This window comes from Mytilus galloprovincialis, chromosome 3, assembly GCF_965363235.1.
Source record: "Mytilus galloprovincialis chromosome 3, xbMytGall1.hap1.1, whole genome shotgun sequence".
NCBI classification, from domain to species: Eukaryota; Metazoa; Mollusca; class Bivalvia; order Mytilida; family Mytilidae; genus Mytilus; species Mytilus galloprovincialis.
The window spans coordinates 43,974,730-44,204,634 of NC_134840.1; the positions used below are offsets into that span (position 1 = coordinate 43,974,730).

The 229,905-nt window shown below is 32.0% G+C and overlaps 6 protein-coding genes and 4 long non-coding RNA genes across 23 annotated transcripts; 4 read left to right on the plus strand and 6 right to left on the minus strand.

Moving 5' to 3' along the window:
• Positions 1–21,134: 21,134 nt before the first annotated feature.
• Positions 21,135–47,705, plus strand: LOC143068028 (calmodulin-like). Of its 2 annotated transcripts, none has more exons than XM_076241771.1 (5): positions 21,135–21,306; positions 35,841–35,868; positions 38,977–39,120; positions 39,653–39,895; positions 42,202–42,655. In XM_076241771.1, exons 1-5 carry the CDS (start codon positions 21,304–21,306, stop codon positions 42,204–42,206), a joined length of 423 nt encoding a protein of 140 aa, XP_076097886.1. In that variant the 5' UTR covers positions 21,135–21,303; the 3' UTR covers positions 42,207–42,655. The 2 variants fall into 2 exon arrangements, with proteins under 2 accessions (XP_076097886.1, XP_076097884.1); XM_076241769.1 differs by lacking the exon at positions 42,202–42,655 and adding an exon at positions 46,657–47,705 and having other exon boundaries at positions 21,138–21,306.
• An 18,452-nt stretch (positions 47,706–66,157) lies between these two features.
• On the minus strand, positions 66,158–92,777 carry LOC143068029 (hydroxyproline dehydrogenase-like). Its single transcript, XM_076241772.1, has 9 exons — positions 92,411–92,777; positions 90,439–90,635; positions 89,879–90,008; positions 88,855–88,944; positions 87,886–87,963; positions 73,830–73,976; positions 73,070–73,347; positions 71,936–72,024; positions 66,158–69,458 (listed from the first exon to the last, which is right to left on the minus strand). The coding sequence occupies exons 1-9, from the start codon at positions 92,717–92,719 to the stop codon at positions 69,280–69,282; spliced, it is 1,497 nt and encodes a 498-aa protein (XP_076097887.1). The 5' UTR covers positions 92,720–92,777; the 3' UTR covers positions 66,158–69,279.
• Positions 92,778–98,549: 5,772 nt separating this feature from the next.
• LOC143068044 (hemagglutinin/amebocyte aggregation factor-like) lies at positions 98,550–120,742 on the minus strand. 2 transcript variants are annotated; one of them, XM_076241784.1, is made up of 5 exons: positions 120,627–120,742; positions 100,703–100,934; positions 99,665–99,796; positions 98,865–98,985; positions 98,550–98,639 (listed from the first exon to the last, which is right to left on the minus strand). In XM_076241784.1, exons 2-5 carry the CDS (start codon positions 100,911–100,913, stop codon positions 98,600–98,602), a joined length of 504 nt encoding a protein of 167 aa, XP_076097899.1. In that variant the 5' UTR covers positions 100,914–100,934; positions 120,627–120,742; the 3' UTR covers positions 98,550–98,599. The 2 variants fall into 2 exon arrangements, with proteins under 2 accessions (XP_076097899.1, XP_076097898.1); XM_076241783.1 differs by lacking the exon at positions 120,627–120,742 and adding an exon at positions 101,996–102,076.
• Positions 101,763–125,253, plus strand: LOC143068045 (uncharacterized). 6 transcript variants are annotated; one of them, XR_012976099.1, is made up of 3 exons: positions 101,763–101,782; positions 122,912–123,147; positions 124,626–125,253. It is a non-coding gene; the product is annotated as an uncharacterized LOC143068045 (long non-coding RNA). The 6 variants fall into 6 exon arrangements; XR_012976098.1 differs by lacking the exon at positions 101,763–101,782 and adding an exon at positions 121,518–121,538; XR_012976096.1 differs by lacking the exon at positions 101,763–101,782 and adding an exon at positions 121,685–121,833.
• Positions 102,781–106,935, minus strand: LOC143068031 (uncharacterized). Its single transcript, XR_012976087.1, has 3 exons — positions 106,739–106,935; positions 104,569–104,767; positions 102,781–103,170 (listed from the first exon to the last, which is right to left on the minus strand). It is a non-coding gene; the product is annotated as an uncharacterized LOC143068031 (long non-coding RNA).
• On the plus strand, positions 113,016–118,708 carry LOC143068030 (uncharacterized). The gene is made up of 3 exons (XR_012976086.1): positions 113,016–113,592; positions 117,312–117,399; positions 118,283–118,708. It is a non-coding gene; the product is annotated as an uncharacterized LOC143068030 (long non-coding RNA).
• Positions 125,254–132,395: 7,142 nt separating the features above from the next.
• Positions 132,396–140,267, plus strand: LOC143068046 (uncharacterized). Its single transcript, XM_076241786.1, has 3 exons — positions 132,396–132,523; positions 133,760–134,110; positions 139,856–140,267. The coding sequence occupies exons 1-3, from the start codon at positions 132,463–132,465 to the stop codon at positions 140,131–140,133; spliced, it is 690 nt and encodes a 229-aa protein (XP_076097901.1). The 5' UTR covers positions 132,396–132,462; the 3' UTR covers positions 140,134–140,267.
• On the minus strand, positions 132,554–194,375 carry LOC143068047 (calmodulin-alpha-like). 3 transcript variants are annotated; one of them, XM_076241787.1, is made up of 5 exons: positions 194,098–194,375; positions 184,037–184,067; positions 181,441–181,584; positions 180,243–180,485; positions 132,554–132,609 (listed from the first exon to the last, which is right to left on the minus strand). In XM_076241787.1, exons 1-5 carry the CDS (start codon positions 194,098–194,100, stop codon positions 132,569–132,571), a joined length of 462 nt encoding a protein of 153 aa, XP_076097902.1. In that variant the 5' UTR covers positions 194,101–194,375; the 3' UTR covers positions 132,554–132,568. The 3 variants fall into 3 exon arrangements, with proteins under 3 accessions (XP_076097902.1, XP_076097903.1, XP_076097904.1); XM_076241788.1 differs by lacking the exon at positions 132,554–132,609 and adding an exon at positions 147,279–147,313 and having other exon boundaries at positions 194,098–194,374; XM_076241789.1 differs by lacking the exon at positions 132,554–132,609 and adding an exon at positions 147,367–147,608 and having other exon boundaries at positions 194,098–194,374.
• Positions 159,641–170,443, minus strand: LOC143068032 (uncharacterized). 5 transcript variants are annotated; one of them, XR_012976091.1, is made up of 3 exons: positions 169,896–170,443; positions 163,100–163,189; positions 159,641–160,456 (listed from the first exon to the last, which is right to left on the minus strand). It is a non-coding gene; the product is annotated as an uncharacterized LOC143068032 (long non-coding RNA). The 5 variants fall into 5 exon arrangements; XR_012976093.1 differs by lacking the exon at positions 169,896–170,443 and adding an exon at positions 169,606–169,630; XR_012976089.1 differs by lacking the exon at positions 169,896–170,443 and adding an exon at positions 164,722–164,925.
• A 4,770-nt stretch (positions 194,376–199,145) lies between the features above and the next one.
• LOC143068048 (calmodulin) lies at positions 199,146–207,688 on the minus strand. The gene is made up of 5 exons (XM_076241790.1): positions 207,452–207,688; positions 203,538–203,568; positions 202,601–202,744; positions 199,923–200,165; positions 199,146–199,257 (listed from the first exon to the last, which is right to left on the minus strand). Exons 1-5 carry the CDS (start codon positions 207,452–207,454, stop codon positions 199,229–199,231), a joined length of 450 nt encoding a protein of 149 aa, XP_076097905.1. The 5' UTR covers positions 207,455–207,688; the 3' UTR covers positions 199,146–199,228.
• Between the last annotated feature and the right edge of the window lie 22,217 nt (positions 207,689–229,905).

Below are 229,905 nucleotides of genomic sequence, written 5' to 3' on the forward strand. Positions count from 1 at the left end.
CTAGAAAGTAGAACTTCATTATTTTTAAGTAACTTGCAGTACGTTTTTAATTATAAATTTTCGCTTTAACTTTTTGCACTATCTGACACATGTACAACCACTGGAATTTGAGACGCGACATACTTTAGTTGCCTGTACGTCTTATTATTTTCACCGAAATAGATGAATTGTATTATTTTTTTATTTTTTTCCACACAAGTACAGCTATACTACTTTTCTTTAGGTGTAATTTGTAGTTCTGTGGTAACATGACACCAGTATGAGCTTGTTTGAAACCATTAAGTAGTTAAGGGGTCCATACTTATTCATTTAGCCCTCATATTTGGCTGAAATAGAGATAACAATAGGGGTTTCTTTACATTAGCAAGACATTTATTTTGACAAAGAATGTAATTATAATTGTATATCAGCAAGATTTAATAGTATTTATTTTCCGTGCAAAAAATATTAATTGTTTTGATTTTCTGGAAACAAAAAGGACAAAAAAGGTAAATTGATTATGTAAGGGGACATAATTTAACTTAATGCATATATGAGAATTACACAAACAGTCAACTTAGAGATATATTCTAGTACATGTACTGTTAAAAAGATGTTAGAATGATAGTTAACTGCCATCTTAAGAATCTTGTTTTGTTGCCTTCATAATCTGGAAATGCCTTAAGTAATTTAAGGCATGCTGTAAAATGTGGAATGGACTTTAATATCATTTTTCATGATTTGGTGCTTAAACTGTTTGTTTCAGTCGGATTAACTATACATAGAGTTGGTAATCCAATAATTCCACCTGAATCACCATGTTTGACTTCTGTGTTGATTTGAAACATCAGATATTTGGGTTTTGTTTACTCCTTTAGTCAAGTAAAAATGGTAAGATGAAAAAAAGTGAAAATCCGCCAGCTGGGGTAGGGGTGTAATCTTTCACTTTTTTTTGGTAAGAAATAAGTGTAGACTAGTATTCTTTATTGTAATAAGTTTCATGATAAGAAGTCTATGCATGATAGGTGTCATGACTGATTTCAAGTTTTTAATGTCTTGGTTAAGGTGGCACGGTAGTATTTGCATTCCAGAATTTAGCTTGCTCTTTTGTGTACCCTACCTAAGTCAATGTATCTGAACAGTGTGATTGGACAAAAAATACAGTATCAACTGAACATACTTTCCCAAACTGAGGGATGAATCAGGTGTAGAAAAATATGAAATAATTTTATATACAGATGAAAATGATTTTTTTTTAGTTTTTTTTAAATTTTGTATACACTGCACGATAAAAGACCTAACAGCACTAGTGGCCTAAGGTTTTTAAAAATAGCAAAAAAGTAAACGGTCATGATACACATTCAAATTCATTTCTGAACATTAAAATGAAAGTACTTCAGATAACTGTGAATGTAGAATTTTTCGCAGTGTTAGAAATGTGTGTAAATTCTAAAAAGGCTATCAATATCCCCTATGGGCCAGGAAATACTACCGTGCCACCTTAATGTTACAACAATGGCACTAAGGTTCTTCCCTGTATTGTTAATTATCAATAAAACCAGGGGATTTCATTGGCAAACTTTTTATAATTCTACATAGTATTACGTGTTAGTTACAATTTACAGAGTAATAGCTGTCTACAACATGTATACATTACTTTACTTTACAATGAAAAAGAAAACGGAACTCTGACCGTCTTTTGTTTAGCTTTTAGTTTCGGATTTAGCGAAAGTGAAAGAGCATGGTTTCTGATCAGATCAAGAGGTCATTATAATTGAATTATGATTGTTTTTTAGATAGTATCTTATCATTCAAATACACTAAACATTGAATAATATACTATATCTGATATTCAAACAAAAAATTCAAGAGCAATTTTGTTAAGAAATTTTTCTTCTTTTTATTTCAATGAAATTTTTGTGATTCTCAAAAATCTAGGTCAATCAATTCAAACAAGACAGACAGAGAATCAAATTTCTAAAATTTTCTTTTAAATTTTATCAAAAAGAAATATTCCGGATGATATAAAATTTGTGTATCAATTTCGTATTTTAGGACTGACATCATATTAACATATTTGGTTCTCTTTTCTGATAAATAAAAGCATTTATAAATCACAAAGCAAACAAATGTTATAATATGATTAAGTACATACTATTCAACATCTTCAATTTTGTACCCTATCACAAGATTTTTCAGACAAAAAACATGTTGACCAATATTAAGATACATAAATATTTAGTGTAGTAATGTCCAATAAATTTTTATGCCCGCGTCACACTGTCCCGATTTTTATATACGATGGAATGCGAAAATTGTAAGTTCGTACGAAGTTGGTCCCGATCTCGTTAAAATACCACAAAGTGACCGAAGCAATTACGATGAATAACGAAGTCTATACAAGGGTGCCGAAAGTATATACGATAGCAAAAGATGGACATACGAAGGTTAACCGAAGACGGTATTTAAGCTTCATATCTCAGCCGAAGCCTACAAGATGGATCACGAAGGCTACACGGTGGATTACGATGATGGCGCGATGGCCATACGATGTCTAAAAGACGTCGTGTACAGCTTACGATGCATTAAAACTATATGCCAAAGGCATCACGCGTTTTAAATTGTTTGATCAATATTGAATATATATTATATTGTACATTTAATTTTTGGTTTAATCATAAGACGGAAGAACGTGGGTATTTCCAGTTACTGAATAATTTGGTTGATTTCTAAAAAAATAGTTTATGTATCAAATATGCGTATTCAATTTACCATTTTCTGCATGTGGCATATACAAATATAGTGTCCATATTTGTCCCCAATATGTTACATACGAGGGGATGCCACGCTCGGCATTGCCTTGTTTGAACTGTAAAATGTGTGCACTAGTCTGAATAATCACCCATAATTATGCCCATGTTTACTAATCTATCTTAAAGGTAAGATATTGGGTTCGTTGATCCCTTTTATTCAAAAAGAGCTCTTTCCAGGAGAATATCATAATGATATAGACTAAAGGAAGGATGTGGGGAAAACAACAAATGCGGTAAAATATGACATATAGAAAACAAAATGTTTATGGAGTAAACATTCGTGTGACAACATCTCAGACGATACATAAAAAATCAGAATAATGAAGAAAAAGTTGGTTTCCATATATACGTGTACCTGCAGTGTTGGTATACGAGGCGGGTTTATGATTTTCATTATGTTATTTGATATGAAAAATTGACAAAAAATAATATTTTATTTGTAAAAGTAAATCCTGAGCCTGTAATACCTGCTCTTTTTGTTCCATTTGAATTAATAGAAACAACGCTGTCGCCTTTCTTGTTCTCATAGAATCATATGATATGAACTCCATGTTTTGTGAACGTCTTTCTTAACTGTCGTATTAGACTGACCAGTGCATATCTATGGCACGCCGTTTTTATATTTATTCAAATTTGAAGATATCTTATTTATTTAACAAGATATCTTATTAGGTATTAAGATATCTTTAATTTTTATAAGATATCTTATTTAATTTGAAAGTAAATAAGATATCTCTATTAGTTTATAAGATATCTCTATAAGTTAATAAGATATCTCTTTTAATTAATAAGATATCTTATAAAGTATATAAGATATCTTACTTCATTATAAAGATATCTTTTAAATACATACTTTATAAGATATCTTATTAATTAATAGAGATATCTTTTAAACTAATACAGATATCTTATTAACTTATGGAGATATCTTATTAAGTAAATAAGATATCTCTATTATTAACTATATAAAAGATATCGTTAATAAGATATCTTATAAATTAATAGAGATATCTTATATTTTGAATAAGATATCCTATATATTTAATAAGATATCTTTATAAACATTTTAATAAGATATCTTATTTGATATATAAGATATCTTATTTAATAGATCAGATATCTCAATTAATATACAAGATATCTCATTTTGTTATTAAGATATCTCAATTAGTTTATAAGATATCTTATTTAACTAAATAAGATATCTCGAAATTGAATAAATATAATAACGGAGTAGCATACATATCGCGCATGGCACTTTAAATGTATTTAAACGCGAAAATTAACTTACATTTAGCTGGATTTATTGACGTCGTAGTTCCATCTCGTCACCTTCGTACTTTTATTCGATGGCATCACGACGGGATTACGAGGTCTTCACGAAGTCGTGTTGCCATCGTAAGACCTTCGGATAGCTTCGTGATTCATTCGTGTAGACATCGTAAAGTCAAAACTGCCCGATGGAAACGATGGAAACACGAATGCAATACGATGTTCAAAGATGCATTCCCGGTGACATTACGATGGTGAGGATGGTGATACGAACTCAATACGAACCCTCAACATCGGACGCACCTTCGGGGATTTTTTAACATGTTAAAAAATTTAGAACCCTTCCCGAAGTTGTCCCCGAAGGCTAGAAAAAGTGGCCGATGGTTCTACGATGGTTAAAGATGGCACTACGAATAGCCCGATCTGGATACGATCAGTCCCGATTTTGAAAATTTCCATAATCGTGTTGCCATCGGCGTAAAAATCGGGACAGTGTGACGCGGGCATTACCCATATGCATTCAAAGAAAAAATGATTATAGCTATCAGATTTGAAACATAGCACACAGTTTTCACTATTTACTACCTTCCAGCGATACAGATTATGGTTGATAGCTAAAATATTATGCAGTAGTTTCCATCTGAACATTATTAATCTATTAATTTAAAAAAAAGAAAGGTAAAGATAGATTTTTCTTAATGACATAAATAACATTTTCGCCTGATAAGTTTTTTTCATGAGCAAAAACCTACTGGAAGCTCTTTATTAGACCTTATTATAAAAATATAAATTCTTTAAACTTAATTTTGTCTAGATTGTAATACAATCCATTACAAAACGTTACGTTTAGCAGATTTATAGAAAATAAAAACGCTTCTGACGCTGTAACTGTCAACAGAGATACACGTGGATACAAGTCATTTATACTCAAACTCAAACGCGCAATGCTCGTTTAGTTAATTCAACTACAGTAACTTTTAAATCTGTCGACCATTCTTGCTTTTTCGAAATTTCGTAACACGAATATTTTGTTCATTACGTAGGATAATCTGGACATGATTTAAACAAACGTACGAATGACATCAATATCTGAATGATTAATCTAACAACCATTCAGAAAAAAGAATATATTGTACTAAAGGAGTAGGCCGATTTTGGCCTCAAATTTCAGGTTCATCTGATGAAAGATTTTGGACACTTTTTAAACACTTTTAACAGTGTCTACTTCAGTCGATTCAATTAGTTTATGTGAAAGATTTAGTAATTAAAGACGCGCAAATTCAAGTTTGAATATGAAAAATCTATCAAATATGCCATAATATGTCACTTTTCTGATGGTTTTGTCAAAAATGAAAGTGGCCACATCCGTGTTCACTCTCAACCTTTATGTATGTTATGTATTATCATCAAGTTCAACTCACATTTAAATATTTAGAACAAGCACAAATGCGGCCACTTCCATTTAAGACAAAAACCGTCTAAAATTTAACTCAAATGCTAAAATTGTGAAGAGTTCAGTAATTTAGCTTGACTTAATGATGCTAGTACCCAATATATGTGCATTGTATTGTCAAAAACAGCCCATATTTATGTGCCAGAAATATTCTACTTTCCATACGTAGCCAAAATTTTACATTTAATAATTTTGTAAAACTGCTTTATTTTGGGGCCAAAAAGGTCTCTTACTGGACGTACTCCTTTCATCGTCTGTCGGAAGCTATTTTAAAGGTAAAAACAATCCAACAAAAAAAAAAACCTCACCAACTGATTTTGAATTTCTTGTTGGTTGTTAAACTTTCTTTAACTAAATGAAAACTCATGGGCTCGTAATCAGAAACATGTGACTGGTAGACCAGAGATGGTATTAAAGCTAACCGCTGACATTCTATGTTAAATATCAGGTTAAATTATGCTTTGGTGAATCGGTCTATTGCAATGCAGGGACAATACAATTGATACATGACTAAATGTTCTCCTTCTGAATATAGAAGTAGGACTACCCACGAGATTTAAAAGAAGATTGTACAGGCATCTATCCCAGTCATAAAATCATTTATATGCATTTAGAACCGAGAATAATTAGACTTAACCTTACATATAACGCATTTTAGCAAGTAGTGAATCTTGACACAAATCAATGAATGTGTTTGTAGATAGATGTTTTTGTGTTCTGTTAAATTGTTCCTTTTAAAATTGTTATACGATGATGACTGATGTGCCCATATTTTGACTATTTTATTCATTGTGTCTGTTTAGTTAACGCATCAATGTAAATATAACGGAATTTGATGACACAAGTGAGAGGGTTAATTTTAGCGCTATAAAACCAGGTTTAATCCACCATTTTCTACATTTGAAAATGCCTGTACCAAGTCAGGAATATGACCGTTCTTGTCCATTCGTTTTTGATTCGTTTTGTTATTTGATTTTGCCATGTGATTATGGACTTTCCGAATTGATTATCCTCTAAGTTCAGTATTTTTGTGATTTTACTTTTTGAACAATAGCGAATTTACACCAATCTTTCTATGTCTGCACATAGTCATCAAGATACATTTGTATATAGATGAAGATCAATGAGTATAGCGTGAATAAACTCATCATAGATACCGGGATTAAATATGTATTCCCGCCAGACGCGCGTTTCGTCTGCTAAAGACTCATCACTGACGCTCGAATCCAATAAAGTAAAAAAGGCCAAATAAAGAACGAAATTGTAGCGTTGAGGATCAAAACTCCTAAAAGATTTGCCAAATACAGCTAAGGTAATCAATAATAATTATTCCCGAGGTAAAAAAGCCTTAGTATTTCAAAAATCCTAAATTTTGTAAACAGTTTATTTATAGATATGACCATATCAATGATAATTCCTGTCAGCACAGAAGTGCTGACTACTGGGCTAGTGATACCCTCGGGGAATTAAATTTCCACCAACAGTGGCATCGACCCAGTGGTTGTAAATATACTCATGATAGATGCCAGGATTAAATTTTGTTTTTACGTATGTGAATTCTAAGGTTGAGGATCACCCTACAAGTAGTAAGACGAAGAACATGTACAATAAAAAGGAATTTGATTCCTAATAGCCTCTAGATATATTTTAAGCTCATTTTTGAAAAGTCATATCCATGCACTATCTAGACACCGCATAGGAAGACCCTTAGACTACTAAAAAATAATTAAATGTACGAGCTTGTGTATGGTCTTTAACTAATCTTATGAAAATGTGCATATTGAATAAAGTATGTAGCAACACACAGTATTGTACGGAAGCGTATTAGCACCACCTATTTTTTTTTTATAGTATTTCTTTCAGTAACGCAAACACAAAAAGATTTAAAGAAAAGTGTGTGGCCCTAATACGCTTCTGTACTTCCGTAGCAGTGCTTTCTATTTTGATTTAAAAACCTTTTTTTTTTGTTCATGAATCGCTTTTTTCATCTTTAAAGCGTTTAAGCATAAACAAGGAAGGACACCCACTATAATAATACCTTTCGTACATGTATTTGTAAATCAATTTAGTTTGAATTCATATCTACCTCAGAATGTGAAATTGGTTTTTCTTTTTAATTTGATGAAATATAATTCTGATTTATTGCAGGTATAAACACGATTATCATTTATTACACTGTATTATTTATCCAACACTTGATATATTGAGGTAATAAAATAGTTATAATCCCCTATTTACCCTCTTTGTAAATCTGCAAACATAACACGAAAGTAATTTAATTGAAAACTTATCTTTATTTGTTTGAAAAGCACATACAATGTACATGTAAATAGGTTGTCGCAATGCGACAAATCACTAGGAACGGTACGATTTATTTAAACATAAAATATTTTATGAGTCCATGTACCCCATGTATTGGTATTTAACTAAGGGATGACATAATTTGTTACACACATATACTTGTTACGTGAATTTTAGTGTGAAGAATTCGTTGATTAAAAGTAAAACTTTCATTTGATCTGAGACTAGTACTATTACACATGTAATAGAAGTCTTCGATGTTATTTATGCTTAAACCGTTACATAAAATAGTTTTTTTTTCTCCCAAATTCCTAAAATTGAATCTATTTTCATTTGAATAACATGATATTTTATGAGCCAATGTGACTGCAACTTGGCGACTGAAAACAAATGCAAACGCCATTTTCTTTTCCAAAACGACTCATATTGACAAATAGTTTACATATATACAAGAGTTTCATTTATTTATATATTACACACATGTTGTCACAATTGTAAAAAATTGCATGTTGACTTTGAAAATGAACGTATTCATCAATTCTTTACCCATGTGTAATAACTAAATCTCAACCAGCGGTACTTTTACTCAGAGGATTCAGATTGGAAAAAAAACGAAGCAAAATTCGACATAATTGGAAACAAAATATGTAAAATAAACAAACGGAACAAATGAAAACAACAACTGCACCATATTGTAGACATGCTGGGTTCTGGAAATTTTAAGAGAATAGGTATTCTAACCAATTGTAATGCGTAAAAAAAGTAAGGGATTCCATTATTAAAGAACAACATTCAACTTTTATCAATTCAGGATATATTATGTTTACATTCTACAACTATATTAGCAGAGATTGAGAGTATCAATTTGCGTCAACATTTGCTCAATCTTTGATTGATGTGGGAAACGTGATCTTAAACTACCAGTTCCAGCTCCGTTCCAAATGCTTACCATCATTAATTGATTTGGTGTACAGGGAAGGAATAAAGAATAAAGGAAACCATCAATGTTCAAAATTGGATGCACGATGCTAAGTCGTACTTATTGTTGTTAAATTTTTGTCCCTTCCGTTCAAGAGAACCACTGTTCTGCTTGATTGGTTGTTAGGTACAAAAATGTACATATCCATTAAACATTATAAAACATTGAAATGAAAAAAAGTATTAAGTGTATCTACAAATTAAAGAGAACGAAAAAGTAAGATGCAATGATTTAACTTTACATCATCGTAATATCCAACGAGAATGTGGCCAGTACTAGTTTAAAGCGAGATAAGTCATCATATATTCATCTCAAACTTTTTTATTGTAACATTCCCGAGCGAATTCATGTACTAGAAAGAAAGAAAATCATTCAAACACATATAGCACATGAAGAAAAAAACGTATAAATAGTTATACTTATATGAGTCAAGAGAAAGAATATTATAACGATATTTGACATTATAAGTAACAAAAATGGAATCAGCATGAATAAAATTATGGCAGTGGCCTCTTCAGATTATGATAGGCTGTTTATATAGTTCATTTTTAGCTCACCTGGCCCGAAGGGCCTTCGGGCCAGGTGAGCTTTTCCCATCACTTGGCGTCTGGCGTCCGTCGTCCGGCGTCCGTCGTCCGTCGTCCGTCGTCGTCGTCGTCCGTCGTCGTTAACTTTTACAAAAATCTTCTCCTCTGAAACTACTGGGCCAAATTAAACCAAACTTGGCCACAATCATCATTGGGGTATCTAGTTTAAAAATGTGTGGCGTGATCCGTCCAACCAACCAAGATGGCCGCCATGGCTAAAAATAGAACATAGGGGTAAAATGCAGTTTTTGGCTTATAACTCAAAAACCAAAGCATTTAGACCAAATCTGACATGGGGTAAGATTGTTTATCAGGTCAATATTTTTCTGCCCTCAAATTTTCAGAAGAATCCGACAACCCGTTGTTGGGTTGCTGCCCCTGAATTGGTAATTTTAGGGATTTTTTGCTGTTTTTGGTTATTACCTTGAATATTTTTATAGATAGAGATAAACTGTAAACAGCAATAATGTTCAACAAAGTTAGATTTACAAATAAGTCAACATGACCAAAATGGTCAGTTGACCCCTTTAGGAGTTATTGACCTTTATAGTCAATTTTTAACCGTTTTTCGTAAATCTTAGAAATCTTTTACAAAAATCTTCTCCTCTGAAACTACTGGGCCAAATTAATCCAAACTTGGCCACAATCATCTTTGGGCTATCTAGTTTAAAAAATGTGTGGCGTGACCCGGCCAACTAACCAAGATTGCTGCCATGGCTAAAAATAGAACATAGGGGTAAAATGCAGTTTTTGACTTATAACTCAAAAACCAAAGTATTTAGAGCAAATCTGACATGGGTTAAAAGTGTTTATCAGGTCAAGATCTATCTGTCCTGAAATTTTCAGATGAATCAGACAACCTGTTGTTGGGTTGCTGCCCCTGAATTGGTATTCTTAAGGAAATTTTGCTGTTTTTGGTTATTATCTTGAATATTGTTATAGATAGAGATAAACTGTAAACACCAATAATGTTCAGCAAAGTAAGATTTACAAATATGTCAACACGAACGAAATGGTCAGTTGACCCCTTTAGGAGTTATTGCCCTTTATAGTCAAATTTTAACCATTTTTTCGTAAATCTTAGTAATCTTTTACAAAAATCTTCTCCTCTGAAACTACTGGGCCAAATTAAACCAAACTTGGCCACAATCATCATTGGGGTATCTTGTTTAAAAAATGTGTGGCGTGATCCGGCCAACCAACCAAGATGGCCGCCATGGCTAAAAATAGAACATAGGGGTAAAATGCAGTTTTTGGCTTATAACTCAAAAACCAAAGCATTTAGACCAAATCTGACATGGGGTAAGATTGTTTATCAGGTCAAGATTTTTCTGCCCTCAAATGTTCAGATGAATCCGACAACCCGTTGTTGGGTTGCTGCCCCTGAATTGGTAATTTTAGGGATTTTTTGCTGTTTTTGGTTATTACCTTGAATATTTTTATAGATAGAGATAAACTGTAAACAGCAATAATGTTCAGCAAAGTTAGATTTACAAATAAGTCAACATGACCAAAATGGTCAGTTGACCCCTTTAGGAGTTATTGACCTTTATAGTCAATTTTTAACCGTTTTTCGTAAATCTTAGAAATCTTTTACAAAAATCTTCTCCTCTGAAACTACTGGGCCAAATTAATCCAAACTTGGCCACAATCATCTTTGGGCTATCTAGTTTAAAAAATGTGTGGCGTGACCCGGCCAACTAACCAAGATGGCTGCCATGGCTAAAAATAGAACATAGGGGGTAAAATGCAGTTTTTGACTTATAACTCAAAAACCAAAGTATTTAGAGCAAATCTGACATGGGTTAAAAGTGTTTATCAGGTCAAGATCTATCTGTCCTGAAATTTTCAGATGAATCAGACAACCTGTTGTTGGGTTGCTGCCCCTGAATTGGTATTCTTAAGGAAATTTTGCTGTTTTTGGTTATTATCTTGAATATTGTTATAGATAGAGATAAACTGTAAACACCAATAATGTTCAGCAAAGTAAGATTTACAAATATGTCAACACGAACGAAATGGTCAGTTGACCCCTTTAGGAGTTGTTGCCCTTTATAGTCAAATTTTAACCATTTTTTCGTAAATCTTAGTAATCTTTTACAAAAATCTTCTCCTCTGAAACTACTGGGCCAAATTAAACCAAACTTGGCCACAATCATCATTGGGGTATTTAGTTTAAAAATTGTGTGGCGTGACCCTGCCAACCAACCAAGATGGCCGCCATGGCTTAAAATAGAACATAGGGGTAAAATGCAGTTTTTGGCTTATAACTCAAAAACCAAAGCATTTAGAGCAAATCTGACAGGGGTAAAATTGTTTATCAGGTCAAGATCTTTCTGCCCTCAAATTTTCAGATGAATCTGACAATCCGTTGTTGGGTTGCTGCCCCTGAATTGGTAATTTTAGGGATTTTTTGCTGTTTTTGGTTATTATCTTGAATATTATTATAGATAGAGATAAACTGTAAACCGCAATAATGTTCAGCAAAGTTAGATTTACAAATAAGTCAACATGACTAAAAGAGTCAGTTGACCCCTTTAGGAGTTATTGACCTTTATAGTCAATTTTTAACCTTTTTTTGTAAATCTTAGAAATCTTTTACAAAAATCTTCTCCTCTGAAACTACTGGGCCAAATTAATCCAAACTTGGCCACAATCATCTTTGGGGTATCTAGTTTAAAAAATGTGTCCGGTGATCCGGCCATCCAACCAAAATGGCTGCCACGGCTAAAAATAGAACATAGGGGTAAAATGCAGTTTTTGGCTTATAACTCAAAAACCGAACCATTTAGAGAAAATCTGACAGTGTTAAATTATCTATCAGGTCAAGATCTATTTGCCCTGATATTTTCACATGGATCGGACAACCTGTTGTTAGGTTACTGCCCTGAGTTGGTTATTTTAAGGAAATTTTGCCGTTTTTTGTTATTATCTTGAATATTATTATAGATAGAGATAAACTGTAAACAGCAATAATGTTCAGCAAAACAAGATCTACAAATAAGTTTCATGACCTAAATAGTCAATTGACCCCTTAAGGAGTTAATGCCTTTTATAGTTAATTTTTAGCATTTTTCATAAATTTTTGTAAATTTTTAGAAAATATTTTCCACTGTAATTACTGGGCCAAGTTCATTATAGATAGAGATAATTGTAGCAAAAAAAAAATGTTCAGTAAAGTAAGATCTACAAACACATCACCATCACCAAAACACAATTATGTCATGAATTTATCTGTGTCCATTGTTTAATTTGCACATAGACCAAGGTGAGCGACACAGGCTCTTGAGAGCCTCTAGTTTCTTCATCTTGCCAAAATGTTATGTTAACAGAGAAAACACATGTTGTCACAGTTGTAGAAATTATATGAAACGATGTTGACTATGAACATGATATCCATCTATCCATTATCAAAGTGTAATAACTAAACCTCGACCTGCGGTACTTTCACTCAGAGGACTCGGATTGGAAAAAAACAAAGCCAAAATCGACATAACTTGAAAAAATTATGTGAAATGAACAAACGGCACACATGAAAACAACAACTGTACCATGTCATATGCATACTGTGTTCAGGCAGTTTTAAAGGAAAAGGTATTCTGACCAATTGTAATGCGTTAAGAAGTTAGGGATTCCATTATTAAAGAACAAAATTCAACTTTCATCAATTCAGGATGTATATGTATACATTCTACAACTATATAAGCAGAGATTGAGAGTATCAATTTGCGTTAACATTTAATCAATCTTTGATTGATGTGGGAAACGTGATCCTAAACAACCAGTTCCAGTTTCTTTGCAACGGCTTATCGTCACTAATTGATTTGGTGTACAGGGAAGGAATGAAGAACAACGCAAACTATCAACGTCCAAAATTGCTAAGCCTTACTGATTGTTGTTAAAGTTTTGTCCATTCCGTCTAAGAGAACGACTACTCTGTTTGATTGGTTGTAGGGTACACAAATGTACATATAATTTAAACATTATAATACATTGAAATGAAGAAAAGGTTAAGTGTATCTACCAATTAAAGAGAACAAAAAAGTAAAGTATATGATTTAACTAAACATCATCGTAATATTAAATCCAACGACATTATGGCTAGTACTAGTTAAAAGCGAGATAACTCATCATATATTCTTCTCAAACATTTTTATTGTAGGGGTAAATTCAGTAAATAAATATACGTAATCAGGGACCGCCCACTTGGGGGAGAGCTTTCTGTCTAAAACTGAAGTCATGTGCTCTTCTGATTGGTAGATAATGTTTGTAATAAATATTTTTTGGTAGATGGATCAAAACTAGAGTTGAAAAAAAATGAAAAATAAATGCTGAATGTCCTAATTTTTTTCCCTACAGGGTTGAAAAGTAATGGGGTCAGTATAGGAATTCAGTGCGAATCTACATTGTTTGTAAACAAGGCCATGTGAATGCCCAAAAATGCCGCATGACCCTATGTTTTTATTGTTGCAAAAGATAGGGCTACATTTGTACTTTCATGAATGATATATGAAAGTTTTTAATTTCTTAAGGTAAATCAGGTATAAATTTATTTCCACACATAGATTAGCATTAAAGTCAATGGGAGATTTTTTTACTGAATTTACCCCTATAGGAAAATATGCACTTTTTCACTGTACTTGTCCAAGGCCACACAATAATCACAAAACTCATTTCCTGTAAATGTTAATGTAATGGAAGGATTTTGGAACCATTTGAAGTTGTTTTTTACACAAATTTCTATCTTTAACTGCGGCTATCCAGTATGCACTCAGTGTACTGTGAGAGAAGGATGGAGTATATGGTAAAAATTAGTTTTTGTGTCCAGATTGAAAGAAACAATAGAAATTACACTTGAAAGTTATGATATCAATGAAAGGCATAAATATTCTCCCCATTTACATCACATTTTGCACATATTTCTCCTCATAATGTATAAAATCATATGAAAAAAATGGATTACCTCCCTTTGACATAGTTTTTTTTAAGCTATGTTCCCCATGTTAAGTTGTAGAACAAGTGGTAAATAAGCAATTTTCCAGTATTTTAACACTCGAACAATCTGACCGCATGAAGGTATTCATTTATTTTTACATAACGCATTGCGTTTCTTTATTTAAAAAATATACTAGACAACTTTTCATGATTACATGTCCATCATCTATGAAACAAGTGTTGAAATGTTTGTAATTGGATTTTTTATGTTAAATAATTGCTTTTAAATATTCTAAATTGTTACTTCAATCTCCCAAATGTAAAGTTTGGTCATACCTAATCTTATTTTTTCATATTTGGCACTTTTTTCTACTTCAGTTCTGGCTGTCTAGTTTTGGTGAAGAACCCATCCTGATGTTGGGATAACAGGAATTTCTGCAGAGTGATTGTCAATGACATTTTTTGAAATTTACAAGTAATTAAAACACAGATTTAGTATAATGAAACATAATTGTTGTTTTATTTGGTATGAAACTGCTTACAAAAGCCTTTGAAAAGTCTTTTTGTGGTCTTTTCATGGTATTTAATCAAAAACTTCCATATAAGGAAAAAACTAACTAAGAGTACACCACGACTTTAGTTTCTAGATCTACTTGCAATACTGGTCAAAGCAAACACAGAAAACAATTCATATTTATTAAACATAGTATTTTACACCATTCTTTTAAAAACAGTCAATGCGCAACTTTATATACCAAATATACATTGGCCGCTGTATGGGCTGTAGTATAAATTTTGCTCTATCTTTACAAATTCAGCATTTATGAAGGTTGTATTGAAACTGGAACTTGAAAATTGGATACATTACATGTTTATTACAAAAAAAGTGGGAAAGGAAGTAAAAAAGTCCCTTATAGGGGTAAATTCAGTAAATAAATATACGTCACCAGGGACCGCCCACTTGGGGGAGAGCTTTCTGTCTAAAACTGAAGTCATGTGCTCTTCTGATTGGTAGATAATGTTTGTAATAAATATTTTTTGGTAGATGGATCAAAACTAGAGTTGAAAAAAAAAATGAAAAATAAATGCTGAATGTCCTAATTTTTTTCCCTACAGGGTTGAAAAGTAATGGGGGTCAGTATAGGAATTCAGTGCGAATCTACATTGTTTGTAAACAAGGCCACGTGAATGCCCAAAAATGCCGCATGACCCTATGTTTTTATTGTTGCAAAAGATAGGGCTACATTTGTACTTTCATGAATGATATATGAAAGTTTTTAATTTCTAAAGGTAAATCAGGTATAAATTTATTTCCACACATAGATTAGCATTAAAGTCAATGGGAGATTTTTTACTGAATTTACCCCTACATGTAACATTCTCGAGCGAATTCATGTACCAGAAAGTAAGAAAATCAGTCAAATACATATAAAGCATAATTAAAAAAACAGTATAAATAATTATACTTATATGAGTCAGGAGAAAGAATATTATCAAAATATTTGACATTATAAGTAACAAAAATGAAATCAACATGAATAAAATTATAGCAGTGGCTTCTTCAGATTATGATAACTATAGGCTGTTTATATGTTTTATTCTTTCTTCATCTTATCATAATATTGATAAATTATTACCACGTCTACAATTAAACAAAGAGAGAAAAAAAACTTTCACTGTGTACATTTTGCCTAAAAACGTTTCCGTTTGTTCAAGGATCAGAACTCTTAATATTGTAATATAACTTGGAAAAGGGAGAAACATTTTCCAGGTTTCTGAACATACTGTGAATATATGATTAAAAGTGGAGTATGATAATATGGCGTCAATCAAAATCAATATTTCATAGAAAAACAGACAACACCACCATAGCCAAACAGTAAATTGACAAAAAGATATACAATACAGAAAAAGAAATAAATTATTGAACAAAAAACTATAGTAACAACACAAGCCACAAAATTCGGGATCGGAATCAACTACGCCGGAAGGGTAAAAAATTATTGTTTACTGGTGAAATTGTCGAGATGATTGATCATGACAATTACATTTTCAATTTTATAGGTTGCATTCGATTTCGTTACAACCGGCGTTGAAGGGATCGAGCATCAATTTTATACTTTTTGTAGTAAACAGTTTTCATATGCTTTGAATAATCTGTCAACTTAACAGAAACGACCACTAACTATTATAGTTCTATCCACGTTCTCGTTAAGACACCAACACTTTCAGTTTGCTGTATGATGGATGATCTTTATGGGTTTTTGTTGAAATCATTATATCAAATTCCTTCTTATTAAACCTTTTATCTGTGTATCTACCATTTTTGAATTCGATACATCTTAAAGTTGAAAATTCAGAAACCTCGAAGAGATTTTTATAAGATGATGTAATCCCCACAATATACTTTTGATATAAATTGAGAATAACAAAGAACCAAACATCTATCCTTGTGTAAAACCAGCATTAATATCATTCCTGGAAGACTCTTATATATTCATAAGAATCAATTATGCACGGTCGTCTAAATAGTTTTCAGCAAAATAAAACGATTCTCTGTGATATCCATAAATGATTAAAAGAAGGAAATAAAAAGAATAAACATGAAATCAAAGTGGACTGAAAAATGGAGAATACATATCAAAATGGAAAAATGTGAAGTCTACCTATTTTCCAAGAAAGAACCTTTGTATGGCACAGAAGACCATTAACGTAAAACCTTTCAAATAAAATACAGCCATACACCAACAGTAATGTGTAATTCTGGATAAACAAATTAAGTTTGACATACACACAGAACAAGTACAGCAAATATTGCCATACATTTGAAAAAGGAAATATACGGCCCGAGGAAATTTTCAAGACTATCAGAACACTGAAATAGGGAGAATTTTGTCAGGATTACGAGCATGCTACAACTTTCTAAATAAGTACCACCATAGCTTTAGGCTTATTTCTAACCCCATATTACGACTGTGACGAAAAAAAAAAAGAAACACTTCCCATTCAACTATGTTAGATACCAATATGAACGAACAGAAATGACACGTTAGTAGGAGACATGTAACATCCAGGCAGACATTGCAATACTGCTAACACCAACAGGAAAAAGAGACACACGAAAGAACAGCATCTATTATTTTAGAATATTTACAGAGTACGGGGCGACTTTTGGAAATAGTTAAATATAAATCCAGATTGTGCGACTAAAAGAATACCCAACTCGTGATATACTTCTTATAGAAAAAAGTATCAGATGAAACAATTAGCACACGTGACAACTTGCGTGAATTGATGTTTTGACCTGAGGCTAATAACATGGGAATTCTGTTTGACATGTACAAGAAACGAGGCTGAAATCTCGAAAAGTATTATAAAAAGATATGCTTTGACACATCCTTTAAAAGTTTTACTTATTACACTTAACAATTGAATTGACCGATAATACTAAAAAAAAATTTCTTTTATACATACATTTTCAAGTAAGGGATTACACATGGATAACAAACTACAATGATTTTGTATTTTATGCCATGAATACTATGTTACTATCCATATGAAGGTTTTGTAAATAAACTGATCATAGATACCAGGATTAAATTTTGTACATCAGGCGCGATTTATCGTCCACAAAAGACTCATCAGTGACGCTTGAATAAAAAGGTATGTAAAAAGGCCAACTAAACTACGAAGTTGAAAAGCAATAAGGTCCCAAATTCCGAAAGGATTAGCCAAATACGGTCAATGTATTCTATTCCTGGTGAAGGTAATTTAGAAAATTATAGGTTTGTAAACAGTTAGTTTATAAATGTGACCATACCAATGATAATTCAGGTCAACAAAGAAGTGGTGACAACTTGGGTGGTGATACCTCCAAGGAGGAAACCTCTACCAGCAATGACATCGACCCAGTATTGTAAATAAACTCATCATTGATACTAAGATTAAAATTTGGACGCCATACGCACGTTTCATCTACAAAAAAAATCATCCGTGACATTTGAATAAAAAATGTATAAAAGGCCATAGTATTGAGTTCCATAGATTCGTTTAAATATCTGAAACAATTTTCAATTGTTGGGCTGATACCGTTAGTACTAGAGGCTTTATCAACATTGACTAATTAATTAACTTTTGTCATTCACCTCATGTTTCTAAGAGATCAAAATGTCATTTTAGATGGAGGGAGTTATTAACTATATGCAGGAGTGAACACATGCTCCTTCTCATCAAAATATTGACTCTGAGGCAAAAAATGTTTTAGGTTTCTCAATTATTTAAAAATAAATACGTTATTTATGAGATTCAACTAATTGAGATGCTGCTATCTACCAAAATCATTTTCCCAATTTAAAAGGGACTGTCCGTCACAGTTAAGATAATCTGATTATTGCTTTGAGATTTAAGTCCATACTCAAACTTGCTGACCAGTGCTCTCAGTTGAGTTCACCCACGAAATATGTTTAGGTTTGTTGTTTAATATTTTCAACTGTTTTAATTATTTGACAATTTGCTTGAGTTGGAAGACCTTTGTAAGTCAGCCTTTGTTTATTTTAAAACATTTTTTAACCAGGGATTTGCAAGCTTGACATATTGCACATATATTTGTTCATGCATGTCTACTCTATAAATGTGTCGTTTTAGTGTAGTTGGGTGGAGGTCTGGTCTCCATTTATTAATACAACTGTTATCAACTATAAACATATCAATAACACTAAAATATGTGTTCTGCTTGCTTCATGTATGTTTTGTTTAATGGAGTTTCTTTGATATCCGCTTTTTTATATTCTAATCGTTTATTTCATATGTCTGCAATGTTCATTCACGGTTTTCATGCACTATTTATAGAGTGTTATTTTGGTGTGATCGTTGAAAAGAAAAGGAAGGGGAAATCTCTATCTTATCAAGTGATTCCATGTATACACATGAATATATATATTTATAAAATGTAGCGCAAATACAGTCTCGGAGTTCTTTCGATCGAATAAAACCATTTTAAGTAGCAATTCAATACATCTTGAGTTATAAATTTCGGATAGCTGTCAGTTTGTCTCGTAATTTAACTTAGGTTTTCTGATAATACCCCTAAAGACAAACATATATCAGCTTTCGTATTGATTTATCATTGGAAAAGTAACACGAAAAGCTGTCCAGAGAAATCACACTTCAAAATACCATAATTACTTTTTTTCCCTTCTTAATGGGCAGGTAGTTGTCAAGTAAGTACAGTTGTGTCACTGTAGTATGAAAAGTGTTAAGTAAATGTATTACCAGATAATGTTCCACATATATACATTATGTATATGTGGGTGTGTTTATGGTTCTGGTGCTTATTTGTTGTGTTTGAATAAAAGTAAAAATACAAATGAATATAGGATAATTAAAGGCTTTCCTTTTTTCAAAATTACATTTGCTGATGATTAAGGTTTGAATGAACTCAAACAAAGAGAAACTTCAATATATATCTGCATCATCTATTAAAGTAAAATTATAAAATATTAGTGCAGCGTCAGTTGTAAAGACTAATAATAAAAAAGTGATATCTGTATAAAGTCTATATACGTGTAAATGCAATTCGATAAACTACCGTTCTCAAATTAGTATTTCGTTTTTACTGGCTATCATGAATCTGTTAATAGTGAGGTGCCACATAATCATGTTTATTAGAATTACATTATCTTTCTAATCTGCACCTTTGGACAGTAAGAATTCAAAGTCGTAGTGTCCTAGAACTACAATAAGGAGTAACAAATAATAATGGGTGAGATCATCTGAATATGCAAACAAGAATTAATAATTGATATCTATGTTGAATAGAGAACCAGCCATATAAGTCACTTTGCATTAAATAAAATGGAATTTAGCAAAGTGTAAAAAAGTTAATAATGGTTTTTTTTCACACATAGATTGGGGGGAAAAGCTTATCTTTTATTCAGGGTTAATTTGTTTTTGTTTTTTCACATCCTCGGGTCGATGCCCCTGTTGAGAGAGTTTCGTTCCCTTATGTATCACCAGCCCACTACACATAACCGCTATAACATGCAGTATCATTTAGACGGTCAATTACTGTAAAACTGAATACTAATAAAATGTTGCAGTTTTTTAAACCCTGAATGATAACTATCCTAATTCAAGGGGATGTATGGTCGTATTTGGAACAACCTTTTGAATGTATATCTTTCTGTAATTATATATATTTATCTGTCTTTCATCTGATTTGATTTGAACTCAACTGATATTATTTTGTAACGGAAACGCACGTCTGAAGAACTCAAACGGCAGCCTTTGTCCAGTTTTTAAATTAAAAGTGATAACATAAATTTCTCATAATTATTGTTATTTTTCGATAAAAAGGGGATATGGGATGAATACTGTTGACATATTATATAAACTTTTACCGATGTATTAGAAAAAAATCCTTAGAAAAAAATCCTTCAATTTTATGAAAGTGAATAATATGCATATATAGATATAAATTATCCTTCAATTTTATAAAAGTAAATAATATGCATATATAGATATAAATTATCAGTTATTTCTATTCCTGCATTTCATTTACTACAATACAAAAATAACTTTATGATACAATGTTTAGTAGTCTGTTAAGAGCAGAACTATTATTCCGACTAAATATCTAACTGTAACGAAAGCATTCTCTATGAATTAAACTATATTGTGTCTGTTTTTGGTATTAATTAATTATTAAATATTTACACAGTTCATCTAACACTTATATCGTCTTTTACATGCATTGATTGGCAATCTTCTGAGATGTATCATTATAAGTTAAGTCAGATATTGATGGAATTAGCTACAACAAAAACCATATAGCTTGAACGTTTGTAGAGAAGTTTGACGTCGTTAACACTAAATGCTAAATTAAGCAATCAGAAACTTTTCATCACATCACGTGATATTCCAGAAAATATTTAAGTCCAAAGAAGTGTAGAAATTGAAAAGACAAAAGAGATAATATTTACTACTATGGTAAGTTCATTTTTTATATGTAAGCAATATTTCATTCATAGACACAAAAACAGGTTTTGAAAGATGAACCTCCTGAAAAAAGAAATTATTCATATCGATTTATGACTTCAAATATGCAAGTTGTTTTGCAAAGGTTAACAATCAGAATTAAATTTTATTTGAAATGACTTGAAAAGGCCTAGTATACGAAACCATTTACCATGCATGCTCTCCTAACAACTATACGTCAAAACATTTATAAATATATAATGAATGAGTTTTTAAAAATATGTCATTAATATTGAATTTACTTTTGTTTGGTTGTCTATTAGTAAAGAAAGTGATTTTTACTTCTGCTTAAAAATTAATGAACACTTAAATGGTAACGTAAATTTCTACGACAACCCATTAATGACCAAACATGTATTTTTTGAATTATTGAATACCATTTTTGCTATTCATAACAAACATTTTCATTTCTATCCATAAGTAATCAAAAGAGAAAAAAAGAATTATATTTAAAAACAAACTCCTTAAACCTATACAAAAAAGAAAAGGAATAAATATGGTATTCACTTGTTTGTGTTTGCTCGTTGTACTTTCTTTTATTATAATCTCACTCATCATAGATACAGGCTTAACATTTTGTTCGCCTATCAGAACACGTATTTGCATGCATTTCTAAAATATATGAGACCAATACAACTTCTTATTTTGATTATTGTATAAGTTGACACTGTTTGTACGAGAGTATAAACAGTCAACACTTTTGACCTATATTTTTCCAAATTGTGACTTAGATTGAGAGTTGTCTTATTGACACTAATACCATATCTTCTTATATCTATAAAACGTTGATACTTGTTTGATATCGAATTTTACTCTTGTGGCTATAATTAATCAACCACTGACTCTATGAAATATACTGAGGAGATCATATGTGCATGCAGTGGAAAGTTGATTGAACGTCTCAAGTATTCTACATAATAACGTATAAAAATGATAATTTGAATTCACCTCAATTACAAAGTGAAACAACGCCACAAAACAAAATATATTACTTAAATAGACACTTTCGAGTTTTTCCTTCACCGGAAAAAACTCGTCTATTATATAGAGGGGTCGTAATTGTGCAGGATAAACTACAAATAATGTTTGTTCTGTAAGTACTTAATCACAATTTACTTTTTGGAATTTTGGATCCTCTATGCTCTTCAACTTTGTAATTGTTTGGCTTTATCACTATTTTGATATGAACGTCACTTATGAGTCTTATGTAGACGAAACGCGCGTCTGGAGTAGTAAATTATAATCCTGGTTCTTTTGCAATTGGTAACTATTTACTAATGAGATGGTCAATTATAAGAATTCATTTGCCGAATAATTCGTGCAAGGTAGCATCATAGTTTTCCAATCACTAGCTCAACATGGAAACGGAAGTAACGATGCAGCTAAACGCACGAATGCAGTTCATTAAAACCTTTTTTTAATGGAAACATTAAAACCTTTTTTTAATGGAAATGCATCGAAACCGAAAGTTGTCTATTGATTGGTTAATATTTTGTGCACACTCTCAATATAAAAATAAGAATAGACCAAATGACATAAAAATTTCCAACTATAGGTTGCATTTCTGTAAATATTGACAATGCATTTTCCCATAGGAACTCCCTTTACGGCTAAAACTGTACCACTTTTACTATGAAATTTTTGAAACAAAATTATCTCCTAGAATGGAAAGTTCATATGCACTACTATTTTTTTCAAAGGTCAAAATATAGGGCTGTGCGGCATATTTTCAACGTTTATATGCCCGAACTTCTAAGAGTTTAAACTAACACTAAATTTCTTAACTACCAATATCCGAATGTAGGGTTGCCACATATTTCAATATAAACAATGTTCACATGTATATTTACTGGTAACATTTACAAGTTATGTCTCTTTGAGATGCAACCTACAGATCAGAACTGGGAACTAGTATGTAAACAAAATAAATTATCTATGAATATTCTAAATCTCCCCAAAAGAGACGTGGTTCGAGAAACAGCTGTATTTACAAAGTGCAACCTATAGATCACCGTACGGTTTTCAACAATGAACAAAGCTCATACCGTATAATCAGCGATTACAGGTCCCTAAACGACAAATATAATAAATGTAAATGTAATAACAGTTTTGTAACAGTACAGCATAAGAACAAACTTTAAAAATCAGTTGAAAAAGACTTAAATCATCAGATGGATAAAATAGAAATACATAAAAAAAAAACCATCTAAGACTAAAATATCAATCAGTACACATCCAACATTTAACGGATTTAGTGTAAAGACGTCATAAACGATCAGATACTTCTCAGGCATATTAGAGGCGAAAAAGGTTGAACACTACATCAGAGTAGTAGGATCTTCAAAGTCGACCATTAGAAAACGACTTTATTTCTTGAATATCAATTGAACTACAGCTTGGTTTCGTTGATAATTATAGAGGACAACCTGGTGTTATCAATAAATCATGAAGAACAGCATAACAATGTTTTAGTTATCAAAGGTACCAGGATTATAATTTTATACGCCAGACGAGCGTTTCGTCAACATAAGACTCATCAGTGACGCTCAGATTGAATCGACGTCTATAAAGTTTGTAGCAAAGACTTTTGTCGAACGAAAGCTCAAAGGCGAAGATTGCTTTGTAAGGTGCTAAAAACACTATTATTTTGTTACTGGTCAGCTAACCAATATTACTCATTACAAAAAAATAGGCAGAAATTTCTCTACTTTTAGTAAACAGATCCAAGAGACGGCATTAGGAAAGACTCATTTAATTATGTAAGCTTCACATTTGTTGTGGTATCAAAAAAGTAAGTCAAAACAAAAATATGATGTGCTTACAAGTTATTTTACTATTGCCCTAATAAGCAGCAATTATGACAATCAACGGGGATGCTATTTTTGCATTGACGCCTATTAAAACAGTTGTAAACAAATAATATGCAATACAAAATCTTTTGTTTTCTATTTCTGCATCCGTTGAAACAGAAATTCTTAATTTTTTTAAAGAAAAAATCCTTTTTCATATTGGTCATTTGATTGTTATACAAAAAGTTATCAAAGGTACCAGGATTATAATTTAGTACGCCAGGACAAAAATCAATGTTTACTCTAAAAAGAAGTGTTTTGCCGCAGTTTACTCCATATAAAGAACGATACATAGCTGGGTCTTCAAAATGTTCGACTAAACATCTTTCTAAAGTATTGACTACTATTCTTTCTACAGTTAAAGATGGGCTTCAAAAATATTGTGAGGAGATATATTCTACCAGTGGTGTTAACCAGATGTGGATTCTCAAAAATTCGAAAGATCTACTACTTAACCTTCGATCACAATCTTTGCAATTTTGCAGCAACATAAAAACTTTTGATTTTTCTACGCTATATACTACTATTCCCCATGCTCAGTTGAAAGATCGACTTCACCAACTCATAAAACAGAGCTTTTTCTATAAAAATGGGAATCGTAGATACAAATTTCTTGTTTTGGGATACAATACTTCATATTTTGTGAAGAATCACACTGAATCTTCCAGAAAATATACTGAAGATGATATTATTAAAATGCTGGACTTTTTGATCGACAATATATTTGTTGAGTTTGGAGGATTTATATTTCAACAGACAGTCGGTATTCCAATGGGTACTAATTGTGCACCCCTGCTGGCTGATTTGTTTTTGTATTCGTATGAAGCAGAATTTATTCAGAACCTTCTAAAAGACAAAAAGAAAAAGCACCTTGCGAAATTCTTTAATTTTACTTTTCGATATATTGATGATGTTTTATCGTTGAACAACCCATACTTCAGCCAATACTTACATCTCATATATCCCAGTGAACTTGAAATTAAGGATACTACTGATACTAGAAGGACTGCTTCATACCTTGATCTTTTCCTCAATATTGACGTAGATGGACGACTTCACACAAAAATCTATGATAAACGGGACGATTTCAACTTCCCAATTATCAATTTCCCATTTCTCAGCAGTAACATACCCTCTGCCCCTTCGTATGGTGTTTACATATCACAATTGATACGTTATTCACGTGCTTGTTCACACTATACGGACTTCATATACAGGAGTGTGCTCCTTACGCAGAAACTGCTCCAACAAAGTTATGAGGAGGACAGATTAAAATTGACACTCCGTAAATTTTATGGACACCATCACGAATTGGTTGATCCATATAATGTCTCTTTAACCAAACTAGCTAAGGACATTTTTACCACATGGTAGATTGTGGTTTGTCATTATGTCGTCTAATCTTTTAATTACCAAACGTGACTTATTCCCGATTGTGACCGTTTTGCTGAATGTGAATTCGCATTACTATAAGACGTGTTTCTGTACTTGTTTATCCCAAATTCATGTATTTAGTTTACATGTTTAATGTTATATTTGTAATTCTCATCAGATTTTGTCAAATGTGTTGACGTCTTCTTATTATATATTTAGGTATGACGTATAGAAAAATTAACCACCTCCTCTTTATTAATTATATTAAATTTTGTACGATTATTTACGTTTGAAGTTGGATTCATAACAAACTGGACATATATATATTACAGTTAATTGCTATTTATAAGTATTGCAATATGCATTTTGTTTAAATGAATTATCAGTATTTAGTTCTAAATCAATTCTAATTCTATCTCATTTTTGAATGATAGTTTTTCATATGTGACGTCATGCTGTTTCTAAATTTCATAAATTCAAATGTGGCATAACGTTTCTGCCTTTTCGCCATCGTATGTGACGTCACAATTTTTTTAATTACGTTGACGCTTGGACTGATTCGGATGTGTGTCTATTTTGTGATAAACTTGGGTTTAGTTTTCTGTAATTAGTTAATATTTCAGTTTCATTATGTATATCTCTTTCATATTCATTTGTTAACATTTACTGTTTGCAATAGCATTAAGTATTCTATATAATAAGGATGTTCTTATCCCGTGCATAAAAACAATGCCGTATTTGTCAAAACCTTTTCAACTTTTAATCTTCAGTGCTGTACAACTTTGTACCTTTTTCACGTTCGATCTTTTATATCTAGGCGTTATGTATTCAGGTTTAGTTTTCTGTAATTAGTTAATACTTTAGTTTCTTTGTGTATATCTCTTTCATATTCATTTGATAAAATTTACTGTTTGCAATAGCATGAATTGTTCTATATAATAAGAATGTTCTTATCCCGGGCATAAAAACAATGCCGTATTTTGCGAAACCTTTTCTACTTTTGATCTTCAGTGCTGTACAACTTTGTACTTTTTTCACTTTCGATCTTTTATATCTGGGCGTCACTGGTGAGTCTTGTGTGGGCAAGGCGCGTTTTTGGCGTATTGAATTTTAAACCTGATGCTTTTTGTTATCTATTAATCATGTTTTTCTGTGTCTAATATGTTCTCCTATTTATTTGTATTGTAGTCCTGTAATATTATGTTGTCATTTCAATGTTATATTTAACTTTGCCATTAAAGTGCGAGGTTTGGCATGCCTTAAAACCAGGTTCAACCCACCACTTTTATTCCCCTTTAAAAGTGTCCTGTACCAAGTCAGGAAGATGGTCATTGTTATATATTGTTCGTTTCTCTTTGTGTTGCATTTTAACGTTGAGTCGTTTGTGTTTTCTCTTATTTTTGAGATATTGAGATAAGACGTGGCACGGTACTTGTCTATCCCAAATTCATGTATTTGGTTTTCATGTTACATTTGTTATTCTCGTGGTGTTTTGTCTGATGATTGGTCTGTTTCTGTGTGTGTTGCGTTTCGATGTTGTGTCGTTGTTCTCCTCTTATATTTAATGCGTTTCGCTCGGTTTTGGTTTGTTACCCCGATTTTGTTTTTTGTCCATGGATTTATGAGTTTTGAACAGCGGTATACTACTGTTGCCTTTATTTACAATTACTCATAGGTAAGGTATTTTCTCATAATACAGCGCAATTTATTTAAGGAATCAAGAAAGCATATAATGTACATGATTTAAACCTGCTTTTGTGCGCACACCAAGAAAACCTATAACGATCATTCGAGATTCGATATTGATACTGAAGATTCAAGTGTTGAAGGTTGAATACGACTTTTGAAATTGAATAATTCAGAGATTAAAATCAGTATCTCATGCAGTCCGATATTCAACATTGAGAGCCATCGTAAAAATGCCCTATCAGTAGTCATTTCTGTTAGGGAAAAATTAATGTAACATTTGCAAAACATTTTAATAATTGGTAAAAGATTGATATAGTTTTATCTAATTAATTAGATAGAATGAAATTCAAAACAATGTGGCTGTGGTCATTGATTGACACATTAAATTCATCCATTGATTGGGACAATTTACGTGAACGTTTGTCTGTAACGACCACTGTTCACGACGTACCTACGATAGACATTTAAACTGTGGGGTCACCAAAGGTTTCTTAACGCCTTTAATTGTAAAATAATTCGAAAAATTAATCAGGAATAACCTTTATGTTTTGATTTATATAATTGATATAAATCAAAACATCATGTTATTTCGAATTACTTTATTAAGGTGTTGAGAACCTTTGGTGACCCCATAGTTTAAGTGTCTTTAAAAAGTACACAGTGAGCAGTGGTTGTTACATACAAACGTTCACCTAAATTGTCCCAGTCAATGAATGAATTTAATGTGTCAATCAATGGCCACAGCCACACTGTTTTGAATTTCATTCTACAATGAATCAATCCCTTTTCAACAAATGTTTATACGTTTTAAAATTTATTGATGTAATTACTGTCAAGCTAAGGGAAGAGTCGGTCACCTGCAAATACATATACCCTCACCACATTTTGTAATTTGTACCTTTGACCTTTCTTTTATCAGCTTTCATGTCATTGTAATTGCTTTCTTATTAGACTCTTTGAGTTTTGAAATTTAAATCTCAAACTTTAAATTTAGGTATTAAAGTTCCAAATTTCCTATATTTAGTTTGATGAATATAGAAAAATCCTGTAATACTTTTGGAAAATATAAGACATCCATCCATTAAAAGAATAAAAAAAGGTATCAGTTTTGCAAATATTATAATTCCATGTTTTGACATCAAACTAATTTTCATTAAAACCTGAAAAAAAAAGGTTTCAACTGAGTTTTTTGTTAATTCAAAAGCATCGTTACATCATTTTCCCTTATATAAGCGCCATACTTTTTTTGTTTTGCATATGAACAAAAAAGAGTAAAGATAATTCTCCATTAAATCTTCTTCACAAGTTATAGCTCAATCGACAAAAGTTCCATTGATTTCAATAGCAAGGGTCTTATAACTGAATTAAGTGTGTATATATTGTTAATTATTAATTGTTCTGGATTGATTTTTAGACTAACTGTTTTGTTTATAAATCTATTTTCATCTTGCTGTAATATAGAACCTATCAGCCGTAAGTGTATTCCAAATTCTATGTATAATAACGACAATCCTAATTTGTTGCATACAGTATTTGAAAATTACAACCTGTATGTTTAACGATGTTTCCAAATTGATATCTCTAAGGGATTTCTACAGGTGTCAAAAGGATAATACCAAATAGAAATCATCAATTATGTAGTACATTTAGTATTGTAACATAGTATAATCAAATTGATGATGTAAATAGTGCCTATAAATCAAATAAAAGACATTCGGTTTTTTCTTTAACAACTATATGCATTCATGTAGCGAACATGTTTAGGACAGGAAAACAGTGGATAGGTTTTGAAAATCTAATAGAGATTTGATGAAAACTTTAACCATCATCTGTAAGAATTCGGAAGTTATGTAGGTTTAGATATCGTGCTTTAATAACAGTACAATAACCATTAGAATTGGTGTCAGGGGACTGACTAATGACCTGCGCTTGTTACGAGCACAATTTCCGTGAAAAGTAATTTAGTAAACCGTATATTCATACTATAAGAGAAAAAAAAACAATGACCATGGCATACACAACGACATCATTTGAAATATCAATTTACAACGAAAGATTGTAAATAACAATGTTAACCCACCGCCCTTCCAAAGAATATGCCGTGCAAGATGTCCCGGATTATTCGTGCTTAATCTATCAACTATTATTATGTGGCCCTATATTTCTCATTTGTTTTAAGATAAACTACACTTTTCATTTGATATACCTCTACCAAATATATTGCATCCAGGATTTCAAGATGTTACTGTAAACCTTTATATGAACGATATAAAATCTAAATCTTCTGATTGGTCTTGTTAATTTAGAGCCAGAGATGAGTTTTCTAAAAAACATTTTTTCTTTCGGAAAATGCCTCTACGAAAGGAAGAATATGGCAGTGTTTTTTTTTCATTTGAGTCCGTTGGTTGTTTACTTTTGGATTTTTTTTACTTTTCCTTTTTGAATCTACATTTAAGTTCTGTATGTCTTATTATCCTGATTTTGTGTTTTGAATACAGATTTTTGCACATCAACGAAATCAAATATCCACAAAAATGAAAGTGTTCCTCAGTCCGCAAAATTAAAGATATCCACAGTATTTGTTATCAGATCCAGTTAACAGTCCTTTAATGATTGTATTGATAAATTTTTGGACATATCATGTTCTGCAATTGTAGTAATCAGCAGTAAAAAATATATTTTTTAACGTTTGAACAGCGGTATACTACTGTTGCCTTTATTGAACTATAATCTAATAGAAACATGGACCATGTGTAGTTAACAGAAAATTTGTAATGTCGTATCTGTCCTTCTTTATTGGCAGAAATAACGTCCTTTTCAAAGTTAAGACAGAATAAATGCAGAAACACCAGGAAACATGTTCTTTCATAAGGTCTATCTATTTTGGCTTACACCATCTTATAAATGCAATAAAAAATCGCTAGTTTAAAGATTATATAGTTTGACGAACAAAATGTAATTATTGGGGAACAAAATTATTGTTTTAGAAAATTGTGTTTCGATCTTTTTATTAAATCAATGAACATACATCGGATTTGTGGCTAATAGGGTATTGGGTTTATACCTAAATGTAATTCAGCATGGCAGATCATTTCGGTATACTCGAAAGAAAAATCAATTTAAGCACGCGAACGTTTGCTTTGTTTATTAGACAAAAATCTTCATGTTATTTTTCCGATGTGCATTTTGTCACATGTTTTACAATTGCTACTACAGCCAAGACGGCATGAGTTCAAATGTTCACACAACATGCACTCATTCGACACTATAGTGTACACAACGACTTCTTCCATTATGACGGTGTGTATTACACTTGAAAAAGATTGGGAGTGTGAGGTTCTTTCCAGGAACATTAAAACGCAAGGAATCCGGTAATAAGAGCTGACACGTCATTAGTTAAGATAGAAAAATATAAGTAACAGTTAGAGTACTGAATTCATATACTCTTTTCCTCGTTTAATAGTATCAATACACTCAATAATATCTTCAATTTACACAAGAATTCCACATTTTGAACTTTGAATAATCTAATGGTGTGTAATTAAAGAGGCATTGGCAGTCAAATTCATGTTCATCGATTAAACTCACATTCTGATTTTTGATGTATAACATACCTATAGAAGAATTATAAAAAAACTAGAATAACAATTGACTACGCATGGGCTCGATAATATGTTTTATCGTTTCGAGTGTATTTTATTCTATACGCCATCTCTATCTAAGGGGTTATATTGAAGGTTACATGAATACAGATTCAATGAGGTCGAATTATTCGGTTGTAAGTGAATAATTCATTATTATGACACATTTGAAACAACCTGGCTTCAAAGAGCGAGTAATTATTTCACTATTTTACTTTCTAAAATGATTGAAAAAATTTTTTCTTCTTCTTATAATTCATATAGCTAATGCCCCTTTCAACAAAATTACCTTACTCTTAGTAATACAAGAAAAAATTTGCTCTTATAAACCAAATTCATTTACCTAGGCTAAGCAATGCATAACATACACATATCCAATTTCTTAATTGTCTAAATGTTGTGTCGGGGAAAATGTGACAATTTTAACCATTTCATCACAGTAACTTGGTACTTGATATGTTAGTAAAAGTATGTTTGTTGTGTAAATAATATACCAAAAAATATTATCATAAGTTATGACCTTTGAACATGTAGTGAGAATATACATATATACATGTAATTTAGGAAATGTTATGTATACGTGTGTAAATTTTGTCAATATTCAACAAATATAATAGGCTTATTAGAAAGTCAACATTATCAGCCCAACCTCATAACAAGTTTTCGAAATTGTTTGCGTATTGGTTTAAAACGACCCATAAAAATATCATTCAATTTTGAAAGGGTTTCTCTATTAATAAACCTATTTTTTTCTACAAACATGTATATTTTAAAACTCTAGACTTGTGAAAGTGAAAACGACAAAATCGAATTGTATTTGTCATTTGTGGTCCAAAAAGTTCATTTAAATTTCAATCAATTCAAGTAGCAGCTCTCTAGTTATCATTTGAAAAACCAGCATTGAGACGGACGAACAAAGTGGCAGACGGAGACGGGGATTCTCAATACTCAATACTCATGAAATTTGTCAAAAAGAGGTGTTAAAAGATCTGTTTCTCACACAAGCTGACAACAATAGTAATTATGCTTTATATGATTGACAAAATCTGTAAATTTATTTGACTTGTTATTAAACGAAAATTCGACAGGACTATATGAATCAATTGGATCCGACGATAAATTCATGATCATAAATGTGGCGTTTATACTGTGGTGAAAATGAACCCCGTATGAGATAAGACATCGCTGAGACATGAAAAGTGATAAAGTACTACAGATACAGTTAAGTCTGCCTCATATCTTGACTTACATCTAAAAATTGACAATGAGGGTCGGTTGAATACCAAACTATATGACAAAAGAAAAAAATTCAACTTCCTAATTGTGAACGTTCCATTTCTATGTAGCAACTTTACAGCAGCGCCTTTATACGGAATATATATCTCCCAATTGATACAATATTCCCGGGCTTGTATTTTCTATTATGAATTCCTTGATAGTTAATAGAGGATTGCTGCTCACGAATGTTATCAAACCAAGAGTTCCAAGTGGTGAAGTTGAAAACATCCCTCCGTAAATTTTACGGACGACATCACGAGTTGGTTGACCATTATTAAATAACCGTTTCACAGATGAAATCGGATATGTTCCTTATGTCGTAACTACAATACCCTTCCCCTTTTCCCTTACCGAATTAGACTTTTTACCGGATTTATAATAAAATAAGCAACACGGCGGGTGCCACATTTGGAGCAGGATCTGCTTACCCTTCCGGAGCACCTGAGATCACCCCAGTTTTTTGTGGGATTCGTGTTGCTTACTTTTTAATTTTCTATGTTTTGTCTTCTGTATTATCATTTTTCTGTTTCTCCTTTTAGTTTTAGACGCTACGTTGTCAGTTTATTTTCAATCTATGAGTTTGACTGTCCCTCTGGTATCCTTCGTCCCTCTCTTGGATTAGTATCCACAATTATTTTGAATGTTCTATCACTGTTTGAACGCAGTCGTGTAAGTCCTTAACTGATCCCTACGGATCGGGAAATGTCCGGAGATGTTGGCCAGCATCCCGACAGTTAGATGCGAACCGCTTTTGCCGAAAACTTGTCGGAACCGTCCCATTAATAAAAACAAAATTCTGCAAGTATACCCACGTCAGAGTCCCGATAATTACAGAACACGATACGACTGAGTCCAGATAAAGACTTTTGCAATGCTGTACAGCAGATTATGATCGGATTGCTTTCCGACAGTACCTGGTAATCCAGAATATGGGGAAATTGTTTGAGGTTGTAGCGATGCTATGAAGAATAAATTGAATAACTGATAAATAATTGAATTTTGAAGAACAATCTAAACACTCTGAAATACTCATTTGTAACTTCAGAATTTTAGTTTTAGTCTAACACATGACCCAGTCAATGACTGATTTAATTTTTACACTGCGTTTAATTAATTTATTATCTTTTAATTACCTTGACGTCCCCAAAAGTGAGAACAATGCATTCTGAAAAGCAGGTAATCAGATTGCGTTTATTATTCTAATTCGACATTTCACGTAAAAATAATTGGCATGCACCTAATTTATTGGACAGCTTAATTTGATGTTACATTAACTGATAATTGTTCTGCTGCAATTGATATGAATATCCTGAAAAAAATATAAAGGTAGAATGTCCCAAGATGTTAAAAAATCAAACAATAATACATTCTGTTTTTCCAAGATAGTTTTGACAGTACAACACACGATTCAAATGAATACTAATCAACATTTAAAAAAATGCGTTTGTTTGCAGCAGATAATAAAGGCAACACTATTATACCGCTGTTAGAAAATCCTAAAATCGATAGAGAAAAAACAAATCCGGGTTACAAACTAAAACTAAGAGAAATGAATGAAATATAAAATTAACTGATGAACAACGTTTGAAGTGGTTTACCAACAATCATGATATGATTTATGTGAGCACAACACGTGACCCTAGAATAAACTTCTGTAAGCACGCATAAAAAAGTATTAAAACATTATTAAGCATGTCCGAGTATTATAAAGCGATAGGAACTTCACAATACTGCCACAACCATGTAAATCAGCACTAACTAAGGAATTTGTAAAATTAGTTTTGCAGCAATAATTGTTACCAAATTAATGCTTTAAACCTGTAGTCATTTTTTTAATGTGGCAACAGTAATTTACTTATGAATCCATTAAGAAGATGCTTATCAAGGATCATAACAAAAATGAAAAAAAAAAAACAAAAAACAGAAATTCATATCATTTAAAAAGAAAGATGATCTGTAGTTCGTTCGTTTTTTTTTTAAATAAGCCAACAGTTAGTCAGTCAAATGAGAAAATAACCATGACTAGTTTCATTAACTAAACGACTGTAAAAGGAAAAGTAATATCCGCTGGTAATTTCAAAAAGTTACTGTCTAATAGTAAAGCAAGTTTGTTCATTCTATAGAAAGGATCTGCAGCACTGAGAACATTAAAACATTTTATTGACAGTCAACATGTGCTTTTGTCACTAACTAATGTTTTTTAATTATGTCCTCGTTATAACAATACCTTCTGAAACTAAAACCATGGTTTAATTCATTTGAAATAAGGAATTACACAATAACAACGCAGCTGGGCTATGTTCTATTGCGATGTTTTAAAAGCTTTCTTAATTGTGGTTCTTCCTTAAGTAGGTTGTGTTTCCTTTTAATGTATGGTTTATTTTTTACAAACAAAGGTTACTTACGAGAACGAAAGTTCCTTAGAAATTAACTAATGGAAATAGATAAATTACTACAGAATACTGTTTACGACTTTTGTTTGGTTCTGGACATATGTTTGTTACAGAACAATCAATAATACAGCTTATGTCAAGAAATTAACACCTATGAATATACTTAAATCCAATAAAGGAGCAAATATAACTATGAGGGAAGCAGAAATTCTATCTTAAATATCTCCCATAATGGTTATGAAGTTGCTAAGAAAAAGATATGTATCATGTTTTTGGTGTTTATTTTTTTTTATTGATTTCCTGTTTACAAGTATGAATTTTTCGAAATACTAAGAGTTTTCTTATCCAATGCATAGATTACATCAGCCATATTTTGGCACAACTTTTTGGAATTTTTGGTCATTAATGCTCTTCAACTTTGTATTTGTTTGGCTATATAACTATTTTGATCTGAGCGTCATTGGTGCGTCTTATGCAGACGAAACGTGCACCTGGCGTATTGAATTATAAGCCTGGTATGATACCTATTTGCCGGGGGTAGAATAGCTCTAGTCTTTCAATATTTCAATACACAGGAAATTATGATATAGAGGCGAAAGATACAAAAGGGACATTCAAATTAATAAGTCAAAAATAAACTGACAACGCCAATTAATTGGATATCACACTCTTAAACTCAGTGGCGTTAGAATCAAAACAGTTTTAAAGCTACTTAAAATACGGGTTTTAAGATCAAATACGACTATCTATTACTAGAGATAAAAATCATTAGTTTTCGAATAATTCAGCATTTCATACAGCATTCATTAAATACAGGGGGGATTTGAATCCAAATTTCCCCATACCTTATAATGTTGAATTAAAAAAAAAATAATTTGATTAATAGCGTCGAACTTAATTAAAATATTCGAACTCATACCACATCTTCTTATATCTATATATTATGTATAAAATGATATTGAAAAGATACAAAGTTCTTCAGTTGAAAATCTTTAGATACTAGAATCGCATGGTTGGTGATACATTCACAGAAAGTAACGCTACCACGAAGAAGACCGTGGTTTCGGGTATTACAGAATTTACACGATTTCCTCCGGTTTTATTCTTTTTTTAATTTGCCTTCCTGAATGATGATATTTAAACATTGGTGAACAGCTGTTGTCTTAATTTACTAGCAAGTTTCACTCAATATAAATTTTCATATAAACAAACGATCCTTTTTAACTGTTTACATGTAATAACAATTATATTTTTTGTTTCAGGAACGTCTATCAAAAGAAAAAATTGCAGGTACGTGTGTCGACATTTATTTCCTATATATTTGAGATAGCTTACTCTTCCCATCTACCTAATAACAATATACTGTTGTGTGTGTCTTTAAGCATGTTAAAGCTGTTGATAAATTTTGCAGAAAATTGATAATGAATATAAATCGTTTTCAGTTTAAAAAATCAGAGCATGAGTCATGCGACAAAAAAGACCAATGAGACGTCAAATTTTATCACTTTATTTCTTTTGTGCGTTCGAGTGTCAGTGTCTGGATTAACTTCCTCAAGAAAACCGAACATAGGGCTAAATTCATCTAAGGTTAACTATGCATGATGATATATCTGAGTTGATAATATCCCTGGGAAATGACTATCATCCTAGCGTTAGTACATAAATATAACTATTGGTCAATTCAGTTCTTTCGAATCACTGTCTGGTGTCATCGTAACCAGGAACGTTGAAACATAAAGATTTGAACGCAAAGCATGTATAAGACATACACAAATGATGAATTATACGACTTAAACAGGACATTTGTAAACAAATAGCAACGTTCGTTAAATATTGCATGGGGAACTTAGAATATAAGTTGTCTAATTATTTTTTCATGTATCAACGGAACATTTAAAGAAAGCTAAGTACAATGTATAAATCATGTTCGTATCGAAATTATTACTATTGAGTTGATGATATCTTCGGAGATTAGCATGCAAAATAGGAAACAAATCAAACGAAAAAGCATTCATGGGTCAACTCTTAAAAATAATGAAAAAAAAAATGACAGAAATAAACCAAACACCATGACACTGAATTAACAGGTGCTGCACTTAGGACAGGCACATACAGAATGTGGCGGGGTTCCTATTACTTTGCTAGCTCTTGATCAGTGCTAAATAAATACAACGTTAGAACAAACTGTAAAAATTAGTTGGAAATTACTTGACTCACTTGGTTATTTACAAAGCACAAAAGAAAAACAACTAATATTAAGAAATGAAGACATGAAATACCAATATATGAGTTCTCGTTATTACTCTAAGCTAATAGAAAATGTAAGCCACAATGTAGTAAATATTTCTTCATTTAAAATTACACATTTCAGGAACAAAACCTGTTTGCCCTTCCGGAGCATTTTAGATCACCCCTAGCTTTCTAAAAGCGTTTTTGTTGCTCAGTCTTGAGTCTGTGTTTTGTGAACAAACTATTTTTATGTCTTTATTTCGTTTTTCCCATGTCTTTTTTGTCGTTGTCAGTTTGTCTTCAATTTTGAACATTGTTTTGAAATTTTCTTTTGTCTTTTGTAGACAACAAGCGCGTCTAGCGTACAAAATGTCAATCATGGTATCTATGATGAGTTTACTTCCACACCCCTGTCATATGCCATACACGAGACAAAATGAATATTTTGGACTACCTCTATTTTTATTTTTCTCATTCGATATGTTTTCTTTTTTATAGAAACTAAATGAATTGCCCTACTAAACAAACATTAGTCTATTAACAATAAATATTGGAGAAGAAACCAATATGTCTATCTCTTCTCAAGAGTAGTTTAGTAAATGATCACCTCATTCAGTTATGTCTGAAGTGAGATATCAGTAATATCAGTATGTTGACATGACTATTCAATTTGAGTTAATTGTATTATGTCAGAAAATGATCATCTATAACAAAGTCAAACGTTATAAAAGACTGATATTTTTATAGTTGCAATTGTATTATAAAGTAAATGCCACCTGTTATTCATCAAAAATGTATACAATTTGTCACCTTAAATAGAAATACTGGGGAAAGCTTCACAACAAGATTACATCAATGTAATAGAACTATGAGAATCAGAACGACATTTTCTAAAAATACCAAGTCCGTTATTGCAGAATTATTGCGCTCCTATAGGAAGAATAGGTCGGATACAGCTATGTCGTGAGATAAACTGATATATGATGAGGGGTCTTAATTAACTGGGACGTAATAACCTGTACATTATAACCATTAAATAATCCGTACTTAAAATGGATTACCGATGAAGATAATGGATTTTTCTACATAATGTTAGCCGACTCATGTTTCGTACTTTATTGTTCTCCAATTATTTCAAAGATATATTTTAAATAATATATAAGGTTATACAATATAACTGTCATGCTGCATGGTCAGAACGTACAAATGCATTAATGCATTTTAAAGGAGGAAATTAGTTTAAAAAATGAGGTTGTCATAACAAGAATATATCTGACAAAGCAATTATGAAATAGATGTGGTAAAAGGGTCATTTGGTACAAATTTTGAGGGTTCAAAGATGAGTTGTATGAAGATGATGCATGAATATTTAAAAAAAAAATATAGATTTGATTTTTTTTTTTTTTTTTTTTACATCTATGCAACAAAAAAATAACATTTTCTTGATTTAAACTGATTTACATGACTTAGGTCATGAAAGTATTACAAACTTATGTCTGATATTTTGTTTTAACAAAAAGTAAAAACCCTAAAATACTTAACTCCGAGGAAAATTCAAAACGGAAAGTCCATAAACAAATGGAAAGCTCAAACACATAAAACGAATAGACAACAGCTGTCATATTCCTGACTTGGTACAAACATCTTCTTATGTAGAAAAGGGTGGATTTAACCTGGTTTATACCTAACTAAACCTTTCACCACTTGTATGACAGTCGTATAAAATTCCAATATATTGACAACGATGTGTGAAAAAAATCTTGTTTAGATTTGACAATGTCAAAGAGTATGTTATATATTTAGATACAAGTTTTATGTTCAAGAGTTGCTAATCCTATTCGAAACATGACGCTGCTGCTATTGTTCTTTCTTTCTGCTGTTCCAGTGTATATCAGTAGACATCTTCACTACCAAACTTTTCAGTGAGTTTGGTAAAGTGATCGTATGGAAACAACGGAATGTTTGTCTGTGCCTATTGAAGTTATGATATTGCGTCTTCCCAAATAAATAACCAATTTCTACTTCTATGGTAGAAGTTATTTGTCATTCGAGCACTGTATGAGTATTCTTTCACTTTCAATACTATATTAATTATTGGTTTAGAAAAACAAAACATATATTGCAAGGTCTGAATGTGTAGTGTTTATTAAATTTTGCTTTCCTTAATAGAATTGAAAGAGGCATTTGCACTATTTGACAAAGACGGAGATGGACGAATTACAGCCAATGAATTAGAGAGTGTAATGAAATCAATGGGAGAAACCCCTACTCCTAAAGAACTTAGGCAAATTATCCATGACGTTGATACTGATGGTAATAATAATTTTTATACATGAATGCATACTTTCTAATTATGCACGTCATAGCATATAATTCTTTACTTGTATAATGATCTATAGTGAACAGATTAAAATTGTAATTATTCAATTTCTGCAAATTTGAATATCAACTTTACACTAAACGTTATATCTAAGATTGCGAAACACAGAACACTTTTGTCACTTTCTGTTTTATTTTCCCGACCTCAGGTCTACAGTTAACTTTAACCATAAATTTCAGAGAAACGTTATTTTACATGAAGAACTGAAATATTTCAGAGAAAAACATTTTTTTTTTTTATTTTAAACATATTTTTTTCATTAAGATATGAAAAGTATTGAGCAACAGGCAAAGCCTATAAAATCTCTCCATAATACATGTACAAGGTATATTTCAATAATAACAACTGTATTTAAATTAATATGATATAATGGAACATGCATGCTACTTATGAGCACACACAGATAGAAAGAAAGGACACAGAATCATTTTTGTAATCTTTTTTGTAAATATCTCTTTTATACAGGAAGCGGAGCAATCGAGTTTAATGAATTTTTAAACATGATGGCAAGAAAATATTCTGAAATAAGAGAAATGAAGGAAATCACGGATGCTTTTAAAATGTTTGATCGGAATGGCGACGGCGTGATAAGTGCTGCCGAGTTACGTCAGGTGATGACAAATATGGGACAGAAATTAAGCGACAAAGATGTTGATAGTATGATCAAAGAAGCAGACATGGATGGAGACGGTCAAATTAATTATGCTGGTTTGTATAGTTATCACTCAAATATTCCTAATAATAGTCCAAAAGGTAAAGCATGTAGATTAGTAGTTGTTTTTTTTTTCCTACCTGCTTTTACAAAAAGGTGTGTTATTTTGATCAACAATTTGAAAGCACAATTATAATAGATAAAAGAACTTATCAGAATGATGAGATTTACGATTGCGTCAGGATGGATGACTTCATAGGTCTATTCTGTATTGGAGGTATAGTCACTTTTACGATTTTTATCAATTTTAAGCATTTAACATTAGTAAATTCATAATTACTGTGATAAGCAAAAAATACCAAAAGAGCAAGATCTACATACAAGTTTCTGTCCTCCCATGACGATTTACCATTTTTATGTTTCGGGTAAACAACAACAATAGAAGATACAGAGAATGTGTAGACGGCAAAATAGGTTTGCATAAAAAGATCTAAAATTAGCCAAACAAAGATGAATTATAAGTCAATATTACAGGAGAGTTCTTGCATATTGATATTTACCCAATATTTAGTTAGGGTCAAAATATAATAGCACTTCGAGAGACACTGAAAAACAACCCTAAATTATCAATAATTCAAGATCAAGGAAAAAGAGATCTCAGTCTTAAATTTTATTCTAGTATTCAATGTTTGAAATAAATATAGATTCAAGTGAGCCCCTTATTTTTTTTTTATCATTATTATATTATTGTAATCATTATTTTACATACTTCATGTAGTGCTTTTCTATTTCAATTTCTATAAATTCTGATCATCCTAGTTTAAAAATGAAATCAAAAGCATTAAAGCGATATGATCTACTACAGCATTAAAATGATAACATCAATTGATCTTTACATAAATGTTTAATAAGTTTTGTTTAAAAATTGCATAACACGAAAATATAAAGCATATAGGCACAATTTAATTTTAAAAAAAGCATGATGTGCATCAGGTCTGAAGCAAATGGTAATAAAACTTTTTAAGATGTCGTTAATTCAAAGACAAATAGTGTGTGGAAGTGTTATCTCACTTACAGGAATCACATTTTAATAAGTGTGATTTCACAGCAACCTTTTAATATTATAAAGCAATCAAGCAATGACAATTGCTAATCAATGGGTTGTTGTACGCAAAAAATACGATAACAAAAATGCCGAACTCTTAAGAAAAATCAAAACGGAAAGTCCCTTATCAAATGGCAAAATCAATAGCTCAAACACATCAAACAAATGGAAAACAACTGTCACAATCCAAACTTGATACAGACATTTACATATGTACATAACAATGAATTAAACATGGTTGTATAACTTAAGCTAAACCTTCCACTTGTAAAAACTTGATAACATGATAAAATATTATTACAAATAAGTTGCTGTGAAACCATATTCGGTCCTCCTTATTATACAAGAAACTATGACTTGAATTGAAATATGCTGTTAACATTATCTGTATTCAATCTTTCTGTATCAAATGTACATTGGAATTTTCTCGAAATGAAGTAATTTTTCTAAAATAACAGCTGCATGATATCAATATACATAGAAATAAGAAAATGCTTTATGAGTGCAAATGAGACATCTCTCCATCCATGTCTCAATGTGTAAAAGGTAAACAATTACAGGTCAAATAGGGAAATAGTAGTATACCGAAGTTCCTTGTCATAATCCGATTTAACTGAAACAATATCGAGCCAAAAAAAAAAAAACACTGAGGAAAACACATAAACTATGAGAAAAAAAGGAAAAGCAGAAAAACTAAATTGCTTCAAAAACGACACCAACATACATAGAAATGAACTACAATTATTTGATAACTGATTTGGTACAGGATATATGTATATGTTTTTAAATAGTGGGTTGAACGTGGTTTTATAGCGAGCCAAACCTCCTACATATATAGAAATATGAAAACAATATTTCTTAAAAAGCAACATTATGTGGTAGAAATACAGTACAAATAAAAGCAAGATAGTTATGTGCCTGTCCCAAACCAGGAGCCTGTAATTCGGTGATTGTCGTTTGTTTATGTGTTACATATTTGTTTTTTGATCATTTTTTTTTATATAAATAAGGCCGTTAGTTTTCTCGTTTGAATTGTTTCAAATTTTCATTTCGGGGCCTTTTATAGCTGACTATGCGGTATGGACTTTGCTCATTGTTAAAGGCCGTATAGTGACCTATAGTTGTTAATTTCTGTGTCATTTTGGTCTCTTTTGGACGGTTGTCTCATTGGCAATCATACCACATCTTCTTTTTTATAAAAACAGAAAAATACATAAATAAATAATATAATAGTATATTTCAACATTTTACCCACAGAATAACAACGAACACCTCAAAGTACAGCCTTCAACACTAAGACTTGACTCACATCGAACAGCAAGCTATAAACACATAATGAGTTTTTTAAGCTACATAAAATTGAGAATGGAAATGGGGAATGTGTCAAAGAGAAAACAAACCGACCATAGAGAAGACAACAACCGAGGTACACCAATGAGTATTCAATGCAGTGAGAAACTCCCGCACCCGGAGGAGTCCTTCAGCTGGCCACTAAACAAATATGTTACTAGTTCAGTGGCAATGGACGTCATACTAAACTATGAATTATACATAAGAAATTAAAATAAAAAATCATACAAGACTAACAAAGGCCATAGGCTCCTGACTTTGGATTTCTTTCAGCTAACTATTAATAACTGCGAGCACGAGCTTTATCTGAAACGGTAATACTGAGTTTCATCTTACTTGTACACACTTTAAATTGTTGGGTTTTTTTTGTCCGAAATACCGATATCATAGCACTATTGTACATGTAGTAGTTTCAGTCACTTATGCAGGATTTCCTAAGATAACTACATGGGACTGAAATAGGAAATATTGATACAGAAATGTTATTTAATTGCATAGATGTTATTTAAATGAAAACAATTACTTTAATATGTAACTTACTGTTGAATAAGTAATATGTAAATTACTGTTGAATAAGTAATATGTAAATTACTGTTAATTAAGTAAGTAAAAACCTATAATTGATCAAAATTCACCACCGAATTTTGGTAGCAAAACTAACCATCTTTGTCAATTAAAAATGAAAACAACACGTCATAAAGTTCTTGGTCTAAGACGCTTTTCTGGACTTACCTTCATCTAAAACACTCAAAGCCGAATATTTGAAAACCAATGACGTATGAGAACCTAATCAGTTAAGAGCTTTATGACCAAAACTGACCTATTAAAATCACCAAACCCATATTAAGTCTAAAGAAAGAAGGAGTGTAACCTGAGTTTCTTAATAATTCCAAAATTTATTAACGGACATATTTAGATGATGCTACCCGCAAAGACTGATTTTCCAGCAACAGAGGTATCGAACCAGTGCTTGAAAAACAGAAAACAGTCGCATGATAATATTTAAATAGGTTTGCACATACAAAACTAGTATAGTTTATCGGGTTCTCTACGCATTGATATCGTACAATATAAGACGAAAGCCACTTTGTAAAGTTGTGTTGGTAATTTAGCGAGTGGCTGAAATTTTACAGTATCTGTTGACCACGCTCTTACTTGGAAAAAAATAAAATCACAAAAATACTGATTCAGAGGAAAATTCAAAACGAAAAGTCCCTAGTAAAATGGGAAGATCAATGATAAAACACTTCAAACGAATGAACAACATCAACAAAGTCAACTTGATAACGTCGACCCCCACATTGTGATTTTCTTGTTCTGCGCACGTCTGAAGTATGTAATGCGATAATAACGGATCGACTGAGCAGGGTACAGACAGAGGAACGACCGATACATCTCGATATCTTGACTTTGTACATGTGTATACGTTAAAATGTTTATCGAGTTTAAATTGTATTTATATGTAATTTTATTATTAAAAACTTCTATATTTCTACGAAAAGCGCAATTATGATGAAGTGATAATATTGACAACAGAAAATATGTCATGTTCATGCAATAAATATTTTGGTGTTAAAATGTCAAGGTAATAAATAATATGTAGTAATTATGGAATAGTATAAACACTTCCAATATTTGGAATCAATATATTTATTTCTATGCAATAATAAATGGAACCGTACATTGTGATTAATATGTCATTTGAAAATTTTCTTTCTTTCAAAATTTATCAATTAATCAATTAATCATAGCATCGTCTATGTTTTGGGTAAAAAGTTATCAAAGGTACCAGGATTATAATTTAGTACGCCAGACGCGCGGTTCGTCTGCATAAGACTCATCAGTGACGCTCATATCAAAATAGTTATAAAGCCAAACAAGTACAAAGTTGAAGAGCATTGAGGATCCAAAATTCAAAAAAAGTTGTGCCAAATACGGCTAAGGTTATATATTCCTGGAATAAGAAAATTAAATCCTTAGTTTTTCGAAAACTTCAAAGTTTTGTAAACAGAAAATTTATAAAAATGACTACATAATTGATATTCATGTCAACTCCGAAGTGCTGACTACTGGGCTGGCGATACCCTCGGGGACGAAACGTTCACCAGCAGTGGTATCGACCCAGTGGTGTAAAAAGTTATCAAAAGTACCAGAATTATAATTTAGTACGCCAGATGCGCGTTTCTTCTGATAAGAATCATCAGTGACGCTCATATCAAAATAGTTATAAAGCCAAACAAGTACAAAGTTGAAGAGCATTGAGGATCCAAAATTCCAAAAAGTTGTGCCAAAATACTTAAAATACTCTCAAGTTGACTTTTTCCGTGTGATAATATGTCTGAATGAGACGCACTATAGAATGTATGGGACGTATAGTTTACTAGTCTTGGAAAATCAATTGTTTAATTAATCTTTGGTGATATATAAAGGTTCATAGGTTAAAATATTTGTATTGATGTTTGACGGGTGATCCATCACTCATAATCAAATGATACAGTGCGTTGATTTTTCATAAGATGAAGTGTTCGAATTAATCAAGCAAACTTCTGTGTCATGTATTGTAATCTAAATGACCAACCAAGAATCATTCTGTATGTAGAAAGGTCTATAGATTGTGATGGATTGATTTTCTGACAATTAGGTCAAAATGATTGCATAGAAGCTGCAATTTATGGAACACTGTTTTTCTACTTTAAAAGTGTTTTTTTTTTCACTGAGATATATTAGAACATAAAATAATGACGCCGCTTACATGTCAGTTTACATGGCAGCTAAACATATTCAAATGTTATTTCTTTAACTTTTATCTAGACTTAATCGTTATGCATTCTTGAATGTCTTCATATATATTTTCAAATAATGGTTGTTGCTTTATTCTATGGTGCTTTCTTTTCATTGCAATGTTTTAGCTCATTTTTTCTAGCTTCTGTATAGTAAGGCATGTGTACAATTTATATGACAAATTTATCTACACGTTTTAAAACATAAAAATTAAATTGAGATAGAATGAAATTCAAAACAGTGTGGCTGTGGCCATTGATTGGCACATTAAATTCATCCATCGACTGGAAGAATTTAGGTGAACGTTTGTATGTAACGACCACTGCTCACTATGTACTTTTTAAAGACACTTAAACTATGGGGTCACCAAAGGTTCTCAACATCTTAATAAAGTAATTAGAAAAATTAATCAGAAATAACACGATGTTTTGATTTATATCAATTATATAAATCAAAATATATAGGTTATTCCTGATTAATTTTTCGAATTATTTTATAATTAAAGGCGTTAAAAAACCTTTGGTGACCCCACAGGTACGTCGTGAACAGTGGTCGTTACAGACAAACGTTCACGTAAATTGTCCCAGTCAATGAATGTATTTAATGTGTCAATCAATGGCCACAGCCACACTGTTTTGAATTTCATTCTATATGGATTGATTGGAAATTTCAGAAATTAAATTAAAAGCTACAGTGATATCTTTGAATCCTTTAGTATGTAAAATTGTCTTATTCTCTTACATTTTGTATCCCGTTATACCCATTTTACAATAGACATGTGACTGACTATATGACTAATTTTCATTATTTTTTCACAACTTCCTGGATATTCAATATCTGATGTCATTGATAACTGTGAAAGCGAATGTGTTGGGCGTAAACATGATATTTACATAGCAAAAGTTGAAATATAAAGATGCATTATAAGGAAATTTCTTTATTCTACTCGTGTTAACAACAGCTATACATTATTTATCCAAGAAGAAAAACATCAAGGGTACAATCAAAACCCATTAGTTATACCTAACGAAAATATCAAACTTATAGGGGCTGAATATAAAGCAATTGTTATATACGAATGACAGATGTTTTACACTATTGATATACTCCGCTTAACAGAAGAAAATAAACTCAAGTAAATATGACTTACATACAAAACGTGTGCCATTATTCTTAGCAAATGCATTATATAGATGTCAGATAAGAAAATAAATTAATTACATGTAAGAGTTACAAATATAGCGTCTCCAAACATATCTTTGAAGTAGCTAAATTTAACAAACGCATTTCATTGCAAATCGTACATGCACATATGATCAAACAATACACTCACCAAATTAATCCACCATTTTCTACACAAGAAAATGTCTGTACCAAGTCAAGTATAACATGTATAAGACAGATGTTATACATTCGTTTGATGTATTTGAGCTTTTGAAATAGTCATTTGATTAGGGACTTTTCGTTTTGAATTATCCTCGGAGTTCAGCATTTTTGTGATTTTACTTTTTTCAATATTTGAAATATATCAATGAATTGTAATGTATGTTAATAATAGTAATGTCGATATGATTTTTTCAGAGTTTATAAGAATGATGAAACCTGCTAGATAAGAGGATAACTACTACAATTGTCCTGAAATGTTGGATGACTTTATTCTGATCCATGCAACGAATGACCATATGCGAAGGACTTATCATTTATCTTGTAAATAATGTCATACTAAATGTTGTAATCTACGTATTTGTACAAAATGTGTCAACATGTAAGTTGGGTTAAATAGAAAGTAATAAACAAAGAGAAAGAACTTATGTTAATGACTTGTATTAACATGTCAATTCCATATAACTAACTCACCGGCAAAATCTGTCCATAGTTATAACATATGCGTGAATACCAGAAACTTTGTTATCCAATAAAGATTTCCAAATTAAAACGCCAGTTTACGAACATGCAATTTAATAATCAAGCCAAATCAGTATTCTTCGGTAAAGTTACGAAATCACCTACAATGTAAGGAAGATACTTTGAAGAATTCTCCTTCAAACACCGCAATTATTTGTAAATAAAGTCATTAACATACAATATTTATTTGAAGATGTGAACGGGTGTTGTTTCATATTACTTTATGATGACTGCCATGTTATATAAACACCTGGCGGTAAATTCAAAAATCTCCGTAGACAAATGTTTATGTAATCGACAGATTGTTTACCGTGCAGAGTTTTATGACAAATACATTTTTTCCATCATATTCAGATATTGAATTTTTTTCGTCAGTCGTGGATTAAGAAGGGTTCGTTAGATGGTTGCCCGACATTTTAATGAGAAAGCAAACTATATATACTATGGTAAATACAATTTGGAAAACCCGAATAAATCTCAACTTTTACCGGTATAAAACAGTTCCATCCCCTTGAATTTTAAGTATGTAACCGCCACTGCTTAGTTTTTCTTATAGCATACCACATGAGATTGGCAGGACCACAGCCTGAATTATGGATTTGAATTGTATATGGACAAATTTACATAGTACTTTTAATTGACGACAATAATATTATGGAAACGAAGACACGAACAATTGTAATTAGTGGTAATAAAATGGTCTGTTATCAATATTTCGACAATAATTGTTATGAGTAATTCATTATTCATCAGGCCAGGGGGACTTTATTGCATCAGGTGTTAATGCTGATGATATTATTATCAACAAATACATAATACACATCCGTTCAGTTAATTTAAACAGTTGTTGGCAAAAAGATAACGTAAACCCTTTTCTGTGGTTTTATAGTGACTACAGGTGTAATACCACCATTGATTTTCCCCTATTAGTCTTTGTTAAATTTGCACTTTTCAAAAAAATGTGTAGAATTTATCTTTGTTTCGAATAAGGAAATACTTGGCATGAGTAAAGTTTTATCCTGTCCAGTACAATAGAAAAAAAATCACAAAACATTTCATTGCATATAAGAAAATAACCACACTAGAAGTTAACCAATCAAATTTCTCCCCTTATTTTATCTTTGTACAAGGTTTAGTCACCATGTATCCATGTACTACTGTACCCATATTTTTGACATTTTTACCTTTTATGTATATATAAAAAGAAGATGTGGTATGATTGTCAATGTGACAACTCTCAGCAAGAGACCAAAAGACACAGGAATTAACAACTATATATCACCGTACGTTCTTTAACAAGCCCATACAGCAAAGTCAGCTATAAAAGGCCCCGAAATGACAATGTAAAACAATTCAAACGAAAAAAACTAACGGCCTAATTTATGTACAAAAACATAAACGAAAAACAAATATGTAACACACAAACAAACGACAACCACTGAATAACAGGATCCTGACTTGGGACAAGAACATACATACAGAATGTGGCGCGGTTAAACACATTAGTAGATTCCAACCCTCCCCCTAACCTGGGACAGTTGTGTAACAATACAATATGAACGAACTATAAACATCAGTTGAAAAAGGTTCAACTCGTCAGATGGATAAAAAAAAAACAAATACTACAAATACAGGTTGACGTGGCCGGGTACTTGTGCATCACAACATCAAAACGACACTAAGTACAGATCTTACAGTACTCCCAGCTACTGATAGCTAGTTCAAAGCCCTAACAACTAATAAAAAATCATGCATCTAAGACTATGTTTGTTTTACTTGCACATTGTTGTCAATATAAATGAATTCTATGCGACTGTCATACAATTTGGAGGTTAAGCTAGCTATAAAACCAGATTTTATCCAAAATTTTCTACATATTAAGGAAATGCATGTACCAAGTAAGAAATATGACAGTTGTTTTCCATTCGTTTGATGTGTTTGAGCTTTGATTTCGTCACCTTATGAAGGACTTTCCGATTTGATTTTTCCTTGGAGTTCGGTAATTTTGTTATTTTACAATTAAAGCCGTGTAATTAGTCTTTGAAACGTGTTTTTAATCAGATGAATTGGCTGTGAATGAGCTTTCAGTTAATATACTTGTACCTTTTTTTGTACTTTGTGTCCCATGTCTTTTTTTGTTTTGTTGTTGTGCCTCGTATCGATTTGATGAGTAAGACCCTTTTCAAATAATTTAACAGATTGTTCTTATAGTGTGTTGTTACAGCACCGTCAAAGGGTTAATTGATGGTTGAGCACTTACAGACATGTTATATACATCCAAATGCTTTATGAGTCTGCTCTGAGTTCTGTCTCAGTAATTCAGTGGAAGTAATTAACTGCCGTCTTCAATTTTTGTTGTTTGGTTAACCACAAATTAAGCCGTTGTTTGTTTTTTTTTTCATTTTGTCACGCCAGTGTCTTTTATTCTTCAATATCAAAAAACTGTTTTGCAAAAAGTAAAATCACAAAAATACTGACCTCCACGGAAAATTCAAAACGGAAAGTCCCTAATCAAATGGCAAAATCAAAAACTCAAACTCATCAAACAAATGGATAACAACTGACATATTCCTAAAAGTGCTTACATTCACGCTCTCAGATCTCTTGTGCAAAAATTGTCCCATAGGCAGGCATAATTCAGCTCTTTACAATTAGTATTTTAAAGGATGTTAGAGGGTAAACAGATATAATGAAGGTATCATGAGATGTAAACAAAGGAGGACACTAATGTTTATAATGTTACACTTGTATGAACGGCTATTTTATTTAACATTGAATAGTACAGGGAAAGTAATTTTTCTAATACAAGCTTGTCACTATAAAATTAGAGATAGGTATGATTGTTTAACAAAGAGACAGTTACCAAAAAGAATGCTCCAATAAGAACCTCTTCACAGGCATTGAAAGCGATATTAAATATTTCATTTTTTATATATAATATATCTATATAGTTTTTATTCAAATTATAACCATTCTAGAGCTTTATAAGCACACATATAAAAAGGGAAAAGATGAGGTAAGACTGCCAAAGAAAAAACTCATCATCAAAGACCTAATAATGTTGAATTAGGTAGCCATATGTTGTCCGCTTCAACAATGAGCAAAAATATACCATATAGCAAGTTGAAATAAGTTTTGTCATGATAAATGTTAAACAATGCAAAACGAAAAATCTAACGTTATAATGTATGCTCAAAAGATGGACTAAATCAAATGATATTTATTATGATACACAACAACGACAGCCACTGAATTACAAGGTCAGAAATAGGTGCATACATGTATATAATGTTGCTAGGATAAACATAATTATTTGAAGTCGCTAACCCTCCCCTAACCTCCTTGGAAATAGAACAACACAGAAACAAATAAACTATTCAAAACAACAATGTAAAAACACTTATAGCAACACCGAAACGACTACCTCTGATTTACAAGCTCCTGACACAGGACATGCACATACAGAAGTGTGACAGGGTTAAACATTGTCGGGGGCGCCCACCTTCCCTTCTTTCATTACCCTGAGATTTGGTGTAACACAAAATACAAAACAATGTATAATTAGTCTTGGATGTAATATTATATTGTTGTAAACATTTCCATTTTTACAATTTAAGAGTATAAGAGGGCCACCGAATTTTAGGTTTTGCTATCTTAGCTATAAATGGTTTATGAAAAATATCATTTCACTTCTACATACGACGAATTGGTTACTATTGCAAAAACAAATCTTTTTATCAGTTTATGCCAGAATATTTTCATATTGTTTAAGAGGAAATATTTACAGAAATGAAATATAATGTTTAAATTAAAATTCTGTGGACATATCTCGAAAAAACACACAATTAAAAGTGAAAAATGCATATTTTTGACATTCTCTACATTTATAGACTTACTTTTTATTGATTGTTTCTATGATTTTTTTTTTATTCTAAATAAAAATATAGTCCTTAAGTACTACAGTCATACTAACTTTCATATAAACTCGAAATATTGCATAATTACGTTTACCTGCCTGAATATCAGACATTTATGAAAGAACGGTTGGCGTCGGTTGACTGTCATACGAGTTAAAGGTAAAAAAAACCTAAAAAGCTCCATAGGCAAATGACTGTTCCAGGTCAAGAATATGACAGTTGTTGTTCATGCCTTTGATGTAATTGAGCTTTTTTATTTGCCATTTGATTATGAAATTTCAATTTTGAATTTTCCTATGAGTTCTTTTTTTTTTCTTCTTTTTCTATTAGAATAACATATCTTTTCTCCTACGAAACGACATGATTTATAAAAGGAAAGTGCAATTGTACTTTGTTACGTAACAGTCAATAAGAAACAACACAAACAAATCTGATTTATAATCTATCATTTCCATTTTTAATTGAAATATCATCTGCCACCAGTATGATCTCCGATTCCATTTTTAATCGATCATTTCATTCCTATTAAATAATTTATTATGTAATAATAGCACATCAAAATGACAAAGCTAATTAAATTTAAAATATGAGAAATTTTAACAAAAGTAAACTCAAGTCAAGAAATCTGTATTTGAGGTCTAGCTCGTAAACTGATAACCTTTTTGGTGTTTCTATTGTAATAAAAGTATTTAGTTTTATCTATAGACGCTGAAGTATAATATATATTAATTGTAATTACCAAAACCTTTTTTTTCATTGTTACTGGATGGTACATGTATAATCATTTAAATAAAGCGTTCGTTTGTCCAGTTCTAGTCGAAGATTCTTAGATGTTTTTTCTATGTTGAAAATTCTAATTCAGCTAATCTGAATAAAGAGTGAAGTCTGTTCTAAAAAAATGATGTACTTCTATCTTTTATTTAAATTTCTATTGCTAATTTCATCAGAAACACCGACCCAAACTGTGTCTGGAAACACGAAAATCCAATACTTAGTACAAAAAATCAGTCAACTGCTAATAAATTTAAAACTGATATGGATTAACTCTTAATGAGTTAACTACACAAAACTGACAAGTTAATAAGTATGATATAAACGCTAAGGGAACTGAGTTTAACGTTTGAAAAATAGTATCGAAATAGTCCTGCATAAACCTTGCAACGTTACTGCATCTCCGTAGCTAAGTTACAGAAATATTTTGTCGCCACTACTGCAAGCAACGACTAACAGTTACATCAATACTATTGGTCGACAGAATAAATTATTTTATACAAACTGCTCAATTTTATTTATATAATACTTGTTTGGTTATATATAAAACAGTATAAATAAAGGCAATAGTAGTATTTTAGTAGAATATAACAGTTGTTGTCCATTCGTTTGATGTGTATTGTCATTTTATTTTGCCATTTGCCTAGGGACTTTCCGATTGAATTTCCTTGGAGTTCAGTATTGTTGTGATTTTACTTTTTATACCGCTGTTCAATAGCCATAAAACGATTTAACTGAAACAAATCCTGGTCACAAACCAAAACTAAGCGAAACACATCAACCATAAGAAGAAAAAAACCGGAACAACAAAAATACTGAACTGTTACAAAAGCAAAAGCCAACGTTCATAGACACGGACTATGGGATAACAACTGCCATATTCCTGACTTGGCAGAGGACATTTTAAGAAGAAAAAACCTAATGTCACTTCTGGAGAATTTCTGCGTCCCCTTTCGGAGAAGCCGAGATCACCCTCTTTTTGTAGGATTTGCTTAGTCTTAAAATTTCTATGTTGTGCTTAATACTGCTGTTTGTCTTCTGGTCATTTTTTTGCCATTTCATTGTCAGTTTTTTTTTATATAACTCTCTTTTATAATTAAACTTTTTTGCAAAAACTTGTATCCGTTTTCGACAGGGATGAACGTTATGACATAACAAAGCACCTAATAGATAAGTTGAAATATAAATAGTTAGTTTTCTCGTTTGAATTGTTTAACATTGTTGAAGGACGACCGGTGACCTACAAATGTATAATTGTTAATTTCTGTGTCATGTTGGTCTCTTGTGGAGAGTTGTCTCATTGGCAATCATACCACATCTTTTTTTTGTATATCATTTGCTGTAATTGAATTTTTAAACTTACCGTACTTCTGGCAATTCATAAGATAATGTAAACTAAACAAAAATAAAGAAATAAAGAAAGGACATATGTAAAGTGTCAAGATAAGTACACTTTCCTGAACATTCTGACCAAAAGGCCAGTTTATACATGTATATCCAAACTTTAAAACCAAATCGTTCTTTCAGGGAATGAATTTATTAAAACGTGTTTAGTATTTAATGGTATCGAAATCCCAGAATTAATGAGTTATCAGTAAATAGTGATTACCGTAATATTTGATCTTTCGTTGTGGTCAGTTTTAATAATAGGCAAATCCGGAACTGCCGGAGAGAACTACTGTTCAAAATTCGATTTTTTTATTATCTAGCAAGAACACTGTTATCTCCATTATGATAAATTAAGATTCCAAAAATATTTGCCTATGATAGACAAGATGGCAAATATCATTAGTCGAAATACAAATGCAATTAAACTTGTCTAAAAATGTATTACTTGCATGCTATCTGTATTGTTTTTCAGAATTTGAGAAGTGTAAATTCAGCGTTTTCTCATGAGACATTTAGTGCGAGGACTAACAAGTTATTTGATTCTGTTAGCTAACATTTTTGAAAATATCATTGCATGAAGAGGGAATACAACACACTGAGGTGCAATAGCTTTCCATCAAACTTATGTAACACTCCTCGTGATTGACTCATTAATCCAGATTTTTGATTTAATAAACATTCAGTAGATGAATTTGAAATTTCAAGCAGGATTTTATTGGTGCAGCCGTAATGTGTCAGCGTAATTACATTTTTTCACGGGTGTGTTATTGTTAAATCATCGAGTCCCAACATTTGACATTGATATCCAAAAAGAAAAAATACAAAATTGAAGCACAAACAATTATTTTTCAATTAAAAACTCTGTTATTATTAGTTCGAAACGTTATGCGTGATTGTTCTATGAAAGATAAATTTGTAGGTATGGCAAATATCGCAACTTAACACTATTATTTTAACAGCAATAATAATTCATTTTGGTGTTTTTGAAAGAAATTTGAACAAGTCACCAAAGGAATAAACTTGTTGATCAAGAGTACAAGTTACCTCGTGTTAGGTATGAACTATTCTTTGTTTACTTCAGCTTTCTTAGTTTCAGTTCAACAATACTACAATTTAGGATAAATTGACAATGCAATTCTGTAAAATCATTTCTCTAATTCTTTGTCAATTTATCCCTTTCTGCACCCATTGTATATATAAAAAAAAAATTAATCAACGTGTGGTTCGTTTGATCTCAGTACTTCATTGGTTAAAACCCGATTATGACGTCGAGTTTTCTTGCTTTCCTCTGAATTTCCTATTGTGACGGCATGAAAAAAGGCGACCATGCCTGATGACGTCACATAGAAAAAACACATCTTTTTGCAGATCATTCGTTAAGAAGGAATGAGTTTGCCTGCATACGGTTAGAAAATTATTAGAGAAACAGATTCCACCACCAAATCTAGTGTAATACGATATTTATCCACTCTCGACAGTTTTAAATTTGTCTCGAGTGGATAAATATCGTATTACACTCGATGCAGTGGTGGAATCTATATACAAAATTAGTGTTCAACTATTTATTGGGACGAGTAAGATCTTGCTAAGACTTTAAGTTACTTAGACTATTTGTTGCTGTCTATAGCTATAAAATTGTTGATGATTCGTATCGTGGGGTTGCCGGTGCATTGACATACCCCCTAAATCTTTTTTGATCAATTTAATCATAAGTTTAAATTGCAAGAAGGCGAATTTGACTCGACGACGTTTTGAAAAAATGCCTTCTTCTTGGTGTATCGTTTTTGAATACATACATATATATTAAGCATTCCGTTTTCTTTAATTTGATGGTAAGAGAAATATTAACTCTAAACAACAAAGCATGTTCCTTACTTCTTGTATTTTCAAGTATTATTCTTTTGAAGAAATAGACATTAGTATTGATCATCAGCAAGAATTATGAACCTATTGTTCCACCCAGTACCCTCACTTTACATCTTATAAAAGTCACATTAGCATAGATATAAGCAATGGTTTCCTGAAATTTTACAATACAAGTCTATTTTTAAAATGCCTTTTCTAAATAAAACAAGAAAATGATTGGTTAATGTTGTCAAAACTTTTTGCAACAACTATTGATATGAAATAATGTGTGGTACGTCAATAAATTAAAAAGAAATGGAAATATAAATTTCAATTGAGATTTAAACGAATAAAATTGAGTTCATGAGCAGAGAGTGTTTTAAATTTTATATGAAACTCTCGTCGATGCAAACGCTAATCGTGGTAAGCTGGATAACCGGAGTTATTTCTCTTTTTCCAATTTATTGAAATATAAAAATAAAACAAGGATTTGCAATACGTGTCTTTTAAGGAATTTTTCCTTTCTTTTTCTGTGCTTCTTTTGATAATCGTGTACGTCAGTGCATTTGGAACCGTTAAATATTGTAACTAAACACATTTATGTAAGTTGTTTATTTCTTTTATTCTAATGAGGTATTATGTACAATTCTGCACTCATAAAAAGATGAAGTTGAGAATGGAAATGGAGAGTGTGTCAAAGAGACAACAACCCGACCAAAGAGCAAATAACAACAGACGATCAACAATGGGTTCATGCAGCGAGAAAATCCCACAGCCGGAAGCGTTCTTCAGCTGACCACTAAATAAAAATGTCTACTAGTCCATTGTAAATGGACGTCATACAAAACTCCGAAATATATTTATAAAAGAAAAGAAAATTAAAAATCATACAAGATAAACGAAGGCCAGAGGCTCCTGACATGGGACAGGTGCAAAAATGCGGCGGGGTTAAACATGTTTTTTTAGATGTCAACATCCTCCTATACTTCTATCCAATGTAGAAAAAACAAACACACAACAATACACACAGTAAAACTCAGTTTAAAAGAAGTCCGAGTCCGATGTCAGAATAGGTAACAAAAGAAAATATATATAAATCTATTAATCGTTTTCGGAAGATACAAGTATTATTAAAAAAAAATCACACTCATTTCAAATATGTGTCTTGGGTTTTACGTAGTGTCCACAGTTTTAATGTTAAGCTAATGTCAGCGTTGAGAGACGCGATGAAAACAAAGCAAAACGATCATAAGGGACAACCGCAAGTAAAAATCGACGAAAATATAACACCGCCATCGCCCAAAGAAAATGACAAAAAAAGCAGTATTCCAACAACTGTTTGCAGAGCATGACAAATACCCACTGTTGTTAGTCTCAGATATCTATTTTATCCAATATATATTCACAGTAATGAAAAGCATGTTTATGTAGATTTCTATAGACGATATTGCTATGTTGCAATCTTGACCTGAGAATCTGTGACACTTGACCTGAGAAAGTAGTGAAATATATCGCTGTTTCCATAGTGGCGTTAACAAGTCAATAACATGACAGTGAACACAGTGAAATATATTACCGTGTCCAGCAAGACATTAACGCATAAGTCAATAAGATGTATAGTGAAACCAGGGAAATATATCAGTGTCAATAAAGGCAACAGTAGTATACCGCTGTTTAAAACTCATAAATCTATGGACAAAAAACAAAATCGGGGTAACAAACTAAAACTGAGGGAAACGCATTAAATATTAGAGGAGAACAACGACACAACATTAAAATGTAACACACACAGCAACGGACTAAGCATTAGACAAAATCCGATGAGAATAACCAATGTAACATCAAAACCAAATACATGAATTTGGGATAGAAAAGTACCGTGACACGTCTTATAGTACACTCAAATATAGGAGAAAACAAACGACACAACGGAAACACAACGTAAAAATGTTACACACACAGAAACGAACTATGATATAACAGTGACTATAGCGCACAAGTCAATAAGATGACAATGAAACCAGTGAAATATATCGCCGTGTCCATACCAACGTTAACCAACGTTAACGCACAAGTCAATAAGGTGACAGTAAAACAAGTGAAATATATCGCCGTGTCCATAGTGACGTCAACGATTTCAATGAACGCTATCTTCGACAAATCGGTTTACAACTTAATCAGGGATGGCTTTACAACTAATTAATTAAAATGTTTTCATACTAGATACAGCGGTATTATTTCTCGGAGTACGTCTGTAACTATAGAAATAGTAATATTGCAATTGAAATAACCTGTCCATCTAAATCATAGTTTTAATGGTGATATTGCTTAGAGTCCGTAAAGTTAATTTGATCTAATAGTATGACAATTAATTGATTATTGCAATCTTTTATTTTGAAAAGTTATCAATTTAACATTGCAGTAAAAGTACAAATGTAAAAATCTTTGAATATTGTCTTCATCGGTTCTATAATTATCATTTTTTTTTGTAAATTAAAACATAATAAATATGTATGTATACAGTTTTTATTTGATATTTGATTTTATGTGTTTTTAACGCCACTTTTAAGCACCGCTTTTGGACTCTTTCGTAGCGGCCAGTTTTTATTGGTGAAGGAAGCCGGTATGCCCAGAGAAAACCAACGACCTTCGATATGAAAACTGACAATCCTAGTCAATTAAGATGGAGTCGGGAGCACCCGCACGAGCGGGGTTCGAACTCACAACCTCAGTGTTGACTGGCTAGTGATAACAGTAGAAACTTCTTGGACCACTCGGCCGCAGAGGCCCTGTATACAGTTATAAACTGCTTTAGTGCTACAACCTGTTCTTCGTTTTTATTTGTCCATGCCTTTCTATTTTCTGTTTATGACATCTTTTTACTTAGTCCATTAGAATTTGAACATAGTTTATTGTTCAAATCGACAAATGGTTCAAACACAAGTTTTACTTAAACGGCCTCCCCAAATTCATCTTTGAGTTCCATAAGATGTGAACTGATTGAAATTTTGTCTCAAAAGGAGTTTTTGTATAAGTTGAAATTTTCTATGAACTGGCTTCAGTAACTTCCAGGATTCTTAGATTTTTACATTGTGATTTTGTCTTTTTAATGAGTTTTGATGATATAAACTGTTAAAAAATATTTCCTTTTTTTTAAAATCCGAATATGCTTATGGATATATATATATATATATATATATATATATATATATATATATATATATATATATATATATATGAATAATTACTTACAGCAGTCGTGTTAACTTTGTATGGGATTTAGTTACATATTGGAAAATAACAACAGCCAATCCATGCACCTTTACACAGGTTAAGTGCAATTGGAACATAAAACCAGTCGAGCGATACAGGTTAATAGTGTTCTACAAAATAGAAAGCTTGTTAGAAAAAATGCCTTTTACAATAAATGTTAATCAATTATATACATTCATAGCTGGGTCTTTTATCAATACCTCATTGTATTTTCTATTAGTACATACAAAATCGTCAGTAGATTAGAGTCGGTGTCATACTTTAATCGTCATATATAATACATATTATCAAAACCCTATTAAGGATAATAAACTCCAGGAGTTCGTTCACACTTTATTTACCTATTAAAATAACTTTTTTCTTCATTAGAAAGAAAACATGTTTTCATGTTATGATCATTTTGTTATAATAGTTCTGGTCCATCAATGATTTTACAAGAACACGCAAATTTAAATAAATACGTGGATGTTTTGTACAAAATTTATTTAACATTCTCTGCATTTCATTTTAGTCAATAAGCATTACGAGTAAATAGAGTCATATTTTGAAGAAAAAAGACTTGTCGCATTAAGTACGGTATATTTTAACAACTGTATAATTCAATGTTATTTATATAGAGCTTAATCTAACGTTGGTAGTGTGAAAGATTACAGAGGATTTAAAAGAATTCTTAATTTATATTCTATCAATTTTAAATTGATTATGAGCTAACAACTTATACAAACATTGGCATAACTCAGATAAATTGAAGTAACGGTAGTGAAGTCATGAATTTTTACTTATGAAAATTCTTATATTGAGCTATCATATATATAACATATTTACATAGGATATGTCGTTGAACCATTGGTAAGTGTTGAAAACTTTATTTTATTACAAATTAGGGATATTATAACTAAAAGAATTCAAAGTTTTGATGGCAATTGCATCAGAGGAGTGGTCGTAAATTTTAATCCTCCAATGAGACATGTAAGTTAAACACTCGCCAGGATCAAGAGTCTAAACACTAACAAATAGGAGAAGGATGTTTTGTGTATACGTAAAACTATCTTAACCCATATATATATATATAGCATTGGCTGTACCAAATCTGACAGTCTGGATAATGTGTTGTTTGTTGTTCTTTGTCCTTGTTTGTATGAATGTTATATATTTTTTTACGCAGGAGTCGTGTGCTAGTGGTTAATGTAGTCTGTTACTATCCGTTTTCTTAATCATTTTTATTTTGTACTTTGCGTTGTACGAGATGAATGAATAGGTTTTTTTACTGTACACATATATAAAATGTTCAATTTAACTATGGTCGCTAAGAATCAAGTATTTAGGTATTAATTCTAAAATACATATTTGTTTAGGGGCTAGCTGAAGGACGCCTCCGGGTGCAGGAGTTTCTCGCTGCATTGAAGACCCATTGGTGGCCTTCGGCTGTTGCCTGCTCTATTGTCGGGTTGTTGTCTCTTTGACACATTCCCCATTTTCATTCTCAATTTTATTTTAATTAAGAATTGAATGCTTCTTTTTGTAACTTTATTGGGGTGTAAAAGCGTTGACCGAAGTACATTTTGTATGAAGCGCGGAAGCGCTTCATTCAGAAAATGTGCGCACGGTCAACGCTTTTACAACCCTATGAAGTTACAAAAAGAAGCATTCAATACTTATAATTACATTTTTTTTAGCTAGGATCATGAAATCACGATTTACATCAAGTTTTTATTTAATTTACCTGTGAACTTTATTATGGAACCTCTTGTCATCATGAATGCAAAGTTTTATTGTGTGATGCAACTGCTTAAGGAATAACACGTGATGTGCAGTTAGCCAATCAGAATAACGTTTTATAATGTAACATACATCTAATGTAATTATTGGTCCTAACAGTTCATTGTTATTGACCTTCCAAACTGTCTGTGATCCGCATGCGTACGACAAGTGTGTTTGGAATAATTGTCATTGCGTATTCGCGAGACTAAGAGTATGGACCGACGATTTATTTTAATATATTTGACATAATAATAACCAAAAGGACATTTCATGAACAGTCTAAATCGTAAATCTCCCTTTATCCAATGACGTTGCAAACCCTTAGTTTTAAAACAACTCTTTTAGTTTATTGTATACTGAAGTACTGAACATCGGATGACCGCAAGGTCTTGTGGATGGTCAAACTTGTCTCAGAAACAAATCCCATATCTACAATCGAAACTGAGGTTAATATACAGAGATATATAATCTGTTTCTAAGACAAGTTCGTGTGTGGACGATAAGTAAACGACAGGAAATTCAACCTCACCGTAATAATTATTATATTGTAGTTACACTGATCAGTATACTCTGGTTGGTTGTTATATATCATACTAATATAACAGTTGCATGTATATATAATTTCCATCCAATTTTCCACTAATCTTTTAATAGTGCAGTGCAAGTGCATGGTGAATAATCTTCTGTAAATTCGATTTTTCTAATAGATTGGATTTGAGTAGGCATTCATATTTCCTCGAAAAACCACTTCCCAGGCAGAGTTATCGGTCCTTGCTCTGAGAGAAAGGAAGGACCGATATCGCAGCATTTGAAATTGCCGCAAAATATTCTTGAGATATTCTTCCGCATGCGTTACCACAATTATATCGGTACTTTTGCATCGATATTATCAATGATTATTTTTTTTTTACTTATAGATATATTTCCAACGACAAATCATTTTCATGTTATTAATTTATGTTATAAACAATTTTTTATATCAGTATTCAATTCGGCAAAGACATCTTACTTTCATGGGATATTTCATCAAGAAAAAGAATAGCGTTGCCTGTAATTCAGTGGTTGTCATTTGTTTATGTGTTACATATTTGTTTTTCGTTCATTTTTTTTCATATAAATACATTTTTTTAAGGCCGTTAGTTTTCTCGTTTGAATTGTTTTACATTGTCTTATCGGGGGCTTTTATAGCTGACTATGCGGTATGGGCTTTGCTCATTGTTGAAGGCCGTACGGTGACCTATAGTTGTTAATGTCTGTGTCATTTTGGTCTCTTGTGGACAGTTGTCTCATTGGCAATCATACCACATCTTCTTTTTTACATTGCCTTTCTTTATACAATATTTTTACAATGAAAACTATCGACCCTCATGTACAAATTCCATCCTTTCCATAGAAGAACTACCTACATTTACTGCAATTATCAAGTATGTCTGAGGAGAATTCGCCACATCAGTCGTCACTTGTCCAAAAAAGGACATTGACGCCAAACACTGACAAAAAGGACACAAAAAAGAACTTTACCATTGTTGCTTGAGGTTCTCAGTCGAAAAGACGTTATAAAGTAGCAAGAATAAAGGCAGTTCAACTCTTAATCATGAAAAATCCTTTCGAATTCCATGTCGATCTGGTTAAAAAAAATAGGGGTGAAAGATACCAGAGGGACAGTCAAACTCGTAGATCGAAAATAAACTGACAACGCTATGGCTTACAATGAAAAAGACGAACAGACAAATAATAGCACACATGACACCGCATAGAAAACTAGTAAAGCAACACGAACCCAACCAAAATCTGGGGTCTGAGGTGCTCCGAAAGGGTAAGCAGATCCTGCTCCACATGTGGCACCTGTCGTGTTGCTCATGTTATTACAAACCCGGTTAACAGTCTAATTTGGTAGGTCACATTCATGAAAAGGGATGGACTAAACCGAGTATAGTAATTAAACAGAGAATAGTTGTGCATCATTATATTGTGAGCATATTACAATCTTTGCTACTGTTCGTTTAAAAGAACACCAATCAATCTATTCATAAGGATATTGATATTTTATCAATCTGATTAAAAAATTATAGAATAAATATGATTTGAGAAGTGGACGGCGTTACGACGACGTTTTGCAAGGTTGTTTCGTGTTCTATACGGAAATTTATGCTTTATATTTTTCATAATTGCAAGTATTGAAATGCTACATAGCTCATCAAGTACAATGTATGTATAATTATTATACGGAATTGAATGTCGTTTTTTGTTTATTATGAAAGTAGATATAAATGAAATTGAGATTATATTGAGTTCATATCTATAGTCTAGACAAAAGACGGATAAATTAAAGAGATTATTTCAATGAGGTTAAAGAATGATATTAAATTGAACAAATTATTGCCTGTGCTAATCTTTTCATATAATCCTTGTATTCGTCATGGTTTGACCTTAAACTTATATTCGAAAGGCCAGATTAATATATATAACTGAAATTTTCACTGATTGAAAGATGTCAAACGCAAAGGATATTCCTCGGAAAGAGGTTAGATTAGTAGTTTAAATGTTATCTCATTTTTATTCTGTTATTTGTTATTTTTTTTTTAATATATTTTTCAATTTTCAAATATTTGTAAATGTTTTTCTAAGACATTATTCAGAAATAAGTGACAAGTAAACTTATTTTGACCCTTGTGCTTAGATAAACATATGTATATATTTGTTTTTGTTTGTTTGTTCCATTTAGGTTTTGTCTTCTTTGTTTTATCATTATGTAAATATACATTTACCCTCTCGGCGTTTCCTATTTGGTTTGGTGTTAAACACAAAATAAACCCCAAAACGATTACTTCCTGTATGGGAGGTATTCATGCTGATTAACTAATTTGGACACAGAAACATTTTAAAGATAGCTAATGTCGATCATATAATGTTTATCTCTCACATAGCACATTATTGTTGTTGCAAACATGTATAAAGTTCATATCAATATTTAATAACATTAATTGAAATAGTAGCAAATCAATAATATTAAGATGCTTATGAAATATGAAAAGAAAACTGGGTTTTAAAAAACCTTTCATATATTCAGCCATTTTTAATACTGTTTAGTGCTTAAAATAATTCACTTGTTTACAGAAATAGGCTTATTGATAAGGTGTATACATACATTTGTATTAAAAACTGTGGTAATTTCATTTTGGGTTTCTCTTTTTGTGCAATAATGTTTTCAAACAGAGCGCATCCTCACTTTAAGTGAATAGAAGAAACATACAGCATTGTTCTATAAAAGGCAGATTAAGAGTCTAAATGTGAACCAAAATACTTGGTTAAGGTAAACTAAAGTTAGAGGATGGAAACGAAAAAAGCAGCAAATTTTCCATTTGTAAAGGGGTATAACTCTAGAACTGTAAACAAATAAATCGCTCTCTTTTACTCCGTGACGAACGAATGAACCAATCCAGGTAGCCGACTAATATTGGACCATTTCGCCAATATCAACAACAACAGTTATATATATTGCTTACAGTCGTATATAATGTTTTCTGTTAAATGTATTCACAACTTGTCCATACCGTAGACAGTTTAGAGCCTACCATCTTTTATAGGCACATGTTAATTTTGGAGACTGTGTTGTTTTCTGGATGTCTTTTGACAACTTTTGGTAAATGAGTTGCTATCTTTGGGGGCCTTTATAGCTTGCTGTTCTGTGTGAGTCGATGCTCCGTGTTGAAGACCGTACTTTGACCTATAATTGTTAATTTTAATACATCGTGACTTGGCTGGAGATTTGTCTCATTGGCACTATAACACATCTTCTTATTTATGAACACATAGCATCTCCATTTGTATATATAATTGATAAGGAAGAATGGCGAATACACTTTCAAACGAGCTGCTTCATGGTATACTTGGTCTAAATTAATGTACTCGTTTCAGATAAGAAAGACTATTATTTTCAAAAGTAACTGAGGTTTTAAACAATATTAATATCAAAATGTAAAGATAAATAATATCTTTTTAAGACTTCATTTGCCAATAATCTTTTATTAAAATGTCGGCAACAAATTCAGTGTGCATTAAAGTCTTAAAACTGTATTTCAATTCGACTGTCAAAATATCTGGCCAGAAGAGAGAACCATAGCCCTTATTTCGAATTGAATGTGCTATGTCTGTCTCAAGTTATTTTAGAAACGATTTTATCATTAAAAGCATATTTCGATAAGAATGAATCATTGAAAATGAAAGATTTGTTAATGTATTTTCAAATGTCAATTTTATTTCAATCTTAAATACAAGAATTCTATAATATGAAATAAATTAATATCGATATATTTTTAATAAACTTGTAAGTATATTATTGATAAATAGTAGTTCAACACATGTTTCTAATGTATGGATTTGAGCGTTCCTTATGAAGTTAATTCCATGAACGATCTTCGGACGCTCGGATTTTTTTTCAAGTGTTATTTTCATCTATTAATTGATATTCAAATCTTATTCCATCTTATTAGATATAAGAATGTTAGGGCATACACATATCCGATAGTTTGTACCATAAAAAATGTAAAATTGCATATATGTATTACATTTTGGTTTTATGTATATATCCGATGATGCTCGCTAACGCTCTGTTAAAAGGAATCGACAAATATAAAGCAAGCTACCTTTGTTACAATGAGAATACATGGAATAAAAACAGTAGAAAGACATTGACAAACGTTAATTTGACCATAAAACATTCTGGTGAATGAAAGCACACAAGCATTCCTGCCTGCCAAGTGAGATTAAAAAGTGTGTGTATGTGTGTTTGGGGGAGGGAGAGGATATTCCAATCGCCCTCCACAGAGAATACAGTACATGGAAAGTGCCCGTTGCGTATCATCCTAATTTGTTTTATAAAATTTACAACAGAAATCATTAAACAAATAGACTTCTTGTAAATGAACTCACATTTTTACCTTATCCTTTACTTGGAATAAATCATTTTTAAATTAACCAAAATTCATCAAGGTTGCATGATGTAAAGCTTTTTCTTGTCATATATTCCTTAGATAGCTAATTATGCATTTATATATATGTTTGACCTTACATGAGTTTTTTCTGGTCAATTGGAAATGCGCAACATCTAAAAAGATGAATCTTCTCACAATACCAAAAAGGGGGAGGTACCAAGTGGACAATCAAGCATCGTAAATCAAAACAAAATTCGTTTCATATATGGTGCGTCCGGAGCCTGACATCATCACTAACATAAATTGTACAAACGAACAAACACCCATCTTCAAAATACAAAATAATAAAACCAGGATCGAACAACACGGATCTCACCAAATATATAAATATAAACACAGGTGCCTCGAGATTCAGTAGTTTTATTGTTTTATTCGTTGTTCAATAAACCTTTTGACAAATCGCAATCAGCTAAGTCAAAAACGGCGATAGCAGGAGGACAGAATTGTGGTTTAGAAAGTGGCCATCTTTGTCACAGATCAGTATTCCATACAAATCAACAAATGTTGATGTTGTTCGTTAACCTTTCGAAATAAAGTCTTCAATATACACATAAGGAGTCGTATTGTGATTGTCAATGAGACAAATATCCACCAGAGTTCAAATAAGTGGATACATAAGCAGTTATGGGTCATCGTATAGTCTTCAACAATACTATCAATCAATAAGATTGCATATTAATCACTAAAAATTAGTTTTAAGTGTAATTTGATAAACTTTCCGCACAAATGTTTACCGATACGTCAGTTATTTCTATAAATAAATGTTAGTAATTCAGCCTGAGATCCTGGCTCAAAGCTTGAATTATTGAAGCAAAGAGGAGGTTGGACTAGGATACCAGGTTAATAAAACCGATAACTTTGTGTAATTCCCAAGCTTGCAGACATAATATAAACATTATTAAAGATATGTTATGAAAGCACTCAATTTTCAGCTTACATTTAAGCTTAACCTTCGATGTAACCAACATTGACACAGCACTTTAAAACAAGTGTACTTCACTGCCATTATACAGTACCTCCTATCGAAATTAAAAAGAGAAACACTTGAAAAAGTTAGCCTTTGTACAAGTAATCTTTTAATTTGTAAAACAAAATTTAAATTAAGAAAAAAAGGAATAAAGGAATAAAGAAATGCTTACTAGATAAATTTGAACAAACACTACGAGAACAGTTTTTTGTCATATATGAAACGTTTGTTTTGATACAAAAAAATGATGAAGAGGAAAATATGTAAAAGACTTTTATTTAATAGATATAATACATCTGTACACAACCTTTATGTAAACAATGATCGTCTATTAATGCAAGAACAAGATCAAGTGGTTCTATATTAGATCATTTCTTTTTCAGTAATTTTCATAGATGTTAGAGTAAACAACCAGATTTTGGATCAAAACTGTACCAAAACAATAAGTATACAAATCCTTCACCGTAAATGATAATGCAGTATTATTTTAAATATCGCTGCAAGCAATAAGTTCATTTATAACCGGTTTTTAACATTTAAATTATTTTGATATTAGATACCTCACTGAATACTTTATAAGTATCATAATAGACTTATAATAAAGAAATTGAAATTACAAACCCTATATTATTTATGCTAACTAAAATCCAAGGTTTGACCTGATTTATATAAATACTCGTGTCATAATTTCGTTTAATCATTATAAGTGTACATACAAACTGAAAAATAATGTTTCAATATCAAGACTTTGTATGGTAAGAAAGACATCTATAAAGACAGAGCAAATGTGGGGACATACGTTAAAAATCATATAGTTTTGGATGGAAAATTATTGAAATGAAACAAAGCTTCGTTTGCATAAAAACAATGAAACAATCAGCTATCCAGAATAAATCTCAACTGGTTGAGTTGTATATTAAATATAAATGAGAGTACATATTATCAACAACATTATAATACAGAACTTCAATAAGCTGATTTTTTTTTACAAAACCTATCAAATCAATTATTAAGTGTGATAGTTCGTCATAGGGGATCACCTAAAATTATGTGTATAAACGCAATTTGGTATTTTGCTTGTTTGACAATTAACATACAATTTTCTTAAATTATTTATCTGTTTACTGGTTATCAACAAAAGAAAAATGACAGCCTTACATAGAAATCATAAATGAACTCAGTAATTATGTACCATTCTGAAATTGTAGAAAAACATCAATACCTATCATTTAAATTCATAAATACGGCGTACATAATAATGTAAAATTAGACTCGTTTAAAAAGGTAATTCTCATTTATAGTCAATAAAGATTTTGTTGTTGCACAAATAGCACTACATAAACAGGTGTACATCATATCTTATACAAGGGTAAGTCATATGGTGAACTGTTTTAGTTTCGTTTTGTCTTTAAAACTTCTCCCTTTTTGTTTTGTTTTGCGAAATGAATACAAACCTTGTTTTTGGATAAGGAAAATCATTTTAACATTTTTTGGAAGTTAACTCAATTTCATTTTATTTCAGAAAATGAGGACCAAAAAGCCCGAGTGGTTAGAACAGTATCAAGAAGTTAGTAGAAAACAACAAGAATACTTATCAAAAGTACAAAACTTGAGGCAAAGCATTCAGAACAAAGATGAACATGTTGTTATGGTTTCTGTGGAACGAGAGCGACACTTAAAAGGTCGTCGTTCAGATCGACGCCATCCTACAATGAACAAAATGAAACAAACAGTAATAACATTCCGACCAAAACCGTTTCCGTCTCGACCTATTCAAGATAGACGATTACAACTTGTTCCCCATTCGATTCCAAGGAAACTTCCTCCCATAATTAAACCGAGTTTATTGCATGTTGACTTAACGAGTGGGTTTAGACGAACTGATCCTACCGTAATTCCGGTAGAGTTAGAACAAGCACATACAGACTTGGAAGCTATTGAAACTATTGCCGAACGCAACAAAATTGATTTGAAAGGCATGTTAAGAGTGCAAAGTCCGCCTTCTAAGCGTAGACAAGAACTTTCTGTTAGTAAGGTGTGTTTAAAAGACATTACACCAGAAATTGTAGCGCCGTTGTTTAAAACGCCTTTACCAGATATGGAATACATAACAAACTTAAGTTCAAGGAAAGAGATTGTCGCAACGGAAAAATCAAAGTGATATACTATCTCAGTTTTTTAATTTTATATACAATAAGAGTGCTACATGTATAACATTTCGTATTCATAATGATTTGTGAAAGCACAAGCAGTAAAAAGAATAAATTGTATTACGGAAACATAAGTGTGACTAACCAATACATATTAACAATGATATAGGGATGATGCTTTGAATTTACAAGTGGTTGCATCAGTATCTTTAATGTGTTTATAAACAACATTTGATAACAGATTGCTCTACAAAGCATGTAATAATTAGTACTGCTTAAATCAAAATATAGTTACTTATAAAAATTGTGATCTTGACATGAATAACTCTGTAGCAATACAGGACGGCAAGCCTTCTTCCATTTTCTGATAGTGAAATATTTGTTTTACATTAGAATAAATATATTGCCTTATATGCATATCTTATGCTATTATAGCACAAATATTGACGAATATCGTTTCACGAATAATAAGTACATTGCAAGAGTACATAAAATGTTCGTCCTAATTGCTTCTAATGAAGTGTACATGTAGACCTGACATTCTTGTTATTTTTATCAATTTGTAATACTGCTAAATTAAATATGTTGTAGAATAATATTTGCACGACGGATCCATTAACTTACTTTTTTTTTTTATTATAGACACTGATATCAGAGCAGAAATCTTATATCATTCCATTTAATCTGTAGGGCAATTACTTTTAAAGTTTTGATCTCAATTCAATTTACATTGTACATGTACATCACCAGAATTGGTTCAATTAATAACGTTGATTCGAATGAGAAGTTTGTAATAGTGATAATCAACAAAACTGGCTTACATTACACAAAATAATAGCAAAAGATATTTCTATATTATGGGTACAATATAAGATGAGTTTTCGTCAGAATGCATTAATTTTCCCCAAGTACTTTGGGATATATATACAACTCTCAATTTGGGGTTTGCATAAAGATTTTATCACCCAAACTTTAAAGTTAAAAAAGTACAATGGTAATAATTCGTCTTTCATCTTTGTCACGAATAAAATAAAATTTACACAACATCCATTTTGTAGTTGTCACTTGAAAGGAATTCGTGGCGTTTTTTTAAGCATATAAACTCCAATAATACATTAATAACCATAATGAGATCAGGGATATAAATGATCAACATGTTACTTGGTTATGATGTGAGTAAACCGTTTCCAAGGATTATCTGTGTCCATTGATTAAGGTAGCAGTATCTATCGTCAGCCAGGAAAGCATTTTTGTTTAAGTCTGTGTTTGAGTGCAGATCTTAAAAGTTCTCGTTCTCTCCGGACACCGTTTAGTACCGATCTATTCTCTAACAACCGTCTGAGTAAATATGGTAGAGTGTCTTCAATGCTTCCATATGGTACTGATTTGTAGACCAAGTATCCAGCTCGTCCTGTAAACAAGAAAAAAAAATATAACATAGGTGATTGCCATAACTATTCACCCTACTCAATTACATTCTTTTCTAGAGTTGCGAGTTTCTTCATTCTTAAGCATAAAAAATAAATATATATACTTTTCTAGGTATAAAACACCAAATATATGTAATGTATTGTAGTATGAATATTTACATCTTTTAAATGACATAACACTTGTAGTTTGATTAGACAAATGATAACAACTACTAAATATCGAAATAATATAACAATATTTAAAAATTTAAATTAGATTACATTGAATAAAGCTCCACTTAATATATATCAAATGCCTTTTCTCAATATTCTCATGAATAATGCACACACATACTAGTAATCTCAATTAAATGAACACGTAAACAGTAAAATGCTGAACAATTCGTTAAAGAAATTTCTTCTTTCATGATTAATACACGAACATACTAATTGGTAATCAAACTTTATCATTACTAGTATATAAAATGTATATATACTAGTCAACAAAAGAAACGATACAAGACTTTTTTCAAATTAAAAACAAAGTTTTCCGTTCATTGGACCAATATTGAAGGAAGTAATACTTAATCATTATGGAAATATAAATCCGTTTAAAAAAAAAAAATTTTTTTTTGCTTTTGTGACGTTTTTTCGCGATTTTTTTTTTTTTTTTTTACAAAATTTACATAAAACGACAATTTTGAAAACAGAAGTTCCAACTAATGATGCCAACCTCTCATTTAAAGGTAAAGACAGTGTTTGCCATCAATTTGTTTTTAAAAATCATACAGTTTCTTCGTTTATTACTTAAGCAAAGTTCGGCCCCACGAGAAATCGTTAAAATGTATACATTATCAACTGATTTACCATAGACAGTATGTGTAAAGTGATATTCAAAAAGCGGTAACAATCTTAAAACTAATCCGAAAGGTTCCAAATTTACTGTGTATTGTTTTCATATCTAAAGCATTGATTTGAGACGAAAATAAAAAAAATTTTTTTTGCAATTTTTGAGATTTCAAAAAACACTTTTTTTCCCAAAAATTAAAAAAAAACAATATTTCAACCCATTAGTTACAACATGAACATAACTTGATTAGCATATTGAATATTTTTAAACAAATTTGAAATTTTATTTAGTACTTAGAAAATTATGTGTCGATTTTTTATTCAACTTTCCGCAAAACTAATTTACACCCTATGATCGTTTACACGGAATTTAGATACTTTCCGAAAAGTTTTGATTTTCATTATCGCATGTGCATACGTTGTAAATGAAAGCTTTTTAAAATAGTGTATATCATTTTGTTTTATATGTAACACTTTTTGATAAATTTTATTTCAAAGTCGTGTATCGTTTCTTTAGTTGACTAGTATATATATGCTGGAAGTGTGATAAGATGATTACAGCTGTAAACTTTCCAGCCAAATACATTTATGTACGGTTTGGCAATAATTAGTTTTTTATGGTCAGGTTGTAAGTATTCCTATGAGCAGCAATTCACCCATTTTAATACCAGAAATTTTATATAGCATCGTTATGAAGAGTTTGCAATGCAAACCAATGTGTTTACTGTGTTCGGGAAAGAAATCGAACATACTGAGTGTAGATCGATGTTCATGCAGTAACATCGAATAAAACATATCTTACGAAATGAGCGACAATGCACTGTTCAACATTCAAACAGTCGCTGCATTCTCTTGGAAATTGGAATGTTGAAAACCATATTTCTGAATGTCATCTCATTTTTCTTTGTAGTGATCGGGAAAATGATTTGACTGCTCTGTGAGTTGACTTGGAAGCAGTTTTAACCGCATTATTATTAAATGTTACTCTTAGTGTCTTTTTGTTGTTGGGATATACAAGTACCCGGCCACGTCCATTCTATGTTTTTTTTAGATGTATTCATATTTGTATCCACCTGATCGGCTGATGAGTTAAATCGTTTTCAACTGAATTTTATAGTTCGTTCTTATGGTTCCAGGTTGTGATCACGCTAAAATGTTTAAACTCGCAACATTTTGTATGTATGTGCCTGTCCCAAGTCAAGAGCCTGTAATTCAGTGGTTGTCGTTTGATGATGTGTTACATATATGTTTTTGGTTCATTTTTTTGAACATAAAGAAGGCCGTCAGTTTTCTTGTTTGGATTGTTTTCCATTTGTCATTGGAGGCCTTTTATACCTGACTATGCGGTATTGACTTTGTGCATTGTTGATGTTCGTACGGTGACTTATAGTTGTTAATTTATTTGTCATTTTGTCTCTTGTGGAGAATTATCTCATTGGCGATCATACCACATCCTCTTTTTAATAATCATTATTAAATGTTACTGCACGTCATTCAGGTATACACATGTTTGATTTCGAGTGTCCTGGATGTACGTATTTAGAAAAAAACAAACTCGAAATGTGTAATATAATATGGAATTTGAGTTTCTGATTTAGTATGAACTATCAAGAAAACATGAATGAGATACCTAGAGCATAGGAAACTTGATCACCCATTCCATCAACCTGTCCAAATACAACTGATCCATCTTGTTTGTCAATGTCAAATTCTTTCATCCTGAAATAACAACCAGTATGTTCAGCTAATCTTTTTCTTATACTTCATGGATATGAGTTTTTTATAATTTCTATCGATCTTTGCATTGCGTAGTCAATAACTTTATATAAGTTAATGTAAATATTGTAGAACAGATAATAACCTTAATTCCTGACTCCATTGCTGTTTCAATGTTAAGTTATTTCATGGTGACTGTATCTAGCAAAATATGAGAAATAGAGCTAATAATGTAGCTATAGTGTTGCTTTCAAAACCCATCTGGTACATGAATAAAGTATAAAGTATAAACTATAAAAATCATGAAACGAATGAGACGCAGCAAACAATATAGCACTTTCCGTATTCCAAATGTTTGTGTATTTTAACATTTTATCGAAATTAATTTAAGTGGCGTTTGTTACGGCTTATATTTACTGCATCATCACAACAGTTTCACCATGTTCATATTAAACGTCTGTTTGTTTATTTTGTATTCTAAGTAATTGGTAGCATCCATTTCCAACTATATTTGACTACCTCACAGCTTAATAGTGAACATGACCGAGTACAATTACATTCTTTCTGTTAAAAGAAAGACAATGACAGTGTAAAACAAGTGTATATCTCGACGACGACGACGATAACACGAACAACAGTAATAATGTATTACACAGAAAACAAATGATTGAGCAACACGAACCGGGGATAAACTCTGATGTTCGAGATTGGTAAGAAGTTGCTGCTCCACTTGTGGTACCCGAACTACGTCAATAGACTTTAACTTTAAATGAGATGTTGTTCAGAAACTTGATGATGAAATTCATGGAATTCTGAAAGCGTACAACCTAATATTATTTTGTTAATTTTCTAATCCAAAATGATAAACTTGGTGTATGTAATTTCTATTGATATTTTAAATTTCACTTTGTTGCATAAAAATGTATGAGAATACGAGGTTTCAAATTGGTTATCGTGGAATATCGAGGACGAGAATGCGGACTCATTCTCATCCATTTATCGGATTCTTAGATTATAAAGTAAGTTAAAAAATTGTTGAATGCCTTACCTATCTGCTGCATGGAGTACAGTACTCTCATTATGTGAAGCAACTACTGTTTTAAATTTGGTTCTGTTCTTCCTTGTCTCGTCAAATAGAATTTCTAGAGACTTGTGGTAAGTATCCGAAGTGTCTTCATAGCAGTTATTTATTGGACAGGGATATTCGTGTTTTTTTGAGAGCATTCTTTCTTTGTCCATATAAGCTCCTCTCACAAGTTTTGCAGAAAAAGCAACACCATGCGATTTAATGTATTCTATATCTCGTTTAAGTAGTTCTTCCGTTCCCTTAAAAGTGAAAAGAATGATTGGAGAATTTGTTGCTAAAGCGCAGTAGTCCTTATATTGTGCTGTTATATCACTGTAACAGATTAGAGAAATGAAACAGTTTCACAGATTCTTCTCCAATTGGTCAATCTATATTAACTGTTTGGCAGTTCTATTGTCTTGTTGAGTACATTCAATAGCTATAGTTTTCTGTGTAGTTTTTATTCACTTGGACCTTTAAATTTCTTTGTTTAGCACGACTTGCCATGTAAATGAAAAATTACTTTTGATAAAAAAAAAATACTCTGACTTTCTCAACACTAAAATCGGAATAGGCAAAATGGTACACTATGCAAGGAAAGAGTTGAATACAACTAAAAGAGATTAACGAAAAGTGTAAATATTTGGTAAGATTAAATTGATACACAAAATTAATCAAAACACCACAGGTGTTCAATATTGCAAAACCTAAACATTCATAATGCAACTGGTAGACAACATACCTTAAGATAGTTCTGATATGTGTAAGCGACTAGTGGTTTGTCATGATTATAATTCAACATCATTGCTAATGTAATCAGATTTAATGCTGGATTCATATATGTATACTCAGCATCTACCATCAACCATATGTTCTTCTGTTTGCCTTTCTTTGTGACAAAGATGGAAAAGAAAAAACAACCATTCTACATTCAATATAATATAATTTTCAACAAAGGAGAAAATAAAAACCATTATGTTACCCCTGCATTGCATACATATATAATTAGCAGTATTTTCAATTTTTTGTTGATTTCAGTATGATATAAACTGGACTATATAATAAAAAAAAATCATTAGTGTGTTTTTTAGATGTCATATGCCTGAGCTAAGATGTAATCCATAATGATATTATTATCTTTATTTAAAATACTTTTGGTTAGGCCTCTTGCTTACAACCACAAAATGACAAGTCTATGTGAACGGTCTCGCTCATATCTAAATGTTAACCAGGCAGAATTTCCCCATAAAATACAAGTCACTGAATATCGAATCAAAAGTTAAATACAAGAATACGTTTGAAGCCAAAGTTCAAATACATCAGACACAATTAAAATTAGAAATACTTATCCAGGAAAATGCTACATGAATTGTCTTTTAGACATTTGAAGAATATTATGTAATAGATTTAATACATCTTTCACCCTTCTCAAGCAAAGGTTCAGAAAGGGGTTTAATCATATCTTTTCCGTTTTACATGAAATGAAATATAAAATGCTATTGTACAAAAAGGGAATATTTATAAGATCGGTAATTATACAAGGTTATGTTTATATTATTTTCGAAAAACAAACAATGAGTAGCTTCAATTCAGCGAATAATATAAAAAAAAATATGACAAATTATTATATAAAAAAAATTCATACACAAAAAAATCCATTTTGTCTTTAAAAGTCATCAAACACATCTGATACGGTGCTTTTTGTCCGCGATTTGCTTTTTGTCCGCTTTTGCTTTTTGTCCGATTATTTTGCTTTTTGTCCGATACTTTTGCTTTTTGTCCGTTGCTTTTTGTCCGTTTTGCTTTTTGTCCGATAATTTTGCTTTTTGTCCGATACTTTTGCTTTTTGTCCGTTGCTTTTTGTCCGCTTTGCTTTTTGTCCGATAATTTTGCTTTTTGTCCGACAATTTTGCTTTTTGTCCGTTGCTTTTTGTCCGTTTTGCTTTTTAGCTCACCTGGACCATAGGACTAAGTGAGCTTTTCTCATTTTCTCATTATTCGTCGTCGTCATTAATTTTTACAAAAATCTTCTCTTCTGAAACTACTGGCAAAATTAAAGCAAACATGGCCAAAATCATCCTTAGGGTATTTAGTTTCAAAAAAGTATCCGATGACCCCGCCCAATAATTAAGATGGCCGCAATGTCTAAAAGAAGAGCATCGCATAAAATGTAGATTTTGGCTTATATATCTGAAACAAAACCATAGAGGCAATCTAACAAGGGATAAGAACATTTCGCCTCATAAAATAATGTGGACCAGTCAGAACTTTTCATGTGGGACAATATGAGCTCTTAATTTAAAAAAAAGTGGGACAATCGGGAATAAGCCCTACAGACTTGAGCAATTCTAAAATAAACACTGTTGATGTATCTCTTTTAAATTTTCTATTAAAAAGTGTTTTACATTTACGAATGCACTATATTGTATCTGTATCTAAAATATTAAACGCATTTATTTCGTGATAGAAATTAAGTAAATGCTTAAGTAACCATTTTATTACTTTTCCCCCTCTTTTCGAGTTTGTCAAACAAAAATAAACTACTTTGTTGAAAATGCTGTTGTGTTAACCAAAGTTTCCTTAATCTTATTACTTGAATAACCTCGAACTTCCTCGTCATTTGGATATAGTTGCTAAATAATTCCGAAATGTATGGATTAATACAGTTTATCTAAATAAATAGCTACTCATGTATTACGTAAACTTTGTGATAGTGTTCTAAAAAATAAAGTTTGTTTGTTTGTTATATTTGTAATATTTGTAATGTTTAAGAAAAATAAAGTTGTTGGAAATATGACGAAAATATTACCAGACTTAAAAAAGTTTTTTTTTAACTGAAATGTTGCAAAATATTTTGGAGCGACTGTCAATCGGCCATTCGCATATAAGTGCAAATAGTGACTATATATTATTAGCGGGAAGAAGAAACTGTGCGTTTAAGCAATAACATGTCGTAAATGTGTGCACTTCCACATGTAGCAAACGCCGACACCATTTAACATAATGATAAAACTATTCAAACGAGAAAACCATTGATTTACAAAACACTATACGACAAACAAATACAGAAACAAACAACAACTATTGAATTACAGATTGAAACTCCGTTCCTGACTTATTCGTATGATTATCTTATATAATATTTAGCGCGGTTAAACATCAATTTAGAATTTCAATAACGAAACCATCACTCAAGGATTATTTGATTTGATAAATTTCTAAACTATTCTAAAGTTTCGAGCATATAAAAAAGAAGACGTGGTATGATTGCCAATGAGACAACTATCCACAAAAGACCAAAATGACACAAACATTAACAACTATAGGTCACCGTACGACCTTCAACAATGAGCAAAGCCCATACCGCATAGTCAGCTATAAAGGCCCCGATAAGACAATGTAAAACAATTCAAACGAGAAAACTAACGTCCTTATTTAAGTAAAAAAATGAACGAAAAACAAATATGTAACACATAAACAAACGACAACCACTGAATTACAGGCTCCTGACTTGGGACAGGCACAGATTTAAATAATGTGCCGGAGTTAAACATATTAGCGGGATCCCAACCCTCCCCCTAACCTGGGACAGTGGTATAACAGTACAACATAAGAACGAACTATAAAAATCAGTTGAAAAAGGCTTAACTCATCAGATAGACACAAATACAAGTGGACGTGGCCGGGTACTTATACATCCCGACACAAAAAGTCACAATGAACAGATCTGAGAGTACTCGCAGTTATCTGACAGCTATTTCAAAGCCACTAACAACTAATAAAAAGTCATGCCTCTGAGACTTAACGTTCGTTTAAGTCTTTGAATATCCCATGTATTCTACAAATTGGTGTACGTACACCATTGCTCACACGTTTGAGGATGACAGACTAACTTACGACCAGAATGAATAAGAATTAGTCTATATAACAAGATCTTAAATATTTCTAGTGTAAAAGACTTTAACCTCGCCACATTATTTATGAATGTGCCTGTACCAAGTCAGGAGCCTGTTTATTCAGTGGTTGTCGTTTGTTTATGTGTTACATATTTGTTTTTTCATTTATTGTTTTGACATAAATAAGGCCGTTAGTTTTCTCGTTTGAATTGTTTTACATTGTCTTATCGGGGCCTTTTATAGCTGACTATGCTGTATGGGCTTTCCTCATTGTTGAAGGCCGTACGGTGACCTAATGCTGTTAATGTCTGTGTCATTTTGGTCTTTTGTGGATAGTTGTCTCATTTGCAATAATACCACATCTTCTTTTTTATAAGAATGCCAACTCCTCACACGTACAATTATTACTTCATTTTCTTTTTTTTTCACTCATCTAATTATTATATCTATTTTAATTCAATATTGTATCCATATAAATGTATATGAACGCTTACATATATATAATTATTGCGATATCATATATAAGAGAGAGGCAAAGTGTACCAAAGGATAATCACACTAAAAAGGGTTGAAACAAACCAACAAAGCCGCAGCTGAATGAAAAACAACAAGATACACAACAGTCCACAAAACAAATGGTCCGAGAACACAATTAATTCGTAGTGCATTTCTATTAGAACATAAATGAAAATTAAAAAAATCCCACCTGCGCTTTCTCAATGAAACTTTTACAGTGTGTTGTACTAATTTTGGGACAAATTATATCAAAATTATAGAAAACTTCATCGCGTCTAACTCAAAATATGGACAATTTTGTGTTTAGGGTGTCTTGAAATCTTTTGACAGCTTCCGAAGTGCTAATTTTTAACCTTTTTCAGCTGGACCAAATCACTACTTTCCTGTAAAATTCTGGACCCAATTTTTTTTACAGTGTAAATTCAATCCCCCCCCCCTACTTACAATGTGAGGCATTAAACAAGGAGAAATAAATTTGGAAGGGGTATAAAAATTATTGGCAAGTAACCCACTGTTATCACTAGGGATTAATAACGAAAATCAAGGGACGACAATTGTGGTCTCGGACGAAATCATTGAAATTTAAAATCTGAGCAACAAGAACCAATGCAACTGCGATGATGTATGGTTAACTGGAAGAGTAAGATAATCCTGCTCCGTCCATTAAGTTTTAAAAAGTCATGTATTAAACTCAAACTCTCGAACACGTTGTCTTGGAAGATCTTTATTCCAAGGGGGTCCTTAATAGTTGCTTTTTGATAATCCTATAAGGAGTTTATAATTTAACTCCTTGCGAACACTTTCATAAGGAACGAAAATTCCCATCTGCATCTTTTTGAAAAGATTGCAAATATTGTTTAAATTAAATAGGGTATCCCATTTCAAACCCAGAGTCTCGGAAAATCTCATTTTAGGGCACTAGACAATGATTAAATGTAGTAATTCGATTATAATACATGGATTTCTCGCGAAAACATCGTTAAGGCGAAATTTAAAGTTTGTCTTGGCTGATTGAAGAAATTTCACAATAAAAACTGAAACGCAAAAACGCAAAAACGCATAAAGATGTTTATTCAGGACAATAACTTATATAAAACAACAGCAGAAATACATATAATGTATCACCAATGGAGGTTGTAAAATACTGTAGGTGATACTTAAACGTAATGTTCTATTTATTTTTTTTGTCGTTAAGGGGACTGGAGGGTATTAATCCATTATTTTTTAAATATACATGTAGGATTTTGCTTGTTTTTCTATAGATGAACTTTTATCATATACTAAATAGAATCAAAGTACTGAAGTACTGAACATCGGATGACCGCAGGTTATTGTGGATGATCAAAAGCACATGTCACAGAAACAGATCACATCTCTATACCTGAAACTTGGGTTAATTTACAGAGATATTTTTTTCTGATACAAGTTCGTGCTTGGATGATGAATAAATGACAGGAAATTCAACCTCACCGTAATAACTATTATATTGTAGTGCAAGAAATCAGTATACCTTGGACTATTATACTTATATAATAATAGTCGTAGAGAATACACTGGTTTGTTGTTATATTTATTATTAATATTACGATTGCATGTATATCTAATTTTCATCTATTTGTATATGATAATTCTATTCTACTATTATTATAGTGCAGTGCAAGTACATGGTGGACACTCTTCTGTAAAAAAAATCAAAGCCTTAAAGGCTGTAAAGGCAATTGCTGCCATGTTAATGTTTTGGGAACTTTTATTTTTCATCTACATATATAAGAATTAAACCTGACAGGACATGGTTGTCTAGTGAAAAGCAAGAAGGTTTTGACTTTATATCAATAAAAGACTTAAGCAGGAAATCATTTTTTAATATGTTTTATATTTCACAAGGAGACAACAATTTTACCAGGCTAAAGTTGGGGGTAATTATGGATTATCCCCTGGTAATGTTTGTAACTGGGCAATAATTACTTTTATTTATTTAATTTTAACAATTTTCATAATTAATTTAAATTAACCATTCAGTTAAAACATTTCACCTTTCGAGACGCTAATGTTGAAAAATGGGACAGAAATAAAATAGCTTACAAGACATAAACATGTAAAAAATAAATATATATTTCAGCTTACTAAAAATATTTTCATAGTGTTACTTTGACATCATTTCTTAAAACTAAGTCCCACACATAATTGTTCATTTGATATGTGTCATCTTCATGCGATACGAGAAGTTTTCATGTCGCTAAATAGTCTTCTTGTCGCTTAATTTATTTTTCTTGTCCGTTCTTGACGCTTCTTGTCGCTAAAATTCTTCTTGTTGTTATTAGTGAGACCGCTATTTTTAGATTACAGGTGGTCATATACACTACACGTATAACCTGTGTAGTGATTTTTATTTTACGATAAATTTATGAATGAACGATATTTTATGAATGAACAAGAGCACCTGACCTCTTTCTGAAACTCAAATTAAACATATAAAATCGTATTTATTAAGATATAATTCAGTCAAATTTTCACCACTAAATCAACAACTGAAATGATTCCATATTTTGTTGAAACATCGTACAACCGGAGAACAGAAATCGCAGGTATGAAAATGCACTTTTTTCACTGGTGTTGAAAACCCAAAACTAATTTGACTATTATTTATGAATGACGGAAATTTAAGCGATAACAATACATCGGAGTGACCTCAAGGTCATCCTCTGTAAAAATCAAATAAAAACATGGGGTTATCGTTCACTTAAGCTCACAATCTGCCCTCGAAAGAAGCAACCATTTTTGTTAAGGTACTTTTTTTTAAGTTGAACTAATAGGAGAAATAGATATATATATATCGAAATAAAAAAAGAACTAAATTACAGAAATCGATTTTATTTTACAACTGTTTAGTTTACGTAAAGCATATTTGAAAAATATCTATAGGTCACCGATGAGTTGAAAAAGACATTTTGATTCTAATGCCAAAACAAAATGTCATTATTGCACTAAAAGGAGACAATTTGGAGCTTTTACAGTGATTTAAACATTTGAAAAATAAATCTGAGGCCAAAATCATTCGATTTTTTGGGTTGATTTTTGAGCCAATTTATAAAGTTAAATAGTGTAATAAATAAAATTTGTAATGAAAACAAAAATGATAAAATTTTTGCTGAAATTACCCTCGAGCCTCCAAAAGAGCAAGTATTGCACAAAAAAAAGGAATCATCCTTTAACGGAAACAACTCTTGAAATCATCGGCTATTCGTCGATGACTAAAGGCTATTTATTTCTGAAATCTAAATTTTGTTTTGCTGTTCTGAGTGTTCAAGATGTTACATGCAGCTAAAATATTAGTAAAACATTTGAAAAAATACTGATCTGTATAAAATTTACACAAAAGTAAACGAATGAAAGCCACTGGAATGCAGTCCAGGACTCGGATAAATAAGCACATTTAAACAAGAGTGCACACACTGAAATGTCTCGCCTACTTTACTCATCATTAATATTATGTTGATAGCCCTAAGTATAAAGATTTATTACAACTGCCACATAAACTTAACATTAACCAAGATAGCTAAACAAAGACCAAATGAATTATGAAAATGAGGTAAAGGTCAGACGAACCATACCAGGCAGACATGAACAGCTAACAATTCTTCGATACAACAAATATACTTGACCTATTACTTATAGTTTAAGAAAAACAGACCAAAACACAAAAACTTAACACTGTGCAATGAACCGTGAAATTGAGGTCATGGTCAAATAAAACCTGGGAGACTTATATATAGATCATAAGATATTTTCATGCACCTAATATAGTGACCTTTGGCATATAATATTAGATAAAAAGACCAAAACTCAAAAACTGAACTTTGACCACTGAACCATGAAAATGAGGTCAAGGTCAGATGATATCTTCCCGCTAGACATTTACACCTTACAATCATTCCATACAACAAATATTGTAGACTCATTGCATAAAGTATGAGAAAATCAGACCAAGACAGAAAAATTTAACTATAACCACTGAACCGTGAAATGAGGTCAAGGTCAGATGACACCTGCCAGTTGGACATGTACACCTTACAGTCCTTCCATACACCGAATATACTAGCCCTGTTGCTTATAGTATCTGAGATGTGGACTTTACCACCAAAACTTATTCTAACCTTTGTTCACTGATCCACGAAATGAAGTCGAGGTCAAGTGAAAACTGTCTGACGGGCATGAGTACCTTGCAAGGTACACACATACCAAATACAGTTATCCTATTACTTATAATAAGAGAGAATTCAACATTACAAAAATTCTGAACTTTTTTTTCAAGTGATCACTGAACCATGAAAATGAGGTCAAGGACATTGGACATGTGACTGACAGAAACTTCGTAACATGAGGCATCTATATACAGAGTATGAAGCATCAAATTCTTCCACCTTCTAAAATATTAAGCTTTTCAGAAGTTAACTTACGCCGCCGCCGCCGCCGGATCACTATTCATATGTCGAGCTTTCTGCAACAAAAGTTACAGGCTCGACTAAAATGACAGGTTATATGAACTGAGTGGCAATAAAAGCACAAGTCTAACACTTGCTTTTTAAAAAATTAAAATCTTTATTTAAAATGGTCATCTTTAAACAAACAAAAATTGAATATGAAAATTTACAATTCCAACAATAGATCGATATTAAACAGAAATGTTTCATTCTCATTTTTCGGCTACAATTGGTATATGAACCATCCAAATGTCAAAATATCAACATAGAGTATTTACAAAGAATGTTTCTGTTATGTTGTGCAACTAAATCTCTACAGCAAATGGTAGTGACAACACTAGATGTTAATTAGGATCCAGCGAAAAGCCAGGCTTTTGTCCACGAAGGTAGCAAATTGTCGGTGTGACTATCGCTGACGGCTTTTGGTAACACACGATATGGTTGTTGGTCATGTTGTTATCACCAAGGGAAGGTCATCGTGCTCTTAATTTCCACACAAACTGATATAGCTCCAAAGGTTTAACAATGAACACCAATGGACACTCGATGTCAATTGGAAGGCCACGCGGAATCAATATCGGAGATGTTAAAGACAAATGCATCGGTCATGCTGCGCTTGTGTTGCTTAATGTCTAAATGGACATGGCCTATAATTAAAAGATCCTTTTGCGGAATTTGTGGATTATTTGGTCAACTGTATACAGTCTACGAGCAATTGCATCCTGGGAAAAGCGTCATTAGATAAACCCCAATTTGTTTGTAATTGGTTGTCAGAAAGACCTGGCATATAGTCTTATATTTATTGAACTTACTTACTTACAATAAGGGATAAGCCAGCGAGTAAGTCAGCAAAGGGTTAGGGAAGTACCTTGGTATATAAAAAAGTCGAAATAAACAATTGCCGGCTGGCCAAGAGATTCTCCACGTGGGGTATGATGCCAGAGGTAGAAGTAGGCATTGCCTTAAAAAAGGCACAGATCACTTAGGCCCAAGACCCGTACGAGTTTGACAACAATGAATTTAAAGGGTAAGGTGGTACCTCTGTTTGCAACGAAGTCGAAATACACTTTAATAATTGCCGGCTGGCCAAACTAAAAGATTCTCCACGTAGGCCATTTTACCAGAGATAGAGGAGGGCATTGCCATACACATTTCTTGTAGCACTTATGCCCTAGACCCGTACGAGTTTGACAATAATGAATCAAAAGGGGGAGATGGTACCTCTGTTTACAACAAAGTCGAAATAAAGTATTGCCGGCTGGCCAAACTAAGAGGTTCTCCACGTAGGCCATTTTACCAGAGATAGATATGGTAATTGCCTTTAAAATGGCATATAACACTAATTCCAAAGACCTGTACGATTTTGCCTGCAAGGGGTTAAAAATAAAAGGTGTTACCTTTGTTTACAACGAAGTCGAAATAAACCTCTACCTCTGGTATAATGATCCACGTAGAGAATCCCGGAGTTTGGCCTACCGGCTACAGTTATTTGGACTTTAATGTGAACAGAGGTACCACCTCCTCATTTTAGCTCTTTACTGACAAACTCGTACGGGTATATGCCATATAAGTGCTATAGGCTATTTTAAAGGCAATGACCACCTATACCTCTGGTAGCATGGCCCATGTGGTGAATCTCGTAGTTTGAACAGCCGGCAATATTTCAGAAAGACTTTGCGATATACTAGAATACCCTCCTTTCCTTTTGCTGGCATAAGTGCTATAAACCATTTTAAAGGCAAGGCCCACCTCTACCTCTGGTATCATGATAAACGTGGATCATCTTTTATTTTTGGCCATCCGGCAATAGATTATTTCGACTTTGTTATATACCAGGGTACCCTCCTTACCCTTTGCTGACAAACTCGTACAGATCAATGGAATAAGAAGTATGGGCCATTTTAGATGCAATGTCCACCACTACCTTTGTTATAATGGCCTATGTGGAGAATTTCTTTGTTTAGCCAGCCGGCAATAATTCATTTCGACTTCGTTGTAAACATAGATACCACCTCCCCCTTTTAACACTTTGCTGAAGCACTGGTACGGGTCTACGGCATAAGTGACCATTTTTGAGGCTATGGCCACTTCTACCCATGGTATCATGGCCCATGTGGAGAATCTCTTCGTTTAGCCAGCCAGCAATAGTTTATTTCGACTTTGTGATATACTTAGGTACCCCCCTTACCCTTTGCTGATTAACTTACACGGGTCTGGGACATACGTGTTATGGCTATGTTCGAGGTAATGCCTACCTCATGCTCTGATATAATACCCCGCGTATAGAATCTCTTAGTTAGGCCAGTCGGCTTAATTTATATTTTCGTTGTGAAAAGAGGCATCGCATCCCCCCTTTAACCTTTTGCTGACAAACTCGTACAGGTCTAGGGCGTTAGTTTTATCAGCCATTTAAAAGGCAATGCACACATTTAACCTAGGATTAATGGCCAACTTGGAGAATCTCGTACTTAAGCAAGCCGGCAATAATTTATTTCGACTTCTTTGTAAACAGAGGTTCCAACTCCTTTTTAAACCCTTTGATGATACCGCGTACTTCTCTAGGGAATAAGTGATTTAGGCCATTTTAGAGGCAATGACAACCTCTACCTCTGGTATCATGGCCCACGCGGAGAATCTCTTAGCCATCCAGCAATAGTTTAGTTCGACTTTATTATATACTAGGGTACCAACCTTACACTTTGCGGACTAACTCGTACGGGTCTAGGTCATACGTGCTCATGGTCATTTTATAGAGGCAATCCCTTTCTCTACCTCTCATATTATGGCCCGCGTGGATAATTTCTTAGTTTAGCCAGCGGGCAACAGTTTATTTCAACTTCGTTATATACCGGGATAATTCATCCCCCTTTTAACTCATTGTTGACAAACTCGTTCGGGTCTATAGCATAAGTGCTATGAGCCATTTTTAAGAGAATGACTACTCCAACATCTAGTATAAGGGCGCACCTAAAAATGTCTTAGTATGGGCAGCCGTCACTATTTTTGGTGGACTGTGTGATATACTAGAGTATTCCCCTTACCCTCTTCTGACCAACTCGTACGGGTCGAGGACATAAGTGCCATGGCCCATGGACCATTTAAGAGGAATCTCTTAGTTTGAAGAGCTGGCAATAATGAGGTTTATTTTTACTTCGTGATATACCGGCGAAACTCATGCCCCTTTTAATTCGTTGCTGATAAACTCGTGTAGATCCAGGACATAAGTGCTATAAGCCATTTATAAGGGTTTGACTACCTCTTCTTCTGGTATAATGGCCTACCTGGAGTATGTCTTAGTTTAGCCAGCTTTCAATAGTTGTTTTTTAGACTTAGGGATATACAAGAGTATTCCCCTTGCCCTCTGTTGACCAACACCTACGGGTCTAGGATATTAGTGCTTCGAGCCATTTTAGAGGTAATGCGATATATTGTAAAAGACATGAAATTTCATGTACAAATCATTTATAATGTGAGTATGGTCTGTATCTAACTCCTAAAAGGACATGGTATTTTGAAGTTCAAAATGAAACCTGCCAAAAATATATACATATTATATCGGACATAAAGCAAAATTTTCGGACAAAAAGCAAAACGGACAAAAAGCAACGGACAAAAAGCAAAATAATCGGACAAAAGGCAAAACGGACAAAAAGCAACGGACAAAAAACAAAAGTTTCGGACAAAAAGCAAAATAATCGGACAAAAGGCAAAACGGACAAAAAGCAACGGACAAAAAGCAAAAGTTTCGGACAAAAAGCAAAATTATCGGACAAAAAGCAAAAGCGGACAAAAAGCGAATTGCGGACAAAAAGCACCGTATCACACATCAACAACATGGATAAACTAACTTTTTGTATCTAACTATCGTTTTTAAAGAAAGCTTTTTGAAATGTTTAGTAAGAAGGCTTACACTTGTCATTAAATGTTTATACCCGATATTCATCAAAACCAAACAATAGTTGGTATATCGGATATGTTCTTTACGTCGTAACTACAGTCCCCTTCCCTTTCATAAATGTGACCTACCGAATTAGACTATTTACCGGATTTGTTATCTCATAAGCAACACAACGGGTGTCACATGTGGAGCAGGATCTGCTTACCCTTACGGAGCACCTGAGATCACCCCTAGTTTTTGGTGGGGTTCGTGTTGTTTATTCTTTAGTTTTCTATGTTGTGTCATGTTAACTATTGTTTTGTCTGTTTGTCTTTTTCATTTTTAGCCATGGCGTTGTCAGTTTATTGTCGATTTATGAGTTTGACTGTCCCTCTGGTATCTTTCGTCCCTTTTTTTGGTACAATTTCTTTATATTTTTGTTATAATATATTGACAGTTGATGAAATTGTCTAAGCGATTACTTGGAAACAGACTTTATAAGCTTTATAATCTTTTTAATTGGACTGATTATGCTAGATTTGAAAATCAAAAATAAAGGTTTGATAAAGGCAGGTGATACCAAAAATGTTTTTAAAATAATAAGAGATATTACTTGATTTATTTCACTTGACTGGGCGGGGTTTAACCGGTTTTTATATCAAAAACCAGTCAACCTATAGACAAGTGATTTGGGATAAACTCATCAATGAAGTGTCCAATTATTCGTCCCATATCATGCACTCAGTTCATTTGTATATCCATTTTGTGACACTGATAGGTGATAAGAAATCGATAATAATTATAACGGAATTCATCCGTATCACACACATCTTATAATAGACTGTCCATATGCAAGTTAAAACGTAAGCTCCGCCAGATCAGTTGAAATAACATTCATTTGGTAATACTACCAATACATTTATATGATTTATATAAACTTATGCTCATCTCATCAATATATGTTTTTTTTTGCAGCTGTAAGTAAAAAGGATTAGTCCTGTTACTTAATTACCTACATTACAGTGAGATATTGCATATCTTAATGAACTTGAGGTTAAGATTACTGAAGATACAACCAGGCATGCTTCATATCATGTCCTTTTCCTCGAGTTTGATGCAGATTGACGACTTCGAATGAGAATTTATGACTAACATGATGATTTAAACTTCCCAATTACAATTCACAAACATCCCATTACATATCAGTAACATACTCTCTATACCATCGTATGCTGTTTACATATATCAACTGAAACGTGTACATGTTCTCTTTATATACGGACTTCACTAGTACGGGTGTGCTCCTTTGTGGAAGCAACTTGTCTCACTCCTTTTAGAAATTTTGTGATATCTTCAGTTATTGATTGTTTTTTTTTGTTTTCCAAGTCTATCAATGTTTTTCTATGTTGTGTTTTGTGTACTGCTGTTTGTCAATTTGTCTGATTTTAGCCATGGCGTTGTCAAGTTTTTTTTTCAATTTTTGAGTTTGAATTAGTATCTTTTTGCTGTTCTTGTATGATATTTGCATACCAGTAAACCACTGTCGCCTTAATTACTGCATCGCATGCGCATTTTGATAAAACATGTCTCTTCAGTGATGATCGAGGTCACAAATCCAAAACCTAATACAAAGATTAAAGGAATGATATAACAAAAAAGGACCAAAGTTTTTCTCAACACGTTGAACCTATCGGAGTTATGCACGAATGAGATTGATTCCTTAATTTGATTTGCATTGTAATTTAATTACAGCAAATATCCTAAAACGATAGTCGGTTTTCTAAGCCATTTCTTCTTCTGAAGAAATACTTGTTTTGGACTTATGTTATGTGCTATCAAAAATATGTTTTCAAACTTTTTTTATTATGAAATGTTAGTAGAATCCTGCAGATGTCCATCATCAATGATTAAGAATTCAATGCACCAACATTGCCATTCATACGTTTGTTTTCCTGAACAGCTCCACAAATCAGTCAAAATGGGAGCATGCAAATTAAATAATGCATAGACATTAACGAAGATAAATACCTGAAAGACCATTTTCAGCCTATTCAAACCGGCTTCCAGCTGCATGTTCTCTGGACTTGTTAAATTGGGAATACATGGCTACAAATATATACATATATACATAATATCAATGGATGGAACACATATTGATGACAACTGCTTACATAAAAAGTGAATATAAAATTGAAATCAACAGAACGATACACAAGATTTGTGAATCGACGCAAAGTTATTTGTACAAACAATCTAAAAGACATAAACATGTAACATCAGTAAACAAGAGCGCAACGTTCGACTGAAGTTTTTAAAAACAAAATTTAACGATTTGAAACTTATTGCAATAAGTGTAAAATAATAACAGTATATTTTATTACAATTGATATGATTGTTTTCATGACTCTGTCAACTGATTTGGTCATTTAAAAAAATAAAGAAATAAAACACATTATAATATAATACAAAATGTATATGGCTAACCTTATCAAAGGTAAAAACACATTTAAAGTTGTAACATTTAGAAAACAGTAGAAAAAGGTTAGTAACTAACAACTTAAAACTAATAGCCTCAGAAAATAACTTTTAAAACTCGTGGGGGTTCTAATTTGAACACTTTTCTTGAACATTAAAAAGTTGTCCTTCATCTTTAGAAATAAAAAAGTTTTAATACAATGATAAGTACGATTCTTAAACACTTACTTTTGTTAGTATTCAATGTTTTCCCCTTTTTTAAGTTCTTATTTCTTGAAAATAAATATTCATAATTCACCATTTTTCTAAAAGAATGAAAAATATTTCCAAAATGTATCACTGAACATGGGTGAACACATTCAATTCATTAGGCTGAAAGATCATTTGATCATGAAAAGCCTATTTGTATAACTTTTGCATTTTTGAAGGCTCACTATTATTTTATAAAAGTATGCTGATATTTTTACCAACCATTATATTGAAATATAAAATGTATTCGATAGTAAACAAAAGATATTTTACCATTTTATCTGTTCGAAAAAATGTTGCAATATCTTCAATGACAGTTTGATTTCCTTCACTAGGATTTGGGCAGCTGGTTGATAATTTTGTCTACAAGGAATATGACTTTCATTAGAGGGTGCATTACATTTTCTACATTAAGGATTATGTACCCATGTGCTGACGCAATGCTAAACATATAGAAATTTTATAGAAAATCCACAGCCTTTTCCCTTGCACTCCCATATTTGGCAATTTGGTGCTTGATATAAAGATGATAATTGCATGAAGTGCTAGCAATGATTTTCTTTAAGTTTATAAATTTAGATATTGGTGAAATCGAATATAAATATAGACCAATTCAAAAACACCGTTTAGGGTGCTCTCGACTTGCGTGACTCAGCACGAGGTATTTTGGAATTAAAAGGTTGTTTAGGACTTTTTGCAAAAAATAAACTCTAGCACATTAGAGAGAAACAAGCAGGTAATGTATGTTCTGAATTTTATTTAAAAGAATATCTCTCTATTAAAGTCTGTGGATTTTCTACAAAAATTCTGTTTTATTTGCCACAAAATCCCCTTTTTCTATCAAATGCAATGAAACAACGAATAATAATGGTTTGCACGGAGTTTCCCCTTAGTATATGTACACTATAGCCCATCTCTATTATTTATTATCTTTACTGTTTTGATACTTTTACAGTTTAAAAAATCGTAATTACATGGCTACAGATGGGGTCATAAACCTTAAAAAAACATTGCAAATAACCATAACCAATCCAGTCTTTAAATGCATATTTCAGGCTTTTAAACAACTATGATTGTCATTAAGAACCTAATTACAGACAGAAATTGTCTGCCTACATTACTTACAAATGGAAATAATGTACCAATTATGATTTATCTTTAAATAAACATACTTCAATAGGTATATGAATGGGTATATATACATTGCATCATTCATCACATTTATTGACGAGAGAAACATATCACATACAATTATCTGAGTGGTGTAACATAAGTAATCACATTAAAGTACACTCACGCAGATATCACCAGGTATTAAAGCTGTAAGTTTCACTTGCATCATGGGAATTTTGTCATTCAGGTTAGAAACAATGTCGAGACATTCCATAGTTTTAATCATGTTCTGATCAAATTGGCGTTCCATTTGTCTTAAAAAGTACGAATGAGTGCATGTTATTTAAACAAATACATAGATTTTAATAATTTTAGAATGCTATAGCATATTTCACTTTATCGAAGACATAAACACAAAGCATAATACTTTACCAAAAATTATCAAAACTTGTGAATTTAATTAAAGAGAATTTGTGTTACTGTGGTACCTCAGTGTGGTACATTTCTATCAATTCAATTAATTGTATTACTTTTTGTCTTTCGTCTGCAAATTTCATAAACAAACTATAAACAATTTATGTTTTTTTTTTTTACATTTGAATTTATTTAGGTTAAACCAGGTATAACCGTGTACATTTTATTTAAGTATTCAGTGTTGTTTATCAACATTTGTTTTCATTTAAACATTCCAATTAAACATTCAATTTTTTATTGAAATAAGGTTAATATATGTTTTTGACGTACTCTATATCATATTGCTCTCCGACGTCATCCTCCATTGGTACTGCCAAGAGTGGGCCAATTCCTCCCATTCGTAATATCTTCACTTTGACCATTAGCTCTTCCAAACTATTTCCTCCAATAAACTGACCATATACGGTTTTATTCTGTAGCGCCGTATAAAGTCTGTTTCCTAGTAATCGCTTAGACAATTTCATCAACTGTCAATGTAATGAAACAAAAAATGTACCAACTATTGTTTGGTTTTGAGGAATACCGGGTACACATTTAATGAAAAGCTTAAGCCTCCTTATTGAACATTCATAAAGTTACTTGATACAAAACCTTTCTTCAAAAATGATGGTAAGACACAACAAGTTAGATATGCTAGGTTTTATATCCATGTGCTAATCGTAAACAAACTAAAGGAGAGTTTTGCCTCAATAAGACAATAACCAAAGTGAAATGAATAAGCATCTAATGTCAATCTGTAGTATTCAACTAGAGATGAGTTGCAACACAATGTAACAAGATATAAATAAAGGCAACAGTAGTATACCGCTGTTCAAAGGTCATAAATCAATTGGTAGAAAACAATTTCTGTTTAAAAACCAAAACGTGCGAAACACATTAACTAAAGAGGAAAACAACGGAACTACAGAAACAATGAAGTACAATAAAAACAAACACAAAAGCAACATAATTCGAAACGAATTACTTGACAACAACTGCCAGGTCACGACTTGGTAGAAAACATTTTAAGAAAAAAAAGTGGGTTGATTTGTGCTAGGTCATGCCCATAAGAGACATAATGTCACCTGGTACATATTGATTTATGAATGACAGAAAAACATAAGATATAACAAACAAACCATTACGGTTGATCCTGAAAACTGCAAGACCATTTTGTAGGGTATTTTGTTTAGGACTAAGCCCTTGCTCAATGGAACAAAAAAGGTACATAGAAAATATTCAATAAAAATATATCCTGAAATTATTTTTAACTGTATTTGTATGACATCATTAATGAAATCATCTCTAAAATACAACTACCGATATTAGAGAGTTAGATTCAGTGAGATATAAAGTATGCATCTTTACACCGAGGACAGGACACAACAGACTCAACCAACATCTACACAAAGTCATGAAATTTGTTCATCTTCAATGTGTCCTTGTGGAAATGCAGATCAGGGTATGTCACACCTCTTACAGTCATACAAGATCCATCAGGCATTTATATAGAAATAATATATGGCACTCAGAAACACCACTCATGAGTAGCTATATGGACAAGTGGATGCCTTACAGAAGACCAGCAGATTTGTTGAGGAGACTGGTATTCAAGTGTAAAAGCAAACGATAAGAAGAAAAAGTATGCGTTTGTCGGGCAAACCCGTTTTGATACATTGGTGTTTACAATTGATTTGTTTGTTAGCCGTTATGCCATTATTAAAGCCTTAAATGTTGTTGGTTATTTTGTTTTCGAGGTTATGGCTTTGGTGACATGTTTTTCTTTTGTAAGTCCACTTAGTCACCTAAAACTGTTTTTTTTTTTTTGTACCTGTATTTTGTCTGGTTTATGTCATCCTTGATATCGATAGAGTAATGTATTTTATTTACTGCTTATTGCTGTTCGTCAATTTATGATCCGACAATCATTATTATAAATTAGACATGCGAATTTATTCTCCGAAAACTTATATGTACCTCAATTTAACTTAAATTTCTAATTGTCTTTTCTAGAAACACAAAAACAAAAAAATCTTCAATGGTTTTCTTTCTTTATTTCTCCGTGTCCTGTTAAACTTCTGGATTTGATACATACAGTGTCTATTACAAACTGTTTATATGGACTTTATAATTAGTGTGGGCAAATGTCTATTATATAAAACTGTTTATGTCTTTTTTTGTTTTTAAGAGGTTATGATTTGATTAACTTATATCCCACACTTTTTTTTATGGTTCAGAAAATATTATAATGCAAATATCTTACCTGTTCACCATTATTTACTAATCCATCAAAAGAACACAGTTTCAAAACAAACAATGCTCGCAAAATTTCTGGTGTTTCTTTGAATTCAAACACTGTTTTGTAGTCATCGAACTGAATTTCAGACCTTGCGTCTTCTGTTGAACCTGTTTTTGGAATTTTGCCTACCATTGTATGCTGAAAGCGCTGTTGGGAAATCGGATGTATATTGCCTTTCAGCAACCATTGCAACGCTGCACTTAAATGCGGCTTCATGGATGTTGATGAATAAGTTATTCTTTTTGACTGTGTAATCAGTGAAAGTCCTCGCATGCTGACCAGAAGATAATTTACAGTCGAAAGTTGGTAAACCAAATGTAAGTAAACAAACTACTAGGTATACAGGTAGCTGTCATTCAATACCAGAGAATCATCTTCAGGTCAATACATGTATAAATGTTTGGATCGTATATCGTCTATATAAGTATAACTAAAATAAGACTAGATATTGTGTTATCTTATCCTCTCACTAAAACATCGAATATTTGGTGACTATGTTACACTCATCTATCCCATCAAAATTGAAGTAAAAAATACCATAATTAAAGAAAAGTCTGCAACATATCTTAACTTTCAAGAACAATATACATTTAGGGTCATTTGAGAAGACACCTTCGATAAAAGAGATGAATTCACCTTCCCAATTTAACTTTCCGTTTTTAAACAGTAAAAAACTATATCAAAATTACTGGACTTTAAAGCAAAATACTAAAACGAGATGTCCATAAAAACGAACAAAATTAATTAACGGAACATGTGCAAGACAACTGATATATTCTCCTGACTCGCGAAAGACATTTTGCAATAAAGACAATAACAATCAAAACCAAGGAGTAAACAAAGACTCACAAAACCAAAGGACATTTACATCAACAGTTATAAATAATAATTAAGAAACAACACGAACTCCACTAAAAACCGGGAGTGAAATCAGGTGCTCCGGAAGGGTAGGCGTTTCCTGCACCGTATACGGTACCCGTCGTGTTATTTCTTTGTTCAGTTCGGTAATGATGGAAGGTTATTATGACTGAGGAAGAATATCAGATATGATTTCTGACACACTTTTGTCATAATGGTCAATCAGCTCATGATGGCGACCGTAAAATTTCTTGAGTGATGACCTTAATTTGATTGATTCATAGCCCTGTCTTACCAACTTTTGAGAAAGCAGTATTCCTCGTTCAATAAAATCCACGTACTTTGAGCTAGCTCTAGAGTAACGTATCAATTGAGACACATATACTCCATATGCTGGGATGTTGCTACACAGAAATGGAAAGTTGACTATAGGAAAATTAAATTCATCACGTTTGTCATCAATTTTGGTATTCAACCTACCATCAGTAGTCATTTCGAGAAAAAGGTCTAAATATGAAGCAGATTTATCTGTGTCGGTAGTATCTTTAATTTCAACTTCACTTGGATATATTAAATGTAAGTGATCACTGAATCTATTATTATTAAGACACAGTACATCATCAATATACCGAAAGGTGAAATTAAAAGACTGGGCAAATTCTTTTCTCCTTTCTGTACAAGTCCTTGGATAAATTCTGCTTCATAGGAATATAAAAACAAATCTGCAAGTAGAGGAGCGAAATTAGTACCCATTGGGATTCCAATAGTCTGTTGGAAGACCAAACCTCCAAATTCCACAAATATGCTGTCAATTAAAAAGTCCAGCATGGCAGTGATATCCTCGTCTGTATATTTTTTCCTTGACTCTGTATGGTTTTTACAAAGTAAGCTGAATTCCAGCCCAAAACCAGATACTTAAAACGTCTAGTGCCCTTTTTGTTAAAGAAATATAAGCTGACGAGTTCTTTCAGTCGCGCTTTAAGCTTAGTATGTGGAATAGTGGTATAAAGAGTTGAAAAATCAAAGGTTTTAATGTTGGTACAATGTTTTAATGATTGAGATTGTAAATTCACCAATAACTCTTTAGAAAATATAGTGGTAGCATAAAACTGAGGTATATATCTGGATATTCTAAAACTTTCGTGTCCCATTATTTTTCCTTGATAGAGAGTTGCAGCATACACGGAAGCTGTTAAAACAAGGTTTCTATTTGATGGACGCCATCACGAGTTCGTTATAAACTAATAGTTATGGAACTTATGTGTCTAAGATGACAACGGATGTGTTTAAATTGTTACTACCACAACCCTGTCCTCCCAACCGCGAGAAATCACCAATTCAGACTTATATTGTACTTGCAGGAGCAACACGATGGGTGCCACTTGTTGAACAGTAACTGATTACACCACTGAAGTACCTGAGTTTAACTCCAGTATTTGATGGAGTTCATATTGTTCGTTATTTATGTTGTTTTCCATGTAGTGGTTTATGAACTTGCTTGTCTTTTCTTCTGTCAATGAGTGGTCAGTTTTTCTTCGACTTGTGAGTTTCTTTAAATCGTTACGTAAGTATCTTTCAAACTCAAAATTAGGTATTCAATTAAACAATCACTGGGTAATTTGTTAGAATATGTATAAATTTATTATAATTATAAGAAATTAATTGCTTGTCAAATAAAGTGTGTTGACTAATGACATTATTTACATTTTTTGTGTTAATTTTGTTACTTCGACGTATGCCCACATCATATTTATTTAAAGAAAACATTAAAATATCCATCTCCATATAAATGTATGATGATATACCTCACATACAAATAAGAGGACGTAGTATGAATGCCAATAAGACAACGTAATACTAAGATTGCTGATTATTAAGGTTAAACACGGTAATTAATTGCAATAAAATAATTAATTGAAACATTGGAAACAGAACTGTCCGGGGAAAATGGGAAATGAAATGTGCATTGTAACAAGAAGTCCGCATTATTCTTATATTTCTTAAACCAAAAAATTAAGTCAAATACATTGCAAGGCATAGTACCTAAATAAAGCTACCTCTATTAAAAAAAAATACAGCAAGACCCTTGTACGGTTGTATAGCTGGTGGTTTTTAACCCGCTCTCACAATGCAATAGTTCTGTATGTCTATCGATTAAATGGTAGTAATTGTATTATTAAGGATGAACTAGGTGAGGTTTCGGAATTTTTGTCAAATGTTCGGACTGTTTGATTTTTTTCAATACGATACAAGGTAAAATATTTTAGCCCTTAACACCCATTAATCATTCCATATAAGATTACATAGCTTGTAAAAGGTCTTTTACAAAAAAGGAGTAGATCCGATAAAGTCCGATTTTGGCCTCAAATTTCCGGTTCATCTGACGAAAGATTTTGGACACTTTTTAAACACTTTAGTGTCTATTTCAGTTGATTCAGTTAGTTTATGTGAAATATTTAACTGATTTAGTCATTAAAAACGCTCCGATTCAAGCTTAAATATGAAAATTCTATCAAATATGCCAAAAAATGTTACTTTTCAGATGGTTTTTTGTCAAAAATGAAAATGACCACATCCGTGTTCATCCTCAACCTTTATATATGTTATGTATTATCATCAAATAAAACTTACTTTTCAATATTAAGAATGAACACAAATGCGGCCACTTTCATTTAAGACGAAACCCGTCTAAAATTTGGCTAAAATGTTAAAATTGTGAAGATTTCAGTAATTAAGCATGATATTTGTGCATTGTATTGTCAAAAACAGTCCATATTTATGTAGCAGAAGCATTTTACTTTCCAATAAATAACTAAAAGTTTACATTTTAACAATTTTGTAAAACTTGTATATTTTTGGATCAAAAAGAGGTCTTACTGCACCTACTCCTTTAAGCAGATTCGTGATTTCTTTTCTTTTGATTTGCGAGGCAAGTAATCCAAATGCAAATGTAAGGTAAAAGTCCGAGTCAGCTGGTATCGGATATGTTCCTTACGTCGTAACTATAATATCCTTCCCTTTCATGAATATGACCTACCGAATTAGACTATTTACCGAATTTGATATAACATGAGCAACACGACAGGTGACACATGTGGAGCAGGATCTGCATACCCTTCAGGAGCACCTGATATCACCCCTAGTTTTTGGTGGGGTTCGTGTTGCTTATTCTTAAGTTTTCTATGTTGTGTCATGTGTACTATTGTTTTGTTATTTATTTTTAGACATGGCGTTGTCAGTTTATTTTCGATTTATGAGTTTGACTGTCTGTCTGGTATCTTCTGTCCCTCTTTTATTATGTTCCTTAACTTATACTATTCCGACTTTTAGTATCAATTTTGTATTCTTGGTTTTTTTTAATTTCACCTATGTACATTCTTAAATCGAAAACGACCGTGAAATTTCAAATGATTGCGGACGGAAAAAAATATTACATGTCATGAGGGTAGTTTCAAACTGTTCGGCCTTGGTATGTACATTTGCCAGAATGTCTAAAATGTCAAATTTAGAGCAGGATACATTCATACATGCATGTTTTCTTTATGAATATGGGTGTAATATCTACAGATGATCGGCCTTACTCAATCACTCCAGTTCATGTACTTTTAAAGAACACTATCATAGTATATCATTTATAACATTTTTTTTTATATACAAGGTTGCATTTCGATCTTTTAGAATATATCCTCATCTAAAGACATTGTACTATAACCGACTCTCAATGCCATTTTAGATTTATGAAGAAATTGAATAAAAACATGTAACCAAAGATACCATGATATGAAACAAAAGGTGTCAAATGTTTCTAATATACAGAAACTGTATCTCGTTTCAAAATTAAAATAACTCCAGGCTACAATGATGTATCACATTACAATGTAGAAATTGTATGAGTACAACTTTTAAAACTGAATCTGATATAAATAAATAAACACCTTTGTATACCTGGGGTATTTTGAAATGTGACAATGATAACATTTGTAATGAGGGTATCATTGTTACGTAGTTTTACAATCAGTACGGTGTTTTAAAATAAACACTGAAAATGTCGAAAACAGTAAAATCACAAAAATACTGAACTCCGAGGGAAATTCAAAACGGGAAGTCCCTAATCAAATGGCAAAATCAAATGATAAAACACATCAAACGAATGGACAACTGTCATATTCCTGACTTGGTACATGAACATGGTCATCGAATACAAATATGTGTTGAGTATCAGAAATATTCTTAAATACACCAACAACCTCTTTTTGTCTCTTTTATCATGTCTATTCTCAATGATGGCAAATGTTCATTGAAAATATATAGAGAATGAAAATAAATACTTTTTGCACAATTTCATTTTTGTTTTGTATGTACAAGAACACGTAAAAGTTTTAAAAAAAATTAGCTCCAATGTTAAAGAAATGTTTTAAGTGAAAAGATTATAACATATGCAAAACATTATCAAAGGGGTCATGCTCTAATCGCCTGTGAGAAAAATAATGCAATATCCAATATTGTTTGTATGCTTGTTTCCTGCTGGTAGCTTATATTACAATAAAACCATAGTTAAAATATTTTTATGAGTATAAATACAACAGTCATAGCATTGTCAGTTAATTTTCGACCTATGAGTTTGAATGTCTCTCTTGTATCTTTTCCCCCTCTTCTATACAGATGACATTGTCATCACAGTTTTAAGCTTTGGTAATGTCTTTTTAATAAATTGTTTAAGGCAAAGTGTCATAACTCTTGCAAGAATTTTTAAATCAAATAAAAATTTCATTTAATAAGAAAATTACACTTTATGACTGATAATCCTATCAAGTATGAATGTTTCAAATCTCAAATTCTCATAACCTTAACAAAAATATTCCAAATCAACCTGACGATAAATATGTTATTGCATCGGACGTACGATGCAGTTAAGATTTCTGGTGAACAGTCTCAGAGAAGTTGCGTAACTAGAAATATTGAAGTAAACCCTATAATGTTCAGTGGATGTTATTCTATATATTTTTCTCGTTAGGCAAATAAGAAAAAGAAAGGATAAAAAACATGATTTAAATGGGCCGTCTCATTACATAGTGAAAGGCCTTACGGTGTATCATAATGATATTTTTGACTCGCATATGAATGTATTATCGCATTTGATCCGCATAGAACAATATTTAAAGAAAAATGTATGGTAGTTCCTTGTTTACCGGCCATGTATTCTTCAGAGTTTTTTTTGTCGATTACCAAATAAATCAAGCTGCAAACGAATTCGTTATTCTTTAATGTTAACAATTGTAGTTATGTTCTGTCTATTTACCCCAAGCGACATATTTCGAATGTGTAATCTCGGTCCCTGAAATAAAAAGGATATTTTAAAATGTAGGTGCAAATTGTCCGTGTAATAAAATAACAGTAGCCTCTTGATCAATCAATATTTTTCGAAAAAAAGGTAACAAACACTGAATGATCGTTTTTGTGGCAGACAACTTTTTAATTTCGTCATATTTTCATGATTTGTTGCATTGAAGTTGTGTCTACATTTTTCTGTTATTCGTCTAGATTAAACTATTTGACTTACTGATAGTTATTGTCATGACTACTAGCCACTCCTCTGAATACAAAGTTGGCTGGTGCATACAATGACCACGCATAATCTAAATGAGTTTTAGGCAACTTCTGGCATTCACTTAATGTACCTGCTGTTAAAACAAATATTAATAGTTAACTATATGCTTACATGGAGAAAGATACAAGAAAGCTGTTGAACCAAGGAAAGGTACACGAAAGATTTTTACCTTTTTGGTAAAGTTCAATTATTTACCGCCTCATGAATAAGTCCTGTAAATTTCATTTGTCGTAGTCATTATTGAACAGACTTTAATGACTACGTTCAGTATTGAGTCATTACAAATAAAAATTTTAAAAATTAAAATTAGCAATAAAGACGGTCAGTTTATTTTTTCCTTTCTAAAATATTAAGAAGGTCCATTTTGGTTAAAATAAAATAAATCATATGATTTAGGATATTTATCTTTTGTCAAGGAACCATTAATTTTAACGAATTTCCATCGATCATAACCATGGTTTCTGTTGAGAATTTTTCACATTCACAAGATATAAGAATTCCAATCAATTGCCACCTTTAGTTAGGTAACACGAATTGAAATAAGATGTTTGGTTTACTGACCAAAACAAAATTTAAGTTATGTAAAATGATTATTTAAATCAATTACTTTTGCATCAAAGTTATTACTTTAAAAATCATAAAAAGAAAAAAAAAACAAATCTTACACTTATACAATTTTATCAAAAAATCTATTAGATTTTCACTATAATTTGAAAACTTTGAAAAACGTGATTGATCGCGTATTCAAATACCTTCGAAAGCACAACAGTAAAATTTCCATCTTCGGTCTTCTGCTGTATTGTCATGAATACTTTCCATTCCAGACATAACCGATTGGTTTGGGCACTGAAATTCAAACATTTGCTCAAAGGAGTTGACATAATCTGCAAAATATAAAAATATGATATATAATTATGCACATTTAAACATGGCACTATAAAGAACCTGAAAAACCTTCAATTGTAGTTTTAACTGAATATGCCTGAAACCTTTGCCAATTGACAATAAGCCAGGAACAACATATGCATCCATTAGATACTGACACACATTCAATGTAAATGCTTTGTTAAATATCAGCTATAGCAACAATATCATTAATTAGTTTAAATCGTTAAATATGAAACGTTACGCAAAATGTACATTGACAGTTTTGTTTATTAGATAAACGGCAATTTGTTTTTCATTATTGTTTTTTTTTTATTATTGCTGACACATATTTTTTTTCAACAAACACATTCCGTAAAGTACAGATATTTAGTTTAACCTTTCCATTTCATTTATAATTTGTTATGTTTTTGTTTACGTATGTTAAAATTGACCAACATAAGATACATATTTTCAAACAGGTTATAATATGGTGATTATACAGAAAACAATAAAAATCATGTTATCTCTTTTTTGGTCTTAAATTTCTTTTTATTTTCACTTGCATGTCCTTGTTTACAGCTATAAATGTATTGTAACCCAGTAATGTACATTAGTTTTATCAGTTCGATATGTCCTTAATCCATTTGACCGTTTCTGTCACTTGTGTGAAAGTTTTTTTGTTTTTTTTTTCTGAATCGACAGTGTGTAACTTATTTGTAGCCAGGCACTTGTAAAATTATCACAGTCATGTTCAAATGCTCAAGAAAAAGTTACCAGAAGTTAAAAGAGCTACAAGAAACCGTATCGATCGCGAATGACAAATAAACTATTGAAGAAATAAGAAGATGATTGTTTTTAGAAGAAAACATTCATAATGAATATATTATATCATAAATTTTGATAAATCAAATCAACAATCTCACCAGTCCATTGACATCCAGAAGATGACTTTCCAGTTGGTCGACAAAGTATCTCAAATACCCTATCCTCAAAAAAGTTGTCATGTTTACTGTTAATTTCATAAACAGCAGAACCAGCAGGACATTTGAAATTCAGTTCTTTGTCCATAGCATTCATCCATCCATGAACAGTACCGATTGTCAAAGTCAGAAAATAGACACAAGTCGTTGTCATTGTAATGGCTGACGGTTATACCTAGAACATGATACAGTATTCTCCATTAAATATCAACAGGTTATACTGAATGTATCAAAGTTAATATCTTATGTTTGAAAAAACAAATAATAAGTACGAATCAAAGATTATGTGATTTTGTGGCGATTAATGACGTGTTGTTACAGGTCAGGAAGTTGATTTGACTATAATAAACGGGCTGGTTCTATTTTTATCATGTATCAAGAAAGGAAGAACAGTTAGTTTTATGATTTTTTTATTTCAGGACAAAATATATAATTTTATCATCGTTCGTTTAGTAGCTCATAATCATCTATACTAGTCAACAAAAGAAACGATACAATGCAATGTATTTTCAATATATAATGAAATTGGATACACTGTACCGAGGTAAATAATTGCCCTCTTGGTCAAATGTTTATTACATAGTGTAAATATCTCATCAAAATCATTGATTTAAGGCAAAAAAAAATTGAATTTTTGTTATTTCAAAAATCGTATTTTCATCCAAAAATTCAAAAACCGATGTTACAACTTCAAACATTCAAACTTAAACGTTGTCCGCGTTAAGTGTTGAATGCCTTTGCAGATATTGGAACAGTTAATTATCATCTTCGAAATTAAGTGTCAACTTTTTTCATCAATTTCTGCTGTGTTAAATAACTCGGTAATTTGCAACTTTCCAATTTGGCCAGATTCTTTTAATCATATGCATTTGCTTTGGAAATGAATGTTTTTGATCGGATAATTTAACAAGTTTTCCTATTTGTTATATTTCCTAATAAATATTCAGTTCAAACTTGTGTATCGTTTCTTTTGTTGACTAGTATGTAGTGAATGTTGGAATTTAGAACGGTCCAGATTTGAACGTAAGTACTGTGACAATAATTAATTGAATAACTTTTTAATTCCATGCCAAAGCAACTCGCCAGTGAATTCTGAATTAAACATTATTTAACATAGCTCTATTTGTCAAAATGAATGCAACAGTCCAAGAACATTTTTTTCTTAGTAGAAATAGTCGTAACTCATCCAGAATGAAAAATGTATACATGTCTAATATAAAGGAAACAGTTATTTACCTGTGACCTAGACGACATACAAGAATAAAGGTACGATAAATATGGAATACATGTACAAGAAAGTGATAAGCTTGTCAATGCTTTAATATCTTATCTTTAATATTGATTGAACTTTGAAATAAACTAACATCATTTAAGCAAAATAAGATATGTATTGGTAAAACAAAAATTCATGCTTAGCTTTTCGAAAGAAATATAATTTACTGGTACCTTAAAGGGTGTAATAACACTGGACACTTTTAATTTGCAAAACACTCATTTGCAAATCCGCCGCCGCCTCAAACAAGAGCTACAATATCATGTATATAACCAAAATGTGCAGAATTACATGGGATTCAATAATTTCATTGGTTTTCTACAGTTACTTTCATATTTATTTTGCAATTTGAATTATAAAAACATGGGATTTTCAATATCCCATGGGACAGGGCAAAATCCCATGGGATTTACCATTATCCCATGGGATTTGTTTTTGTCCCATGGGATTATTGTAGTCCCATGGGATATTTGTTGTCCCATGGGACAAAAAAAATCCCATGGGATTTTTATTATCCCATGGGATTTTTAATATCCCATGGGACAAATTAAAATCCTATGGGATTCTAATTGTAAATATATAGATATAAATAAACAGTAATGTGTATGTTACAATGTATTCTATTTGGTAGTAAATTATTATAAGATGAATCTTTTTAATTGAATATCTTTTTTTCTTGGGAAATGTTAATTTAGCATATTGTTCTTTAACTGTTCAAAACTAAACTTTTAAACAACAAAGCAGATAATGTAAGTATCAATATATGTTTATTCATGAATTATAGAATACTTTCTTGAAACACAATTATTTGCCATTTGAAATCAATAAAAACTCTATTGTTAGGCTTAACATACTAGTAGCTATTTAAGTAAATCTATTTTTTTCACAATATCCCTCAACACAAAACATTAATAGTTTCTTATCATCCAGCATTGTTTGATGGTATAGTCCACTTTTTGGACATTCAGCACAGAACTTTGACATTATTGTGGTTTCAATATTTTTTTGAATTTAAAAGAACTTCAAATCATTGACTGAGTGATGAAAATAATAACTGATCCAACTTTTTTCTTTGAATTTATTCTGGTCTTGTTTCTATGTTTTCTCCATTTATTTTAGGTGGTGAATTTCAATCCTTCTGAAAAAGAACCAATAAAATCTAAAGTAATGGATTATACAAAATTGTTTTCATACATGTAGCAATAATATGATTTTCAATAAAAATAGCTATGCGGTATGGATTTTACTGATTGTTAAAGGTTGTCCAGTGTCATCAGTTGCTAACGGCCTACATCCTTTGGTCTCTGATGGAGGGTTGTCAAATTAGCAATATACCACATCTTCCTATTCTAATACCATATAACAATCAATTTATTCTTCTTTATAAAATTTGGGTATTTTCCCAAGTTATATACATAATATATATACTGTAAATTCGGAATTAATAAGTTTTTTTTTATTGCGAAAAATGCAACGGAGTTGTAAACGCAATAATTTAAACTCGTATTATGAAATATTTTATATGGATTAAACAGGATTTTTCAAAATCGTAAAATTTAAAATCGCATTTAAGTCTAAAATGACCGAATCGCAATAATAAATGCACGCAATAATTTATGAATTTTACAGTATAAAGATCAATGTTAAAAGTTAAAACTTTAGACAACTATATAAACATTCCATTATTCACAAGAATTTGCAATATATTATACAAAATGCAGACAACAGAAACAATATTTCTTTAAGCTTTTGAAGTTCAGACAGATTTCAATTTGTGTTTTATTTCAATGAAAAAATACCTTGAACATATTGGAAATTATAACATTGATACAAACAAAATATGTATGTTTTATCCTTTTTTTTTGTGTTGTTGGCTTGCTGTCTCATTTTGATATACATTTAAACATACATCAATAATCTTCTTCTTTATTAAAAGTAAAAATGGGATATTTTTGATTTTGATATCCCAAAACATTATAGTTCTATCACATAACTTATTACCAAGTTCAAAAACACCAATGTGTTTGATATGAATTTTAAGACATGTATAAATGTTCCAGACCATATCAGTATTCGGATCTTACTTTTATGGTCCAGAACTTACAGTCCCACCATATGTGTACAGTCAGACCATTTAAGTATACTTGTACTGTCTGGTACCAGCTCAACCAAACCTGTGTTTTTATTTTAACTGCAATTAAACTTTTTGTATTAATCTATTAAAGATTTCAGTTATGTTGATCTGTACTGTACATTTGTTTGTAATAAACTTGACCAACTTCTTAAAATTGGGCAGACTGTATGCGTACAGTCCAAATACTTGTTTGTTCTGGAACATAAACATGATTAACAAGCATTTGGCAGGATGTCATGCTAAAATCCCATTAATATTAGTACTAAATTTTGAGTATATACATGTAAATCCACAAGTTACTTACTGAAATTCATGGTGAACACTCACCAAAAACTTACAATTTAGAGGAAAGACTGGAAAGATGAATGCACTAACACTATCAAAACAGAGCATAAAACTTACCGAAAAACAAGATGTTTTACATTTATCCAGGAGCAGGATAATTGAAAAGTTGTTTTTTTCTTTCTCTGTTGTCCATCATATAACCTTTGAATTCATTCATGCAAAATATGAAAATCTGCAAAGGTAAGACCTAGAACCTCAACTTATCCACATTTTGAATTTTGAACTGCATACTTGTCCTTTTCATCTTGCTGACAACCTAAACATAAAAAAATGATAAAAACATAATTCTAGATTGAATTTGTGTTTTTATTTTTGTTGGTACATGTACAAACAATTTTCCCAACTTTAAAACGAAAACATCATCACCAAAGAGGAGGTCATACTAACCTCCGAAATATTTAAACAAACTGAAATTATTACTTGATTAAGATCTTGTCGTAAATTAATGGCATAGATACTCTTATTTTTGAAAACTTGATGTCTATTGCATACTTATATTCCTTTGTACGAGAGTATGCATATTAAGACGGACTCCATGGACTTTAATGTAAGCATGATTAATTTTACAGTCACTGACAGTTTTTCAGCTCTATGTGTACATTTTGAGAGAATCTTGCAATACTGTATATTCTGATATTCAGAACTTATTGTGAGGTTTTTATTAATACAACTGAAAGCTGTATCTCGTTTTCATTTCTGATACATATTTATGAGCTGAAGACCAGTGCCGAATTTTTCTCACTGCATTGAAGACCCATAGGTGACCTTCTGCCGTTGTCTGCTCTTTGATTGGGTTGTTGTCTCTTTGTCAAATTCCCAGTTTCCACTTCCCATTTTATATCATGTATGCTGATTTTTCTTAAATTACAATATTTTGTCTATTATTGAAAATACGATAAGCAAAAATAAATGCACAAAAAATTTAACATTGTTATGTATATATAAAAGACTTTTTTTTAAATTCAAAACAGTTGCCTACACTGTTAATTTCCTTGTTTGATTTCATATTTTTAAAGCCTTTATAGCTAGCTAGATGGTATGCCGGGGCGGATCCAGCCATTTTAAAAAGGGGGGTTCCCAACCCAAGACAAAAGGGATGATCCTATATTCATTTGATTTGTTTTATTGTCTCATACAAGAATATATATGGTTTGACGGTGGGGATCAGGGATCCTGAAATTTTTTCACCTAACCACTGGATGACAGGGGATCTCAACCATTTAAAAGTTTCTCAAACATGTGGGGGTGGGGGTGAACCCCATGGACTCTCCCTATATTTCCTTTGATTTGTTTTATTGTTCTATACAAGAATATATAAATATGGTTTAGGGGTGGGGATCTTGACCGTTTTCAAGTTTTCAAACTAGAGGGGGTGGGACTTCACTTTTATTTTATTTCATTATTAATTTTATTGTCCCCGACAAGAATATATATGGTTTAGAGGTGGGGATCTGGATCGTTCACAAGATAATAGCACATTCTCAAATTGAACAGAGTGGGGTAACCCCCAAAGACCTCCTTTTAATTTCATTTGATTTGTTTTATCGTCCCATTCAAGAATATATATGGTTTAGGGATGGGGATCTGGACCGTTTACAAGATAATAGCATATTCTCAAATTGAAAGGGGTGGGGATTACCTCCCATGGACCCACCCTCCCTTCTTTCTTCCCCCCGAAAAACCTTTTAAACAGCCCCAATGCACAGATAGTTCACAGTATTTTCCCTTGATTTACACTAAAGAATATACACTATACAGGTGTAATTTTTTTTTTAAAAGATAATACAACTGAAGACCACCATGACCACAGTGGTGGATCCAGAATTTTTCATAAGTGGGGCCCACCGACTGCCTAAGAGGGGCCTGCTCCTGCCATGACTCAGTGATTCAATATATAATCAACCAATTCTTTTCCCAAACAGGGGGCCCTGAACTCCTGATTCCCCCTTTTTTTCCTCATTTCAATCACCCTGATATAAATTTAGTTTTATCACTTACAATAGGAATGGTTTGAATTCCCCAATTATAATTCTTATATACCATTAATATCAACATATTTCATTTTTGATAAATGAAAGGCAAAAGTTTTCTATGGGTAGAAATGGATAGTGGGAAGCTTTCAGATTCACACCATGCCGGTGGCTGTGTTCAAAGTGCTGGGTTTTTATGACCCTCGTTGTTTGCGGACTAACTATTTAGGCCAGTGGTGTGCATTAATCTTCTATACCTTCTTAATCAATATATTCAAATACTGACGGCAAGTGTTGTAATGATGTATCAATGTCTTTTTGAAATCACCGTGCTATTTACATGTGGGATCGAGAATGCAGGGGAAGGAAACTTGTCAATTATGTTTATTTCTAAGCCAAAATAAAATGAGCCGCCGTAAAATTAACCTTGGGTAATAACAGTGCATGTAAGGCTCGTCTCAGAGGGGTGTCTTTTTTTCTGTCTTCTTTTTATGCCCCACCTACGATAGTAGAGGGGCATTATGTGTTCTGGTCTGTGCCTCCGTTCGTTCGTCCGTTCGTTCGTCCTGTTTCAGGTTAAAGTTTTTGGTCGAGGTAGTTTTTGATGAAGTTGAAGTCCAATCAACCTGAAACTTAGTATATATGTTCCTTATGGTATGATCTTTCTAATTTTAATGTCAAATTAGAGTTCTTACCCCAATTTCACGGTCCACTGAACATAGAAAATGATAGTGCGAGTGGGGCATCCGTGTACTGGGGACACATTCTTGTTTTAGTTATATTTTTAATAACTTACACTTTTTTCCATTATTCTCTTTCTTTCACTATTCTTTATTCCTTTTTTTTCTTTGTCCTTTGTTCTCTATTCTGTTAATTCACATCCATACCCTCTTATGTGTATGTGGACTTACTGTAGTTTATTTTTTAGTTCTGGCAGAGATATTAGATACAATATATGTCTCGGTTCTGGTATTATGCGATAAGTCAATTTCTTTTTCATGCAGTGTCATGAAATATAATGGTTTTATGCATATCAGCCAAGATTGTGCGCAACATTTTAATAAACAATTCAACACTATATACACGTTATGTGAATTTTATTAAAATCGATGAAGAACATGAATTTGGCAGCTAGTGCCCCTTAAACAGGTAAAGTTCAATTAACAAATTCTGATCTACTGGCATTCAACACCAAATTACTTACTTGCTGTATATTGATAAATGTGATTGTATATTGTCAATACCTCAACATCGAGAATACGTCATGTGAGGTGTTGGTCGCTACGTTTGATACGGGGTCAAAGGTTGCGGCTTCGAGACAGAGAAAAACATCCAGGTAAAAAGTGTAGAATTTTGTTTTTGAAAATTTGAGTTGTAAATTTTCCTAAAAAGTACTTAATTCCGTTCATTTAATTGTAAATTTTCCTAAAAAAAAGTACTTATTTCCGTTCATCTATTATGGGTATAAACTAAACTGAACAAGAAAAGTATTAGTAAACAGACAGAAAGTCCGACGTTGAATTAATTATTTTACAATTAATTGTTTATGAGAGAATGTTTTAGGCGAATTTTCTTTAATTACAGATAAATGTATTTTAGGTTCAGGAAATGATTTATTCTTCGGGTACGTCTAAACAACCGCTCAGGACCTCCTGAGTGCACTCAGGACATACAAAGTGCACTCAGGACCCATTACCATAATCATATCTGCACACATGATGGATGTTTATATTCGTTATACGCTTCTTATTTTAGAGTTAAATTTTGGTAGAAGTTGAAATCGCAGGGGCGGATCCAGCCATTTTAAAAAGGGGGGGGGTCCTAACCCAGGGCAAAAAAAGGGGGGGTTCAACTACATGTTTCCATTCAAATGCATTGATCGGCCAAAAAAAGGGGGGTTCCAACCCCCCGGAACCCCCTCCCCCCTCTGGATCCGCGCCTGAATCGAACTTAGATAGATATGTTAATTCTTATAAAATAATGAGGGCACGTGTCACTGATTACACAACTACTGAGCCATGAATTATCCAATCAACAAAATTGATTGGATTATCTTTATTGTTTTTTAGGAATTGTATTGTTTAGTTCAGTTTTACCTTTAACATGAATTTGCATATAGAAAAAATAAAACATATATCTCATTCGATGTGCTTTTTCAGTTTATTTTTCATGATGACGGGTAAATTAATTTGTTGTGTTTTGCAGTTCACGAATAAAGAAAATTATTTTATAGTTGCGTTTTTTTTTCTGTAACAAGTTCGATTTTTGTTTTTCAGTGTGATTCTTTTCTCTATCTCTCTCTCTAAATCAAGTTTTTAAACAAACACAATGTTGACTGAATATCAAATTTTATTACATTTGTATATCTTTATTCTCAACAAACCATTATACAAGAGAAGACAATTATGTACAATATTCAGTTCTTAACGGAAATCTGTGCACGAAGACTTAGTCGTGGTTTGAACGGATTTCGTGTCAATAAACTGTCTTCGAAATAGTCTTTCTTTGTTAATGTTTGTGTCATTTTGGTCTTTTGTGGATAGTTGTCTCATTAGCAATCATACCACATCTTCTTTTTTAAAATTTCTCGCTACTACAATCTAACTTACATATTTTTTAGAAATAATTATACCCAAAATATCATAATTTTCAAAAAACGGAGACGAAAACGGAGACAAGTTCATTTTCAGAATTTATTTTCGCATTGAAATTCGTTTCAGGCTTGTGAAACTGGACAAAACGACTTTAATTAGAGAAAAAAAAACTTAATAAAAACGGATTTCTTAAAATATTCGTATAACTCAAAAATAAAATTCCTGGACAGGTTCGATAAAAATGAGAAATAACATCTAACTACATGTATATGAGTTTGATTGTTTGAAAAGTACGGCTTTTACCGTTTAGAACGGATTCCATATACAAAACTTTAATTAATATAAATTCTTTTAAAGTATGAACATTTATAATTATTTCCCTTTTCAAACTCGTGCAAAGAATTAATTACTGGTCCAGGACATGATAATAAAATTAAGAATAAAACTTAAAAATTTATGGAACGAAATTTTAATAAAAGACGAAAATCTTAAAACATCGTGATATTCATTCTAGACGTCACAATATTACTTCCCGCATGGTCACACTGTACTAACAACACAATGTATAAAACAACAATAAAGATAATCCAATTAATTTTGTTGATTGGATAATTCATTGCTCAGTAGTTGTGTAATCAGTGACACGTGCCCTTATTATTTTCTAAGAATTACAAATTCTACCAAATTTAACTCTAAAATAAGAAGCGTATAAAGAATCAATATATGCATCCATCCTGTGTGCGATGACTATAAAGGGTCCTGAGTGCACTTCGTATGTCATGAGTGCAATCAGGAGGTCCTTCAAGCGGTGTTTAGACGTACCGTTATTCTTCTGGAAGCTTCAATTTTTTCTTATCAATAACTTTTACACAAGGAGACATTTTTTTTTTGACAACATGAACCCCAGTTAATGAGCAAACACAAATTAAGAACGAAAATCGTTTACAATTAAATTTTATAGAAGGAAAAAAAGGGGGGGGGGGGGTAATAAACAAATTTTATTTACGCTCAGTCACATACTTTTAAACAGATTTGCATATGTAAGCTCTCTATAGTTAATGTTAAATTATTTCAGGAGTTTTGAAAAAAGGAATATTATATACAGTTTAATTTCGACTGAAATAGTGATTCTTTTTATAGATTTGGTACCTCAGTTTCGACTCAACATTTCATTTTGAATTGTTAGATGGCAAACAGCTTAGGCGAATATTGTATCTGTTCTTTATTTAATTATGGTGATATTGGCGATAATATTCATTATAACAAGGCCTTGTACAAATCCTTGATTATAGAATGTTTGGTAATATAAAAAGACGAAAGTAGACAAACCCTAATTATGCAGGGTTTCACAAGTTGATCTCCAAGCGGCCCACATTTAACATATAATAAGATCTATATTTTTCAACGTTTTCAAAATGAAATAACTTGAATTGAAAATTTCCCAACTGTGAAAATTTGTTATTTCTAAACGTCTTTAATTATTATTTCGGAAAAAAAATTATTTAGCATATTCATATATTTTCATAATTTTTTCCGAGGATACCTTTTTTTTTGCATAGTTTACTTCTATATGTTTTTTACCATCACCAGCGACTTATTCTCTGCCATCACCAATTAGTCCTAATTATTAAAGATCAATTGCCCAAATCAAATGATGATTGGTATATCGTATTGAATATGACTATCGGTCATCCGTGACGTATCCCAAATAACGACGCGTGCCGATAGATAGATCATAGTTTATTAATTAGCGTCTCGCAATTTAAATTTCATCAAGGGGACTTAATTAAACCAGTTACTATACAAATCTTGAAAAAACGATGTACATGTACTTTTTAATATTTTTAAAACAAATTACGAAAACGTTTAGTGTAAAAATCACCGAATATAAATGTTTCTTTCTTGCAGGTTTTGGCATTTGTAAATAACATTAACGTTTTGGAATTCTAATGCAAAAGACAGTCGATTCAAACTGAAATAACTTCTTTAAAGATGGTTTGATTTTTTCAGAGACACATGTATTATATATGTCTCAATACATGTATTATATGTCTCTGATTTTATCAAAACAAAAATTACAAAATTATAAAATATGTTAGTTATCGAATGTATACCCTGAACTCTTACTATTATATATACATGTCCTAAGTTACTTAATGTCCTGTGTGCAACCAGGAGATCCTGAACGGTTTTTAAACGTACCATTATTTTATATGCATATATTCAAAGCTGTTCTTAATTATATGCATACTAGGTATCAGTGGCGGATCCAGGGGGAGGGTTTCGGGGGTTGGAACCACCCTTTTTTTTTGAACGATCAATGTATTTGAATGGGGACATATGGTTGGAACCACCCCTCCCCCTTTTGTCCTGGGTTCAGACCCCCTTCTTATCAAATGGCTGGCTCCGCCGCAGAGGTATATTTATATATATATGTGTGTACCAGCCCCCCTCCTAAATCTTGGGAAACAAATGGTAGATTATATAGGGAATCACGGAAGTATGACTGGACGTGACCCCTCTAAGGCAGTCAATGAGTCCCCACTTATGAAAATTTCTGGATCAACCATTGCTTAGTTCTAGTTATCTTAGGTCCTAGTGTGAAATAATGCCAATAGGTCTTTTAAAACACATCTTTATTCATACATGTATATATACGTTTTCTCACGGATTTGTTCATGCAATATTGGAATTATGTTTACTCAATGCGCAATTACTGAAGTTTATATTTGCTACTTTTCTTCTTAATTTCATATAATTTTTTTTTTTGATTTTTTTTTCTTCGAAAAATTAGTGGTGTTGAAATAGGGAATGGACACAGATACCTTATCACATTTAACCAAAGAAATGTTGTATAATGTCATCAATCTGTATTACACGTAGACAGGATGTTCTCTAGAAAACTATACGTTATACACACCCGAGAATACACGCACTGTCGTAATGGAAAATTACTGTATGTTATAGTTACCTGTAATCAGCTTTGCAACACCATGTCATGACAGTTCAAAAAGATTTTCTTCAAATCAAATTGGAATATTCATTTTTTCTGTAAAATTTAAAACTTTAAAAAGTAGACTTTGACAAAATTATGAAATAGAAAGAATTGAACAATTTAAAATCGTATTTTAACAAAGATTTAGGTATAATTTTACAACGATCCTTAAAAAATAACCAAACAAACGTTGAATCAAACGATATGAATCTACGCAGTTTTATATTAAAATACTGACACACACCAGTTTGCCATCTCAGTATGCAAGGCAAGGGTGCTTGGTGAGGTGCTGGAACTTGATGTACATGTATCATTAAGTTAATACAGTTCTGTTAGTATCACGGGGGGTCAACTTCCTATTATTGGGTATACGGGGATGTGCCAAAAATATGGGTCATAATTTTGCGAGATCTTATATAAAAATTACCCTCCTTTTTAATGACATCCTATATTAAAATGCATTTACGTTTGCTAACTATATATTGATTCGGGGTATGATCTACATATCATATATATAAATATGCTATTGAGAATCATACATTATTAATGGTCAATTATTATATTGAATTAAATCAATTCATTTGAAAGTTTACCTTTCAAACAAAGTGCTTTCAAATAAGTTCCCAAATGAACCCCGGTGAGTTAGTGCTTATATAAGCATGGGTCATATTTTAAATATTGTATATAAGTATAGGTCATTCTTTCTTAAATATTTATATAACTATAGGTACTGAATTTCAGTGAATGTTATATTAAAATGGGTACGTTTTTTGAGGCAAAAATGGCACACCCCTACCAAGAAAATATCGAAGTTACCCCCCCCGTGGTTAGTATTGACTGCCTTTTTACAGAGACTTTCTATTCTTACTGTTATCAGTTAGTATAGACGGTTCCTGGCTTAGAATGATTCTCTGCTCAGCAAATGGTGCGTAATTAGCATTTGAATCAAATTTCTTGTAGAAGTAAAAAACACAAATTAATGTATTTGACAACTTTATTCAGGAGCACAGTCTATATTATCCGGCGTAAATAACTTCGAGATTTATGTGGAAGTTTACTCTGCTGCTCGATCTATGCTAATCGATGTTCCAGTATATTTCATATTTATATTTATTCGTGAGGCCTCGTCATCGTTTATATTCACTAAAAGCACAGTCGCCTAAATATTTTATATGGCGAAAAAATTGCGAAAATTGGGGGAAATAATATATTTTTAGTAGCATTATTATTTTAGAATCTTAAGAGGTTGCTTGCAAATTTAACTCTAAAATGAGAAGTGTATGACGATCTATAACGAATATATACATCCATCATGTGTGCAGATACGACGGCGACTATATAGGGTCTGCCATGAGTGCACTTTGTATGCCCTGCATGTGTGCACCCAGGAGGTCCTCCTGAGCGGTGTTTAGACGTACCGGGAAAATCTTATCTGATTCAGGATCAATTCATCGGTTACACTCCCCTGTCACCAGTGATTCTTTTTTGCTGACATTCTGAAAAAGTATTGTGTAGTCCCTGTGTAAGTGTTGACTCTCAACTTGCACTGTCACATATGATTTTTTAACACTCCCTGGACTTCTGCAAAAACAGAAAGTCACAGGACATTCCGACAAAAAGTCACAGGACAAAAAGTCAAACACATGTCAAACTCAGGCATAAAGTAACACAGTTAATAGCCCGTATTCAATAGGACAAAAAGTCACAAACAATTTGTTGACAATTGATTGAATATAAATGAAAAAAGATTTTGAAATATCTTCTTTTTTTTACATATATTCATTTTTAATTTTAGGAAATTGTTCATAATATAAAAAAGAAGATGTGGTATGATTGCCAATGAGACAACTGTCCACAAGAGACCAAAATGACACAGACATTAACAACTAGAGGTCTTTACGGCCTTCAACCATAAGCCAATATAAAGAAGGTATGGTATGATTGCCAATGAGACAACTGTCCACAAGAGACCAAAATGACACAGACATTAACAACCATAGGTCACCAAACAGCCTTCAACAATGAGCAAAGCCCGAGGTAAAGCCCATACCGCATAGTCAGCTGTAATAGGCAATCATACTATATCTTTTTTTTTATATTTACATGTTAAAAAATGCGTGCAAATGTAATCAAAAGCTGCACACAAACGTAATGATTTTTGTGCGCAAATGTAATGGTAATGTGCGCAAAACTAATGCACTGATTTATTTGTTTTTAATAAATTTTAATTTAAAGTTGCTACATCATGTTCATGTATAAAACTTCAAAAAAAATACAAAAAGAGTGTTTTCTTGTTCAAAGAAAAATAATCTCAAAACTAAATTGTGACTTTTTGTCCTGTGACAGTGTGTGACTTTTTGTCTGTGACTTTCTGTCCTGCATTCAGATTGAATAGGGGAGTTTGGTTGACCCCGCCTCCCTCTATCTGAGACTACTATCTCAGTGATGAGCTTTATGTTTCATGTACAAATGTATTGTGCTTGTCATATATATGTATGTCGGATAAAAGCTCTACAGACCTTTAATATGTTGTATTGTTATATGTATAACCGACAATAAATAAATAGCCCCTAACAAGTAAGAATTAGGTTACTTCTTTTTGTTTTGACATCTTGCATGGCTTTTTATAGCCCCGTATTAAAATTATGCCCCCACTTTAAAAAAAGGGGGGGTATACTGTTTTACCCCTGTCTGTCCATCCATCCTTGCGTCAGTCAGTCCGTCCGATGAATATTTTTCGTCCCATTTTCCTTAGGAACTACAATAAAAGGATTTCTGAAATTTGGTTTCAGGGTTAAATAAGTCAGCTATACCGTGTGATGCATTTTCAGATTCATCACTCGACAACTTCCTGTTTTCCCAACACTTGTATGATTTTACACATGATAGCCAAGTTGAAAGTTGAAAACTAACAAAAAAATTGAAAAACAGATATGTTACACATAAACAAACGACAATCACTGAATTATCGGATCCTGACTTGGAACAGGCACAACCATAACAAATTGGCAGGGTATAAGGAACTTTGAAAATATTTAGTTTTTGTGGTTTGGTCAATTTTCCGGATACTGTAAGCAATAAGGCCCCTTTATTTAGTGAATGAAATAATTGTAAGATGCACTTAGCTGTCTGTCATATTTTATATGAACTTGACCTCATTTTCATGCATGGTTCATTGGTCAATGAAACACTGCATTGTTTTGTCAGTTTATCATATGTTTAAAGTTACAGGTAGATTATATTTGGTAGATATGAAACAATTGTAAGGTGTGCATGTCTGAATGGCAGATTCATATATAAACCATGACCGCATTTTATTGTTCTTTGGTCAATGATAAGTTTTCTTGGTTTTGTCATTTTATCAGGCCACATTTAAAAGAATGTCTGTTTCCCCTCCCCGGGTCTACCCTTTGTAAACAGACCAGGAAGGCAGGTTTTTTTTAGCTCACCTGACCTGAAAGGTCAAGTGAGCTTTTCTCATCACTTGGCGTTCGTCGTCTGTCGTCCTGCGTCCGTCGTCTGTAAACTTTTACAAAAATCTTCTCCTCTGAAACTACTTGGCCAAATTCTACCAAACTTGGCCACAATCATCCTTGGGGTATCTAGTTTAAAAAATGTGTGGTGTGACCTGTCAAACCAACCAAGATGGCCGCCATGGCTAAAAATAGAACATAGGGGTAAAATGCAGTTTTTGGCTTATAACTCAAAAACCAAAGCATTTAGAGCAAATCTGACATGGGGTAAAATTGTTGATCAGGTCAAGATCTATCTGCCCTGAAATTTTCAGACGAATCGGACAACCTGTTGATGGGTTGCTGCCTGTGAAATGGTTATTTTAAGGAAATTTTGCAGTTTTTGGTTATTATCTTGAATACTATTATAGATAGAGATAAACTGTAAAAGCAATAATGTTCAGCAAAGTAAGACCTACAAATAAGTCAACATGATCAAAATTGTCAGTCGACCCCTTAAGGAGTTATTGCCCTTTATAGTCAATTTTTAACAACTTTTCATAATTTTTTGTAACTTTTTTTAAAATCCTCTTCTCTGAAACTACTTTGCCAAATTTAACCAAACTTGGCCACAATTATCATTGTGGTTTGTAGTTTAAAAAATGTGTCCGATGACTCAGCCTACCAAACAAAATCGCCGACATGGCTAAAATTAGAACATAGTGGTAAAATGCAGGTTTTGCTTTATATCTTTGAAACTAAGACATTTAGGGCAAATCTTTCAAGATTTAAATGTCCATCAGAATAAGATATATCCCCTCACAAATTTTCAGTTGAATTGGACAACCTGTTGTTGGGTTGCTGCCCTAAAATTGGTGATTTTAAGGTAATTTTGCAGTTTTTGGTTATTATCTTGAATACTATTATAGATAGAGATAAACTGTAGACAGCAATAATGTTCAGCAAAGTAAGATCTACAAATAAGTCAGCATGATCAAAATTGTTAGAGGACCCCTTAAGGAGTTATTGCCCTTTATAGTCAATATTGAACAACTTTTCGTCATTTTTGTAACTTGTATAAAAATCATTTCTAAAACTACTTGGCCAAATTTAACCAAACTTGGCCACAATCATAATACTAGGGTATCTATTTAAAAAAAAAAGTGTCTAATGACCCCGCCTACCAACGAAGATGGCCAACATCAGTAAACACATTAACAGGTGAGCGACACAGGCTCTTGAGAGCCTCTAGTTTTTTTTAACTGGATGTGATTGTCATAGCATGGTCACATGAATGGTTTGACTTGTCCAGTCCAGGCCACTTATCAGTTGTTTGTGCTCAATTTGAGTGTATTTATTTAGATTATCAATCCTTCTGCTTTCAAGCACTTTCCAAAAATGGAAACAAATTATTTTCAGGAAAAAAATAATTTCGATTTTTTTGTGGAAAATAATTTTTTGACCCGGGCGCTTATTTTTGACCCGTGTGGGGGGAGGGGAAACAAACATATTTTTAATTTTGGCCTTAGATTTTTTAAGAATAGGTCTACTTGTTGTATGGAATGACAACAAGGTATCATATAAAAAAAGATGTCTGCCTGCCAAGGTTAATTTTACTGTGACCTCATATTCATAGAATAATGATAATATTCATGATATTGAACAGCAAGAATGATGAGTAAGTTGATGTTATATACAAATAAGACAAAATTTTCAGTTGCCTACTAATTATGTAATACATGTAGTAGTTATTTTTGTCATTAAATGATGTTTACCCTTTTATGTGTAGGGCAAGAACATGAAAGATAAAGGGGAAACTATAAACAGAAGAAATTATCAACAAAATAAGATTTACAGAGGTCAACAAAGCCTAAATGGTAAGTCCACTGTTATAAAAAAATTTGTCCTTGAATAATAATTAAATATTTATTAAAATAAGATGTGGTATGATGAAAGAGAAAACTATCCATCAGAGTTCAATTTAGTGGATGTAAGCATTGTAATTACTTATTAGAGGCCATTGATGACCTGTAAGTAATGAGAAAACCCATACCCTATACATGTTATAGTAATCTATACAGCTATAAAAGTCAACACTAACCAAATTTGAAACAGAGCATCAATTCAAACATCAAATATACCAGACTAATTTATAAAAACAAAAAATTATGAAAAATAAAAATGACGGGTATGAACCAACATCAACCACTGAACTATGTACAAGCTCCTGATATTAGACAGGTATAATATGGCTGGGTTGATATAAAAATAAGAAACACTTAGCAGTCTGATTTCCAATGAGACATTTCTCCAATAGAGATCAAATGACATTTAAGGAGGCTCTAGGGTATAACAATTTCAGAAAAATGTTTTAATATTTTTTTTTCATCACTCAATTTATTTATATCTTTATCATATGGTACACCAAATCATTCAAAACAATCAATTCGGTTTGGCCCCAGATGACTTTTAAAATGCATATATCATTGAAAAAGCTCCAAATTATCTCCCTTTGGTGCAAAAAAAGCCATTTTTTGGCATTAAAAATGTAATATCTTATTTAACTCATCGGTGGCCTATATTTTTTATTATAATTTTAAATAAGCTGTACTTTAACTAAACTATTATAAAATTTAAGCGATTTCTGTAATTTAGTACTTGAATATTTAAATGAAAGTTTATCATATTAATCATAAACATGATAAAATAGCCATTTTATTGATCTCTTCACTGATAATTTTTGAGTTTGTGTATTTGTAGGTCAGAAATCTGGATTTTCATGGTCATCATTCACAGATCAATACTGAACGGAAAACTTAAAGCTGATATTTTTCTCCATAGTGCGACTTTTTTATTAATTTGAAATGGAACATGTTTTTTCCTACATTTATTTGAAAGAGGAAATTTCAACATGATGACTATAAACAAAAAGGAGTCATATCATCACGATCATTGATGCACAAGAACTTGATCATATAAATACAACAATGTAATTATCAATTGAAAGATGGAACGAATGAACAAGATATTAGAATGTTGTTGTCCAAATAAACTTGCTTTGTCTTCTCATTTGAATCTCTCCATTCAATAAAGATGTACAGAGGAAGATCTTTGAAGAACAGATTGAAAAAATGTTTTGTCTAAGAATTGCAGGAATATTCTAGTGAATGAAATTATTCATTGACTTCACTCTTATATAGTGGACTGAATAATTGTACATAGCAAGCTTTGAATAAAGAAAGCAAAAACTTTAACAAAAAGTGTTTATATTATAAATTTGCAATTATAAGCATACTATTATGTACACCACAAAGTTATATATAATTCAAATTGTTTGCCTATACAAGTATTGCAATGAACCTATAACAAAGAAAATCTTACCTCATGAAAAGAGTGACTATTCAGTCAGAATATGAAATATTTTTTCAGTTCTATTTTTCGTAATAGAATAAACAAGACAAAGATTTCAAAACAATATTTTTTCATTTATTTAGAAATTTCATCATTTTGTTTCAGTGAAAGGACTTTATTCTTTGACTGTAAAATATTATTATTATACATTCCAAAATAAGAATAATATTTATTGTCATATAAACAAATAAAAAACATGTTTGTGACAAAATTAAAAAAAAATTATATATATGTATATATAAAAAATATAAAAAAAACTCGTATACATTTAAAACATTTTACTACCAAACAGCATTCATTGTAACATACACATAACTTTATATTTATATATATATATTTATAATTTTAATCCCATAGGATTTTATTTTGTCCCATGGGATATTAAAAATCCCATGGGATAATTATAGTCCCATGGGACAACAAATATCCCATGGGACTACAATAATCCCATGGGACCAAAAAAAATCCCATGGGATTTAACCAAAATCCCATGGGATAATGGTAAATCCCATGGGATTTTGCCCTGTCCCATGGGATATTGAAAATCCCATGTTTTTATAATTCAAATTGCAAAATAAATATGAAAGTAACAGTATAAAACCAATGAAATTATTGAATCCCATGTAATTCCGCACATTTTGGTTATATACATGATATTGTAGCTCTTGTTTGAGGCGGCGGCGGATTTGCAAATGAGTGTTTTGCAAATTAAAAGTGTCCAGTGTTTAATGTAATGTTAATTACTGCGCACTAGTCATTTTACTTGTACCGCAATTTTACTAAAACTAGGTAACTTTGTCCTGTTGTCCTGTAAACAAATTTGATTGTTCTCATTTGTTCCTTGTGCTTTTGGTGCTCACATGAATTTAACTTTAAAAACTTTCAGTCTATACTTGTGTTGATCAAAATGATTAAGAAGTGTATGTCGAGCAACACGTAATCGGTGTCAGGTGTTTGTATTGTAATTTCCTAGACAAGAGAGGTATATCAAACACTTTTTTAAATATAAAAAAAGAAGATGCGGTATGATTGCCAATGAGACAACTATCCACAAAAGACAAAAATGACACAGACATTAACAACTATAGGTCACCGTACGGCCTTCAACAATGAGCAAAGCCCATACCGCATAGTCAGCTATAAAAGGCCCCGATAAGACAATGTAAAACAATTCAAAGTAAACTAACGGCCTTATTTATGTAAAAAAATGAACGAAAAACAAATATGTAACACATAAACAAACGACAACCACTGAATATACAGGCTCCTGACTTAAAGTTCCTTATAATAAAAGGTAAAATAACAAAAATACCGAACTTAAAGGAAAATGGAAACAACCTTATCAAATGGCCAAATAAAAAGCGTAAACACACCATTCCTGACTTGTAGAAAACTGCTGAAGTAAACCTGAATCATAAATTCTGAATTCAAAATCGATGCTATATACCTTCTTAGTCTTGCAGTAGGTGAGAGTTGTTCCATGTTAAAGGTTGAAAGTGACTTTGAGATAAAGGTAATTCATAAATGTGAGTGCGATAAACTGTTGCTACTATATTATTACCCTTGTATGATTCATTCTTTCTTGAAATTTATATCTATATCAAATCATATCAGCACATTTATGATGAGAAATTTGGACATAGCGTTTCAAAAATGAAATATAAGCGTAATGGTAGTTTTAAATACTACTCACTGTTACTTAGCTGTTTCTTCTGCGCGTAGTGAATTCTATGTCCTAAATTAATGCAATTTATACTCTCCTTTACATTAAATGATTAGAACTTGGTCATTCCTTAAACTAGTGTCGTGCTCACAATCAGTTTCTTAAGGGTTTCTTTTAATAAAGACTCAGGTATTGTTTAGCTTACGTCCGGAAATATTTTACTGCTTTTTCTTTTATGTATGTTGTCTTTTAATAAGAGGATATTAACATTGCGTTTCTGATGTTTTGGCATATTCCTTTTTGTAAGGTAACATTTACACATACTAGTAGCACTTTGGCAAAACGGATTTGAGTAAAGTCTTATTCAAACGTGATCTTTTTCACAAAGTGTCATGCTTGTAAAAATATTTTTTAACAACATGTATTTTTGTATAAAGATTTGGTCGTAAACAAGATCTCAAAATGATACTTTTGAAATTGTTTGTGTAATTTTACAATGACTTTTAGAAATTTGAAAACTGAATGTCAATATGTGAGAACAAATTAGGAACTATGAATACCGATATCTTCAGTACTATTGTTTTTTGATTTTTATGAAAACCGTAAAGATGTCATTTACTTCATTTATAAAACTACAAATACGATACCGCAACAGTTGGGTGCAAAACTTTCCATTACAGACTCTTACTGGTTTATGTAGATGAAATAACTTAATTGGTTGTTTTACAATGCTTATTTAAACCAATTTGGATTTATGATGTCGTCTATTGAGGTTATATCAGACATACTATTACATGCACTGAAAATGATTGCGTACAAACGTCTGGTTTGGTGTATTTAAGGACATTAACTTCATGTTGACACACACGTTCACGTCCCATTTGTGTATGCTTGCGATTCCCTCATATCATATTTGAATATTGACTTATGAATTGCATTAAGGTAAGAATAGCATTATTCTCTGCACTTAAAATAAAAGTGCCTTTTCTATCGAATAGATAAAGACAACAGTAGTATACCGCTGTTCAAAACTCATAAATCTATGGACAAAAAACAAAATCGGATACCCTTTATTTAATTACGTCGTCTTCGGAGTTCCATAGATTTTAAATTGACGGGTAGTATCTTTATATCTTTGTTTAAAAGACATAAAAAACAAATACGTCAGTGTTTGGATATTTTCCAAATGTTTAAAGCTTTATCCTTCTAGAAATGGCGATATTTACACCAAACTCAGGTAGGCATTAACAGATTGAGAAATATATATTGTTTTACACTTGGTTAAGTATTTTTTTCAATAAGATATAAAACTGAAGTCGACACACATGGTCTATATATTATCGAATTGTTTGTATTTGAAAATCTAACGGTTTCCAGTTTCGTTTTGTACACAATGATGACAATCATTTTGTGATCTTTCATAGAAAAAATGAAATTGCTCAAATGATAACGTAAATGAAAGAGCTTTGTGGTTGTTGTGAAAGTTCTTATATTTCATTTTTCATGCAGCATTACTGTAAGTGTATTTGTACCTAAGAAGGAAGCACAAAGGTTAATGGTAAATCATTATATTGATTGTATGCATGATCTTTGTAAATTTATTTTTAGCACGACAATTAAAACGTTCATCCTATTTATGAATAACAATAAATATGGCATATTTTCAAAAATAAATTGGCAATTTGTTATAGAATTTTTGGACAAAAAGGAATAAGGGAAAATAACGATACTAGTATGTGTAAATAATTGTACATAGATTTTCTAACATTGCTCAGTCTAAATGTTTCTGTATTTTGTATACTGCTGTTTGTTTGTCTTTCGGTCGTTTTTCGTTACTCGCCGTTGCGTTGTCATGTTGTTTTGCGTGGCATTATCAGTTTGTCGTCTACTTATGTGTTTGAATGCCATTAATACCTCTATTATATCTTTCATCTCGGTATTGCAGGGTATGTTTATGTTCTATTCGCATAACTTTAGAAAACAAGACATGACCAGCATGCACAAACTAATACATATTCGATACACATTTTGAAATCATTAAACATTATAACATATACCATTGCAACGATAGAACGAATAGTAATCATGAAAGCGCAGGCAAAATATGAACTTAGGGTTTCTAAACGTAGGGTGTAATGGGGCCCAAAATTTCACATGTTTGAATGGGAAATAACTAAAGAATCATTAACCACTGACACTGCTTTCACCTTGTTCTTATTTCTATCACTGTAAGATGACAATCAGAGCTTCAGCTTTCGTGAGTTAATATATAAGGCTTCGCTTTTTTATCATTATATATCTCTCATTCTTTTTAGGTTAAAGTTTGTCAACATGTCTGAAAGCGAACACACGTGTGACCTTTGTTTTGAGGATTTTGACAGAGACGACCACGAGCCAAGGAAATTACCATGCTGTCATACATACTGTTCTCAATGTTTAGAAAAAATGGTTTCACGTAATGCTTCTATCACTTGCCCGAATGATCGTTCTATCCACAAACTAGGAATTCTGGGTGTTTTCGGTTTACCTCTGGATTCATCCAAACTCGCAGGTGAGCTACATTTTGTTTTTGTTGTCTTGCCTGACGCCACATTTAGAAATCTAATTTTGGTACATTTGGCAATTTTGAGTAATTATAAGCAATACGAATAGACAAGAGTCATAAAATACCAGAGTAAAAAAAGAAAATAACAAACAGATAAACTAAGTTAAGTTCAAAAAGTAATAGCAGACAAATGAAGATTGCGCAACACACAATCTATTAAAGTATAGTGTGCCACCTTAAAGGTTTGATAGTATCTAAATTAAATGTATATGTACTATTATATAATACAATGGAATGAGGTTATTTCAATGCGACAGCAACACAATAAAAATGATATTCAAAGGGCATCTATATGGCATGAAACAAGCAACAACAGTCGTTTTTATATAATATCGAAATATTTTTACTGTCCCGACTCTTAAAGATTGGTGAATAATTAAACAGATGCGATAAAAAAAAATCAGTTGTCAACAATATATTCTCCAAATTACAATACATGAAGATTTTACATGCCATAAATTTGTCACAACATGTCTTGTCTAAACATCATGATTCATGATTAAACACAAGTTAGAATGTACAAGTACACACCCGTGATATCGCGGGTCCGTGACTGAATTAAAGTATATAACTATGCCTAAGCCTTATTTTAGTAATTAGTATTGTCATCTGATAAAGTCATGTCGATTATAAGATACAAAGTTTTCTCTGCTTTCAAATCTTTCTGTTTGAACCCGTCGACCTGGAACTTATCAATTATTGGTAATATTAATTATTTGGAAAACAAAAAGTCCTGGCTATCCAGGAATGGAGTATTTTTTAATCAACAGCATTGTCCTATATTAGTTATCTTAGAAAGTCTTGCTGATTGCTGAATAAAACTACAATAGGGAACAATTTGACAATGATTGAATTTAGTAGTGTCAGCCCTTTGATTATGACCCGTGTATATAGCAAAATCCTAAATACACCGTTTAGTGGTGCGCCTGTCAAATGCGGAACGTACAGATAAGGTAATAGCTAACAGGTGAATATACTATTGGTATCGGTATCGGATTCGACCCGGAACTTGTTAATTATTGGCAATATTAATTATGTGGAAAACAAAAGGGTCTGGAGTGGTGTAATTTTTAATCTACACCATTGTCCTATATTAGTTATATATAGAGTTGAATTCTTTGATTTGTCGTTTTTACCCGATGACGACTGACAAATTGGACCTCGTAATTTTAGTATTATAGATGTCTGCTTTTTGAACTTCCTCTGTCAGTTATTGTTAGTTTCTTGGAATGATATGTTAATATCAGTGTTTGTTTAAACGAATTACACCTTACCTATACTTTTATATAAAATTTTAAGTGTAAAACGAGCACCTACCAACTACAACGTAATATGTTTTCATTTAGTAAGTTATCAGTGTGAAATAATCATATCGTCCCATTACATTTAAGTATTATATATTTTATGTATGATTTTTATTGTAGACATTGATAAAAGAGAAGTGACATCTCCTGTAGGAAGTATAAACTTCAGCAGCGATTTTGTAGAACCGTCTAGACCAACTACAGCACGGCCATATAGGCAAGCACAAAATCATGTCAATAACAATCCTGTACCTGTTACAGCTCACCGTGAACAATACAATACACCACAACCAACTGGCAACAATTATTACATGCAGCCGTATCCCAATATCTTATACAATTATAATACAGAGTTTCAAGGTTTTTCACAAATTCCTATATATGGTCAGCATATAACATCAAGCATGTGGCAGTCTCCATATCAGTGTCATTTCAATAATACCAGCCAGTTTTATCAGCCAATGATGACGACCGCTACTTCTTTTACACATGATGGGAACTGCGGACAAAACATCTTAGTAAGTTCTCCTGGTGAACACATAGTTATAAGTCAAGATGGATATGACCAGATGATAAATGTTGTTCATTTCTGAACAAAATTTTGGATAAAGCATTGATCATATATCGTTTTTACCTGATTAGTTTGTTAAAATGAATGTATGTAATATTGTTATGTGTATATTTATTTGACTGAAATTGGTTTTATATTTTCGATCGCTCATTTCCTATTAAAACGTAACTTATTCTGTTTACTCATTGCTAGGAAATATTTTCCAGACAAATATAAGTTGTGTTATTTCTACATGTATAAAAAAAACTATTATAACAAATATATTAAATTCCGAAGAAAATTCAAAACAAATTGTTCATAATCAAATGACAATTTCAAAAGTTCAGAACACATCCGACGAATGAGTTCAACTGTCACATTCCTGGCGTGGTACAGGAATTTTCTTGGATTATAGCTGGTTTTATATTAGCTTAACTTTTCACTTGTACGACAGTGGCGTTATATTGACAACAATGTGTGAACAAAAAAGACAGACATGAAACCTTGTCTTGGTCTACAAAAAATGTTCATGGTGAGGTTGACATCCGTTTTTCTTTGCTAGGAATGTTATTTAACAATTGATTGTTATATTTATACAAATTTTGTAATAACTTATAACAGTATTCTGAACACAGAGATTCAAAACTTATTCAATTTACTTAGCATACATGTTATACAATATCGCAACATAAAATAATGCAGACTACTATAATGTGTTAAGACCAGAAAGTTAACCAGTTTGGATTACAGGAATGAGATTTCAATGTTAGGGTTTACGACAAAGCTAGAAAAAGAAGATAGACAAAATGTAACACCTCTACTATAAGTGAAGATAACGGTTAGGGTATTACGGTAACGATATATCAGAAAATAAAGATCAAAAGCAAGTGTTAATGTATACTAAATGAAATGAAATGATTTTTTTTTATCCAGTTTTAGATGGGGATCTTGTTGATCAGTCTTTAGTTTTCTATGTTGAGTTTTGTGTTCTGATGTTAGTTTGTTCGTCTTTTCCTTTTACAACCATTTCATTGACAGTTGATTTATTACTTAAAAGTTTGAATGTCTCCTAAGTATCTTTCTCATTTTCTTTAATAATCAAGTGTGTATAAGTAAGCCACTAATATTTCATATTTAGTTTTTTACATACCAAGACCATAGTTGGTAAAAAATATAGCATGTCCTCTGGTGATATTTTTACCATAGAAAGACACTGTCCGGTCTTTGACAAGATTGTTCACGGCTGTAAGTGAAATTAGGCATTAAGCATAAATCCTAGGCAATAAGCTAACGCCTAGGCAGTAATTCTATTACCTAAATGATGTTAGACATTAGTCTTAAATCCTAGGATTTAAGCTTAAATCCTGAAAATGTGTGCAGACATTAAGCTTTAATGACTAAAATATAAATAAAAACATATATTCATTTAAATAAAAACATATTTGTTACATAATAACATTATATTTAGTGTAATAGAAACCGTCCTAAGATCGGTCCTATTCTTAGGACAAAAATTATAGGATGTCCCTACCGCTGTCTTTAGTATTGACGTAAAAGAAAAAAAAGAAAAGGAAATACTTATAATATTGTATCAAATTCAATAAACAACTGTAATTCAAACACCAATTAGATTATTAGAAAATCATTATCATTTTTAAAACAAAGGGTAATAGATAATTTAGATATTATAATTAAAATTGAGAAAGGAGATGAGGAATGTATCAAAGCGACAACAACCCGACCATAGAGCAGACAACAGCCGAAGGCCACAAATGGGTCTTCAATGTAGCGAGAAACTCCCGTACTGTACATTTAAACTCTTTAAAAACAAAACATAAGTGCACGAATCTGATCATAGGTACTGTACTACAGGTGACTAAAAATCTGTCAATTTCTATTTGTTTCATGTGTTATTACTGTATATAGCAATAAATATTAGTAAACATAATCTCATAATACCAAAGATAGGAGATATAATACATCCAATGTTATTTTATTTTTAAAAACAAAAGTGGTAAAATTTCAAACCGGAAACGTTACATTCGTCAATCGTAGGTATATTGAAGGCTTTGTATCAAATTTGTTTGTGAATAATGAACACCGTTTTATGAAAATTAATAAAATTGACATAAGAATGGCCACTTAAAGTACAACAGTCATATTCTATCATTGAGTTAAGTCAGAATTTGTCGTCAAAAAAATTATCATGTTCATAACAACGGTGTTAAATAAAACGTTGGAAGAAAAGGTCAAAATTATCTTAATGTTTACATTCTTGTTGGACGTTGTTAAGGACATACGATACAGTTACAGGGAAGGTAATGACGTTGCTAACGTAAAATGTTATTTTCGCGACGTCAAACTATGACATATCGGGAAAAGATGCATTTTTCGACTGATTTTTATCATTCAAACTGATTTAATTTGAAAACGAGTGCATGGACCCCTATTTTTTTAAACAGCAATTTGTTTCATTTTGCAAGGAGATTATGTGACCCAAATTTTATAAAACTGTAAATAGCGTAATTTTTTTAATTTTGATAAACATGCAGCAAAAAATGACGTTTTTTCCTCTATTCATGAACATTTGATAAATATAGAGTTATTTCGGAATAAAAATTACATAATTTTCAATGATACTTATAAAATACAGAAATTACCGATTATTTAACAAAAAACAATTTGTGTTTATCTTTTAAAGCAAAAAAGTTACGTCATTCTTTCGAAAAAGAAAATACGGACACAAATCTGAATTTTGAGCAAATATACAAAATTTCGACCTCATTTTACTCAAAAAGTAGCACATGAAGGTATATTTTTTATGACATATTTGATTTAATCAGGTAACAAATAGCCTATATGCAAATTTTCATCAACTTGTAAATACAGGTTCAAAACTGTATCGTATGCCCTTAACAATACAATGTGCTTCATCAAAATATAGAATGGAACATTCCCATACACATAAGGCTAAGACGTAGTTATTATATTAATGTGTCTACACATAGATATGTGACCACACACACAAGGTCGGTGTCCGTCTATAGAAGACGTAAATTATGAACCCTAAAGATAGAGTAGCTAGCTTTAATGAATTTTCAAGATTGTCGTGTACAGTATCAATGTCAAATAAACTTTATAGCAAAGTATAATAGCTATTTAATAAAAGTAATGTAGTTATTAAAAATAAACTGACAACGCAGAAAGAGAAAGACAAATTGACAAATAATAGTACACAAAACACAACATAGACACTATAGACTAAGCAACACGAACCCTACAAAACACTGGGGACAAATTAGTTTGTTGATGCAAGTGCAAACATGATAATAATACAAATAATATAGTAGAAATCGCATACGAGGTACAGAGCCTCGCAGAAATTTTTACGACTTGTTGAAAGTATATACACTATGTATAAGTGTTTCGTTGACAAATGTTTTAAATATGTCATTCAAAAACTGCGTTTCGTTTAAGAACTGATTATTGTCATGCTTGCAACACCATCAAGAAAGGTACCAGTAGATAGTGAATTGCAGTAAGTACACGTGTACCCAGAATGACTTTAGAAGTTTTCAAAACGAGATAATTTTTCGAGAATTTAATGCACTAAAACATACTTCTCATATATTTCAAAAAAAAGTTACTTTGAGTGATTATTTTGTGTGACATTCCGGTGTTATGGTGCCCGGTTACATTTCTTCCCATGTGACTTGCGATTTGACTGATAACCGAACGTATTTCGTATAATTGCGCGGATATTATGAAGTTCAAAATAATATACCTTATCGCTTGTTATAAATCTATTTCATTAATTAGTAATACATTAGTAAAATAATTTTATAACAGCAAAACAAAGTCATAGATAAATGATATGATAATGTTTTGTCATGAGAAATACATACTTAAGTAATTATATCAAAAACAAATCAATTATACCGAAAATTTGTTTCAACGCATGCGGAAGAATATTTCGAGATTTTTTTTGCAACAAAAGCGGGGAAATATGAATGTTTACTCAAATTCAATTTTTTGGAGAAACAAGACTAAGAGTGTCCAACTTTCACTTGCACTACGCTATCATTTCATTTCGATAAGTAAAGGTCTAAAATGCCTGGCAGATAAAGAAAATGTTAACTTTATCGGATAAGTGAAATAAACCTTAAATTTGACTTAGGAATTCAGGAATTACTTCGATATTCTTCTCTATGTTACAAAGTAAACTATGACGTGTGATTTAGCAAAAAGGAAAAAACATTTTGTGGAAAGAAATAAAAAATTCCCACAAACGGAATAGAAAATGTTTGTGTAATCACATATCAGCCTGAATTTGATACATTTTAAATGGTGTGGTTGTTTTTCCTTTAATTATGAATATTTAAAGACTTAAATTTAATAATTTTGTTTGGACATATTTTATACACAATCTGCCATTTTTACTTTTAAATCAGGTAAGCATAGTTATATTTTGTGTTGTATAAATGCTAAATGATTCAAGTGAATTGGAAATTAAAAGTAAGTGGATAAAGACATGTTGTTTGTCAATTCTTAGTACTGATCGACTGTTTTTATGTTCTTCACTGCTGGTGGAGATTTATTTCCCCGGGGTTATCACCAGCCCAGTAGTCAGCACTTTTGTGCTGACATGAATTATCATTGATATCGTTATATTTATAAATGTACTGTTCACAAAATTTTGAATTTTTGAAATACTAAGGCTTTTCTACCTCAGGCATAGATTACCTTAGCTGTATTTGACAAAACTTTTATGAATTTTGGTCCTCAATGCTCAACTCCGTACTTTATTTGGCCCTTTTAGACTTTTTTAGATTCGAGCGTCACTGATGAGTCTTTTGTAGACAAAACGCGCGTCTGGCGTTTATACAAAATTTAGTCCTGGTATCTATGATGAGTTTATTTCATTCTTACTGTGCTTCCTGGATAAGCAGACAAATAATAAGTACTTTTACCTCCTTTGAAATACTTCACAGTTCAAATGAAATCGTACTTTACAATTACGATCTATTAGCAACGTGTATAAACCTTATAGATTTAGAACATGGTTTAAAAGGTTGCAGAAGGTGTTGAAAAAGGAAAAGAGAATCATCACTTTATGTTTATCTCAGCATGATTCTTTACGATATCCTTTTACTTTATATTAAATCATATCAAATCTAAAGACAACAATAATTGAGCATGTTGAGGGTCTTAATTATAGTTTTGTGATTGAATTGAGGATTGTAGACTAATGGATGTCCCCTTCCATTGTTTTTACTTGACGTCAAATCAATTACTGGATTAGATGTGTATGATGTCCGTCCTACTCTCCCTGTCTAGAGTGTTTCATTATAGCTAGGAAATGACCTGGCTAGGTACAAAGAAATCGCTGAACTAATTGTTACCAATGAACCAGTGGTGGAAATTAATTCACATGGAGATGATACTGAACTGTATCCAGCTTGTGTTGTTACTAGGGCTTTTGCATGAAAACAACAAAATGAGGATTTATAAGAAGACCAGTATGATTATATGTAGTTTCTGCCGACATTGACGGTTCATGTTGCTAGGAAAAGGCCATTAGACCACATAGTTCTTGAAAGCATGTAATTATACCATGCCCAGCTGTGAACAGCCTTTTATTAGACAGAAGAACATTTGTAGAACCAAAAAAAAGACCTCAATGTTTTTCATCTTCGCCAAGAATGTTCAATTACAGAAAGAAGCAGACAAAGTTGCAGAATCCAACAACCATCAAGATTGCATTTTAATGAGAAAATGGAGGACCCTGATACTATCCAAGATGGAGAATGGAAAGTGGTATACCGAGTGGTGGTAATTTATACTATATAGATGATTTTTTCACGGTAAACAGTGGAACTCAATGCAATACTTCTACTGGACAAGATTTCGAAATTGTGTTACTGAATACTGCAAATCATGCCTTCCAGAAAATATCACCAGCAATACTTCTGAGAATTCCAGCCTTTGACGAACCTTTAAACTGACTACTAATTGATTGCGTTGTACCTTTACAGACAACCAAGACTGAATGACTTTCATTTACAAAAATATTAAACTCCGATGAAACATATCAAGCGAATGGATAACAACTGTCGTATACCTGACTTGGTACAGACATTTTCCTATGTAGAAAATGGTGGATTAAAAGATGGTTTTATAGCTAGCTAAACCTCTAACTTCTATGACTGTCGCATAAAATGACGAGTATTTGTACATCATTTTGTTTTCCTGGTGATATTTCGCTAACAAAAAATTATCAAATTCAATACCTACCAACCTTCAACTACATAAAAGCGAATTTCCCCGTTCCTCTGTCGTATAAGTAACTTTCATAGGAGTCGTGGATTGCGGAACATCGTCCACATGTTTCCAAAATTGATGGTGACATGTGATATATGATTTAATCAACTCCTACGTCGTTCGGTTTAATAAACGTCACCTGATCCGTGCAGATTAAATGATAAATACTGACTTGCTTGGTCAATTACTATAACATAGCACGGTTAGAAAAAGTAGATTTTACCAATCCCATGTAAAAAATATTGATTTAGGAATGAGTATATTAACACCTTACTACATAATGATTGTTATACACATAGTTACTTTTAGTATGTACATCTTTTACAATACTTCGATCTGTTGATATATTTTGGCATTGCACAATTTAAAGTCATGTCTTCTCTGACTTTAAATGACATCTGTACACTTAATCCATTTGATTGTGGATATATACGGATTGATAATTTAGTCTTAGATACATGATAATAACATCGGATGTGACCTTGAGTGGTCAAACCGGTGTAATGTTACCGCAGAAATTTTCCTTTTGAGTGATAAATGAACGTATTTCGTATAATTACTCAGATATGAGTCCTTATCACTATTTATTAATTTCATCAATTTTTTAAGAGGATAGATAAATGATATGAAAATGTTTTGTCGATGATGATGATGATGATGATGATGATGATGATGATGATGATGATGATGATGATGATGATGATGATGATGATGATGATGATGATGATGATGATGATGATGATGATGATGATGATGATGATGATGATGATGATGATGATGATGATGATGATGATGATGATGATGATGATGATGATGATGATGATGATGATGATGATGATGATGATGATGATGATGATTGAATTGTTGCATACATTACTTGTAGGGGACTTTTATAGCTGACGGTACGGTCTGATTTTTTTTAATTTTTTAAGGCCGTATGGTTGCCTATAACTGCTTACATTCATTTCATTTAAATTTTCGTTAATAGTTGTTTTATTCTTATTTAATGTTGTATATTATGTGTTTTTATCTATATGTTTGTTTGCTTCAATACATATTGGTTTTTTTTTAATTAAAGTTGCAAACATGTCTTACTTTGACTTTGATTCTGATGATTTCGACGGAGGCGATTACGAACCATGGGACAGTATGTTGATCTATTCTTTTTTTTTTTAATTTTCTTCTTGGCTTTTTATGTCATTGAAGCGCACCAAATGTCTCGTTCATAAGTACCTGCAGATGAAATTACAAAAACAAACATTGATTCATCAACTGAGAGTGCCAAATAATGGTAGTTGCTGAAAAACAACTGTTCATGAAAATATTTTTAATTTCACCTATTTAAAGCAACTATGAAATAACTAGATAAATTAAATCGTTGCTAAACCTAGCACTATTGAATTTTACGTTAATTTTATGCTATACTTAAAAGGAACTGTTTACATGTATCATAATAGCGCAAAGGAAAGATCACCAGTCGATCGACTGTAAATCAAGTAATAAAAAACATTTTCCAAAATAACCTTAAAGATTTCAAATTTTTTTTTTAATTTTGCAATCAATTGATTATTTTAGATTTTTTTTATTTGTTTTGTGTTATTGTGTTGTACCATCCGGTCGTGGGTAAACGTTTTTAACAAAAATTAAATTAATTCAGTAGTTAAACGTTATGGTATATTATGCGATACTAATAGACCACTTTCGAGTTCATCCGTCACCGGAAAAAAACTCGTCAATTATACGCGCGTTATGACGTCATTTACCAGATAGAGGGGGTCGCCTGTATCCCTGCACTATTAACGTTCATCAAGCGTCTTGGTGATCGTCATTGTGCAGGATAAACTAGAAATAATGGTTGTTCTGTAGGTACTTAATGACAATTCCCTAATGACGTCAATGCTGATTGTCAATTTTGAGAATTCAATTTGTCGTATAGTTCGTACAATATAGAATTATAGTTTTCCAACCACTCGCTCAACATTGGAATGGAAGTGACAACGCCCCTAAACGCACAAATGACGTTCACTAAAACCAGAGTTTTTGACGGAAATGCATCGAACTCGAAAGTTGTCTATTGAAGCAGAATTGCTAGCTGAATGGAAACGAATCTGTCATCTATGCAATACATGCATTGCTAAGTTGTCTTGAGTTATTGCAGACATGTTTATCTTATTAATGTTACCATAATTGGAAATTACAGAATGATATGACTTTCAGAATCAAAACTTCTTTGAATAGTTTTTCCTTTTTTTTTTTTTTTAAATTAATGTGAAATCTAATCATTATGGTATGTAGATACAGATACATTGTTGTTCGATTTGATTTTCCACATCTTGATCATATTGTTTATTATTGTGCACATTGATCATTGTCTATATTTTAGATATGGATAGAAATGAAATGACATCTCCAGTAGATAGTATAAACTGTACTAGCGATTTTGTAAATTTGCCTACACCACCAACAACACCACGTTATAGTTATTCGAAAAGTCAACCTATCAATCAAAATAGAAAAGCTACTCAAGTTGTAAAAAACGACGAACAACAATCGACTGGGCACAATCATCAGCCATTTACCAATACTAACAATCACTTTTTACAGAGTTACCAGCCAATAGCAGTAAATAGTTACCAACCAATGGCAATGAACAACTGTCAACAAATAGCAGTTAACAACATGAATACGGCATGGTGGAGTTATCATTTTAACCCATTCTGTCAGCCTCAAATGTGTAAGTTCATATTTAGAAATAACTTGTTTACTGGGTTTTTTTTTTAAACACCGCGCTGAAGTACATCCATTATTCATTTTTCGTTATTTAAAATGCAATGATGAATATTATAATAGTTCATAATCCACTATTCAATATTTAGTAATTAATAATAACGATTATTAATTAACTACATTGTTATTGGACTTAATATGATGAAAACTGCCTATGCAATATAAGGTGTAAACTGGGCCAATACAGAATAACTCGGCCAATATAGATTTTTTTCTGTATTGGCCGAGTTGACACAAATATAGGATTTCGGAACGTCTCTAGTTTTTATATCGAAAGTCACGATAAACACAAACGGAAAGTAAACAGTTGTTTGGAAGACGCAGTTTTCATTTTGTCATCATAAACATGCTGTAATGTTCAGTATGGCATATATTTCAGGCTAAAGACGGTCACATTTATTTAAATAGGATTTTGAAAGCAGACGATGGAATTATTTCAGGTTTGGGGAACGAGTTCATTTCTTGGCGACCTCATAATTTCATGAAGCATCGTTCGCTTTTTTTGGTAAACTGTCATTTATTTTTAAACCCGAAACAGGAATATGCATTCTATATTTATGCAAATATTCATTCTTTGGTCATTTGTCGTATGGATAGTTGTATCATTTTCAACTCCTACATTATTTTTTTTTTTGATTTTCTGCATAACTATAAAAAAAAGTTTCTGCATTACACGTGCACTGGCAGTACCTTCCCAAATACTATTTATGTGTTGCGTCTAAATAAAAAAACTGTAACACTTCATAGTGACTGGAAAGGGTAAAAAATTCATCAGATAAGAAAATGCTGAAGACACCTGGAAACAGTACCAGATCATTTTATATTGCATCTAATAAAAAGAAACTGAGATTTGGATAGTTCCACTTCAAAGTAAAGATATTTATCTCTTGTGAAATGAAATTAAAAAAATATTGTAACACTGTAGTTACTATACTATATATAAAAATATTAATTTTCGCGAACCATTTAGGTCACGGAAATTCCAAAATATGGCATCAGTAAGGAGAGTTGTACAAATAATGTGAATACTCAGAACCCCCATCCAAATTATCTTTAGCTAAACGTATTCATCTTTTTCTATTTAATATGTACTAACAATATTCCATATTTCTATAATTTCGATTAAAATGTGCCAAAATCTTAGTTAAAATAGGTCGAATGCCCCAAATAAACATTCCCTGATAGGTTGAAGTACTGTGGCGTCGATGTAAACCATAGCAAGCCTCGATGTAAAGCACACGCTTCACAGGAATAAGGAGAGTTTTACAAATAGAATGAAATTCAAAACAGTGTGGCTGTGGCCATTGATTGACACATTTAATTCATCCATTGACTGGGACAATTTACGTGAACGTTTGTCTGAAACGACCACTGTTCACGACGTACCTACGATAGACATTTAAACTGTGGGGTCACCAAAGGTATCTTAACGCCTTTAATTATAAAATAATTCGAAAAAATAATCAGGAATAACCTTTAAGTTTTGATTTATATAATTGATATAAATCAAAACATCGTGTTATTTCTGATTAATTTTTTTGAATTACTTTATTGAGGTGTTGAGAACCTTTGTTGACCCCATAGTTTAGGTGTCTTTAAAAAGTACATACATTTGTATTGAGCAGTGGTCGTTATACATACAAACGTTCACCTAAATTGTCCCAGTCAATGGATTAATTTAATGTGTCAATCAATGGCCACAGCCACACTGTTTTGAATTTCATTCTAATGTGAATACATAGACACTCAATCCAATGTATGTATTGCTGAAAATAATCAAGTGTTCATTCCGTTTTGATTCTGCTAACAACGTTCCATATTTTTTATAATTACGATTTAAATATATGAAACCCCGCAATAAACATAATAAAAATAGATGGCCTCAATGGTAAAAGCAACGCTAAAATTTTCCGTTAATATGTTAACATCTTGAACTTCGACCCTGAGTTCAAAGGGTTAATAAACCGATTCACAAATAGAGATCTCCTTGCTCTCAAATGTAATCCTTAGTGAAGTATACAGGCAACTTCGTTTACAGAAATATATGCACACTTTATCAGTAATATATTGTCATGCTTCTGCAAATTAACATTTCTTTTATGCTGAACTTTAATCAAATTTAATTCTATACAAATTTTATTACGTAAACATGGTAAAGCAATAGGAGTAAGAATATTTTTAGCGCCAATTTGACCAGCTTCATCGCCATCATCAAAATTATTTAATGTTATCATTGTGAAATTTCACTTACATAGGGTTTATTAATATAGAGCAATTTGGTAAGTATGGCTTATTAATTATAAGGTTCTTGAGATGTGCTTTTCTCGACATTTCTGACGGTCAGTTTATTCCCATTTTAAATTATCTCAAATAACCCGACCTATTCGTTTCAAAATCTATTTGATGAACTAATTTCTTCTAAAACTGTACATGCATTAATTCTGTTTAATTTGAAAATCAATCACATTTACGTTGCATGTTTGCATGATAATGGGTTCTGTATGAGTGAACTGTAGTGTATTGCAAGATCAATGCAATTGTGACGTCAGTGCGCCTTCACGTGACATTATTATTTGTAAACAAACCGGCCCCTCGTGTAACTTGTTAATTAATAAAGATATTATTACGTGTGCTTCGCCTCAGGCCAATACAGCAAGCCTCGGACCAATAACAAGGCCAATACAGAAATACTTACGTAATAATATCATAATATGGCGGGTTAAAACATGTGTGTAAGCGCTCGATTCGCCGGCCTCTAACCAAATGATAGTGATCGTTCATAACAACACAAAGCACCGAAATAAGTGTACTAGCAGTTACTCAATCCTAATTATCAGTCAAAGATAAATTATGTTATTCCAGACTAACACATCAATATGATTAAGTAGAAAACGTAATATACATTTCAAGATTGTTTTATGTTTGTACAATGTATAAACATTGCATTGTGCAAAATATGGGATCCCATCTAACTGTGGCCATGGTCACACGTAAAACTGTCCCACTATCTACTGCGCCAGACCGAAGATTAAAGTACCGAGTGCCAACATTACCGCTATTGAAAAGTGAACCCTATCTCAAACTGTTTGGATTAATGGATGTAGATTCCTTGTCGCAGAGAGATTCTTCAATAATAACAGTTTCTTTGTAGATCAGACTGTAACAGTTATTTACAGTTGTTGCCTTTCTGATAACCTCTCCCGTTGAGGAAAGGTCCACAAAAGTGAGAGATGTATGACCCATTTTATAATTTTCGGTCATTCCTCCATCTCCAGGAGAAGGACACAGCGAGCCTTGGTGATAGCTGACAAACTATATATCACTGGCCTCTGCTACTAATGTGGTTTCTACCTAGCTCAACATCTCCGGTGAAGTCCCTACTTTCTTTGGCCTCGTCACTCGTCATCTTGGGGCAGCAACCTCGTGAAGGCTGTGATTTTCCCCATAGCCAATATAGCTCATATGGGTTCTCTGTGAGCACTGCTGGATCAACCACGCTGCCCAAGTCCAGTTCCCCATCAGAACCCAAATGCAAGGTCCGGACAAAAATTCAATTACCACTAGGTCGTCGCAAAGGTTAAAATAATTGGCAGATATATTCATGAAAGTTAACGACAAATAAAACAGGAACTTTCAGAAGAAATTTATAAAAGACTACAACGATAAATTAATAAAATCTCGAGAATTGAAACCAAAACATTTTCGAGACATAAACATAGCCAAGTGGTCTATGTAGTTCTACAACTGTTATCACTAGCAAGTCAACACTGAAGGTTTTAGTTCGAACTCTACTCGTGCGGATGCACTCGACTCCAATCTTTATTGTCTAGGATCATTGTCAGTTTTGCTTTCGAAGGTTGGTGGTTTCTCCTCGCTTCCATCACCAATAAAAACTGGCACTTAAAAGTAGCTTGAAAACAATACAATCAAACAATTAATAAATCTAAAGTATAACGACACAGTAACATAAATTGCACCAAGTACACAATATGCGGTAATTTCGCTCCAAAAAAAGGGGTAGGTATCTAAATAGTTTGTATTTTTATAATTTGCCTAGTAATTTACCGAAGCGTATAAGGGACATAGCAAAAAAATTGGCAGTGGACTTTTTTTCAAAGTTGATATTTTGACTTTTTAAATCTCAAAATTTTGACTATTACTCGAAATTTTGACTTTTCAAATTTCGAAATTTTGACTTTCTAAAATCTTGAAATTTCGTTTTTTTGACCTTTTTTAAAACTCGAAATTTCTACTTTAAATTCAAAATTTCGTAATTTTTAAATCTCGAAATTTCTACTTTTTATAAACTCAAAATTTCGACTTTTTTAAAGGTCGATATTTTTACTTTTTTCAAACTCGAGATTTCGAACTCAAAATGTCATCTTTTAAAATCTCGATATTTTTATTTATAAAGTTTAAATTTTGGCTTTTAAAATCTCGAAATTTTGACTTTTCGAAGTATTTTTTAAACTTAAATATACGTGTTCTAACACAGTTATTACAATTTTAGAAGGAGTAGACATGGACAAAAATCATTAATGCGTCATCCACACATTTTGGCAATTTATATTTTTCTTAAATCAAGATATGGATTTGCATTTAATATTGACGGGTTTCATTCGGAAAGAACATGCATGTTGACGGAAAAAAATGTTTTTCCATATTCTATGCTTTACTTTCCATTCTACGACACTGTCATAGGACATTTAAGCCACGGTCACACCTAACCGGATAGCACGAACGGACGACTAACGGATGAAAAAAAAAGTTGTCCGTTGACAAAATTGTTATCCGTTGGGAGTTCGTCGATGTACTGACCAAATAAAACGGACGCGTAACGAATGCATAACGGACACACACCGGATATGCAACGACGAGAAACGGAAACGCACGGGACAGAACAGATGTCAAACGTACATCCAACGAACAAGTATTGCATAATACGGACACCTAACGGAAGCGTACCGGATAAAACGGATGCACAAGATATACGGAAAAATCAAAGGCGACAATAATACATTAAGAATACATGTAAATCGCATAAATATTCAAAATGTTTCTGTGTAACTGGTTTTGGTTTGTTCTTCAAAATGCCACCTAAGGGCAGTGTCTGACCTGAATAAGAGCTGCTTGATTGTGAAGACGTGCACTTACTCTAAGATCGATTATGAATTATAAGAATTCATGAACCTTAAGAATTCTAATTGGCATTTCTGATGCGAAATTTTCAATTGGAATTATCCGTTTAAGTTCCGTTTTACCTCCGGTAGAAGTCCGTTTCACATTCGTTCAACGTCCATTTTATCCGTAAGATGTCCGTAAGACGTCCGTTGGTGAATTTATTTGCCAGAATTCCAACGGATCTTGTTTTATGCACAATCAGCTCGTGGCAGTTGTTAATTTACATTTTCTAAATTTACACGTGACCATCTTTTTGATTTAATGCAACTAGATATACTGCAACCAATGAATATCAATCCCTCGTGAATCCGAAATTTATCTTTATCTGTGGAAAAGAGAGACGTCTGGCGATGATAACATAAGTAAAAAACCATTCCATTTTTTTTTCATTTTTTTATGGTTAGAGGCCATTCCAATTATTGCTTTCTGAATTACCAGGAATAAAATTGCTGAAAATAATGTGTTACCTTTCCATTCATAATTTAATTTTAATTGATTTTACTTGTAAAAGGTTCACCAGTCATGGCTTATCCAGTACAACTGGGACCCTATGCAACAGCCGGACAGTTTCAAATGATGGCACCTAATCATCCAATGGTTCCTGTCTTTCAACAGCAGACCAACTTTCAAAATGGATTTCCAGTTGTTCCGCAGCCAACGTTTAACACTCCTGCTGCCTTATCATTTGGGGATAATCGAACAGTGCAACATAATATTAAAGGTGATTCGATTATGAATAACAGTTCGATTGTGAATCACGGAACCATCAATATACACCCGAGAGTATAAATAGAATCCTCAATTAATACTGGACAAACAAAGAAGGCAGTTGCATTTAAATTTTTCAACTTTAAAGCTAAATCTGAATTTATATTTGTTGCCAGAATAATGTTAATATATTTATACATATTTGATTAATATCATATTATTGATTAATTTCAGCCATCAATATACACTCGACAGTATAAATAGAATCCTCAATTGATATTGGACAAACAAAGATAGCAGTTGCATTTTAATTTTCAAACTTTTTCAAAAGACTCATTTTAAATTTATATTTGTTGCCAAAATGATGTTATATTTATACATATTTCTTCAATGTCATATTATTCATCTCTTGGCTAATTTCAAAATTATTTGAAAATGTCATTTCGGTATAATTTTGTCAAAACTTCCACTCTGAAGGTTTTATATTGAAAGAAAACAATATCAATTTTAAACAGTTTTATAGCTAATGATAAAACATGAAACTATGGTTTTAAAATACCTAATAATATGAATTGATATAAAAAAGAAAAAAGTTTTAAAAGCTATCTTTTTTTTTAACTTTTTGTTTCAAGAAATCATTCACAGGATGCTCTACTAAATTCATCTCGTGCGTAATCTTTAAAACTTGAAACGCTGGAAAAGTCATTTATATTTCAACATTGGACTTTATCAATGATAATTTATATTTCAACATTGGACTTTATCAATGATAATATTTTTCATTGGCATGTATTGCTTACATTATGGGAAAGACACTAGAACGAAATTCATAACAGTGTGGTCGACAGTAAAACGTTTATTAGTAATTGTACTGAAAAGTTTACCTTTAACTTGTTTGTCGTGGGCGATGATTTTATGCTCACTCAGTCTATCGGAGGCCTTCAAGTGGGGATTTAAATAATCATTTGTTACACATTTTGATACATAAAATGAAACTTTCTTTTCACATATCATTTAAGGAATTTATTTTAAATAATTGTTATACCATCACTTACAAAGAAAATATCTTATTGATTAAGAGAACAAAAACTTCTACGTTGTGATCATTTAAGAGTGGCCTTCTATTTATTCAATGCTAACCATGTGGGCTTTGTTTTTTTTATATACCATAAATCGATTCGTTCATTCAGATATTTGTCAGTTTGTCTTGGCTCTTCAAGTCCAACACACAACTTCCCACGAAATTGGTATTTTTCTTACAAAAATTACATCCATGTGATGTATTCTTTTCATGGAGAGTGAATGTTGCACCTTATTTTATTTGTTATCGTTTTTTTTTTTTTGTGTGTATCATTGACGTATAAGACAACCTGAATCTTCTTTATTCAAATTTAAAACATACGAGATGGCAATTATGACACAAAATAACTAAATTAAACTTACAGCAGAAGAAAGATAATGAACATCGCTTTTATAGTCTTCTAAATATCGAAGACGCGTGGTCTTTTTAAAAATGATGTAAATTTATAAAGGAAACAACAAACAAAATAGTTCGAATATTTATATTGGAAAAAGTAACGGTGTGTAAATCATAACAATTATTTTATTTCAATGAAAATCAAACTGTTGAATTTTTTCTGCTGCGAGCAAATTTTTAATTTTGGTCGCATTTTGAAAATCAATAAATCTTGTATTCTTGTTGGAAGCTGCACTGTGTAGTTTATACCCGTTTTTTTCAATGCCACACAAATCCAACACAGACAAAAAAAAATGGTAGGTTCAAGAAATAATTGATGCAAACTATACTTTATTGTAGTTTTAACATGGGTAGGCATTATATTCGTGATTATTTTTGCCCGAGCGATATCGAAAAACTATTATAAAAAGTGTCCTAGTTCAGTGAAAATGTACGTCATACTTATTTCCTAAACAAATAAATAAACAAACATTAATTAACATACAACACTACCAAAGGCCAGAGACTCCTTACTTGTATGATTTTGTAAAAAAATGCATCTTTTTAAAACAGTCGAAAACAAAATTGTCTGTCCAATGGAAAAGTCGAAGCCCAAAAAGGATGAACAGTGCATTATAGAAACATAGAAGCTGGTTGCAAAAGTTGACGACAAGATCTATTTTATAACTTGAGTATGGCCTAATACTATTAACCTGAAATAAATATATTTATAGCAATTCCCTTGATACGAAAGATCTACATGTTGCCTTGGGCTTTTTTTTTTTCTTTTTTTTTTTTGCTCTTTGGTTGGGTTTTTGTCTCAATGACAATTCAATTTTCATTCTTATCATAGATATAACTGCATGTTAAAATAAGAATATGAAGTGTGATAGGCAATCAGACACATTCTTTCCAGGGACCAACAGGCGTCATCAAGCTATAGGTCCCCGTATGGCCTTCGACCATTAGCAAAATACACACTTTATAGAATGAAAGCTCCAAGAGGTCTTGGGACGAAAAAAACAAACATAAAAGATGAGCGAGAAAAAAAATAGGGATACCGCATGGAAATTGGAAAATGGTCCGCAACATTAATTTAGTCAACTCACTTAGTTGAAATTAAAGACCTGGCGAATTTTAGCCTTTTGCAATGGATGTGATGTATGTTTTAAAAAAAATCATGGTTTGTTTGGACATTTTTATAAATCAAGTCTTGTTTTTAAATTATTTGCAAGTAAGTTTTAAGTCATGAACAAATAATCACTCACAGAAAGACGTCAAATCCATCAACAAAAGAAAAAAATTAATAGACGACCGACAACGCACAGAATATCATGTATGTGTTCCGGACCATATGAGTATTTGGACCATACGCATATATCATGACCATAAGGGTATACTAATATGGTCCAACCATACACGTATGGTCCAAATACTCATAAGGTCCGGAACATATTTTATTTGCGATCACAAATGCACGAAGACGTCCATTTCTATGTAAATTGGGTCGATTTTTTTATATAGATAAGATGAATGCGTTTCTGTTGCCAAGTGTTTTTAACAAGTATAGTAGCAGTATAGCAGAACGGTTTAAGTTTCCTATATACACCAAATGATACATTTTGCCAATACAATAACGTAAATGCATGCAAATTTCACAAGGTTTAATCCAAATAGCTTTCTTACTATCCAATAACTTTCAAGTACGAAAAAGACAGGACAGAAGTATATTTTGTCTTTATGTTTCGTATTTGCACAACTTTTGAAAGTGGATTATGCATTCGTTCTAAAATAAAATTAGACCAGATAAAAGTTAAAAGATTACATAACTCGACAATCGCAATTGTTAAATCCGAAAAAGATAATCAATCAATACATGCATTCAGTAAGTCATTCTTTTTTTCTGAAAGAACATGGCTTTGCGATATCTTATTATGAAAATTGATTGTTGAAATATAACAAAAACACAAGTAAAGGACGTTTAACAGGGGCGGATCCAGGATTTTGGAAAGGGGGGTCGAGATTTTTAAAGATCGCCGAGCGGAGCGATGCGTAAAATTTTTTGGGCCCTTATTTGGGCTAAAAAGATAAAAATAAGTAATATGCTCTTGTTTTAAAAACCGTTCCTGGTGTGGGGCATATTATGTAGTTGCTGTAAAGGTGTTTATAGGGTTGGACATTTTCGATGCTGTATTCTCCCTATTTTTTGTCTATCATATAAGAACATTCCGGTCAGACATGAAAACCCCTGCCACAAAAAAATATGCCCGTTTTATTCATCATGTTTATTTATTGCCATACAATTCTGTTGGAAAATATTCATTTCTAATAGCAAAAAGGTGGACAAAATGTTTGTTTTCAATCCAGATACGGCCAGAATTTTTCATAAAGGCCACACCCAGCAGGCAGGTAGCAGTCTGGTCTTGAAAAAAGTATTCCATATATCAGACATTCTGGTCAGACATTACGGCAAAAAACAGAGTAAATTTTTTTCTCTCAAATATATAAGACTGTCTCCTTAAATCCATTGGTTCGTACTTACGACTTTAAATCTATCTAGAGCTTAAAATGACTGCCCCATGGATCATTATTCAGCTATGTTATTTTAAAAATAGGCTGGGGCGTTTGGGTTTTTTCGTAGTTAGATGACGCCCATTTGCTGTGGAGTGAGAGTCTATAGAGTATTACTTTCTGTTTTGTGATATAGTGAAACAGAAGTCAATACTTTGTTGCTATGAAGGTGTCATGATTGTCATCCTCACTCAGCCTAAGCATTGTGTTACTGTAATTTTACAGAGCGACGCACTGGTCAACTCCACCGTAGCGAATCACATGACTTTGATAATCAGTAAATTTCAGCAAATTATATCTTTCTAAGTAAAGAATTGTCGCATAAAAATTAAATACTAGAGTACTAAGGTACACGGGAAATGGCAAAGTCTGATTAATCATTTTATCAAAAATTAAAAAAAAAAGTCCGAGCAAAGGGGGGGCGTACGCCCTCTACGCCCCCTCTGGATCGGCCACTGTTTAATTAATCAATATAAATCAAAACACAAATTCCTGATTAGTATTTCGAATTATTTTATATAGGCGTTGAGAACCTTTGGTGACCCCACGGTTTAAATGTTTATATTAAGGACGTCGTGAGCAATGGGCGTTATAGACGAACGTTCACCTAATCTGTCTCAGTCAATGGGATATTAAAGTGCGCCAATCAATGTCCATAGCCACACTGTTATGAATTCGATACTATGATATATGCAAGTTCGAAGGCAATTTGAAAACAGTTATACCCTGTTTATTGTGAATTTGTGTCTGAGTTGGATTGATGCATTTGCGTTTTACTATTTTCTTGAAACATTTTGTTGGCAAATAAAATATCTAACATCGAAGTGCTTCAATTCATATTAATAAGCAAACAATGGAAACACACACGATTTAAATAGACAGTGTACATAAAATACAGAACAATGAATAATAATTTGTAACGAAAAAGCATGCAATTTCGACCATAGTAAACGTACCAAACGCTAAATATTTAGTCATGACAACATATGAATTGTTCTTTGAAGGAGACACATTCAATCTCGAAAAACCATATATTAAACATGTTACTTCGATTTGTTGGTATAAAATGAATGGCAAAATAAATCTACGCAACAACACGCACATATAAGTGATATATTTTCTTGCTGTGTAAAACCCATTGGTGGCCTTCGGTTGTGTTTTGCTTTTTGGTCGGTTTGTTGTCTCTCTGAATCATTCCATTCATATGTTAAAAGTAGTTTCATGAGCACCTTGTTTAAAGTCTAAGGATATTTCAAATTTAAAAAATAATAAGTACTCTATGTTAATCTTCAGAAATGTAATATACCCTACATATATTTCAATAGAATAGAATACCAGGGGTGGTGTTCTCGAAGCTATCTTAGGACTAGGACGTGTCCTAAGTCCATCTTATGACAGGTATTTATCCTAAGTCGTGTTCTCGAAGCTCTCTTAATTTACAATATATCTCAGTTTTCGTCCTAACTTTAGGACACCTAATTAGGTGTCTTAGGATCATCCTATCTTCATCCTAACATAATAAAGTTTGGATTTCGCTTTTTGTTCACTTTTTTACCTGAAGATTAACATGAAATGAAACGCACCATCGGTTTTGACTCGTATATAAAGAAATAATGCATGATTTTAAACTTTGAACTTCGTTTTTACGATTACACTACCAATTCAATTCTCATTTCAAAACAAGTTGTTTTCCAGTTTAAATTACAATCCTTTTTGGTATAAATTTAGGTTTACATTTAAAATCATGGATTTAATTCTTTAATTGTAATTATAAAATTCCTAAACAATTTTATTAATTGGTTTAGTCATTATTAAATGTTTTATCAAAAAATAAATTTGACGATTTAAAATTTCGACTTAGGATATGTTTATGACGTCCTAACATAAGATATGTCTGAGATAGCTTCGAGACACAACTTAAGAGTATCCTAAATTGATCCTAAGTCCGTCCTAAAATTGGTCTTATCTATGACTTAGGACGAATCTTAGGATACTTTCGAGAACACCACCCCAGTTTAATATATCGACGGTCTTTATTATTGACACTATCGATATCGACGGTCTTTATTTTTGACACTAACGACGGTCTTTTAGATAATGACTATCAAATTTATTAAAACTGATATTCAATAATAAAAAAATCCGAATTTCAACGCGTTCTTTTCAAAAGACAGCGTCTCTGACAGCACACTAAGTACTACTTATTGTGTCTTACTCGTTAAAATCTATTAAAGTGTCCTTCGTTACAGATATTTGCGTGGGTTATTTTCTAGGAACAGAAAATGCTATGTAATTCAAAGTAAATGGTGATTTTCACTAGATTTCCTTATTCGATAATGTTCACATCATGCTGAATTGTGTATGGTAGAAAAAATTTCGATGGTCGCATACTGCTACCTCATCCCAACGTTTGTTATAGTGTTGTTGTTTTTCACTACGGCTTTGTCTCATTTATGCATTGGCCTCTTGATTTAAATGCTCTATTTCCCTTTTAACAAAGTTAGTTTGTTACTCAAGCATTGTGTGTGTTAAATTGCTTGATTGAGATTGCAATGCAAAAATTACTAATTGTTTTTTAAGTATTGTACCGGAATATCAATTCTAACATCCGTGCTAGGTTCAAAACATTTTTTTTATTAGTTTTTTAATGTAATGTATGTAAAGTGCCAACACCAAAAGTACCGAATTCCAAGGGGAGAGTTAGGTATAGAAATATGGTCAAACCTGTACTTCTCAAGCCTGACAGTGAAACCTTCATCTAAGAGGGGATTATGTTCGACTGTAAGTGACGTTTAATTATGTAGCAACGTCCGATCGGAATTGGGAATTATAAGATTTTGTATTTAGAGCGTTGTCAACGCTCTACGTAAATTCACCATTAAACTCTCCAAGGCCTATTTCAAGACATTGAACAATATGTGTAAGATACCGTTATTTACCAGTGAAAGTCTTTCATCCCTGCTGCAGCGACTTACCGTGCATAATCTTCATGCACCTTTTGTCTTTATTCTTTATTTGTTCTCGTCTTGAATATGCAAGTGTGAAGCAGGATCTTCTCGTCATTCTGGGGCCGTCGGTAAACAAAATCCGGCTTAAAACATCATTTTGTTCTAATAAAAAATGTGTTTTTCTCTGATATTCACAAAAACCAAAATAACATCTTATGTCCCGTCGTCCTGAAGGTTGCAGTCTTGTAATTGGCTGCTCCATAGGCTTACATGCAAAACAGCTGATCTTTGAAAATAAAAAAATAAAAAATGCTACATAGAAAAAAAATTTCATGTTCATATCATGTATGCACTAATGTGAAATTGTGATTTAATCGAAAAAAAGTGGGTCATGCCACGAAGAATATAAAGTTACGTAATCCTGAAGTCAAAACATTTGTTTTCTACTTTCTGTTTGCTGTTTTTACTAGGCCGTACCACTTCCAGTAAACATGATATCCTTCCACTTTCCTGGATTGATATCCTCCAAAAGATGCAAGATGTTTTTAAAGTCTATAGATATGTTTCAATTCAGCATAAACCTATAATCAAACAGAAAAAATTGTGTTCAGAAAAAAATTCAGAAAAAAATGCACTATTTTGTTTCCCTCCATGTTTTGACATGCATGCACCGGAAACTGGAGTTGTAATACAAGACTGGTACCTGAACATGTATGAAATATTTGCCACTGGATGTTAATCAACCGACAAAAAATCATTATTATGTCCCGTAAATTATTCTTCAGAAATTATCTTAAGATTGTAGTTGTGTTAGTACTATTCACTTGCATTCATTTATATTCGTACAGTCTTAATAAAAAACAAAAACATATCATTCACCATAGCTGGTCTATTAACTTGCAAAAAAGCTTTAAAATGTTATACTAGTATGCAAAATATCAGTATTTGACACAATCAATCTACAACAACAAAGATTGACTGATTGAAATCTTGCTATTAGCTTAACCTCCAGCGGCATGCAATAAAAACGAAAACAACAACGAAACTAGACATACAAAAACAGACACTACAAGAATTGCAAAACAAAAATCATAACAAAACACTATTCAAACAAATACAAACGTGCAGCTGTGATCATAGATATCGCCAGTCACAGACTTTTCAAACCAGTTCGCATTGGAAAAGATTCTTTCTAAAAATGTCTTTTGACAACCAAGGTCTGCTATCAATTTTGACAAGATCCTTCATCATAAATCGGTCCACTACAAAATATCTCCATATTTCAAAGATCAGTATATTCCTATCATTTCATATAATTATACCAAATCAATTACAATCTATTACAAACATACAAATCAAAAATGTAAAACTGAATTGGTCTATGCATAAAAGCTAGACCCATATGTTTCAAAACATCTTTCCTACGTCGATGACAAATATGTTGTCACCGCAGATAAAGCATCAAACAACATCATTTTGTATGTAAATCACATTACACCAACTGCTTGATAAATGATTTAGGTATCGACACTTGAAAAGTCAACATACATGTTTATTCCTATGACATTTATCAAGAAGGAAATCCTGGATAATCATTGGTCTCTTCTATGTTTCTTTTGAATTTCAACCAAATATAAAGAACTAGATCTTCCTTTACTGTATTCCTAAACTACATAAATGTCCTTAAAAACAACGTTACGTTGCTAGGTCTTCCAAGTGTTTCACGAAACTTTTTTTTCTGAATTAATAACATTAATCGTATCAGCAGCGGATCTTGTTGAAATGGAAACGTAAATAAAAAATAAAATTAAGAATGGAAATGGGAATGTGTCAAAGAGAAACAATCCCGACTATAGAACAGACGATAGCAGAAATAATACATTACATAACGAAATGCACATTCATGGAAAATATTAAAGGAACGATTCTAATGGTTGAAGACAATCCTTGAAATTTTGTGTGTGTAAGTACATGTATGTTATAATTAATATGCTTAACGTTTCTTTATAATCTTTAAACTAATTATCAGTTTTGTAATAGATATACTTTATTCGTGTCCATAACTCAATTCAATTCATTTCAATATTTCATTTACATCTTACCATATGGGTCCGTGTATATCTGCGTCCATTCGTTTTTCGTTTTGAAATATCAAAAACAAAAAACAAAAAACGAAAGTGTTTTCATTTTTCGTTTTTGATTTCATAAAAACCAAAATGAAAAACGAAAGTGTTTTCATTTTTCGTTTTTGATTTCTTAAAAACCAAAATGAAAAACAAAAGTTTTTTCGTTTTTCGTTTTTCATTTTACAAACAAAAAACGAAAAACAAAAGTATTTTCATTTTTCAATTTTGATTTCTCAAAAACTAAAATCGAAAAATGAAAGTGTTTTCATTTTTCATTTTTGATTTCACAAAAACAAAAAACGAAAAACGAAAATGTATTTATGTTATCTTTCCAACACAGTTTAATTGTCATTCAAAAAATGACAATGTTGTCATTTGTCATTCATTTAAAGGTCGTTAATGTATACATGCACAGCGGTTGTCAGATCGATACTACTTTAATCGAAGATAATGTCGACGGATGCAAAAGTCTTTATCAATCTAAACAATAAGGGTGCGTGATCTTTACTTTTAAGTTTGGAGAGGTTAATCTAAGATGATAATATTGTAGCGTAACTAGCCTCTTTTACAAATAAATCAAACTATATATTGTTGGCGAGGGAAGGGCCCAAGGACTCCAGAAGAACTGGAAAAAATGATACAAAATCTTTCAACCCTTTCCTAATCTAAAGCGCAAGTTTTAATTTATCTATTTTATTATGTTCTGGTCTCGGAGCAAAATATATAGATACAGTGTAAGACTTTTAGTATTTACATGTATGAACAATATCAAAAGACATAATTATGTAGGATGACGAAAAAAATAATGTAATCCACAAAGTCAAGTGTGTGGCTATTGTTAGTTTAAACATATTTATTAATAGTGGATTGGAAATTTTCTCACCGGAACGGTGATCGAACCAGGAACTTATGTTTTTGTATAGTCCGATGCACTAACCTATGTTACTTTTGTATAATGAGGATCAATGGTCTAGTTCCTCGTTGAAGACCCTCCAGCTCCTTTCAAGATGAAGAACAGGCATAAAAGCCCTGTTCATTAATAATTTGTATTTTTTCTATATATTGTGTGCGATTTTGTCCCGTGTACATTTACTCCACATCTCTTTATTTTCTATTTCGGACCTGGACACGGCTCAATGCTAGTTTAGACCTCCAATGTTAAAGGTCATATGTTTTTTTTAAATTATTTGATGCCGTGGGATTGGGATTTTTAGCTTTAATGTAAACCATGTCAGGTTTTTAACTTGTATTTACAGCAAAGATAGCCAGTTTTGTGTTCTGTAATATACTGTAACAGTTTAATTTTACTTGTCCGGTCGCATCGGAACTTCTCAAAACATCTTCCGAACAATATCTGGACGTCGGTTTCGTGGGCATGTACAATTGCTAAACCACACATGAACGTTCTTTAGTCTTCGTAGATCTATTCCAACTTGAAGTCTTTTTGTGTCTACGACAAGCAGAATATGATATTTTATACCATTAAATATTGAAGCCATGATAGTCATGAAGATCGATTACTTGATTGATGTTCCGTTAACGTAGCCGCAGAACAAAAACGCGAGAGCTACTTTTGAATATTTCTACAATTTTAAGTAGTTTTCCACACACAAACACAATAATATTTTCAACATTTATTAAAATAATTTTTTTTTACACTTTTTAACTTTTATGTTGTTTTAAAATATCAATTTGACTTGAATTTGGGATCCCGCTAACATGTTTAACCCCGCCACATTCAAAATGTATGTGCCTGTCCCAAGTCAGGAGCCTGTAATTCAGTGGTTGTCGTTTGTTTATGTGTTACATTTTTGTTTTTCATTCAATTTTTGTGCATAAATAAGTTAGTTTTCTTGTTTGAATTGTTTTACATTGTCATTTCGGGGCCTTTTATATCTGACTATGCGGTATGGGCTTTGCTCATTGTTGAAGGCCGTACGATGACCTATAGTTGATAATTTCTGTGTTATGTTGGTCTCTTGTGGAGAGTTGTCTCATTGACAATCATACCACATCTTCTTTTTTATATTTATATAAGTATATTAAATAAACATGTATATACCAAGCTAAGTCAGTTTATATCTTGTTTTTCGTCTGACTATACAAAAGGCGAGGAGAGCTACTTGATAGATCAGGTTGACTGATAAGCTGTCTATATAAAGTAATGGGACCATGCATGGCATGAAGACATCACCAAATCACCGTATGCAATACTCAAAAAGACATCCAGAGCTTACCATATAGTCATCAACTACCCACCAACAGGCCGTGAGCTTTGGTTGGCACTTAACTCAAATCCAAGAGCACAGCAAAATGTCAAAATATTCTATTCAAACTGGGTGACCTTGGAGAAAAACATTGAAATTTTCCAAAGAAACACACACACCCCTCAACTTTTAATAAGGAGATTTGGTATTAATGCAAATGAGTCAACTATCCAACAAAGTTCAAATGTAGTGGATGTAAGCAATTATATATAGGCAACCATATAATCTTCAACAATGAGAAAAAACATATGGTATTGTCGGCTACAATAGTCCATGAATTGAAAAATATGAAACAGTTCAATTGAGAAAAATAACAGCCTACTTTAAAACAACATGAATTACGAAAAACACATATAAAAGACATCAACAAACGAAAACCATTGAACTACATGCTCCTGAGTTGGAGCAGGCACATACAATATATTGTGGCGTTTAACATGCTTGTAAACAGCCGGGACAGTTTTGTTACAGCACAGCATAAGAACAAACTATACAAATCAGTGGAAAAGGGCTTAACGTATGAGATCGATACAAAACAGAAGGGAAAAAAGGTCTAACAAAAACACATACCGAATGTGGCAGGGTATTTTTACCTCGTTTTCAAACAATCAAAGTACTGAAGTACTGAACATCGAATGACTGCAAGTTCTTTTGGATTGTCACAAGCACTTGTCTCAGAAAAAAAATCACATCTCTATACTTGAAAGTGAAGTTAATGTACAGATATATTTTTTTTTGAAACTCAGTACACATATTCTATATCATATGATCTTTTTAATTTCAATGCCAAATACCCTCAATTCCACGGTCCACTAGACATGGAAAATGATAGTGCGAGTGGGGCATTTATGTGGTATGGACACCTTCTTATTCAAATTCTTTATTAAAGAAGTCAGTAAATTTACTACAGATAGCACTACATTTGTAAATTAGACGAACTAATCTAATCAAAATGTATATCTCTGATTTCGTAATACTTATGTGTATGAGAAAATTAATATATATATTAATTTTAATAAGATTGTTGAACGAACGCGTTCAATCTTAGGATTTTATTCTTGTCAATTTTTCCGACCGAGCAGAGCGAGTCGAAAACAATTAAATAGACGTCTTTCAAGCCAAAGTTAATATCTTTGCTATACACACATATGATTTAATTAAACTTGGTTATCAATTGTTAATCAAAAATACAGTCCTAGATAATAAAAAATCATGAAATATTTGGTCTAGTAATAAAAAAATCACCCAAAAAACAGTAGTTGTCGTTTGTTGATGTCGTTCTATCTTGGCGTCCGTCGTCCGTCGTCGTAACTTTTACAAAAATCTTCTCCTCTGAAACTACTGAGCCAAATTCAACCAAACTTAGCCACCATCATCATAGGGATATCTAGTATAACAAATGTGTCCGGTGACCTTGTCAACTAACCAAGATGGTCTCCATGGATAAAAATAGAACATAGGAGTAAAATGAAGATGTTGGCTTATATTTCAGAAATCAAAGCATTAAGAGCAAATCTGACATGGATAAAATTGTTTATTAGGTCATTATCTATCTGCCCTGAAATTTTCAGATGAATCAGACAACCAATTGTTATGTTGCTGCCCCTGAATTGGTAATTTTAAGAAAATTTTGCAGCTTTTGGTTATTTTCTTGAATATTATTATAGATAGAGATAAACTGTAAACATCAATAATGTACAGCAAAGTAAGACCTACAAATAATTCAACATGACGAAAATGGTCAATTGACCCCTAAAGGAGTAATTGCCCTTTATAGTCAATTTTTAACAATTTTCATAAATTTGTACATTTTTACAAAATATTTTCCACTGAAACTACTAGGCTAAGTTCATTATAGATAGAGATAATTGTAAGCATCAACAAAGTTTTGAAGAGTAAGATCTACGAACACATCACCATCACCAAAAACATATAGACCAAGGTGAGCGACACAGGCTCTTCAGAGCCTCTAGTTATATATAGAGTTTAGACCTTTGGTTTTCCCGTTTGAATGGTTTTACACTAGTCATTTTGGAAGATCCTTATAACTTGCTATTCGGTGTGAGCCAAGGATTCGTGTTGAAGAGGGTACTTTAACCTATAATAGTTTCCTTCTACACACTGTGACTTGGATGGAGAGTTGTCTCATTGGCACTCATACCATGCACATCTTCTTATATCTATATATTCTTTCGATATTTTTGATTGGGGTCTGGAGCTGGCATGTCAGTTACTGCTAGTAGTTCTTTGTTAATTTATGAATCATATTCGTTTTTGTAGTTTCTTTTGTTTACTATTTTGTCATCGGACTCGGATTTCTTTTAAACTGAGTTTCTCTGTGCATATTGTTGTGTGTTTGTTTATTCTACATGAGCTAGATATAATTGTATAGCGGGAGGGTTGAGATCTAACAAAGCATGTTTAGCCCCGCCGTATTTTTGCGCCTGTCCCAAGACAGTAGACTCTGATCTTTGTTAGTTTTTTATGTTTTTTTTTGTCTAAGTTAAGTGTGACGTCCATTTTCACATTACTAGTATATATTTTTATTTAGAGACCAGCTGAAGCCCGGATTTTCTCGTTGTGTTGAAGACTCATTGGTGGCCTTCGGTTGTGCTCTTTGGTTAGGCTGACTGTTGTTTCTTTGACACATTTTTTATTTCCATTCTCAATTTTATTGATTGATCAATTGATTGATTGATTGATTGATTGATTGATTGATTGATTGATCATTTTACTACAAGCAAAAGTCATGATCATTTGAGAATCCTTTATTTGTATTGTAGTGTTAATTTCACCAATGAAACTCGACATTAATGTTTGTCTTAATATTAAATTTCTTTGTAAACTCTAAAATTACCATCTGATTATAATAAGACACGCAAGAATAAAAAATAATATTTGGCCTTCAATGTCTCAACCTTTTGTAATGTGAGTAACTTCATTGTTCACTTAGATTTCGATTTTGATATTGTTTTTGCAAGTTTCCATAATAGATTTCCGGTAATTGTTCTGCATAAAACCCTATGGGAAAGCACATAAACTAAATTTTCCAAACGTTTATTGGAACCTAATGATTTGGCAAGGTGTTGCAACCTGTAATGTAAAAAAGTTACAGCCGATTGCACTGAGTGTGTAGGCAAAGGTAGCCTATCCTTGGTTAGCTTGCTTGTATTATTAGGTTAGGTAAACTACCCTCCTTTAAGAGTAGACTAGTTCGACAAATAACTAATCAATCTGTCTGTAGGACTAGGCTCCTTCTACAGGAGAGTGGTATACCTTACCTAGTTACTTCATAGTTCAGCTAACAAACAAGCGATCCAAAGATATTACCTTTGTCTACACACTCAATGTAATCGGCTGTAATGAAAATGCGGAGTTTGTGAGACCAGGCTCAAGCAACCAGTCGGTAGCAGTCAGTTTTTAAATATATAAAAACAAATATTGCATAAGACTCAAACGTACTTAAAATGTTTTTATTAATATATAACCTATATCATCAGTTTTTAAAATATAATTAAGCAGTCAAAGACACTTTTCAATGAATTTTAAAATTTCATTTCTGGTTTATTTAAGAATTGAATGCTTTTTTTTGCTACTTCATTGAGGTGTAAAGCGATGACCGAAACACATTTTGTATGAAAAGCGGAAGCGCTTCATTCTGAAAATGTACGCACGGTCAACGCTTTTACAACCCTATGAAGTTACAAAAAGAAGCATTCAATATTTATAATTACATGTTTTAGCTAGGATCATGAAAACACGATTTTTATCAAGGTTTTATTAAATTCACCTTTGCACTTTATTGTGGGACCTCGTGTCATCATGAATAATGATTTTCGTTGTGTAATGTAACATGAGATGTGCAGTTAGCCAATCAGAATAACGAATTATAATGAAACATACATCTTATGTTATTATTAGTTACATAAAGCCAAAATCAATCGCTTTCGATATATTACACAGCGTACTGCCCGCTTTACATTTTAAATAGTCAACACTTGGAGTGTTTATAGAATCGTAAATAATTATGATTTTTTTTAATGATGGCAAAATTGCACTATTGGGTGAAATAGCTTTCCTTATTATCGGCATCCTGTCAAATAGTTCATGAAAAGTAATAATAATTCTGCATTAAAAGAAAATAAAGTTGCACTCGTGCTTTAACTTTTTTTTGCCACACAAAACTGTTTTTACAAAACATTCTACCTCTGAACTAGTGGATTTCGCTTAAATATGACTTGACAAAAGGTTTGTTTTTTGTATTCAAAGTATGGTGGGCAAGTAAATTATTTATTAGCTTAAAAAAGATTGATCCGTGCTATAAATTAACTTGTAATTTTGATCAAGTAGGCCCTAGATCTCTAGCTTACATTCTCACCTAGAGCAGATAAAAGTATTGCCGCAGATTTTTTTTATTAACTGTCTGGTAAGGGTTTTTGTAGGGTATACGACCTCAACTTTAGACCTACTTTAGAAAAAAAAAACTTAGCAGAACAACACCCTTGATTTTTCTACTGTAGACCCCAGTTACCCAGCTTCCCTTTGCACCTAGTGAGGACAATTTTTATTACATTTTCGGTAAGGATGGGGTTCGGTGTTCGACCCCAACAGTTTGGACCTATCTTTGAAAAAAAATAAGCTAAACAGCAACCTTGATTTTTTTCTCCAGCAGACATCAGCTACCAAGCTCCCCTTTACACATTGTTCGGACAGAAGTATTTCCGTAGACATTTGTTTATTAACTTTTATGTAATGATGGGGTAAGGTGGGTAACTGTGGTCCACTTGAAAAATTTTTACAGGAACTCCAATGTGGTGTGGTCTATGCAGAACAATTACCGGAAATCTATGGTAGTTTGCAAAATAATAGTCTTTTTTTATAATGTGATATGTAAAATGTTGGTAAATAATGAAAGCATGTTTCTAAATTAATAGACATAGAAATAAAGAGAAACCATATGATAACCAATAGCAATCTCCCAGAGACAAACTAACGTTCATTAAGGCAACTAGTATGATGGTCTGGATTCAGGGTTCTTAATTTCTGTATTCTTTGATTTTTATGCCATATTTCTCTATTCTTTATACTTTTTGACAATTATTCTCTTATCATTACATTTTAACACCATTATTCTAGCTATTTTATTTATTTCTTGGTCCATTGTCTCTATTATTTATATTTTTTGTCCACTATTCTCAATTCCATAATCCCCCACCAACGACCTCTAGTTAATGTCACCTTATAGTCTTCACAACTAAGCAAAATTAATACCTTATAGGCTTCTAATGACAAACCAATTTAATATCCCAGTTTGAATTGTGAAATTGCGGAAATTTTGAAAATTAAATCAAGCAAAATACATTATCGTCCTCGTAGTTCGTAAAATACTGGCAGATGGATCTTGGTCATCAATTCTAATAATCTTGGATCGACCTTTCTAAACTTAAAAGTAATAAAGTTCACGCATCCATATTGTTCCGATTGCTAAATACTTTTGCATCCGTCGACATTATCTTCTATTAAAGTAGTATTGATCTGACAACCGCTGTGCATGTATACTTTAACGACCTTTAAATGAATGACAAATAACAACATTGTCATTTTTTGAATGACAATTAAACTGTGTTGGAAAGATAAAACACTGGACACTTTAAATTTGCAAAACACTCATTTGCAAATCCGCCGCCGCCTCAAATAAGAGCTACAGTGTCATGTATATAACCAAAATGTGCGGAATTACATGGGATTCAATAATTTCATTAGTTTTCTACTGTTACTATTATATTTATTTTGCTATTTGATTTATAAAAACATGGGATTTTCAATATCCCATGGGACAGGGCAAAATCCCATGGGATTTACCATTATCCCATGGGATTTTGGTTAAATCCCATGGGATTTTTTTTGGTCCCATGGGATAATTGTAGTCCCATGGGATATTTGTTGTCCCATGGGACAAAAAAAATCCCATGGGATTATTATTATCCCATGGGATTTTTAATATCCCATGGGACAAAATAAAATCCTATGGGATTCAAATTATAAATATATAGATATAAATATACAGTATGTGTATGTTGCAATGAATGCTGTTTGGTAGTAAAAAGTTTTAAATGTATACAAGTTTTTTTATATTTTTATTAAATTTTTTTCCATTTTGTCACAAACATGTTTTTTATTTGTTAATATGACAATAAAGATTATAATTCTGATTTTGGAATGTATAATAAAATTTAAGGTCAAAGAGTAAAGTTCTTTCACTGAAACAAAATGATGACATGTTTAAATAAATGAAAAAATATTGTTTTGAAATCTTTGTCTTGTTTATTTTATAATGAAAAATAGAACTGAAAAAAATATTTCATATTCTGACTGAATAGTTTACTCTTTTCATGAAGTAAGGTTTTCTTTGTTATAGTTTCATTGCAATACATGATTGAATATGCAAACAATTTGAATTATATACCTTTGTGGTGTACATAATATTATGCTTATATTTGCAAATTTATAATTTAAACACTTTTTGTGTTAAAGTTTTAGTTTTCTTTTTCGCTGCTTGCTATGTACAATTATTCAGTCCACTATATAAGAGTCAAGTCAATAAATTATTTCATCCACTAGAATATTCCTGCAATTCTTAGACAAAACATTTTTCAATCTGTTCTTCAAAGATCCTCCTCGGTACATCTTTATTGGATGGAGCGATTCAAATGAGAAGACAAAGCAGGTTTATTTGGACAACAACATACTAATATTTTTTTCATTCGTTCCTTCTTTCAATTGATAATTACATTGTTGCATTTACAAGATCAAGTTCTTGAGCATCTATGATCGTGATGATATGACTCCTTTTTGTTTATAGTCATTATGTTGAAATTTCCTTTTTCTATTAAATGTAGAAAAAAACATTCCATTTAAAATTAATAAAAAAAGTCGCACTGTTGAGAAAAATATCATCTTCCAAGTTTTCTGTTCAGTATTGATCTGTTGAATGATGACCATGAAAACCGAGATGTCTGACCTACAAATACACAAAACTCAAAAATTATCAGTGAAGAGAAATACAGCAATAAAATGACTATTTTATCATGTTTATGAATAAATTTAATAAACTTTCATTTAAATATCTATTTTTAACACCATTATTCTAGCTATTTTATTTATTTCTTGGTCCATTGTCTCTATTATTTATATTTTTTGTCCACTATTCTCAATTCCATAATCCCCCACCAACGACCTCTAGTTAATGTCACCTTATAGTCTTCACAACTAAGCAAAATTAATACCTTATAGGCTTCTAATGACAAACCAATTTAATATCCCAGTTTGAATTGTGAAATTGCGGAAATTTTGAAAATTAAATCAAGCAAAATACATTATCGTCCTCGTAGTTCGTAAAATACTGGCAGATGGATCTTGGTCATCAATTCTAATAATCTTGGATCGACCTTTCTAAACTTAAAAGTAATAAAGTTCACGCATCCATATTGTTCCGATTGCTAAATACTTTTGCATCCGTCGACATTATCTTCTATTAAAGTAGTATTGATCTGACAACCGCTGTGCATGTATACTTTAACGACCTTTAAATGAATGACAAATAACAACATTGTCATTTTTTGAATGACAATTAAACTGTGTTGGAAAGATAAAACACTGGACACTTTAAATTTGCAAAACACTCATTTGCAAATCCGCCGCCGCCTCAAATAAGAGCTACAGTGTCATGTATATAACCAAAATGTGCGGAATTACATGGGATTCAATAATTTCATTAGTTTTCTACTGTTACTATTATATTTATTTTGCTATTTGATTTATAAAAACATGGGATTTTCAATATCCCATGGGACAGGGCAAAATCCCATGGGATTTACCATTATCCCATGGGATTTTGGTTAAATCCCATGGGATTTTTTTTGGTCCCATGGGATAATTGTAGTCCCATGGGATATTTGTTGTCCCATGGGACAAAAAAAATCCCATGGGATTATTATTATCCCATGGGATTTTTAATATCCCATGGGACAAAATAAAATCCTATGGGATTCAAATTATAAATATATAGATATAAATATACAGTATGTGTATGTTGCAATGAATGCTGTTTGGTAGTAAAAAGTTTTAAATGTATACAAGTTTTTTTATATTTTTATTAAATTTTTTTCCATTTTGTCACAAACATGTTTTTTATTTGTTAATATGACAATAAAGATTATAATTCTGATTTTGGAATGTATAATAAAATTTAAGGTCAAAGAGTAAAGTTCTTTCACTGAAACAAAATGATGACATGTTTAAATAAATGAAAAAATATTGTTTTGAAATCTTTGTCTTGTTTATTTTATAATGAAAAATAGAACTGAAAAAAATATTTCATATTCTGACTGAATAGTTTACTCTTTTCATGAAGTAAGGTTTTCTTTGTTATAGTTTCATTGCAATACATGATTGAATATGCAAACAATTTGAATTATATACCTTTGTGGTGTACATAATATTATGCTTATATTTGCAAATTTATAATTTAAACACTTTTTGTGTTAAAGTTTTAGTTTTCTTTTTCGCTGCTTGCTATGTACAATTATTCAGTCCACTATATAAGAGTCAAGTCAATAAATTATTTCATCCACTAGAATATTCCTGCAATTCTTAGACAAAACATTTTTCAATCTGTTCTTCAAAGATCCTCCTCGGTACATCTTTATTGGATGGAGCGATTCAAATGAGAAGACAAAGCAGGTTTATTTGGACAACAACATACTAATATTTTTTTCATTCGTTCCTTCTTTCAATTGATAATTACATTGTTGCATTTACAAGATCAAGTTCTTGAGCATCTATGATCGTGATGATATGACTCCTTTTTGTTTATAGTCATTATGTTGAAATTTCCTTTTTCTATTAAATGTAGAAAAAAACATTCCATTTAAAATTAATAAAAAAAGTCGCACTGTTGAGAAAAATATCATCTTCCAAGTTTTCTGTTCAGTATTGATCTGTTGAATGATGACCATGAAAACCGAGATGTCTGACCTACAAATACACAAAACTCAAAAATTATCAGTGAAGAGAAATACAGCAATAAAATGACTATTTTATCATGTTTATGAATAAATTTAATAAACTTTCATTTAAATATCTATTGTTAGTACTCTTATTTCAGTGCTTTGTGTCTATGATTTACATATTACTGGTTATTGTTTGGTTCCTTGTTGCAGTCTTTTGAGTTAAGCCCATTGCAACAAATTTTTACAATTTGTTCAAATGTTGTGCTGTTATTAAAACCACTGTCCGGTATAGCGTTTGCTCATTGTCAAAGGCTGGACAGTGAACTATTTTTGTTAAATTAAGGGGGCTCACAGGTTTCAATCAATTTTTTTCTTAATACATGTAATATAGGGTTACGCTATATTTTTCTATAAATGAACTTTATCTTATACTTTATAGAAAAATAGAAAAATTAAATTAAAACTAGAGGCTCTAAAGAGCCTGTGTTGCTCACCTTGGTCTATGTGCATATTAAACAAAGGACACAAATGGATTCATGACAAAATTGTATTTTGGTGATGGTGATGTGTTTGAAGTTCTTACTTTACTGAACAATTTTGCTTCTTACAATTATATCTATAATGAACTTTGCCCATTAGTAACAGAGAACTATATTTGGTAAAAATTTACATAAATTTACCAAATTAATGAAAATTGTTAAAAATTGACTATAAAGGGCAATAACTCGTTAAGGGGTCAATTGACCATTTAGGTCATGTTGACTTATTTGTAGATCTTACTTTGCTGAACATTATTGCTGTTTACAGTTTATCGCTATCTATAATAGTATTCAAGATAACCAAAAACGGCAAAATTTCTTTAAAAATTACCAATTGGAGGGCAGCAACCCAACAACCAGTTGTCCAATTCATCTGAAAAATTCAGGGCAGATAGATATTGACTTGATTAACAATTTAACTTCTTGTCAGATTTGCTCTAAATGCTTTGGTTTCATAGTTATAAGCCAAAAACTGCATTTTACCCCTATGTTCTATTTTTAGCCGTGGCGGCCATCTTGGTTGGTTAACCAGGTCACACCACACATTTTTTAAACAAGATACCCCAAAGATGATTGTGGCCAAGTTTGGATTAATTTGGCCCAGTAGTTTCAGAGGAGAAGATTTTTGTAAAAGATTACTTTAATTTACGAAAAATGGTTAAAAATTGAGTATAAAGGGCAATAACTCCTAAACGGGTCAACTGACCATTTTTGTCATGTTGACTTATTTATAGATCTTACTTTGCTGAACATTATTGCTGTTTACAGTTTATCTCTATCTATAATAATATTCAAGATAATAACCAAAAACAGCAAAATTTCCTCAAAATTACCAATTCAGGGGCAGCAACCCAACAACCGATTGGTTGATTCATCTGAAAATTTCAGGGCAGATAGATCTTGACCTGATAAACATTTTTACCCCATGTCAGATTTGCTCTAAATGCTTTGGTTTTTGAGTTATAAGCCAAAAACTGCATTTTACCCCTATGTTCTATTTTTAGCCGAGGCGGCCATCTTGGTTGGTTGACCGGGTCATGCCACACATTTTTTAAACTAGATACCCCAATGATGATTGTGGTCAAGTTTGGTTCAATTTGGCCCAGTAGTTTCAAAGGAGAAGATTTTTGTAAAAGTTAACGACGTCGGACGACGACGGACGCCAAGTGATGAGAAAAGCTCACTTGGCCCTTTGGGCCAGGTGAGCTAAAAATGGGGACACCATTCAATCACACTCACAATCCGCCTTTGAAAGAAGCATATATATACATTTTTGTAAATGTACTTTTTTTTCTGTTTAACTAATAGGATAAATAGAGGTAATTTTGAAATGAAAAAAGAACTTAATTACAGAAATCGCTTAAATTTTACAATAGTTTAGTTAAGTAAAGTTAGTTGAAAATGATAATAAAAAATATAGGTCACTGATGAGCTAAAAAAGATATTACAATTTTCATGCCAAAAAATGGCATTTCTGCACCAAAGGGAGATAATTTGGAGTTTTTTCAATGATATATACATTTTAAAAGTTGTATGGGGCCAAAACGAATTGATTTTTTAGAATGATTTCTGTACCATATGAAAAAGTAAAAACTATTAAAGTTATAAATAAAATTTGTTATGAAAAAAAAATATTTAATATTTTTCTGAAATTTTTATACCCTCGAGCCTCCTTAAACATTGTTAAATGTCATTTTATCTCTATTGGAGAAAAGTCTTATTTGAAATCATACTGCTTCTTATTTTTATATCAACCCAGCCATATTATGCCTGTCCAATATCAGGAGCTTGTACATAGTTCAGTGGTTGATGTTGGTTCATATCCGTCATTTTTGTTTTTCATAATATTTTGTTTTTTTATAAATTAGTCTGGTATATTTGAAGTTTGAATTGATGCTTTGTTTCAAATTTTGTTAGCGTTGTCTTTTATAGATTACTATATCATGTATAGGGTATGAGTTTTTTCATTACTAACAGGTCATCATTGGCCTTTAATAAGTAATTACAATGCTTACATCCACTTAATTGAACTCTGATGGATAGTTTTCTCATTTATCGTACCACATCTTATTTTAATAAATATTTAATCATTACTCAAGGGCTAAAACTTTTTTCAACAGTGGACTTACCATTTAGGCTTTGTTGACCTTTGTAAATCTATTTTTGTTGATAATTTCTTCTGTTTATAGTTTCCCTTTTATATCTTTAATATTCTTGCCCTACACATAAAAGGGTAAACAATATCATTTAATGACAAAAATAACTACTAATACATAAAAAGTAGGCAACTGAAAATTTTGCCTCATTTGTATATAACTTTGACTTGATTCTCATTCTTGCTGTTTAATATTATCATTGTTTTATGAAAATGAGGTCTTAGTAAAATTAACCTTGGCAAACAGATATCTTCTTTTTTTATATATATGACACCTTACATTCATTTCGTACAACAAGTAGACCTATGCTTATAATATCTGATGAAATGACAAAACCAAGAAAAAATCCCTGTGGTAAGACAAAATGTGCCATAATATTAGTCCAAATGATAATAAAGTCTTGCATGGCTATTCTGTTCTGTTCTGGTTTAGAAAATCCCTCCTTCAAACATGTCAAAGGAGCACTTTGCACAATGACGAATAAATGATTATATATATATATATATATATATATATATATATATATATATATATATATATATATATACCTAAAAAGACATACTAGGTACGCCTCGTGAGATAAGTGTTGGTTACTGTCAAAGACCCTTACGCTTGCTTGGCGGAAGGTTTTTAATTATGAATACGAGTTCGTACTCCATGAAGAGCAAAGCAAAGCTTCTTTGTCATGTATTCTACATGAATTCTACAGTGTAGCAGGCATCCATGCATTTACATTTGCAACCACAAGCACATATAAAGCTACTAGGGTCCAATATAAAGTTAGTGTCTAGCTATTTCAACTTTTTTCTTGGACGCCGTCATAGTAAAAAAAATCCTTTCAAGGTGTAATAATTGTTTGTATTACAAAAAGAAGAAACCTAAATCTTACTTGTTAGTTGTTATGGGCTAACAAAAAAGATTTATTTAAAGTTGGTTATACATAAAATACAACATAAGCTCTAGAGCTTTTATCCAAAATATATATATATGACAAGCACAATACATAAAACATTAAGTTCATCACTGAGATAGTAGTCTCAGATAGAGGGAGACAGGGTCAACCAAACCCTATTCAATCTGAATGTAGGACAGAAAGTCACAGGACAAAAAGTCACAGGACAAAAAGTCACGGTCAACAAGTCACAGACAAAAAGTCACAATTCAGTTTAGAGATTATTTTTCTTTGAACAAGAAAACACTTTTTTTGTATTTTTCTTGAAGTTTTATTTAAGAAGCAACTTAGTAATTAAAATTTATTCAATAAATATCAATAATAATCAAATAATTGTTATGAAAACAAAATTTCAAAGTGGCTTGGTACTTAAATGGCTTCAATTTGCCAATAAATATGGCCCCATAAATATATCCTTTGCAAGATTAAAATCTAATACATTTCCATTTATCGTGTTTATCAAGCTCTATGAGCAATTTCCTTAAATTAAAAATGAATATATGTAATAAAAAGAAAATATTTCAAGATCTTTTTCATATATATTCAAACCAATTGTCAACAATTTGTTTGTGACTTTTTGTCCTATCAAATTTGTGACTTCATGTCCTGTGACTTTTTGTCCTGCGACTTTCTGTCCGTTTACCTTCCATCTAAATCAGTAAACTGAATAATTGTTTTTGCAGTAGTCCGGGTAACGAGTCGATATCTGTTATTAATCATGCAAATTGCGAGTCAACACTTACACACCTTTTTTCAGAATGTCAGCTAAAAACAAAGAATCACTGGTGATAGGGGAGTGTAACCGATGAATTGATCCTGAATCAGATAAGATTTCCCAAGTATTACGGAGTCGGAGAACCTCTTTATTTGATCACACCAGAGACATATATACATATATGTCTCTGATCACACTCATCGGGAGATTTAATAATGAGGCTACTAAAAACATTTCATTTTCCCATGTTCACTGTTTTTCGCTATAATTATTTAAAGCTGAATAAAGCTATTTGAAAAATACATTAATTTGTGTTTTTTACTGCTACAAGATATTTGAATAAAATCACGTGAAAAAAATGCTAATTACGCACCAGTTGCTGAGCAGAGAATCATTTTAAGCCAGGAACAGTATATAAAAACTGTAAGAATAGAAATTCCCTGTAAAAAGGCAGTCAAATCTTAACAGAACTGTAACTTAATGATACATGTATATCAAGTTCCAACACCTCACCCAGCACCCTGGCCCAGCACACTGAGTTAGCAAACTGGTGTGTGTCAGTCTTATAATATAAAACTGCGTAGGTTCATATCATTAGATTTATCGTTTGTTTGGATATTTTTAGGATCGTTGTAAAATTATATATCTTGAACTTTGTCAAAATACTATTTTAAATTGTTCAATTCGTTATATTTCATAATTTTGTCAAAGTGTACTTTTTAAAGTTTTAAATTTTAAAGATATAAAAATGAATATATATATATATATATATATATATTCCATTTTGATTTGAGGGAAATCTGTTTGAACTGTAATGACATGGTCAGTCAACTGATTTGTTGCAAAGCTGATTACAGGTAATTATAACATACAGCAATTTTCCATTACGACAGTGCGTGTACTCTCCGGTGTGTATAACGTAAAGTTTCTAAAGAACATCCTGTCTACGTGTAATACAGATTGATGACATTACACAAAATTTCTTTTGTTAAATGTGCTTAGGTATCTGTGTCTATTCCCTATTTCAACACCACAAATTTTTCGAAGAAAAAAAATCAAAAAATCAATTATATGAAATAAAGAAGAAAAGTAGCTAATATCAACTTCAGTAACTAGTAACTGCGCATTGAGTAATCATAATTTCAATATTGCATGAATCAACAAATGGAAGTTTTTAACGACCTTGACTGGCTATACAGCCCTTGCACGGTCGGTAATGAACCAACCCTTGACAAAACGTATACATGTAGGCCTATGTAAAAGTGTTTAAAAAGACCAATTCCTATTGGTTATATTTCACACTAGGACCTTAGATAACTAGAACTAAGCAGTGGTTGATCCAGAAATTTTCATAAGTGGGGACCCATTGACTGTCTAAGAGGGGGTCCCTGCCAGTCATGCTTCAGTGATTCCCTATATAATCTCCCATTTTCCAAGATTAGTGTGTGGGGGTGGGGCTGGAAAAAAACCTAAATCCGCCTCTGCTAATTGGGAAGTCATTTTGTCTGATACACACATATAAATACCTATTATGTACAAAATGCTTCAAATATATGCATAAATAATAATGGTACGTCTAAAAACCGTTAAGGATCTCCTCGGTGCACGCAAGACATAAAAAGTCACTTAGGACATGTATTTTAGTGTTCAGGGTATTCATTCGATTCATAACTTATTTCATAATCTTGTAATTTTTGTTTTGATAAAATTTGAGACATAAATACATGTATCGAGACATATAATACATGTATTATATGTCTCTGATAAAATAAAACCAACTTTAAAGAAGTTATTTAAGTTTGAATCGGCTGTCACCTGTGTTTTGCATTGGGATGCCAAAACATTAATATTATTTACAAAAATGCCAAAACCTGCAAATATATTTTAGGAAAAAAGCGACATTTATAAATCGATGATTTTTACACTAAACGTTTTTATAATTTGTTATAGAAATATTAATAAGTACATGTACATAGTTTTATCAGAGACATATAATATAATTGTATTATATGTCTCTGGTTTTATCAAGGATTTGTATAGTAACTATACACATCCTTGGTTTTATAAAGTCCTTCGGTGTCTTCAACCTATGCCAACATTTGATAAAAATATATTCAACCTATGCCTACAAACAAAATACAAAAGGTGTTGTTATAACAATTATCAATTAATAAAAGGTAAAATACAGTCAGTTTATTTAAGCATTAAATATTACTCCTTAAAAATTCACAAACAAAAATAAAGTATTTGCATAATTATGTTGTAGTAAAAAAATGGAATTATAAACAAAAGAACCCTTGATTCTAGTAAAATTAAGTATAAATATTAAATTATTATAAAAATGAAATAAGACTAAATTTCTAAAATTAATCACATAACAATACTTGAGAAAAAAGAGACGTTCAATTGTGCAATTTTCTTTTTTCTTTTTCTTCATTATTTTGTTGTATTAAATATGAAACATACTTTAACAAGCAACAAAATATACAAATATAACATATTTCAACAGAAACTTTTTTTTTAAATCAAATTAAGGTGGTACCCAACACCTTCACTAAAATTAATTTGGCTCGTTTAATTTTCATAAAATTTTGACAAAGTATTTACTCTGACCTTTTGACAAAAATATAAAAATTTCAAAAAATTTGAACCAACCGTTTGATCAGAAAAATTACACTGGTTATATAGCACTTTGACAAACACTTATTTTGAACATTGAAAAGCTTAATATTCCCTTAACAACGCAACATAATTAAAACGTTTAGCTAATTTTACAGAGTTATCTCCCTGTAGTGTTAGGTACCACCTTAATTTTGCAAAATAAATTAAAAAAAAAATGATTATTTGGTTCATTTATAGGCAGCAACTTTCCAGTTGGACAGTGCACTATTTATTTACTTTGTTTTTCAGGTAGTTTAGAAAATTCAAGTACAAGTTGTTTTTATTCATTATATATGGAGTTGTGAGCTTCTGTCTAAGTTTGGTACAAATCCAGGATAGTAGAAGAAAGTTATTAAAATTTTAAAAACTTTAACAATAGAGTGAATGTATTGTATCCTGGCGGAAAAACTAAGTCCTTCTATAAGTAAAATACGGAAAAAATGGATTTTTTGTTTTACAAAATTTACCTCTGGATACTATCTAATGATCATAAACAAGCTTCTGTCCAAGTTTGGAACAAATCCAGGATAGTTGAAGAAAGTTATTCAAATTTTGAAAACTTTAACCACAGAGCGAATGTAATGTTTCCTTGCAGAAAAACTTAGTCCTTTTATCAGCAAAATACGGGGAAAATGGATATTTTATTTACAAAATTTACTTCTGGATACTATCTTTTGATCATAAATAAGCTTCTGGCCAAGTTTGGTAGAAATCCAGAATAGTTTAAAAAAGTAATTATTAAAATTTCAGAACAGTTTAAGAAAGTTATTATTAAAATTTCAAAAACTTTAACCACAGAGTGAATATTTGTGGACGTCGACGCCGACGGAATGTAGGATCGCTATGTATCGTTTTTTATACAACATGACACCAGTTGCTTGTGCAGATGCAGCATTAATTCATATCTTATAGTATGACTTTTGAGGCAACCATATTTGTGAAATTTGTCTTATTCTCTGAATGTGTTGGAATTAATAGTGAGATATTTTACATGAGTCAGTATCTATGAAATTCATGAGTTTCAATAGTGTTTTATGCCATTGTATTTGAAGGAATCTCTTTTACATAAAATTGAATATTTTTATCATAAATTTCTATATTATTCATGAAAATGACACTTATAGATATTCAATATGACTAGATGATTGTTCCTCAAATAAAAATTCATAAAATCCCTTTTCACCCCATTATTTCATTATACTAATTTTAAACTTATTCCTTTATGAAAAAGAGATACTCATCACACACAGTTACCTACATTTTCACTAGTACTTGTAAAATAAATTGTATATTGAGTAAACATCAACGCTAGGTTTAAACAGGTTGTAGATTGATTAGCCCCTAATTAATTTATGTTTTTATAACACTTAATCTGTAACAAATTATTAAACCTATGCCAACATTTTTTCACACAATTTTATACCTAAATTTCAAAATGTTGGCATAGGTTGAATGAACCAGTCCTTCATTGCTTCAACCCCTTGGTGAAATTTAAATGGCGAGACGATAATTAATAAACTATCTATCTATCGACATGCGCCGTTATTTAGGATTTTAGAATACGTCACGGATGACCGATGATCATTTTCAATACCAATCATCATTTGAATTTTGTCAATTGATCTTTAATGATTAGGACTGATTGGTGATGACAAAGAATGTGTCTCTGTTGATGGTTATAAACACATAGAAGTAAACTTTACAAAAAAAAGTTTACTTGGAAAAAAATATAAAATTATATGAATATGCTAAATAAATTTTTCTTTGGTATGTAATAATCGAAGACGTTTAGAAATATAAAGAATCTTCACATAGTTGGGAAATTTTCTATTCAAGTTATATCATTTAAAAACGTTTCGAAATATAGATCTTTTTCGATGTACAATTTGGCCCGCTTGGAGATCTTAATAATTGTTTGCCTACTTTCGTCTATTTATATTGCTGAAATTCTTTAATAAAAAACTTATACAAGTGTAATGCAGGAAAAGGGGGAAGAATCGCTTCTCTGTCGGGTTGTCTCCCCTTTCCCTCCAAAACGATTATAAAGTTATATATCGGGGGACTGGCATCTTTCACTTGGGGACTATTCTCGCTCGCTTTTATCTATACGGGGATTCTAACTTCTCGCTCTTATTCAGGTCTATGTAATACCTTCTACTGGCGTGTCCCTCATCCCTCATCCCGGACACTTTCTCCTTTCGAGGCCTGGCGCTGGTGAATAAAATACAATGATGTTTCAATTATTTATTCCAAACAGCTATCTACATTTAAGTGTGATATGTGATCTAAATAGTAAACTTTGTTTTAACTTATTTATGTTAATGAAAATCTTTTATGAATTTAAGTTAAGTTTTAAATACGAAACTAAGTTATTAGATCAGAAGATAAATTCTTACTTTAAAATTTATTTGAAATAGTTTATACTTTAACAATTTACATACCTGGTGAATAAAATACAATGATGTTTCAATTATTTATTCCAAACAGCTATCTACATTTAAGTGTGATATGTGATGTTGGGAGATTGCGGTCTTCCCTTTTTAACCCCAACATCACGTGCTGATTGGAATTATTTTATTCACCTATGAAATTTTAGCGTCAATTTTGAATTTTCTAAAGTTACTTTTTATTGGTCAACTATTCTCTTTTTATGTTATAGATTTATTTGATTGACATATATTGTATTTAGTTATGTAAAATCAATTAAAGGATTATCAAAATCTTTACTTACTTAACAGAATTATTAAGTGAACAATAGAAACACTTTAGGGTTATTTTCCTACGGCAAATTACAAACATTTTTATTCTTTTAAAAGATGACAGTTTATTTAATTTATTTCTCAACGTCAGATTAATAGCTATGATCAAAAGACCTCTAGAATTGAGATTAACTATATGTTATTTACAAAAAGACGAAACTATTTATAACTTAATCTTACGTCACCTACTTTGTCTTAGAGCTTAAGCAATGCAATATAATTCAATTTTATTTTATTTATAAGTTTATTTCTCTAAGTTTACTTTATATTATTTTCCTTTTGCAACATACAATTTTCCATCATTATACAAGCCCTTGCTATAATATAATGAAACTTGTCGCCAATATCACCATAAATACTTAAAGAACAGATACAATCTTATCCTAAATAGTTTGCCATCTAACAATTCAAAAAGAAATTTTGAGTCGAAACTGAAGTACCAAATCTTTAAAAAGAATCACCTTTTTTGTAACAGTATAGACGTCGAAAATTAACTCTATATATAAATTTTTTTTTCAAAACTCCTGAAATAATTTAAAATTATCTTTAGACAGCTTTCATATGCAAATCTTTTTAGAAGTATGTGAGCGTATTACCCCCCCCCCCTTTTTTTTTCCTTCTATAAAATTTATTTGTAAACGATTTTGTGTCTTAATTTGTGTTTGCTAATTAACTGCGGTTCATGCTGTCAAAAGTAAAAAATGTCTCCTTGTGTATAAGTTATTGATAAAAAAATATTTGAAGCCGCCAGAAGAATAAATCATTTCCTGAACTTAAATACATTTATTTGTAAATAAAGACAATTTGCCTAAAACATTCTCTCATATATTTAAACAAATGTAAAATAATTAATTCAACGACTTTCTTTTACTTTTTACTTTTCTTCTTCAGTTTTTTTTTACCCATTGCTCTTCAATTACTGATCACAAATTTTTCGGATGCTTTTTATCCTATTTTCTTATCGAACTTACATGTTAGCAGTTGAACGGAATTAAGTACGTTTTTCGGGAATTTACAACTTAATTTTCAACAACAAAATTCCACACTTTTTTACTGGGATTTTTTTTCTGTTTTGAAGGCGCCACCAGTGACCCCGTAGCACACATAACCAACACCTCACATGGCGTATTCACGATGTTGAGGTATTGACCTATAATCACATTTATCAATATACAGCAAGTAGGTAATTTGGTGTTGAATGCCAGTAGGTCAGAATTTGTTAATTGAATTTTACCTGTAAAAGGGTCACTAGCTGTCAAATTCATGTTCATCGATTTTAATCAAATCCACATAACATGTGGTGTTGAATTGTTTATTAAAATTCCACGCACAATCTTGGCTGATATGCATAAAACCATTATTTCATGAACCTGCATGAAATATTGACTTATCACAGAACTAAAAAAATAAACCACCGAAAGTCCACATAAGAGATCATAAGAGGGTATAGAGAATAACGGGCAAAGAAAAAAAGGAATAAAGAATAGTGAAAGAAAGAGAATAATGGTAAAAAGTGTAAGTCATTAAAAATATAGCTTAAAAAAAAAGAAGCCTCTTGCATCAATTTGAGGAATTTACCCAAGATTAATTTTACGGCGGCTTATTTTATTTTGGATTAAAAATAAACACAATTGACAAGTTTCCTTCCCCTGCATTTTCGATCGCACATGTAAATAGCACGTTGGTCTCAAATAAGACACTCTTGCCGTCAGTATATGAAAATATTAATTAAGAAGGTATAGAAAATTAATGCACGCACACTATTATCCACCACAGGCCTAAATCGTTAGTCCGCAAACAACGAGGGTGATAAAAAACCCAGCACTTTGAACACAGCCACCGGCATGCTATGAATTTGAAAGCTTCCCAAATTAGTAACTGTCAAGTTCTATTAACCATAGAAAACTTTTGTCCTTCTTTATCAAAAATGAAATTTAAATCAATTTATTCATATATTTGACCGACTAGAATTAATTGGGGAATTTAAACCAATTCCTATTGTAAGTGATAAAACTATCAGATCATATCAGGGTGATTGAAATGAGGAAAAGGGGGGGGGGTATTTTTGGGGAAGAAAGAAGGGAGGGTGAGTCCCTCGGGGGTAATCCCCACCCCCTTCAATTTGAGAATATGCTATTATCTTGTAAACGGTTTAGATCCCTACCCCTAAACCATATATATTCTTGAATGGGACAATAAAATGAATCAATTAAAATTAAAGGGAAGTCCCTGGGGGGTCACCCCACCCCACCCCATTCAATTTGAGAATGTGCTATTATCTTGTAAACGGTTTAGATCCCCACCCCTAAACAATATATATTCTTGAATGGGACTATAAAACAAATCAATTAAAATTAAAGGTTAGTCCCTGGGGGTCACCCATCCCCGTTCAATTTGAGAATGTGCTATTATCTTGTAAACGGTCCAGATCCCACCCCTAAACCATATATATTCTTGAATGGGACGATAAAACAAATCAATTAAAATTAAAAGGAAGTCCCTGGGGGTCACCCCGTCCCGTTCAATTTGAGAATGTGCTATTATCTTGTAAACGGTCAAGATCCCCACCCCTAAACCATACATATTCTTGTATGGAACAATAAAACACATCAAATGAAATATAGGGAGAGTCCATGGGGGGTCACCCCCACCCTCACATGTTTGAAAAACTTTTAAATGGTTGAGATCCCCAGTGGTTAAGTGAAAAAAAATCCAGATCACAGGGGGAGGATTCTAGGGGTTGGTAGTTCAACTTGGAACCCCTCCTTTTTTTTTTTGGACACTCAATGCATTTGAATGGGAACATATAGTTGGAACCACCCCTCCTAAATCTTGGGTTGGGAACAGGGAACCCCCTTTATAAAATGGCTGGATCCATCCAGGCATACCATCTAGCTAGCTATTAAGGCTTTAAAAATATGAAATAAATCAAACAAGGAAATTAACGGTGTAGGCAACTGTTTTGAATTTTTAAAAAAGCCTTTATTAACAATGTTAAATTTTGTGTGCATTTATTTTTGCTTATTTTCAATAACAAATAAATAATGGACAGAATTGCGTGATTGATTATTGTAATTTACGAAAAATCTGTATACATGTTATAAAATGGGAAGTAGAAACTGGGAATTTGTCAAAGAGACAACAACACAAGTGACAACCAAAGAGCAGACAACGACCGAAGGTCACCTATGGGTCTTCAATGCAGTGAGGAAATTTTGGCACTGGTCTTCAGCTCATGTCTCAGAAATGAGAATGATATACAGCTCTCATTTGCATTAATAAAAACCTCACAATATGTTCTGAATATCAGAATATACAGTATTGCAAGATACTCTCATATTGTACACATGGAGCTGAGAAACTGTAAAATTAATCATGCTAATTTAACATTTAAGTCCTCGGAATCAATCTTAATATGCATACTGTTGTACAAAGGAATATAAGTATGCAAAAGACATATATATATTTATCTTACCTCCTATACATTTCCAGGAATATGATTGGTTAAAAGCGTCGGCGTGCAAACCGTGTATATTTGATATTAGGTTAGTAGGGAGGCGGGGCTTATCTCATACACGGTTAGTAGTGGAGTAACGTCCCTTTATATTCCTAATTAGGTAAGAAGGGGCGGGGCTTATTTCATACACGGTTAGTAATGGTGTTATGTCCCTTTGTAAAAAACAAAACGGTACTGAGAAAAAATCTTAAAAGTTCCAACAGACGAAGAAATTGATGATTAAGATTGAAACAAATTCATAAAACACATTTAAACCTTACAAGTCGTTATTGTTGGCATCCGTTTTTGTAGGATCAATGGAAGTATTTTCTTAGCGCTAACAGTATGAAGACTTGCTCGTTTTGAGAATTACTAGTCTTAATTTCACACGTTAAGATAGTCGGTAAGATAAATTCGTTACATAGTGTGCTAGTGACGTAATACGGTATATATGGGGTCACTAGCACACTATGTAACTAATAATATATGGTCTTCAACAATAAGAGTATCAATGCTATTAATTTATGACAAGATCTTAATCAAGTAATTATTTTGGTTTGTTTAAATATTTAGGAGGTTAGTATGACCTCCTTTTTTGGGATGATGTTTTCCTTTTAAGCTGGGAAAAATTGTTTGTACATTTGTATCAACAAAAATAAAAACACAAAGTTAATCTAGAATTATGTTTTTATCATTTTTTTATGTTTAGATCATGTAGATTGTCAGCAAGATGAAAAGAAAAAAAAATATGCAGCTCAAAAGTCAAAATGTGGATAAGCTGAGGTTCAAGGTCCTACTTTTGCAGATTTTCATATTTTGCATGAATGAATTTAAAGTTTATACCATGGACAGCAGAGAAAGAAAGAAAAACTTTCAATTTTCCTGCTTCTGAAGGATAAATGTAAAACACCTTGTTTTTGGTAAGTTTTATGCTCTGTTTTAATAGTGTGTGCATTCATCTGTCCAGTCCTTCCTCTAAATTGTATCCTCTTTAATTTCAGTAAGTAGCCTGTGGATTTACATATATATACTCAAAATTTAGTACTAATATTAAGGGATTTTAGCATGACATCCTGTCGAATGCTTGTTAATCATGTTTATGTTCCAGAACATACATGACATATGAGTATTTAGACTACGCGTACAGTCTGCCCAATTTTAAGAAGTTGGTCAAGTTTATTAGAAACAAATATACATTACAGATCAACATAACTGAAATCTTTAATAGATTAATACAAAAAGTTTAATTGCAGTAGAAATAAAAATACATGCTTGGTTGAGCTCTGGTATTAGACAGTACAAGTACCAGGTATACTCAAATGGTCTGATTGTATGCATATGGTCGGACTGTAAGAGTATACTTATATGTTTCGGACCATAAACGTACGGTCCAAATACTTATATGGTCTGAAACATTTATACATGTCTTAAAATTAGTATCTGACAAACACGTTGGTGTTTGTGAACTTGGTAATAAGTTATTCGATAGAAATATAATGTTTTCAGATTATAAAAATAAAAATATCCCATATTTACTTTTAATAAAGAAGAAGATTATTGATGTATGTATAACTGTAAAATGAGACAGCAAGCCAACAACACAAAAAATAAGTATGAAACAATATATTTTTTTGTATCAATGTTATAGTCATGATAATTTCCAATATGTCCGAAGATTTCAAGGTTTTTTTACATTGAAATAAAACACAAATTGAACTCTGTCAGAACTTCAAAAGCTTAAAGATATATTGTTTCTGTTGTCTGCATTTTGTATAATATATTGAAATTCTAGTGAATAATGGAATATGTTATTATAATTGCCTAAAGTTTTAACATTGATCTTTATATATGATATAAATAACTTGGGAAAATACCCAAACGTTATAAAGAAGAATAAATTAATTGATTATTATATACCGGTAGTATTAGAATAGGAAGATGTGGTATATATTGCTAATTTGACAACTCTCCATCAGAGACCAAAGGATGTAAGAGGTTAGCAACTGATGACATTGGACAACCTTTAACAATCAGTAAAATCCATACCGCATAGCTATTTTTATTAAAAATCATATTATTGCTACATGTATGCAAAAAATTTTATATAATACTTCAGATTTTATTGGTTCTTTTTCAGAAGGATTGAAATTCATCATCTAGAATAAATGGAGAAAACATAGAAACAAGACCAGAATAAATTCAAAGACAAAAGTTGGATCAGCTATTATTTTCATCACTCAGTCAATGATTTGAAGTTCTTTTAAATGCCAAAGATATTGAAACCACAATAATGTCAATGTTCTGTGCGCTGAATGACCAACAAGTGGACTATAAGATCACACAATGCTGGATGATAAGAAACTATTAATGTTTTGTGTGGAGAGATATTGTGAAAAAAATAGATTTACTTAAATAGCTACTGTAAATTCAAGAATTGTTGTGAGGGTTTATATTTGCAAAAATTGCAACACAGATGTAAACGCAATAATTTAAACTCCCATGTAGAAATATTTTATATGAATTAAACTGATCTCAAAATCGTAAAAAATTAAAATCTCATATTAGTCTTAAATGACAAAAATCCAATAATAAATGCACGCAATAATTTCTGAATTTACAGTACTAGTATGTTCAGCCTTATATTAGAGTTTTTCATTGATTTCAAATGGTAAATAATAGTGTTTCAAGAAAGTATTCTATAATTCATAAATAAACATATATTGATACTTACATTATCTACTTTGTTGTTTAAAAGTTTAGTTTTGAACAGTTATAGAACAATATGTTGAATTAACATTTCCAAAGAAAAAAGATATTCAATTAAAAAGATTCATCTTATAACAATTTACTACCAAATAGAATACATTGTAACATACACATTACTGTATATTTATATCTATATATTTATAATTTGAATCCCATAGGATTTTATTTTGTCCCATGGGATATTAAAAATCCCATGGGATAATAATAATCCCATGGGATTTTTTTTGTCCCATGGGACAACAAATATCCCATGGGACCAAAAAAAATCCCATGGGATTTAACCAAAATCCCATGGGATAATGGTAAATCCCATGGGATTTTGCCCTGTCCCATGGGATATTGAAAATCCCATGTTTTTATAAATCAAATAGAAAAATAAATATAATAGTAACAGTAGAAAACCAATGAAATTATTGAATCCCATGTAATTCCGCACATTTTGGTTATATTCATGACATTGTAGCTCTTATTTGAGGCGGCGGCGGATTTGCAAATGAGTGTTTTGCAAATTTAAAGTGTCCAGTGTTATAACATAAATACACTTTCGTTTTCCGTTTTTTGTTTGTGAAATCAAAAACGAAAAACGAAAACACTTTTGTTTTTCATTTTGGTTTTTAAGAAATCAAAAACGAAAAATGAAAACACTTTTATTTTTCGTTTTGGTTTTTAAAAAATCAAAAACGAAAAATGAAAACACTTTCGTTTTTCATTTTGGTTTTTATGAAATCAAAAATGAAAAATGAAAACACTTTCGTTTTTTGTTTTTTGTTTTTGATATTTCAAAACGAAAAACGAATGGACGCAGATATACACGGACCCATATGCCTACAAATGTACAATACAATCATTAGAAATACAAAATGTACTTCGGTCAACGCTTTTACATCCCAATGAAGTTACAAAAAGAAGCATTCAATTCTTAAATGACAGACAATAATACATGCAACTAAATCAACATGCATGTGACTTTAAGATGAAGAACAGTGTTTGTGTGTTTTAGCTGTGTATATGTACTGATTTTGTGTCATACATGGATACCACAAATCGTAGGTTTTTTATGTATACATTAAAATTAAATATGAATGATAAAATAAACAATGAATGATAAAATAAACAATGAATGATAAAATAAACAGCATAATTGTGCTATAATTGTTTACAGTTATAAAACTTCTCGATATCGTTTCAGTTTAGTCTACAGGTTAAATTGACACCCCTTTTCAAAAGTCAATAAAAGTTTTAATTATACCTTTACTAATGTGTAATTGTAGTAGGTATAAACTTTAAGGCAATTAGTTTGAACCGGTTTAGTTTCGTCTGTATATCATAGCATTTTCTGAAAATTAACATATCTATTAACTCTTTGTCTTGAAATAAGATAATCGGTATAGATTTAAATATTTTTGAACATTATCTTGAGTGGAGCGTTAACTATTTTGGTCAAACCCACTAATTTTTCACAATGATTATTTCAAACAATTAAATTCATTTGAACTTTTTGTCCCAAAGGATCGCGTTTGAAAAATAATATTTGAGAAGAGCATCATGGCTGCCGTAAGTTATCATGAATACTTTTTATGAAAAATGGTCAATACAATATAATTTGTATTTGAAATTTTCTAAAGCATCTTTTTCATTGAAAAAAGAGACCATAATCTTAAAGTTAATTTAAAAAAGGAAGATGTACGAAGTATGATTGCAAATGATACAACTCCCCATCAAAGACAAAATGACATACAAGTCAACAATTTTATGTCACCATACGACCTTCGACAATGAGCAAAACCATATAGTCAACTAGAATTATTATTTTTTTAAGACAGTAATTGATGTTAAAGAATAGTTTAGTGTTGTTTCAATGTACTTGAATTCAATGACAAATCATGTACATGTTCTTGTTTGTTAAAAATGCATTTTGTTATATAAGCATAAAAAAGTCCTTCTGAAGGCGGAATTTATTGTTTTAAAGTGTTTAACATTTATAATTTAATGCAGATTTACTACATAACGAATTTATGTGGGAATCGAAATATAGCGGAAGTTTGCGACCGAATGACAATTCTTAAATATGAGAGATATGTACCTTGTGTTATATAAATGTATATATATATAAACGAGTCTAAATGGAAAACTACGTTCAAACCTATGATTGCGTTGGATAAAAACCGCAATTTTTATACGTGTAGGTCTAAGATAGACATTTAAACTGTGGGGTTAACAAAGGTTTCTTAACGCCTTTAATTATAAAATAATTCGAAAAATTAATCAGGAATAACCTTTATGTTTTGATTTATATAATTGATATAAATCAAAACATCGTGTTATTTCTGATTAATTTTTCGAATCTTTATTAAGGTGTTGAGAACCTTTAGTGACCCCATAGTTTAAGTGTCTTTAAAAAGTACATAGTGAGCAGTGGTCGTTACATACAAACGTTCACCTAAATTGTCCCAGTCAATGGATGAATTTAATGTGTCAATCAATGGCCACAGCCACACTGTTTTGAATTTCATTATAAATTGACTGCTTACAGGTTGCAGGCTTTGAACAGTTAATGATATGAAACGCTCGTTTACATTTGCGACCAATCAAGGTACCTCCAAGCATAGATTTAATTACATCTATGCTCGAAGGGACATTTCTCTTCAAGTTACTAGCTACATAGATGTAATACCCATCTATGCTAGCTATAAATTCTTAATGTAAGACACTTGAGAGAACCAATCTCGTATCAAGCGCATGACTAAGGGAGGTAATCCAGTGTGATTTATATCCTTTCTAAAGTTACGAATGTCTCAGATGTCAGTATAATTAGCATTATTTGCGAATAACTGATAGCGAATCGTACGTTTCTAATCTTGCATAATAACAACCAATGGAAAATATATGATTTAGCAGATCCTGTATTACATTTGTAGCATTCATGTGCAATGCTGTTACATTATTTATTTTTTAATCTGTTTATATATATTTATATATGTGAAGCCTAGGTAGTCGAATGGTCTAGCGCGTCGTATACAGTGCAGGCAATTAATGTGTCAATCAATGGCCACAGCCACACTGTTTTGAATTTCATTATAAATTGACTGCTTACAGGTTGCAGGCTTTGAACAGTTAATGATATGAAACGCTCGTTTACATTTGCGACCAATCAAGGTACCTCCAAGCATAGATGTAATTACATCTATGCTCCAAGGGACATTTCTCTTCAAGTTACTAGCTACATAGATGTAATACCCATCTATGCTAGCTATAAATTCTTAATGTAAGACACTTGAGAGAACCAATCTCGTATCAAGCGCATGTCTCTGTTAAAAGGGAGGTAATCCAGTGTGATTTATATCCTTTCTAAAGTTACGAATGTCTCAGATGTCAGTATAATTAGCATTATTTGCGAATAACTGATAGCGAATCGTACGTTTCTAATCTTGCATAATAACAACCAATGGAAAATATATGATTTAGCAGATCCTGTATTACATTTGTAGCATTCATGTGCAATGCTGTTACATTATTTATTTTTTAATCTGTTTATATATATTTATATATGTGAAGCCTAGGTAGTCGAATGGTCTAGCGCGTCGTATACAGTGCAGGCAATTTGGGACAAGGATATCTCAGTAGCATGAGTTCGAACCTTGGCGAGGGAAGAAAAAAAAAATCGAAAGCAAATTTACAGATTTTACATTGTTGGGCTGATGTTTAGATGAATTATATATACATGTATAACCACACAAAAAACCCAACTATATTTGTGCTGACCATACCTTCATAATTAACTTGACCATCGCCATCTGTATCAGCCTCTCTGATCATCTCATCAACTTCTTCATCAGTTAATTTTTCTCCGAGATTTGTCATGACATGACGGAGTTCAGCTGCACTTATAAATCCATTCCCATCTTTATCGAAAACTTTAAATGCCTCTTTTAATTCATCTTCTGAATCGGTATCTTTCATTTTCTCTGCCATCATTGTTAGGAACTCTGGGAAATCTATTGTGCCATTACCTGCAGGTAAGATGTTTATCCATGTGAAATGGTAAGATATTTTTTTTTTATTTGTACATATATGTGCCTATTATACTATTTTGTGTAATTATCTCATATTTAATCCTTATTCAGATATAAACTATCTTCAATTTTCAGTTTAAAACTTTACTTGTTGATACATTCCTCTTGATGCTTTAGGATAATCTCTTTTGAAACACTTATGCCAAATAACTTCTATTTGATATTTATATATTGTTTCTTTTGATTATGTCATTCATGTTTGAAACGAATAATGATTTTAGTGGATATCTCTGAATGAGGCAACAAAATTTAAGAAAATAACGGTTTTCGTTTCCTATACAGTTATTTTTGTGTTTTTTTTATGCGGATTGCACTTTGGACCCATCTTACAGAGCTTAATTCCCCCAACTCGTTCGTTTTTCCATATAAGAAGTGACTAAACAAATTTTTAATTCATTCTCCATGTCCTCAATCATTTTAACTGTTATCTAGAAGAAATAATTGTGCACGCATCAAGTATATATAGAGCTGAAAATCTGATCTCGCGAAGCGTCAATAAATTGACGGAGCCTTCATGCTCTTTTCCATAACGGCCCTGATATCATCCTGAGACTCTTATAATGGACAAAAATAAGCCCTGTCGTATGGCACGCTTTTACAGTATTCGACTGCAATCTTTCTGAAAGCTTTTTAAAACTATATAAAACATGTCTATATAATGCATTAGCAATATGGATGAAAATGTGTTTTATATATAACATGGGCTTATTCTTTTTGACCCGCACAGAATTGAAAAACACGAGGAGTACGAAATGGAACGATTATATGATACGGTGCCCTCCAGCACCATTTGAAAACAGTAATTAAAGAAATGAGCATCCGTAGCATTGTAATTGGTAACGTATAATGTGATTACAACATTTACAAAGACATATGCACGATATATACATACCGTCAGCATCCACTTCGTTGATCATGTCCTGTAGTTCAGCCTCTGTTGGATTTTGTCCGAGAGATCTCATGACAGTTCCAAGTTCTTTTGTGGTAATGGTACCGTCATCATCTTTGTCGAACAGACTGAAAGCCTCTTTGAACTCTGAATAAATCAAAAATGAATTTCATCAACATATACAACTTGTTAGGAGGTTTTTATCACAGAAAAATCTACTAGAATGTATTAGGGAAGATCTATGTGTAACAATCAATTCATTGGTTCGTGTATTTTTCATTTATCAATTTGGTCGTATTTTCCTAAATTTCATTTAAAGTGTTACGTTAATGTACGGAAGCGTATTAGCGCCACACATTTTTTTTTTTATTTTTCTTCCTATGTTTGCGTTATAACGCAAACCTTTGCGTTGTAACGCAAACCTTTGCGATATAACGCAAACCTTTGCGTTATAACGCAAACCTTTGCGTTATAACGCAAACTTTTGCGTTATAACGCAAACCTTTTGCGTTATAACGCAAACCTTTGCGTTACAACGCAAACCTTTGCGTTATAACGCAAACATTTGTTTTATCTTATTTCTTATTTAAGATTCAAAGGAAACAGTAGTTATTAATGGAGGAGGCTGTATATAATAAAATGTATCACCTTTGTAGTAATTGCAAAGTAAACTGCTTGAATAATTACATCATATCAATGACTAATAATGAGCAGAATAATATAAGAAGATGTGGTATGAGTGCCAATAAGAAAACTCTCCATCTAAGACACTATTCGTAAAAGTAAACCATCATAGGCCGAATTACGGTCTTCAACACGGAGCATTGGCTCACACTGAACAACAAACTATAAAGGTCCCCAAAAACGATATCCAAGTTACTACTAGTATATATATTACAAAGAAAATTGAGTAAATTGAGGTTATACCTAAGAAAAAAATCAACCCTGCTAATATAGCTATAACCGAATATAAACATACTTCCAAAGTAAGCTCTCGTTTGAGAACTGTGTAAAGTAGGTTTGATTCAAACAAGCTACCCTTTGGCAATAAATGTATAGAATGAAGATGTTTTATTAATAAAATTATGTTCTCTCTATTTAAATTGCTACCCAAGCATCTTAAAAATACTTCATTGTATTGAAATGAAAATTCAATGACTTTCTATCAAAGAATCTTGATCATATTCTGAGATTTAAAAAAAATGTTTCCTTATTAATAATTCATTTTAAAGCAGAAAGATCATTTTGTCTATTTGACTTGGAGGTTTCACCATTGTATGACATTATTTTTGATCTTTCAATTTTAATATGACTATATACTAAACTATATCTATTTTCTTGTTAAATTATATACTTTTCTGATGCACAAATCAGTCTTAATTTATGTATAACTGCACTTCAATTATTCCATTATTCCTATGCATATTTATTATAATGATTTGGCCTTGTATGTATGTTTCTTTTTTTATCTACTAGTAAATCACATCCGAAATGAATGACAGACGGACATATATACAAAACTTAATGAATAATTGAAATCAAGATATTTGCGTTATAACGCAAAGGTTTGCGTTCAACGTAAAGGTTTGCGTTATAACGCAAAGGTTTGCGTTATATCGCAAAGGTTTGCGTTTAACGCAAACATAGGAAGAAAAATAAAAAAAAAAAAATGTGTGGCGCTAATACGCTTCCGTATTAATGGTTATAAATTACTGTTTTCAACTTGGTTGCACAGGATTAATAATATTATCAGTAAATCATTTGAAGCATTCTACCAGTCAGCTATAAGATACTATAAGTTTTGAATAATTTTGAGTTGTCATTATGTTATTGTTATTAACCAAGCAAGTCGGTATATATCATTTTATCTGCACGGCTCGGGTGACCCAATTTATCCCGAACGACGTAGGATTTGTCAATACTTAATGTAATATATTTAGCTTTATTATACTTCGCGTTAAAATGCTAGATTTGATTGGCTAATACGAAGGAGACAATTTATTCTATCCCATGACTGAGCGGGAGACAAATATTTGAATGTCACCCGCTTGTACAGACCAATCAAAATTGATAATGTAAAAGGCAATAAATGGAATTTAAATCAAATATTTAATGACAATTCTATAGTCCTACAACGTGTTGGCTCAGAAGTTTTTCATCGACTGTAGTAATAAAACAAAAAATATCTTGCTTCACTTATGTTGATTTGTGTAATGTCTGTAACGTTGACGTCATTGTTAAATACTTTAAATCTTGATTAATTTAAATAATAAAAGAAAATATTCAGTATAATAAATTATGTAGCTCATAGCTGAGAGGGTGATTGTTACCCTCGAAAAAAACATAGTCAACCTTGGCTTCGCCTCAATTGAAAACGTTTCAATCTGCGATATCACCCTCACAGCTATGTGTTATTTATAAAGTGTTGAGTGATGAGGAGAGGTTTTTTCCACTCAATCAAATATAAATTATTATTGACTAATTACATCAGAGTAGCAAGATTATTTGCAAAAAAAGGAAATCAATAATGTACGATGAAGATTACAATTTAACATAGGACTTTCCGTATAATTTTGCCCTTCGTTTTAAGGTAACCAACCTGCAATTTGTTCATCTGTCAGCTGGTCGGCCTGAAATATAAGAGTAAAAAATAGTATCAGACTTCTGGTAATTTGATAGACTTTTACAACTTAACTTGATACATTCGCCTTACTCTAAAAATAGTTACATGTACATGGACGATTCATTATAAAATTATAAAATGAAAATTCTAACCTATTTTATTGTAATCAAGTCTTCAAAAAGAAGTATAAAGGGGGGATTTTAAGTATCCTAGAAGCTCCAAGGCGTGTAAACAAAACGATTTTTCACAATTAATTTATTTGTTTGTCGTATTATTTGATAGAGGCTTCAGACTAACGTTTCTGCTAGGCAAGAGTAGTTCTACTTAATTTCATTTTTGAAAGGGGTTTACCTTTTTCCTTTCACCTGCATTATTTCAACAGTTTGAGACAACTAACAACTTTTAAAAAAACAAAGGAAAAACCTTTTCAACACTATTCATAATTTTTATTGTTTAGTTCCTCAAATGTAATCTGATAATTGTGCATGACCGTTTAAAATGAAAAATGAGAATCTTACATTCAATAGTATATACAATCATGTATTATTGACACTTTTGCATTGATTTGCTGTTCAAGGTTGTACCATTAAGGACATTCTTATTCATACATGATACATGTATAACAGAATATACAAAAGAGGCATCGAAAAGGGACACACACACGACTAAACTGTACACAGTACATTTACATATGAATAAATCTAACATACAATGTACACAATATTTAATTTACAAACTATATATTCTGTCATAATGATACCTGGACGAAAGTAATTATGGACGATGAAATAGAAAAACCTTTTAAATACTTATTAAAACAATATCCAAATGGTTTTACATGGCCACTTCCCCATTAGTATCGTATATCGATCCCATAGGCGCATTGAGTTAAACTACCTTTCTAAAATGTTCGATATAAACCAACAACAAAATAACACAGACATATATGGGTTTGATGGGGGATATAGTCAAAAATAGAGGTGTCTATACACATATATCCAGATGTAAACTGTTTCCGAGTCGTCAAAAATGTCAGAAAATGATCAGAATCTATTAAAAAAATGCCATCAAAAACCAATTCTTCAAACATCTAAAAACATTCAGGCATGGCTTCTTCAATGCTCTTCAACTTGGCCTTTTTAATTTTTTTTGGATTCGAGCGTCACTTATGAGTCTTTTGTGTGGCGTATATACTAAATTTAGTCCTGGTATCTATGATGAGTTTATTTATTCAGACAACTAATGACGAAAGTATTGACTAGGGACAATAACATGAATCTATGGTGATTGAGCTGGCTTTTTCATACCTCAACCTTGTTAGTTTTACTCTCGACTAGCAAATACTGGCAGTTAAAAGAACACAATATTTGTTAATGTCACATGCCCAGTCGGAAGCTTACATCGAGGTCAATGTTGCAAATTATATTCTACAGGTCAATATGTAGTCTTCACCAATACACATATGTTCCCACGTACAATCTGACAAGCTCTATATCACTACCAGTCTTACAAAAATCTGCCATCAACATAAAAATCAATAATGAAAACAAAATCAAGATATAGAAAACAAAACCACTGACAAAGTTTGAAATTTGAAAAAGCACATCAAGTTGAACATGTGAATAGATTAAGTTCTTTATTTTATATCCTCTACACCTGATTTTATCTCAGCGAATTTAGAACTAAGAGGTATACATGATATACCAAACAAGTACTTAAATAAGGCCGAAGATACCAAGGGGACGAACAGGAATCCTAAGTCAAAAGAAAGGTTGAAAACATATGGAATAAAACGAAAAATGACGTCCACAAAACACAACATAGAAAAACGCCGTGAAGACATAACAAGACGGACCCCACGAAAAACCGGAGTGATTTATGCTTATTTCTTCCTCATTATCTTATGCTGTTAATAACGTTATATTTCAGACTGCATTTAACATTTTATGTTACCTGTCATAAAAACTCTAATAACTCTATGGACGTCAACTTGGTTACTTATTCCCTATTCCCTATTCGTTACCTATTCCCTATTCCCTATTCGTTACCTATTCGTTACCTATTCCCTATTCCCTATTCGTTACCTATTCGTTACCTATTCCCTATTCCCTATTCCCTATTCGTTACCTATTCGTTACCTATTCCCTATTCCCTATTCGTTACCTATTCGTTACCTATTCCCTATTCCCAATTCGTTACCTATTCGTTACCTATTCCCTATTCCCTATTCGTTACCTATTCGTTACTTATTCCCTATTCCCTATCGTTACCTATTCGTTACTTATTCCCTATTCCTTATTCGTTACTTATTCGATTTTTAATATCCTTCCCCCTTTTTAATTGTTTATACTCTTATATCTGGTAATAGTTCTAAATTTGTTGAGGTAAAATGATCTTTTTATGACCTATTTATATGTGTTTGTGCTCAACCGATCCTTTTACTTTATGTTCGATACTCATTTGTTCCTTATTTGATTTTTATACGTTCTACCTTTCAACTGCTTTATGTCCGTATGTTTGAAGATGGATCTTGGTTCGAAGGGATGAAATCACCGTGTTAGCGCTTGCATAAAAAAAAGATGTGGCATGATTGCCAATGAGACAACACCCCACAATAGACTAAAATGACACAGAGATTATGAACTATAGGTCACTATACGGCCTTCAACAATGAGCATAGCCCAAACCGTGTAGTCACCTATAAAAGGACCAGACATGACAATCTCAAACAATTCAAACAACAAAACTAACGGCCGTATTTCATATACAAAAACATAAACGGAAAACAAATATGTAACACAAAAACAAACGATAACTACTTAATTTCAGGCTCTTGTCTAGGGACAGGCACATACTAACATAATGTGGTGGGGTTAAACATGTTAGCAGGGTGTACATCGTTTCGGAGCATGCTATTACCTTGTTTAATTCGTTCCATCACTCGCCTATAATTCGCTTATAATACGTGTATCATACGTTTCACCTTTTAAAACATGATTTTCAATTGTTTTGTTGTCTCTGGTGGTAGATTTGGGTTCTTAGAGGTGATATAACTCTATAAGCGCATATGTACCCGTTCCAGCGCTCGGATAATACCCTGTTAAATATTCGTTACTTATTCGCTTTTAATACGTTTGTTGTACGTTGCACCTTTTAGAAAAGAATTTTAAATTGTGTTCATATCTCTGGTGGTAATAATGTGTTCTTATAGATGAAATACCCCTATTAGCGCGTATGTACCCGTTCCAGCGCTCGGATAATACCCTGTTACTTATTCGTTCCTTATTCGCTTTTAATGCGCAGGGTAAGTATATGTTGCACCTTGAAATAAATCGTTTTTTAATTGTGTTCATGTCTCTGGTGGTAACAATGTGTTCTTAAAGATGAAATGACCCTATTAGAGCGCATGTACCCGTTTCAGCGCTCGGTTAATACCCTGTTACCTATTTGTTACCTATTCACTTATAATACGTTTGTTGTACGTTGCACCTTTTAGAAAAGGATTTTCAATTGTGTCCATGTCTCTGGTGGTAACAATGTGTTCTTAGAGATGAAATAACCCTATTAGCGTGCATGTATCCGTTCCAGCGCTCGGTTAATACCCTGTTACTTATTCGTTACTTATTCGCCTATAATACGTTTCTTGTACGTTGCACCTTTTAGAAAAGGATTTTCAATTGTGTCCATGTCTCTGCTGGTAACAATGTGGTCTTAGAGATGAAATGACCCTATGAGCGTGCATGTACCCGTTCCAGCGCTCGGTTAATACCCTGTTACCTATTCGTTACCTATTCGTCACCTATTCACTTATAAAACGTTTGTTGTACGTTGCACCTTTTAGAAAGGGATTTTCAATTGTGTTTATGTCTCTGGTGGTAACAATGTGTTTAGAGATAAAATGACCCTATTAGCGTGCATGTACCCGTTCTAGCGCTCGGTTAATACCCTGCTACTTATTTGTTACCTATTCGTTACTTATTCCCTATTCCCTATGCGTTACCTATTCGTAACTTATTCCCTATTCCGTATTTGTTACCTATTCGTTACTTATTCCCTATTCCCTATGCGTTATCTATTCGTTATTTATTCTCTATTCCCTATTTGTTCCCTATTCGTTACTTATTCGATTTTTGATATCCTCACCCTTTTTAATTTTTGTCGAGCCTGCAACTTTTGTTGCAGAAAGCTTGACATAGGGATAGTGATCCGGCGGCGGCGGCGGTGTTAGCTAACTTTTTAAAAACTTTATATTTTAGAAGGTGGAAGAACTGGATGCTTCATACTTTGTATATGGATGCCTCATGTTACGAAGTTTCTGTCAGTCACATGTCAAATGTCCTTGACCTCATTTTCATGGTTCAGTGACCACTTGAAAAAAAAGTTAAGATTTTTTGTAATGTTGAATTCTCTCTTATTTTAAGTAAAAGGATAGTTATATTTGGTATGTGCGTGCCTTGTAAGGTCCTCATGCCCGTCAGACAGAGATATGGACACAATTGAAAATCCTTTTCTAAAAGGTGCAACGTACAACAAACGTATTAAAAGCGAATAAGTAACGAGTAAGTAACAGGGTATTAACCGAGCGCTGGAACGGGTACATACGCGCTAATAGGGTCATTTCATCTCTAAGAACACATTGTTACCACCAGAGACATGGACACAATTGAAAATCCTTTTCTAAAAGGTGCAACGTACAACAAACGTATTATAGGCGAATAAGTAACAGGGTATTAACCGAGCGCTGGAACGGGTACATACGCGCTAATAGGGTCATTTCATCTCTAAGAACACATTGTTACCACCAGAGACATGAACACAATTGAAAATCCTTTTCTAAAAGATGCAACGTACAACAAACGTATTATAGGCGAATAAGTAACGAATAAGTAACAGGGTATTAACCGAGCGCTGGAACGGGTACATGCACGCTCATAGGGTCATTTCATCTCTAAGAAAACATTGTTACCACCAGAGACATGGACACATTTGAAAATCCTTTTCTAAAAGGTGCAACGTACAACAAACGTACTATAAGTGAATAGGAAACGAAGAGGTAACGAATAGGTTACAGGGTATTAACCGAGCGCTGGAACAGGTACATGCGCGCTCATAGGGTCACTTTATCTCTAAGAACACATTGTTACCGCCAGAGACATGAACACAATTAAAAAACGATTTATTTCAAGGTGCAACGAATACCCTGTGCGTTAAAAGCGAATAAGGAACGAATAAGTAACCGGGTATTATCCGACCGCTGGAACAGGTACATACGCGCTAATAGAGTCATTTCATCTCTAAGAACACATTGTTACCACCAGAGACATGAACACAATTAAAAACGATTGATTTCAAGGTGCAACGAATACCCTGTGCATTAAAAGCGAATAAGGAACGAATAAGTAACCGGGTATTATCCGAGCGATGGAACGGGTACATACGCGCTAATAGGGGTATTTCATCTATAAGAACACATTATTACAACCAGGGATATGAACACAATTGAAAATCCTTTTCTAAAAGGTGCAACGTAAAACAAACGTATTAAAAGCGAATAAGTAACGAATAAGTAACGAATTGGTAACAGGGTATTAACCGAGCGCTGGAACGGGTACATGCGCGCTAATAGGGTCATTTAATCTCTAAGAACACATTTTTACCACCAGAGACATGAACACAATTAAAAAACGATTTATTTCAAGGTGCAACGTATACTTACCCCGCGCATTAAAAGCGAATAAGGAACGAATAAGTAATAGGGTATTATCCGAGCGCTGGAACGGGTACATGCACGCTAATAGAGTCATTTCATCTCTAAGAAGACATTGTTAGCACCAGAGACATGGACACAATTGAAAATCCTTTTCTAAAAGGTGCAACGTACAACAAACGTATTATGAGTGAATAGGTAACGAATAGATAACGAATAGGTATCAGGGTATTAACCGAGCGCTGGAACGGGTACATGTGCTCTAATAGGGTCATTTAATCTCTAAGAACACATTGTTACCACCAGAGACATGAACACAATTAAAAAAACGATTTATTTCAAGGTGCAACGTATACTTACCCCGCGCATTAAAAGCGAATAAGGAACGAATAAGTAACAGGGTATTATCCGAGCGCTGGAACGGGTACATGCACGCTAATAGAGTCATTTCATCTCTAAGAAGACATTGTTACCACCAGAGACATGGACACAATTGAAAATCCTTTTCTAAAAGGTGCAACGTACAACAAACGTATTATAAGTGAATAGGGAACGAATAGGTAACAGGGTATTTACCGAGGGCTGTAACGGGTACATATGCGCTAATAGGGTCATTTCATCTCTAAGAACACATTGTTACCACCAGAGACACGAACACAATTAAAAAAACGATTTATTTCAAGGTGCAACGTATACCCTGCGCATTAAAAGCGAATAAGGAACGAATAAGTAACCGGGTATTATCCGAGCGCTGGAACGGGTACATACGCGTTAATAGGGGTATTTCATCTATAAGAACACATTGTTACCACCAGGGATATGAACACAATTGAAAATCCTTTTCTAAAAGGTGCAACGTACAACAAACGTATTAAAAGCGAATAAGTAACGAATAGGTAACAGGGTATTAACCGAGCGCTGGAACGGGTACATGCACGCTAATAGGGTAATTTCATCTCTAAGAACACATTGTTACCACCAGAGACACGAACACAATTAAAAAAAACGATTTATTTCAAGGTGCAACGTATACCCTGCGCATTAAAAGCGAATAAGAACGAATAAGTAACCGGGTATTATCCGAACGTTGGAACGGGTACATATGCGCTAATAGGGATATTTCATCTATAAGAACACATTATTACCTCCAGAGATATGCACACAATTGAAAATCCGTTTCTTAAAGGTGCAACGTACAACAAACGTAATAAAAGCGAATAAGTAACGAATAGGTAACGAATAGGTAACAGGGTATTAACTGAGCGCTGGAACGGGTACATGCACGCTAATAGGGTCATTTCATCTCTAATTACACATTGTTACCACCAGAGACATGAACACAAGTGAAAATCCTTTTCTAAAAGGTGCAACGTACAACAAACGTATTATAAGTGAATAGGTAACGAATAGGTAACAGGGTATTAACCGAGCGCTGGAACGGGTACATGCACGTTAATAGGGTCATTTCATCTCTAAGAACACATTGTTACCACCAGAGACATGGACACAATTGAAAATCCTTTTCTAAACGGTGCAACGTAGAACAAACATATTATAAGTGAATAGGTAACGAATAGGTAACAGGGTATTAACCGAGCGCTGGAACGGGTACATGCGCGCTAATAGGGTCATTTCATCTCTAAGAACACATTGTTACCAGCAGAGACATGGACACAATTGAAAATCCATTTCTAAAAGGTGCAACGTACAACAAACGTATTATAAGTGAATAAGGAACGAATGGGTAACGAATAGGTAACAGGGTATTAACTGAGCGCTGGAACGGGTACATGCGCACTAATAGGGGTATTTCATCTCTAAGAACACATTGTTACCACCAGAGACATAAACACAAGTGAAAATCCTTTTCTAAAAGGTGCAACGTACAACAAACGCATTATAAGTGAATAGGTAACGAATAGGTAACAGGGTATTAACCGAGCGCTGGAACGGGTACATGCACGCTAATAGGGTCATTTCATCTCTAACACATTCGTACCACCAGAGACATGAACACAATTGAAAATCCTTTTCTAAAAGGTGCAACGTACAACAAACGTATTATAAGTGAATAGGAAACGAATAGGTAACGAATAGGTATCAAGGTATTAACCGAGCGCTAGAACGGGTACATGCGCGCTAATAGGGTCATTTCATCTCTAAGAAAACATTGTTACCACCAGAGACATGAACACAATTAAAAAACGATTTATTTCAAGGTGCAACGAATACCCTGTGCATTAAAAGCGAATAAGGAACGAATAAGTAACCGGGTATTATCCGAGCGCTGGAACGGGTACATACGCGCTAATAGGGGTATTTCATCTATAAGAACACATTATTACCACCAGGGATATGAACACAATTGAAAATCCTTTTCTAAAAGGTGCAACGTAAAACAAACGTATTAAAAGCGAATAAGTTACGAATAGGTAACAGGGTATTAACCGGGCGCTGGAACGGGTACATGCGCGCTAATAGGGTCATTTAATCTCTAAGAACACATTTTTACCACCAGAGACATGGACACCATTGAAAATCCTTTTCTAAAAGGTGTAACGTACAACAAACGTATTATAAGTGAATAGGTAACGAATAGGTAACAGGGTATTAACCGAGCGCTGGAACGGGTACATGCGCTCTAATAGGGTTATTTCGTCTCTAAGAACACATTGTTACCACCAGAGATATGAACACAATTAAAAAACGATTTATTTCAAGGTGCAACGTATACTTACCCCGCGCATTAAAAGCGAATAAGGAACGAATAAGTAACAGGATATTGTCCGAGCGCTGGAACGGGTACCTACGCGCTAATAGGGGTATTTCATCTATAAGAACACATTATTACCACCAGAGATATGAACACAATTGAAAATCCTTTTCTAAAAGGTGCAACGTACAACAAACGTATTAAAAGCGAATAAGTAACGAATATTTAACAGGGTATTATCCGAGCGCTGGAACGGGTACATATGCGCTTATAGAGTTATATCACCTCTAAGAACCCAAATCTACCACCAGAGACAACAAAACAATTGAAAATCATGTTTTAAAAGGTGCAACGTATGATACACGTATTATATGCGAATTATAAGCGAGTGATGGAACGAATTAAACAAAGTAATAGCATGCTCCGAAACGATGTACACCTACTAACATGTTTAACCCCACCACATTATGTATGTGCCTGTCCCTAGACAAGAGCCTGAAATGAAGTAGTTATCGTTTGTTTTTGTGTTACATATTTGTTTTCCGTTTATTTTTTTGTATATGAAATACGGCCGTTAGTTTTGTTGTTTGAATTGTTTGAAATTGTCATGTCTGGGCCTTTTATTGGTGACTACACGGTTTGGGCTATGCTCATTGTTGAAGGCCGTACATTGACCTATAGTTGATAGTTTCTGTGTCATTTTGGTCTATTGTGGGGTGTTGTCTCATTGGCAATCATACCACATCTTTTTTTTATGAAAGCGCTAACACGGTGATTTCATCCCTTCGAACCAAGATCCATCTTCAAACATACGGACATAAAGCAGTTAAAAGGTAGAACGTATAAAAATCAAATAAGGAACAAATGAGTATCGAACATAAAGTAAAAGGATCGGTTGAGCACAAACACATATAAATAGGTCATAAAAAGATCATTTTACCTCAACAAATTTAGAACTATTACCAGATATAAGAGTATAAACAATTAAAAAGGGGGAAGGATATTAAAAATAGAATAAGTAACGAATAAGGAATAGGGAATAAGTAACGAATAGGTAACGATAGGGAATAGGGAATAAGTAACGAATAAGTAACGAATAGGGAATAGGGAATAGGTAACGAATAGGTAACGAATAGGGAATAGGGAATAGGTAACGAATAGGTAACGAATAGGGAATAGGGAATAGGTAACGAATAGGTAACGAATAGGGAATAGGGAATAGGTAACGAATAGGTAACGAATAGGGAATAGGGAATAGGTAACGAATAGGGAATAGGGAATAGGTAACGAATAGGGAATAGGGAATAAGTAACCAACTTGACGTCCATAATAACTCTCATATATTATATATATATATAAAATACAAATAAATGCTACTGTGTATGTTATGTTATTAGTAGCACAATGGAGTTATAATATGAAAACCCCTGTCGTCATACTGAAACATGAATAAACACATTCACTCACTCTTATATTACTTAACAACTGTAATATTAGTAATTGAAATGAGTATTTATGAATTAATTTATAAAAAAGAACAGAATAAAATCAACATATAATGTTTGTATCTTCGTGATTAGATCAATATCTTGAAAAATAAATCGAGAAATCACCTACCATTTTAAAATCGTCTGATGATAACGACCTAAATTCAAATTATGTGTATTTTAAAACCAAAAGTCGTTGTTGGGGTTAGTTACTTGAGCCAGTTTTTATTGACACAAGTTGTTTTAATTATTCACAAAAGAATTTGAGTATATTAAATCAGCCATGAAATTACATTCATAAAACGGTGATAATTTGAAATAAAGTTGTGCTGTTAACACCGTATATAACAGAAAACAATTTAAATTGAACAAATGACATTAATTTTCAAGTCTGGACAAACTTTAAAATTTTGATAAAAGATATTGGTAAAAAAAAAAAGGGTGGACTGAACTTCAGCCAAAACATTTTGTTCGTTCCCCCTCCTTTTGCCACGAACAATTACAATATATAAAACAGAGAGATTATAATAAACATTTAATATTAAGATTGTAAATTTCAAAACAGATGAATACTAAAGTACCGATGATGATAAATGATGCACGTGAAAAAAAATAAAAACAAAACTTTGTTAGATTTCATACAGTTTCCAACTTTAAATTAGATGAACAACATAGTGTGTTGTTTAAACTTCCGACCGTGCGAGGACTGTATAGCCAGTCAAGGTCATTAAACACTCCCATCGTCATCATAGAAAATGAAAACAACACGTTATAAATGGCATGCATCCGAAGCTCTTTTTGAGTCTACCGCCATCAGGAACGCTCAATGCCAAATATTTAAAAGCAAAGGATGTATAAGAAGCAGAACAGTTGAAGAGCTATATTGCAACAAAAAAAAGTCATAAAAAAGTTAACATTTTGCAAAGAATTACCGCAGTTCAATTGAACTGGATACCGCTGAACTAATTTATAGAACTTGATTTAGGGAGCTACCATTTGATTTTTATGGGGGGGGGGGGGGGATGAAAAATTTTGTCCTGCATTTTTTTTTTTAGCTGTAATCTCTGTCCTGACTTTTTATTTTTCACTCTGTTTGGTCCTGATTTTTTTTTTTTTTAGTTTATCCTGACTTTTTTTTACCTAAATTGTCATCCTGATTTTTTTTCCCCCCATAAAAATCAAATGGTAGCTCCCTTATTTGCAACGTTGACTTTTATGATATCGCGTAAAAACAGAAATAATTCTATCCTAGATTCAGATATCAATTTTGGGTTCACATGTGAACCTTATATCAAACATTGTTTTTCTTCTTTCCTTTTTTCATATGGGTTTTCATTACAGAGTTTAGATACCCCAACTCGACTAGTCTTTCGTTTTTCACATATCTGTTATGGTAATGAAAGGTTCAACGTTATAAATTGTTATCATATGTTTAGTAGTTTTGCATATTTGATAATTAGCCTGCTGTTTAATCCATATCGCGCAACTTTGATGCGCACCCTTTATCGCATACCCTTTATCACACCCCTACCCTTTATTACACCCCTACATTTTTTTTTTTTTTTTTACATGAAGTCAGTTTTGGTTTTTTTTTTTTTTCTAAAGAAAAATTGTCCTCAAAATAGGTCCAATAGAACGGTCATTCCGGCGTGACGCAATTTATTGAATGACGTCATTGTTTGGTATGTGACGTCATGAACGTCAAGTTTTCATATTTTTTGGCACACTAAATGGAACTATAAAAAATACAAAACACACAAAAAAAAAATACAATAATAAACAAAATATTTTTAAACAACAGCACGCAAATTGTAAGGTAACCTAGGTGCTTAGTAGAACTGAAGGTAACCCAGTGCTATGGATCAGAAAACAGTTCATATAATATAATACTCTTCTGTTGAAATATATGATAAAGCGTATAAAACATGGCAAAATCCGTATCACCCTCGACCAATATCATCCCTCGGGCCTAAAGGCCCTTGGGCTGATATTGGTGTCTCGGGATGATACAACATATGATACGGATTTTGCCATGTATTATTCTCTATGTATCACTGTAGTGTTAGATTATAAAGATATCAGGGATGTCGTTGCCACAAATTACTAAAAACCTGTACATTTTTTTTTCAAAGATACGACGATTTAGATCTTAAATTTCATGTTTGAAATTATAATAATTGTTTTATTGATGCTCACATTGGCTTGTTACTGTAACAAGAATACAGATAAACTTAAATACATGTTTTGTTTAATATACAGATAATATAAAAACATACGGTTCGTCATACGGTCGAAGATTTTTTTTCGCATTGTGCAAGGTCATGTTTTCCTCGACTGCTTATGAAGTCTTCACACTAAACCCATTGGATGCGTACCGACTGATACTTTGTCTTCAATACATAATTTGTTAATTTAGTTGTTATTGCTTTATAATTTAATTTTGGATGTAACGCGTCTTCTGATTGGCTGACGTTATTTTGTTATGAGCCCATAGACATAATTTAGTCATGTGACCGTAACGTCATCAACGTTTTTTCATGGTTTTCTACGGTTTAAAATGGAATTTAGAATTAAATTATAAGAAATGACTGTAATATTTTTTCTGTCTATTCGAAATAACATTAAAAATGTGGTGCACACTGTAAATAACCCGCTACGCGCGTTATTCAGTGTGCACCACATTTTTTATGTTATTTCTTCATAGACAGAAAAAATATTAGTCATTCCTTAAGTAACTGACGTTTAGTAACTGCGGACAGATTTTTATAGATATTTTTATGTCGCGGCATGTTCTATATCAGTAGCTTAAAGTTCAATGGTTGTTGTTTTTTGCTAGATACCTTAACCATTTTTTTGTTTTTTGTACGCAAATTATGCCGTTGAACATATCGTTTGAATTGTTTAACCTTTCCAAGGTCCTTTTTCTTTTCATAAGCCCAATTGTGAAGGCCGTTTTGTGACCTTTGGTTTCCAACATCTACGACATTTGTCTATTTTACATTTACACTTGGATTTGAGACCACGTGATAACGACGCCCCACGATAACGGTATCATTCCGAAAAGAAGACACTTTCTTGTTATTTCTATTGTATAACACACAATTTATCCCACATCATGTAGTCGACGTTTTCAAACTAATAAAGCATACTTCCAAGTCAGAAGCTTCTGGCCTTGGTAGACTCGTATGTTGTTTTTTTTTTTTAAATTTAGTTCATTTATATGTTTTGGTGTCTAGTATGATGTCATTTTTAGTGATGATGATGGGAGTTTTTAACGACCATGACTGGCTATACAGCCCTCGTACGGTCGGTGAACTAGTACACATATTTGTTAAAGGGCCAGCTGAAGTCCGCCTCCGGTTGCAGGATTTTCCCGCTTTGCTGAAGACCCATTGGTGGTCTTCGGCTTTTTTCTGCTATTTGGTCGGGTTTTTGTATCTTTGACACAATACCCATTTTCATTCTCATTTTTTTTTATATGTGCAGGTTAATAATATTATCCATCACAACTGCCAAACTCACGCTCTTTAACCTTATAACATATCAAACTGTATGGTAAAGGGGGAAGTAAGGCGACTCACTGATGATGCCACATGATTGCTTATTTTTTTGTATTGTTAGGAATTTAAGAAGTTACTCCGGAACAGAAGAGAAAAAAAAATGTATAGAAACCAAACATGTACAACGTACAAATAAACAGAACTGTCAAAACTTCACATAAACTGTTTACAATAGACACAAGTTGTGCTCAACTGTCTTACATGACTGGTGCGTTCGACTCCAATCTTTTAAAATTGACTTGGATTGCCAGTTATACTTCTCAAAGTCAGTGGTTTCTTCGACCACCCCGGCGTCCTTTACAAGTGGAAATGACCGCTACGATACACCAGGGTCGTAACTAGCCTCTTCTAATAGTGAGGCAAAATATATTCGCCGAGTGGAGCGAGGCGAAAAAATTTTGACGAGGGGTTTGGCCCCCAGAAGCTCTGAGAAAAATTACGAAAAATCGTGCATTCTGAAAGTTTCACGGATAAAGCAAAAATCGTAATTCATTAATACAGGATCTGTCTGTCTGTTTTTGTCTTAATTTTATTGTGCTTAGACTATGGTTATGTTTTTATGACTAGATTTAAATATAGTGACAGATTGTACTTTAAGTACTAGTACTGCTTCAGTCGACACTAGGGACCATCTTGACCCTGTTTTACGGTATTATTGATTCTTTTATTGTTGAAAACCCTCCAGCAACTTTGACCATTGTCTTCTAGAATTTTTTCTATGCATTGACTCTGTGCGATTATGTTTCGTGCACATTTACTCCATATTCCTTTATTTTCTGTTAGAGGGTCTGAACATGACTTAATGCAAGTTAAACCCTTCAATGGCAAAGGTCATATGGCAATACATTATTGTTTTTTTCCCCAAATTATTTGAATCCAGGTTATTGGTGACCTTACTCTAATTTAAAACATGTCAGCTTTCTAGTTTTATCTACCCCCCATGAAAAAAGACAGTTTTGTATTCTTTGATATCAAGTTCAATTCTCCATGCAGAAACGACCATTTTTTTCTGTGTCTTGTAGCATCGTATATAAATATTTTCTCACACAATATCTGGACATCGGTGGGCATGGTACATTGCAAAACCACACGTTTACAAATGAAAATCATCACAAACCCGAGACAGTCACATAGAAGTACAAAACAATAGACCATCAACTCTGAAAACTAAAAGTAAAATAGAAACATGGATCACGAAAAACATGCAGGGGCGACACCAGAGAGTGAATATAACTCGCTTCTTGCTAGACACTTTCCATGAAAACAATTCGATATTAAGACAATCTTTTGTTTAATTTTTTTTTTGAAATTTCTAACATGAGGCATTTGCTTCATTTGCCTCAATGTAGTTACGACCCTGTACACACATGAGTGCCTGAACACTCATAAACATTATATATATAACAAACGATAGTAGTCATGTATGCAATTACATGAAACTGAAAAAAGAAGAAATATTAATTTTGCTGGCATATTATCTTATTGATGATACTTCTGTATGGTTTCTTGTTGAGGTGATCATTGTATTGTATCAAATTCAAATTTTAAATTATCATTTCTTATTGACTTCTGAAAAATTAGAATTAAAAGGAATATCCCAATTTCTCACGTTACAAAATTTGAACATATGCTGTTTTATTCGATAAATATATTATTTAAAATTTGTTTATTGTTTTTGTGTCTCGTCATGGCTAATTTCCTTCATTTCGACGTCATCATTTTCACAAATTCTACAAAAAAAAAAGGAAAAAGAATAGTTATAGTATTTCACAATACGTATGTAATATACATCATATGAAAAATAACATTCATTTTGGTTCAACATCTTTTTTTTAAATGTCTGTTATTGTTTTGAAACATAAAGCATATGTTTTGACATTTTGTGTTGTTTTATCCTTGATAGGGCGAAATGTGTAATAAAAAAAGACGGACAGATTCAAATGTCTTATGCATAAACAGTGAATGGCTATTTTATGTAACAGTAAACTGCATCCTTTCACTGTTATATATTCAACTTTGTTTATTTATATGTACCTCAAAATAATAATAATTGTGTGGGGTATTTTAAGAAGTGTATATGCATTACGCGTCATCTTCGGAAACTCTTTTGTGACAAACATTATTTATAGAAAGGCCACCGACTACTTGAAAATGTTGCTATGACATCATTGAGTTTGTTTTTTTTTTTTTGTGTTCATGGCGATATACGTGATGTAGATACTCGCAGAGGGAAAGAAATAAATGAGTGGATCAACGAAAATCATGATGATATATTTTTTTGTGGACGAAGCAGTTTTTAAAACTAAGAAAATAGATATTTAAGTTGGTTTGTCTGAAAACTGTCTTATATGATCTAAATCGAAAACAGACACCTACATTGAAAAATAAAACATACCCTCATAATTAACTTGTCCATCGCCGTCTATGTCAGCCTCTCGTATCATCTCGTCTACCTCTTCGTCTGTCAATTTTTCGCCGAGATTTGTCATCACGTGACGAAGTTCAGCTGCACTTATAAAACCATTGCCGTCCTTATCAAATACTCTGAATGCTTCTCTGATTTCTTCCTCGGAATCTGTGTCTTTCATTTTTCGGGCCATCATAGTAAGGAATTCTGGGAAATCTATCGTGCCATTACCTTGAAACAAAGTGAAAAAAAAGGCATGAGAAAGTGTTGGTTTGTTTGTAAAATGTAATCAAAGAGCTGATAGCTCTGAGGTGGAAGAAGGTGAATAAAAGGTAACTTGAATAACCATAAAAGCAGCCCCACTCACCCAGCCTGCTTTGTTCCATTATTGTTATGATGTATTTTCTTTTCTTCAAACAAGAATGTGTCATAAGTACATGGATTTCACATCCGTACAATCATTTTCTATGTTCAGTGGACTGTGGAAATTAGGTTACTGGTAAAATCTTTAATTTGGCAGTAAAATTAGAAAGATCATATCATTAGGAACACATGTGTACTTAGTTTCAAGTTGATTGGATTTCAACTTCATCAAAAACTACCTCGACTATAAACTTTAACCTGAAGCAGGATGGATGGACAGACCAGAAAACATAATGCCCATAAATGCGGCATAAACATAGTAAGACTTGTTACGTACCCCCAGCTTTTGAAAGTTCCCATGGGTTTTTTTTAGTGCGCGACAACAATTTTAAAGGTTATAATTTTTAGCGAGGTATTTAGCACGATCTGGATTGTCTAGAAAAAGTGTCATATTTGTATGATGAACTTACATGCCTTTTTCTTAAGTCTGTTTGCATGATAGTTATTAAATCGGTAGAAAAGATGAACATGTAGCTAGCAGACGAGGATTTATTTTCTTGTGTAAGAATATTAGATGCTTGTTGAACTTTCCAATTTTGAATTATGCAAAAAGATGAACTTTTAACAGAACAACATTCCAAATGAGGGATTACCCTCATTGGAAGAACATTACAATCCACTGTAAAAAATTAGCACCTTTTTATTCATATTATTTGATGAAACTTTTCCCCAAGAACTATGCATCTATCAAGTATTAAATGGTCAAAACATGTCAAAAGAATTTTGTGATGTTTCTAGACTTATATCTTCTTTATTAGTTTGACCCCTCATTTAGAAAATTTGTACCAAATATAATGAATTTTCCCACTTTTGAGTTAAAAATCTTAAAATTTTCTATCTTTTTTATCAACAGTAAAATGACACCTTGTTTTAGGGATAGTCCCTCTTTTAAGGGACAGCATTCATAATGGGGGAGATGGTGTCCCAACCTGTTTGTTGGTCTTTGTGAAAAAACATAGTACATTGTTCTTTAAATGATTTAATTGAATACAAAAATAAAATATGTTACAACAAGTATTATGTCAATAAATTAGTGAAAAATAACTTTTTATTATCTTTTTGGAAGTACTGCATCATTGAATTTTGTCAATCAGCCATGCTTTAAGCTGTGTAAGAACCTACTTGCAGATGAAAATTCACATGCCATGTTCACCATTTTCACTGACTAGATGAAAACAACACAAGTTCAAAATCTAGCATGTAAGAATAATCTTCAGAGAAAACGTTTTTGATTGGCTTATAAATTGATCATGAGAAACACAGAATTTGATTGGCTGAACACCTTGGGAACAAAATAAGGAACAGATGAATTTCACTAAATCGGATTTTAGAGGTTTTTTTAACGATACCCTTAATATTATTATTTTTCAAATGATTGGACGTATTTTAAAACGTCCTTGTTAAGAGCAATGAGAATGAACACAGAGCGAACGTACTATACGGGCGAAAGAACTCAGGACGAACAGACAAAGGGCGAACATGTAAACAGGGCGAGTTGTCCCGATACCAAATTAACGCATGTGTAATTTACATAAATAAAAGGATACATATTTACGATAGTGATTGTTTTTTAATCCTAATTTACAAATTAAATGATGCAGATGCTTAATCATGTGTACTAATCGGTGTCAGGAATCAAAAGTTCTTATGAAATTGTAATATACAGAAACGAATGCGGCATACGGAGGCTCAATGATTTTAAAGTCGGCACCATAGGCCTTCAGAAGACTTGAAGTCTTCTTCTACCAAAAAAGTACTCTGAATACACAAGTACCTTGCGAAAGACTAACATAGATATGCATCAATTGTCTTGTGTTCGAAACCTTCTCAAAACTGCACAAACATGTATGTAACTTGGAAAAAAATCTGAAGATACTAGCAACCTACCATGGCAATTGTCCTATTGTACAAAGAAATCCTAGTAATAGCAAGGTAGTTTGCAAAGCGAATTATATCATATAATTAGATTAACTCTCTGCACCCCTAAAATCGTAAAAAATATGTTGGTATTACAAATGTTGACATTTGGCACTGTGATAGTCACAATGTCACTTCTTTGGACATGTATACAAAAAGTAAGAAGATAATTTTTATATATAAAAAAAAATAATCAACCACAATATGTCAAAGAACGACAAACAACACAGTGAAGGCCACATATAATGGAACTAAGGTTTCGGGGACAGCAACATGTATTATACGGAATACGCATAATATATTTTTTCATCTGTAGGTAAACTTACCATCAGCGTCGACTTCGTTGATCATGTCCTGTAGTTCAGCCTCTGTAGGATTTTGTCCCAAAGATCTCATGACAGTTCCAAGTTCTTTTGTGGTAATGGTACCGTCACCATCTTTGTCGAAGAGACTGAAAGCCTCTTTAAATTCTGTAAAATAAAAAGCGCATGTATACAGCAGAAATATCAATAATGAGTGATACACATTGGTGAGGATATACAAAATTTATATTATAACGGAAAATATGCTTTTTGATATTTCACACAACGTACTTTCACGAGAGCTGTCTACTTATTCTATTATCATGATTAATGATCTATTTCTTATACTTTATTTTGGTCTTTTGTGGATAGTTGTCTCATTGGCAATCATACCACATCTTCTTTTTTATATTTATAAAATTTGTTAGAGGAAAAGGCAAGAGGAATTTGCATGCAACCGCAGATGCATACAACTAACAAAACAAAATTTTAGAGTCTCTAGAATTATAAACAAAATTTGTTTTTGTACTTTTCCAAACTGAAGTTTACATTCATGCGTTTATTCATATAAACAGAACTTGATTGGCTCTCAAAAATTTTGTAGAATTACAATTTTTTTTTTTGGATAAGTGTTTATCTCTGTTTGGTTAAATCATCAAAATGAAACCAAGCATTAGTATTGTTTTGCCTGATATACGTTCACCAAGGTTGGGTGTTACTTCTCAAAAATAGGAAGTTGACAATTGGAAAAAATAAATTATCGCGTTCTTGATGTATCCTAGTTTTTAATTGTCCTTGAACAGGCTTTGAAAACATTGTGCGCCAAATGAGTTGAAGAACAATTTTGATCAAGGATGGCATTGTTAGTATCAGTTATTGTTATTAACATATTTTAAGAGAAGGTAGGGTTTATACTGTAGATATCAAATTTCTAATATCATATAGAAATGAGTTTTCATACCTGCAATTTGTTCTTCTGATAGTTGGTCAGCCTACAAATACATGTAATATAATTAATTGCTCGTACGAAATGGTAACTATTTATTTCTAAAGCCTGTCCCGGTTCAAAAATATGCATGCACAATGAAGCAGTCAATGAAAGATACCTGAATTTACGCTGATGACCAACGTATTGACTTTGCTGTGTGGCATGAGTGTTTTTCGTCCTACTAAAGACTTTAACAAAATAGCAATGATTGTATATAGCACAACATAGGAGAGGTAATCTATGCCCCACAGTGTTGCCCGAAAGAAAGGTTATCTCTGAACCAATCGTTAAAACTCATAAGTCAAATGTGAAATTGCAACATGTATGTACTTTTATGGTTGTGAATATCAAAACAAGATAGATGGAAAAAACAAATTAATTTAGACACCAATTTGTACTATTATGTGAGAGAATTAAAATGAAATGAATTTAAAACTAAAATGTACATATTCTAGAACAAAAACAACTACATTTTAACGAAGTACATTCGTGTAAGAAGAGCCAATTCACCAAAAGCACTCATTGCCGAAAGCTAGGTCACACTGATGAACAAATCCCGTTTATTTTTAAATGGTATCAGTTCATACACACAAATACAAAACAGTACGAAAATTCCTTAAATCAACTGGATGTTGAACAACAAGAAAGTAGATAAGTTTAGTTTGTCTCTTTGTGTTTTGTAACTAAATTCACGTTGCATTTCAAAACAATGCTAAATAAAAAAAAATGTTTTATAAATACTTTTATCACATACTTAAACTAAATAACATATGATTTTTATCGTATGATAATAGCATTAAATTAAAGTATTTTCCATACTTTTTCGAATTGGTGCTTAGCGGGCTGATATGAAAAGTTTATCGCATGCTTCGATTGTTATCACATGCCTTTCCGTAACGTTATCAAATGGCATTCCGGTGATACTCGGTAAATTCCGGAAAATACACCTCAATGCTACGTTTTCAGTGAAAAACATTACAAAGTAGTGTACAAAACAAATTATTTGGATACTGGAAAGTATATTGTGTAAAATAATAAAATTAAATGAAAAAAAAATTAAAAATAAATTATTAAATAAATGCACTTTTTAAGTTTTTCTGAAACATAATTTAGAAAGTTACTTTAAAAAAGTTGACTTTTCCAAACAATGTTCATTATGTATATTGTTGAATTATTATTTTTTGACGATTCGTCCATATTAAAATGTGTTTTTTTTTCTGTTGAGGCATATGATAGAAAGATTTCATATTGAATGTATCAAATTTTGGGTCCGACGTCCGTGAACTTTTTACTCTTTCAACTTCTTTTCGGGAACCACGTAAAAGGATCAATATACGAATCTGTTATTTTTCTCTACTGTTGAAGCATATGATAAAAAGATCATAACATGTCATTTTTCATATCGCATGTATTATCAGCCCTCGGTCAATATCAGCCCTCGAGCCATGCGGCTCTTGGGCTGATATTGAACCTAGGACTGATAATACATGCGATATGAAAATTGCCATGTAATAATCTGATATTATTTAACGTACTAGTTTTCTTGTTTAAGGTGTTTTAATTATTCATTTCAGGGTCTTTTATCACTTGCTGTACGGTATGTTGTGGTTTTTTCGCTGTTTAGGCGACCTTTTGTTGCAAACTCTATGTCATTTGGTCCTAGCATGCATGTCTTGGAGAGTTGTCTCTTTGTCATTCATACCACATCTTCTTATTTTCATTTAGTAAATGGCAATATATTATAAATAAATAATTTATATTTTAATATCACAAAATTGTCACTAAGGTTGTTTATATAGAAAAACTATTAGTCCTATTAAATTAGCAATCTTTTCTTTATATTGGTCAAGTGATGCACATAATATATGATTTTTTATAAACACAAAAAAAAACTTCAAGATATGACATGAACAAACATATATAAAAATATTAAATTTGAAAAGATAAACCTATCTTACATCAATTTCAATATCGACTAAATGTCTAATTTATCAGATCAACGGAGCAAAATATAAAACTTTTTATTAAATCACTGTCAATCTCTTACTATATTTACTTTTACGGTATATTTTTTCCATTTGAAAATCTTGCTATTTATGTCTTTCAAGAATGCATATATTGTATTGGTTCACAAGATTTATGACATATTAAACAGGGCATCGCCGTTATTTAAAACAAATATAATATTTATTTTGAAGTTCAAAACATTTTTTTTTTAAATCTGACGAATTGCCTTTAAACTTGCATAGATAGCTAAAGAAGTGAACACTGTCAACAGATGCTCCCCATGGCAAATCGAATATTAATTGGGAGAAACTATAATAAGAGTCATGTCTTGTTGTCTGCAGGGTCCTGAAAAGATGCAAGATGAATATATTGATGACAATTTAAAAAAAAAAAAAAAAACTCTGTATCTAAAGAGATTTATACAAAAACTTCCTATGCCCTTGGTATTATTTGGCTAACGGTTATTCTAGTCAACAGGTTTAAAGCACATGGTCAATAAACATGTATTTGACAACTTATGCCATAGTTCAAAAAAAAAATTTAAAAGAATTTCATACTATAAACTATGTACATTTATTTTCATCTACTGTCTCATTGGCTTTTAACCTATTTTATACCTATTGATCAATAAGACTATTCCCTTTCCCTATTTAGTTCACATATACAAGTTTCCGTTCAAACCAACAAAGTGAACTCAAATTGCATGTATCATCAGAAATCATTTAATATAAATGCCATCGACCTTATAGACATTGACCATTGACGAAAAACTCAAAAGGTGTCTACCCATTTCCTGTACTTTTTACTGCATAAATTCCAATGAAGAGAGGACAAATCAAGTTATGGTAGGGATATCATACGTTAAAGCCTATATTGCGACGATATATTCCGATGTATACAATGCATAAGGTTTACTAAGAGACATTATTAGTCCACTTCAGCATGATGATACATTTCATCAACGAATTTTAACAGGAGTAAGACGACGGGTGTCACGTACTAATGGGGAAAACAAGTGCCTATTTAATATTTTGCTTCGTTGTGCACGGTACAGAGGCGATCCTTTATATCAACGACCAAAAACCTCAGATTCTGGACTGTTTATCGCCTGTTATTATTTGTTCTTTTGAAACAAAAATCGGACTCTCTTCAACCTAAAGTATTGGTTGCTTACTTGGTATAAACCCCCTTTTGATCTACAAATTACTCCCACATACCCCGCGTACACTAAAACAATAACCGTTTCACATGCCCTTTGTTATTCATATTGTATGAATGCGGAAGTGTAATCATAATCAATATATCACTTTTAGTTATAATAAAGAAATTGTTTTCATACGGTTATATTGTATTCAGTTATGTTTCCAAAAGATTGAATTTGAAAAAAATCCCCTCATAATTCCGAGAAAGAAAGACTTGGATAAACTGTTAAAAACGTTATAAAAAAATGAAACTTAATCAGGAAAGGGGATATATTACACTTTAATTATTTAACCAATCGTAAGACCATACATATAAGTAAAAGAAATGTAGGGAATATCTCAAAATATATATATGATAGTTCACCTCAATACATTTTGTTTAAAGACTCTTAAAAACTCATAACATCCCTCTTTGTAATGCATTATAGCTGTTTTTAACAGCAAATAAACACATATCTTTAACCCTATTTTTAACACATCACTATTTAAACATGTTAAAAGTAAATTCAACATTATGAAGATTTGGTAGGATTGCTTATGGGACATCACTCCACAAATTAAGAGACCAAAATAACATTTGACGTAAAGTTATATATACAATGTACTATTTTAACATTAAAGTGATGTAGAAATAAAATAAAACTGTTGTAACAAGATAAAAATATAAAGTAATCATACCATTTTGTGTGAGTGTAATATCTGTGTCCTTCTATCAGAATTGGGTTTCTGACTGTTATCGGGTTTGACGAATGCTGGGTCGTGTGGACTGTCGTTTGCCTGTTATGGTTGGACTTAACCAACAGCACACCTTACGGACTTATGAGTATGGGTAAGGGCCTGAAAACAGTTAAAACAAACACAGTGAATTTGGTTTTAGATGTTATATCTTCTAAAGCGCATTCGATAATCATATAATTTACAACAATATAATAGTATATAATGCAAATATTAGAAACATGTAATTCATATAAATGATCAAATAATATCTATAGTATACACATTTTATGTAAATGCATGAGCATATGCATTTAAACTGACGAACACGTATGCTTATAATATTTCTTACAAATAAAAGCTTATTTAGCATTCAAATATATGAGCAAGATGCGGACTTAATCTTAAATGTATGAGCATAATGCAAGACCGACTATTTGAACCTAACAGAGCATAAAGCACGTGCTGAACAGCATAAAATATTGAATATATAATATTTTGACAAGGGGCATGTAAGAACATGTTGCGATCTGGTATCTTTTGAAATATAAACATGGTAGAGCATAAATGGCGCTTGTAAAAACTAAAACTATAAACCTATCAACCCAAAAATAATCAATTCCGACAATGAGCATTGGTTGAGAAATATTCGAAATCGATACAAACTTAGCATTACAAAACTAAATATGAATATTCAAATAATATAAATATGAAACAATATACATGTAATATGAAATGGGGAAACTAGCTATTAAAATATAAATGCTTGCTTTGTATCAAAATTCATGACTCATAATAATATAGGACTAAACGACAAGAATAGTTTACGATAAATAATTCCTTATTAAATTAACCTACACATGTGAAAATTACGCATAACGCGTTTATCAAAATAATCAATATCTTATCCTTGCGGAACTGACCTTAAATCGTATTAAGTATGAACAAGTGATAAGTTAAAATTATCATTTCCAACACGCGAGCGTAAAACTTAATTCTATAACGCGTTTAAAAATACCCTTGAGTACAGAAAATTTGTGAAGAATTAACCAACCTTTTTTTGAACATATATACATTTATTTACACTGATCGAGAAACAACACTTTGGTCTTGATTTCTTTCCTTGCAGAACTTATAGATAATTAACTTTATCTTTACTAAATAAAATGGAAATGAAACATAACGAAGTTTCATGGTACAATTAAATAAAATAATAAATAAAAATACTTGACTCACCTGAAAACAGTTAAAACAAACACAGTGAATTTGGTTTTAGATGTTATATCTTCTAAAGCGCATTCGATAATGCCACTTTTGGGACCGAAATTCACTTGTTCGAGTTTGCGTTACTGTTTCAGGTTCGTCCAATCAGATTCGTTAAACAATCAATCTATCTTAGTTACCCTGATATTTTGGGGTAAAAAGGGGCGTGGAAAGGTCTTTGCTGGACAGGACAAAGAACCCTAATTGACCAGGTTACCTAGACCTAGGTTGTTTACACAACAACTTGTTTGTGTTTACCGGACAATAGAATTAATAAAAAACATGTCTAATTGTGTCCACTTAGCTTGTCGCTAAACATCTTAAATTGATAAAAATAATGCCTAACAAAGAGAAAATCTGAAGTGACAAATGCCAAAATGAATGAATGAATGAATGAATTTTATTTCTCATAAACTACAAATTACATAGTTACAGAGAATATATAAACAATTACATTAAATATTGAAGCACATGTGAACAATACAAACATAAACATTAAATTACAAACTAACCAGGAGGAGTGACCCTCACATTTATAATTTTTATAAATCTACAAAGTTTTTCAAGAACAATATAATTATTAGAGCTCATTAATTGTTGATATTTATAAATATTTGGACGAAGAGTACAATAGTATGGTAACAACCTCTTTCTTTCTTGAGTTAGAGCATTACATGACATAACATAATGATATTCATCACCTACGTCTCTTGATTCGCAAAGATGGCACAACCTATCATTTCTTGATATGTTATTCCACCTTCCCGTCTCGATAGGTAATCGGTGACTTCCACATCTAAATTTACACAATAAAAATTGATTATATAATGACAATTTGGAAAAATAGCTTTCTAATTTAATATCAGTTTTAAAAATTCTATAACATAAGCATTTAGGAGTAGTGTTAATTTCGCTTAGGCAATTCTGCAAAAACTGGTCTTTAAGTTTCAACTCAATACTCTTAATTACCCATTTATCTAACATTTGATTCAACCAGATATTTGACATTCCACATGTATCAAAAACAGTTTTTACAAATGATATCCATTTACAGTTAAGACCATAGTTATGAAAATTAATATACAATAGTTTATATAAAAGACATGAAATTTTACTTTCTTTGCCACATAGTAATCTACATAAGAAACTAACCATACGAACTTTGGCATTAACAATTACAGGATATCTACCCAATTCCGCATAAACAATACAGCTAGGTGTACTCTGTTTTAGATGTAGAACAAGCTTACAAAATTTTAAATGTACACGTTCTATCAAATCAAAATTTTCAAATCCCCAAATTTCCGAACCATAAAGAAGAATAGGTAAAACTATCTGATCAAACATGTCTAACTGACATTCTATAGTCAAACTGTTTTATCTACACTTTTTTAAAATACCATACATTGCTTTTGTAGCTTGTTCACAAATATATTTTCGGGTCTTTGAAAAAGAACCACTTCTAGCAAAAAATATACCGAGGTATTTATACACCGTTTACTAATTCTCTATTCTGTATAACAAATCTAATATTTTTGGGTTGTCTCCCTTTGGAGAATATAAGAACTTTTGTCTTGTTAACATTTATTTTGAGTTGCAATTTTTCAAAATAATCATCAAATTCATTTAACATGTTTTGTAAATCTTCACTACTCTCGGAAAACATCACAGTGTCATCCGCATATAATAACATAAATATTTTTAAAAATACTGTTAACTCGTGTTCGAGGTCATCACTAATAGAATTTACACCAAGTACATCTTTGCCTTCAAAAAAGTGCTGTAAATCATTTAAAAATATTGCAAACAGAGCAGGGGAAAGATTTTCTCCCTGTCTTACACCCATTTCACAAGTAAATAACTCTGATTTCTCACCATTAAATATAATGCGTGATTTTACATTTTCGTACATATTTTGTATAATACGGAAAAATTTGCCATTTATATTATTCTCTAAAAGTTTAAATAATAAAAAATTTCTCTGTATAAAATCAAAGGCCTTTTCAAAGTCGACAAAGGCACAGTAAAGTTTCTTCTTTCTTAATCTTAGTAACTCGAATAGTGCATATACTGAAAATAAATGATCAGTAGTTGAGTATCCATGTCTGAAACCTGCTTGATTTTCTAGTAAAATAGAGTACTCATCAAGATAATCACATAATCTAGTGTTTAGAATAGAAGTAAAAATCTTACCAAGACATGACAAAAGAGTGATAGGACGGTAATTCTGTGGTTCGGCAGAACTACCTTTGTTCTTAAAGACTGGTATGACATTACCTATAATCCATGCCTCGGGTAAAATACCCGAATCAAAAATAATATTAAAAATATACACATAAATATCAATCATACAATCAATAGACGAGGAAATGTATTCATTAACAATCATATCGTCACCCGACGATTTATTATTTTTTATATGTTTTATAGCTTTTAATATTTCTTCAGCTGTAAAACTTTCATTTAACATAGAATTTGAAGATTCTTGACTAACATCATTGTTAATATCATAAGTATCTCCTTCATACTTATTTTTCTTTATATCTTTAAAAAAAGTAAACAATGACTCAGTGGTGATATTACAATTGTTTTTATGTTTGACTTTATTCCAAATTTTCCAAAATTCCCTGGGGTTTTTGAATCGCATATTTCTCATCTTAGTGCGCAAGTTTTCGTTATATTTTTTAATATTCTCGTCCATGACTTTTTTTGTAATGTTTTTCTGACTGTCGAAGTCTTTCTTTAAATAAATTCGAGCCATAGTGTTTATAAAGTCTTCTGCTTTTTCGAAATTCTTGTCTAACCTTTTTACAGTCTTTATTAAACCAATCTATTAGATTTGAAATTCTTATCTTAAATATTTCGAGAATATAAAAATGATTTCCTTCAACAATAATGAACGAATATAAAACAAAAATACTTTTAATAAATACTGCAGCTTCGAAATGAACTTTAAATAAATAAAATATCTTAAACTTATGCCTTTTTGCTGAAAACTAAATTTTCACCAAAATATAAAATAAGGTCTAAAATGACTCCATGACACTTACTTCGGTGACGTGCTTCAATGTTTGAACCTTTATCAAACTCTCTTTTAAGTGTTTAACTGTGTAAATTGTAGGAGGTGTGCTTATGGAAATTTAACACTCAAAGCATAATTGAAAAGGGTAAGGTAACGTTATACAATTTAAACATAGGTGAATTGTAAACCAGAACTGAATAAAAAAATGATCATAAATTAAACCTTTATGATATGGTGTTTTATGGGAATATTTAAAGAATATGGGTTAAGAGAGACTAAAAAGAAAAAAAAACCGTACTGCAAAAATAAAGTATGATACTTTTTTCATACTTAAGTGCTCACGACTTGTCTTCTGGTGGTTACTTTCATCAGACACGCCTTCATTTTTGACAGATTTAAATTATCACACGAGTACATAAATACACCCAATCGATATTAGTAGTATATCATGTGTAACAGTATATCAAGCTTTATAACAGACTCGTTTAGTATCAGTAATGACTATCTATTTTGTATCAATATAAATAAGCAGAAGCAGTACTTGCAATGAAACACCTATCCCCCACTAGGCAAAATGATACAGATAAAATACACTACAAACCACCATGCAGACTTCGTATTGTGCAGAAGTAATTACACAATAGTAATCTATTATTTCCCATATTATCAAAATGTGAAACATTCAATGCGTTACGGAGAAAAACTAACGACGTGATGCAAGATCAAATCAAATATAAAAGACAGAAACTAATGGCATGCACAATGGACTTTAGGCAACTTGCTTGGGATAGAAACAAAAAGAATATGTCGGGGATAGCATTTTATGAACACTGAACCCTTCCGTATCAACGGCATTGGTTTAACAGCACAACATAAGAACCAAACTGTAAAAAAAAACGGCACAAAAGGGCTTGAGCTTTCAGATCGAAACTAATCACAAACACAACTATTGAAAAGGGGGATATAAACTTATTTACTTGTTAAAACCAGTTAAGTTTGATTGCAGTACTGATGTTTGAGTTCTGTTCATATAGATAGTGAAGTAACCGGTAGTGTGTGGTTACATGACAATTTCTTATCACACTATTAATGTGTTATTTTAAAAAAAAAAACTGTAATCAGTTTAGTCCTGGTATCTATGATGAGTTTATTTACAACCACTGGGTCGATGCCACTGCTGGTGGAGATTTATTTCCCCGAGGGTATCACAAGCCCAGTAGTCAGCACTCTTTGTGCTAACATGAATTGTCATTGATATGGTTATATTTATAAATTTACTGTTTACAAATTTTTGAATTTTTTGAAATACTAAGGCTTTTCTACCTCAGACATAGATTACCTTAGCTGTATTTGGGAAAACTTTTAGGAATTTTGGTCCTCAATGCTCTTCAACTTCGAACTTTATTTGGCCTTTTTAACTTTGTTGGATTCGAGCGTCACTGATGAGTCTTTTGTAGACGAAACGCGCGTCTGGCGTATATACTAAATTTAGTCCTGGTATCTATGATGAGTTTATTTAGACTAGTCCATAGCAAGATGGATAACGAACATCGATTCACTCGAAAGTTGCACGACTACAGTGGCATTTTTACAATTGGATTATATTCAGATCTTTGATAAACGGTAATTGACAAAAAAAAGCAATGAATCATTCATAACTATTGTAACAGGAAAACATTAAATTTTACCTTAATGTGTGTTTGGCTTTATCATTTATTTAGCAACGCTATTCAGTCTTGTTCTTGCATCAGGTATCTGTAGATGTTTTTTTTTTTTATGTCATTGGATATCACTTTCAATGTCTGTTTGACTATGTGCGATGTATAAGTACGCAGCCACGTCCGGTCAGAATAGAGGCATCATGTCGGATATCTCGTGTATCGATAGCGCCTAAATCATTTTACATTAGAACTTCTTGAGAGGTCCGTAGTTTGTCAGATGCAAGGATAGATTTCTTCACTATCCATCGTGCCTTCGTTTTCCAATGGCATTGGAAACTGTCGTCATTCCACTCAATTTTTTCTCTTTATAGAACTTGCATATTATATTTGTTGGAAATTTGTTCTCGTAGGTGTGTATTTCTGACATTGTCTCCACCGAACGACAAACCAATCTATTGCAGGCTCCTTTCCTGGGAAGCTTTTTTTTTTTTGCTACGGCCGCCATCAAGAGTTGGTTGATAGTTCTTGAATATCCGTTTCACAGATGATAGCGGATTTGTTCCTAATGTCGCAATTACAATCCCATTCCTTTTTCACAAATGTGACCTACTGAATTAGATTCATTACCGGGTGTGTACTAACATGAGCAAGACGACGGGTGCCACATGTGGAGCAGAGGCTGCTTACCCTTCTGGAGCATCTGAGATCACTACCGGTTTTATGTTGGGTTCGTGTTGCTCAGTCTTTAGTAATTATATTGTGCTTTGTGTACTTTTGTTTGTCTATTGTAATATTTCCTTTTTTAGTCATGGTGTTGTCAGTTTATATTCAACTTATGAGTTTGGATGTCCCTCTGGTATCTTTTGCCTCTCTTGGGACAGTCACATGCAGCGTGGCGCAGGATTAGACTGGTTTGTTGGCGCCAAACCTTCCACATAACCAGGGATAGTGGCGTAACAGTACAACACAATGTCTGTGTCATTTTGGTCTTTTGTGGATAGTTGTCTCATTGGCAATCATACCACATCTTTTTTATAGCTCTGAAAGATATTCTAAATATGTATACAAAAAAATGAATGTGAGTGCAATTATGTGCATTGTATATTTTCCTATAAAAATGTAAAACGTACATACATGTAGCAATAAAAAAAAGTAAAAAAGTGAAGAAAAAAACCCAATACGACAAACGAGCAAATAAACAAAAATATCACAAAACCACTCGAAATGGTCCTTATTTCAACGCGGAGACTTTTATTTGTAACAGCTATATTTTTCACAGTAAAAGAAAATAGTTCTCTGTAATGTACAATGCAATGGTCAGTATTGTCAGGGGCAAAGACCACGGTCTGACTAACAACTAGTGCTTTTTTAAATTTGTAACTGTGCTAGATATATACATGATACGTTTTATTAATAGTGTATGTTGTCATTACTGTTTGAAAAAGTTGTCAAATTAACAGTTTAAGCGATAAAAAGGTATCTCTTAATAACTGATAACAATTTGAAAAAAAAACTTCAGGTTTTAATTAATAGAATTTTTAAATATGTACCTCCAAAATGGATATTGAAACAACGATTTTAACGCTTGTTATGCTTCGACTTTCATATATGATTTGTCTTGGTATGGCCACAGAAGATATTTTATCTTCCAAAATAGATATTATTTAGAAAAAAAGGCAAATATATTGCCCATCTTCTAAATATAATAGGGAAGAATGTTAATTCTTACTATAACATAGTACATTTTGTAACTGTAGTAAATTAGTTTTTAACAAGGTCAAGTAATATCCTCTGCTTGACATTCGATTACATTTGAATAAAAATCTAGAGGCTATTTATTGGAATTAGGCTTTGACTATTTACATTTTAGATTTATATAAACATCTAGCAATAAAGAGATAAAGCAATAAATGTTTTCCATTGTACTATTATTACAATGTTAGATGTTGGAAGACATTATAAAAAGACATTCTAACATCTTTAAACGAAGTGGTTGTGGAGCGTAGTTATGTTTTCGAGTTATTATTATAGTTCGAATAAGCTACCTGAACCTGAATGTTTCGTAGATTTAATTCACTGTCAATTTTATCATCATCATTCTGCTGGAAGTGTTTTGTATTGTATACCTGTACTGTTGTTATTCTTTTGAAAGCTTAGGTTTTGGGAATGCATAAGCATGGACTTGTTTTTAGTGTGGCACCCTCTGTAAACAACATCATTCTGTCCTATTCATTCCACATATATTCTCCAAACTTGTTTAATTTTTGAATAGAAAAAGAAGATGGGTATGATAGCAAACTCTTCACAAGAGACCGAATGAAACAGAAATTAACAACTATGTGCCTTCAACAATGAGCTAAGCCCAAACCACAGTCAGCAGAAAAAGGCCCAGAAATGACAAATGTAATGCAATTCAAACAATAAAACTAACAGCCGAATTTAAGTACAAAATAATGAACGAAAAACAAATATGTAACACAGCAACAAACTACAATCATTGATTTAGACTCCTGCCTTCAGACCGGCACATACATTATGTTACGGGGTTAGTCTTGTTAGCAGGCGCCTAAACCTGCCCATAACCTGGAACAGTGGTGTAACAGTACAATTTTAATTCGATGAAGGAAAGTTTGTTTGTACATGCCCATCCGCATGTTCTTTAACCCTGCTGACTGCCATTGGCGATTGCCAAATAAAATTGATCACAAGATGTAACAAAATGGATCTTAATATGAATTAAATACTAAACAGAAAAAAAAAATTAACTTGTGGCCACGATGTTATGCCACAAACATACGGTGTCAATATTTTTTTAGTACACCAGATCCGGATTTCGACAATAAATGTCTCTTCAGTGATGTTAGGGATCGAAACGGTATTTGGAAGGCCATATAAAAAGTACCCTCATTTTTAGAAAAAGTTCCCTCATTTTTAGATAAACTCTTGAATTTTAAGAGTCAATGTAGGATGAACGGATCATGTAAACCGGAGGGAAAATATGATACAAGCCCAAACGAAAAAATATAAACGAGTCTAAATTGAAAACTACGTTCAAACCTATGATTGCGTTGGATAAAAACCGCAATTTTTATACGTGTGTATGTAAAACAAATTTCGTTGTAGAAGGGTCTAAAAACAGCACAAACAACATTTTCCAAAAGACCAAAAAAGTGAAAAAGTATATTTAAACAAAACGCATTTGACTAACAGGTCGAACAACTGATGTTCTTTAACCCTGCTGACTGCCATTGGCGATTGCCAAATAAAATTGATCACAAGATGTAACAAAATGGATCTTAATATGAATTAAATACTAAACAGAAAAAAAAAATTAACTTGTGGCCACGATGTTATGCCACAAACATACGGGTGTCAATATTTTTTTAGTACACCAGATCCGGATTTCGACAATAAATGTCTCTTCAGTGATGTTAGGGATCGAAACGGTATTTGGAAGGCCATATAAAAGTACCCTCATTTTTAGAAAAAGTTCCCTCATTTTTAGATAAACTCTTGAATTTTAAGAGTCAATGTAGGATGAACGGATCCTATATATATATATATATATATATAAGTGTCTAAGAATGTAACTTTAACACACTAATGAGTGTTATAAAATTAGTTGTTATATTTTATATATTATTCAAGCAATATTTCGCTAAACAAATTAGCTTCATCGGGCGTGTGCATCTATCTAGGTGAAATCGGATGCATATGATATAGTACTGCTGACACGCTTTCATCAGAATGTTGAAATTTATAATCATCTGGCTTTACTCTCGAGAAATGAGTTTCAGCTTCATCTTTTTAATTTAAAATCTTTGTCCTATAATAAATTAGTATACATGTATCTGTCGAAAGACGAAGGTTCATAAAGACTTTCTTTACTTGTAAACAATCGACACATCGTGCTGAATTGATAGAAATACTGAGCGTATGGTACTGACTATGGAATGGAAATCGTTTGCAAAGCAGCAGATGACGATATCATGCTTTTGTTCCTACAATATTATACAGCCTTCTATAATTACAAAATGTATCTGTAATTTGCATTAATAAATACTTCAGCCATATTAATTGATAAGATGCAATCATTTCCAAGTTTTTCGTTTTCAGTTTTCATGAGTTCGCTAAATATAATGTATTATAATATTTACATGGTATTTGAAATCCGCACAATGTAGGATTTTAATTACAAAAAAGTCATCAATTTCAATATTTATTTCGGTCTATCGCTCTGCAGAGTACGACTTTCTACGCATTCAAATATTTTGGCAAATATTCAAAAGATAAGTCTTTTAAATCAATACTTAAGAATATAGTTATTATATATTATTAAGTGCTTTCGACCAATTATAGTGTAGTATTTCATATTTCTTTATTGTGAAGAATAAATGTAAATCATGTTGTTAGTTAAGGATCACATTATTAAGAATTGATATAAATTAAGTACGTCCAACAGTCATGAAGCTTTGAAACCGTGCATGGCATGACATGATATTTATCAAAATCATCTGAAAGAAGAAATTTGAAACTAATAAAACAATTCAAAACTAGTCGAAGTTTTCCTGTATATTGTATCAACTTTCTCGCAATATAAATGTTCATTTTAACATGCAGACTAAATGGATTCTTTTTGTCAAGATTGTGGTTTCTCATATATGGGAAACACAAAATTTTATAGATAAAGATTGGTTAAAAACTGTTATAAAGCAAAGACTGTTAGACCAGTTTCTTCAGAATTGGAATTCGCTAATTCAAAATTCGTCAAAAGCTATTAACTACAAACTTTTTAAGAAAAACTGGGAATTTGAGGAATATTTTAATATTTTGAACTTTAAAGATGCCGTTGTTCCTTGTCGATTTCAAACGACCAATAACAAATTGCCGATTGAAACAGGAAGGTGGCAAAATGTACGGAGAGAAAACTGTGTTTGCCATCTATGTAAAATTCGACAAATTGGTGACGAATATCACTATATACTGGAATGTACTTTTTCTATCAAAAACGTACAGAGTATTTATCCTCCTATGTACATACAACGACATAATACATTTAAATTTTGTCGAGTACACGAAAACCAGTCCTGAAGAATCTTTGTTTATTCATAAAAATATTAATACTTGTGTTTGTCCTCCTGGCTAGTGACTTATGTAACCCCTCTCCTTGTTTTGTATATATTGTAAATAGATATTGTTGTTATTTCTGTACTGATGTAATGCATTGGCTTTATGAGAATAAAGATATATATGCAGTAACATTGGTACCGTTAATTCTATTAATAATTTCAAGAGTTCGTTAAATTAAAAATGACTAAATATTAAACAATATGTAAGAGAAAAATAGCTCATATTACATTTTTTTAAGCTACATATAAGTGGATCTACAGTCACTGGGGTAAAGCTGATGACCGTAACTGCATTCACGGTCATCCCAAGATGTCGGATGAAAAATTAGGTCAGTTTCTGCATTGTCTGTTAAAGTGTTTCTATATCATTTTCTTTACAAATCATACATTGAAACGATGTAAATTTATAAAAGAATCACTCGGAACTCACTAATTACTTCTGAGAAATGTGCATGAAACGGGAAATTCGATTTGAAAAAATCGCCAAGATGACCGTAAATCACAATCGAGATGACCGTAACAGAATCAGCGATTCATAACAAGGCTGACTGTAATTTGTAAATGATGACCGTAATTTTTAAAAGATGACCCTCAATTCTAAGAAATATCCGTATTTATATAACTATCTTGTTGTATCAAATGATTAATCGTGTTGGTATACACATATTAATATGAGAGTTTTATCCTATAGGTAGAAGAAAATAAGACGTGCTTCAAATGCCAAGATTACCATATGTATCTTTTTTACAGTAGAGGGTTTAATTTTTAAAATGAATTTGCCAAAAGACATGCAAATGAACAGGAAGGGAAAACATGCTACAAAAGCGCGATAAAAGGACACCTTACAAGCATAATGAAAAAAATGCGGTGCACAGCCTTCAACTGCTCGACAAAAGATTTTTTGTTTGTTTCTGGGATTCCTTTTAATGACATATAATAAATACACATTTTTAAAAATGCCAAAAAATTGCATGTACACCCATTGATATTATATCGTCTTTCATTTTGTCGTGCAAATAAAATAACAGAAATATTTTGAAAATATCATTCGAATAAACTAGTGAAGGTGAGCTCCAGCAAAGTAGATCCTTAAAATAGTATTGTACGAAAAGCGTATCACAAGGCGGAACGTTGTCAATTTGTATATATACAGAAATGTTATTCATACAGTCAGGATTCTACTTCTTCAAAATTATCTCCCCATTACGCCAGTTCATGCTCACAATCGTAGAAATGGAAGCCATTGTAGGGATGACGCTCTGCCAATTTTGCTCTTGAAAACTGATAAATTTATCCACGTAGCACCATTACGATCGATCGTTATATGTCAGTTATATTTTAAAAGACAAATGTATCTACTAGCTAATGAGCATTAGTTAATGATCTTGTCTGCATTGATTCAACTTAAAAATATTGTCTGTTCGGATGTCAGATGGAATTTTTGAAAAAATTCTAATTAAATATTTCGTGGAAGGGCAGACTAAACATTTTCAGTGGTTGAAGATTATAAACCCTAGTTATCACACGCAAGAAAATCATATTTTTTCGAAGATATCCATTTTCATCATCCAAATTAAAAGACTGTCGTCAAGTACTTTTAGAAAAAATAGCTATTCGAACACACCTACTCTGTTTTTGTGATTCATTAGATAGGTATCTCACTTGACCCATATATTTCATCTTTTCGTACTGTCACTTTTTTACGTTATAAAGTCAACCTGTAGCTTTATATAATAATGATAGAATCTGAAGCGAGATGCTATATAAAATACTCTTGCTTTGTACGTTTTAAAGACAAAATATACACCCCATGCATGCAAACATGCCCCAACATAAAAAGGTGCACTCGATTTTTCTCTTTTCGATACAATCGTTACCTGTTTTGGGGAATTTTTTCTTGATTCACATAATGGAAGGGCAGACACGAAAATTTCTGAACTAAAAGATTGATATGTTCTCCGTCCGTGATAACAAAATAATCGGAGGTTATGCATTTTCTACATCCAACTTATAGATACTATATATAAAAAAGAAGATGTGGTATTATTGCCAATGAGACAACTATCCAGAAAAGACCAAAATGACACAAACATTAACAACTATAGGTAACCGTAAGGCCTTCAACAATGAGCAAAACCCATACCGCATAGTCAGCTATAAAAGGCCCCGATAAGAACCATGTCGTCGACTTGATATCTTATTGTTTTGCATTACTATGTAATAGATACATTGAAAACTTATGCAAATGGTGTTTTTAAAATAAGAAAATTGTCGTTTTATTTGTTTCTATTAACTTTTTAAAATTTTGTTACTATATCAAACATTACAGTTAACATTTATCGCTTTCTCGATAAACACAGAGCTTCGATTCTTTTGTTCTATTTCAAAAGTGTTTCCGCCTGCATATATCAAGACAAATTAAGATTTTAATCTGCTTCCTCTGGATCCATACACATGGGCTCGATTACCAAATATTCGTATGTATTATTAATGTTTTTAATGCTTCATTTATTGGCATTATGTTTTTATGGTCTGTGCGTACGTTCGTCCGTTCGTCTGTTTGTTTGTCCGTTTGTCCAGCTTCAAGTTAAATAAAATTGAAACTTAGTACACATTTTCCTTATGGTATGATCTTTTTAATTCTAATGACAAATTACAGTTTTATCCCATTTTCATAGTCCACTAAACATAGAAAATGATAGTGTAGATGAGGCATCCGTGTACTAGGGACACATTCATGTTTCTTCAAATTTTCGTCGTATCGCTGTCAATTTGTGTTAAGATTTTAACGTCGATATCAATAAATATTTCATTGTTTACGAGAAATATGCAATTTACTATCATTGTTATAAATCCTAAATATGGCCAATTATATTATAGTTTAAAAAAAGAAATTTATGAAACATATTTATATCCGCTAACCGCCATATAAATTACAGTCAGTCTTTACAAATTACGGTCATCCTTTACAAGTTACGGTCATCTTTTTACCAATCACGGTCATCCTTGTTTTATGTTACGGTCATCTTGAAAATATTTTGATTATGATTTACGGTCATCTTAACGATTTTTTCAAATCGAATTTCCCGTTTCATGCACATTTCTCGGAAGTAATTAGTGATTTTCGAGTGATTCTTTTATAAATTTACATCGTTTCAATGTATGATTTGTAAAGAAAATGATATAGAAACACTTTAACAGACAATACAGAAACTGACCTAATTTTTCATCCGACATCTTGGGATGACCGTGAATGCAGTTACGGTCATCAGCTTTACCCCAGTGACAGTGGGTAACAACCAATTTCAAATATAAACAATACATGTAAAATCTTAAAACAAATTTACTTTAGAAATTCAATCATGGGAGGATATTTCTTTTTACTTTCTGTTGAATGTCTGTTTTGCAAGATAGAACGATATAATCAAAGACCGTATTTATTAGATTGCAATTAAAAGAGGGGAGTCAGTTTATATGATATTATCAATTTGAAATACGAATCAAAGAAACCAATGATGCAATAAATGATCATCAAATATCATCGTAAAAAATATTAAAAAGACAACTAAAGAAATACCGTAGCACAACGAAAAATATATAGGGTTTACATCATAATCTTTGTTAGTATATAATAATACCACCCTGACGTTGAAGCGAAATGGTGACATTCAAAAGTGTTATTCATATAATAAAACTATAAAATTGCTAAGAATGCGTAGGTTCCAACACACTCAGGCAAAGTTAACCTCAGATGAATTTAGGTCTTCTTTTAAAATCCCCTTTGGTCACATAACTCCTCTGGTGGGGGTTAGGGGACACTTCAATACTTAATTGATAGGGGTGTCGCTGTGGTTCTGTTGCCTCCCCCCCCCCCTTTTCATATAAGTTAGATCTTTTAAAAATGTCATAACGTAGGTAAAATTGTAACCTTTTCCCGGTTGGGTTTCGTGTGGTGTGTTGAAAAAGTGGAATATTTAAGGTTAAGATTCTGTGTGTAATGTTTACTTACGGCGAGACTTTCGGCTGTGTAAAAATGACAGGGCTTTTCATATACAAGTAATTGGAACTTAAATGACCTTATCATATATGTCTGATAGTTTTCTCCGCCTATTCCCATATTTTCAAGCTAGAAAAAGTTACCTATTCCAGCGGCAAGTCCTATCACCTTGTATATATATATAGGAAGTGGCCCCCGAGCATAACTCCTAACGTTTCTCCACATTCATATCATTCAAATGGTCTGGTTTTAGCATTCTTGTTGACATTATAAAAAAATAGCGCTTCGGATGACTGTTTATAAAGTGTTCTTTACATTTCAGCCATACGGACAAGGACCACCGCCACAGCAGCCATACGATCAAGGACCACCTCCCCAGTATGGACCACCCCAACCACATTACGGTAAGCATGTTTGCATCTGCGATCACGACTGACCAAATAGTCTTAGTCACTCGACATTGTATATAGAACATTGACACAAAAGGTATCAATTGTTAGAGACAATGCTCTTCGTGACTTTTTAATTGTCATGATTGATCTTCTTAGATGACAAAAACCTACTATTATATATTTTAAAAATACGAGAACTCATGTTCCTTACAATTTTAAAGAAAGTTTTCTTCAAAGTTCGTAAATGATCTTGTTTGTTTTGCTCGTGATAACGAATTATAAGTCATTATGAAAGTTCGTGTCAACAAAAAAGACGCATGGACTATGCAAAACAGTCAAAGCATATTTAGGAACGATAAACTAACTCCAATAGCGACTGTCGAACTTGTTATGTAACGCTTTTAACTTTACATCAAGGGAAATTTGGTTTCGTAGCTGCCTGGTATGAATAAGAAAAATAACAATAGCAACGAAATTCAGAAAAAGGTATATATGCTTGTATTGTTTTGAAGGGCGAACTGTTGCCTATAATTGCTTACATCAACTTCATATAAACTTTGGATAGTTGTCTCATTGGCGATCATACCACATTTCCCTATTTTTATAATATGTCATATGAATGAGAAAATATGGTTGACATCCGATAATAAATAAAATTTTGTAGGTGGGTATATGCCTCCTCAGCAGCAGCAGCAACAGCAGACGACAGTTGTTGTACAAGGGGGACAACCAAATACTACTATCATCCAACAAAGAAAGGAAAGGTAATAACATATGTAGGGTTGACGGTCAGCCAGGTTGGATACTACTGTAATTTTATTAATATATATATAACAAGTCAAAAAGGGTACAACATCACCATAAAATAACTATAAAATGAACAAATATTAGATATTTCGTGTAACAGATATCCTTCATCGGTAATAGCAGGATGTAAAATGAATAACGTCAATATATTCCAATTACAACACTATCAAAATCTTGAAATTTATACAATTTATTTATATGTGGGACTCTGAACAGGGATGGTACTCCGAACTGCAATGGTCACACTCAAGTGCGATGGTTTCACGCTGAAGTGGGATTTTTTAATCACGCTGAAGTGCGATGTTGGCATTCTGGCACGTTCAGTCACATTGTTTCATACTTGTGGCATTGTGGTACGTTCTTATTGTTTCCTACAACGTAGTGCGTTGGTGGTGACGCTGAAGGGCGATATACCACATTATTACATTGGTTGCAATGAATTACATTGAGTTCCCAGTCAAATAAAAACCGATAATTTCACATGTGAAATAAACGTGGTTAGTTCACTCTCTGACGTCATACAATATGCGTTGTCAAGACGTCGATAACGGCGGATCAAAACAAATTGTGAATGCGTAGAAAAAAAATATAGTTCCTTACATGTTTTACATTAATTTCTTTAAAAAAAAGCCATTTGCCAATGTAATAAAAAAAATAACTAATTAAAGAATTTAAATATCGAAAAATATTCAACTCGTGACAGAACAACACTGATATTTAACTCATGCGCTACGCGCATTCATAAATTAATGTGTTGTTCGGTCACTCGTTGCATATTTTTCTCTATTTGAATTCTTCGATTAGTTATTCTTTAATTAACTATATTTTCTATATTTTTTCGATGTATTATACTAGCTATCACGCGTCCTATAAACCATAGCACATTAGCGGAAAGTCAATCACACTTCGGCAGACAAAATCGTAATTCAGCGTGATCACCGCACTTCAGCGTCCCCATCGCACCTCCGAATTTTACATATTCTATGAAATATGAGTATGATGAGATAACCAATATATAGTGTATTCCGCGTGAAAGTAAATGAGAAACAAATGTTTTTGGAAGATCCAATCATTAAAACAAATTGAGAATAGTGAGACAAAACTTAAAGTTTTAAACAAGTGGGCATCCTCTTATATGGTAACTTTAACAGAAGATTTGAATGAAAATTGGGAGAAATATCAGTTGATTTAAAATATCTTATTTTCAGGTTTGCAGACAAAATATGTTTGAACCTAATTTTGACTTGCTTTATTCCTTTTTGGCCAATTATATGGATAATTATGGTAAGATATATATACTTTATACAACTTATTACGAAACAACATATCTTTATTTGTGCATTTGACCTGCAATGATATTTTTACGAAGAAATCACCAATATGAAGGATGCTAGAGATTAATAGAGAAATTATCAACTTTAACCTGTCAATAGAAGTTGAACGTATACACACAAGACGAACTAATTTTCAATCTTCGTTGATTCAATGCTTGCTCAAACCAGAGTCTTTAAAATTGGTTTCTGTTGCTACTCCGTGACATTCAAAAGTAAGAAAACTTTATTACTGATTGTTTTGGAATAAGAATAATGTGTCCGTGTAGGCACTTTGGTATGGCCTTGTGGCATTGCATGATTAAATCCGCTTGGACGTTAGGAAGAGAGTTGAAATAAAACGTTTGGTAGTCATAGGTACGGGCGCCGAATGGGACTCTTGTGATTTTGTATGAGTTATGTTCAACAAAAATGAGTTCAGTTTAACAAAATTTGTAGCATACTACAAATTTAAAATTTTGTAATACAAAATTATCTTTCAGTGGACAAAAGTTACTTTTGTCATGAAGTTACTTTTGTCATGACAAAATTCATTTTTGTAACACAGACTTTACTTTTTACTTTTGTTACCTAATTTGAAAATTGGGCGACAAAAGTCAATTTTGTATGCAAATTAGTTTAGTTTGGATTCTGTGAACTAATTTGCATACAAAATCGACTTTTGTGAGACAAAATTGACTTTTGTGAGACAAAATTGACTTTTGTGAGACAAAATTGAATTTTGTCTCACAAAAATTGACTTTTGTGAGACACAATTGACAAAATTGAATTTTGTCTCACAAAAATTGACTTTTGTGAGACAAAATTGACAAAATCGAATTTTGTCTCACTAAAGTCAATTTTGTCTCACAAACGTCAATTTTGTCTCACAAAAGTCAATTTTGTCGTCACAAAATTGATTTTTGTCGTCACAAAATTGAATTTTGTGAGACAATATTGAATTTTGTCTCACAAAAGTCAATTTTGTGTTCACATGTGAGACAAAATTGACAAAATCGAATTTTGTCTCACAAAATTGAATTTTGTCTCACAAAAGTCAATTTTGTGTTCACATGTGAGACAAAATTGAAAAAATCGAATTTTGTCTCACAAAATTGACAAAATTGAATTTTGTCTTACAAAATTGAATTTTGTCTTACAAAAGTTAATTTTGTCTCACAAAAGTCAACTTTGTCTCACTTAAGTAAATTTTGTCTCACAAAATTGAATCTTGTCTCACATAATTGACTTTTGTGTTTTAATTTCCATATCAGGTAACAAAAGTCAATTTTGTATGCAAATAAGTTTATATTTGCATACCTTTTTGACAAAACTGGCTTTTGTCATAACAAAAATGAATTTTGTCTCAAAAATGAATTTTGTCAGGACAAAAATGAATTTTCTCTACAAATTTGTCATCACAAAATTTAAGCTCTCATAAAACAAGTCTGTATCACATAGTTTTGTAGGACAAAAATGATTTTGTAATGACAGAATTGAATTTTGTACAAAACCACAAGAGTCCCATTCGGCGCCCCGTAATAGGTCTCCGTATTTTTATAAATTTCAAATTATTTTAAATGTTCATAATATGACCCAATAATTTTAGCAAAGATTAGAATAAAAATTAATTCAATCAGATCATACATTATTTGTCTGAGATGAGCAAGTGTTTCTTTTTTGTCGTTAATTCTTTTAAGATAGATCGGCAATGTAATATCACTAAGCTGGTACATAAACAGAGAGAAAGAAAAAAATGTCAAACATATACTTTCGCTAATAAATCATTTGATATACTTTACTTGTAAAATGTTGCTTAATCCTTAAAGAAAATGTATTATTTCCAGTGTATTGTGGAGTAACATGATTAGAAGAGAAGATTATATCAGCTCTGAAGAGTGTGGACAAACTCAGTTATTTATTGAACATACTATGTGTTTATTTATTATATAAAAATATTAACTTAACTTATTTTTGTGTTTCTTTAAGGCAGTAGTTTATCATATGTAATTAAACGTCCATTTTAAGAAGAAAGATATTGAAATGCACCTGGCTGGAAACCCATTTTCAGCAAAGAGAGAGAGAGAGAGGATGTGGGCGTTCATTTTGCATGTCAGATTGAATCACTACGTACTCCAGATCTATACCCAGATATCATCAACTATATCCTCTTTTCTAACTGGCAGTCCAAATACTCCTTTTCTTTGACCGGCTTCATTTTGATCGACCCATTACTTACTTACTTGGTTTATTCTTGGTTTGTTCTCATTCGCATTGGACCCCATGTGTTGCCTGGGACACAGTCATATATGTACATGTCCATGGACTTTTCCTATCACAGTAAACACCATTATTGAGAGCGTCAACATGTTTGTCGTGCGTGATGTATAGATACGAAGCCACTTTTGAATCACTCTAATAGAGGTCAATATCAGGCCTGTTGAAAGGTAAAGTTTCAGGCCTTGACTAGTATGCTCTCCTTTTATTGTTCTTTTTCCTTAAAGGAGGCTCGCGGGTATAAGATTTTCAGAAAAAAATTAAACATTTATTTTTCATTACAGATTTTATTTATTACCTTTAGTAGTTGTTACTTTATCATATGGTACAAAAATCATTCCAAATCAATTAGTGTTGGTCCCAGGTGACTTTAAAATGTAGATATCAGTGAAAAATTATCTCCCTTTCGTGCAAAAATGCCATTTTTTTTTTTGGCACTGGCTACGGTTACATGGAAATGTAACAATAATAAAAAATATTATTGTTACATTGGAGACTAATTGCCGGAATGCAAAGTTGGGTAAGGAACCGATTAATTACTAATGTAACAATAATTATTGAGGCTACGGTTACATTGCGTTATTGTTACATGAAAAACAGCAATGTAAGCTAGATTATTAAACTTGTTATTAACTTAAATCTTCTATATAGTTTTGTTGCTTAATTCATTCATGTCTACTAAATAATACTTGTTATAATAATAAATAATAAATATTATTATTCAACAAATGGTGTTTAAATAGTTTTAAGTATTAATGGATTTGATGTTCTTAAAGATACTACTTCAAATTAGTAGTGTCAAAGAGCGAAACATATAGATCAATGGTTTGTTGTTGAAAACTCGGGCTGAGAAAACTGTTCACTTAAGTATTTAACTGCACACCTACTCGTATTACTGTCATTATACTTTGAACAAAAGATGAAGAGATTCCTATTACCAATTTTGTCAAGTTGGGTGAAAAATTTAAAACTTGCATGGGATGCGTTTGAAACGAAACTGAAACAATATCAAGATACAAATTTCATACAGCTATACAAACCCTCTTACCAAAAATTGATACATCAAACGCAAAGTTTGCTAACTGTGAACTAACACTGTGAACTTCTGTATACATGTATAAAATTGAGAATGGAAATGGGGAATGTGTCAAAGCGACAACAACCCCAACATAGAGCAGACAACAGCCGAAGGTCACCAATGGGTCTTCAATGTAGCGAGAAACTCCCGCATCCGTCGGAGGCGTCCTTCAGCTGGCCCCTAAACAAATATGTGTACTAGTTCAGTGATAATGGACGTCATACTAAACTCCGAATTATACACAAGAAACTAACATTAAAAAATCATACAAGACTTACAAAGGCCATGCAAAGGATCCTGATTTGAGAAAGGCGCAAAATTGCGGCGGGGTTAAACATGTTTATGAGATCTCAACCCTCCCCTATACCTCTAGCCAATGTAGAAAAAATAAACGCACAACACTACGCATAGTAGCATGTCCGAGTCCGATTTCAGAATCCATGGAGGACGTACTATAAAAAAAAAAAATAAAAAAATTGTATGTTATAATTGTATGTATTGTAAATATAAGATAATGTCTTCAACTTTTATTATTTAGTACATATTACTAGTCCCATCGAACATTGCTGTTTTTCATGTAACAATAACGCAATGTAACCGTAGCCTCAATAATTATTGTTACATTCGTAATTAATCGGTTCCTTATCCAACCATGCATTCCGGCATTTAGTCCCCAATGTAACAATAATATTTTTATTATTGTTACATTTCCATGTAACCGTAGCCAGTGCCTTTTTTTTTTTGTTGGCATTAAAAGTGAAATATATTTTTTAACTCATCGGTGACCTATATTTTTTTATTTTTTTTTTTCGAATAAGCTGTACATAAACTAAATAATTGTAAAATTTTAGCGATTTCTGTAATTAAGTTCTTTTTTTATTTCGATATTACCGCTATTTCTCCTATTAGTTCAACAGAAAAAAGGACATTAACAAAAATGTATGCTTCTTTCGAAGGTAGATTGTGAGCGTAACTGAACGGGGACCCCATTTTTTTATTTCATTTTTCTGTTAAGTATAAGATAAAGTTCATTTATAGAAAAATATAGCAAAATCCTATATTAAATAAAAAAAATTGATTTAGACCCGTGAGCCCCTTAAGATCATAACACAATGTTCGCTGCTATGCCCCTGTTTTTGATATGTTTGACCTATTCTGTTTGTCTGTTTGTTCTGTGTATGGTGATGTCCATTTGGCGTGGCTCTGTACTTATACATCCCGTCATTGTGTTATTGTTCTATGCTAGTTTTTGTATTCTTGTATTTAATGTTTTGCTAATGTGCATTGTCTATAAGCCTTTTTGTGTTTCTTTTGAACTTATGACGTGGCTCTGTACTTTAACATCCTGCTATTGTGCTATTGTAAATTTTGTATTATTGTCTTTTTTAGTGATTAGGATTATAACACAATATTGACTGCTGTACCCCTATTTGTGACATTCTTACCTATTGGGTCAATATAATGTAATTTGATGCGATTGTC

Coding starts and splice junctions, on each gene's coding strand:
- LOC143068044 (XM_076241784.1), bottom strand. CDS start 100,913: ATGACAACGACTTGTGTCTATTTTCTGACTTTGACAATCGGTACTGTT. Junction 99,797..100,702: donor TTCTGGATGTCAATGGACTG/GTGAGATTGTTG, acceptor TATATTTTGCAG/ATTATGTCAACTCCTTTGAG. Junction 98,986..99,664: donor TTACTGTTGTGCTTTCGAAG/GTATTTGAATAC, acceptor TTGTTTTAACAG/CAGGTACATTAAGTGAATGC.
- LOC143068028 (XM_076241769.1), top strand. Junction 39,121..39,652: donor CCATGACGTTGATACTGATG/GTAATAATAATT, acceptor TCTTTTATACAG/GAAGCGGAGCAATCGAGTTT. Junction 39,896..46,656: donor CGGTCAAATTAATTATGCTG/GTTTGTATAGTT, acceptor TGATTTTTTCAG/AGTTTATAAGAATGATGAAA.
- LOC143068046 (XM_076241786.1), top strand. CDS start 132,463: ATGTCTTACTTTGACTTTGATTCTGATGATTTCGACGGAGGCGATTAC. Junction 132,524..133,759: donor CGATTACGAACCATGGGACA/GTATGTTGATCT, acceptor TCTATATTTTAG/ATATGGATAGAAATGAAATG. Junction 134,111..139,855: donor ATTCTGTCAGCCTCAAATGT/GTAAGTTCATAT, acceptor TACTTGTAAAAG/GTTCACCAGTCATGGCTTAT.
- LOC143068047 (XM_076241787.1), bottom strand. Junction 181,585..184,036: donor GACAGATGAACAAATTGCAG/GTTGGTTACCTT, acceptor TGATTTATTCAG/AGTTCAAAGAGGCTTTCAGT. Junction 180,486..181,440: donor CAACGAAGTGGATGCTGACG/GTATGTATATAT, acceptor TCTTACCTGCAG/GTAATGGCACAATAGATTTC.
- LOC143068048 (XM_076241790.1), bottom strand. Junction 202,745..203,537: donor ATCAGAAGAACAAATTGCAG/GTATGAAAACTC, acceptor TTTATTTTACAG/AATTTAAAGAGGCTTTCAGT. Junction 200,166..202,600: donor CAACGAAGTCGACGCTGATG/GTAAGTTTACCT, acceptor CTTTGTTTCAAG/GTAATGGCACGATAGATTTC.
- LOC143068029 (XM_076241772.1), bottom strand. CDS start 92,719: ATGCGAGGACTTTCACTGATTACACAGTCAAAAAGAATAACTTATTCA. Junction 87,964..88,854: donor TTTTTCGAACAGATAAAATG/GTAAAATATCTT, acceptor ATATATTTGTAG/CCATGTATTCCCAATTTAAC. Junction 69,459..71,935: donor TCAAGTTTCCTATGCTCTAG/GTATCTCATTCA, acceptor TCTTGTTTACAG/GACGAGCTGGATACTTGGTC.